At 44.9% G+C, this 278,870-nt stretch overlaps 14 protein-coding genes and 1 non-coding gene across 28 annotated transcripts; 6 read left to right on the top strand and 9 right to left on the bottom strand.

The window, feature by feature from the left end:
• Window positions 1-103,186: 103,186 nt before the first annotated feature.
• LOC135395243 (hsp70-binding protein 1-like) lies at window positions 103,187-104,966 on the bottom strand. Its single transcript, XM_064626482.1, has one exon. It carries the CDS (start codon window positions 104,866-104,868, stop codon window positions 103,936-103,938), a length of 933 nt encoding a protein of 310 aa, XP_064482552.1. The 5' UTR covers window positions 104,869-104,966; the 3' UTR covers window positions 103,187-103,935.
• Window positions 104,967-105,526: 560 nt separating this feature from the next.
• On the bottom strand, window positions 105,527-110,472 carry LOC135395173 (alpha-tocopherol transfer protein-like). The gene is made up of 6 exons (XM_064626413.1): window positions 110,407-110,472; window positions 107,733-107,876; window positions 106,704-106,946; window positions 106,188-106,381; window positions 105,980-106,090; window positions 105,527-105,708 (listed from the first exon to the last, which is right to left on the bottom strand). The coding sequence occupies exons 2-6, from the start codon at window positions 107,866-107,868 to the stop codon at window positions 105,532-105,534; spliced, it is 861 nt and encodes a 286-aa protein (XP_064482483.1). The 5' UTR covers window positions 107,869-107,876; window positions 110,407-110,472; the 3' UTR covers window positions 105,527-105,531.
• A 3,919-nt stretch (window positions 110,473-114,391) lies between these two features.
• LOC135393772 (uncharacterized) lies at window positions 114,392-115,625 on the top strand. Its single transcript, XM_064624028.1, has 3 exons — window positions 114,392-114,663; window positions 114,733-114,790; window positions 115,300-115,625. The coding sequence occupies exons 1-3, from the start codon at window positions 114,622-114,624 to the stop codon at window positions 115,524-115,526; spliced, it is 327 nt and encodes a 108-aa protein (XP_064480098.1). The 5' UTR covers window positions 114,392-114,621; the 3' UTR covers window positions 115,527-115,625.
• Window positions 115,626-116,666: 1,041 nt separating this feature from the next.
• On the bottom strand, window positions 116,667-134,617 carry LOC135393771 (condensin-2 complex subunit H2-like). Of its 4 annotated transcripts, none has more exons than XM_064624024.1 (17): window positions 134,513-134,617; window positions 133,323-133,425; window positions 133,103-133,248; window positions 132,191-132,292; window positions 132,069-132,124; window positions 129,141-129,225; window positions 127,479-127,663; window positions 126,616-126,827; window positions 125,277-125,449; window positions 125,060-125,216; window positions 123,936-124,051; window positions 122,734-122,812; window positions 121,772-121,867; window positions 121,548-121,711; window positions 120,850-121,002; window positions 119,974-120,135; window positions 116,667-119,862 (listed from the first exon to the last, which is right to left on the bottom strand). In XM_064624024.1, the coding sequence occupies exons 2-17, from the start codon at window positions 133,351-133,353 to the stop codon at window positions 119,638-119,640; spliced, it is 2,142 nt and encodes a 713-aa protein (XP_064480094.1). In that variant the 5' UTR covers window positions 133,354-133,425; window positions 134,513-134,617; the 3' UTR covers window positions 116,667-119,637. The 4 variants fall into 4 exon arrangements, with proteins under 4 accessions (XP_064480094.1, XP_064480095.1, XP_064480096.1 ...); XM_064624025.1 differs by having other exon boundaries at window positions 134,439-134,525; XM_064624026.1 differs by lacking the exon at window positions 134,513-134,617 and adding an exon at window positions 134,268-134,338.
• Window positions 134,618-134,795: 178 nt separating this feature from the next.
• On the top strand, window positions 134,796-147,696 carry LOC135393769 (lipase maturation factor 2-like). The gene is made up of 15 exons (XM_064624022.1): window positions 134,796-135,018; window positions 137,928-137,978; window positions 138,060-138,268; window positions 138,362-138,390; window positions 138,925-139,142; window positions 139,823-140,001; window positions 140,366-140,489; window positions 140,618-140,758; window positions 140,860-140,965; window positions 141,386-141,601; window positions 141,984-142,108; window positions 142,156-142,269; window positions 143,383-143,494; window positions 145,327-145,438; window positions 146,738-147,696. The coding sequence occupies exons 1-15, from the start codon at window positions 134,925-134,927 to the stop codon at window positions 146,891-146,893; spliced, it is 1,986 nt and encodes a 661-aa protein (XP_064480092.1). The 5' UTR covers window positions 134,796-134,924; the 3' UTR covers window positions 146,894-147,696.
• On the bottom strand, window positions 147,655-149,636 carry LOC135393770 (uncharacterized). The gene is made up of 2 exons (XM_064624023.1): window positions 148,287-149,636; window positions 147,655-148,166 (listed from the first exon to the last, which is right to left on the bottom strand). Exons 1-2 carry the CDS (start codon window positions 149,277-149,279, stop codon window positions 147,972-147,974), a joined length of 1,188 nt encoding a protein of 395 aa, XP_064480093.1. The 5' UTR covers window positions 149,280-149,636; the 3' UTR covers window positions 147,655-147,971.
• Window positions 149,637-152,070: 2,434 nt separating this feature from the next.
• Window positions 152,071-152,142, bottom strand: Trnaa-cgc (transfer RNA alanine (anticodon CGC)). The gene has a single exon. It is a non-coding gene; the product is annotated as a tRNA-Ala (tRNA).
• A 216-nt stretch (window positions 152,143-152,358) lies between these two features.
• LOC135393767 (uncharacterized) lies at window positions 152,359-156,641 on the top strand. The gene is made up of 6 exons (XM_064624020.1): window positions 152,359-152,797; window positions 154,250-154,410; window positions 154,472-154,647; window positions 155,268-155,403; window positions 156,012-156,141; window positions 156,212-156,641. The coding sequence occupies exons 1-6, from the start codon at window positions 152,461-152,463 to the stop codon at window positions 156,301-156,303; spliced, it is 1,032 nt and encodes a 343-aa protein (XP_064480090.1). The 5' UTR covers window positions 152,359-152,460; the 3' UTR covers window positions 156,304-156,641.
• LOC135393768 (transmembrane protein 41B-like) lies at window positions 156,322-160,469 on the bottom strand. Its single transcript, XM_064624021.1, has 7 exons — window positions 160,384-160,469; window positions 159,462-159,591; window positions 159,250-159,378; window positions 159,088-159,181; window positions 158,282-158,386; window positions 158,086-158,224; window positions 156,322-157,796 (listed from the first exon to the last, which is right to left on the bottom strand). Exons 1-7 carry the CDS (start codon window positions 160,415-160,417, stop codon window positions 157,627-157,629), a joined length of 801 nt encoding a protein of 266 aa, XP_064480091.1. The 5' UTR covers window positions 160,418-160,469; the 3' UTR covers window positions 156,322-157,626.
• Window positions 160,470-163,831: 3,362 nt separating this feature from the next.
• On the top strand, window positions 163,832-177,478 carry LOC135393762 (acyl-CoA synthetase short-chain family member 3, mitochondrial-like). Of its 3 annotated transcripts, XM_064624005.1 has the most exons (16): window positions 163,832-164,441; window positions 166,285-166,429; window positions 166,781-166,969; window positions 167,037-167,171; window positions 167,643-167,783; window positions 167,839-168,015; window positions 168,126-168,236; window positions 168,294-168,334; window positions 168,496-168,599; window positions 168,660-168,755; window positions 169,578-169,641; window positions 169,701-169,782; window positions 169,853-169,975; window positions 176,675-176,774; window positions 177,135-177,310; window positions 177,363-177,478. In XM_064624005.1, exons 1-16 carry the CDS (start codon window positions 164,050-164,052, stop codon window positions 177,456-177,458), a joined length of 2,172 nt encoding a protein of 723 aa, XP_064480075.1. In that variant the 5' UTR covers window positions 163,832-164,049; the 3' UTR covers window positions 177,459-177,478. The 3 variants fall into 3 exon arrangements, with proteins under 3 accessions (XP_064480075.1, XP_064480076.1, XP_064480077.1); XM_064624006.1 differs by lacking the exons at window positions 176,675-176,774; window positions 177,363-177,478 and having other exon boundaries at window positions 163,833-164,441; window positions 177,135-177,269; XM_064624007.1 differs by lacking the exons at window positions 163,832-164,441; window positions 166,285-166,429 and having other exon boundaries at window positions 166,885-166,973.
• A 626-nt stretch (window positions 177,479-178,104) lies between these two features.
• On the bottom strand, window positions 178,105-206,645 carry LOC135393763 (apoptosis inhibitor 5-like). 2 transcript variants are annotated; one of them, XM_064624008.1, is made up of 14 exons: window positions 206,589-206,645; window positions 206,210-206,251; window positions 205,853-206,001; window positions 205,583-205,792; window positions 184,180-184,341; window positions 183,937-184,102; window positions 183,727-183,878; window positions 182,520-182,774; window positions 180,835-181,017; window positions 179,954-180,223; window positions 179,355-179,477; window positions 179,254-179,294; window positions 179,045-179,184; window positions 178,105-178,411 (listed from the first exon to the last, which is right to left on the bottom strand). In XM_064624008.1, the coding sequence occupies exons 1-14, from the start codon at window positions 206,623-206,625 to the stop codon at window positions 178,338-178,340; spliced, it is 2,004 nt and encodes a 667-aa protein (XP_064480078.1). In that variant the 5' UTR covers window positions 206,626-206,645; the 3' UTR covers window positions 178,105-178,337. The 2 variants fall into 2 exon arrangements, with proteins under 2 accessions (XP_064480078.1, XP_064480079.1); XM_064624009.1 differs by lacking the exons at window positions 205,583-205,792; window positions 205,853-206,001; window positions 206,210-206,251; window positions 206,589-206,645 and adding an exon at window positions 184,780-184,982.
• LOC135393764 (uncharacterized) lies at window positions 190,150-195,055 on the bottom strand. Of its 4 annotated transcripts, none has more exons than XM_064624011.1 (6): window positions 194,910-195,055; window positions 192,944-193,228; window positions 192,278-192,781; window positions 191,514-191,873; window positions 190,872-191,137; window positions 190,150-190,350 (listed from the first exon to the last, which is right to left on the bottom strand). In XM_064624011.1, exons 1-6 carry the CDS (start codon window positions 195,006-195,008, stop codon window positions 190,233-190,235), a joined length of 1,632 nt encoding a protein of 543 aa, XP_064480081.1. In that variant the 5' UTR covers window positions 195,009-195,055; the 3' UTR covers window positions 190,150-190,232. The 4 variants fall into 4 exon arrangements, with proteins under 4 accessions (XP_064480081.1, XP_064480082.1, XP_064480083.1 ...); XM_064624012.1 differs by having other exon boundaries at window positions 191,528-191,873; XM_064624013.1 differs by lacking the exon at window positions 190,150-190,350 and having other exon boundaries at window positions 190,507-191,137; window positions 191,528-191,873; window positions 192,278-192,642; window positions 192,709-192,781.
• A 10-nt stretch (window positions 206,646-206,655) lies between the features above and the next one.
• LOC135393766 (thymocyte nuclear protein 1-like) lies at window positions 206,656-226,071 on the top strand. Of its 3 annotated transcripts, none has more exons than XM_064624018.1 (9): window positions 206,656-206,770; window positions 206,840-206,933; window positions 208,854-208,969; window positions 209,042-209,110; window positions 209,171-209,266; window positions 209,343-209,404; window positions 210,145-210,329; window positions 210,411-210,475; window positions 225,995-226,071. In XM_064624018.1, exons 1-8 carry the CDS (start codon window positions 206,708-206,710, stop codon window positions 210,455-210,457), a joined length of 732 nt encoding a protein of 243 aa, XP_064480088.1. In that variant the 5' UTR covers window positions 206,656-206,707; the 3' UTR covers window positions 210,458-210,475; window positions 225,995-226,071. The 3 variants fall into 3 exon arrangements, with proteins under 3 accessions (XP_064480088.1, XP_064480089.1, XP_064480087.1); XM_064624019.1 differs by lacking the exon at window positions 225,995-226,071 and adding an exon at window positions 216,907-217,330; XM_064624017.1 differs by lacking the exon at window positions 225,995-226,071 and having other exon boundaries at window positions 206,657-206,770; window positions 210,411-211,254.
• LOC135393765 (CD151 antigen-like) lies at window positions 210,736-251,574 on the bottom strand. 3 transcript variants are annotated; one of them, XM_064624015.1, is made up of 8 exons: window positions 251,324-251,574; window positions 222,764-222,885; window positions 214,468-214,659; window positions 214,334-214,408; window positions 213,254-213,352; window positions 212,712-212,867; window positions 211,932-212,015; window positions 210,736-211,794 (listed from the first exon to the last, which is right to left on the bottom strand). In XM_064624015.1, exons 2-8 carry the CDS (start codon window positions 222,851-222,853, stop codon window positions 211,720-211,722), a joined length of 771 nt encoding a protein of 256 aa, XP_064480085.1. In that variant the 5' UTR covers window positions 222,854-222,885; window positions 251,324-251,574; the 3' UTR covers window positions 210,736-211,719. The 3 variants fall into 3 exon arrangements, with proteins under 3 accessions (XP_064480085.1, XP_064480084.1, XP_064480086.1); XM_064624014.1 differs by lacking the exon at window positions 251,324-251,574 and adding an exon at window positions 236,104-236,261; XM_064624016.1 differs by lacking the exon at window positions 251,324-251,574 and adding an exon at window positions 228,257-228,347.
• A 277-nt stretch (window positions 251,575-251,851) lies between these two features.
• LOC135393761 (S-phase kinase-associated protein 1) lies at window positions 251,852-262,904 on the top strand. The gene is made up of 5 exons (XM_064624004.1): window positions 251,852-251,948; window positions 254,353-254,449; window positions 254,873-255,087; window positions 257,832-257,972; window positions 262,547-262,904. Exons 2-5 carry the CDS (start codon window positions 254,353-254,355, stop codon window positions 262,580-262,582), a joined length of 489 nt encoding a protein of 162 aa, XP_064480074.1. The 5' UTR covers window positions 251,852-251,948; the 3' UTR covers window positions 262,583-262,904.
• Window positions 262,905-278,870: the final 15,966 nt, after the last annotated feature.

Raw genomic sequence — 278,870 nt, 5'->3', positions numbered from 1 at the left:
GATGTTTCGCCGTCGAGGCTAAACACCCAACGTACCATATACCAATATTTATAATGAATAATGTGGTAACACTATTTCTCAGCCCTCGTCCCGGTGGATACTTGTAGTGTGGCAAAATATGTATAGACAGTAAGAAAAAGAAAAGAAAGAAAATGCAGCTTGAACAGCAAACCAAATGAAAGACTCATCGCAAAATTTACAACTTTTACTAGGACAACTTCGCGCGCCGCCCGTCGTAGCTGGCTATACTTTCCCGCATATACATTACTTTGTGCGTCCATAACAGTGAGCCATGAAAAAAGCTGATCGTCCTGCAAGCGCGAGCCTGTAGATATTTCCTTCTCCGACGTATCTCACTGAAGGTGCAGTTTATCGCTGCGAGTCAAGCGGCCATTAATAAAGCGCATATGCGAGCAATTAGGGAGCCGAGGCAGCTGCTGAAGCAAAACCCTGCTGTCATTTACATAACGATTCGTGCAGACATAGCCCAGCTAATGTGTTACGCAAAGAGCGAAAACCTCTACATTTCTACGCAGAAAAAGTGAGAGAGTGTATAAAGTTCAAGGAAGATACCATTTATGCTTCATTCACTTTTGAAGCTTTTGTGCGCAATTTGGCTTTCTCTACTCTAGTAGCTTCCTTCCTTTTTTTTTAAATTTATTTGCACGTTTCACAGTCAAGATGAAGAAAGGAAAAGATGGAGTTTATGATTAGTTCCAACGGAACTCGTTCCTGGACGAGAAGAAACGTGTACCTATGCTAATGGATGGTACAAGATGAAGCTGTGCTATACTGTAGATCTTTTTTTTTCTCTGTTTTTTTATTGCAAGTGGCTTATTTTTCCATGGTAGGTACACGAAAGGTTAACGTAAATGTCGTGAAGTTACCATAACCCCTTCATCCATACTGACCGAACAGTATTCACGCCCTACACTCTTAAAAATGACCTTCACCACAAAGCACACTGCTAGGAAACCATTATCCCGAGTGAAATCGTTCTTTCCCCTGATTTGCTGAAAACGTGGGGCGTGCGCCATTTTTGTGGCATTATGCTGTTCATAATTGCCACAAAAATGAAGTAGCCCCCCCCCCCCCCCCAGTTTTAATTAAACCGAGGGAGCTAATGTTCTCATTCGGGATGACTGTTGGCTAGAAGCGTGCTATGCGGTGAACTTCTGTTCTTTCTGCAGGAGTGGGTCTTGCTCAACGACCCCTCTAACACTCTGCGCACCCCGACGAACTCACGCACCCTCTACGCAGCTCCTTCCTTCATCCTCCCTCCGTCTCCGGCCAACAACGGCGAGCCGATCCTATTAACCCCCCCCCCCCCCTTCTCTGTGTTTAGAGTTTATTATAGTGGAAACGTCCTTTCACGCGATATATGCAGACATACGTAAATAACATAGAAATGCGACAGTGCCTCTGTCCATTATCCTCATCAGCATAGCTAAGTGTATCACCTTTTTATCACTCAGTTTGTCACTCTATGTGATATCAAAAAAAAAAAGAAAGGTAGAAAGAAACGAAAAATTGCGGTCAAAATGTGAAGCCTAGCTAGAGTTACGGCATGCGAAAGGCTTGTATGTTTGGCGATACTACAGCAAGTGAGGGAATCTCTTTTAAGCGCCACTTTTAATGTGAGAGCGTAAACTAATAGCTTTAGTAACGCCTTTCTACTTTCATCGCAATCATGTCACTTCATTGCAGATATAGTAAAGCACAAGAAACCGTCGCTAGAGTTTTGTAGACCAACCATGTTAATCGAGTAACATTATTGTTTAATTTCACAGCAAACACAATCTTGCAGAACGGGGAAAAAATCGCTGGAAATCTAATCTGAGCTTCACTGTATGGCATATAACTTGTATCACTTGTATAACTTGTGTTATCAAATAACTTGTATTATATGAAACAATGACTAACTTATCTAACCTTTATCGTTGCACAGTGCCACACACACACACATACATTGGATGGCGAAGGGATGGGCGACACTGCCCTATTTCGCGTTGGGAGAGGATGAAGGGATGATGATGGGGGGGGCTTTCAAAGAGCCGTCGCCAGACCGGTGGAGCACAAGTACTCCACCAGAAGACGAAGGCCCTGTGTCTGATGGGCAGCGTTCGACCACGGTCCGAGGGTCTTCGCTATGTTGAACGGCCGCTTGTCAATGCGTTGCATAGAGACTTCCATTAGTGCACGCTCGTGGTGGTATTGCCCACAAGCCAGGATGACGTGGCTGAGGTCGCCGTGTACTCCACAAGTGGAGTAGAGGGAAGACGGTGTTGAAAGGCAGGTGTAAAGGCAACGTTGAGCCTCATGCAGTGGATGAGAGCAGTTAAGGGGTCCGGTAGTCGCGGAGGCACATGCAGTCGCTTATACAAGGTTCGCAATGCCGTACATCTTAATCTAGCCTTCAGAAATTGATCCTACAAAAAAAGAAAAAGAGAGAGAAAAAGAAAAAAAAAGCATACCTGTCACAGGTGCGTGATTGAAATAACATAATAACCTTTAAGGAAACAAAGGGCACCTTAACTTGCACGTTCAAGTTTTGTTTTCGCTCCCTGCAACTATCAGACTCTGTGTAACACATATATGACTTACGTCCCCATTTTTTTCTTCCTCTATCAGATCACGTGACATACATGAGCATACATCCTCACGGTTTTCTTGATTCTTCCAATTCCAAGCAAACAAACGGAAGCGGGCGTACAGTCTTAAGCAAATGAAATAAGCAGTCTTAAATGATACACATTATCTCCAGGCGATGTAAGGCATTGACTCTGATGTGCTCAATGCTTGAATGTGCTCGCAGATAATAATAATAATAATAATAATTTATTTTTCATCACAATTTTTTACATGTCAAAAACACCTGCTTAAGCCAAGCGGCTTGTTTGCAGGTTGCAGACAACAGCACCATACTTAATACTGTTTGCCAGATTCTTCTGACATAACTAAAAATAAATAAATAGGAAGATACAGGTCATATGAACAACAAGCTAACATACAAAATGAATTATATAACACAAATAGAGTACTAACACGCACCACTACAACTACATACATTACTATTTACTACTACTATCATACAAACTAACTACTAGCTTAATCCACAACTCAAAACTTAAACTTACTGTAGGGAACATAGATGCTAACGCTAGGAGTGTTTTATGTGTACAACAGCCACTTTTTTATTTCTGGTTTGTTGGTTGGTTGGTAAAATAACAATGCTATCGACATACTCAATCGGGGGCAGTTAGTACAATTACAAAAATCACCATGCATTTTTATGGCTAATTCCTTCAATACTTTTCGCGGATGTCTAAAGACCACCACCTTAGTTTTTTCTACATTCACCGCGATTTGATTTTGTCTGTACCATTCCATTAATTTTTGTAGATCACCTTTAATAACACTCACTGCTTATTCATAACTATGATTTGCAACCACTAGCGCTGTATCATCAGCAAACTGAGATAATGTCCCCTGCAACGGTACCTTGGAAATTTCATTAGCATATATAATAAATAAGAGCGGCCCAAGCACAGAGCCTTGCGGGACACCATGTGACAAAAGTAACTTAGGACTAAAAAAGTTGTAAATTTTCACGGATTGACATCTGTTTTCTAAATAATTTCTAAACCAATCATATATATTTCCTCTCATTACAACAGAATGTAACCTACTCAGCAAAATTTCATGATTTATCGTTTCAAATGCCATTGAGAAATCTATAAAAAGAGAGAAAGCATCCCATCCACGATCCAAAAATCTATTTACACCATCATTAAAGTCTTCTAACAGATGAATTGTACTTTTCTGAGGCCGAAATCTATATTGAGAATCACTAAGTATTCCCATTTTTTCCAAGAAATCAACAACTATTTTACTGCATATTTCTCCATGATATAACATAGGGTTGGCAAAACAGACACAGGTCTATAACTTAAAATATAATCGTTAGGCCCTTTCTTGTAAATGGGTCTTATTAGTGCTGTTTTAAGACCATCAGGTATCTTACCAGTTTTGAAAATACCATCGAACAAGTGAAATAGACATTCTAAAAGGACACGAACGTTTTCTTTAATATCACGAGATCTAATGATATCATAACCAACAGCTTTATTATTTTTCATACGTTTCACTATGTGCAAAATATCTTCCCGAGTTATTTCAGGAAAATGTATTGAATTACTAATCGACGTTCTGTTCACACCTGTATGATCTGATTTTATATTGTCACACAACTGATTAATAGATTCCAAATATTTCATATTAAATTCACTGGCTAAGTTAGGTACGTAATGGATGGAACCAAACGAGAGAGCAGCCGTCTACGTTGTTCTACTAATGGCCACGGATGCAATCTTCCTCTCGCTGTGGCCTCGGTCCTAATTGCAGTCATGGTCCCTCCGTGCCCTTAGCTTGGAATGTATTCTATATGTATTACTGTTAAAGGTTCGCTAACCGACCAATTGCCGCAGTATTTTTTTTACCGACTTCCACGTCTGTGTCGCTGAAAAGAACTGCAAGTAGTTGAAGAGCGTGTTGATTTACATGAACATTCCAAAATAAATAAATAAAATATTAAAAGAACAAGACGGGCGGCGTTTCTCCCACTAACCAACTAATGCCTTCTTGGGAGGGAAACTTTGATGAGGAGGAAACGTGATAACCTCTACGATCACCAGCTCGCGTGGCGTAGTGAGTCTGGAAGGTGAATCCTGGTACAGTTCCCCGCGAAGGTGGCCCAGGACGCATGAGGCTCTCCATACGCCGCTCATAGCCACAGTTGCTTCGCGGCGCTAACGCGGACTTATACTTAAAAAAAAAGAGAAACACGTACGTAGAGGTGAGGTGAGGAAAATTACATTTTCGGAAGATTCATTGCGGTAAGGTAAAGTGTTGAGGTGAGGTTATAGGAGGAACCTTTGTTGGGCGAAAATTGTGAAGGACGTTTGCGAACCCCAAATGTGGACGACAATCGCACGGTCTGCATCAAACACGCTCGAGGCAAAATGACCCACGTGTTAGTGGTTTTCTGGTTTTTAACGCGTCTTACTCAACCAAACTTCTGATTTATTGAGTGATTTTCACGCGTGAATCTAGAAACGAGCGCAACTAAGAAATATGAGTAGATAATAAGATTACTGGAAAGGTAATTTTAGAGCCCATTAATTTATCACCGCACAGTACACGGAGCATAATTCAGGTGGCATGTGCAAACGTAGCAAAAATTGCTTTCACCGTTAATTCTCTCAGATCTCCAAGTTACCCCTGTCTAGAGCGAGTATAATTTTAATTTTTGATAGCATCAAATGAAGAGGGTTTTTCGTAACTTCGTCCTTCTTAATAAGTGTACGCCGTCGAATTACTCGTCGTAAAGAAAAGAAGGGACGCCAAATGACATTAAGACGCCGCCACGTTTATCTTTCAAATTTCAAGTGCGCGGAGAGACGTGTTGAGGATTCTGTGCAAACACAATACGCTCATACGTTAATAAAAGAACCTTTAAAATATTTGACGGATGTAATAGGGCAAGATACAGGAGCAATGAAAAAAAAAAAGCTGAAAGGACAATTTCGCAATCTTTTTTGTAGTCGTGTGCAAGGATTGCAAAGTGTGTAGTAATGTCGTTTCAAAGCACACGTCTGCATGCAGTGTTTTCATAAAGACGAATGAAATATTTAAAAGCCCTATCTTTCTGCTCTAATACGCGATCAATGTTAACTGACTACAAAATTCGCCTGTCGCGTCCTTAGTTGTGTTTTGTCCTGGTATTTAGCTTAATTATCTTTCGGAATATGAAACATATCTACGTCGAGCGACATATCGACGTTAGTTGGTAAATAGGGAGGCGTGCATGCTTTACCCTATGACGTATTACTTCATCTTTAACCCTACCGCACTCTTCCATCGCATGAGGCTAAACGACCTGCCTTTAAACACCGTCTCGGCTCCACCTCGCCTTCCGTTTGTCCCACTTGTGGAGTGCACGGCGACCTCTGCCACATTATCCTGGCTTGTGGGCAACATCACCGGATGCGTGCACACATGGAAATTGCTATGCAACGTATTCATCAACGGCGGTTCAACTTGGCCAAGATTCTTAAGCGAACGCTGCCCACCAGATGCAAGGTCTTGGTGTTCTTGCGGAGCTCTTGCGCACCACTGGTCTCGCCCGACGGGTCTCTAAAGGTACTCCCATCATCATCCCCTCATCCATTCCCAATGAGCAATAGGGTACCGCCACAGCTGCGGTGAACCGCCCACCTCATCATTACCCAATGTATGTGTGTATCATTTACCCGACTTTCATAAGCACGTTGCCTTTTTCAATGAGAATCAGCAAATAAGTGCAATGCATGTGAAGCGCTCATCGTTTTCGGACCTTCAGACACAAGTATTAATGCGGAAAATTTTTGCTCTACAGATAGGGAGAGAAGGCCGTCTGTGAGACTCTCCCGTGAAGCATGTTTTCTACTGACCCACGTACGTCAAGTCGACCACACAAAGATTTGATTTGATTTGATTTTAAAAGAAAAAAAAATGGAGATGGTAGTCTCGAGTTACTCGGGACTGGCTACTCCAGGACGCGTTATTAATAAAAGAAAGGGAAACTACACTGACCTCGACGCTTTGAAACGCTTTGAAAGAATAAATGAGAACATCATCACCTAGCTTGGCACCAAAAGCGAAGTCTCAAGGCACTAAAAACAAAGAGCGTCACAATGTGTCGAAGAGGTCCGTCGAGACGAGAAATTGCACAAGGGCGCGCATGGCGGGTATGAGCTGATTTGCTGGCCAGCACCCAAGAACCTTTTCGGTGGAGTATGGCCGATTATCCAGGCGAGACAGGGACGACACAAGGGTACATCGGTGTGCACTGTACCTCGGGCAGTCTTGGAGTATATGATCCACGTCCTCAACTACATCACACAGACTGCAGTTGGGGGACGGGACCATGCCGAGCTTAAACAAAAGTCGTCCACTGTATGGCACGTTGAGGCGAAGCCTGTAGATGAGCGATGTGATGGGTCGAGGAAGCGCTGACGGCATATAAAAACGGAGATCTGGGTCCACCTTGCGCAGGAACGACGTAGAAGGGACACTTCTGCGCCAGTGTTCACTGCACAGACGTCTCATAAGAGTACCAATTGCTTGCTTCGCGTCCGCTTGGGTGAAATACGTAGGGTGCGTCGGTACGCCACGTGCCACATGAGCCCGTCTCGCAAGTAGGTCGGCAGCCTCATTCCCAGGGACGCCACAATGACCTGGGATCCACTGCAAGGTGATGTTATGTACTTATGTGCCTGTGTGACAGCGTACGAATACTCCCTGAGGACGTCACACACCAGTGGAGCGAGGGAGCTCGAGCTCAGGGTGCACTGCAGAGCTTGGAGGGCGGTTTTGGAGTCACTGTATATGGTCCAGTGCATCGGTGGTTGACGGGACACAATGAAGGAAAGCGCCATAAGAATGGAACGCAGCTGGGCCACAGCAGCCGACGTCGGGTGCGACAGCTTAGCGCTTCGTTCAATCGACAGCTCAGGGATTATGAATGCACAGGTAGAGCCGGTCTGTGTCGATGAGCCATCAGTAAAGATTTTAATTCTGCCTTCATCGCGATGAAGCAGACTCAGGGTGAGTTGGCAAAGAACAATTGTTGTAGCCGATTTTCTGGAAGTCAAGCCAGGGACATTGACATGCACAGATGGTGCCTGAAGGGCCCATGGAGGGACTGCGGGTAGAACCAGTTTTTTATGCTTTGGAATGAGGCTGCGGTGAGCTAAAACAGCTTGGCAGTATCCGGATGCTGGTCGCCGAAGAATGTCGCGCACTAATGTGTGACGGTAGTGGCGAGTGGAGAGCCTCATGTAGTGCCCAAGAGATTGTGCCGTCCGCATAAAGACCAGCGAAGGCTCCTTGGCTTCAGCCATGCCAGGGGCAGTTGGCGTTGATTTGTGGACACCAAGGCACTGTTTCATGCTCTTTGCAAGGACGGTTTCCAACACTTGTTCAGACGAAGGACAAAGACTATGCAGCACTGGAAGATGGTACATTAACATTTGTCGTATGAGGGACCGGTGCAGACCAAGCAATGCCCTTGTAGAAAGCCCCCAGCGGGCACCACAGAGGTATCGCAGGACACTCAGTCGAGACTCAGCTCTACCTCTCAGGCAACGAACCTCTGCTCTCCAGGACAGACAGCGATCAAGAACCACACCAAGAAACTTATGGTGTGTAACACGCCGCACGACATTCCCACCTATATGAAGCTGAAAGTTCTTCAAATGACGGCGAGTAAAAGGCAAAAAAACAGTCTTCTCAAAGACTATGGCCAGCCTATCATCCACAGACTACTCACTTCCCCATTTTTTTCTTTATTCACATCACATCAAATCACATCGCAGACTACGTCGACATCAATTCTGTTTTCGTTCAAAAAATTTCAAGTTAGATGCTACTTTTGGTTTTTCACGTGACTCCCATAGTTCTCTACCTTGATGTGAACAGGGCATAATGTTGCGATGTTGCAGATAATCCAAACAGCAACGACGACTGCGGTGCTATTTTAACGGGACACGGCGCTTCATGGGTGAAACGAGAAGCACTTTGAAGACAAGCACCCGTGTTATCGAACCTCCTAGAGAAATGAGATCCTTTGACATTGATACACCAACAGCTGGGAACACGAGAGAATCCTGTGTAGGGTAATAGTAATACAAAGGGCGTTCGTGGTCCTCTCTGCAGCGCTGCTCCAACCGGGGTCATACCGTTCAGGCGACATTACAGAGTCAGTACGCACTTCCGATCGTGGCCAATGAGAGCAGAATTAAAAAGAGCGGTTATTTTTAGTGTCTATTGAGCGACAGCTACACGGCCACAGATCGATGCCAACGGACATCACGGTTCGCTACAATGCGAGGCGAAGCTTTCATTACGCCGCGTTAAGGCTGACCCGCTGCAATCGTTACGGTAGCATTAACGAATGTGCTATTCAACGAAAGCTATCTCCTTTCACCTACTTTCGGATTTACTTTCCCTGATTAGGCGTCATCGTAGAGAAACGTTTTATGGGTCCCAGTCTCGAAGATAACAGAGCGCAAGAGGCCTTTCTTGCAATAGATAGCGCGGAAGTCTTGCTCAAAGTTTAGTCGCACGCCGCGCACTTATTATTTTTAATGCGGAATGGCGCTCTAGAAGATTACTCGTTATACTCCATGGAGTGAAGTCACGTAAAGATGGTGCCCTGTAAAGCGTGCTTTCACTGCACCAGCTTAGTGTACACCGGAGAAGCAGCCAATATCTCGTTTTTTTTTATGTGTGTGTGTGTTTTCATTAGATAGTCTATGTTACTACCTTTATTTATAATGCTTAATGTTTGCGTAGTTCACTCCCGTAAGCCAGAAACAGTACACAAGTCAATATGGTTCATAATACTTCTGCAAATGAATTTATGAATATAAAGGAATGAATTTATATATGAAAAAATTCTGGTCCACTACTTTCCACACCATGATGGCTAGTCTTCCTAGTTTTTCCGAATATCTGGTGCACTATAGCGCAAATATTCAGGAATAAAACAGACAGAACCTAACGGTAAAAGGAATGCGTTCCAACGTACTAACTATTTCCACATTTTACACCAGGTGCCCTTATATAGCCCAAGCTGTTGTGACCCATACAGATATGGCGATATTGTCGTCGTATCGATGGCATACAATTATAAAGACTCGAGAAAGCAATGCTTCCGCATACAATTGGAATGCATTATCATTAATTTACTTGATGTTGCTATTTGGCAGAAACGCGGTTCCGACAGATTGGTGGCGCAATCATGACAATGCCCCGCCTGACACGGCGAATTTGACGGTAGCAACCCTGACCGAAATGCACTGGGAGGTTTTGCCTCTTACAGCTCAGATTTAGCCCTTGGAGGAAGTACAGATTGAAGCCCACTTCTTTCCACTCCAAAGGCCACAGCGATGGCAGCAGTACCTAGCAGCGCACTGTGAATACTTTGAAAGACTGGCGCGGTTAGGTGCTTCGCCAATTCTGCATTGTATTTAAAGAAAATAAAGGGCTCGGTCAACTTTGAACGACCCTTGGAGTTCCGAAAAAAATAGAAAGGAAGAGAGATGGTTGTATCTCGTGCCAAAAGTTTCCCGGAGATAAATACCTCATAATTCCTGGATCTTTTACCGTGAAACAGCCCGCATACAGGCAACATTCCAAACGTGGTTTCCCACCGTGCACCCCGTGTGGCCTGTCACGGTGATCCGAGCACGCGTGACAACATTACCGAAAAGAATAGCGAGGGAGGGTCCCTAGTGTGAGGGAGGGAGAAGCTTAAGTTAGCGGGAGTGAATCACGGGTGGCTCGCTATTATGACCGTCGGGGGATCTGCTGGGACGGTCGGAAGTCACACGCCGTTTAGGCAGTTCTTGCATGCATATGTGAGTGGAACAAGTTTACATCGTAACAAGGCGGTTTACAGCCAGGGAATGGTTTCATGGTGTTACCGTGTATTCATACGAGCGACATTCGTCACAATGCTCCAGCGGAAGATGCGTCATAACTTTTTGCTGTCACGTGAGCACGAGCGCTCCACGTCGTATCCTTTCGTGTACGGCTAACCGTGGAGGATATCCCCTGCAACACAGCCACAAGATATTTCGTGGCAGATGATAGGACACGACTGTGTCGTCTGCTAAATACTCCCCGACGTTCTTACACAGTGCGAATGCTCGACATAATACGAGTCGGAACTACTGCCCCGTGGCCGACATTTTCCTTTTTCTTCGTATAGAATATTCCGCAGAGACGGTTGGAGGGTACTTTTGTGTTGGTATCGAAATAACGCCATTTTGCACTTCGCGAGGATAAATTTTTGTACTTTAGTGCCCCTTTAAAGCACACAGAACAGTGAAAGTAGTAAAGGAGTACACATCACCGCGAGTCTACACTGAGATCACTTTTGAACTTTCTCCTCGAGTAACTCAGTCCAAAGGTTAGATATGTTTATTACACTCTTCAAATTAATTCGAAGGGAAAAAAAACAGAACTAAGCACATTACATAAGAAAGGCCACTACTGAATATCCTTTGTACAGATACGGCTCTTTTGGAATAATTTCACGAGTGTTGATCATTATCATATTGCGAGCTCTGAGCGCGTTGTTCTCCCGTTTATGTTGTTTGCCGCAGTCCAGCTCAAGTTGACGCAAAAAAGCTGCCGAAGAAAATGGTGACCCGCCTATCTCTTCTTGTTTCCTTCTCAATGTTGTTTCGGATGACTCGCGTGTAATCTTGCTGCCTGTATCGGCAGAAAGCGCCGAAAAGGAAACTGTCCTTCTGTTGCTGCTTCTTGCACAAACCTGCCGGAAAACTAACAGCCGCTGACAATTTGCGCGCCACCAAAAGATTGTTTCCGCAATTTTTTTTTCTCTTCTTCATTCTTTTTTTTTTTTTTTAGCTATTACAACAACTAAATCATGACTATGGCCTGGTTTTAGCTATTATCATTGTAGTGAGGTGTGTATTTCGTAATGGAATGGAGGTAGATCTGACGCGTGTTCCTGGCAGAAAGTAATCGTTACGTTTACTTAGCGGATATCGGAGTTTACCAAATTAAACTTCTTGCCGCAGAAAGTTGATAAAATGGTCGCGAGTCGTATTAAAAGTTCTCCAAAGATAAATACCGTTGAGGCCCATAATTTTTGGATTTCTCATCAGAATTCTTAGCACGTTAAGTGAAACATCCTGTATTTCACTTAGATATTTGCGAGTTGTGCTTGTTGCGAGATGTAGACAAGTGTGATACGCACTGCTGTCATACCCTCACCCATGTATTGAAAAGTAGGTACTTGGAAAGAATACTGAGCACTAGGAAGGCACGAAAATAAGATACTGTACGAGTCCTTTTTTCTACGTGGCTAATATTTTTGCCTCTTGGAAAGAATTGCCTGGAACCGTGTTTCGCGGAAAATTAATTTAGCGAAAGATGTTTGTACCATACACTTGAGTCTTTAGAGCTTTAGAGCCTTCGGACTTTTGACTGCAGAAATGTCATCTATGAGACTTGATCGTACTACATCACGTGTGGTCGGCTGGATGAACTGCTAACACCTACAGTTACAACGCCTCTGCACGTGCAGTATCTCTCTTGCTATGTGTTCTGTCATGTGTCCAGACTATAGGAGAAAGCCATGCGGAGCTCCGAATAAATCTGCGTGTTTTATAGTTAGGAGTGCGTGGGAATACAGTTACAGATCTGACTAAAGCTGCAGTAATTCAACACCTGCATGTTGTTACTTCTGTTCTGTGGAAAGGATTTCCGGCAACATAACACTACTAGCACAGCTTTAATAGTAGGTCTAAAACAGTGCACATCTTCGGCTGCTGTCACGTGTGCTGTTACGTGCCACCGAAACATGAATGGACATAATCGCACAGATTCGCGATTTCCTTTTTTTTTTTTCCTCTCCCTATCTTTTTTCTTGCAGGGATGCACTCGAGAAACTGTTCCACGCGAAGAAAATCTATTTTATTTTATTACGAAATATTTCATCGAGTCTTTCTTCAATAATCGAGTATGTGCGTTTCTTTTTTTTTTTTTTTTTCGTGTAGAGTGGCTCACGAAGAACAAGACTGAGAACGCAACATGCCTGCACGACAGTGATGCAGTGACATGCACTGTACGATACAGGATGAATAGGCAGTAATACAGCGAGTTTTTAATTTAATAATCTTTCACATCGCCCCTTGTGTGTTAACAATGCATATCAAGAGAGAAACTGATGTTCTGAGTCAGCCCCTTGGAAATCCAGAAGATGTGGGTTCGATCCCTACAGCTGGCTAACCTTTTTAGTGACTTTCATCTTTCAATGCATATCAAATAGGAAAATGAAGCACAATTTCCTCGAATACCCTTCATCTCAAGAACGCAATACTCTACGACTCGTCCTGTTTTGGTGAAACACAACGCCAAAAAAAAGAATCCGCTTCTGTAAGTGGGAGTTCTCTAACACGAAACTCGCTAAAACGTAATGCCTACAGAAACACGCATTCACTGCGAATGAACGTTAAACATAGCCCGAATCAACAAGACTAGTACGCGCGTGCCTAGTTTACATTACCTTCCATTTCAACAGCTACACGTCAGAGCATGAATCGGCTTTTACGTTACAAAGTTACATTACTGCATTCATCCAACAGTGGAGATTACAAAAGCGTTTCTGTCTAACGGAATGGCCTTTTTCAACAGCATACAAGCAGCGGATAGTGCATATTATACGCGGATGAATACGGGGGCAGGGCGACGGAAACACATTTACTTAATTGCGAAGGCAGTAAGAGAGCTTCGCATTCTCTCATTAACCCCATCACGTTGTCCGCGGACCAGTTGTGCTGCTTCAGAGGGAAAGAGAAGCGGGCTGTGGTGCACTCAATATAGACCGCGCAAAAACGCCATGAGTATGGCGTTATTAGAGGATCCTAGCAGGTATAGCGAGTTATTTTTCAGGGTGTGGTCTTTGCAAACTGACCTCCGTGTGTCATCGAGAAAAGCAAAGAGTAATAACCAAGGAGAGTGGGGGTGTTCATGCCGTAAAATGATGGCGTGTCACCAAGTATTAGACAATAGGAAGTTTTAGAATGGCGGACTCAGGAGCTTTGCGAGCCCGAGAACCGCCACTGCGCATGCCCAGAACGTAAACTCAGCTTTTGCGTTTTGCTCGAGCTCGTTCCTTATTGGAAGCTGGTTTTGCGGCTCTGCGCTGCTCTCGAAGCCGACGAGAAACAGCGTGAGCATTCCGTCGTCTGCTAAACGTCTCCAAGTAATTCACAAGAAAACAGTCAACTGTCTCGCTATTTTTATCATGAACAACAAAGCATGCTTAGAAAAAGTGATTGCTCCGTGTTCTTTTATTTTCTATTCTTTTTTTAAGTCTTCATTTCTAGCCGTATCGGCTCTGCAAGCGACGGACGCAAGCCAGCAGCCTTCCGTCACGGGAACGCTGTTCAATAAGCACTGTGCGGACAGACCCGTTGTGTCCGATATAGCGTTTACGTTTCTAATAAACGCTATTCTAAAACTGTCTAATTTTATTTATAGCGTACGTGACGAATTAGCGTGTTCAAACTGCGCACGCGCTGTGCGAGAAGTCACGTTCCGCGCATGCGGAGTTTGCACCCACCATTTCCTTGCGTACGCAATTACTAAAGCTCTATTTCCGTTTTTCACTTAGAATTTACGTGAGTATATATTAGAGATTATGTGGGGTGAAACTTAAGAAATGTCATGTAACGTTTTGGCGTTGTTCAAAATGGTAGCAAGTCGTGCTTGTAGGTCCATCATAGACCATAGTTTTGGCGTACACTCTTAAAAATATGGGTGTGTTGCGTAATTCCTTTTTTGCGGAGTACACCCTTGCCACATATATCACATATCAGGGAGTGATAAATGTGGCAAGGATGTACTCCCCAAACAGGAGATACAACACAGCCCTTTTTTTAAGAGTGTAGGGCTAAATTGATGCATAACTTATTTTTAATTATAAAGTTAACGAATAAATTAAAGCTAGTTAATGCATTTTATTCGCATGATTTAATATTATTCATGAAATTAAGTCATCACAGTAAATTCTACGCCTCAAACCTCGCGGACGTCTCCAAAACAAGAGGGCTCCCCCCCTTCGGACATTGAAAACCTGGTCGAAGCTTGCTGCGCATCGTGCATTTATGGTATCATAGAAGCTGCAGTTGGATAGCTTCCGGCGCGTTGTCGCCATACACACCGCGGCCTAGTGGTGAATACTGAGCACATCCTTGCGGACTGCAACCTACTCAAATCGGTGAGACAAAGATTCCCGGCTCAATTCGGTAGCTTCAATGGGAAGCCGTTCCGCCTCGTTGCAATCCCAGGCCCTTCTCACATTCTAGCGCAATACCGTCAGGGTCTTCAATCATTTACCAAGTTCTTGACAACCACCGGCTTGTCCAAGACGCCTTAGATGTAGTGATATTGTAATTTATTATGACCCTCGGGACTCTATCTTCTTTCGCTGCATAGACACCTGGGAAAATTCATTTCACACGCGACTCTAGGGACAGTTGCCTCAAGTGAACCGAGCTGTGGCTGTCGCCAGTCATTCTGCCTCATGTGTCTATAGTGTGTATATAGCTATTGTGCCATTGTGTCTATAGTGTGCGTAGCGCCTTTATACCTACTCAGTGGGGCATGTATGCCTCACCTGTCATGGGTTCCATCCATTTGATTCCTAATATCACGCATATAATAATCAGCATAATGAAGCAGTATACCGGAACTCATGAGGTGGAATACCTTATGTCGTCATCAGCTGTTGTTTTTGATTATCGTAACTAAATTTTGTGTGCCTAAACGACCTCAAATCGCCCCAATGTGCATACAAAATTCATCCTGAGAATTGAGAATTAAGATTTGAGAATTTAAGAAGAGAGCCCACTTTGAGCTATCCGCTCTATCGTTGTAATTGCTGTTAATAAATACGTAAATAAATTGTAGCAGCTAATTCAAAGTAGATAAAGACCAAGACGGGCATGAAGAGGACAAACGTCGCAGGTATCATTTATATATGTGCTGGCGTCCACGTTTTGATCAAAGTTTCCCCCTCTTTCTCGCTATCTCACCCAGATTTCGAGATTCAATTTTTTTTTTCTTTTCGATATTTTTCGAGATTCGCGTATTAGCGTATTTTTCAAGATTCAATCTTTCTGATTCATTTTCTTTCATCACGTTCGCGTTCAACTAATCATGATGATTATGCATTCAGATATCACGTCCAACGTTCTAGCACTTTGGAGTTGTGCGTGGAGGGTCTCATCTAACTGCGAACGAAGTTATGGAAGACCGGTAATTGGCTTTTCAATATCGCCAGATATAAACAACGCCATTAATAAACAAATCTGTTCGCTAGCTCGACAACGTCAATTCATGATTAGGTAAAGCACTCTGTCGTATCGTATCGTGCTATAATAGGATACTTTAAACGTATTATACCCGTTAGCTGATTCTCCCTGTCCTTAAGTTTCTAGGATATCACAAACGTAACATGAAAAGGTTTAGGAGCAACTGAGGTTTATTTGAACAAGAACTTTCGTGCAAGAGACTGCACTTCTTCAGGTAGGGTGCACTTCTCTAGCACTTCTCAGCACTTCTCTAGGATATGGGACTTCTTGTCATCAACAGGCCTCTCCACCCTGCTTTGATTACCGGACCCCTTATCATATCCATCATCATCTCTCCTCACGTACAAGTGGCACTGGGGCAGCGCCCAGCCTGCTAGCCGGCATCAGCCCCATCTCATAATCGTATCTCTATTTGCGTGTGTGTGTCTAGGATATGCGCGCGTCTAAACAGCTGCTATGGGCGCCATATTGCTTTCAAACTGGAGTTTCGTTTGGGAGTATTTGTTAATCGTCTATTTCTTTAATTAGTTTCCTATGTAATGGTAACCATCCCTCTTACTACAATCCATATGACAGATTGACCGCATCATACAGCACGAAACTAGTCTCACGCCAGCAAACAGGTGAAATGCGCCCAAGTAAATGCTTGAATTAGCACGAGCTTACCGAATATACTAATGGACGCCGATGATAAATGCTCTTTGTAACTGATCGAGAATCCGCCTGGCGTGTGCGTTGTCATATACTATGATCTCCCCGCTAATCATTCGTTTCGATTACTCCAACTGTTGCATAAGGTTCGTCCGGTATTATGGTCTCGCAATCAGCCGATAACGTGCAATGACCATCTCTGAGTGCGTGGTTGAACGCCTTCGAACAGGAACTGTGTATCACGTCGGGGCTTAATGAACCAATCGGCTCTGGTACTTCCTAGAAGTACTAATATGTGTGTGAAACAATTCCGAAACGAAACTGTGTTTCATCGTTAGATAGAGTCCTGTATCGAACGGCTTCCGAACCTGGCTGCTGCTTACTAGTTATCACGTGTCAAGTTTCTGCTACAGTACGCGATTATACACGAGTCATTTTTCTTTGTGGTGTCGTTTTCATTGAGCGGCAAAAAGAAACAAAAAAGGCGTAAAAGGCCACATCTTTGCGTGTGTTTGGAGCGCGATAATTTCTTGATCGATCTACCTACCATAAAACAAACCCGCTCTCAGTTGGTACATTTCAAACTCGGAAAATTCCGCAAAACAAGGCAGCAGCCATAGTGCCTGTCTGCGGGCGTAAGAGTACAGTGATGTCCATGTTTTCTTTTCTTTCGCTATAATGCTTTTTCTCGGCGGTTGTAGCCGTGTACATGTATTTCATATTTCCGTTTTACTTTTATTGTTATTTTTAAATGTAACCTCTTATTTGTATTCTCTTTATGTCTGTACATCGCCCTTACTTCTCATATGCATGCGGGGCAAACGACGTCACGGTAAAACCAACAGCACCGTAAAAAACGTCTTTCCGGGGATGCACGCAACAAGAGACGCTCGCGGGAAGGAAACCCTAGACAACGTCCCGCTGAGTCACGCTGCGCGGACACACCTGGCTTGCATGAAATTTAACAACGTTGCTAGATGGGAGCGATGCTCCCACTATTGGGGATACATCGGTGTTGTCTATGATTGCGGAAGGCACCGTTCATTCGAAAGCTTGTTGTTTCCTTTTCCTTCCTTTTCCTTCCTGTACTTCCTTTTTCCTTCGTAAATAGACAAAGTACGTTATATATATATATATATATATATATATATATATATATATATATATATATATAATGAGGGGGGAAGGAGGAAAGCCATTAAAGAAACAAGTAAATGACACTACTTGTTTGTCAATCACTACTTGTGATATTAGACGTGTTTGAAATTAAAAATTTAAGATGGCTTCTATGGCTGCGCGCAGAGAAACAGATACTCATGGAACGATGCGACAGCACCAGACGACACGTGTTTCGTCGTGTTTGCGGCTCGTCAGCTCTGGGTAACTGCGCATCGTTCGGAATCGGCAAACCAGGGGTCGCTCAGCGAGCGATATACACCTGAGAGGGTGACTGAGCACTCCTGAATGCCACAGTGCACTCCAGTGAATTATAATGAGAGAAAAAGGCCATTAAAGAAACAAGTAAATGACACTAGACGTATTTGAAATTAAAAATTACAGATTAAGATGGCTTCTATGACTGGCTTATATATAAAAGAGGACGAACAAGAAAAAGGCACATACGAGCAGTTACAAACAGCTGATTGCGTGTGACTTGAGCACCACTATCAAAGAATAAATGAGCGCCAGTGAGGAATGTCAAAGAGAAAATACCAATTATATCAACTCCGACGTGACGTGACGAAGATAAGTGAAAGGTGGACGACGAAAAAAAAAGGAGGTCTCCTCGAAGATTGCACCCAACTATCACATATTTACCTTTCTTAGTATTCTTTTGAAGCTTTTGCTGGAGTGCCAGGAAAGCATAAGATGGAGCTAAACTTTTGAGAACAGCACACCATTGGATGAGATGGGATTAAACCCTAAAATCGGAGCCGTTTACGACTGTCGGCTTACCGCAGTGTTTCAGTACCATTAGTGGGAGCCCGACTTGACACCGAAAGCATTGTCGTCGAGCGTGTACATTACCGAGTATACGCAACCGTCCACGATGGAATCACGCGGCAATGGAGAGATGCGTTCCCGTTGCATATTTCAATTGGATATTACAGTTCAACAGCGCACCACTCCAGAGCGTAGGGAATGGTCACACGCAACGAGCCGGCAACTATGAAATGGGTCGTTACGTTAGTGGGGGTATATTGAGTGAACAACTTTGGACGTTCTCTAATTACTGCAGGAATCTCTCTACTTTTTCAGAACTTGTGCGAGGTTACACGTGTTCATTCGCATCCGCGCGCTCCACGCCTGTGTGGGGAAAGCACGAGGATCCCGTTACTTCCTCCCTCTTTTCATTATAAGAGCACATATATGTATATTAAACTTTGGCTTTCCATTAGTGCTTGCGTGGGACGCACCGTCACGTGAAACCTGAAAAGAGCCTTGCTTCACTCTTGCCTGACAAACCGAGAGACGAGATGGGGCGTTCTCATGACATAGGTCGGGGTAGAAAATGTCTGAGCTTCGGCAAGAGATGAAAGTTGTTCCGTGTCCTTTTCTTGCCCAAGCTTTTGCTACAGTGCTATGCCTGCATTTATCCTATTTTATCAATTACTAGAAATAGCTATCTTGCACGGCGGCCCGTTTATGTATTTGACACGTTACAATAAAGCTTTGAAATTGGAATAGAGTATATTTACACGTAAGGTGCGTCTGCCTCGACATGCTGCATGTTCACGATGGAAATTGGTATTCTGAGGCTGGAACACCGAAGACACAAAGCCTCAAGTGCCTAAGTACGATGAACGAAGAAAGTAGGAAGTCACTGAAAAGGTTAGCCAGCTGCAGGACACGAACCGGTAATCCAGAATATGTGGGTTCGAGTCCTGCAGCTGGCTAACCTTTTCAGTGACTTCCTACTTTCTTCGTTTATGTGCCGCGGAGTAGGACATGGGATAATTTCGACCACCTGGAGTTCTTTCTAACTGGAATAAAAATATTCACAACAGCACTTAACTCATCAAGTTAAGCATGAACATAAATTTATTTCCTGTCTTTTATTCATTCATTTATTTTTTATTTGTTTTCAAGCCCAGCTATTCAGTCTTGGCACTCCACTTCATTTGAGTATGAGTACCTCAATGAACGCGACAATTCCTACACATGCCGTATATTAAATCAGCCGTGAACGAGTCTCGCATTACTTATTCTACTTATACGTTCATTTAATTCTGAAAATAACGCAACGACGTATGTTGAAAATATGCAATATTCGTACATACACGGAATAAAAGTTCCTTTTCACCAGACGCTAGTCGCAGATACGTAATACTATCAGAAGCAATGTGTCTTCCTTCCGGCTGGATGGATGACGAGCCCAGCACTTCTTCACATCCCACGTAAACAGGGCCAACTTGTTGTCGGCCCCAAGTGCGTAGACATGGGGCGAAGAAAACAGAGTTATCCCAAGGCAGGGCGTGTACTTAATTGCCTCTGGCAGCACTGAGCGGGAAAGCGGAGTGATTGCTGCGGTCGGTCGCAGACCCCGGTGGGAAAACCCCCTTTCTCGCAAATTGAGCTCCGCTATTGCAATGGACAAGAGGATTCTATGCATGAATAGAATCAGCAAGCGCTTCTGCGAAACTTACCTCAGCGCAGAAACATATTTCACCTTCGAATTGACTGCTTGTCTACCTTACCCCCCGAAACTCTTTTAGCGTTTCATACTTGGTAAAACAACAGTCAAAACATCAGTCAGAGGTATCCAGAATAATTTGGGAGCCATTCCTGATTAGTGAAGATGAGACACGCGTATAGGCGCTCCTTCGTGGACGGAAGGCGAGATTAGATATTTCAAGGCCCAGGACGAACTGGTCTTTTTGCCACTGCATTCCTCTGGCGTGACAACACCTTTGTTCCTTGTGTCTCCATACTGAAACGTGTCTTGTCACATAATAAATATTCGGTTGTAAGTTAGCAGTTGTAGTGTATACTTCCTTTCGCCCTCGTCTTTTGGCTGCTTGTTTTTGTGAGTCGGTCTTTCTTCCATAAATTATCGAATATGTAAAGGTGTTTATTTTATCCTTTTCAAAACTTTTATCGAAAAGCTAAGAGAGCAGCACAGATGTCGTTTTTGCAATTTAGCTAGGCCGGGCGGACATCTTCTCGAAGATGTTACGCAACTAGACGATGACTAATTACCTAAAATTCATTAATTGACTCTTTCATTAGAAGATTTCGGGCAAAATCGAGATAGCAGAATGAGAGACTATCCTCGTTGAAAGCCATTCCACGTCTAACAAATTCTCAAACACGCAAGTACGTTAAAATGTCCATCCCCGAATTTTGATATGCAAATTAGCCAAAACCGCGGCGACCGGAAACGCAGGGAGCACAGCGCTTATTCCACGTCAGAGGGCCACGTGATTTGGAGCAACGGAGATGATTGGAGTAGGTGCTGACATCCTGGCCAGATAAGCCTCTGTCGGCGTTAATGATGCGCTTTTTCAGTTTCGGCTCATTTGCATCCCGAAATTCAGCGATGGATATTTCTCTTTTCTGGGTTTTTAAAATACTTTCAACGAGGATTGTCTCCCGTTCTGCTATCTCGCTTTTTCCCAAAATTCCCCAGTTAAAGATTTAATTAATGGATTTTATGCACTTAGTCACCTTCTAGTTACACATTTTCTTCCAGAGGATGGCACGCTGACCCACGCGAGCCTGCGGCTCAGTGGTTTTTCCTCAGACGCTTTCAGACATACAGTTCCCTTAGAAGTCGGCCCAGGACGCCGACAACGGCGAGCCCTTTCACCATTACCAGAGGAACTCAATTGCAAAAACCACTTGTGTGCCGTAAGAATTCTGTAAAGGATAAAAATAAACACCTTGTAATTTCTTCTCCGACGACGTCCGATGTCTATGTGACGTACGGCTCACAGTGCATTGTCTTTTTGCTTCCAAATAACACAATAATACCTAGCGCTTCTACCCGGTACTTTGTAGCTGTAACATGTACTTAAATGAAGCTAAGATGCGATGAAAGCGACTGAGTATGGCATTGGAATATGCCCCATTTGTATTTCACGGAGACCTTGGTTTGTCGACTGTCTCACGCGCACTTTGAAAGAATAAACCTGAGGTAGAGAGGCATCTCTGTCTTATCTTGGAAAAATCATCGACCCCCGGCTTTACATGTTACCTATCGTTGCCAGATAGCTGGATTTCGCTTCTGTCGACCCATCTGTCAGGATATGTTATTTGTACGAGTGCGCCTCACTGGACTTTTTACTGGGCTTTGCATATTTTTCGTATTAGCGACTATTTTTTATTGGTGTAATCACGCATTACACCAACTGTACACGACGTTCAGGTGTACATATCACGTAACTGTTTATAATGGTATTTGCTAGTCAAGCTGAGTTTGCAAAACGTTTCTCCATAATTCCAAGTTGCGTCACTCATCAAGAAGGGCCTTTGTCGATGGACCCAGTCAACACCACCCGAACTTCAAACTTGGCTCACATACAATACTACTAGAGATAGTGAGAGAGTAATACAGTGAACACGCTGACTCGGATTAATTAATCTGTCCCACAATACTGGCAGCCACAGTTACATTGCTCAGCCGTTCAGAATAGGACTGTATATGCCGGCAACTCAAATTCACTTCCCAAACACTTCACTGCAGCAAGACCGTTATGAAGGTGAACGACTCAAATGATACTGAGCACTTCCTTGCAGCGAGTGGATTTTTTCCCCAGCCTGTCTCGCAATAGCCCTAACAATCAATTACGTTGCTGTAAGGTCAATTTTGCCTCGCAGCTGTCAAGAGATCCGCAGACAAGATACAACTTGGATGCTTTATGCACACGCAGGTTGCATTGTGCCTGCGCACGACGAAAAAGACACCTTACCCAAGCAGCAAAATGTACTGAAAGTCGAGTGCAATAGGGGTGGACGGTATGCGTCTTATCAATGTTCTTTAGTTTCAAGAGTCTGTTCAAGGCCTTCCACCTACCCGTCCACCCCTATTGCACTCGACTTTAAGTACATTGTGCTGCTTGGGATTATTGCATGGATTGAACGACAGGTTATCTATTGGTGTAAATCAACATGCAATTATACTATGGCAGGTTACCTTCGGTAGAGAATAGTCACTGGGCGATAGCGCCCAAAGGTACGCTTTGTGTGTATTTTGTTTTCCTAACAAAGAGCTCACGGAGTACCAAAAAAAAACAGGAAAGAAGAAGAAAACGTGACGTGACGAAATACCGCGTATTCATGTGGCATTGTTTTATATGTCGCGGACATGGTTCTACGACTGCAAAAAAAAAAAAAAGAAAGAAAGCCAAGCCACAGAAAGCCTACCTTATTGGAAACACCTCGGTCATTTTTGAAGGCCTCGTACAACTTTCCAATCAACACCTCGGCCTTTAAGCTACTACTCTAACAGTTCGTTAATTATTCTTATCTAATTAATTAATTCCTGGCCGCTATTAAAAATACTGCCCACTAGGATACATTCAGTTGGTTTCATTCACGTAGAGTGTACCGTCCGTAAAAAAAGGAAAAAGTAATGGTAGTTGGGACAGCCTGTATACCGAGGATGTATACCAAGCATCTTGTGCACGCAGGTTCATCTAGCGCAACATGATCGGGGCCCCCGTTGATCTCCCACGTATTAACTGTTCGTCACAAGTAAAGGGGGCGTTTCGTTTTGTGACGATCGATGAAGCGAACTTGTTGCGTGCTCCATTTGTGTCAGGACGGGCAGACGCTGCTGGAAAGGCCACCGATGACGCCGGCGCCCACAGGGAGAGGAGGAGAAAAATCAATGGCGGCAGCTACTCGGACGGAGACAACGGCTTTGCTACTTTCGAGTGGGATGCGCTACGCGTGGAGGGAACTATGTTTTCTGTAGTGGGGTACGAGTCCCCACAAATGTGGTTTGCGTTTTTTATGTGGGGGCCGTACCCATCGCCACCTTAACTTTACGCAAAAGGGGGGCACTTGATACCCATCTGCCTATGTGGACGACTCTTGACGGGTGAGACCAAGAATCTATCGCACTGAGAGCCCCTTTCGTATTGTGCCGAAGAATGCCTCAGCTGCGTTGTTGGATTTCTTGTTCTCGTTCGTCTATTGTCCGAGCGATCTGCCTGGAGGCACGTTTCTCGGGGGATTGTTTTGAGGAAAGAACGCGCTGGTGCAAATCAAGATCCCGACAAAAGTTTACGGAACACCGGCGTACCCTTCCAGCAAATGGAAGCCAGGTGACCGGGTCACCTCTCGGTATGTGTGTCCACGCCCGTTGGCTGCTGAGGTGGCGCTCCGAACAAGAAACACCTAGATCTAGTGTTCCGTAAACTTTTGTCAGGATCTGTATATGGGTGCCAGATATGCGTCGTTTTTCGATCGTGACGTTTGTGCGAATAATACCTAAGGCTATTTGCACAGAATATCCTGTTGTGATCCACCAACTCGACACATCTCCATCCGAGCACCCGTTACTAAAGCTTCAATTCATCACATCTGAGACGTAGAATAGAATGCTAGAGGAAAATTTATTGACGACAACATGCGCGAAAAACTTGGTGACAGGCACACTAGTTGCAATATGTGCAGTCATTCCGCCAAGTATTTACATATGAAAGGTAGAATGGGATGGGATGCTGCGAATGAAATAAATGAAATTAAACGAATGACACGAATATAGAATTTATCGTTGTACTTGAACTTTTACGAGCTCAATCTCGGTCCCTGCGGTATACGGGATGTTTGCGAGGATGTGTGAAAAGAAATGAAAAGAGAGATGGGAGTGCAGTCTCAGGTACGCTCTTAAAACGAAAGTTGGTTACCCAACAGTTAACTCGATGGCTCTCCAAAAGGAAGATGGATGAACGGATGGACGCTTAAAGAAAAATATTGAGATGGTATGCCTCTACAACTATGGATCAGTCTACTACATGGCACTGCAAACTGACTGCTCAGCGTCTCCTTGGCATTGAAAGAGAGAGAAAAAAGCTTCGATGAAAGTTTCATACTACCAACACACGCTATGCAACAGCGAGAAGACTGTAGTTAACTCCACTACATAAACATAAATCGAACCACTAAACTGAGAGGGCCACTTCCCGTTCCGTCTCTATTAGCCGGGCCTAAAAGCAATACGAAACTAGAAATAAAAAAGAAAAGGGTTGAGATCTCTCCATCAACATATTCATGACAAAGACGACAGAAAACAGTACAGATGAGGAGGCGACCCTTTTAGCCGAAGAGGGAGAGAAATTTCCCCTCCCCCGATGACTCCTTACGAAGGGGCCTTTGTTCGGCTTTGGAACAACTATTGTGCTTGCGACAATGGGGCCACGGTCCCGCGGCTTGGAAGTTGTAGAAGAACACTGCTATGAATTCGATCGCTCCCATCCATCGTACCCAACTCTTGCCAGTGATTTTTATTTCCACGGCCTGACAAAAGAAAATGAGCAACGCCAGGGGCGCGCTAAAAAGCGATCACCGTATCGATCCTCACCTGGTAGTTTGTTGTCATCTGCCATGCCGGGTATAGTTTCGCTCCAAACGGCTTTTCCAAAGTATAACCCTGTCTTTGATGAGATCCAATTAATAGCATCTGGGACACTGAACCGAACAAGGCGCGAAATTTGATTTTAAATCAACGAAACTTTGCGGCGTTTCTTTGAAGAAAATATTTGTTGACAAATTCTATATCTTCTCTGTGACACTTTCATTTTACATTTTTCTGAGCGTTTGCTTCGGTTGAGCTACGTGATCTGATAATGCTTCGCTCTCTCTTTTTTAAGTCGCAAAACGATTTAAAGTTTTTTAGAACCCTGTTTTTTTTCAATCTTGTAAACGAAATCAGCATTTCTTTGTAATATGTTGGACACTCATTAGCGGCCTTGACTAACAGTTTATGAAAGTTTTTGCCGAAAGAAATAGTTTGCCGACTTTTGTTTTGAATAGTTTGCCGACCGTTTGGACTACGCGAAAAGGACTAGCATCAGCTGGTAAACCATGGTAGCGAGCGCCGACGGGGGTACAAGTCCTACAGTTGATACGCTGTCAGTGACACGTTCATTATCGATGGCCAAATGGCTCACAGCTTGTCCCGGTTTTTAGAGCCACATCTCGGATTTTTCGAGAAACATCTTCAGCACTGCACTTTCTCTTATGGTGCTCCTTAATGTGAACAATCTCCAGGTCCCTCCTCACGAGGCTCCACGCTAAAAGTACGACCGACCGGCCTCACCAGCCAGATTTGGCACTCCGATATCGAGCGTTGTTTTCAATTTCGTAAGTGTTGCCCCGTGCAGAAACAGTTTGCCACTCAAAATAGAGTAATGGACGAGGGTTAACTCAACCGCGACGTGAAAACGAAGAGAGAAGGGGAAAAACAATACATAAATTAGAGAGAGAGAGGAAACGTTGGGTGCAGTGGTCGATAATGAAAATGTCCATGTGTCGCTCGACAGGAAAAATGGTTTATTTTCACTCCTTACGGCACTCCTGTGTTTTTCACTCCAGTGTTTACGGCAATAAACTTTCGCACGTGTTCGATTGTAGTCGGGTGCTAGTGTTGCCAGACTAGGTCGATAACTGGCTATTGGCGTTGATAGTAACATTACAGCGAGCAACCAAACTAATACCATGTGTATGATGTGATGTGCACAACTGTTGCGTATGAAATCATGGTCGAGATCCCAGAATCACGTTCTGCGTAGAGTGGAGGCTACATGTAGTGCGTTATTGTGGTAGATAGCATGTATTGTAGGGTATAGCAAAGACGAACTGATTTGCTATAGACTGTGGCAAATTGGATACGAATCCGTTGTCACCACCTATGCTTATGTTACTCGGAAAGCGGAGTAATGTATACTCTGGCATGCTGTTAGCGTATAGTTATTGATGGAAAGATTCCAGCAATATCATGATGCTTTATCTGGAAGCTACATTGAGAGACACAGGCGGGAGTGCTCGCCCCGACCACGTGCGTTGTCCTTCAGAACATCACACCGTGTCCTTGATGCGTGGGCCTTCGTACGACGCGTTTGTTAACGAAATTTCTGTTACAAAGGGCTGCTGACGTAGCAGTTTTCATGTTAGCTTTCGTTTGCAGAAAATATGGTGACTCAACCATCTGCCATATACAATTACCCCGGACAGAAAGAACTCGAAAGTAGCAAACGGTTTCACATTGCCGATGCTGCTCTAATGCAACATTCTGCACCGTTTGTGTCTTGCACAACGAAATTGTATCCTACTTTTAATTAATCCATTTCCATGCTGGAAAGATACTAGATACCTGTCCGCTTCGATCTCAAAATTGCGCCACTATCGCGTTTTTCTCTTTCTTATCTTCACGATGAACGATATAACGAAGCAAGAGAGAAAATCGAATCTGACGGTGATGCGCGGCTTGAAAACTGTTTGCGATGGGAGTATCTATTCCCAGTTGCCTGGGGCAGGCAAAAAGGGTGCCATAATATGGGCGCTGTTGATTCAGGTTTCCCCTCTCTCCCTCCTTTCATTAAGTCGTCTTCCTCGTGTGAGCACCTTTACGCAAATTTTCGATGGCGTGGCACAAACGAGAAGGCAACGGTGATGAGAATTACGTCTGTTTATTTTTTTTATTTTTTTTATTTCTTTCTCCTACGGATTCTGGTGTTCTGTCCTTTCAATTATTCGCTTGTGGCATTTGCGTTGTGTCACAGATCAAAATACTCTGCCGGGCTTGCATGTCTATATTACGGTATAGATAAACGAGTAGTGCTTGCGGTACTCTAGTTAGATAAGATATGATAAGATAACTTGATTTCACACTTCCAAGTGTGGGGTATAAAGCGGGGCAAAAAAGCCAGAGTTTCGTTCAAATCGATTAAAGTGCCCGTGATCTACGCAAGTCTCGAACAAAGGTTATCTACTTGTTTTCAATCGAATGCACATCAATTGAATTGGAGGTATTCCAGAGACGCGTGCTTCACACACATACACTTCTAGCCAACCATCATTCCGAATGACATGGTTCTCTCCACTGATTTGTTCGAAACGGGAGGCGAACGCATTTTCTGTGACACTTATGCCAAATTGTCACAAGGTGGTGATGGCGAAAGGTGTCACAAAAGGGCGCGCTTTCCACACATCAGGAGTGATCATTCTGTGCAATCATTGGTCTTCAGCATGCTATGTGGTCAAGTTCTGGTTCCAGGTGGAGAATATCGGGTAAGGCGATGATCTCCTGCACGCAGCTGCTGCGGTCCAGGTGCGAGGGTTCGTCAGGGCCACTCACAGACAGCGCCGCGAAGCAACTGTGGCTATGAGCGGCGTACAGATGGAGAGAAGACAGCAGGAAGTATGCGTCCTGGGCCGACTTTAAGGGGAACTGTGGAAAGTCTTCGGAAAACCCAGGGAAAACCTCAGACAGCACAGCGGATTCGAACCCACCACCTCTCATAGGCTCCGCACTGCGTTCACCAACTCTCAACTATTCGAGATCGGCTCTAGGGGTGACGCCTGCTGTGGCCACTGTCAACAACCTGAACACACCCTGCGAGACTGCCGAGCGTACCATCTCCCTCGCTCCACCTCGGGCACGCTAGCAGATATCTTCTACCCCGGTGGTTCTTCTGCCGAATGTTCCGCTCAAGCAAGAAACCTTATTCTCTTTCTGCAGAAGGCAGGTCTTGCTCAATGACCAATCTAGTACTTTGCCCTCCCCGACGAACTCATGCATCCTCTACGCACCTCCACCCTTCCTCCTCTATCTTCCACCCGTTCGTCCTTCTTTCTTCCGCCTTTTTTTTTTCCTATAGTCCTGACGACGCCCACTTCTGTGTGGCCAACAACAGCGCGCCGGTCCTGCCATTTCCCCCCTCTGATTCCAGGTCTGTTTATTCAGACGCTTTAAAGTAGCACCGAAGTCATTTTTAACACCCTCTTTTCTTCCTATAAAACTGTTAAGTAGGCCAGTAAGATGCACCACGAGAAGTAATTCACACCACTCAGTCATAATTATCGCAGAAATTGAATTTAAAACACGCCGCAAAAAGCGACGTGCGCAACGGTGGTGAAGAGCAGTACCAGCCTGTGATCTGCCTGGAGCCCCGCGCTGACGCTATAAGGAGAACGCTCGCTGATTGGCCTAGAGAAATGTTGTCTGCTACTCGGCTGTTCGGGGTTCTGAAAAAGCCTTTCTCCTGGCTCGGTAATGCTTCGGCCGCTCCTTCTATCACCAATTCTCCGGGAGAACTGGCAAAACTGGTTTACGGTGGCAAAGGGACAAGGCGCTGACCCCCACTGACCGGCGAACCAGAACGTGTTCTCCTTATCACGTCATCGGTGACGTGGCATCATACCTCCTCATCCTCACTATAGCTGGGGTAGTGAGTTAAGGGTGAACGCGCGGAGCCATGTTTATGTGAGTTTTTTTCTGGGAAACAAACTGCACACATCAAAACCTTTCGCGCTATTCGGTATATGACGCGCACACTTTCATCAGACGTCTTAATCTGAATTTTTTTTTTGTTTTATGGCCCTCTGTACTCCTTTAAGACAAATGTGAGCACAGTTTCCTGTGAAGTCGGTCCAGTTTGCTGCGATAGTCGTGACGGTGTCCGCCTGAGCGTGGCCGACTACGGCAAGCAGTTCTATCACCACCACCTGTTTTCAGAGCGCGTCTCGTTGCCTTCGTTACCAGTTGTGGCGTCCGGATGTCCCTGACAGTACCATACTGGGAATTGTGGACCCAACATTCTCGTGTCGCTTACCGACATCTTTACCGCGCGTCATTAAGTCCTTCCTACATCGCTTACGGCTGAGTGTTGCATTTACGCCGTACTACCGTTACCAGACAGGGTGTGCCAGTAGCCCCTTGTGGCCGGAGTGTAGTGTGCCAGCGACCGCGGACCATGTGATCATCGCATGTGCCACTTATAGGAGGGAGCGTCACTTGTTGGCAAACGACTTTGCGCGGATTGACAGCCGACCCCTTGAACTAAACTCATTTTGGGACCATTGGACACACGAAAGCAGATGTCCGTCTTGCGACCCTTCATGAAATTTCTTGAAACTACCGGCCTGATCGACTCCCTCTAAGACCCCGTCAGCGTCGTCAGCATCATCCTCATCACCATCCTCTCATTTTCCCCCAATAGCAATGGGGTAGCATTCTGCTCAGTGAGCGGAAGTCATCCCCATATCATCGTCATCATGTATCCCTCTCTCTCGTTACGAGTGTTCTAATAAATCAACAGCATGAAACCTCTAGTTTCGCTGGAGCCTTTTTATTAATTCCACGTATTTAAACGGCATACAACCGCGTACCAGAAATGCAGTTACAGCGACATAAAACTGTGCAGGTTAGACTAAATATCACAGAACAGACAGTGTTGTTGCATTGTACTGAGGTATGTCAGAAACACAAAGGTTATTGTTGTTGCTCTCACAGCTGGACAAGCAGTCTTTGTGCAGTTGTGTTTGTGCATCGAGACACGTTTTGAGCCAGTTTTTAGCCCAGCGGCTTGAAAGTGCGCGACAGTTGTACGAAGGGGTCAGAAGATGATTGATTGTATGCCAGCAATGTTGCATAGAACGAACACGTGGCAAGGCAGAACGTGATTAATAGCAGCGGCACTTGCAGTGGCCTTCTCCTAGAGAATCTTGCGAAGGGAGGTCTCGCGCAGCTGCATATAAAGTTTAAAACGTCCAAATACTGCATGCGAGGCTACACCGTGATATGTGTCTTGTACTGCTTTTCTTCAACTGCCATCATTCAATTTTACTAATTTTACTGCTTTGTTATACAATATTTTTACTCGTTGTTGCTATAGCTGCTTTTCTGTGCTTCTCTTCACCTTCTTTTTTCTTCTTAGTCTCATTGGCACTGCCGTCGTCGTCATGGAACACGACCCTGGTGCTTTTAAGCACGATCTACTACTATAGACAGTGGAATTGATATAGGAAAATTATAGTAGTATCAATAGATAGTTCGTATACTAGTACCTACCTAGTAATTTGTAGTACCTACGGTGTTATCTATAGGTAGTATACAGGGTGTCTTTTTTAGGGGATACAGATTTTTCATTTAAAAAAACTATAAGGGCTATAGACATGCTGTTTTCACTTCTATCATCTCTGGGCCGGCGGACATTCTTGGTCATATGTTGCTCGACCGTCAAATTACTAATTATCTAAAAATCGTTAATTAACTTTTTAATTATAAAAGCTACGAAGTTGTCCCAATGAGAACGTCTGTTCCTTTCTGTGACCTGATATCGCAACCATTTTCAGAACAAAAATCCGTTCGGTAGATCGTCCGAAAAAAATTCGTGAAGGAGCACCATTTTTTTTCTTTGGTTTGTTCATTGTGCATCTTCGGAGACGCGTCTTCCCTTCACCCCCCTATTCACATATGGGGGTGAAGAAACACAGTGCCGGCTCATGCATCGAAGATGAGCTTTAACTTGCGGAAACAAAACAAAGACACATGTATCCGGTGACGTTATCGGAACTACCCTTATCTCGGGTTGCATTTTCTGTTAATCTTTTTCCAGGACGCAAGAGGCGACAGTGTGCTCTTTCACCCTCTCACATTGGGGGTGAAGGAAAGACGGGTATCCGAAGATCCGCAATGAACAAAATAAAGAAAAAAGTGGTGTTCCTTCACGAATTTTTTGTGGACGATCTACCGAACGGATTTTTGTTCTGAAAACGGCTACGATATCAGGTCACCGAAAGGAACCGATGTTCTCATTGGGACAATTTCGCAGCTTCTATAATTGAAAAGTGAATTAACGATTTTTAGGTAATTATTCATTTGACGGTTGCGCAACATATGGCCATATGAGATGATAGAAGTGAAAACAGCATATAGTTTTTTAATCAAAAATCTGTATGGCCTAAAAGACTCCCTTTATATAGTAATAGGTCACGCGTTTAAGCTCCCGCTAACTATGTCGTATTCTGATTCCAAAAGCGAATCTGAGTGAAAACAATTCATGAGCCTAACCTCCATTTTAAGTCCTATAGCAGACCACCTTCACGTCCGATAGCGAACATGGCACAAGCGGCATTCACAGGGTTGGGCTGTGTTTGGTGCACGACTTACTAGATTATAACGACCAACGTTATAATCGACAACCACTATGAGGAAACCCTCCGCACGATCCGCTAGGAGCGCTACACATCGGCCCGCGTCATCTTCATCATGATTGGACGATGGAAATTTGAATTTTGAACGCTCAGAAGCGGACGTACGACTACCGTAGCAGACGACAGCAACAGCTTCTGTACACTCCTGAGAAAACGCGTAGAATGATGATGATTAAAGTTTAGATACAAGCATCTCCTGTGGGACATCCACCGCTTGTGCAAAACTATTAAAATAAGCGGAAGTACAAGGTCGATGAGTACAAATGCGGCGCTGGGAAGGGATGTCTATGACATGGTCGCTAAAATCTAGTAGGTCGTTGTTTCATGTAAGGAAAAACGACTGCCGTACAGAAACCATGGGCTTAGTAAAAACGCGGTGACTTCACAGAAACTTCGTCGAATTGTTGAATTTTCCTCGTGTCTGGCTATATTGAACAGATCGTATATTATCCGAAATATTAATTTATCCTATTTATTTAAAGGTAGACTGAAACTCTTCTTTACGAGAAATTTACTAACTGTGGAAACGTAAGGACCTCTATCAGGTGGAATGTAACAAACGCCGCGCGAGACGAGAACACACAAGCGGACAAACGCGACAATTACAGTTCCTAGGCCTAGACCAAGATAAAACGCAATCGTTGTACAAGGAAAAGCTCATTACACGCAGTCTTAAACACCTCTTGGGAAATAATGATTGAATCCCATTGTGCGTGCGTGTGTTCCTTTTCTTTTCTTGAAGGAATAGCAAGTCGGCCTACGCTTGACTAAACTTTAATCCCTTTCTTTTTTTTTTTTTTTTTCAATAAACATATTTCTCCAATCCGAAAAGTTATACCAGAAAAAAATTATTCAACCTCAACGGACATGCTTCACTCATGCCGGTTTGACATGGTACCGAAAAAAGGAAGAAAGAAAACGAAAGATCGCAAAACGTTTTTGGTGAAATGACCAAAGAGACATTTTGTTGTATTTTCGATGTCTCTTTGTGTTTCTGTTCCGCACGACACATCATACTGTTTAGCTGCGAACGATAAAATTCTGAAATATATCATTAACGCGTATACAGCTAGGAAATAGCACCATTGGTCACATTATTCAGCAGCACATAGCACTATGTATTTTGCAAAACGGCTATACGAACAACAACAACAATTATTTTTTGACCACCCTATACGATTATACGAGAGTTGTTGAAATCCTACCGGAACGCTAGACACGTATGTTTGAACGCCGTGAAAGTGAAAGGAATGTGAATAAAAAAATAAAAAAAACTCGTCGTCAGTGTCTCGTTCTTACCCCCAGCTGCGTTGTTCTACGTTTTCCTTTTCCTAGAAAGTAGCTGTAACGGCAGCGGAGAAACAGTCCGACGTTTCGTAGCGGAAATTCTTTTTTTTTTTCGCTTCCAATTTATAACGTAGCGAAATCTTTACTCCGCTACTGAAAAATGTACCGATAAGTGGTAATGAAGTGTAAATAGGGTTGACAGCCCTTCAATAAATTTCCTCTAATAGTAGCGCATAGATGGGCTACAGCAGCTACTACATGGTGTGCTACTATGTGTACTTCAGTGGTGTTTTCACACCAAACCCGTTGTCTGCCTACCTGACGAACTTCCAGTGGCGCACGATGGCGCATTTATGCGTGCGTAAGCTACAGAAAATATGTGGGAGCCATACTTAGCGTAAAAAAATAAAGCGACGGAAACATCGACTTCCGTGTATCAGAATAGGACAACATGGCGGCCTAAGGACAGTTTTATTTGGGTACCGCTAGGGGAACTATCGGTGTAGATATCGAAACGACGTCCCATATGGATGCTCACGGGTAGTGCCCCTAGCGGTACCTGCGCGCAACTCTTCTGAGGCCGCCATGTTGCCCTATTCTGATATACACAGAAGCCGATGTTTTCGTCGCTTTATTTATTTTTTTACGCTGAGTATATGACTTGCAGGATTTTTTTTGCAGCTCTCGCACACATAAATGAGTCATGGTGCGCAACTGGAAGTTCGTCAGATAAGCAGACAACGAGTTGCGTGTGCAAATGCCATTGGGAGTTTATCTGCACACACCCTGTACAACACTGAATAAAAACTAGGAGAGGCACGTTAACTTACCCATCCGTCTCTCTATAGTCACCTTCGGTGTCATGGTACCCAGTAGGGTCACAGCCAGCAGGTAGAAGAGCACATCGAGCACAATTAAAAGAATCCGAGCATAGGCCATGGGCTAAGGATGCCAATCGTTCAGGACGCATGAGGAGAAAGTGCAGACACGCCGGCTTGATTCCGGCTTCGTACGAGAGCGCGGCACCACCTGGAACTGTCTGCTAGTCGAGTGGCCTTTTTGCTTCAGTGTAACTGTGTTCCGCGCAATGACGGCGAAGAGAGTGTATGGAGGAGAGGGAGCAGTATTGTTATTTTCTGTCGAGGCGAGGTTTCAGCTCCATGTATGGATTGGTGTGAGAATAGCTTCGCAATTGGCAGGTTCAGCCGACTTGTGTCGGGTGAACAGCTCACTTGGTTCAAGGTCGAGAAAAAAGTCGATGAAGAACTAAGGAAAATGAGAAAGCAGCCGTAAAGAATACAATGTTATTCTCTTCTCGTTGTGCTTCCATTAATTTAGTCCATTCACATACCGGTCTAACATTGCTGTATTTTTGGGAGGCGACGCGGAACGCGGTAAAGGTTTTCGCAAGAAACATCGTCGCGCGAAATGCTATATTGCTCATGAAAATAGGAAGCCGGTCGGTAAATCGGTTCACCGGCGTCCTCTAAAAGTGACGGGTTTTCAATCAATCAATCAGTCTGCGAGCTGTTTCTTTTACGTGCATATTGATCAGTATAAGGTAGACCAGCCAGCACAAAGCGCATCTACACTCTTAGAGGAGTCGATTTTGGGGACAGTTACAGCTTCAAGTCCCCTAATTGCAATTACTCCCCACAACAAAATGGCTAGAAATACTCTCTTTTTTTTTCTTTTTTTTGTAGAGTGTTGCTGCGACACTTTTGTTTTTAAGGGAAAAAAAAAAAGAGAGGAGAAATTGAACTTGTCTCCCGACTTGTTCTGCTACTCATAAATTCTCAGCCCCCACCCCCCAAAAATACTTCTCACGTGCTCTACTCACAAGTTCGTTATTCACTGTTCACATGTTCGCTATTCAGAAGTCCACTATTCACAATTATCCCAAGGTCATGCACAGAGAATCCTAGAAGGTTGTATCCATCCCATAGTCCTGAACAAATGTCCCAACACCTTCACTATGTCGAAGACCCTGCTGACCAAGTATAGGTTTCAGAGTAGCTCTTTGAGACGCATACCTTGTGCAGTGTATTATAAAATGCTCCACCGTTGCACAAAACGAACATGACGGCCATAGGGCACATTCAACCGACACCGGTGTAAAAACGTCTGAATAGAGCGCGGTAACGTACAACTTCAGCTCCGGATCTAAGGGATGTCGCAGTGACGAATCACTCTGCGAAAATCCCAGTGCTCTTTGCGCACGCATTGCATTCTGGGCGCTTGCTGAGAGGGGGACGAAGGATAATCCTTCACATTTCGCTTTCGCTGACCTTGACACGTCGTGGACAGTGGTCTGGTAGGGAAGAAATCGGAACAGTTTGGAGGCCGCCCGTTTCTTTCGTATTAGTAAACTCCCACAGTTCAAACAACAACAACAACAACAACATAGATGAATGGATGATGATGGTGTGGGATGTTTCCCTGCGTTGAGTGCAGGACCCTACCCCATTCCAAAGAGGTTCATATGAGAGGATGACGAGGGAAGGAAATCCCTACAGTTCGTGAAGGAGGCCGGTGGCCAGAAAGGAAAGGAAAGCGCCAAGTGCACGGCACTGATGTCCAGGGTTACTCCATGGGCCGAGAACTTTGCAGATGTTGAATGGCCTCTGATCGAGCATTTCAAGTTGACATTTAAAGGCCCGTCGCTCGCCTACGTACTGGCTGCAGTCTTCTAAAATGTGTCGGATTGCTGCCGGGACACCACAAGTTGTACACAGCGCCGTGTTGCTGTGGCCCAGCCTATACCGGAGTGCAGGGGTGAATGCGACGCTGAGTCGTAAACGACGTACGAGAGAGGTAAAGAGGCGAGGAAAACCGCCTGGCATTTCAAATAATAGTGTTGGGTCAACAGCATACAGAAGCGACCACCGGGTGATGTCATGACACCATTCCTGATAGGCCCAAGGCGAAGTCAATGCGGACAAGAGGGAGCGTCTATCCCCATTCGAAAGTATGATGGGGACTGCTGAGCGGCGATGGTGAGCCGCAGCAGCTGCCCGATCCGCTACTTCATTGCCTCTTATGCCAATGTGGCTAGGGACCCATTGGAGGGTCAACCGGTGGCCCCTGTCTTCTAAAACCTTGAGCGTCATCAAGATGTTCACTACCACCGGAGCCAAGGAGCCACGGATGCCCATGTTGTCTATGCACTGCAGCGCTGCCCGCGAATCTGTGCAAACCACCCAGAGGCGGGGGTGGTGATCCAAAATAGACTTTAGGAATAACAGGATGGCATACAACTCCGCAGAGATGGCCGAGGTGCGGTGCGATAGGCGGAACCCACGTGAAATTGATTCCTCTGGAATTACAAATGCCGCAGATGAGCCGCCAGTAGTAGAGGAACCGTCCGTATATACGGCGGTTTGGTTTCCGTATGCGGCGTCCATCCACTCCAGAGTAGCCTGCTTGAGGACTGGAGCAGGGGTTTGGCTCTTCGACCCCTTGATTCCCGGGATGTGAGACGAGATGGATGGTTTCGGCAGTGTCCATGGGGCTACTGAAGAAGCGGTTGGGGCAACAGTGAAGGCAGGTATATGGTCCGTTAGTTCTTGCACACACTGCTCGATTTTGCTGTGGTTCCGCTTATGTTCCGCGATGGTGAGCGCGCAATCGCAAATAGTGGCGGAAAGTTTCTCTCTGGCGGAGGACGTCAATTGGGAGTTCCCTAGCTTCGGCTACCACCATCCTCGTCTCAGCGCAACGCGCAACGGAGCTTGTGTTCGGATGTCCGTGATAGTTCAAAGCGGCGCTAAGCATTCTGGGATTTTCTGCGACAATGACTTTAATAAAGATGTAACATCTGACTTTGAGTATATCACTGGATGTAGTGTTGAAGATAGGTGTCCTATGTCCTCTGGTTCGTCGGTAGTTAATTGGTGGCCGGCGACTCTATATTTGTTGTATTCATGGAGTATTTGGCGAACTGTTGGTGTCCCAAGAATGAAAGCATGGCTTGGAGTTAGGCTTTTGAATCGCTGTGTACAACCCACTCGGCAGGTAACTGTTGTGCCACTATGCCAGCTGGATGGCTACCAATTCTGCTGTTGTTGAAGATGTTTCGTGCGACGGTCGTCCAATTCCCTCTTTCCTGTGCAGTAGAACCACAAAAGCAGATGCTGAGCCTGATGCCGTCCTCGATCCGTCAGTGAAAATAGCAATGCTGCCACAGTGACGCTCCATCATATATAGACAATGCTGTCTCAGCACTGCAGTGGGCAAAGTGGACCTGGGATGGTGTACTCCAGGCACGGAGATGCAAATCCCCGTTAGCTCTAGAGTCCAAGGGGGATGCTGAGTCGCTCTTGGATGTTGTGTTTTTGGCAAGTTACGCTTTGCAAGTTAGCAGTGGCTTTGTAGAAGTCAGAATTTCGGCATCTCAATTTCCGTGCCAGGGAGTGCTTGTCATGGCGCAGATAGTGGCGCACTTTTTCTTGCGTTGTCAGCACCTCTACAGGCAGTTCTCTAACTTGTGCTATTGCCAAAACATTGGAGGTGGCTCGACGTACTCCGAGGCAGATTTTCAGACCTCTTGTTAAAACTCTTGGCAGACTTAGTCCCTTCAGCCATATATGCGTTCGTTGGACTTTGTGCGAAGGTATCGCGCCAAATGTACGAATGAGACCTTTAGAGTAGGTTCAAGATTGCCGATTCGAATGGCAAGATGGACTGTGATACGCCGTGCATTCCCAGGGAGCTGTGACAGTCTCCTCGTGTTCTAGACCTGGTACATGCAATAACGCTAATAGGTGACGTGATGTGAGAAAGAAAAAACTGAAGAAAAAAAAAACGCGTTATTTCCTGGTAAGGAGTAAGATCTGTTTGTTGCATGTTTATAACGAATAAGAATTCTACCACAGGCTAGTTGTTGGTAACATTTTCGCAGAGCCTGGAGAGACACTGCACAATGACAGAGAAAAACGTACGAGACGAGATTCCATGGCGCAACACGTGACACCACGTCTGTTCCTTTCGTCATCCAGTGGGAGTTTTGACTGTTGTGTACGAAAAAGCGGCAAACGATTTTACACAGTGTGAATTTTCCTCTCGGAGAATAACGACAACAATAAATTAAGGAGAAGTGATGATGTCCATGTCATCATTACTTTTCCATCATTTATTGTTGTTGTTGTTGATTCGGTCGCCTCGATTCAACGGGAGGGCATGCAAAAATGCACATTCCAACACTGAAACAACAACAACAAATAAGTGATGACGATGTAGAGAGATGTTTCGCCGCTGAGGAGGGAAATCCTACTCTATTGTTTGAGGGGGAGAAGATGGTGAATGATGATGAATGTTCAGAGTTCACGTTGACTGAGCGAAAGCTATGGGCAGCACGATTATGTTGTTTCATTTCTATCGCTGTTTTTCCTTCGGCACAGAGTACTTCATCCACAAAATAAAGCCCTGTCCCATAATGCGAACCTATAATACTCTCACCTGTTCGACAAGGACGCTCCAAGAATTAGACGGGTGACCGCGTGAGCGTACACTGCAATCTGGAACAGCTGTCTCGCTCGGCACATGTCACAATGCGGGTACCATATATCGTTAATCGGAATAAGACTTCCCAAGCTTTTCTGCTGGTGGGTGAAGCATTTTCCTTTGACGACACCTTTCGCGTTGCTTCACTTTGCTTTGCGTGTCCTCTTCTAGTTGAAGATGGTGATGTGATAAAGCAAAAAAAAAAAAATGGCAAGTGAGTCGCGACAAAGTCCAACTGCTACCCCAGGACGCCTATACACGGTGAATACAAACAGGTTAAAGTGATGAAACATGTAGTTGAAAAGTTTCTGCCAACTTGAAGAGGGAGATATTACGTTCTACGTTTCTTCCGTTGTTTCTGTTTCTATATTTATTCGGATGCCGCCACCTTGAAAGGACGATCACTACCTGGGACACGTGCAACACAAAGGCTTCCAAATAGAGGCACCCCAAACCAGCAAGCAATACGTCATAAAACGACAGGCGGCAGGAAAAGTTCTATTAATCAACGTTTAAATCTAATTACATATATCGCTCCGATGGCAGAGCATACCTTTCCGCGAACATGATTAATATGGGTAAGTAGACGTCCAAGATTTTTACTGTGTCAAGGACGTCAATGACAACGTCATTCACTCATTGACTGAATGACGGCTTGGAGTATGCTTAAGAAGTATGCGATGATGAGAGGCAAGAAGATTAGAAGCTGCCGAAGCGCAACTGGAAGGACTGAGAGGGTGAAGCAAAGGTCAGAGGGGAAGGTACGTGCACCCAGGGAAGGGTGAAAGAGGGAGGGGAGACATGATGGTGGAGGCTCTTGTTCTGGGATTTGGGTAGTCCAAGAGGACTACCCACTACGGAAAACATCTCTCAGTAGTCTTCATTGGGATGCTCCCTGTGCAACCGCCAGGATTATTGACCAAGTTACCCCGTCCACAAACCGCACGCATGGTGCAGTCCGGAACTGCGATGAACACCTGTTTAGCCATGATCTGCTCCCATGTCTCTTGAGCGTTGCATATTTAAATCGCGGCAGAGCACGTAATTCCTAATTCTCTAAGCATCTGCCCGAGAAGGCGCTCACCGAAGCTCCTTATAATGTGGATGCTGCTCAATGTAGGATCTGCAGGATATCATTATCATTTGGTACATGCTTTGGAAAATGTATGGGTCTTTAGAAAACTCGCAGGGTGGTAGGAGCAAACGATGAATGAACAACTTGGAGAATTTAAAACAGCTTTCTTTTTGTGTTTCACAAACGTAAATAGATAAGAAATGCGCAACTTCTTGAGAAGTGCTTCAGGTAGGCGCCATATTTTGGCGCTACAGCCACACTTCCTAAAGTTATTAGCTCTACGCCAGTGCCCTTATCGATACGGTTTTGTGGCATGTGTTGATTATCAATCTTTTGTCCAAAGAAAAACCAACGTTTGATCTACTTAACGGTAACTGGCGTTGAATAAAATTAATTGGCATTGCGCATTGGTTCGGAAAGTCTGTATAAGGAGCGAATAATGCACGACTGCCGCTACAACGCATGCGCTAATATAGTGTCATTAAATGTCTACTATTCTATATGAAATGAGTCATCACGTTTCACATCAAGCCAATATAGAGCTTTTCTCTTTCGCACACATTTTTATATCTTATCTCATATCTTGTATCTCTTTACATCTTATGTATCTTATATCTTGATATCTTATCTGGATTTTTTTTTCGCATAAAATTGCCGTTCTGCTGCCGTGTATACTTCTTTGTACGTGTGATCTCGTGCGAAGTCGGCCCAGAACGCACAACGCTCCCCGAGCAATATATCCCTGTTTCGGTAGGCAAACTACTGGGAACTGAAACGACAGACACAACTTCCCTTCGCGAGTCTCGTTGACCCCTCCTCTCCACACTACCTTTTATGAGCCTGCGCATGCTCCCTTTGAATTCTGGATTGCGGAAACAAAGGAATCAACACGACATGAACCCTTCCCTCTCGTATCGGTGCCGTGATAATGGGAGAATGTCGGAAGAAACTAAGAGCGTGACGTCGCAATAGACGTCGTCTCAGCGACGCTATGAATATTGCAGAGTCGCCGCGCACGAGAGCGAAGGCTTTATTTTCCTCCTCGCCAAGCGCTGCGTTTTTAATAATTCAGGACCAAATTGAAGCCGCTTCGCCGTAGTCCTTTCCTGTGTGCGTGTTCCAGTATTCCCGCACGCAAACACAGTTCCCCTTTGTATGTCTGTGTGTTTCTCTTTTTGTTTTGTTTCTTAGCGGTGCTCCAAAATATCGAGCTCGGTTTCGTAATGATACAGGACGAAAATGTTTGTATCATTTTAGCTCTTTTTTGCTCATATTTTTAGAAGGTCCTTTCAGTACGTTTTTTGCTCAAGGGCACGCAATGAAGTTATTAATGCGGGCGAGGAATGACGATTTGTAGGGTCGCCCAGATAGCCTAGTAGAGAAAGACACTGTGTATGTATCTGAAAGCCCCAGACAATGAACCGCAAAGAATTTAGCTTTAATCAACGATGTAGCATAATTGCGCCCAACTGTGCAGGGTAGAATCTCTTTCTCCCCCATTTTCTTACGAGGTCTACCAATTTCACTTCCTCGCTCTTCTAGAAGCTAGGTGATAAAATACCGGCTGAATTTGCGAGAATGGCTTTTTAGTAACAAAGATTACAAAAATATGGAGCAACAAGAAGTGAATCATTGGTCACTTTGTCGCTTTCGGACGGTTCCTTACGGACACAGGACTGATCCGCTCATTAGCCATAGCCACGGTCGCGCTGAAGACTGGAAGCTGGGTTACCAGCTCGCGTGGCTTAGCGTGCTCGCCATGTCACGTCGAGACTGGGAGGTACCCGGGTTCGAATCCCGGTGCCGGCTGTGCTGTCTGGGGGTTTTCCTGAGTTTTCCTCTGACGCTGTTAGACATATGTCGGCACAGTTCCCTTGAAATTAAATAATGAGATGATAATGAGAATGAGATGAAATAAATGATGAGATATAAATAATGAGAATCCCCTTAGAAGTTGGCCCAGAGCGTTAGCCGTGACGTTGCCCACCTCTCTGAGGGATGAGGCAGACAACTGCGAGCTCTTTCAGGACCACCTGCTGTGCTGTCTGAGGTTTTCCGGCAGGCTTACCAGACGAATTTCGGCACTGTTCCCCCTGAAGTCGGCCCAGGACCCCCTGTCCCTCACTGCTTCCTGCTGTCCTCTTTCCATCTGTCCACGTCTGTACGTCGCTCATAACCGCTTTTGCTTCGCCACGCTAACACAGTCCAAACCGACACCCTACCTTAATTTTGATAGCAGCTGTCTAATTATACTAACAACCCATGAGTGCAGAGTAGCAGGACGTCATTTTTTCTGACCACCCTGTTTGTATAATCTTTTGTATTTATGTCCCTTTTTTGAGCTTTGAGCATGCGCGGTAACGACGTACCTCTTACTTCCTTAGATGGGTAGAAATCCAGCGAACCGGTAAAATGTAGGAAGGGAGTTGCCTCAGGACAGAAGCCGCCGATATTTCGAACAGAGACTGTTCTTCTTCTGGGCCCAGAAGAAGAACAGTCTCTGTTCGAAATATCGGCGGCTTCTGTCCTGAGGCAACTCCCTTCCCTCTTACTTCCTTGAGGCCCCAAGGCGCATAAGTACCTTACACTCTGGGTGAGTATATGGCAAGGATTTTTTTTTTTTCATCTTCTTGATAAGTTGATAAGCGAACTTAAAAAAAAAAACGTGGAGAAATGTAATTCTTTCTTTAATGTACAACCGGCTGGAGTGAAACTGATCCTGGCAGTATGAAGAGACGCGTTGAAATAATACAGTGTATCCAGTCAGGTGGAGCTTCACTGGTCATCGGTCGCGGTCTCAGTTAATCAGTGTCGGATCGCCTGCGGGCCATCGAGAAAGGAAAGCCATTTTCTTGTCTTAGTGTTTTGCTTGTACCGCGCAACACTCATTAAACACCCCGCTTAAATTTGTTAAGGAAAGCAACCGTAGGCGCTTTCCCGCTCAGGATGCGAGGAAGGCGAGGCCGGAGTATAACAATTTACGCTTGTTTATTTGTTTGTTTCAAAAGTCTTCGGAAAGCTTTTTTTTTTATTCTGTCTCCGTATTAATTTATCCGTACGGAGTCTGTGACCTTTTTGTGACCCAGGATTCCCCCTCGTTGTGCTGGCAGCATTTAAGGTTTTCTCTCGGAAAAGTATCGAATTCACATGAACTATGTCTTCCTCCGAAATTGGCGTCCAAATGCACTGATTCAAATGCAGATAAAATTTTTTCAGCCTTTGACACCCATTTTATTACACTGGCTTTTTTTTTTCATTATTACCTAACACACGTGGCATTCTGCGAGAACGATAAGTCGTGACATTGTCCCTCGTCCACATCGGGAATTTATTTCCTGCCATACCTCAGTTGTGTAAGACGGCGGTAAGACTGTGGTTTGGCACTTATTCGTGTTTTACTTACCATATTTATATTACTTTACTTACTATAAGAAAACGACAGTTAACGCACTCGCCGATAGAAAGAAAGGTATCGTCCCATTTTTGGTGTGCCTGTCATATTGCGGTACGACATAATTACGGTACGACAGCGCAACAGTCCCCCCCACCCAAAAAAGAAGAAGAATAAAGCATTTCCTAATTTTCATGAAAATTAAGAAAACGACATTGAAGCGTCGCTCTTGATCTTCATTTTGCATTTCAGGCAAATCCAGTGAATCGTTGCATCTCTATTCTCCTCCGCAGTGAAGCGCTATACTCACGATGGTCGCTGAGCCTCGCCAGGATGACATCGATCAATTCATGTGCAGTCAATTTTACGCAAACGGGCAAGCAGCTAATCCTCGAACAACTTTCTTCATCATGCGGAAGTCTGTGGAATCTTACCCCGGGCAACATCCAATCCGATTAATCCGCTATTTCGACATCGCCAAATTTGCTTAAGCTGTAACGGGCAGATTTTCAACTTAAAATCGGTGTTTTTTCTTTCTCCTTTCTTTTTTGTGTTACTAAAAGGAAATAAGTTCCGGCAGCAACGGCGCGGGCATGGCGCGCACTCGCAAAAATGGACGGAACCGATATCGATCGCGAGACTTGTCGCGCCGAAACATGGCGACTGCTGCGCTAAAACGTGACGTAACCCGTGACGTGTACCAGCACGTCGCCGCACGCGTCACTGTCTGGGACGGTCACGTGATGGCTTCGTGCGCTGTCGGATTCGAAGGATAGATGGTGGACACGATGGACATGTTAGGTAAATTTTGTCCATATTTTCTTCGTCTATTGCAATCGGAAAAAAGTTGCATAATAATAGTGATGCGTTCCGTTGATGCTCATTTCTTTGCTTTTTTTACTTCTTCACTTTTTTTTTTCTTTATTGAGTCCTGCGTGTCAGCGAAGGTGCCATGATCGTTACGAAAGAACACGCCAGTTTGGTTAATTGGCTATTCGATGCCAATTAACCAAACTGGCGTGTTCTTTCGTAACTGGCACTGTAAGAAGCACTGGCAGTGCTTCTTAATAGCAGTTAATATCAGTTTCGAAGGTGCCCGAATAAAAAAAGAAAAGAAAATGGTTTGCACATTAGCCTATACAGGTAACAAAAACTAACATGGACGGGGCATCACAGGGAAGTAAACATTTTGCTACTTAGTTCATGAATATCAACACAGAAAGGGAACAGCAATGAAAACATGGATACGGCTCTAATTATTGCAACGCTTCTTGCATCACCATCATTATACAAGTTTTTCCTCGAATATCACTAGCGAAAAAATGAATAAATCAAGCTCCGTCTAATGTCCCATGTGCGGCTGTCTCCCATGACGTTTACCCTGAACTGGGCAGCAGAATTTTTAAAGTCTTTTTTTTTTTTTTTTTACGTAAGGAAGTGTTCTCCACGACAAAGAAATAACAAAATTTCTACGTGGACGGTTTGTTTGTTTGTAGGAGAAAAATAAGAGAGAGGAGGAATTGAACCCATCTTCCGACGTATTCTGCAACTCCTAACATAAATTCTCACCCCACCCCCTCCACCACCCAAAGAACTCGGTTTGCATTCATAGCGCCCATAGTGCTTCACTCCACGTGTGGAAGGGTACAAGAGGAGAAACTGTCCCTAGAAGTTCTTGTAGACATAACTGTCACCAGGCCATACTCGTGGTGCCCAGAAACTTCTCTTTTGCACATCGACATGGAATTTGGACTCATCAATCCTTGTCCCTTGTATGTCATCACCTGTGGTGGCTAATAGAGCTTCCGTTGCAGAAGCGGAAATGTGTGCATCCAACTTCGCTGATGCGGGCCCGGCCCGGGACGGTCGAAACCTTCGCTCTCCCCTGCGGGACCTTCCCCTAAAGAGGTAGCCATCTTGGAGGGGGGCACTGCGTGACCCCGATTTCACACTTTCTCCATTACGTGCTTCCTTTCGTCAATTATGCTGCATTATTTCGTGAATGAGGCATCCAGCAACGAATGGCTCACTTAGATATAGTTGATGTAGCTTCGGAAGGATTCCAGTGTTCAGAATCCCCACATGAAAGTGCGCGTTAGAAGCAGAAGAGAGCCACTATCTACTCGTCTGACAAAAAATATTAATAGTAATAATCTTTTGAACCTTCGTCTTTATGAACACGAAGGACTCTTCTTGAAATGGCCCTTTTCGCAGTTTTGAATTGATTGCGAAGTTGCTGCAATTATTGGAACGGTTGGAAATAACTAACAGGGAAGTCAGCCCAGCAAGAAAGACTGTGAAACAGTTTTTTTTTTTTTTAGCTTCAACACGAATGACATCTACGACACTATGCGCTCATTCTCTTGCCCACACACGTTCACACACACACACACACACACAAAGAGTATCACAGTGATGAACTTCATATTAGTAGCAGCATGAGAGAGGAACTTACCCAGGTCCATTCTGTCCTTGCTCAAAAATCGTCCCAGGTCCTGCTCCAAGAGGCATCCTAGCGGGTTTTTTTTTTTCCTTTTCCTCCTCTTCAATTGCAAAAACCAGAAACCAACTAACTCACTATAGATATTCACCCTGCACCTTGACCTTTGTCGACACTTCGTTGTTTTTCTTCTGACTCGATAGTTCTTTTATGCCGTCAACACACTGGTTGTAACTTTTTAGTTGACCGCTGGCTTCGCATCAAGCACGGACGAGAACACTTCTTTCCCTTTTTCTTTTTTTTGGGGGGTCAGCGTATACAGTTCATGTTCCTTAAAGCGTGTCTTCATCTAAGACGAGGTCCATCGATGTATCGAGCTTCGAAGTGCAGTTGAGGTCGAGGATACGACGTGGCTTTAACCGGACGGCCTCCAACGGTTTGTCGATCCCCAACTCTGCAGTTGAGATCCCGAACGCAGAACGGAGCGGCTGTTGCTCGCGCCAGGGGGCGACACGACGCGGACAGACCAAGTACTTGAGGCGTTCCCGGGCTAAAAAAAGCGGCCACTCGATTCGCAGGAGACGTCTCTGACGTCACGAGTTGAGGGCGGTAAAGGAGGAGCCCTCGCGTGCGGTTTAGACGAAGATGGCGCGGGAGCGAAAGGAAAAGAGGAAAGGCGAAAAGTTTTCGGCGGGACATTTTTCGACGTCGTTGCGTGGGCAGCGGATCGAGTCTCCCAGGGACAGGCCATATTTTTTTTTTCTGCGCTGGTTCCAGGACGAAAGCGTTCAAGCGGTGGATGAATGGCTTCCACCATGTGTGCTTCAAATGGTGTTGGTGCAGGTGGTGAAGTTCAAGCGATGCCTGCGGTGCTGTGTTGGCCGCAGCGTTACCTGTCAGGGATGGATTATTGAGTGGTGACGGTGGAAAGGTTAATTAGAAACAGTGTATTGCACGGAAACGCCGAGATGATTATATTAACTCTGTGAGACCGTGATGTCTACAAGGTGAACGGTCTTTCCTGCACGCCATCGTGCAGATTGACATCGCGTTTTGTCACAGCTATCATGCACGTAAGCTTACGGTAGAATGTGCACGCCTCGTCTGCAGGCAGACATGGAATACTTTTGTTCTTCACAGTGTTCTGCCACAGTATAAAAAGCACGACTCCACTGCACAGCAGGCTGTGTGCCAACCGTTGCCACGAGTGATAGGGTTATCGCTTCTGATTCAATGAGAGAAGGCCTTTTTGTGTCACTTTGGATATATGATATGACTCTCAGAATCCACTCTCTCTTCGAATCAGAAGCGCTAACCCTATCATTGGTGACAATGCTTGGCGTACAGTGTGCTATGCGGTCAAGTTCTGCTTTTACAGTTCGTCTCGCGCCTGGATAGCGCAGATTTTCAAGTGTGTGTGTAGAATATTGTGTTTTTCATCTCGTTTTAAATGTTGCATGCGTGTGACACAGCTCGAACGGTTCACTTTTCTCCAATTACATTTAAAAATTGTCGTTAACTAAAGTTGTAAAAATGTACAACATTTTTTTACATTTTGTTGTGCAAGCACGAAGCATTCCTAAGATTATATTATCCGGTCCGATGTTCCACCGGTGTCCAAAACAAAAATACGAGAAACAAAAGTCCTATTCCGTTTGTGCATTCTTCGTTAGTACCTGCATGGTTCCAATAGATCGTTCGATTTATTACCATGAGATAATATTCGCACATTTAAAAACACACACACACATAGGCGATTTCGTGAGCCACGCCTGTTTAGTATGTCCTAACCTCTATAATGCCCAACCATTGCATACCGTCATCACACCTGATTTGCTGAAAGTGCGGGGCCTACGCCTTCCTGTAACAACTAACATCACTAAATGAGTTGCAGAACAAGGCATACACCTCCCGTTTTCAACAAATCAGGGTTGAGATCGATGCCATCGAGGAGGATAGTTTGCTGGGAGCCTGTTATGAAGTTCACCTTTGGGAGCGTACTTTATTCAGCCCTTTACGTTGAATACACTGCGCGACATTTAAATTTAAATGTGGCATTCGTGGAAGCCCTGTACGCCGTTACGGCTGTCTGGGAAAACGGGAAACATCTGTGTTACACTGCATGATAATCATGACGCAAATGCACTCCCTAAATCGTTCATCAATACCTTGCAACTTCCACTCTGTTTCCCATTTAGCCGTAATACATAAACTTCCTTCCAACACAATGTTAATCGCTGTATTGCCCAACAGTCGTGACGACAGCAGTACCTTTGTAAACGTGTTCTAAACGGTAAGGTTGTTTCTCTGCATGTACATGCTGTGTGTGGCAGAGACAACTTCACAAACGCTCAAACGTGGCGTATAGTGCTGTATTGTGCGTATTGTATTGTGCCTCAGTTCCGAATACTCTATGGACTGATGGCTAGATTGATTGAGAAGCGGTGGTGAGTGGCATTTACGCACAACGCGAACAAAAATGACTACCTGCAAGAGTTCAGGAATTGGAACATTTTGATCACATAAGGTGGGTGACCTCCGGTGTGACGATGGATATTCTATAATTTTTCTGACCCATGTTCGATAGGCTTTTGCTTCGAATTTCTTTATATATTAGACGAGAATACTGTGTAGAAATAATCAAAACGCCCCATCATTTTTACATATTACTAAACGCTTATGATATGGGCATCTCTCGGGCTGACGGGCTACTCGAAACTAATCGTGAACAATTATGCAAGCTACAGTAGCGTTAGATTGCTTCGAGATTACGCTGGGAAAGGTGCAAATACAAATAGGAACTGGATAATTAAAGTGCTGTAGTGTTACGGAACGCACCACATTCTTAAAAATGAACTTGACCATATAGCACGCTCCTAGCCGGCCATCCCAACTGACGGCGAAAACAGGGGGCGTGCTATTTTTCTGCCATTATGCATGTCACAATTGCCACAAAAATGGCGTACGCCCCCCCTCCTTTTTTTATAATCAAATCAAGGGAGAGAACGTTGTTGTTCTTCTAGACGTTTGGGTCGGAACGTGCTATGCGGTGAAGCTCTGTTTTTCGACCGCACGTTATTCGGAAGTGTAATTTAAGAGGAGGTTTGTGTATCTCATAAGGTACTTTCCACACTGAATAAATAACATGTAATCCGTAACATAAATGCTGAGCAAAAATAACGCCACTTTGGTTCGGTGACTGTGAGTCCACCCTGTTGCTGAAAGTATAACTTGATAGTCTGAAGCGGGTATGCCAGTTTTTTTTTTCTGTATGTTTCCTTTCAAGTAAGAAAGTTTCATCTCTCGCCGTAAAGAGAAGGTGTTGATAGATTGGATTCGTCAGACGACAAATTCGGCTACTCCCATAAACAGACCCCTCGAGAAAAAAAGAAAAGAAAAACCTCTACGTGCAGGCAATAAATAGAGTGATTCTCAAACGCATCACTTGCGATCATCATGGGATACCTTGTTATTTTATATTTTAGGTTTTTCGGTTACCTTTTCGCTTTTGGTCACCAGGCTATCGACATACTTCTAATGCAACTTGTCAACTTCTTGGACTTGCATTGTGCCGTGTGTTTGCCATAGGTCGCGTTACATTAGTAATGCATTATAGATCCATTAGATGGCGGGGGTGACGCAGGTAAAACTCTGCGATGAACACACTAAGCCAGCCAACCTCCCCTAGTCGCGCAGTTCAGCGCATATTCCAGTTAAACTACGACACATCCTTTGCGTAATGCATTCGTCTAACTTGCTTACATTTTCAATGGTGCAAGTATAGGAACACTGCATGATATTGCAGATAATGATAGTAGTAGATAATAATAAGATAGATCTTGTAGACGTTTTTCTTATATTATTATTACATTATAATTATTCCGCGATAATTTCATAGCAGACAACCATGGTTACTGTACATCCAAAGATAAGCTTTGCAAATGTTTCTGCTCCTCGGGAGTTGACTGTTTTCTGACTTGATTGACTTCTCCTTACTGAACTGTTTTAATGTAGCAATAAGTTGGTTGTGCTGAACAAAAAAGTAGGGTGCAAGCGAGCTGGTGATAATCTGGAGACTGAGGGAGATTGAGAGGATCAAGAATTGTCCAGTCTGTGGCTCAATCGAAGACGTCGAACATATTATAGTTACGTGCCCAAGATACTCTGAGTGTCGTGACAGACTTGTAGCCGCGTTAGGCCGAGTTGACAATCGACCCTTCGGAGTGCAGAAGGTGCTGTGCCCATGGCCAATGAGCACTCAACTGCCAGCTTTGCGAGCCGTTACACAGTTTTTAAGGGACACCAAGCTGTTAGATGGGCTATGACCCTGTCTGTGGCGTTCGTCGCCGCTTCGCGACATCTCCAGTGGGTGATGGTGGATGTGTCTGGAATTCCTTTCCTTAGGTGATCTGGGGTAGCCGGCCCTCGTGATGAGGGCTACAATCCCCATTTTTTTCTTTCTTTCAATCAATCAATCAATCAAGAAGCAACATATCTGTGCTTCTTGTTGGTTCCGCCTTGCGCCGAAATTCGAAGATACGCGTCAGAAAGATACAACGCCGTTTAGTTTCTCATTAGTACTGTAAAACAGCAGAAAAAGTAGACGGGACCTACCACCCATTTTGAGAGGCAATGAGATCGACACCGCATGAATGCACGTTACTCTGCCGGTTTAAGCTATGTCATCATTCCAGTTGTTCCTGCGGCATGTCATTAGGCGTTCATTTACAGTTTCATACTTCTAAACACACTGTCCAGCCCCCTAAAACTTTTCGACTGTCCTTGATGCATGTGTAGTGTCAAGTTCATAATACAAGCAAACAAACACGCCTGGTGCGATGCGATGTGATGTGATAAAGCCACTTCGTTTCCACATTATTTAGTTCTTCCTTATCCCGGCAGGGGGGAAAATGGCATAAAATGCGTGTTTACTTTAACATTCGTAATAATTACGACAGAATACTAACACTATACAGCACTGGCCTGATTTTTTTACTGTTTCTCGTAGTGCCATATTTATTTATTCTTTTTCGTTTCGCAGAAAAAAATAGCTTCGGGAGTTGTTTTACAAAAAAAAGCACATATTTTCCACACGAAATATAAGGAGGTCGAACTGCACTTTTTCCTACACTGAAACAAGAACCTGTTATGTTATCAAGTACCGTTATTATTTTTTTTACTCTATGTTTTTTCTGATTTGTCGCATCGTTCTTCTTGGCGTCCAGGGAAAAAAAAAAGAAACACTTTGTGTTCTCTTTGAAATGTCGCGAGTCCCGCTGTGAGGCCCCGCCGATCGACCTTTCTATATCTCCCTTGGCTGGTTTCGGGTGTGTCGACCCAAAGCCTTTACCCCCCTTCCCCCTGTCCGCCTTCCTTTGACGGCTTGGTAAACGAGGACGACCAGCCAGGACAAAAAGGAAGGTCCCCGTCACTCGGGATTCTCCAATGACGTCATTTTTATGGGCTGGTCTAATGTGAAAACAGGGAGAAAATGAGTCTCTAAAATATATTACTCAAGTTTCCGGGTAATAATAGGCAGTTTATTTTGCGACGGAAATTTTGAAATGTATTTTGCACCAACGCCTTGAAAATGAATTCAGATACCTGGTAACACTTACTTATCAGACATATGTATCCCAAAATGTCATTTTTACATGAATAATACACGTATTATCGAGGTAAATTGTGTGGAAGCGAGTGCAAGAATAAAATACTGTTTCGAGCATTAGATTTCCCAGATAAGCATTGTAAGCGCGGTGTGCGACAACAACAACAATAAATAAATCCTGACTCTGACATGGGGTGATTCACCACAGGAGAGCGGTAGACTACCCAATGTTTATAGCCTAATATACAGCCGTTAGCACACCCAGTCGACAGCCTCCGAGATACCGACATCTTGGGTGAGCTTTGATAGCATATGAAGTAACTTTTCCGTAGTCACTTCCTGATTTCTTCAATTGGCAATCGACCAGTGTTCAGACTAAGTGCTGGCAACCTTCGTTTATAATAGCATCTGTGTGTGTACTGTCCATATTACCAACCATACAATCCGATCACATTTGTACGCCGGCATATGTATAGTAGACACTATGCACTAGTACAACAATACGAAGAGCAACTCAAATTTCTATAATCAGTCCCCAATAGCAATGGGGTAGCATTCTGCTCAGTGAGCGGAAGTCATCCCTATATCTCTCTCTCTCTTTCTTTCTGTATAATCAGTCAGTACAGACGCCAGTGGAAACAATAAATATATATGATAAATATATAGCAACAAAATAAAAATAACGACAACAACAACAGATATATTAATGATGATGAACGGGGAAATTTTTTTTTTCACCCACAAACGCGTTTTGAAGTAGCCAGTTCTGACTGGGTCGGGACTAAGCTCTCCATATTTTTCTTTCTTTTCCAATCCAATCCAATCCAACGGGGAAATTCGCCACATGAGGTGTGGCCCACTACCCCAAGCACAATGGGCAGGATGAGATATGTCCTGATGATGAAGGTGATGAGCTACGCTGAATAGAGGTTGATAGTCAGTGGAGTCAGTGAGACATCAACAGAACGCTAGGCAAAAACACAACACGCAAAAACACACAGACACAGCACACAGGTACGCAGACAAATCATAGGGTAAAGAGGAGACCGGTGTCTCGGAGAAAAATCTGAAAGTACCCAAGAGCTTGGCGATGGTCGATCTGGTTATACCAAGGGCCGAGAATGGATGCCAATGTGAATGGTGCGGCCGTGATCGACTGCAGACGACACTGCAGAGCTGCTCTTTGGGAGGTGTATAGATGTCAGTCGAGAAGCACATGTTTAGTATCCACCAAAACGGCACAGCGAGAGCAAAGCATATTGTCAGAGCGGCATATCAGATGCTTGAAATGGGGGGTGAATGCAACCCCGAGACGAAGCCTGTGCACCGGCGATGCAAAATGGCGAGGCACACGAGAAGGCATGGTGAAACAAAGGTCAGGGTCCACTTGACGCATAAGAACTCTTGATGGAACGTCACGCGACCATTGCGCATGTGCGAGAGTCCTTACCACATCATTGAGGAAGGTTCGCCTGTCGCCTTGTCGCCTTTGGGGAGGGTAATCCGCACGCTTGATCGGGAATGACACGCAGCTGCTGCAGCCCCGTCAGCCTCTTCATTGCCGCGGATGCCGCAGTGTGCAGGAACCCAGTGGAAGTAGATAAAGTGCCCGCTCATCTCAAGACGGCTTAGTTGGTCCAGTATTTCCACAGCCACTGACGCCTGTGATCCACGAATACCCATGTTCGCTTTACACTTGAGAGCTGCCGTGGAGTCGCAGTATATCACCCAGCTGCTGATATCGGCGGATGTAATCTATTTGAGGCAGAACAAAATGGCATGCAACTCTGCAGACATGCACGATGTACGGTGCACGATGTACGGTGGGAGAGACGGTATGCGTGGCACGACGACACAGTCGGAATTGCAAAGGCAGCGGTGGAGTTTCTCGACCCATCTGTGAATGCTGCAGTGTGCGAAGGGTAACTGAACTGCATCATGTCTAGCGCAAGTTGTTTCAACACGGGTGCTGCAACGTGATCCTTCTTCTTCTTGAGACCAGGAATGGTGAAGGAATGAATGAAGGAAAGACCCACGGATGGAACCTGGGGACGACGAGAAATGTTGCTCTGCCTCCGCCTTTTGAGCTTCGAAACCAACGGTGACAGCGGCGTTCCGCGACGAGGTGTAGATAATGGCGCACAGTTTCTCTGAGACGTAAGACCTCTACTGCCACCACCATACGCGTTTCAGCGGCGCGAGGTACTCCGAGACAGATCCTCAAGCTTCTAGCCAGGATACACCCAAGTCTCTGTTCAGAAGTTCTTGAGATGCCGTGTGAGATTGGTAGGCTGTAGAGAATGGTTCCCCGAACCAATGCCCTATGAATCGAAAGGAGCGATTCCTGATCAATCCTCCATGCAGCGCCAGCGAAGTGGGAAATGACATTGATCCAGCATTGAGCTTTCGCTTCCAGGTGTTTGATATGGGCGCTATATGACAGATTGGCATCCAAGATAACACCCAGGAATTTATGGCACTTGATTTGGCTGAGTGTATTATATCGCCTAGCGAAAGAGGGATGGCGAGCGTTTCCGCGTGAATGGGAGCACAACTGTCTTCTCAGCCGAGATGTCCATTCCGGCCTTCGTGAAGTAATGCTGAACCGCATCCAACGAGTTTTGAAGGCGGCGTTGAATCGGTGGTGTTGATTTACCAGTGGTCCAAACGCACACATCGTCTGCATATACAGAGAGCTGAACTGTGCGATGAACGCAACGCTTGAACGCCGCCATAACCAAATTGACAAACAAACAAAATAACAAAGTGCATACAGCAACAGGAAACAAAATTCAACCAGCCCTTGTTATTTAACCAACCAACAACAACAAGTAAACCCAAATCGAACTCCGGACCTTCCATCTCAAAATTGCACACTTTACCACTCGACAAGCACCAGCGGAGAGAGCGCGTCACCTCAATCGGGATTATTTCGGAGTCTGAGGCGACGCCACCTAGTGTTGGGAAAATCGTGAATCGGAGTTACTCCTATACTGATGTCACGGAAGGGTGTCGCCCTCTCTGTTCGCGGGAGTGTCTGAGCATCAGCTGACTTCCTTTTTTATTAGATTGCAGGAATACCATAGAAGACGCCTTTCAGACAGTTTTTCAAAGATAGAGTTGATTTTACATCTCCAAGTTTCGCTACAATGGTCAAATATTGTCACAATATGTTGACTATGCCCTAAGCTTTGTAGGATCGTCCCAAATATTTAACAGTATCATTATAACCAAGTTTTGTACACGCACAGTTATCACGCTTAGAATAATGTAAAGTAACCAGTAGTGTAACATGCACATGCCTGAGTGGGCTGTGAAACACGATTTTTTAATTTTTTTCCTGACTAACCCGTATTTAATTCTCGTAGAACTAATCTCATACTGCGAAGGAAGCCTGCGCGTTTCTTCTAGCAGGAAGCCTGCTAGAAGAAACGCACCGATGGATAGTTGACATTAGCTGAGGCTAAAACAGTGTCGTCAGCATAATGAAATAACAGACTGTGTGAAAGCACGTAATGCAGATCATTTTCATACAGATTATATAATAAGGGAGCTAAAACTGACCCCTGAGGGACACCAGAACAAGCACCGACCAGATTACTGCGGTCCCCATAAAGACACACGACTGTCTTCGACCCTCCAGAAAATTATTTAATCATATATGTGTTGCTCCACGTAATCCATACGCATAAAGTCTCTGCAGTAAAGTCGGATGTGATCGAAAGCCTTTGATAAATCGAGAAAGAAGCAGGTGACAGAATGAAAACCAAGTCTGTGAAATCCTCGAGAAGTAATTAGGATTTCCTCCCTTCAGTAAACCCGTACTGCATGCCACAGACATATACTTGACATATATATTCTTCGTGTAAGAAGTTTAATGTTATTCATAGCCCTGTTCTAGCACTCGCTACTTGCGACCAAGTACAACAGTATGGCGTGGTGGCATTTCATTCTATCACTCGTTCCTAAACATGCCTGTTAGGGTGCCATATTGTCATCCATCTGCATGGCGTACCTCCAGGATCATTCCTTGGACACCAGGTTTTCAATATATTTACCAACAAGTTATCCACGCCGGCTTGTCCATGGCCGGAATTTGAGGTTACAGTGGAGCTCTATTTCGATGCTATCCATGGAGATGCCACATTAAGTCTCACGCGGTGGAAGATTTCAAACAACGGCTCTGCTTCGATCCATCCTGTCTTGGTTCCACGTGTGGAGTGTGCAGTGCGGAGTTGATCCAGTACTCCTGTTGCCATTAGGAAACCCGTAACTGACCGAAGCGGTCATGTACCGAACTATGTCACCCCCTCGTAAGTCGTTGGCAAGCCATGATTTTTTTTTGTATTCCGCGCTAGCGGCACGAAGTGACTGTGACTATCAGCGGCGTGAGAGGACGGAAGAAAGGGGACAGGGTGGTTAGTGTGCGTCCTGGGCCGACTTGAGGGGGAAGTGTGCCGTCTGGAAAGTCTTGAGAAAACCCAGGGAAAACCTGAGACAGCACAGTCTCTGGTATGATTGGAACCCCTCGTCTTGCAGTTTTCAGCACGATCTTGGCCACCACCAACTTCGCTTAACCCACTCGGCAATGCCACTTTTAGGCAAGCCACGAGGATATGCTCAATGGTTGCTGAGACGGCACACGTTTTGCACAGCTCCGTGTCACTGTAGTCCAACTTCTCTCGAAAATACCCAGTATATCGAGGACACGTTCAGGGGCAGTCGGCGCACGAGTGACACCTGTGAGTGTGCCTGAGAAAGACACTTGGTGCTGAGTAGTGACTTCTCCATGATCTCGCGACGCCACTGTTGGGAATCCAAGGTTGGCACCATCTCTGGGATCGTATGTCACTTCTTTGTGGTGGTATTCGTTGTCATGTCCACTTCATCAAACTCGGACCCATCCCAGCTCCCGTGACTCAGTGGTTAGCGTGTCATGCGGCCATGTCACGTCGAGACTGGGAGGTCCCCGGGTTGGAATACCTGTGCCGGCTGTGCTGTCTGGGTTTTTTTCTGAGTTTTCCTCAGACGCTTTCAGACACAGTTCCCTTAGAAGACGGCCCAGGACGTGACGTTGCCCAAAGGCCCAAAACGTTGTCTAGCATAACTTGTGGCAAAGCAACTTTCACGTGGGACTTTCAGAGGTCAGAAGAGCTTCTATCTATGAGTAAGTAAGGCCGGTAAGTAAGTAACTTTACGGATATCGCCTGCAAAGAAAAGAAAAGGCGCGTAACAGATAACGATGCCGGTATACGTGTATATACTTCAGTGCTAGGTTTCCAGTTTACAAAAGCCTTTTATATATCGGTGTATTAGTGTGCTATTTGTAAGACTGTTACGTGCTCGTGAACATGAGGTGGTGAACATGAACCACAACATTGGAACTCGCAGTGGATGAAATACACTATCGATCCGGATGTAGCATCGATGTCCCGAAAATAGCTTCTCGGCGACCGCCCTTCATCCATCATGAGCGCGGAACCGCACACGCGATGTGCTTTCAAGGGGATGAAACCGTTCAAGGCAAGGTACGCCACGGATATATACAGATTAAGCCACGATGGAAAAATAAAATGAACGCTGTTCTTATCGTACGTATTCGTGGAGCGGCTGTTTGCTAACGGTGTCGCCAAATATGTGGTAAACACCACAATCCAGCGTCTTTACCGCTGGTTTTAATTTTATTTATCACTATGTACGAACTCCAACCCAACTATGGCCCAACTCCATACCATTCTGAGCTACAATTCCTGGGCTCAAGAGCAAGAGGGATCACGTTGGAGCACCCGTGATCCCTTGGAGCACCCGTGATCCGTTGTTGCAACGACTTGCGCTAGACATGATGCAGTGCCCTTCGCGCACTGCAGTATTCACAGATGTGTCCATCAACTTACACTGCTACATTGCTGCCTTTGCAATTCCGACTATGTCGTCGTGCCACGCATACCGTCTCTCGCACCGCACCTCGTGCCCGTCTGCAGAGTTGCATGCCATTTTGTTCTCCCTCAAACACATTCCATCCGCCGCTATCAGCAGCTGGGCGATATACTGCGACTCCAAGGCAGCTCTTAAGTGTATAGCGAATATGGTTATTCGTGGTTGACAGAATGGCGTAAATGCAATCTAGCTGGTGGATAAATTCCATGATAGGCAAGCCTGAGCGATGGGCAAGACACGTAAACAATCACAAACACGAAGGCTCAAAGGCTCTTTTTGAGCCTTCGTCTTTGTGTTTGTTTACGTGTCTTGCCCATCGCTCAGGCTTGCCTATCATGGAATTATTCGTGGCTCATAGGCGCCAGTGGTTGTGGAAATACTGAGGGAACTAAGCAGTCTTGAAGATGAGCGGGCACTCTATCTACTTCCACTGGGTTCCTGCACACTGCGGAATTCGCGGCGATGAAGAGGTTGACGGGGCTGCAGCAGCTGCGTGTCATTCCCGATCAGGCGTGCGGATTACCCTCCCCAAAGGCGACAGGCGAACCTTCCTCAATGATGTGGTAAGGACTCTCGCACATGCGCAATGGTCGCGTGACGTTCCATCAAGAGTTCTGATGCGTGAAGTGGACCCTGACCTTTGTTTCACCATGCCTTCTCGTGTGCCTCGCCATTTTGCGTCGCTGATACACAGGCTTCGTCTTGGGGTTGCATTCACCCCCCATTTCAAGCATCTGATGATTGGCCTCTCCGACTCCATGCTGTGCTCTCGCTGTGCCGTTTTGTGCTCCTCGACTGCCATCTTTACCCCAAAGAGCAACTCTGCAGTGTCGCCTGCAGTCGATCACGGCCGCACCATTCACATTGGCAACCATTCTCGGCCCTTGATCTAACCAGATCGACCATAGCCAAGTTCTTGAGTATTTCAAGATTTTTCTCCTGGACTATGGTCTCCTCTCTACCCTATGATCTGCCTGCGTGACTGTGTGCTGTGTGCTGTGGTTTTGTCTACCGTTCTGATGTATTACTGACTCCACTGACTATCGACCCTATTTAGCATCGTTCATCACCTCATCATCAGAACATATCTCATCCTGCCCCATTGTACCTTGGGGTAGTGAGCCGCAACCTACGTGGCGAATTTCCCCATTCATTATCATTAATTTATTTGTTGTTGTTGTTGTTGAGCTATGTGGTAGACATTTAAATCACCCGAATGTAAAATGATAGTTTGCCGGTTGCACTGTTTTCGTCTGCTCTCGACATTTCACTCGTGTTCAGTTGACGTAGGAAGGTGCCATACTATAGTCGTACTAGAGATAAACTGATGTTCTGAGGCTGGAACAACATAGAAGGGACAGATACAAACAATCCAGAAGATGTGGGTTCGATCCCTACAGCTGGCTAACCTTTTCAGTGACTTTCATCTTTCATAGTCGTACTCACGGGCGCGGCATCCAATCTATTGCTCTGTAGACGAAAGTGTGTTTGTGACACTCGTGTTTCTGTTCATGTATGTACGTCACGTGTGCCATCAGTTTCCTCGTGGTGTGGGTATGTAACGCTATGCAAAGTTCCATGGACCCTGGCACCTCACAGACCGCTGCGAGGGCAAACACATTCTGTGCACATCGACTCATAACCATTTGCAGCAGCTTTTTTCACTTTGTCGCCCGCATTACAAATGCGAATAAAGCATTCATTCATTTCTTGCGGCCGCATGGCGAACAAAGACGTTGCGAACAACCATCATCTTACGTTATCCAACTCGCCATCAAAAACAAGAAAGTACTTTTTTTTTCTCTGTACCACTGATCCCTATATGCATGTTTTCATCGCGATACCTTCCTCCCTTTACCTTTCTTTATTTTATTTGATTTACATTTTTTGCTGCAGTCATGTAAAAGCTCCGATGGCTGATGTACCATGAGCGAGCGCGTGTCTTTGCCCAACAGCGACATGGAGGGAATCCCTCGGGTCCATTAGCCAGATTGCGACGCCGATGGAACCCCTCTTTCACCCTGAGGGGGACTTGACTGGCTTGTTTGAAAAGCTACGGGTCAGTATGGAATCTCTATGGCTTCCATCTAAAGCGACCAGAGCTATTTGCACGTGATACTGCAGCGATGGAAGAGCTGCAACGGTATGACGAGCTGAATCGTAAAAGGGAGAAGCTTTTGTAATGCATATTGCGCTCGAGGAGGGAAGTTGTTCTGTGGATGGACGCGTGGCTTGTACGGCTTTTCTGGATGTTGCTGCTGTATAAGGTTTCGAGAAGAATGTACGTAGAAGCATTGCACTTGTAGGTCAAATCGCCTTCGTCGGGACACTAAAAATATGGAGCGGTCACACCGTAATGTTTCAGTATAACGTAAACTCGAACCTTTGCGTGCGCAAGGAAATAACGGGTGCGCACGTGACAGATACAAAGCCACTTAAAGAGTGTATTTTGGAAAGGATGTGTGCGTCGCGATGCGCTTTGTGCTACTTTGTGCTCTGCTTTGTGCGTTTTGCGCGCGCCTCTGGCGGCAACTTTGCAGGAGCGCGGAAGTGCCACTCACATTTTCTTACCAGATGGCGCAGTAACCAAGTTATACTCAGGGTGCTAAATAGGGAGAGTTTAGCTCTTCGTTCAACTTTTGCCAGTTCGTGGGTGGAGCCTGTTTTGACGTCATCAACATCATCCCTGCGTCGCCCAAAAATCCTGGAATTTGTTCGGTATCCGCCTCTGAGCGCTCATGTTTCTTAGACGTCTTTGCGGGAGCCTAATGCAAACATTTCTCCAGAAGAACATCCCATTTTTTTGTTAGGCAAGGGAACGCCATGTTCATATCCGCTTTCTGATTTACCATGATGTGAGCATGAGCTTCCGCTCCCTGGCGGCATTCATAAGGGTGTGTGACCGAGGATTTGTCTCTGATATGGTAAAACGCAATTGGCAAGTTCTCTTTTTTTTCTCTCTCTCTCTCTCTTTCTGGAATAGACGATTTTACAAAGATGCGCAAAGCAGCATGGGAACTTTGAAGGACACGGCTCCGTCGTCTGCTTTGGTTATGGTTTACCCCGGCTGACGGTGTTGTTGTGATGTTACACGTATCGTTTGTCTGCGCGGTGTGGCGACATGTACCACGTGCCGCAGGGTAGGACCACCTGGGGTCCTTTTGACGTGCACACGGTGCTGGAAGCAATGTTTCCCCACATTGCTACTGTCCTCAGTCGGAATAAAACCCGCGATCTTGAGCTCAGCAAAGTTACCGACTGAGCTACCGAGTCCGATCTTGCAGTCTCGTAATGCTCTAAAACGCTCAAAGTTACCATAAGCCCTTGCGTTCCACAGGTGGCGCTTGTGACTGGACTTCCGCTTCAATGCCAATACACAGATGGCGCTTGCTTTTGTAAAAAGGTCTATTGTGTGCTGCGATTGCGTGGCAGAACAGGAACCGGAAGTTACTGACAATTGCGTCAGATATACATAACTGGTTTCGAGTTCAATCAGAATATTTTTGTACAGTGACTCTCGTCATCCTAAAAATCGTGTTATAGTGTTTTTCTGGCTCTTTAATCTCGGTCCAACCTGTAGCCTTCACACTATTGCAGCCATTGCAGCCGCCTTCCAAATTATGAGTGAAAATACTGCGTTGTGGATCTCTTCGTCTAGAGTGATGCTGTAAAGACAAGTAGAAAAAAAGACGACGACGAAGAGTCTGTACTCTGCCAGTTGTTCTGGGGACCCTATTGTTCTCATTATACTTGAATGAATGCAGCACAAGTGATGAAAACATACATGTATGCTGATGACACATGCTTCATTGCTATAGTGGAAAGACGGTTAAAGAACCTAATGGGCTTATCACGGGTGAGAGTTGTCTCGTAGCTCAGTGGTCTAGATCTAGCCATTAAATGTCGACAAGACCTGCCTTATTCTGTTTAAGAGGCCTTTCGTAGATCTTAACCTTTGTATTGATGGCCAGACTATTAAGCAAGTTGACCAGGTTAAGTATCTTGGAGTTGTGCTCAGTTGGAAGCCCCACATTGAATCTGTTGCAAAGAATGTAGCACGCTGTTGTCACGTGCTCTTTTTGACTAGACAATGTTTTTCTGTGTCCAGACAGCTCTATTTTACGCTTGTTGAAAGTCACCTGACTTATTGCATTACAGCTTGTGGCAACACTTTCTCTTCTTATTGAAGCTTCAGAAGAACTTCCTCACATGCGGCCGACCTTTATTGCTTCTACCAGACTTAATTCGTCTCAAGTATATCAAGTTAGTACTGGGGAATATATCAGTACACAAGGGTTCACCTTGTGCCCCAGAGGTAATAGGAGCGTGGAACATCTGGTTTTTAAACCGTTCAGACCTAACAGTGTTTATTGGAGCCGCTGCCTAGAAAGTTACGGCACGAGATTTAAAAACCGACAAGCATTTTGAGATGAATACGTCTGCCTTTTTGTCCCGTCGGTGAGTTTATCTTTTCTGTACCGCTCTCGCCACTCGCAGTTCTGCAAAGGTATGGTTCTAATCATCTTACTAAGGATGACTGAGGTTAAGTAATTCATTATAATTGTATATCTGAGAGCGAGACATGGTGGTCTTCTATTGACTCCATGCCTCATGACTATACTATTTTATGTCCATGTGCCTCTGCTTTTAATGAACAAACAACAATAAACAAACTATTTTGTAGCGGGCAACAACAGCTTTATGCTTCACGTCACATGATCCATCTCCAACAAATGAACGCTGTTTCAGCTCTCGAAATCAATGTGCGTCCAATACGATAGCGTTTTGAAACGCCAGGAGGTCACCTCTATTGGTAAGCTGAAACTCCCTCCTCGAGAGGTTCATTACATGGCCGCGCACCGAACTCAACCAGGCAACGAAAGCTTGCACATTTTCACTCAAAAGGATGCGCGAAATGAGATCACTTCTGGCTGTAATGAGAGTGAAAGATGATCTGTGCTTAACTCCCCAACAAAATCCATTTCAAAAAGTGCATGTCTCTTAGTGAGCTGGACTCTCGCCCCCTTCTCCCTATCTGAACCAACGCTCTGCGCTCAAAGCTCTTTTTACCTTCTTTATTGTGAAGGAGCTCATTATTTCATTCCCCACATCACCAAAGGCGATGGGGTAAAGTAGCCTCTGTAAGTAAAGTAGCTCAAGTAGCACTTCTGGGGATGAAACACCCCATTCATCATCTTAAAATAAAGTTGTTGTTGTTGTTGTTGTTAGCGGTACTAAGTTAGATTGCAGCTTCCTTATCCTCTCACAATTGTATTGTATCACATGAAGCGTTAGAGGATATCATCCAGCAAGTTGGAATGGTTAAAACTGAGATTACAAAATAGTGCGGCTCTTGTTTCGTTGATGTCGTATTTTCCTTCCTTTTTCTTTTTTCTTCTTTGTTGGAACGTGAATGAACCCATCACGAACAGGACAGAATAAGTGTTTCGAAATTCTGTACCAGAAAATCACGTTTGCGGGCGCCATTTTAATGTTAACTTAAAGGCACACCACTTTACAGACACAAAGCCAACAGCTTGAAAGTAAGAGAGCATCCACCGTTCCTGCGATGAGTTCAGTGATTGGGCAAAAGCCCGTGAAGAGTAGCGCGTTAAGAAATCAGGAACGCACCAAATTCACTGACGATGAATTCTTGCGAAGGATATTAGAGCTGAGTTCCGAACCTAATGCCAATAGTTGAGCGGAGGACCATAACATAACCAATTCCGTCAAAATATGCCATGTTTGTTACAAATGTTCTATGGTAACGCATCGGCAACGATGGAACTCCCCTGCCTCGTATACGTATACGTGTGTGCATGAGAAAAAGATGTTGCTTACGTTAAGTGCTTGAAGGACAGAGTCGTCGCGCGTACCAACATCCTGCGTCATTTCGCAGGTCCCATCTGGGGAATGTCGACCCCGTCCCTCCTCACTGCTCATAAAGCACTTATTCGGCAGGTGATGGCATATCATCTACCGGTCCTGCATGGCATTAGCGAGACCTCGGAGAAGACGCTCCAGAGCGTCCTGACAAGAAGTCTCAAAGTCTGCCTAGGTGTACCCGTTGCTTCTTCTAACACACTGTCTACAGCGGAGGCCAGAGAACCACCGGTGGGTGTATTGAGGACGCAAGAGACTCTGCGGCACTACATCCGACTGCGCACGCAACACGACAGACAGCCTCTGGTACGGAAAGTGCACCCTAGACAGTCTTCTTTCTCCGAAGCCGTTTCCCCATACCGCAAGACTCTGCCTAAGAGGCCTTCTCCGCGTACGATCTCACATCCTCCATGGTCGCTTGGCTGTCCTCGCATCTACACCACGGTGCCAGGTTTCCATCATCAAAAGTCAAATCTGCCGCCTTCGGCCCTGAAACAATACTACCTGTCCATGTTGGAGAACAACCAGCCAAGAATTGCTATGTTCACCGATGGCTCTACGACGAAATCCGGATCTGCAGCGGCATACGTGGTACCGCAGCACTCTAAGGAGGGCATAGTGCGGTTATCCCATAGGACCTCTTCTACGACAGACGACAGCGGAACTGGTAGCTATACACCTTGCCGTGAGATACATAGCCACGCACGCGCGACCTGCGCACTGGATTGTCTACAGCGACTCAAAAGCTGGACTGGAGGCCATGTTGGCTTTCTTGGGGAACAGTTGGACAGCTTCAACGGTGAAGGAGATCCTAACGGAATACAAGAGATGTACGGACCTGGGACATGACGTTATCTTCCAATGGATTCCGGGGCACATTGGCATCCGCGGTAACGAAACTGCAGACGAGCTGGCTGGAATTGCACACCTGGCTTCCACCAAATACGTCGTGATGTATACAGGGTCGGACATCAAACTTCTACTAAGATCCATGACAGACGACATGTGCAAACGCAAATGGCTAGAAGGTGATGGTGGGTCATTTCTTCTCAGAAGAATAGACGCGGAACTAAAATTCAGCATCCCTCCCTCGACTGCCAGAAGTATCGCAACATTTCTACATCGTGCACGCCTGATCGTTACTTCTGTATTTTTTGATAATTTTCTGTACCCCAGCTGTTTTCTTCTGTTTGCTTGAAAGCATTAGGGAATAGCAAGCCCACACCGTGGCTAACCTTTCCCTTTCCTTCTTACTTTGCATTAAACATATTCCCCTCCTCCCCCCCCCCCCCCCCACGCCTGAACGTCCCGTATGGACGGCATTTCCTGCATATGGTGGGCAAGGCGGATTCCCCGGATTGCCCAGTGTGTGGGATGGAAGAAAATACTCAATATATTTTTATGGAGTGCAGAAGACATCAGTCCCAACGCAAGACATTACTGGCCGCACTAACTCGTCTGGAGAACGAGCTTTCTCCATAGAGAAGGTCTTGGGGACGAAGGACGCCAACCAGAGAGACGCCGCATTCAAGGCTCTCGTAGGCTTCATCTCAAGTTGTTCTCTTGATGTTCAGTACTAGTTCATCTGTACGTGAAGCCCTGGTTCCTGGGTGGCGCGATCCTCTGACGGTCATGTGCCCGTGAACACTGCGCCGTACCGTACAGCCTAGCCCTAGTCATCTCTCTCTTTTTGTTCTTCTTTCTTCTTCTTTTTTTTCTCGGAGTAGCAGAACTTGTCAGGTGACAAGTTCAACCTCTCCGTATTATTTTTAGTCCATCCAACTCCAACTCCATGTTGAAGAAAACGTTACCGTGTATCCACACGAGTGACCTAGCCCAGAATACTTGAGCGGAAGGTAGATTTCTGATGTCACGTGATCGCTCAACGTCGTGTGGGGAACCACGAGTTCACCTCTTGCGGTAAATATACTGCAATTACTCTGCATTAATTATGTTTTCAATGTTTCATTTATTTTCAATGCAGAAGGGATAAATTGATGTTGAACATCCAAACATTACATTCCGTGGTGTCACACCCTAATCACGATATCTTACGAAAGAGTGTAACACAGTACATATATACCCTCAAAAATTCTGAAACGAAACTCATGCGGTCCGAGGGTGTGGTAAAGCTAGATATACACCCATTTTACATCCTTAAGGGTGTGAAAAGATTTAGAGTACCCATCTCCCGGTTTCACTATTTTCGCATTCAGGGAACGGGAAACAGACTGCATTTCATGAGTTGCATGCTATTATATTGTGGTAAACATGTTAAACACAAAGAAAGACATATTACCACAATATGTAGGCTATGCGAATAATTATGTTAAATCGAAGCGAATACGACGCGAATAGTTAGAAAACCGAATGGCATACGAAGCGAATAGTTATAAAACCGAATCGAATACCAAGCGAATAATCAGAAAACCTAAGCGAATACGAAGCTAATAGTTAGAAAATCGAAGCTCATATGAAGCGAATAGTTAGAAAACCGATTCGAATAGGAAGCAAAAACGTATAAAACCTGAGCTGATACGGAGCGAATAGTACACCGAAGCGACTACGACGCGAATAGTCATAAAACCGAAAATAATACGAAGCGAATTGAAACAAACCCGAAGCGAATGTGAAGCGAATAGTTATAAAACCGAACCGAATACGAAACGAATAGATAGAAAACCCAAGCGAATACGAAGCAAATAGTTAGAAAACCGAAGCGAATACGGCGCGAATAGTTACAAAATCTGAGTGAATACCAAGCGAATCGTTAGAAAACCAAAGCGAATATGAAGCTAATAGTTACAAAACCTGAGCGGATATGAAGCGAACAGTTATAAAACCGAAGCGAATACGACGCGGATAGTTACAAAACCCGAGCGAATACAAAGCGAATTGTTAGGAAGCTGAATCGAATACGAAGCAAATAGTTAGAAAACCTGAGCGAATTCGAAAAGAATTGTTAGAAAACCGAATCGAATACGAAGCAAATAGTTAGAAAACCGAAGCGAATACGGCGCGAATAGTTACAAAATCTGAGTGAATGTCAAGCGAATGGTTAGAAAACCAAAGCGAATATGAAGCTAATAGTTACAAAACCTGAGCGGATATGAAGCGGACAGTTATAAAACCGAAGCGAATACGACGCGGATAGTTACAAAACCCGAGCGAATACGAAGCGAATTGTTAGGAAGCTGAATCGAATACGAAGCAAATAGTTAGAAAACCGAAGCGAATACGAAGCGAATTGTAAGAAAACTGAATTGAATACGCAGCAAATAGTTAGAAAACCGAAGCGAATACGACGCGAATAGTTACAAAACCTGAGCGAATTCGAAAAGAATTGTTAGAAAACCGAATCGAATACGAAGCAAATAGTTAGAAAACCGAAGCGAATACGGCGCGAATAGTTACAAAATCTGAGTGAATGTCAAGCGAATGGTTAGAAAACCAAAGCGAATATGAAGCTAATAGTTACAAAACCTGAGCGGATATGAAGCGGACAGTTATAAAACCGAAGCGAATACGACGCGGATAGTTACAAAACCCGAGCGAATACGAAGCGAATTGTTAGGAAGCTGAATCGAATACGAAGCAAATAGTTAGAAAACCGAAGCGAATACGAAGCGAACTGTAAGAAAACTGAATTGAATACGAAGCAAATAGTTAGAAAACCGAAGCGAATACGACGCGAATAGTTACAAAACCTGAGCGAATTCGAAACGAATTGTTAGAAAACCGAATCGAATACGAAGCAAGTACTAGTTAGAAAACCGAAGCGAATACAATGCCAATAATTACAAAACCTGAGCGAATACGAAACGAATAGTTAGAAAACCGAATCTAATACGAAGCAAATAGTTTACCGAAGCGAATACGACGCCAATAGTTACAAAACATGAGCGGATACGAAGCAAATAGTTATAAAACCGAAGCGAACACGACGCTAATAGTTAGAAAACGGAATCGAATACGAAGCGAATAGTTAGAAAATCAAATCGAATACGCAGCGAATAGTTACAAAACCTGAGCGAATACGAAGCGAATTGTTAGAAAACCGAATCGAATACGAAGCAAATAGTTACAAAACCTGAGCGAATACGAAGCGAATAGTTAGAAAACTGAAGCGAATGCGGAGCGAATATAGTTAGAAAATCGAATCGAATACGAAGCGACTAGTTACAAAACCTGAACGAATACGAAGCGAATTGTTAGGAAACCGAATCGAATACGAAGCGAATAGTTACAAAACCTGAGCGAATACGAAGCGAATTGTTAGAAAACCGAATCGAATACGAAGCAAATAGTTACAAAACCTGAGCGAATACGAAGCGAATAGTTAGAAAACCGAAGCGAATGCGGAGCGAATAGTTAGAAAATCGAATCGGATACGAAGCGAATAGTTAGAAATCCGAAGCGAATACGACGCGAATAGTTACAAAACCTGAGCGAATTCGAAAAGAATTGTTAGAAAACCGAATCGAATACGAAGCAAGTAGTTAGAAAACCGAAGCGAATACAATGCCAATAATTACAAAACCTGAGCGAATACGACGCCAATAGTTACAAAACATGAGCGGATACGAAGCGAATAGTTATAAAACCGAAGCGAACACGACGCTAATAGTTAGAAAACGGAATCGAATACGAAGCGAATAGTTAGAAAACCGAAGCGAATGCGGAGCGAATAGTTAGAAAATCGAATCGAATACGAAGCGAATAGTTAGAAAACCGAAGCGAATGCGGAGCGAATAGTTAGAAAACCGAAGCGAATGCGGAGCGAATAGTGAGAAAATCGAATCGGATACGAAGCGAATAGTTAGAAAACCGAAGCGAATGCGGAGCGAATAGTTAGAAAATTGAATCGGATACGAAGCGAATAGTTAGAAACCCGAAGCGAATGCGGAGCGAATAGTTAGAAAATCGAATCGGATACGAAGCGAATAGTGAGAAACCCGAAGCGAATGTGGAGCGAATAGTTAGAAAATCGAATCGGATACGAAGCGAATAGTTAGAAAACCGAAGCGAATGCGGAGCGAATAGTTTGAAAACCGAAGCGAATGCGGAGCGAATAGTTAGAAAACCGAAGCGAATGCGGAGCGAATAGTTAGAAAATCGAATCGGATACGAAGCGAATAGTTAGAAAACCGAAGCGAACACGACGCTAACAGTTAGAAAACGGAATCGAATACGAAGCGAATAGTTAGAAAACCGGAGCGAATGCGGAGCGAATAGTTAGAAAATCGAATCGAATACGAAGCGAATAGTTACAAAACCTGAGCGAATACGAAGCGAACAGTTAGAAAATCGAATCGGATACGAAGCGAATAGTTAGAAAACCGAAGCGAACACGACGCTAATAGTTAGAAAACGGAATCGAATACGAAGCGAATAGTTAGAAACCCGAAGCGAATGCGGAGCGAATAGTTAGAAAATCGAATCGGATACGAAGCGAATAGTGAGAAACCCGAAGCGAATGTGGAGCGAATAGTTAGAAAATCGAATCGGATACGAAGCGAATAGTTAGAAAACCGAAGCGAATGCGGAGCGAATAGTTTGAAAACCGAAGCGAATGCGGAGCGAATAGTTAGAAAACCGAAGCGAATGCGGAGCGAATAGTTAGAAAATCGAATCGGATACGAAGCGAATAGTTAGAAAACCGAAGCGAACACGACGCTAATAGTTAGAAAACGGAATCGCATACGAAGCGAATAGTTAGAAAACCGAAGCGAATGCGGAGCGAATAGTTAGAAAATCGAATCGAATACGAAGCGAATAGTTACAAAACCTGAGCGAATACGAAGCGAACAGTTAGAAAATCGAATCGGATACGAAGCGAATAGTTAGAAAACCGAAGCGAACACGACGCTAATAGTTAGAAAACGGAATCGAATACGAAGCGAATAGTTAGAAAACCGAAGCGAATGCGGAGCGAATAGTTAGAAAATCGAATCGAATACGAAGTGAATAGTTAGAAAACCGAAGCGAATGCGGAGCGAATAGTTAGAAAATCGAATAGGATACGAAGCGAATAGTTAGAAAACCGAAGCGAATGCGGAGCGAATAGTTAGAAAATTGAATCGGATACGAAGCGAATAGTTAGAAAACGGAATCGAATACGAAGCGAATAGTTAGAAAACCGAAGCGAATGCGGAGCGAATAGTTAGAAAATCGAATCGGATACGAAGCGAATAGTGAGAAACCCGAAGCGAATGTGGAGCGAATAGTTAGAAAATCGAATCGGATACGAAGCGAATAGTTAGAAACCCGAAGCGAATGCGGAGCGAATAGTTAGAAAACCGAAGCGAATGCGGAGCGAATAGTTAGAAAATCGAATCGGATACGAAGCGAATAGTTAGAAACCCGAAGCGAATGCGGAGCGAATAGTTAGAAAACCGAAGCGAATGCGGAGCGAATAGTTAGAAAATCGAATCGGATACGAAGCGAATAGTTAGAAACCCGAAGCGAATGCGGAGCGAATAGTTAGAAAATCGAATCGGATACGAAGCGAATAGTGAGAAACCCGAAGCGAATGTGGAGCGAATAGTTAGAAAATCGAATCGGATACGAAGCGAATAGTTAGAAAACCGAAGCGAATGCGGAGCGAATAGTTTGAAAACCGAAGCGAATGCGGAGCGAATAGTTAGAAAATCGAATCGGATACGAAGCGAATAGTTAGAAACCCGAAGCGAATGCGGAGCGAATAGTTAGAAAACCGAAGCGAATGCGGAGCGAATAGTTAGAAAATCGAATCGGATACGAAGCGAATAGTGAGAAACCCGAAGCGAATGTGGAGCGAATAGTTAGAAAATCGAATCGGATACGAAGCGAATAGTTAGAAACCCGAAGCGAATGCGGAGCGAATAGTTAGAAAACCGAAGCGAATGCGGAGCGAATAGTTAGAAAATCGAATCGGATACGAAGCGAATAGTTAGAAACCCGAAGCGAATGCGGAGCGAATAGTTAGAAAACCGAAGCGAATGCGGAGCGAATAGTTAGAAAATCGAATCGGATACGAAGCGAATAGTTAGAAACCCGAAGCGAATGCGGAGCGAATAGTTAGAAAATCGAATCGGATACGAAGCGAATAGTGAGAAACCCGAAGCGAATGTGGAGCGAATAGTTAGAAAATCGAATCGGATACGAAGCGAATAGTTAGAAACCCGAAGCGAATGCGGAGCGAATAGTTAGAAAACCGAAGCGAATGCGGAGCGAATAGTTAGAAAATCGAATCGGATACGAAGCGAATAGTTAGAAACCCGAAGCGAATGCGGAGCGAATAGTTAGAAAATCGAATCGGATACGAAGCGAATAGTGAGAAACCCGAAGCGAATGTGGAGCGAATAGTTAGAAAATCGAATCGGATACGAAGCGAATAGTTAGAAAACCGAAGCGAATGCGGAGCGAATAGTTTGAAAACCGAAGCGAATGCGGAGCGAATAGTTAGAAAATCGAATCGGATACGAAGCGAATAGTTAGAAACCCGAAGCGAATGCGGAGCGAATAGTTAGAAAACCGAAGCGAATGCGGAGCGAATAGTTAGAAAATCGAATCGGATACGAAGCGAATAGTGAGAAACCCGAAGCGAATGTGGAGCGAATAGTTAGAAAATCGAATCGGATACGAAGCGAATAGTTAGAAACCCGAAGCGAATGCGGAGCGAATAGTTAGAAAACCGAAGCGAATGCGGAGCGAATAGTTAGAAAATCGAATCGGATACGAAGCGAATAGTTAGAAACCCGAAGCGAATGCGGAGCGAATAGTTAGAAAACCGAAGCGAATGCGGAGCGAATAGTTAGAAAATCGAATCGGATACGAAGCGAATAGTTAGAAACCCGAAGCGAATGCGGAGCGAATAGTTAGAAAATCGAATCGGATACGAAGCGAATAGTGAGAAACCCGAAGCGAATGTGGAGCGAATAGTTAGAAAATCGAATCGGATACGAAGCGAATAGTTAGAAAACCGAAGCGAATGCGGAGCGAATAGTTTGAAAACCGAAGCGAATGCGGAGCGAATAGTTAGAAAACCGAAGCGAATGCGGAGCGAATAGTTAGAAAATCGAATCGGATACGAAGCGAATAGTGAGAAACCCGAAGCGAATGTGGAGCGAATAGTTAGAAAATCGAATCGGATACGAAGCGAATAGTTAGAAAACCGAAGCGAACACGACGCTAATAGTTAGAAAACGGAATCGAATACGAAGCGAATAGTTAGAAAACCGAAGCGAATGCGGAGCGAATAGTTAGAAAATCGAATCGAATACGAAGCGAATAGTTACAAAACCTGAGCGAATACGAAGCGAACAGTTAGAAAATCGAATCGGATACGAAGCGAATAGTTAGAAAACCGAAGCGAACACGACGCTAATAGTTAGAAAACGGAATCGAATACGAAGCGAATAGTTAGAAAACCGAAGCGAATGCGGAGCGAATAGTTAGAAAATCGAATCGAATACGAAGTGAATAGTTAGAAAACCGAAGCGAATGCGGAGCGAATAGTTAGAAAATCGAATCGGATACGAAGCGAATAGTTAGAAAACCGAAGCGAATGCGGAGCGAATAGTTAGAAAATTGAATCGGATACGAAGCGAATAGTTAGAAACCCGAAGCGAATGCGGAGCGAATAGTTAGAAAATCGAATCGAATACGAAGCGAATACAAAACCTGAGCGAATACGAAGCGAACACTTATAAGACCGAATCGAATACGAAACGAATAGTTACAAAACCTGAGCGTATGCGAAGCGAATAGGTATAAAATCGAATCGAGTACGAAGCGAATAGCTAGAAAACCTGAGCGAATACGAAGCGAATATAGTTGTAAGACCCAAGCGAATACGAAGCGAATATTTGTACAACCAAATCGAATGCGAACGAATACACGTGCAGAACATATACAGATATGGACATGTGACAGCATGTATACGAGATATATTCACACGGGGGGATAGATTTATTAAAACAAAGGGGAAAAAACGGGAGGAAAGGTCAGCCAAACGGCATGCCGGCTAGCTATTCCGAAAAAAAAAGAAAAACAAAACAAAAGAAATAAACGTAAAATAAAAAGAACAGAAAATAATTGGAAAATAAAGGATACTGCTAGTCTTCACTGCCAGCAGTCAGTAATGTTAATAAACTAACAAAAGGTGAAAGCAAGATGAGATAGATTAAAGACAAAGATGACTTTAAAAAAAGAATGAGAAAGAATGCGTATGAGGATGAGAGGTAAGGGTGGGACACCAATGAATGAGGACTTGAGTTCACAGGCTGTTTATGGAGACCTGTGTCGGTCAGGAACGTCAAAACTGCTTTTGTCACAGACCGCTGTGTGCGATGTCGTACTGGGCCGAGCAGAGTAGCCACAGAAAAGTCTCTGCACCCAGCTCGAGGAAGCGTCGTCTGAGCGTGGATCGAAGAGTGTCGAATATGCGGCAGTGGAGGAAAAGATGCAGAATATCAGCTTCATCAGCGCAAGTGGGGCATTTGGCCGCTTGGAGAAGACTCATTTTACAGAGAAGCAGAAGTGTCCTGGTGACATTAAGTCGTAGTCGGTGTAGAATGGACGCTTCTCGACGCGAGCAGTGGTGTGTGGCAGCGAAATCCTTCGACGGGTCGATGGACCGGAGATGATCGTTTAATCGGACAGCGCCCTCTTGAAACTGGCGAGTGACGCTGTGGCGGATTAGGCGTATCTGTAATCGACATGCTGAGGCTTAAAGTAGTAGTGTACAGTTATTGACGGGGACGTCCCCATGTGCCCGATGTGCTAAGGCGTCTGCGCGGGTGTTTCCGTGCAGACCGGTGTGACTGGGTACCCATTGGAAACACAGGCTATGACCCGAGGATAGAAGTCGGTTGTATGTTACGACTATCATGGTGTCTAGGCAGCCGATTGTTCTTGTACAATAATTTGCCAAAGCCTCTACCGCCGCCTTACTGTCCGTGAGTACAGTCCACGCGCCAGGCACTGATCCCGAAATGTTGTTCAACGCGGTCAGTATGGCCAAAAGCTCTGACTCGATAGATGACGTTTCGTAGGGGAGTTTCTGCGCCACTTCAATGTCTTCATGTGGGATGTAAAATGCTGCTATTGAACCGCTTTGAGACACTGATCCATCAGGTACACAGGGAATCGTTGAGAGTAAGCTGAATTGAGCTGCTCTAGCGTAAGTTGATGAGCAACAACGTGAGGCACAGAGTTTTTCTCCAGACGACCAGGGATGTGGTCACACACAAGAGGCCTGCGAAGAGTATATTGGTGGGGCATAGGAACGTACTGATGGTGTGGTGGGGAGGCAACAGTAAATATCGATTAGCCGAAGATAATGGTAGGGCTGAGGTTTCCACGTCCCGTAGGACGCCTGCTGATGTTTCGCGTGCCTCTACCAGGACTGTCGTTCTGGGGCTTCGAATATTGAGAGGCTCACGCTCTCAGGATACGCCTTGAATTCACACGGATCAGAATAGGAAGTAGTGTACACGACGAGAAATTAGCCTAGGCGGGCTACAAATGACTAGAATCAATTAAATGTGCTCACTTTGTCTCTTGAGCCGTTGTTGGCCTTATACGTGTGCAGTTTCGCTTTGGAAGAAACGTCGAACCGATTCGAGATCTGAATAGAGAATTCCATTTTCGATTCGGAAATCGAATCGAATACACAGTTATTCGCTTCGATATTCGACTATTCGGTATACCCTTTATATTGGGAGATGAACCCACATATATGCCAGTCGTCGTGATCGCAACTTTGCAGCCGAAATGTTTGTAAAGGGAACTAACTTCCCAGAAACCCCTCGTACGTTTCATGAGTAAAATTACATCAACTCTCCAATTGAAAACTACCAATGTTCTATCCTGGACTTATGACGAGTTTTTGTTTGTTTTTTCGCACTATAGAATGCAATTGGAAAAACTTGTTGATTTTCCGATGTGACCGTTCCCCACTTGTAATACGCGCACAGTACAAGTTGGGCCAAATGAGGGGGAGCACGTCTACTCTGCACCAGTTTCACTTGAGACAAGAAAATTCTGCAACATTGTTAGTAAGTAGAAACCGGAGGCAATTTCACTATACAGAGAATGTTTGACCTAACGTGTCACAGAAGTCTCTAAAACGTCCAACTTGGTCTGTTGGTAATACATTGCGACTAAAAGCGCTCAAACCACAAGACGGAAAAAAGCGCTACTTGTGTCGTCTTGTAGTTGACCAAAAGTTTGTTGCACAACCCATTTGTTTAAAAATAATGGGGTCAACGGTATTCATCAACGGGGATGTTTTGCCATGTACAACGGGTAATTTTATAATTTCATCAAATTTTAATGAAAAGAGATGGATCTGGGTAAATGTGGGGGGTAGATCTGAATGAATCCGTCATGCGCTTTCTGTATAGGGCAAAGGAAGACGAAAGACAAAAACGATACGTGGACTTGGCAAATTTCAGAGTTAAATTCGAGAAATTATATTTATCTTAACATTTTATAAAGTTACTTGTCTTCACGTGACAGAAATTGCCTGTAGACAATACCGTTGATCCCATAATATTCAGACAAGTACATCTGTAATATACCTTTGTGACACGTGACGTTGGGTTGATATATACCTGGAAAAGTTTAAGAAAGGTTTGAAGCCTGTCAGGGATGGACTTGGAGGAGCATTGATGTGCGCTATACGCTGAAAAATAAAACTGCTGTAACGCATGCAGTACTCTATTAGTCGCCGCGGGCTACGCCGTGGGCTTTCCATATTCGGTAAGTGTCAGCACGAATGACGTCATCGCCGTGCCATTTTAGAATCAAAATAAGACGTCGGGTACGCTTCGTAGATCGGCGAAAACATGGCTTTTAAGCCTATTATCCATTAGCGTAGGCGCTCGGTACACGAGTGACTTCGGAAAGCTCGTAACAGTCACAAAAGCGAGGCGTCGCTCGGAAAAGCTAAAAGCACCTGGGACGAAAGCCTATCTTAGAGTGGATCTCTTCTAGAATCAGAGTAAATACACGGTGGCGGGTCCCCGTTGCCGTAGCAACAAGTGGAAGAGGGGGAAAAAGACGCTTTCGAGAATGGTAACAACCGACGCTAGCTCATATTGGGAAAACGGGCCCCGCTGAAATAAAAGGTGCCGACATATAGGTAAATGGATGTCACGTGGCTTGGTGAAGTTTCTTTTTCGTCTCGTAAAGCCGCATCAGTCAAAGGATTACGAAACACTCCTGGTGGAGAAAAGGAGGCACCGCGGCGTTCGTACCCTGAGCGAGGCTCTTTGTTCTTTGCGCGCGTTTGTAATGTCTTTTCTGAATGGTGGGCACGAGGTAGAGAGAAAATGTGATTTCGACGCGGAAAACGGTGTGCAAGTAGGTCAGCTGTCCTCTTTCCCATATTGCATGAGAAGTGACCTCATTGGATTCGTTTCCCAAATAAGAGGCAACATTTCAAGGTGGGGCGCACCCGATATCCTCATAAGTGGATAGACACTTGCATCGTTTACGTGGGTGACACTCAAGAAATTCTATGCAACTTTTTGTCGTTACGGAGCATAGCGTGTCCGATCACCAATGTGTTTGTTTGATCACCTTTACGTGGAGCAGTGACTGTCCCGCATTTCTAGTGTCATTTTCGCTTTTTATTTTCTGTATGCGCGTCAATTTATATTTATACGTATTTGTACTTATTATTACTGCCATCTCTAATGTTAATAAGCCACGAAGGTCTTCTTTGAAATATCGTCATGAGGCTCGCGTATATTAACCGAATCGTTTGACTTTCCCACTTCCGATAATGACACCAGTGTTTCTGTATTTGCCCTTTTGCCACAGAATAAGCATCAGACCACGCGAAGATGAATTCCCACAGTATCCTTATCTTTCGAACCCGTTTCTTTTCTTTTAATCTTTTACAATAGTTTGGGGAATCAGCTGCTTTTGCGCCAATAAACACCATATCATCGTCGTCGACATCTTCATCATCTTCTTAACAGCATACATGCAACCAGCAATGTGTATGAAATGCTTTAAAGTGGATCGTTACTCACGCAATCGGCACTGATATCCGAAACTCCCTATCCAGGGCACTTTATGTGCGAGAGAAACTTTCTTTATATCTTTTTTCTAAGCGCTAATACAACGCTGCTCACGGAGCGCACCGACGAAACCAGAAGGCACGCACACAAAGAGAGTTTACCGACACAAGGGCCAGTGCCACGTGCTCGGCGTGAAATGAGAGACTGCCTGTGGCATCCAATCAGGCTGCCTGTGAGCGCGGGCTTTGGCAATTCCCCTGTCTCCACCAGGAGGTCCTCGACACTCGAAAACTTCTTGAAAATTCCGACGGGACCGGCGTCGCATTCCGATTCGACGCCCCGGTAACTCAAGGACCGTTCGCACGTCACCCGCCGTCATCTGGCGAGCGGTCCTTTTTGTTTTTTGCGCCCGTTTAGAGAATGGGAAGGAATTGCGTGCTGATACACTTTGCGGAGGTGCAAGATTTTTTTGTTTTGGGGGTTGGATCCAGGGATGGGCAGTACTTGAATACGTTGTATTTAAAGTACTATACAAAATATAAGTATAAGTAAACGTATTTAAGTACAGTCTAGAAAAATTGATTTATATTTAAATACTGTTTTTGAGTATTTCTTTTCTTATATACTTTGTAAATACATCAGATGCGCATATTTCAAATTTTGCAGCTTCCTGTACTGTAACTCTGCTGAGAGGCTAGAGGCTATTCACCTGGCTTGAAGGATTAGTACACTTTACAAGTTTTTTTTCTGTGTGTTTGTATGGTAGTGAATGGGTTCTTACGTGTGTAGAAGGGGAGGAAATGGGATAATTGCTCATTTATATACTTTGCATCTCCTGCATGGACCACTTCAGGAGCGTCATCATTCTCATGCCCCGTGACCTTCAACGCACCCAATTGTTATCACGTGGCTGTGCCTAATGAAGGTATAGATAATCAAGGCGCAATTTTAGCCACTTTAACCACTTTAGCCACTTTAACCATTACAGCCAGAATAATTTTTCTTTAACTGTCTGAGGCTGAAATTATAATGATAATGATTGGATTATTAAAATTAATATTAAAATTATAATGATAAGGATAATTAAAATAATCTGAGTCTGAGGCTAAAATTGGAGCATTATGACTGTTCGGGGAATCTCGATACCTTACTTTGTCAAGTATAGACATTCGTAGCTTTACTTGGCCAAGTACTATGAACAAAGGTTCGTCCGTTCGTTCTTTTTGAAACCCAGAACGCCACAATATGATCGCGGGTTATTGGTTCGAACGTATTGTGACGACAATCCCAAATCGTTCCACCTGACGCACGTTCAGCGTGCAGGTTCGCAGGGCCTAGAAGGTGCCGTCGTCGTTTCTCTTATAGTCTCAAGCACACGAAATTGAGCACGCGCTGAATGCGTTAAGTAGGCGCTCCGGGCTGCGAGTATTTCAGATTCAACTTATTTAACGCGCACCCGGGAGTGTGAGACTCCGAGCCGCGCTCCCGTTGCATTTCGGTGCATGGAAGCAAACGACAAACGCCCGAGTGCTTCACATTTTCCGTGGCGTACTTCCTGATGAGCGGCGGCAGCAAAATACGGACTTTCTATGTTACCTCCGATTTCAGTAAACTGTAATATTTTTATAACTGTTATCACGCTTTTTTATAAGTGGACAACTTCCAAACGGATATCGGCGGTGATTGGCGGGAGATGCAGTTCACAATAAATAGCTCCTATGGCGCCTGTTACAAATTCCCATCTTTTCCATTTCGTTCGCTGCTACAAGGGAAACCGTCTCTTCCAACGTCGCTACAGTTTAAATTAGGCCAACGTGTTCTCCATACGTGCACTGCATGAGCGCCTCAAAGTTGATTTTCGCTATTTAGTGAGCGCTCCCGATTTGGGTCCCTCGAAAGAGAGGCATCCATTGGCACTTGTACCTCACAAAAGCTGGCGGTGCGCATTTTTCCCTCATGTTTTCCTCCTCGCACTTCCTCGTGGTGACATCTCCTGCCACCTATCGTCGGTCCGTAACGCGCATGACATTAACGTCCTCCGTCCTTTTTCCGCGGAGCGAATAATTATCGTGCAAGACGAACCCGTTGCATAACAACACAGTAAGGACACCGGTAACATCCTTGACAACGATATGACCCTTCGGCTTCAGAGAGCGCGACGTCGTCACGTGCGCAGGTTGTTACGCGTGACGCCAGGGTGCGTGACCGGCAACCGTTACGAAACACGCGATGGATACTCCTTTCCCCTAGACCCCACCCACGCTGCTCTTTTTAATCCATCAGAGTGCAGCCGAATCTATAGCGGTGAATTATTGTATGCGTCCGGATGAGACGCGTCATTCGACGTTGGACTTGGACCACAGACCTCGATGACGGAGTGACAATCCGACGCTATTCCTTCCTATGATATGAGACGAATAAAAATATACCGAATATTGCTACGTAATGATAAGCTTTCACGTTTTCTTCGTTTCACCGGGGAGAGGATCTTAACGAGATTAGTGATTGGATAGTCTGCTGCCTTCTCACGCATGTACTAGCCTTATTGAAGTTTCTGCTGACAGACTTGTTTTCTAACTTAAATAAGCAAGGATGAGCCATTCACGACTGCTGCGAACCTCGCTTAATTCTTCTGTACCACGCGCGAGCAAACAAAGTATTTTCGCTGATCGTCGTTTGTCACTGCGCAATACAGTAACTTTACAGAAACTCACCGAAGAACGCAGCCACCTGCTGCTGTGACGTAACTAGCTCAGTGTGACGTAGCGGCGTACTTGACTTTCATGGGATCCCTGTCCACGTAGGCGCTCTCGAGTCTGTGGCGTATAGAACTGTGTACGTATATAACATGTGGCCGCAACTGCATGGAAGCAGTATTAAGAGGAAATTAAATTGACAATATGTTTCACAATATTAGACAACGCTGCGCAATATATCCACCGATGCTCCTTATTGGAAACACCCTCTCGGTGTCCTAAGATGTGTGCCAGCAACTGTGGATACACAGTAATAAAGTACTACATCAACTGCCTTTGGAAAATCAGCAAAACGATACTTTGTTGCCCGACAATGTCCCGCTATCTTGGTCACCTCGAGTGGTCCATTGTCACCCCGTACACAAGTTATCTGACGAGTGTCAGTGTATGCTCGAAGGGCCTACATGTTTTGCAGTAGGAGGAGTGCATCCCAAGTCTGTATACTAAACATACGCCGTTCCGGTGAAGCTGGTAGAAAAGTAAGGTTCACGATGGTCCATTACAGCGTGGGCTTTTTAGAACAGAGAGTACCATGACCGCAGCCTCCTATCTCCAATAATCCAAAACACATTCTCGTCTCTGTGGTGACCGCTTTCTCGTTTAGAATAGCATCGCCTTCCACTTGGCACGCGCACAGCCAGGTCATTTGCGGCGGCGGACAACATGGAACGCAGTGAAAGAGAAAGTACGAGCGGTAGGTGTCTTTACGTGGGCCGCAGGCCTATCGGGCGAGAACAGACGCCCTAACAATGCTTATCACGGGCACCGATCTGTGGTGCACGCGCTACATGTGCACCATTTGCAGTCCGGCATGCAGGTGACTATCGTACAGTTGGCGTTGGTCACCCGCTGATGGCAGTGTGCGGGCTCAGGGCACGGCATAGGTTCTCACTAGTCTAGCTACAGAAATTGATTCTGTCCTTCTTGAGAAACAGTCGTTGTGTCCGCGCTGGACAGGCGTTGTTGTACGCCTGGAGACTCTGATGGCAAAAAATGTCCGAGTTTTGCTTCTTGAGCCAGTTGCGTGGCTACAACCTCCCAGGCAAAAGAAAAAAACTAGTTTTCAAGAAATTGATAACCTTGTGACGTCAGGTTGCAGTCAGATTCGAAGCTGAATAGTCAAACCCCAGTTTGACTACCCAGTTGAAGGTGCAGGAAACCAACCTCGCTCAATGGTAGTGGTGGATGTTGTAGGGGCATGCCGTTGTTGGCTTGTTCGGTATTTGCTGCTGTACAAGACGTCACTCCCAATGATGAAAATGTAGAGCGGCGTTCGCCAACAACGTGTCTTTGCATTCTTTTTTATGTGGGCGCGAATTAGAAAGTAATGTCTAAATTTTCTTTCTAAATGTTCGGTTGCACTGTGAAACAGCGTCGTTCAGCAGGCAAAGCACGCTTTACAGGCTGCGCTCTCGGTCGGTTTCTCGGCGCTTTCTTTTCACGGGTGGTATCTCATTAGCGAGATAGAAGGGTAACCGTCGTTAAGAAACAACAAAATTTCATTTACGTGACAATATATACAAATCATCGGACCGTGAGCAGGAACAAAGGAAAAGCGAGACGAAGTAAATACCCAAAAACGAACACTTACGTCAGCAAAGAAAACGGCAACTGACTGTATTTTCCAGCGAAAACGAAAGGGCAGATTTAAATAATGCACCTTTCTTTGAGCAGAGAACCGTCAAAGTCTGGCCTTCTTCCGTGCAACTCCTATCGTACCGGTTGGTGCGGGGCAGGACCCAAAAACCGATCAGCCATAAAGAAAATTTCAGCCATAAATAGGAAAGAGGTCTCTGAACTAACCTCCCGTCCCCTATAAAAGGCCCATTTCCGAAAGGCCATCTAGAAAGAGCAGCGGTCGATCTTTACTCAGGCTTTCCCTTCCCTCGGCGTACAATGAATGAGGACAACGAGGGGAGAGAGGCCCACTATAAACGCCGCTATAAAACGGCTCATCCAACGAGATTTCCTCCGGAGCTTACGGCTTAATTCCCCAGAGGATTTGCGACCCTGTTGTCGTGCCGACAAAGGAATTAAAGGTAGGAACCGATCATGAGGAAGGGTGGTGGCCCAAGTTGTCATACCACCATGGGGCGTCTCCCCCTTTTTGGTGGTTGTGGGTTCCAGTCCTACCACCGGCTGTGCTGTCAGGCTTTTCCCTGGTTTTCCCGAAGGTCGACACAGTTCCCCCCACTCCTCCCTGCTGTCCTCTCTCCATCTGTCCACGTCTGTACGCCGCTCATAGCCACAGTCGCTACGCGGCGCTAGCCTCCGTTTTACCTATCATATCAATCTTCTTTTAAAGGGGCACTAAAGTGCGACAATTTCTCCTCGGCGAATTTAATATGTGGTTACGTTGACAGCGATACAAAAGCAATAACATTCATCCCAAAATCTACTCCCTTTTTTTTTCATCCGTCGCGTCATTCGCGTTTTACCCGCGAACGAAACCCCAATTTAAGCTTTCCTTCTCCCCCTCCTTCTCAACAACCGCGGCAATGCAGAGCGGGCTCTCATTGGTTTCTTCGAGCGACCCCCACGATGATTGGCCAAATCGTTTGAGGAGACCAATGACAGGCCGCCCTCGAAAAGAAGAGAACACGGAAAGGGCGTAAATTGCGGTTTCGTTCCCGGGTAAACCACGAACGACGCGGCGAATGAATTGTTTTCCTTTTGTATATGCTGTCAACGTAGCCACTTATTTCATTCGCCGATGAGAATGTCTGCATTTCACTGCCCCTTTAATGGTTGCTGAGTAAGCCAGGTAACCAGCGGCTGCTCCACGTGGATATAATCTAGAAGCGGTACGATGATTGCTTTAAGGTTTCATTGCGACGGGAAAAGAAATGAGATGGGAACACCAAATTGATTAATCATCGAGAGTGTCGTTGCCAAAAAGAATTGCAATACCAAGACAACGTCATGGCTAGAGCGCCAACGCGAAGCAGATAATATGCACACCTTTTTGGATAAGCACGTCAGCCAATAGGGTAGGAATAGATTTTAGGGGACGAGCCATTGAAAGTTGGCTTCTTCTCGTTGCTTTCTTCTTGGCTCCTTCGAGAAACGCACCCTGTACGAAACGAATTTTTCGTCATCTAAGACCGGAAGTCACGTGGCCAAAGCACTTTACGATAGCCCTGTGAAGAAACGACCGGATATCGCGCATTAGTAGATCAGCCAAAGAAGCTTTGTCTCCCGTATTTTCAGCTATCCTTTTATCGTCATATCCAGCATCGCTTCCTGATTCGCGATACAAGTACCCCGCTGTCGTCTGGGACATGGGTAGTGATACACGGATCGGATTTCTTCTTCGAGCTTGCTATCTGTAGTCATCCTTTTATATTTAGGCACTCCTCATAATTATCTATTGTAGTCGCACGGTATTCTTGTCGTACCCAAAACTCATGTGTGTCAAAGATGCTACGAGGAAGCCGAGTAGTTTTTGTTCTTTGTCATTTAGCCCTACTTTTCTGTGCGCTTCCGTCGCGCCACTAGGTGGCATCCTTTGACAGTAGAAGGACCTAGACGTGTCATTAGCTGCACCGAACACTGCACAATTACGTAACAGGGTAGTGCAAACCTTGTCAAGATGCCATCGATTGGTGGAGACGGCCTTATGTGAAAAAAATGACGTTCTTCTGACGGCGTTGCTGGGTCAGATGACGGAAGCACTGCAAGGGAAAGCTTTACTGACAAGTACTACAGAGTCATGCTATGGATCTGAGGTTGAACCGAGATACTACCTCCACGTCTCGTACATCAGGTATGTAAATAGTCTTTAAAATAATAATAATTATAAGAGTAATAACATTAATAATAATCTATTCACCTTCGTGTGTATTGATGGATGCACAGGTTGGCCTACGCCTCTTGGCATGTGGGCCACCATTCTCTGTGACAGGCTGTGACGGTGCTTCATCTATTATATTAACTTACATAGAAGGTACAATATATAAATAAGAGGTGAAGAAAAATATCAGATTGGAAGGACTATGTACAACAACAACAACAAATACATGTCGTGAAGATAGATGAGAAAATTTGCCACCTAATTTGTAGCTCACTACTCCAGGACATGCAAAGAGTACGCACAAGTATAAATACAACATTGCCTGTACAACATTTGTGCAACAGCTTTTTATAAATTAATTTCTTTGCACAGCAGTTACGTCATTTTTCAAGAAGTGAATGTCTGGGTATCGCATAGTAGGTCAGATAGTATAATAATACAGTTTTATTCTGCCCACACCATGTGTGGAAAGAACCCAGGGCAAAAAAAGCCAGAAGCTATTTTCTTTGGGGTCTTTCGTGTATTGTCCTCATCCGCATGAGGGGTGTACCTCGAAATAAAGTGGTCGAAATCCGCGTTGCAAAATAAACTACTATAAATAAATGTTATCTGGCTATAAAATGCACAATCGCGCGCAGGAAACTGCCAGAGGCGAACTTAGACTAACCTGGACACAAACACCGAACTTGGACTAACTAACATGTTGCTCCGTCGTGTCCGCCCTGCCAAGCATAACGGTCGCTAAAACGACTTGGATCGACAGACATCGAAACCGTGAAAGGTTGTAATAGGAAAATTCATTGACGGTAACAACACACAACATACAACACACCCGAAGCACTACCATAGAACATGCAGTTACAACTAGAGACAATATTATGTACATTCGTTTCAGAAAATATTTACACACAACGTGTTTTTAAACACGGCATATCACCCTACCAAGCAATGGAGCATTCTTCGAGAACGTGAATTTCGGGGATATCGAGGTCCTCCCCCGCATAGCCGCCTGCAGTGGAACGTGAGCGAATGCCTTCCATTATCCACTGCAGGAGTGTGTTTACAAAGAATAGACGCTTTTTAAATGATAATATATCGTGCCTTTTCCGCTAGGAATTAGCTACACAAGTAAAAACTCCAGCGGAAAGATTTTCAGGACAGTGGCGTTACTACTTGTGTCACAGCCTATACGCTACACTTTCACCACTTGGTTCGTCGTCCTGCACAACCTTTCAATCGCGGAAAGACGTTAGCCCAACAGACCCATTGTTGTCGCACTTTTTGTGTCTCCCCCCTTTTCAGACGCAAATTTTCTCCACCCCTACTACTCGCATCAATCTTAATCGCTCCGGAGTCGTCCTCCTTTCCCCCTTTCTGCATGCTATCTTCTTCCCCGCAGTAAACTTTCATTAGCTTAATTCAAAGAGACGTTTTCTCAAACTCTTGGCGTGGTGCCAATATTCTTGTCATGCCATCGTGATTCGCTTTCCCAAATGACTCCCAATTCTATCGAAATACGAATATTCTTTGCACTTGAAAGGCGGATCTTTCCTTCGTTGGGGTGCATAAATCAAAATACACGTGTCACGTCAGTATTGACCCAAGTAGGACATTGCCCCTGCGGGACTGGTGTCCAATGTTTTGCTTTTCCCCACAATTGTGAGTACAACATAACTTAGAAGCGTGTCTTGGAAGGCATTTTAAACGGAAACGGTCCATGCTTTGCCCCAGCTGTTGGATCAAAACGAAATATAAAAAGAAAGCTGCCCGGCTTACGCATGTGGAGGGAAGTCGTATCCGCTATTACAAAACTGGATTACGGGTGGATGAAAGACAGCAAGGGCACTTTGGAATATTCTTACGTGGAAATGCTCTTTCCAAGTCGTTTTACGAGTAACATCAAGGTCCTTATGAGCATCAAAGGATCATGTTCTTTTATCGTGAGCAAATACAAGCTTAATTGCGTCTACAGCTGGCACTTGAAACTCACATAAGACAATTGATATGTAATACTCTCTGAGTATCCTCACGCGACAACTGGGTCGGTTTAGGCGTATCTCATTAATTCCAAGTGCGTTCCGGCTCATTTTATATCCACATATTGACCACCCACTTTTTATTTGGCCACCCATTTGACCACCCACTGGCTTCTATGGCTATAGCCATAGAAGCCATTGTAATCTGTAAGTTTGAATTTCAAACACGTCTAGCATCATTTACTTATTTTTTTAATGGCTTTTTCCCCTTCTTTATAATTCACTGGCTTGCACTGTGGCATTGAGGAGTGCTCAGTCACCCTCCCAGGTGTATATCGCTCGCTGAGTGACCCCTGGTTTGCCAATCTCGAACGATGCGCAGCTACCCAGGGCCGACGAGCCGCAAACACGGCGAAACACGTGTCCTCTGGTGCTGTCGCATCGTTCAATGAGTATCTATATATACATATATATATATATATATATATATATATATATATATATATATATATATATATATATATATATATATATAGAAGTCCAAAAAAAAGACGCGGAAACAGATTTTAGGGAAGTTACAAACACTAGTTTATTACATGGGGAGACGTTAAAAAGTAAAACAGGCAAGGGGTCGACGTTTCGACAGTGGCACTGTCTTCGTCAGGACAAAAGATGCGTAGCTGATTACACATTTCTTAAATAGGTTTGCTACATGACGTCATAATCGGTACGGGCACGCCACCGGCGTTTGTCAGTGAGTCAGGTTCGGGAATATTCCAGAAGGTCAAGTCCGGGTGGTGATGTCATTCGCCGTAGGTCACTGTCCGCTTTGGGGAAAATTCCGAGCAGGGTGAGCGCTGCTTCAAACTTTGCTGAAAATAAAAAAGAAAGAAAGAAAAACAGAAGGGAAACGAAAAGGAAGAAAGTGTAGCTCATCTAGGCGGCCAAATTTGTTACCGTTGAAAGTGCTCCCAGATCTTCGTTAATGGTTGATTGGAATTTGTAAATGAGATAAGATTCGTGTTGTTCCCTGCACCGATCTGAGCTAAAATTTGACCATCGTTTTACCTCACCCTATATATACATATATATATGTGTGTATATATATGCTTTCTTTTCAACTCACGTGTTCAGGAATAGCCCGTCCCGACTTTGCCGGGACTCACATCTCCGAGTTTTTATTTTTCAATCAATCGATCACTAATGCGTTGAAAACGAAAGAAGAAATAAATAAATAAGTAAAAAATACCGACACCGAGCACAACGGTAGGGTGACTCAATCATGAGGCAAACACACGAAGGAATCTCCGAAGCAGTTCCCTATTCATTACAGAGCCGTTTCCTGTTGACTCATGGCGTTCGGCAAATAGAATGTTCAAACACATTTCCTAAAGCAACCGAGGGACCGAACGAGAGTTTGGCATGCGAACCTCAATGCAAGCGCGACTGATACGTCAATATCAAGAAACGTAGCATTGCTTGCTTGCATCACTGAGCATTCATCCTACGATAGGCAACATTGATTTTCTCGTGCAGGGTGTGTGTTGAGTTCTTCTTCTTTTTTTCTCTTTTTTTTTTTTTTGCTAATTCCCTCGATTTTAACCGTATTCTAAAAAAGTGGGGGGGGGGGGGGGGTATTGGTCCTTGATAAACGAGGCATCGTGGGTGTAAGTGAAGCCCTGCAAGGAATTGTCCTGGGTTGACCATGGCTTTGCAGGCTGTGGTCACAACAACACTTCAAAAGATAAGGGTTGAATACGGATTCTTGCTCGCGTTTTGATCGCATATTCACGGATTCACAGAATGCATAGCGGGAGATGTATCGGGATATTTCGCGGATTATTCATTGTCCGTGGATGTACGTGTACTTGGTTTGGTTTGGTTTTAAGGAAAAAATAAAATGGAGATTTTGGCTTCACTAGTGTTAGGTCCGCAACTCCACATCACTTGCACCAGTTACTTTGGTGGAAAACTCCTGGAATGATGATGCCAATGAAGGTGAGCAGCATGTTGGCGATGATGATGATGATGATGATTAGTGGTGCGGGTGCTTCCGACAGAAAGCAAGTACACTGCAAGCACGTGTACTTGTTGAATGCAAGTAGCACTGCTGGTTGCGCGTGGCGATAAGTTACTGTGTTCCTTCTTTAGCAGATGCGTTTGATGCAATGTAGCTTTCTTGCTCGTGTGAAAGCACTAGTATCGCTCTACAATTGAGGAGTCCGACCTTTCGTGGCATCTCCTTTTAAGTGTGCACTGACATGATGTAGGAATTTGAAGGAAACAGAAAATATGAATTTTTACGAGATGGGCTAGAAAGTGGCTGTAAGGTGCTATTTCTAGTCCATCGTCCCAGCTCTCTCATAGAAATTTATAGTCATACTAGTTAGTGATGCGATGTGATATAGGAAGAAATAAAAAGGAAATATTTCAGTGTCTCAGCCGGATACGACCAAGGTTGATGACATTCCTCGGGGTCATTACTTTGGTGACACATACTCCTCGGTCAATAGTTACGACCACTGCTTGGGTGCGATGCCAAAGTATGTGGCAGATGACAAGGAACTGTGGTGGACTTGTTCATATCATCATCCCATTTAGCCATACCTCGCTCTACCCAGCAAGTGTAACTGACGGGCCCTTCAGAAAATTAACACCTCCGAAGACGTACATGTCTCCATCTTATAACATAGCAGTCATCAAATATAATATTTAAAAAAAAACACCTCCAGGCGCGCCACCGTTATTCAACTGATATATATTCAAAAATCGATACGCAATTTCAAAATGTACGAACAGATACCTGCGAATGGGATATATACGACATGAGAAGGCCCGCGAAAAGAAGCATATAAAACTCTTTACAAACAACCGTCTTATTAATAAATTACAGGGTTTATGAACAAGTAAATGATGATTGCAACAACGAAAGAACCAATGATCGAATGAAGAAGTTAACTAGCTCTTCATTCTGTTCTCATGAGGTGGCCTGATGGGCGTACCTTCTGCGCGATTCATGTTTTCGATTCTCTTTCGCTGATTAACGTACATATTTAATTCGAAACCGCAAAGGAGCATTTCTGTGCTGTAACCTTAACTATTTTTGCAAATGCACGTCTTACAATATTAACGCGTAATGTCTCTCGTAGGAGACATTACGCGGCTTGCGTCGTTTATTGTAACACAGAAGCGAACACGGAACAGAAACAGGAAAAGGCTCCGGAAGTACGGGGTAGGCGGGCCGGACAGGCAGACTGACCAGGGATGACGGCGTGGATGTGCAACTTCTTTCTCTCCGTGTTTCTAGGCAAGCGTCGCTGTTTGCTAACCGTTTGTTTTATATTGGTTGGTACATGACCCTGCTGAATTCTCACAGGATGGTGAACAGCACATATTTACGAATAGGGGTACCCGCAGTGCGTCAATGATTAAAGCCGTAAACACTAAGAACGGCACCATTCAATATTCCTTAAAGTTATTAAGACATGTACGTAATACTCGAACGTCATTACGATCAAGTTCAACGCACTCGCACATCCTTCCTGAAGCTTCTTTAACCCACGAAAAAAGAAATTCCACGTCTGCTCTCCGAAATATGCTTCGCCTCCTCCTATCACCTCCGAGAATCTCTTACTTTTCATTTCAAACTTTTATCGGGTTTGGAATAAAAATACTCCGATAGAGCAAGATGCGGCGAGTACGACGGATGCTCAATGCATTCAAATCGCAAGTCCTTCAGAACCTGTATTTTCTTGTCTGATTTAGGGGCTGGTGCATTGTCTTGCAAAAGGACATTCCCCCCGCCGTTTTTCTACCCAAGTCTCGTTTAACCGGCAGAGCAAGCTGCAGTAGTATACTGCATTACCTGTTTCACCTATCAAAACACCTTCCTCGTCCCAGAAAACCGTTACCACGACCTTTCCCCGCTCATAATTCAGTCTTTAATTTCTTCGGCCTCGAAAATTCCGAGTACCGTCATTTCATGCACAGTTGTTTCTTTTTTTTTTTTTTTTTTTTCAAGATCATACTGATGCAACCATATATGTTTCATCAATTGTCAAGAAAGTGTCACTAGAACGCTCAAAACGCTGCAGAATCAACTTGGGGGCATCCATTCGGCGTTGTTTCTAATCGGCTTTTAAACTTTTCGACACCCACTTGACTGACAGCTTCCGTCTACTCAACCCTCCAAGAATTACAGGACCAATATGTATTGTATTGTCACAACGTATTGTTGTATTACAAGACCAATGCGATCTCTAGATATGCCTAAGGTCTCCGCAATTGTTTTAGCCGCGATTCGCCGATCTGCCAAAATGAGATCATGAACACAATCAACGATTTCGGATGGAGGTCCCCTTGATATACCTGCGTATTCGGTGGCATTCCCACGCTGAAAGTTGGCACACCACTTCTTCACGGTTGAGTATGATGGGCACTCATCAATTAATGGGCACTCATAGATTTCCCTTGGAGTTTTTTTCTGTTTGAACAGGAACTTCATGACAGCCCCAAGTTCAACCTTTGAATATGTCTCGCGTGTAGTACACATGATTCTGTCGATAACTCCAGTAAAAATGAAAGCTTGGCGCAGTTTCTCTTCTTCTTCTTCTCCGTCGTCTCACTCTTTGTGTCTCTACGATGACGAGATCGTGGTCGTATATCTGGACGTGGGTCGAACTAATATCTCCTCATCACGCCGTCCGTACACACAGTGCAACTGTTAGGTTAGAATCTATAAAACCCCAGTGCAGGACGACACAGACACAACACTGAAATAACAAACCGAAGGCTTTATTTTCCAACTTGAGCTCTCCTTTCTCTCCCCTCCTTCTCTCCACCTCTCGTTGATTGGCTACTTCTGTTCCTGTTTACTAGAGTCACTAAGTAGCTATTTAGTGACTCTAGTGTTTCCGTTTTTCATTATTTTTACTGAAATACTCCTTTGAGGTAAGCTATTCTGACGCATTGCCGCGTGCCTTTTGGTAAAGCAATGCTCTGACCTTGCTGCTTCTGTACAGAATCCTACTACTCTCGAATTTTAGCGTTTTGCTTCGCAGCTGTTACAAACTTTGAGATGTTCCGCCAATTTAACGTAACTCGTATTTTTGCACGCATTACGTTCTCTCAGTCGACAATTTACACATCTCGATGTCATCCCGATGTACTCCTTCTCACACTTCAAAGGAATGGCATAAACTAACTCCACTTTACAGTCAACAAATTTCTTTTCATGTTTTATTCCACATTATTCCGGCTATAGAATCAACAAGGAAAAGCCGGAAGAATGTGGAATAAAACATGAAAAGAAATTTGTTGACTGCAAAGTGGAGTTAGTTTATGCCATTCCTTTCAAGTGTGAGTCCATCGAGATGTGTAAACTGTCGACTGAGAGGACGTAATGCGTGCAAAAATAAGAGATATGGTAAATTGATAGAATATCTCAAAGTTTGCAACAGATGTGAACCAAAATGCCAAAATTCGAGACTACCAGGATTCTGTAAAAAAGTAACAAGGTCGCAGCATTGCTTTACCAAGAAGCCAAGCATATAAAAAAGGCGGGCGGCAGATGCGTCAGCAGTCCATCAGTTCACATATCGCCGTACATAGAGCAACTTATCTCAGAGGAGTATTTCGCTCAAGATAAAGAAAAGGGTAAACACGAAGAAAATGAGCCAATCGGGGATAGGAGGAGGAGATATAAGTAGCTCAAGTTGGAAAGCGCATCGGTTTTGAAGACCTCAAGTGTGAACGTCTTGGAAGGAGAGGTCCATAGAGATGTTCTCTTCGACGTTCCATGTTGACTACCTGTCCCGGATTGTCCCCATGGCTTCAGCTTTACGGAAATGTTCATGGTCATGGAGGGAAAATACGTAAGCAATGTGTCGGCTTACTATTAAAAAAATAAATAAAAGAAGGAAAAGAAACGAGACTAAAACTGAAAAATCCCACACGCGGTTACACAATCACCAGGCGTTGACAAGGTTCGAAGCATGGAGAAAGCGGAGAAGCGCGTTGGTCGGCTGATGAACGGGACCCAGTAAGGTAGCCAGTGTTATCCAACAGAGGTCGTCACGGTGCAGAAGGTGTAGGATGCAGTGGGGAATATCAGCCACAACTACGTTGAACCATTTCGAACAGATGCAGCGGTGTGCGTTTAGACGGAGGCGATCTGGAACTTAGTCGCACGACTCGAAATGTAACTGACAAGACGCTATGTGTGAATTTATTTTTGCGATATTTGACGTTATTTCGTACTTTCAGTATACTTTGCTTTTCGATCTTAACGAGTTCAAGTCCAAGGAGTAACCGATATAATGGCAATAAAATAGAGAAAACAGATGCCAGCAAGTTGGTGGACGAAATCCATTGAAGATGAAGCATCAACTTTGGTGAACACGGAGGGTCCATTGAGCTGCTTGGTGGTTGTCTTCTGTACCTCCGTATTGGCACAAGCCCAGGCTTCATCTTCAGAGCAGGCTTCAACCGATACCAATCCTGCGAGATGCTCCCCCGCAAGCTTCTATTTCTGAAAAATGGCTCGCAAGCCGTCCTTACGTACGCTACCATTGCGCATGTCAACTGGCGGCTACGCTATCTTACGTCGTACGACGATTCACTAAACCTCTTAATTTATAGACGACCACCAACTTGCTAAAGACGGTATAGTTGGTTTAGTTGCACCGTCGTGGCCTCGTGTTTTTCTTCTTTTTTCCTGCACAGTGACCTTGGGACATTTGAATTGTTCAGTGATCTACTTGAGTGACTTCCGCTATCGTTTAGAACGACGCTCTTTCTTCCCCGCACGTATACATAATGTAAAAGCCTGAGTCTTTTTGAGTCGTGATCCACCAGCTGGCCTGCATATACGCCATCTTATCACTATGGGTGAATGGAATTGACTCGATGAAGAGACGGTGTCATCGTTCTCTAAGAGTCTTGAAGCGAGATTTATCTCCAATCTTGTTTCTGTAGTTCATCCTACTGTGACGGGATGCGAACTTGGACTGCTAACGCCACTCTCTAAAGTTTGCGTAAATATATAAATACTACTTGTAAACTTTTATACTTAATGGCGTAGGGTACAGCAGCTCCCTATTTATTGTTATTGTGCTTTATATTTCTGCGTTCTCCCGACGAAATAAACAAAAAGCAGTCCGTTTTTATGTTTGTCCCAACGGAAGAAAGCAGATCCCTACCAGAACTGAACGTAATAACAGTTGGGGTGTGGTAGTATTTAATCGGCAGCCATGTCGAAAGTAGGGAGCGACTCTCACTGTCGGTTGCCCGCGAAACGAATGGAAGCTCTGATCCAAAGTGACAGTCGAGAGACGGCCGCTAATGCGTTGCTCTCTCTCGGGATTCTCTTCGGAACCAAAATACGGCTATTTTTCCAGCATACCATTTCCCCGCACAGAAATCTCGGAACAGCATATACATACTCAGCTGTAGAATGGCAAGCACCATACAATTAATCCCGAGCCAGTGAGCAACTGCAAGCTTTCAACTGCGGTTTTTCTTCAGCTACTTGAATACGTTCCGTAGCCTGTGACGGATCTTGCATCGTACGGGTTCCTTAGTCTGACCGTTGCAGCTGTTGTTATTGTCCCGGATTGGTCTTGAGTGGACGGGAACTTCTCATTGATCATTGTTGACCGGGGTACCAGCTTTTTGTTGACGAGGCGTCAGCGTAGTTCTTCCTACGTAGACGCCCGCGAAACTGAAAAACAGATCAACACTCGCAAAATGGTGTCGTACATGCTGTTCGAAAGTGTTCCAATTGTCAATGCAGAATACATACTATAAAATAACAATGTTTCCGGAAACGTTATACCGTCGCCGACAACGGCAAGCAGTTCCATGACCATCAGCACCGTGAAACTTGGACGTTCTCCGAAAAGCCGTAAAATTTAAAGCAGTTTGGATTTCTCCGAAAAGCTTCGTTTTGGCTAGTTCCAGTTCAGAAGAAAAGTCATGCCTTGATGACAGGTTTCCTTCACAGCCCTGGTGACACAGTATTGTATGGAGGGGCGCGTTGTCGTTCCCCACGCGCTATTTCGACGCCTAAACGATCGTCGGAGCAGTTACAAATGTCAACTCCATCCTAGTAGTTGCAAAGAAGTTTGTAATGTAGCTACACTAGTAGGTATAGTTAAGCTACTAAAAACGTATTTACAGCACATCTCTGCAAATACATCATGCAGAACAGATTGAACAGTACGTATCGAGGTACGCATTGTAACGTAATCCCAATTATTATTATTGATAACATAAACACATTCAATCATTGATCACTGACAGTGATCAATGATTGATAAACAGCTGTGATAATATAACCGTGGGTGATAAGCAGATCGCTTCATAGCTTTTTCTGATATGCACGAGGAAAAGAGGGGGATGTATTTATTAGACAAAAGGATGCAGGGGTCAGTATATTCTGTATTTAAGAATATTTTACGAGAATAAATACCAGAAAATTGGTATTTCAATATAATTATAAATACATTTTTCGAGTCTGTATATAAATACATGTATTTGTAGTTTAATTACAATGTATTTAAATACTGCCTATCCCTGGTACCTTGAGTAAAACCATGTATGTGTACATACGTCCAGGTTTAATGTAAATAACTGTTGTATTGGCAAGATAGCTAATTGCTGAAAAGTTGCAACACCTCAAGTGTTCGCGATGAAGCTTAGTAGTAGTTTCTGCAGAGGATAAACTCTATTGTAATGGAACTGGTCAGGTCCTACAAATACAAGTGACTCGAGGAATTGAAGCGAGGACGAAACAACCTCGAATACGGTGTATATATACGTATATGTGATAAAAGTATTCCATAACGCGTCTGGTGTCAAAAGTCATCGTAACGAACAACGAAGTAGAGCTAACTTTCTTTTGTACATTATATCACGTTCATTACGTGAACACAGTAGTTAGTAACAAGGAGAATTGGACCTGTTTGTAGGATATCATGGTTTTAAAGTGCTTCTGGAACAGGACGGAGAGAGGTACACACAGCGCCTATGTGCTCTCTGTCCTGCTCACTAATCAGCATCGCTGTCTCTGCTGTTCTTTTTTCTCTCTCTCTCCGAATTCTTACCCTGATTTCTGGGTGGAAAGCCTCTTACACCCTTTCTAAAGGTTCTTTGTGATGTCATATTATCTCGAGGATTCGTAATGACGTTTCAGAAATATTCATGATGGCTTTTACGGATTTAGTTTATCGTTTCTTTAGTTTAGCTTATGTGCGTATCAGCCATTTTATAATCTGTACTTTAGGTTGATCATTTAAATTTAAAAGGTGGTGCACTCTCCTACTCAGCATTCATTCACGCATTATAGTAGCGCAAAAAAAAAACAACAACAATCGAGATTGCCATCAATCATCATCAACAACTGATGTGCACCCGTCATTAAATCATGCAGATGGTATTCGCCCCCAATGTACTCCACCTGAAAAGCGCGACTACAAGAAGAGAGAGACTTCACAAGGGGACGAAAAAATTAATGAGCAATGCGAAATCTTTCCGGAAGCGTCGATGTGGGTTCACGGAGAACGAATATAAGCCCACCCAGACAAAGTGATTTCTGACCGGAAGCCACGTGACCGGTGCACTTTACGACGAAGGGTGAAACGGCCGGACATTAACGGATCACCGAAACAGAGCCGATCTTTATGGGCGAGCCCTGTTAGTCTTTATTTCCCGGTTCTCGATACGAGTAACGTTCAATGCGTATCCGTGAAGGCAATCTATGAGCCACAAATTGCGAGTTCTCCAGTGAACGTCTATTGTCGTAAGAGGGAAACCCTCGGAAAGATAGCGCAAGTTTTCCAGCGTACGCGCAATAATGGGTAATGGGTGCACTATAAAGCCATTGCAATAGAAGCAACGTCACGCTGAAATGCATTCAACTGCCTCTATTTCACGCTGTTCCAGTTAGTGCGGTGCAAAGCATACGGTGGTAAAGCAAATAGAACTGGAGAAGAGATCCTGACCAGCTGTGATACGTGATTGTGTGTAGGCCTTTCGTACGGAGTATCGAACGTCTTCGTGAGATAGCAAGAAATTGACACTTGCATATCTTTGGCGTTCAGTGGCTTCTTTTCAAGTCTCCACTGCACAAACCCTCTTGATGTTTGTTCTTCTTGTGTTATAAATTTGGTTCGTTTACGTCTGATTTATTTCTGTTCTTTTTCCTTTCAATGATGAGCGCTATCATTCAGACGTTGTAATTATTATTATTATATCGTCGTTATTATTTCACGTTGTTCATGAGCACATATAAACAACAACCTGGAGTAGTAGTTCTATGAGAGACTTGAGTGGATGGAGAGACATGGCTAGAATGGCTGGCTACGGCGCTATAAAGCCGAAAACAATGGCACGACAAAGCATATTCGACTATTGATGTTCTAGCATACCGTTTCCCCCGCGACTGCACCAAAATGCGTGTAGAAAGGCAAGCATTGCCCCAGTGAGCGTCCGTTTGTCCGGTTTTTCTTCAAGTGCTTCACTACGGCCCGTATAGCATAGGACGGATCTTGCAGCGTACTGCTTTCTTAGTCGCTGGCCGTTGTAGCGGTTCTTATTGTCGAGAATTGGTCCCAAATGGGCGTAGGTGCTCGTGGACCGACCAGCTTTTTGTTGACGACTGCCCAAGCGTCAGCGTAGTTTTCCCTACGTAGACGCCTGCGAAACTGAAAAACAGAGTTGACTCGCAAAATGGTGTCGTACATGCCGTTAGAAAGTGTTGTCACCTCTAGATACGCGGACAAATGTGGGAAGTTAGTAGACCCCCATTCGCTATGCCTGCTTCTGATTGGTTGTTTCTTTGATCTGATTCCTGGGAGGTACCCGGGTTCGGCTGTTCTGTCTGGGAGTTTTCCTCATACGGGGCTTTCAGACATCTCTGTGAGGCCCTTTCACCTTTTACAAATATTCTTCGCTGTAAGGAGACTCATTATTCCATTACTACCAGTAATGTGGTACAGTATGGCTGTTGGTGGTGGTGGTGATGTTTTGCATCGCGTCGTTCTGTAATTTTGGGAGGTCGGTGCGCTGCGATATTTTCGGTATATATACTCATAATTTACGCAGGCTCGGTGGAAACCGCGCTTCTTGCCCTCGCCATTTTTTATTGAGATATACCTAAGATCCAGGGACCGGCAAGTTGTGCACTGGAAATGTACAATAGTGAATGCAACAACAACAATATGCAATGTGTTTGTGTCGTCCCTAAGTGTGGTCTGCCTCGGCCAAACCTCGTTGTGTACAATAGTGCTTTTAACGGATCCAGAACGCTATAGCGTACGTTAAAAACGTTTGCTTAGCTAGTAAACTTAGTTGACGTAGCAAAGCGTTAAAAGTGAGTTACTACGTGTGGAAGACAGCCATTCGAAGCAAAGCTCAATACCGTTCCAAGCGCCCCCTTGGTTTCGGGTTTGTAGGCCTTCATGATAGCAACTACAGTGGCTTCTGGGAGGTGGCGCTGATATCAAACGAAAACTAGGGTGCTTTGGAAACGTGCGACATCTGTACAGGACGTGCAGGGCAGTGCTAGGTGTGGACAACCTCGTCGTCTGTGATGATTCCAAGCACACAGCCTGCTCTTCAGCCGTAGTTGTTGACACGAGTCGAGCGCTATTGGTCGTGTACAACATGCTTCGTGTGTAATAAAGTAACGGTAGATGCGTATAGTTCCGATAAAAAATTTAAACAAAAAGACATTGAAGGACAGTAGTATGGGGGAAATTATGGGACAGTTCTCAGCGCGTTATAAGGAAATGAAAACTGTATAATTGGAATAACTCAGAAATTGCATGGTTTCTAGAATGGAAACTGTGCAAAGCGAGACGAACGTATGCTGCTGTTCCGTTCATTTAGAGTATTGAATTTACGCGTAGTCGTTGCCCTTTATAAAATATTCGGAGCACGACATGCAAAATGCCGTTTTATTTCGGCCTACAGTCTACGCGGTTATAAACACAACAGAAGTCTAATTTACGCATAGTTAAAGGTTTATGAGTCGCCTTCATTTTCCAGTTCGCATCCACCATTCATGACGTATCATGTGAAATACGAGCCTTATTTATTTATTTATTTATTTTAGATGCACCATATCAAAAAGAAAACAAAAGCTATAAGAGCAGCATAGATACCATTCTTGAAATTGAGTTACACACCCTTGCGAACATTCTCTCCAAGAGAAGTTGTATCGCATCACTAAGTACCTAAAGTTTATTAAGCAACTCTTTAATTAGGGTCTCTCGGCCAAAAACTGAGACTGTAGAATGAAAGACAGTCCTCGTTTAAAATTAGTCTAATCTTAAAGATCCTGAAACGAACACGTCCGTTCAAATATCTATCGCCGAATTTTCCTACGGCGTAGGGAGGACACCGCTCATTCCACGTCAGAGGGGAACGTGCTTTCGAGCGATGGAGATGAATGTGTGGATATGCTCAATTGTTTTTCACGGGAGAGGTAATCGGCGAAAGTCCTGAAGAGCGCGGGTTTTGGCTACAATATGACAACTACGAGACTGGAAGGTGATCCAGGTTCCAATCCGAGAGCCGGTTGTGCTGCCTTGGGTATTTTCCGTGGGGTTTTCATCAGACTCTTTCATACAAATGTCCGCACAGTTCCCTGTCAAGTCGGCCTAGGACGCCAGATCCCCCCAGCAACATGCCGCCGCCACCACCACAACAAGTGGCTAACGAGGTGGGTCTTGACGAGCCTTTTGAGTGGGTAATACAGAGCCATTTTACGCTTATTTATTTTTTATTGTGCACCGTCGCATTAGCAAATTGATGCAGTAAACTCCAATTTGAGAAAGTTTTCCTTATTTCTTCAAAGTACAAATTTTTACTTACGCCGTTATTGCGGAGGATCAGCGCTTCGACGGTGAGGGATTCTCCTTTGTGTCCATAAATCTTTAATTTTTCGGCGAAAAGCCCATTTCCCTGGATTTCTGCACCCTGAATTGATTGTTAGCGAGTAAAGCCTGATAACTTGCAGCGTTTGTTTGAAACATTCTTTTGTGGTATTTCACATGAGGAGTAAGTGGAGTGGAATATATTGCCACTCCTCTGTGCACTTGATTTCTTCAACAGATGGACCACTAAGTGCACTCTTGAGCAAGAAAAGACAGAGAACGTGATTTTTATGATTCTTAAGGGTGGATAGCAGATATTGCATAAAATAACGGGTCTGTAAATAAAAGTAAAGATAGAAAGTCAAAGAAGTAAGCAACACGAAAGCACGCTAGCATGACGGCAACCTCCCTGCTATGCACCGCGATAGATAGGTTACGACTTTGAACCACAACTGTCATCAAGGCCATTCCAAGGAACTCGGTGGTTATAATGATGAAATTGTCCCCCAAGCGAGTCCCTCACTGGGGAATAGAAGATATTTCATGTATAGGCTCGGAATACTTTATTCTTTTGGAATATTAGCGTTCCCTTAATAGAAAGGCCCCACTTTTCTGTCTAATTACATGTTTCACGCATCAGCCGCGTGATGGCGCAAGGTGTCGTTGTCCACGAAAGCTAATTGGGACGTCATGTATGTTATGATAACATATACGTATAACATTTTATGATAACATTCAGCTACTATCAGTCTACTTCGTAGTACGCGCGTTCATTATTTTGGGCCCTTCAGACAAGGGTGGTTCCGCTTCTTGAGAGCCCAACTGGCACTCTCCGCAGTCAGGACTAGACAGGCGATGGAGAGACCTAGACCCAGAACTAGAAAGCTCGCCGCAAACTGTGTCAGATCGGTGCCTTCGTTTTCTAGTGAAGAGCTTGTTTCTTGATCTTCGCAGCCAGGAGAAGAGATTTCATCCAGCCATTTGTCCAGAAGTCCACTTTCGCGCATTTGTGTAAGTCTGCGAGTTAATATGGAAACACTTAGGAATCAAGGACGGCAAAGCGAGCACTTGTAAACGTGCATCGATGTAACGACGTGTTCTCACTTTTTATTGAGTAGGGCATGCAAGCCATTGGGAATGCCCTTTCTCGTGAAGGTTGCCATGGGAACCTGCGTCATGGGTTCGCGAGCGTAATAGAATTCGCCGTGCAGTTCAGGACAATGCTCCCGAAGTCGACCATTTACTGCCACCTGGAAGACACGACGACGATTTGCAGTCAACGAAGGTGCAGACCATCGATTTTTCAGCGTAGAACAGTATAGTCTCGCACCGTTTTTTAAACGAAACTCCGGCAGCAAAAAGACAGGTATAATTTATATCAGCAAGGAATGCTCTACTCGTAAACAAAGCATCAAGACAAACGGCTGAGTAAACTGTCTAAAAGAGAGAATGCCAACCAGTACAGAATTAGTAAACATTGACCAGTGGGTGTCGCTGAGCTGCGCATTATTTATTAAACACGTCATTACCTTCGTGAAGAGCATAGCCGCCTTCTCTGCTTGAATATCCCTCAATATCTTCAAGCTGAACATTTCAGGTCCATTCATGGCTCCATTCATTTCAGTCACGCGTTGGTACACCTTCTGGAATGATTCTACCGGTGTATACTGCAAGTATCAAAGATTCAAAAGTAAATTAAATTTGTGACGTTGTTGAGCCGCTACCTTTATGGCTTGGAAGAAGCCAGACCCTGTCAACACAACTGGACGTATTTTCTCTTCTTTGGCGAGATCGTCGACGTCCCAGATGCGCTCAATGTCCTGCTTAACCAACAGACTGGCCTTCATGAAAGCCGTGAAGAAAGTTGTGATCAGGATGATGCCCATGAGCCAGAAGGTGGTCACCAGGCGTTCACTTATCGAAGCTGGCTTACACCAATAGGTTACAGCTGATGTCATAGAACGTTTCCATTGGCCATGATGAAGAGCAATAGTCAGGATGTAAATGTCACGCGTAGTGTTGCACCGCATTGGATATACAAGATGTACGGGCAAACTATATCGGTAGAATTTTACCAACTAGGGAAATGTAATTACAATAAGTGGTAGTATGTCCTATAGAGGGTCATAAGAGGGTCATGTACTCTACCCCATTGCTGATGCTGATGTGGGGAATGAAATAATGAGCCCCTTCACAATAGGGATCCAGAAAGGTGAGCATTGGTGGGCTGGATGTGGACCAATAAATTTTGTGAAAGAGAGGGGGGCGAGAGTACGGTTCGGGAAGGTTGGTAGTGAGAAGAATGTGCTCTAGATCTTGTACAGCATCGCAGTGACCGCATTGGGGAAAGCCTGTCCTAAGGTCCTTGACGCTCATGAAAAAGAGAGACACAGGACAAGTGCGCAGGACTCTGCGTACTTTCCCCCTTTTCCATCGGTCTCAAGGAAACGTTACCGCTTATCTGCATCCTACTTTTACGCTTAGATCGTCTATCGCGTTTGCTGACTGCACCAACCGTTTACTCAACTGTTCCAGACATTCTCAAAGACAAACCTCGAACGAGACATATTTGGTAAAGTATCGGAATATATCCTGAGAGCAAGGTCCAGAGTGACAGAGGGCGCAAAAAGTAGGGGCTTGCCTTCAGATAATAGACTCGTAGTGAACGTCCAGATGTAGTGTCCCAGTCGTTTTCCTCGATTTGTCTCGAGTAGGCGAGCGCAGACGTAGTGAGTGAAACCGCAAGCAATGAGGCTCAGCAGTATCATGGCCCATACCTGTTGGAAGCAACACCAGGTAATGCGTAGTTGCAAAGTCTGTCTGTGTCCACCTTATTTTTCTTACGCGCTCGTTCGTCATGAACACGTTCACACTTTTGCGTAGTTGTATTTCTTTTAGCATTTATAAGCCGGAAACAAACAACCTATGCAAATGATACAGTGTTGGCAAGTAGGTTGATGGAAATCTCGAGAGCTGTAGGTCAGAACAGATTTCATGTTTGTTCGTTGTTGTTGTTTCTTTTTTCTTTTTCATGCGCCATGTAGGCATATGGCTTTGTACATCATAAACTGGATCGTCAGACCATATTCGTTGCTGTACATCAGGAAATAGGGTAAAGTTTCTTTGTTGGGAGCCCTAACGAAAACCCGGGTTTAATGCCCGTGATTACCTCCTGGCACAAACTCTTGGTTTTTCCTAGTCAATGGAAGTCATCTGCAAACAAACTAATTGTACAAGATTACAGACCTATCAGCATATTATGAGCCTCCTCCAAAGTACTTCAACACATCGTTTGCCTCATCTCTTGTTTCAGAAGTTTGTAGAGAATCAACAGTTTTCTTGGGGGGGGAGATCAACGCTCTCCCCAACCTTGTGTCTTTTCTGTGGATAGTTTCGTCGATTTTCAACACACGTGGTCAAGTTGATGTTATTTATTTCGATATTTCCGAAGCATTCGACTTAATGGATCACGATATTCTTGTGTCCAAACTGCAATCGTATGGAGTCTCTGAATGTCTCTGGTTCTCACTCTAACGCTTTCGTTCCTTCGTCAGGTATTCTGCAAGGGTCCAATCTTGGCATGTTGCTATCATACGTTAAATATTCAACTTCGTTACAGTACGCTGACGACATCAAAATAATGCAAACTATATCAGCACCTTCAGCTTGCGTTCTCTTGCAAGGAGACATAAGTAGTATACTTAATTGGTGCACTAAGAATCGCCTCAAGGTAAACGCTGCAAAACCCAAGATTGCCTAATTCACCCGTAAAACAAATGCTACTACACCTTTCGCCACATGTCTAGCACTGAAATTTCTCGGGTCAGCACTGTCCGTGATCTTGGAGTTACTTTTGATGCCAAACTGACGTTCCATGATCATGTCGCATTCCACTTCTTGCTAAGCTGCACAAATTTTCTTCCGGTACCCTTTGCAAACAACCGTGCTTCCATGTACGTAAAAACTGATCCACTCGCACGTTGTCAAATTTTGGTAAACTCTTTTTCGTCCTCGTGCGATATTTTTTTCTTTATAAACTGCCTTTAAAAGCAGCTTTTCATATTGCTTGTCTTAAATTCAGTCATCCACACCCTATTTGTTCTTGCTGTCTTCATTTTTAATTGTTGTGTAGTTACCTTCTTTTCTCTTCTTCACTGTACTCTTTCAAATATTGCCCGAAATATTGCACTTTTGGAACCTCTTCCCTGTCATTTTGTTATTATGTCCCCATATGTTTATCATCTGTATGTATGTTCTTTTAACCTCCTCGGATTATTGCCTTCCTGCAATTTCCATTATATGATTAACGTGTGTTGCTGTATATACATTCCTGTAATTTGATAGTGCGCCAACACCGAGGCTCTTTCGGCCGTTCTGGGGCACAATAAACTCATTCATTCATGACCTCAGTGAATGTTGTATACATTGGAGGATTGAAGAGCTCTGCTTGCATTGCATGTTTGGAGAAAATTTTTATATTTACTCTTTTCCCAAATGTTGGGGCAATAAAAGAAGCCGCTTCCTAAATTGAACCTTGGCGTTCTTTAAATCTGACCTCCCATAAAAAGACAGCTATTTCCTATATCATAACTCAATTCCTCGCCAATTGTCACGTATTGACAAACATTTCGACCGCAGCTATTTCGAAAGTTCACCGCCGATACAATATGAAAGTTTTCCGCCCCTTGAAATATCCCTTACCGGTAGTGTAAACGTGGACGCCAACGTGAAGAGGTTGCTGCTGAAGGCTCGAGGCCTTCCAGCAAGGATCCTCATATCTTCGTAGGAATAGGGAAGGGTCGGGTTGGCCACTGAGGCACGCTGTTCAGTAACAACCAGGGGCCCTGGCGCTATATCTGCTTCCTGTCATCCGTCCAATTTAAAACAAGAAAGTCAAATCGAAAAAATGGTTCCCAGACGAATGGTGCAAAAAAGAGAAAGAGATATCCTTCGCCGGGCCGTCCTTTCTGGCTGACTTTTTCTATCAGGGAGGATAGAACAGCCGTGCCGAGAGAGGACACGTTAAACTTTAAAAACTCTTTATGAGGTTAAAGACGAGAGGTAAAAATTATAGTAAATTCTTTCGTTCCTGTAGAGCATTCGTTCGTATATCTGTAGAGCGCCAGTTCAATATTGGAGGTAATGCGTGGGAAAGAAAATCGGGGCAGGCTATCGAGTAGCAAAAAAAAACAGTTGTTCCTGCGAGCTAATAAAGCTTTTTGGTGATGCCATTTTCAATTTCACGCTTTTCGTACTTCTTTGATAGCGAATTTCAATTGTGACGTCAAAGTATCTTGAAAGTAACGAGTTACTTTTCAGAGTATTTAATACTCTATCTTAAATACTTTTTTAAGATTGGGTATTTAGTACTCTACTCAGATACTTTATTTGCCCGGTACTCAGTAACTTAACTTAAATACTTTTTGTGAGTATCTTGTACAAGCCTGCGCTACTAGTGGCGTCGGATATGCTGAAACGAACTCGAAAGTCAGCCAGCATTCTCAGGTGTTTCTCCAGCAGGTCACTTTCCCCATGCGAAAACGAATCATATCCTGTCCCTATTGTCGAATTTCAACCGGTACCTTAGAATTTCGATTCGACTTTTCGAACAAAAGGCGACATGCAGAAGTATCTTCACACACAGTGCAAAGGAAAGCGAACTTGCATTTTTCACCAGCATTCCGACCATGCCGGGCCAGGTGTCGTTGTCGGACTCTCCACCAAATTTTCCAACTTTAGGCGTAACAAATGAGCAGCTGCAAGCAGACAATACATTTTGATGTGATGCTTCAAGAGGATGCACATATCTCAGGAGGCATTTTCTGCTCATGCTAACGTCATGTGAATAGGCAAAGCAGAAGGGCTAGAAAAGTAACAAATTTGATAGGATATTTATTGTACAGGTTTATTGTACACACACAAAAAACTCAGTTATGTCCACTGCACCAATTTCAGTTATTTTTAATAAGCATACACAACACACTGAGCGGAATAAGGGGCTTACTTCAGCATGAGAGAGTCGATGGTTGCGTGGGCAATCTTCCCGATAAATCCGGACAAATGTACCTGGCCATTTGTCACCTTAAAATCCACGTAGGGCAAGTACTAAACAATAGATTTTTTTTATGGGATACAGAATATATTTGTACGCATGACACTTACTGAAACGTAAGCGATCCTCCAGGTAGTATTCACATACGGATGCATCTTCAGTACTGAGAGGCCAACCCATGCTCTGGTCAAGGATATAATAAACCGACTCGCAAAACTACACAACCTTCAATCATTGGTTCGGTCACAGATAATGAACCACATTAAGTAAATTAAGTCGTTTCATCCGAAGAATCAATTAATGACCCGTGAAACATCCAAATGGGTTGAATGGTCCTATATATCTGAAGCCAAACTGAGCAACGATTTTCTCAAAGCGGGCAGGCTTATTATTGCGATAACTTTTAGGATAGTACATAGTGTTCTGCCAACAAATCGAATGGTCTTCAATTACTGGGCGCACAGTTGGAGATAAGCAGTCAACAAATGCAGCAGTATCGCACGCAAAATATACTCTGAGAAAAATGAAGACCTGTCTCGGTTCTGACGAGGGATTCAAATTAAACGGGGCTACGTCGATGCTGCGGGAGCCTTGGAACCTGCGATAATTTTAAGCAGCTCTCGCGAATATTCCACTTCTTCTTCATACTGGTCCATACCGCCATGTTCATCGAGAAAATGACGCAGAGTGCATTCCAAGTCCGTATCTAAATGCGGCATGACGGCGTCGGGTGACTTCTTGGCCAACTCCAGTAGAGTACTGAGGGTGTACTCCCGACTCGTGCAGTTGAGTTGCGGCAACAGACGCGTCACATCTGCCACAAACCCTGACGATAACAACGCCATCCTAAAAGACTCTTCTTGGTCGCACAAGGCGGATACCAGAAAGCACGCCTTTGTTCGAAGCTTATCGTACTGGCAGTGGAAGACAACTTGGCTCAAAAGCGATGCCCCTCCTAATTTCTCAAACTGACCGTAAGCGTCCGTGTTCTGACGTATCATGCAGGAGACCGCGTACAGGGCCTTCACCTGAACTTCCTCTTCAGGTTCGGTGCTCAGGAGACGTACCAGCTTGGGCAGGGTAAGAAGTGCTGCCCTCTGACAGCGGGTGTTGTTCTGCACCAACTCCGCCACAAGGCAGCAGACAGCAATGCGGACGGTTGAATTCGGGAAGTCCAGGAGATCGGGGACCACGAGGAAGCCTCCCATCTTCTCAAAGTCCTTGGCGTAGTCTACAATATCGATGTACTGTTCCACGTTGGCCAAGCAGGTGACAAGGATCTGGCCGATCCTCTTGCATTCCGCCAGGGATCTGCGGATAATTTGGAGGCATCGTACCATTTCGTCGTAAGGGTTCACGATGATTTCGTCCATGGCGTTCTTGAGCCATTGAATGCGGTCGGGGTCGAGGTCACCATCATGCTGGCGGTCCGGTGAGCGACCGGGCTCACGGTTTGGCTCGCGTTCTACCAGGACTAGCTGTCGGCAGGTGTTATCTGCCATGATGCTAGAAGGACAGTTGAGTTGGGGTAACGCCTCTGGCTTCCCAGTCGCTTCCAACTGACAAAGAAAATGTACGCGTTCCACGCGCAATGTCGCGATTTTTTTTTTCTCTTTTAATTGTGGTACCGGGAGGAAAATTCTTTATACTTGAGGATACTTGAGAGGAGGATGTACCTCAAAGACTGAGCGTTTACGTCTGTGCTTTAGTAATGTACACTCGCTATACTGCTATTGTAGAAATTGTGCAATTGTAGAAATCCTCTAAATAATCGTTTTATTGCGTGTCATTCAACCAAAAACGGGCAACAATACATTGTTCGTATCTTTTAGTGATATGCATTGGTGCTCTTTCCACCAGATACACTCGTTTGCGGTATGTGTAATGGGCATCATAAGGATTTACAACGACAGGGAAACAGCATTGTACAGGCCATAACTGCATCAGGGCGTCGTGCTGCCTTTTCTGACTCTGTGCATGGGCAGGTCGGGCTAAGCCCTAATAATGGTGTCCTCCATTTCTGCTCCGTGCTGTGCTTTCAAAGGATTGATTGATTGATTGAAAGGAAAATTATATTTTTGTTATTTTAAGAAGCCAGGTATTTATTATGAAGCTTTTTTTTGTCAAGAGGAAGAAAGCGGTCATCATGAGTGACGTAGGCAGGCCTATGTCTTGTTCCCGTACTGTGTGAAGTCCTGGATGAAGAAATCGTCCTTGTCATAAAGACCCTGGCAGAACTTTGTGTTGTCGAAAGGTCCGTCCGTGCCGCCGTATTCTTCGGGCAAGATGGATGGAGGAATGTGCTTGTGCAAGGACTCCATGTTTGTGCCATGCACATGTATCTGTAAATACAATATTTAGCAGATCGATAATTACCACACGGACATTTTTTTTTATCGAACCTCTCCTGTGGCGCTAAGTCTAACAAGAATGGGAATCCTTAGAGAAATCATCGTGGGGTTCTCCTCACTAGATAGCGCAATCGTTCCTCGAGATATTGTTATCTTAACGCATTTACGAGGTCTGATATGAGCTGTTGAATTAATGGCCTTCACTCACGAAAGAACTCCGGTATCGCAGCTGAAGCACGGCAGCCGCGTTAACATTCCTTACCCTGCTGATGTGTTTGCTGGTCATGAAGGGCTTTGCAAGGGAGAAAAAAACGTTGAACACGGAAGGCTGATGGACCACATGCACTGCCTTGAACCGAGCAGGGAGACAGTCCTGTACGAATGGCAGGTACACAAATATAGGTACGTAACATCCAGTTAGCGGTACATTATTACACTCCGCAAGCTGCAGCATAAAAGATGTCGCATACCTGCAATAGGTCGATGGTCTTTCGAACCTGCGAGATGGGAAATGCAACGAGGTGTTGAAGTCCCCACCCACTGCAGTCGAGGATGCATACGAGACCGTTGACCTGCACAGCAGGGTCACACACCAGATGTTCCAAGCACAGCATGTTGGCTGCGCGAAGCTGGTAGTAGTCATAATCACTCGGTTTCCATCGCCCTAATACGACAAAAGGTTGGCCCTTCAGCGCAGCAACCAAGAAAAGACAGTCGTTCCTTTTAACCTTTCCTAAAGATAAACCACATTCATAATCACTTGGCACAGCCTCCCTCCACAACACCTAGTGACCGCGCCATTTTACATGTATTTCAAGCTTTCCGCTAATTTGCCAAATTGCTTCCATGTTCTTGAAACCGTCTGGAAATAGAGACGTGGACAAAAGTTCCTTGAACACGGGAGACAGAGCGGATGAGAGTACTCTACCAGGTGCCCGCCCACACAAAATAAATGAAAGGGTTCCTCATCTCGCAATAATTCTCACCAATTCTAAGCACGAATATAGGTCTTCCAAGAGGGTCTTTGTGCGAGAGTCTGGTCTGGCACTTGGCCTCGTACACAACGCGCAACTTAGTGGGCCGTAGTCCATCGAAGATCTCTGGCGACTCCTTGCGGTGGCGGTAATAATTTCGCAGGGTGCGGAATGCCACTTCCACTTTGAACTTCTTGGTGCGCAGGAACCGCAACAGGAACTCGTCGTCGGTCCTTGAGTTTAGCGCTTCCTCGTCTGCAACGAAAACAGTCACAGGTGATAGCTGAGAAATACTACATATTTTTATTTATCGCCACCCAGGGAAAAGGGATGCATTTTAATGGTCCTCAGTTCTTGGGCAGGGAGCAAAAGAAGAAGGTCAACTGTACATCGGGGTGGACGAGTATATCCAAATTGCTTTGTTCGTGGGCAGCTTTGCGAAATATATATGATAAATATAATAAATGATCGTATTAATAACTAACTTATGCACTGATAAGATTCCTGCCAGCCACCCCATGTACATTGTGCTGGATGCGTCTTTCAGTGCTCGGCTGTACGGGGAACAAAAAAGACGTTGCAAGTATTGAGTCTATCAACACCTGATAAAGCAAAATTATAGTGACCGCTGTAAAAGAGTGTTTCCGGCACACAAAGCTGCTCGAGAGAAATTTCTCAGTTTTAGGTATAAACTTTTTCAGGGTGTATATAGTCACGCCAAGTCCACCTCATCGGAGATAAATTGTGCACCTCTCGGTACGTTTCCAAGAAATGCTGCTAATTTACTCCCGAATTCTACTGCGCAATGCGTCCTTTCTTCAACTAAGCAACAGTGACGTGACACCTATGAACCAAAAATAGCGCGGCAGAAGCACTCTTTTAAATTTATTTGTTGCGCTTGTTTTTAAAAATATCTCCAAGAAGCTCGGTGCAAAGTGTGCCCTAAAAAGCGGACGATCATGACCTTACGAAAAATGGATCCGTTCTACCTTGTTTTACATATTGGTCGGGCCATTCCTGCAAGGCATTTGAAAAACGCACCCTTGATGAGACTTCGCAGTCTCCTGAGGCAGAGTTCCCGTTTCTCTGGCGTTTCACCCAGTTCTTCCTCCGCTTTCTCCCGCATCTCCGGAGTCAGGTCGGGACACTCCACGGAACCATTTGCAATAATATCCATGTCCGCTCCTGCAATTCCAAGCAGTTGTGGTTCCAGGCAAGGTAAGTCAATGGCTGTCACATTTCGTGCCATGTGTATGAAAAAGAAAATGTGAGAGCTAGGTTACGTGCTTACGAGAACCGATAGTGATGGCTGAGGCTCTCAAGTTTGTTCCAGGGTTTGTATGTCGCCAACTTCAACACGTAGAAAAATCATCCTTTTTTCCTCGGTACCCTGGTGTGCGGCACAATGCCTGAATGATGTAATGAAGCACAAATATTCGAGTGTCCAGACCGCTTTTACAGTCGAGATTTCGAGCGTCTACGCTCTGCCTGTTTGTGATGAAGCACGTGGCTGAGTGAGTGGATACAAATTGCAGCATCTTTGTGGTTACGTCAAGGCCGTGTTAAGACTGAAAGGTCGAACCCTTCCGTCTGAGTTTTATCCCTGGGTTTTTCGGCAGACTTTCCTGACAGATGTCGTCACAGCTTCCCCTGAAGCCGGCCCAGGACACATGTCCCCATCTCTTTCCTTCTGTCCTCCCTCTATCTGTCTACGTCTATACACTGCTCCTATAGACATAGTTGCTTCGCGGTGATACCGTGGAAGCCAAAAGAATCCACGAATATACGCTATACAGTTTATGCACTGACTTTGCCCCTCCAGAATGCACTATACTCGTAAAGGAGAAACCGCCGCCACTGTCCACTTTGGTTTCCATTTTTGTTGCCTACCATGCGTTATTTAGAGGACTATCAAAACGTGGCAATTGCTAGGCAACGCAGCACAATAACCCAAGCACCAAATGAGGGTGAAGCTACATTATGGCGACAAATCCCCAAGGGACTGCGGCGCTCCCCCACGAGTGACGTCATGTGAATGAGCGCTTTATGAAAGGCTTTGAGTAATATTTGAAACCATGGCTCCTTCTTGGCATTTTCTAGTCAGTGGAACGCTAGGAAACGACCTCCATCACGGCATCCGTGGTCGAAGAGATACAACTATTGTGTATATCCTAGTCCACAGAGGAGAAAAAAAACATATTTAGTATATAAAGAGGAATTTTCCGCGGAAAGGGGAAAAACTTTCAATGTCGTCCCACTTTCTTGTACTCCGTATAGAGTACGTAACAATCTCAGTGTTATTTCCTCGATGGGGTCGGTGCCCTTCAAGAATACGCGCTTCTGTTCCCAAAGAGAGCGTTTTCTCGAATTGAGCGAAGAAAGCCAATACTGCTGCAGCGTCCATCGAACAGGCATATTTTGAATAGCGTGTATGCTGATGGAGGTCAAGATGAAGGTAAACTCTCTGTCCTTCGCCTGCCAGGTAGGAACCGCTCTTCCTGGACGCGAGGAACGTTCTCAATGCTGAACGAGGGAAAACTCAGCTGTGAAGGCAGCCTGAAAAAATATTGAAATTGATTTAAAAGTCACTACGGAAGAAACCTGCTTGTATGCCTAGCACGCGCAATGAGACATTGTTTAGTGATGTGTATAAGTTATTTCTGACATATCAATGATGTAATTTTGATGCGTTTATTTTCATATTATGTTGCTGCCTTGTAGCGCAGTGGTAGAAGAAAAGACGTCACGCAATGTAACCAGAATATTGGGACATTTCGTATAAACCGTGGTTAGTAGGAGATGAATTATCAGGAAATACAAATAACAGTTGCGGCATTAATTTGTACAGCAGTGCAATCGATGGACTAAATGTCAGGTTAATGACTCTTGATGAGTGATCCAACCTGCGCGCGCAAAGAGCTGTTTAGCACGTAACCACAAGCTTCGAAAAACGATTAGAGAGAGCCTACATACATGTATACCACAACCTGTAATTCCTACAATTGATTGCATGGCAGCTCACTTATGTGTATGGTTACTAGCTGCAATCGTGGAACCTAACTTGTAAAGACCGTCAGACTTGAAGACAGATTCCATACTGATCTTCATAACGAATAATAAAACCTGTTCCTCCGTTTCGTCCTTTGTGTTTGGTCGGACTTTCGGCTCGCGTGCAGCAGAATATACATGATGACTGTAAATTAAGGACGTAGGTCTTCACGGACAGAAAGACGAACAAACGAACATTTTACCATTTGGTGACGATCTCAAAACGCGAGCATCTCCGCGAACTGTACACCAATACAATACAATGCAACACAACCGACTAACCAACCAAAAGGAACAAACTTAGGACTTGAATCATCACCATCCGATATCGCTGTTCTTGCCTGGAGGTAGAAGCAACTTTCACGGCCCTTGACGAATTAGCGGTCGAGGTATATGTAACGTTCGTTCGTGTGACTGCAGCCCAAGCCACGTATTCTAAATGCAAAATTGCATTATACCGTTATCGCAGGTAGCTTGCTATGCTCTCCTCGTTTTATTGGGATGCTTCACTACATGTCATCCAGTATAATTATAAGCTGTGACAACGGTCTGGAATCTAAATTATCAGATACTGCCAGAACAAAGATAATTCCACTAGAGACCGCGTTTTTATTTTCCAAAGTTGTAATATCGAATCGCGTAGCAGAAGAAAACAAATTTCACGTACCTGACAGCTTCACTCGTTGCTGTGTCGTCTGCAGACCTTTTCCTAGCCTATGAGACCAAACCCGGAGTGAGCGATCAGGAAGACGAAACAAAGCGCACACAGGACGCTCTGTCTCGGCTTCAAAACTAGAACAGGACAGATATTTGAACATGCCCGGTTTCTCCCCGGCTTCTTCCTCGGTCACGGGGGAAGGAGGAAGGCACTCTTTTTTCTTCTCCGCGACCTCAAGCGAGTAGCCGGTCGGTCCGAGGAGAATGAACGAACGCGCACCTACAATGAACTCTGCCGTGCGCTGCGGAGAGAGGCCCGTATACTTTTCACTGTGTGAGGTCGCGGAGGGAATGTTGCGCAAACTGCCGTAGAGAGTGGATGGTGGCACTAACTTTATGGAGATAATGTCACAGTTTTCGCTGGTAACCTGTTTATTGGAAAGACTTCGCTAATGAACCAGAAAGGGAAGAAAACAACAGTAGGAAACGCATCTGCTGGGACAGAGCAGAGCCACCATGCTGGCACTGTACTACACGCTAGAGTATCCAACAAAGAAGAATTATTCTTCCGCGTCTCCCAGCCCTTGAACAAACTTCCGTGTCGAGCACTGACGTCACAGGAGCAAAAGCCATTCGCGTTGGCTTTCAATAGCACGTGACCTCGCTCATGGCTGCCGTGGTAGTTTCGGTTTTCGCGGTGCCAATTTTCTACGAGTCTATTCATTCTACTGATGAAAGATGCAAGTCAGTGAAAAGGTTAGCCAGCTGTAGGACTCGAACCCATTTCTTCAATCAGAACATCAATTGTCTAATATTCATTCTATTCGTTTGCTGTAAGACTTGGACTGCAGTAGTGAGAAGGCCAGCTGTCCTCAAAGGTTCATTATATTACGCCATCTTTCTTAATGTACTAATCCTCCGAGATTCATCTCCCCCTCCATTTCGTGACATTCGGAGACCGAATTTTGGATCAACTTTTACACGCAAGGAATGTCAGTTGCTCACTTGCGGGAAGGTGTCCCTCCCCCTCCAACCCTTCATGACGACACCCACTCGCATGTGGCCAACAATGGCGCCTAAACAGAACGACTGTCACCTGGTGGAAGAGAGAGTTACTTCTGAGGCACTTTCAACCTGCCTCCACAGTGGGCCGGAACCCACTGGAGCCTTGTCGCCTTCCTCGTTCCAGGAATGGGAAGCGATGCATTACATCTCGATAATGAGTAATGTTAGTGCATTCCATTTTGTTCAGGAGTAACGAGTAATGTAATGCCATTACATTCGCATTATGACACTACTCGATAATTTATCTGAAAATTTATGCGTTGTCTAAAGCCAGCAGTAACGAGTTGTACCTGACACAGGCAAGAAAAATCCTCAAGTTAGTTTTCCCCGGCCACCCTTGTCACCGAATACGTCACCAAGAAAGACGACAGAGTCAAAGCGTCTTTGGACAACGCGCTTCAAATACAACATAAAACTTGGATGCTCGTGGGAAAATATAATGAGTCATGTATAATCCATTACTTTACAAAACTGTATTGAGTAACAACAAAATAAAATAAATTTTCCCAAATCTTCTTATATGTCTATGGTATACCAAAATTGAGTGTAGGAAAAGGATTGTGACGGGGCTCATTATTTCATTCCACCACCAGGAGGCTAGAGTATCGTCCCTGGCTCTCTCCACCCATCATCTCGCAATAAAGTTGTTGTTGTACCAACAGTGAAGAAGATACTTCGAGGAGAGAAGTCACCAGGGAACAGACAAAATGTGTGACGTTGATCCAGGGACACCAAAGCTCAGGCAATGGGATTTTCCCCCTCTCACGCTCCCATAAGACCACATTCCAATCTGCCGAATCCCAGTTCGCCGAATGCAACCCTTATCGGCAAGCTGGGAGCTTTTCGGTGAGTTGGGTGTGGCAGAAAATTACCAAAATAGGAAAAATTCGAAAATTGACATCTTACAAGATGGGGGAATGGGCTCATGCCGAATCATGGCATACTGCGACGAGCCGGCTATGGAATGATGCAACAACGTAGTGCTGTTGTATACCAATCACGATACCAGCAACAATATTCATGACGGAAAACCTAGGGAACGTAGCTAGAGCACACGCACACAAGATCCGAAACACAGCTGAGGAGTTTAATAGAGAGACGACAAAGTTATCCACCGCAATAGTAACAAAGGGACAGTCTCATATGTGTTTGCGTGTGATATTTCTACGATCCCAGGGCTTTTCCTACTGAATCCTTGCCACCATATCGCATGTTTTCTCACTGTCATTTCCTTCTTTTTATTGAATTTAGAACATTTATAAAGACATATGTACAATAGGACTGAAAGGGCAAGCCCTGTTGAACAGTCCAGGATAACAACAGATATACACTGGATATAAGTCACGCATCTTGTGAGGAGTACAAAAAAGAAAAAAAGAACGTCAAAAACATTAGCAATTAGCAAACATTAGCAATAAGATGGGTGCTGTTTTGTGATTTGTTCATTTAGAGTGCGAAAAAATCTCAATATCTATATTTTTAATTGGAGACACTTCAGTTCATTAATTTTTATGTGCTGTTTTATAGACCATATATTTTATTACGGCTCTCGTTGGTCCATACACTTGGAAGCTGTAAGCTCTGCGTCACTATCGTGGCTGGCTATATGAGGATAATTTCAAACCCCCATTTCGAAGCCTCTATAATCGCTTATTAACCAATTACAGCGAAAGCGTATTGATTGCCAAGGAAATGAAAGCACACCATGAGACATGAACATAGGAACACAACGTACTGTCACGAACAATCGAATCGGCTAATTGGTTGGTTAGTGGAGTGTTATTACCGAGGGTTCTGCCGACGGAAGCCATGTTGCCTATGAAGGACTGTGTGCCCTGGGCTGACTTCATGTACGGAACCTTACCGACATCTGAGGAGAACCCATGGAAACACCCAGTCAGCGCGTCACCTTAGAGTCACTAAATAAGCTACGCGAGGCTTATTTAGTGACTCTAGGTCACCTCTCAGTTTCGATGTGGAAAGCCGCTTAGGCTTAGCCACGATAGCAAGGTAAATTCGGCGAATGGACATGTCTATCATTCGGCCGGGTACAGCACGTTTCGAGGTCAAAGGATTAAGGCTGTCTCAAGGCCTTCAATATACATTCGGCGAGTTGGGAGGCACAGGATGGCATTTGCGCACGTAACTCGTTGGCTACCTACCTGAAGAACGTCCGGTGGCGCACGATGGCTCATTTATGTGTGCGAAAGCTACAAAAGCCATATTCAGAGTAAAAAATAAACAGCGCGCGAAAACGTCGGCTTCCATGCATTAGAATAGGGCAACATGGCGGTCTCAGGTGAGTTGTGTGCAGGTACCGCTAGGGGAGCTACCGGTGCAGAAACTGAAACAGTGTCCCATATGGATGCTCATCGGTAGTGCCCCTAGCGGTACCTGCACACAACCCACCTGATACCGCCATGTCGCCCTATTCTAACGATGGAACCCGACGTTTTCGCGCTCTGTTTATTTTTTACGCTGAGTATGGCTTATACAGGATTTTTTTGTAGCTTTCGCACGCATAAATACGCCATCGTGCGCCACCGGAAGTTCCTCTGTGCAAATGCAAGTTAGGTTTAAGTGAGTATTGGACGTAGTACCTGGTAAAGCAACTACAAGTGACTCAAACTGAATTACAAGGAATTTGTGAAAGTACTTATCAGCTAAATAATTCTAAATGCGCTTCTCAAAGCAATCATTTATGTGCGCTGTGGGTGGAGCTGCTTGTCCATTCTATGCAGTATGTGTTCCAGCCTCAGAACATCAGTTCCCTCATGACTTAAACTGGTTTTTGTGATTACTAACTCTGATATCGAAACCGAAACTACTGTGCCGTCTCCACCTCCACCATGGGTCTGCGTGTTCGAGCCGAGCGGCGCAAGCTGTTGCGGCAAAAATAATAAGAAAAAAGCTGCTTGGCTCTTTTATTTTTTAACATCATTCCGGCGCTTCTGGTTTGACGATGTGGCACTTGTAAACGTCGACAGGCGATGAGCTGCTGCGTATGCGCCTGATAAAATGCTGCTGTCTGCTTCGCCATCGCTACGTTTCTCCGACAAGCAACAACTGTCTGACGTTCTCGTGATAACGCTTGTTTATCTCGTTTTAAACTTCTGAAGTTGGTTGTGCGCGATCGTCCTTGAAAGTTGATCGAGGGAGCATGTCCAAATTATATTATCCCATCACAGCGTGCCTTCAAAAGGTAGCGTGTTCTCAACCATTTTGAAGTTTGAAAGGTTTAAACATATGTATGTTTCCCGTACTCTTGCAGACGGAGAAAGAAAACAGTGATTCTGTGGCAGTTGACATGAGTGGGCAAGACCAGCAAGGTAGAGGCACAGTGACTTTCCCCCGCGCACACCAAATATATACCTGCCACAAAAGCAACCGGTCCCCGACAAAAATCCTCGGAGGACCCCCGAGCCCGCACAGATTTTGGCAACAGTGACGGTTTCCGTGCCCGCTCTTTACCAATAGCGTCTATATGTGTTTTCTTTCCATTTACTTACACAGGGCAGTAAACAGAGCTTATACAAGATCGTCCTTATACTTTTTGTAGTCGCGCATCTTCCAACTTGTGAGGCGGCATACAAAAATTGGGGTTTTTCTGTGTATCTGGCGTAACCCCACTCTGTAGGGTAATATTGGAATTCAAAGCACCCAACACTAGTTTTTTTTTTTTTTCCTTTTCCTGTCCGTTGTATCAGTAGTCGTTGTCATGCCCTGCAATCTGTCAAATACTTAATTCACTGTGTTTGTGCCATTTAACATCATTGCTGCATTTATTGGGAGATAAAACAGTTGACAGTGTGGACCATGCATTTTCTTTTGCTTCAAGGGCAGTCTGCAAGCTTCACAACACGTGGCAGCCAGGAGTGCAGCAGTAGTGCAGATGCCAGTAGTCAAGGTTGGATTCAGCGTGTCTCATCTGGTGTCTACAACGCAGGCGTCAGTGGTGCCAAGCTGGTTGCGTCAACAACGTACAGCGTTGGTAGCGGTGTAGTGAGTGCGGGTTCTAATGTCGCACGCAAATTCGTACGAAAACCAAAAGACAAAAATGAATAACGGAATGGATATCAGGAAGGAAGGACTACATGAGGGATGCAAGTGGCCTCAGGCAATTTTTATCCTTGTACGATATTGTTAAAAATTGGTTCGCAGCAATTGAGAGAGCGTTATCACTTTTCCAATCTACTTTGACCACTTCACAGCTCTACCTAGCATATTACCCTTTTCTTTTCTTTTTTTTTTTTCGTTTCGCAGTACGTCGTCTGCTACAACATGGCGTATGGACTTATATATTTCGTCCGCAATTTACAGAATGCATGACAAATGCAAAACTGTCAGTGGGATGTTGATCTTGCACAGTGTTAACATCCTGCACGTGGCACTAAATGTTATAGCAGTTAGGACAATAAGATATCTTGTAGACTATAATCAAATAGAGTGTTGCGTTTATGTATGCTCGTTGGGCACTTTCTCTCGCGAGTTGTTGCACATACCAAACAAGGTGGCCATGTACACACATAATGTCTAGTCTTGGTGTGTTCATTGCTCGTTGAAAAGGAGGCAGCTTATAAGACATTCCCTGGAATCCATTGAAAGTCATATCCAAGTATAGCTAGCTTTGAAAGTTACTCTCAAGTTCCAGAGGATTTCTCAAGTTGCATACTCAAGGGGATACTACGTGGCAAGAGGCATTATCTATCTCAAACTGTTTGCGAACAGAATTGAAATATGATACTCATTTGCATTCATTCCATTCATGCAGTGAGCCATGAAAGGTTGGCTGGACAGCATAAATCAGGAATGAAGAGAATTTGAATTTTCTTTTTTTGTTTCCAGAGCTTCTCGCAGCAGTGAGGGGGGCTTCACTTCAACCCTATCCTGGGGGGAAACTCGCCTCGCGGAGCAATATTGCCACCGTGGATGTTCTTCAAAGGACAAGAAAGAGCAAATCTTTTGATGAAATATACGCATAAACCCTTTCTAGCAAACTAGGGTACTGAAAAAAAAAAAAAAAAAACGAGAAAAAAAAAACGAACAAAAGGCATAAATGCGCAGAAAGAAAAAGCAAAATGCAACATGAGCCTCAAAGGCCTCTAAAAAAGGCTACAATTCCATAGAGTATTCCAAATACAGGGTTGTGTATACTTTCACAGACTGGAGCTTTCTCTAGGAATACCGTAGTAAATAGAGCAGAAATGTGGTTCCTCCAGTTATTTACTGTCCAGACGATAATGCGAACCCACTGAAAACTCCATTTTTAAAATAAAAGTACTATCGTGAGCTTTCGAAAAGGGAACACTGGAGCATGTGGCCTCATTCTGTGTGCAAGTGGAAAGGGTGCTGCATTATCTTCTGTTGCCGTCACAACTGATAATGGAGAGATACACTATTACGACCTGGTGGGGGTGCCGCAGAGGAAGTTATCTCCTATGCCCTTGCACGTTCCCTTTCATAAAGCTCACAGTAGTACCATGTATAACTGGAGCCTTAAGTTTTAGGGTTTAACCAGATTCTTCCCCGGATTGAAGGTTGCCGCTTTAGGATGAAACCGATTTTTACCCGGCAAATTGCCGCCACTGGGGCATATTAACTTGTTTCACAGCAAATGCAGTTACGTCACCTTTTGTACCAAACCAGTACAGTTAGTTTGAGTAACTGAGCTCGATTTATCCTCAAATTCAGCATATAGCAAGTTTTTTCACCCTAATTCGCACGAATCTAGAACACATGTTTACTTACTTAAGTTTTACCTCCCACCCACCCCCCATTTAGAAAAAATATTTCCCGAAAACTTGAGGCTCTACATGTAACACATACAAGCTCATTCACAAGGAAGCATAGTGTTGAGATTAATTATCGTGCCATAATAATTTGTAGCTTTATGTCACGAGACAACTGTGATCATGGTCAGCTCGTTGATTAAGTTTGCCCACCTGAAGGTTCTTGCTGCATCGTATTTAACATCTTTCATGGAAGACAGTGTGTTGTACCCTTCCACCGAGTTGCTGGTATAATGGGCAAGGATTGTATCAATAACCTACGAATCAAAACTTGTTGTTAGGACAGAAAATACTGCGTACACCCAGAAGGGGGGCCCAATTCCATTGTACTGCTCACGACACGGTTGTCTGATTGGATTCGTTGTGAAAGAAAAATATGAAGAAGTTAGTCCCAACCCAGTCAGGACTGGCTACTCCAAAATGCATTTGTGGGTGGTCTGTCTTAAAGAGGCACTAAAATGCAAAAACAACTCGCTCTCAAATGAAAGTTTCAATTAGTGTAATACAAGAAAAATTAGTTGATACTGCGCTACCGTTTATAAGAAAAATGCAATGAAAACAGAGCCGTCTTCGGCGGCATCCAATGAGACAGCAGCAGAAGTGTGCGCTTACGTATCGTGGGGATTTGGAACGGGTCCAATCGTAGTGTTCTGCTCAGATCACTGCTTCATTTCTCAATACCGACTCACTAAATTGTAGCCTACAACAGTTCCACATTTATTTTCGTGTCGTTCGGACAGTGACGCTATGTTTTTCGCCAGGACTGTTTCTTGCTGTGGCACGCGCAGCATGGACTAAAAAACACAGATGCACGAGTTGAAACCATGTTCACTGCTTAGCGCCCAAGCAAGAAAGATTGTAGCTTCAGAATCCAATAAAGGTTTCGAATTACGATAAGTTCGAAATTAACATAGCGTGGAACATGATTTGAAGTGAACTCGTTTTTGCATTTTAGTGCCCCTTAAAATTAGTGATCCACATTTTATTCCATACCAAATCTTCAGACGTTGCAACATCATTTATTTTTAGTAAACATCCGCGGGATGTGGTCCACTTTTAAATACGATACTGGGGCATCATTTTGGTGGGCAATCGAGGAAATACAAACTGCGGACCCAATGAACCGTGTCGCGAGCAGTACAACAAAGACGCAGTATGCCAGAAATCACAGTACTGCCACTATGAGAGGAGAAAAAAAAAGAGCTTCGTTACATGATGTTGACGAACATATAAGCTACCACGTTGCAAAATGCTGTAATATTCTGCACCGAAATTTTGCATTAAAAAAAACTAAATGCAATGACAAAATACATTTTTGGAGAAAAGTTTGGTGTTCTTACTGAGCTTGTTCTCCAACAATTTCATGCGTAATAACCGGGTGTAACGCGGAAACCAAGTATTAGATGAGCCCAATGAGCAAAAAAAATTAAGCGAAGAAATAAATAAAACAAAACTTACGCTTAAGCATCACAATGTCTGATCGGCTGCTACGCATTTCAACGGAAGAAGGCAGGAGCTTCTCTCATTGTTAGGGTCAATCTTGGGATTTTTATGATTGTGCGTCGTTGCACTGTCGTCGATATTCTTCGCTCTTTTCACGTGGCTTATAGACTCTCGATGTTTTTTCTGTCTATAGTGTGCTTAGAAAAAGCACAAACAACCAACCCACGAGAATTAAGTTGTACTCATAAAATGTAATTAGTGATACAATAATGACAATGAACAGCATGGAGATAATTACAAGAAATGTGCAAAAAGGACGCATAAAAATATCTTCTCGAGACACTGTACCATTTAGTTTACAAAAGCAATAACTTATGGACATCCAGTAACCAAGGAGAGATGAAGACTACTGGGAACACATCAAAACTGTGTCCCAGATACATTTTGGTTCTGCAACTAACCTCGCGCATGTATGAAGTGCATGCTTCACTGATTTACATAACTTTGTACATACACACGAAGTTATGAAAGGCACACACAGCGTGTTTGGATTTGTTAGAACACCCGCTGCTAGGAGGTATTTACACGAAAATAGAAACTTGAGCGAGCTGTATAATATCAAATGGTCAAGACATACTGGACGATGGGACTCTCGTTTGAGACATATAAAAAAAAAATGTAATATCTAAAAATTCCAACATTAAATCTCTCAGAATGCTAAAAATTTTGCTCGCCATAATACAAAAATGCTAAAACCCTGAAGTATATAATATAACCAATCCAGAAAACTCGCATGCTGTGGACATCTACAGCATCAAAACGGATAAAACGTATAATATCCCCGTTGCGAACAGTCCACTTTGTATAGGTAGCAGAACAAACTGGAACTACCATGCAGCTGTCCGGAAAGACTGTTCAATTCACTTCCCGGCATCCCAGAAACATCATGACACTGTTGCTAGCTCTCCCGCGTCGAACGAGTCCTCCGCCAACATGGCCAGCGCTGCAGCACGAGACTTGATTTTTGCGTGAGCCGTCCGCCGTTGCGCATCACGACACTGGTTGGCACGACCATTCTGTCGCTGAGAGAGCTCATCCAATCCCACGCTGAGAGAGTCACCCAGGACATCACTGACATCCCTCACCTGCTCAAGTGGTTGTCGCTTTGCCTGCATCAACACAAAATGCGAGCTTCTTTTAGCTGGAAAAAGCCCCTCAAAGTGATTTCCCATAATGGCCCACCTACTCAGCCAATCCAGACTGAATTGGGGGAAACAAACCTGCTTGCGCCGCCGCTCTTGTTGCGTTGTGGTAGAAGATGGGGCGGAAAACTCTTCCAGCTCCTCGAAATATTGTTTTCGAGAGAGAAGCGTCAAGCGCAGGGTGTCCATGCCCTTTTCTAGGTCTCCGTCCTTTGTTAGCTGGATGTTGTAGTTGTTTGCCTGGGATAGAAAATGCACACATACAAAAATTAGGTTTCCAAAAGGGGTTGTTAATGAAACAACTTCTAAGAATGGCAAAAACTGTTTTTTGTTTTCCCCTTCAGCATTGAAAAAAATTGCTCCAAATTTCCGATGCGAAAGTAAATATAGTTCAAGAAGTACATAAAGGCCTGCCAAAATTGCCCGTTTAGTCGTACTAGCCAACTATTTGTTCTTTTAACGTCAGATGGGATGTTGTACATTTTGCATGTTTCAGTGAGACCAAAGAAAAAATATTCCACTCTTTATTTATACATATGGTGAGCGATCATACTCTCACGAATCATAGTAGCTGAACGGTGAAAAGTTAGGTTATCTCCGTATCTTTTGCCAATTCTGCTTTAAAAAAAACATATCTGAGAAAGTTACTCTTCCATTTCAGGAAGTTAAAGTTACTGCATTCCCACATAACAACTTGGCTTTGTTTGCTAGTTTTAAGTCAAGTCTCGCGATAATGGTTATATTGTGCTCAATTTATATTTGTGTGTTCAACAAATCGAGTCATTTACATATAATTCATATTACACTACGCTATGTTCTCTAATTTTCCACGTGTAGTGTACGTGAGCATTTATATAATCCATAGTGGGTCCTCTTATTTGGAAAACCATCAAAGTAGCCTAAATACCTGCATGCAAACCACTTTGAACCTGTTGAGAGACTTTGAGTGATTACCAGCTGTAAAGAAGCGGTGAAGTAACGTGGAACCTCCCAGAGTCTTGCACCTTGGCAGATATGCTGGAAGGATAGTGTCTGCTTTGACGTTGAGTTGCTGAACTTGTCCAAGAGTCGTGTACTGTATGTACGTATGTCAAACACCTCCCTCGTCTGAAACAACTCTGTAACTTTACTACCTCAAAAAAGCAAAAGTGCTTAAAGGGGCACTAAAATGCAAAAACAACTTGAAAGCCCGCGTTTGAATCAGTATAATGCTCGCAAAATTATTTCACATTTAGAAGAAAAATGCAATGAAAACAGAGGTGTCTTTGGTGGCAACGAATGGATCCTCGGGTAGCAAGGAATGGTGGCATCCAATCAGACAGCAGGACGAGCGTGTAGATGTGGCTCTTGTTGTAGCATGATTTATATTGCCGCATTTTTCGATACCGATTTACTGAATTGTAGCCTAAAACAGTAATCCCAAATGTTCTAGTGACACCGGCGTGCTACGTAAGTCCCACTATGTTTATCACCAGAACTGCCCCATGGCGTGGATGCACAAAACCATCCAATGACAGGCAATGACAACCACAACAAACTATAAACAAAAGGCAACCAACAGCTCTAGAAAACTTGGGAATGAGATTTTTGGGTATTATCTCTACAAGCTGATGGCTCCATTGCGTATGTCATCGAACAATATAAAATAATACCTCTTCCTCCTCCTCAAGGATGGGTCGTATCTTGGCTTCCCACTCTTGCACCCTCTTCTGAAGTTCTGACACTTTGAAATCCGTCGAGTGGAACTCCTTGATGCGTGCCCTCACCACGTCTTCATAGGTAGGCTCACCACCTTCACCTTCTGGAGCATCCACAGCTGGTGCACAAAATGATATGTTATTTGTACGATTGAGAAACATAAGGTCTACGCTCTTGCCTCTCACTGTGTCTCCACTGGGCCTTAAAGCGCAGGCATCTCGTGACAGAAAGTCATTCTCCAGGAAATCTGGCAGGTCCTCCTCGAAGCCTTCATCTGCAGCAGCATCCAAAGAAAAGTTAGACACATCATGTTACTACCATAGTTAGTTAATCACTTACGGTACACACACTTCGATAATTCGTCTTTCTTTTCTTTTTTAATTCCGTCGAATTTGAAGGTCCCATCAAATGCCCATATGTTTCTCTCGACAAAAAAGTTTGTTATTTCGAACGTAATAACAGTGCACATTGTGTAATTTGACTGATGCGTCCACGTAGAGAGCACCCGTGTTGTACAGTACCTAGCAACAGAACAGATCAGCACAAGTAATGGCAAGTGTGCCAAGGAGGAAACTTTTTTTTTCATTTTTCTCCCTTTTTTTTTTGTTGTTGTTGTTGTTTCGAGTGTCATCGGGCTTTCATGCAGAACCCGTCTGTTTTGTGGGCAGAACCGGCAACTCCGCGGCTAGCTACGTCAACGCGTGGCAGATACAAAATGCTGTCGATCGGCATCGAGGGAGCCATTCTCGAAGATGTTGCAAAAGGACATCTCAGGTTCAATGACATTCGTGGAAGCGGACAACATCGTTGAAGGTTCAAGTGTGTAGGCCACTTACAGGACGCCGATACTGCAGCGCGGAAGATGGCGAAAGCGAAACTGAAGAGTACTTCGTTGAGAGTGCACAGTGTGAGTGACCTAGTGCAGGCGACGCTGAAGCTGGACTCAACGCCCTGGAGCTTTATTTGTCGTACGAAGATAACGCCGAAAGGGCATTTTATTGCATCAACCTCTACGTGAAATGCTTTCAGACGCGCATTTCAAGCGCGGACGACAGCACACAATCTTTTTGCTACATAACACGCACAAGATACGTAATAAAAATGAAAAGTTTTTAGGAACAATATGAACACTGTGCGCACCATGGTCACCATCAGCACCATGGGAATCTTCCAAGTCCTCATTTTCAGCTTGTTTACTTTCCTCTTCCAGCTGATTTTCCTAAACACAAATGAAAAACACCTTTGTCATCATCATCATCATCAGACGGCTGAGCACAACTTCCCTGTCAATCAAGAAGGCCTCGGAGCTCGCCAAACATTTTCCAATTAATCGTGGTCCATAAAAGAATGAAGTTCAAAATTTGAGCTGCGCGAATATTCGATAATTTTGAATATGAAACAAATCCTATTTTCAGTATTAGAAATTTTCGTATATTTTTTTAATAGCATCGAACGGAGGTATCACTATCGCCATTCTGCAAGTGGCTTTCGCCTCATCATAAACTAGAGTTAGGTGAAGCCCACTTCACGTCACCGCCATTTTTCTTTTGGCTCGTACCCATTAAAGGAAAGCTTCGGTGTTTTATATATTTTTGCCAATATTCTGTCACTAAAATCTACAATTTCTGCGAGCTCATGGTCAACACTGTACTCTGGGCACTGAACAGTCCAGTAAATGTACTCGCAGCTTTCAGAGTTACATTTAGAGCTGGGATTAGCTGGACAAAAAAAATTACTAAAATCAAGACAGAAATCGGAACAAGAAACGCCGAAAAATGGGGACACCTTCCGGGACAATGTACCCATATCTGAGTAATTAGCTCTACATATTTGAACTTGTTTCGCATCACCGAAACTGACAGTCTATTCTTGTATGTCGAGGGATATGGTCAGGACCATTTCGAGCATCTATTACTTGACTTTCCCTGACTCCCCTGCTTGTTTCTTTCTCTTGTGTACTCTTGAATCTTGTTTCAATTATCCCCTCACTTGTTGAGGTGATTCTGGAGCTTCACACAATATCCATATTTGTAAAACCTTTGCAATAGTAATTTTGCTAATCGCGCAGCTCTACTCAAGATAATATTCAATTTGTTTAGCGCCCGTGAGCATAATATACCGCGAGAAAATGTTCTTTTTTCTTTCTTCCCTTCATTATCGGGCTACGTCACGAAGCTCCCACATATCGCAACGACACATTGCAGGTACTGAAGCTGAGGGGGCCCCGGTGACAAGTGCACAGTGTGTGTCTCTGTTTGTGGAGCAATAGAGCGCCGTATTAGTGAGGGTCACCCTTTAAAGCCAGAACACGCAGTTTTCCAAAAAAGGAGGTGGTGACTCACTTTCATCTTCTGCTGTTCCAGCTCACGCTTTCTCTTCACTGCCTGGATAAGGAGGTCCTCAGTTCCTGGTGTGACTTTATCTTTTTTCGTGATGAATCGCGACGTGTATGGCATTACTGCAACATCAACGAGGAGTTGTCGTTTCAAAAGGGTGCGATTTCTGCATTGCAGGACACGTTTTTGATTGCACGCCAGGGGATTCTCCTCACTCGCGATACAATGCTCTTTTCAAAGAAAGTGGTCATTATTGTCTGTGGTGGTCTTGCTTTTTCGAATGGAGCAGCTTCTCTCGATGATCCAGATACCCAGTAATTGTGTCAGCACGGAATCTGTCGCGCTCACCAAGAAGAATTGAAAATGAATAAGAGCTTGCATGCACATAAAAGCTTTCTCGAAAGTGAGTGCTTGTCACCTTCCTTTTGTTCCCTCGCACTCATAGTCACGGAAGACCCAACTTGTTTATTTTACATTCTCAGATGCAAATGCCATGAATCACAAAACGAGCGCGAAGCAACGCAAAATAATGCGGATCAAGAAACAAAACGGGTAAAGGAAGAGAAAAACAAGTGCATAGTGTTTGTGCTCATTACAGTATCTACGATTGTCTGACATACATACATACATAGAATGTATGTTAGACATATCTACTACTTAACTGTGAAAAGGATAAGATATGTTTTTATATTATTCCATACGTCGTACGCGATTATGTTTTATTATTGTTTATCGTTCATATTATGTTCCTGATGTTCTCGTGTCCAACAAAGGGTTAAATCAACCAGGCTTACTTGCTTTGCTGACCAGTAAAAACCAGCAAATTGAGACGTCATTACAGTGATTCATTTCTTGCTCCTCCTTCCTCCTGCACTAATGTTGTAGTAGGGCGCAGCTGGCCAATCTCACTCCAATTGACCGTTCCAACTACATGTACTCAGTATTTTCTCCCATCCTAATACGCGACTTTGATGGGAACCTAGCGTCGGTTCAAATTTGCGGGGTTGCACAGTGATATGGTCTTTTATAGTGGCCTTCTCATTATCATAGTCCTTCATTATAATGGTCTTTGTTGAAAAGGCATTCGTTCTAAAGGAGTTTGAGTATAGAAACAAAATGTAACTGCGTACATTCTTCGCGACAGTAGTCTGCCACAGGGAGCTGAATGATTGTTTCAGTAATCTCTGTAGTGTTGGGCCGGCGTGCACGGATCTTGACACGGATGGGCTTTTTAAGCTCGGGATGCTCCGCCATGACATCAGCCAGCTTCTTTACAACCAACATACACTGCAAGTTCATGAAATACATTAGTGTTTCGAGAGCAGAACACACGACTGAAGAGCCTGCCTCATTTCTGACCCTCTCCGGCTTGACCTTGCGGACAATGCTAGTGCTCTTCTTAGGAACAGGGACTGCAGGCACAGGTTCTTCACACTCTGAAGGGCACTCCTCAAAGGCTCCCACATTGTCACAGGGCATGACGGGCATCTCACTGCACATTTCTTGCAGACAAGACCCATCTGTAAGACGAGGAATATGTGAAATGCCAATTTTCATGGAGAAGGTGGCCTTAAGAAAATACTAAATGAACTCGCGTAATACGTTATTAGGCCAATAATACAATGACACCAAGTGCCTTTTGCAGATAAAAGAGACTTTGGGACATTTTTATTGCTTTACTCGGTTCAATCTTGAGATAATTTGACCTAATTTGCTGACACAAAATATAGCCTCCCGAGTGCAAGAAGCACGAGTGAAGGGTACAGACAAATATCCATAATACAGATAATAAGGCATTTTTACTGTCTGGATAATATAAAAAAATCTATGTCCATGCACTGACTAGTGAAAATGACTGCAAAGGGCCAAAAAGTTGGTTTTGAATGTTTTTGGAACAGCTCAACTTCTCTACGTTAAGAGGGTCCCTACTCCGTGGGGAACGACGTGCTCCGCTTACAAAATTTTACATAAAGCATCCATACTCATTCGGTTTCTAAAGTTGATCGTTCTGACGAGGCCCTCTCTACCAGAATTCTTTTATTTTATTTTTAATAGCCTACTTTTACAAACCAAGCAGTCAATTTCTGGGCAGACACTTTGCCAAACTTGTATAAAGGAGTACAGAGGGCGGTTTAAGACATTCGATGAAAGCATATGCGTCAATTTACCACAAAAGGTTTTGATGCACGCATTCCCCAAATGCAGCCATGCTCGTTCACTCTACTTGGGGTGTAACGAGGAGGAGAAGGACAGTGTGGTCAGTCGAGGTCAGTGCCTGCCTTTTTTTTCTCCTTTTGTAAACCTGTCCCCCCTGGGGATTAAGGATTGAAAGAATGGGCATATGCATGGAGGATTTCATTGTCCCGCCCAAGTTTCCCTGTGTGCTGTGCTTCTTCAAAGGCATGAACAGCTGACTAGCAGACCGCATTCCTTTGAACCGTCACCGTGGTCAGTGTAAGATGACAGGCTGGACCTATTCTCCACTGCCATTGCATGTGGTCACTTTCCGTAACATACTGTAAATTCAATTTCTGCGATAATTGATGCTCTGTGGTGTGCGTTACTTGTCATCTTACTGACCTACTTAACAGTTTCCCAGAGAGAAAACAGGGAGTTTAAGCTCAACATTTAGCAGGAACTAGGACAACAAAGTAGCAATTTTGGCAAAAGAGTGAATTCAACCTACCGTGACTGAAATCATTCTCTATAGGGACATCATCATCATGTATGGATGGCGCAGGGCTGTCAGGTGATGCTTCGCTATCTGTCCGCAAGCGTTCTCTAGCTGGTGATCCATCACTTAGGGGCCTCACTCCACTTTGCAGCTTCCCAGAGAGGTGGAGGCGCAGCTCATTCACCTTCCAATCCGACTTGTGGCCAACTAAGTCGCCTTTCAAGCTATCAACATTGCATCATAATTACAGTGCTCTCATGAAAACATTTGTTTCTAATCACTGACACAACATTCTAATCACATCAATGGGCACATCTTTCAGTAAGATGACAGGCTTACTCTCAGCTGGCACCCTTAAACGATCACCTATTCAGTCTCCAAAGAATCTTATCAATTCCTGTCAGTCTGCTCAGGATCTTTTTGGCTGCTTACCGACACATGTTCTTTTGTTGACATAATGTCTTTCCGATATAAGCAGCTCTACCAACAGACTGTTCAGAATGTTCCTCTTGACAGCACTACTATATGTCTGTTGACCTGTAATTTGCTACATGTTATCGAAACACGCGTTTAAGTACCAACTACCCCCGTTAACACATCAGTGAAGCCGTACTACCAGGACGAGCGACAGTGTCCACCCCCTTATTCATCATGTACACAACTATAACTTCACGTAGAAATCTAGCCAAATATTTTCGAGCCCACACGCGGAAAGCATGACTATACAGAACAAACTAGAATAGTTGGACATATTTTGGCTTATGCAGATTTTGACTGCTACAACGTTGTGGCTCCTAAAAGAATGGGGATTAAACAGTAAACAAGCTCAACTGTACATGTATGACCATCTTTCAAGTAACAGTGAATGTACTAACTCAAGCAGACGAGTTGAAGGGGCTTTGTCATCTTCGTCGAAGAAGGAGAGGCTCAGCGGCGTCCGGTCTAAATGTTTTAGCTTATGCTTTTTTGCGGAAGAGGACGTCGCACGACCCCGACCACTCGGACAGTCGTCCAGGGAGTCCGTGTCGTCCACTACGTCTACATTCTCGCGCAAGATGAACTGCATTTACGAAAGATAAAAAAGTAGTCAGTCAATGAGGCAGCGTAAAAGAAGAAGAATAATGAGGTAGTAGACACATTTAGAAGGTTGCAAAACTTGACCCCAAGTTATGCCGGATAAATGACAGCTATCTGCACTCCAGGTTTCATAGCAAACGAGGTAAGAGATTACTCGTATAAATTCCATGCAGCGCACCTGAGCTCAGCCGTCAACATACACCTCCAGCAAGCCCCGTGTGTTGTACACCGTTCACATTGTGTGAGGTTTCTTTTAAGGTTGATTGCACTGAAGGGGAGTGCAGTCCCGAGTTCTGCTCAAATTTATCGAGACTGCATTCGATCTCAACTCAAAAACGTCGACGAGACAAAAGTAACACAAAAAAAAACGGTAAGATCTCGCGCACAATGACGATTCTGTTTTATGTTTGCCTATATGAAACAATGCTGCTTCAACAGATAATGCTTCCTTGTATCAGCATATCCAACATGGCAAAAGAAGATGATGATGCAGTGACGATCGCCAAAAACAATTTTTAGTGCAGAGAATGTACAAAAGAACTGTTATAACGTCAGAAGGTATTTCTTATGACTACACACAAGGTTTGCAAGCAGTCTATAGCAAGCTTAGAAGATGAGCACCGCGAATGTACTCACATCATGGCATTGTTTTGTTGTTGTTTCTTCTCACAAATGTTCCGGCTTTTTAAATCCTGAACCGAATCATTTCCAAATATTTCCGATAATATTTCCAAATTGAATACAGAATTCTATATTCAAATTTCAAATTGATGTTTCTTCCAAATAGGATATATTCAAATAGCTGCACACGCAAGGCCAAAAACTGCACTACAGAGAGGGCAAAAAACAAAGTGAGCGCTGCTCCATATATGAGAACATGTGTATCCAGTCTGGTTATACAACTACACATTTGCTTCATGTTTTAGTATTCGGTTTTATAACTGTATTTGCTTCATTTCTGATTTGGTTACGAGTTTCGTTTATGTATCTATTCGCTTCTGTAGAGCTCCAAGTTTACATATCAACTTTTTTCCTCAATACTCTGACATATAGTCCCCTCCTTTCCCACAATGTCACTACAGGAAGGAAGTTGAACGTAGCAGAAATGGCGTTTTTTACTAATGTCATACACGAATAAGAAAACAAATGTTTACATTGATCCGAGCTGAAGACTTGGGTAATGATACAGCTTCGGAAGGTTGTTACGTCATGTAAGTGGCCCAACAGACATAATATGTCTGCTACAGGAAATTGTGCAGTTTTGTAGGGTTAAATTTGTGGAAAAATGACCATCGCAAAGTTTGTAAAAAAGTTAGGTCCTCGCAATATTTACCGCTTTTGCAGCGTACCTTTTTTCGTGGCAAGGATGCTTCGTGCCATTTCAGTAGAATTTGTTCTATTTGTAGAACACACGCAGTGCACAAATAAAAACGGGAACCCCTTTAAAAATCTCGATTCACCTCATGGTCCTTTTGTCTCCGCTGTTGAGCATGACCTGGATCGTTTTCTTTGGATGCCTTCTGACCTTGTTCCTCTCCCTTGTTGCTAAAAATAGTAGAAAGAAGAGTCCAAGAAAAAAATAAAGAAGACCACTTAGAAGATATATTCGCGTAAATTTGTAATCTTTGGAGTATTTTACGTAGGACAGATTCCACCGTGGCGGAAAGCACGTTGCCGGTATAATACGTTAACACACCTCGGTGCAGCTGGCCTCATGGAGCACGAGCAACGTCGTGCTTTACGCTTATTTGAACCACGTCTCACTGTTGGAGGAGTTAAAATTAAAGAAGCAAAGGATGTGAAAGAAAATGAACGCGACAAGTTTGAGCAGAACAGCCAGCTCAGCAGGAATGATTCTGAAGTCCACAGTCCGTTGGACTCCGTACTTACGTGGAAATACGACGGCGGACAGCCATGTAGGGAACAAGCAGAAAGTTAGGTGACAGGTTTCTTTCACTGGGCCTAAGTGTAACTTACTCTACAAAAAGGTTTGTAAGAACCCCACGTGCCGCTTGGACGTAGGTATTGTTCAAATTCGTGCGAATGCCACAGTTATTTTAACAATTATAAGGTTAATGGCACGTTATTATGGCACGTTAAGGTTATGGCAATTATAAGGTTGCACGTAAAAATACGGCGTTGACCATACGTGGGAATGCTGCATGTAGTAAAATATAGGATGCAACGTTTACATGGTGTTTCCAGAGTGTCACAGTGTGGGGGGATTTTAATGGTCCCAACAGTGGTTTAGAAAGCATCGCTCAAACAGCATCCTGTTGCCAATCGTCAAATAAACTGTGACATGGAATTCTGCGCAAAATAAATTCAGCATACTGCACTTCACAAGGGTTGTTCAGTCCCACAGAAACACTTTCATAAGTTGGCAACTGCTATATTGGTGTCTTATTTCCCAACTGCTTGCGCGGATGTGCACCAATGACCCCGGGGACTGACGGGAGTGGGGACAAGTGGGGATGGACCCCACTCCAGGGCTGGTTCTGATCCATTATGCTACCCAAGTGAGTGTGCTTTGACATGCGCCGAGGGTGGTTCGCTGGAGAGGATAAGGTACATCGAGTTTCAGAGTGGGGTTAACCTTGTACATTCACTTGACATTACTGTAAATCTTCACAATAACGAAAGAAACTTGAGCGTTCAAGTCAATTACAAAATGGAATGCCAGATTCCTCATTACGGCAAAGTCTGTTTCATGAATAGGGCATTCGATGATTTCAAATCTTTTCGTCCTGACAGCCCAGGATGGAGCCGTATAAACCAAGCTGCATTCCGATGCCCGCACGCATGTACATTGCTGTTCCATTTATATGGTACTCGGCACATTAAACGGGCACTAAAATGTACATCCGCGGCAAGCTGATTTTAAATTACGTTAAAGGCCGCATTTATTTTGTGTGGCCGTTATTACTTAAAATTTCCATTCAGTTACCAAGTTACAATCAAAATCATTCCAAACTCTTTCTTCTCTAGGCAGCACTTCACTTTACACATCCAGACGTTGCACTACAGGATATATGTGCCCACTGCGGTGTCGCTATAGAGAAATACTAGCGCGACCATTAAAACGAAACAATGTCGTTCATTGGTACCTGCTGGTGAGATTTATGGATAATTCGCTGCATTGGAACATTTCCCATTAATGTAGCCAACGGCAGTTAAGCGAGTCATTTTTCAAACGCAGCAAATGTGCATGTACAAGACCATGTGCTGGCTATGTTCCAAACGCACAGATACACAGCAGGATCGCGAGCACATATTATGTTGCCACCATTACAGATGCATAATGTAAAACCCCGAGACTAGGGAACACGAAAGGACAGACACAAACACCAAGTCTCAAACACAGCTGAAAATTTTACTTCACAGTGTCGGGGTTTTACATTATGCATCATCTTCACCAGCTTGCTTGCTTCCTAGCCGTTTTTTTCATTACCATTACAGAGTCTTGAGGATGTGATTGGACGACAGCAACGACAGTATTTTCGTAGATGTTTCAACAGTGTTTCAACAATGACGCACGGTTGCACTAAGTATTTTGAGAAAGAAAATACAACCCGGAATATACACCCGGATTTTGAGAAGGAAAATACAACCCAATATTTACCCCCACGATTTTCCTGAAAAATACAACCCGAAAAAATCAGGCCCTATTCATAGGGGAGTGTCAATGTCACCTTATCCAAACTTCCCACTGGTAAACCTAGAATTTGGCCCCTCCCATTAATTAGGCACAAAAATTCGAATATCGGAAGAAATTGTTCCCACGGGATGTCTTTTCTACTGCCTTTTCAACCCAGAAGTGTGTGTGAGCTCAGCCTCAATGCACATCCTGTGCCTGCATGACCACTGACAAAACAGTCCAAGATAGTGGGTTCCATTCCAAAGCACCTCCAGTTTTTGTGAGATAGCTCAGTCAGAAAAAAAAAAAACATAATAATAAGCACATTTGAGTCATAATATGTGCAAAAAATCGAGCCACGCTTTTAAGAAATGGTTCGAAATATTGCGAGTGGAAATACATTGGCTCTACAGATCAACTGATCGTGCCAATGGCCTTGTACGAAAAATCAAAAAGCAACAATTTTTTGAGTAAAAAACAAACTGGTCGGTGACAGTACTTCTTGTATGACTTTTTTCCAGCTTATTTTTAGGCAAATTTGGAAAATGTACCGACATAACTCTCAAGCAGGATAGCAGGCAGAAATCTGCCGAAAATCTTACGTGGATTTACAATTGATGCTGTTTACCAGCTGCGCAAACTGCGTACGTTTTTAGCAACATAAAAAATAAAGTACATTCTGCCTGTGTCAGGTACTTTCGCAATTTACAGCAAATGCTATGATGGTCTGTTACGATATCACAGCTCCTACCTGCCATGATTGAGACCTGCAGCCATCTTGTGCACAAGTGAGAACAAGTACTCGACCTGTAACGAAATAATAAAGATTGGTTCACAATATGCAGGCTTCCCATGAGCAGTAGTGGTGCCTACCTTTCTTCCATAGACAGCAGCACTTCCTTGAATGAGAAGCGCCGCTTCTGTGAAGTTAATTGTGGACTCTCCATTGTTAAAACTGATAGGTGTATGCAAGAGCTGCAAAGACAAAAGCAAAATAATAATAATAACCTTTTCCTCCATTGCTGACATATTTATACTGATAGAACGTCGTTGTTGTCCAAACATAAACACCCACGTGGTCCTGCTGTGTGCTTGGCTGAGAGGAGTTCATGACGTAAGCCTACTCACGTCCCGCTATTTTTGCGTAGTAACTGCACCCCCTGAATACAGTGTGTGTATGATAGTGAGGATTCGTGAGAACCGGAAAAATCATTTCGTGGTCCCTTTAAATTTTCTGCTAATGAGAACAAACTTGTTTCTCAAAGTACTAATACGGGACAAACTCCCAAACTGGTAGCTTATGCGCACAAACGTTCTACTGGAGAATATTATTCCCCTTCTAAAATGAAGGAGTGCCTCCGAGCTATCACTATCAGACCTATGCCTGGTTGATAGAGGTACATAAAGAAATCACCGAGGTGCTATTTATAATAATTGGGAATAAAGGTGCATTTTAGTAGCAAATTTATTGGCTGTGGCGAGACAACAAAATCGACAGGATCGTACTTTGGACAAGATAGCTAGCACTTGATTCGCGAGCATAAATTTTTTTCGCGACCATTTTGCAGTCGCGACATTTTCCAGAATTAACGGGTCACAAATATTAGCGCATTTACAGCATATCACGTTCACAATGGTAAGCAGCTGTCTCATTTTACTCTCATTCAAAAGGTGGCAACGAGTCAATCACATAATTCCCATACAAGCTGAACGCGTGAAAAGGAAAGCATTTTTCTTTTCCTCACATTTTCCAGCTTTGTTACAGCAAAGAGTTTTCTGTCTTACCTCATCCAAGTATTCATCTAGGTACTTTGAGATGTTGATCTCCCAGTTTTTAGTGAGGTCCCGCACCGGTACAAGGAGGTCTGCAAACCTTGCTTCGAGCTCCCGTTCCTGCGTCCTCTGCTGTTGTGATGCAGTACCAGCAGTCTCTGCATTCCATTCATTATTAACATCAGACATTAAATGTCCCGACTGACTGCTATAATGACTTTTATGGGCCTACCTCTAAAGGCTTGCGATGTTCCACAAGCCATTTCAATGAAGGACTTGCTTCTCAGTCCTGTCCTTTGCCAAGTAGTTCACGACTTCCTATAGAAAGTTTGTACCTGTAACAATTTCCAGACGTTAAGGTTATCCTACTGTCATAGGTTCTACACACAAAATGTTCACTGCATACAGTTCTGAAAGAAACATAAAGAGCTCTTGTTGTCTTTTTCAAGTTACTGAGCAATTAAGATATATTAGTAACAGCAGTGTAACTGTCCAACTACAAGGACTTGGTTGAATAAAACTGTGGGTGAAAGTAGGTGGAAAGCAGGATGCAGGCTTTGCATGATTCAAGTAAACAAGTCTCAACTATGTACACATCTTTGAATGAACTTCCTCACAAAGTACTACTGGTTCTCACTGTTACTTTACCCATAGAAAAAATGTACTTGTTTGGCCCTGACCCCAGTTTCACCCCAGACTCAGGGAAATGTCGCCATCTACTGACTTATACCAGATACTTACTTATACCACTTACTTACTACTAACTTATACCAGATCGTTCGCGTCTTACCTCTATGTTCTAAAAAGAGCACAATCGTAAAGGTGGTTATACTTAAAGATCATCAAGTGAAATATCCAATGCGACATATAACCCTCCTATGCTGCAATAAGCTAGTGCCTCTAACATTCAAAACACCTGGATTATAAACTGATGAATGCTGAACGCTGTCGAACCCATACCAAGTACGTGGCTGGATTGCCATCATCACTGCCAGCATGATAAAACCAAGAAAGAAAAGAAAAACGAATGAGCGCCCACTCAGCGTTACATAAACGTTGCTTTCTCGATATATTTCTACGTGGTTCACAATATTTACTAGAGAAGGACACCTAACGAAAGTCACCGAGGCACATCTTAACGTCACAACAATGAACTGAGACTGGTCGCATACTTAACTGTTTGGGGGTACTTTAGCGTGTTAGCATGCATTTGGAAAATTTAACAAACGCCCTAAAAACATGCAACCCACTTTTTTAACCCGTGCTGAGGCCATTTTGAAAATGCTACCCGCCAATGGCCAAACTATGAAAAGAGCGTTTCATGTGGTCTAGTAACTTTTACCCTTACCAAACGACCTAGAGCATGCCATTTCCAAGCGACATTCAAGTAGATGGGATAAAGAAGGCACAAAAGGCTCTTACTGGTGAACTGAGACCGTTGAAACAACAGAAAACTGACGAAAGCACCATAATCCACCATCACTAGTCAATCAACATAGACACCAACAACGGTTTGGCGAGCGAGTTGTTTCTGCCAGTTCCTGCTTCTTTGATTTACTTTTCATTGGGTGTTTCAAAACAAAAATGCTTAAACTTTTATTGCAGTCAGTTATTTTCAAATATGTGAATTACCACTTCGCAGTGGTGCCACCTTGTGCCGTGTTGACAAATAGTCGCTTGTGGCTTGTGCCGGCTCGTTCGTAGGTTCGTAGGCAACAAGCAACAACAGCGTCAGTAGGTTCTGCGTTGGCGCATGTGCTTGTTGCTTAGCGATTGCTTGACGTGTGTTTCGTGAATGGTGTTGGCTGTGTTTTGACTCTAAATATCGATAAATATGGGCGAAATCCGCCTTACTAGAGACCTGTTTTTATGGGCGATGTCAATCATATATCTCAGTGCATTTGCCTCACTTTATCATCAAATACCGGGTGAGCTAAAATTCGCATGCCGCGTAGTTCGATCAATAATTCGTTTCTCTGAGTTGCACCTAATCCCTGTTGTCTCTACTCTGTCGTTCACAGGGAGGCAGTAATACTAACACTTTGGCTATTTCTTTTCGGTATTATAATACTCATTTTTCGGCATTAGTATCCGTATTATAAAAACCAGTAAAAACCATAGAACCCCCAGTGCTCGGTATAAGATCTATGGTTTTTACCGATTTTAATAATGTATGACAAGCCGGCCCATCTTTTAACTCTTTTCCATCCGTATTATAATATCTTAGAACGTGAAGAAAATCAATGTGCTAGTTTCCGGCAATGCAAAATCAAAAATAACAAAGACGGTTAAGAGCAACTGTTTACTATATGGTAACTGTTGTGTAACTGTAAGTGGTAACTGTAAATGTAAACTATATAACTGTTATATATATATCTATACTATGTCACATGGTACAAGAGAAAAGGGTGAGGGCTGGGAGAAATGCAAACAAATGCGATACAAATATAAACAAAAGCAAAACGCAGTCCATAGGAGGTGGCTAGACAAGGTCGGACAGACATACAGATGGGTTGGAGGTACACGTGGAGGAAACCAATGCACATCACATGAATAGACACAGCGGCCAGTTAACAAAAAAGATCCTTAGAATGCGTTGGGGGATTAGGGATCAAGGACCAAGGATTGAGCACGGCATCAACATTACAGTCTTTTATACTGTGAGTTTCTTTATTTTTCTTGTGCATGCTTTTTGTTTTTCTGCCCATTATCATTTGTGTGTCATTTTTCACATGTTGCACGATGATACACGATCAGTAAACCACGAACTCCACACCGCTTTCCCAGAGTCTGGAGGCTCTTAGCCATCGAGGTGCTCCATGTCCTCAATCCTTGGCCCTTGACGCATTCTAAGGTCACTGTGTCTATTCATGTGATGTGCATTGGTTTCCTCCACGTGTACCTCCAACCCATCTGTATGTCTGTCTGACCTTGTCTAGCCACCTCCTATGGATTGCGTTTTGCTTTTGTTTATATTTGTATCGCATTTGTTTGTATTTCTCTCAGACCTCACCACTTGTAACAGGTCCTCAAACCTGAACAAGTGCAGCCCACTGCACGAAAGTCTCGTTTTTAATTTGTATATAGTAAACAGTTGATGCTCTTAACCGTCTTTGTTATTTACGTATTATCATACGCAAAATTGAAGTAAGTATTCAATGTATTATAACAGAAGGCGTACTACTTGCTGAGAGGTCCGAAGTTGGACTTTGTGATCGGTAGTTTTCCCGTGTCCAGCAGACCATTGTGGCAAACAAGGCCTCCAGTATTCTCCTACAGAGACTGAACCAGATGTTACTGGAAGCTCTCCTCCATTCCTCTTAATGGCCTCTGTCTTCTGACACCCAGTTACCTTGTATGCAGTTGTACAATTTTGGGCTTGTCACATTTTATCGGCCAGACTCTTAATTAAATCGAGACTCGACCACTCTGAGAGCAAGGTGTCCACTGTGTCCGAAATTGATCAATGCTATCTTGCCATCTCATTTGCGAGCCTTAGTTCTTTGATCAGATAGGCGTGGACTAGCGTACTGTCCCTTTGGGAACCTGTTAAAATGGAACCGCACAAAATAAAACGGGCAACATTTCCTCGAGTCCGAAGAGGTGTTCCTCAGACTCGAGAAAATGTTGCCCATTTCAGATGCTCGCTTGCCTTCTGCTGCTTTTGTTCATCAAAATAAAACATCATCAGTTCTGTATATTTCTGCTTATTCCTTCTTGATAATGTGCAGGTTATGTGTCAATGTAATAATAATAGTAGTACTTTGTTTTACCAACGCGAGCAAAAAGCTGCTATGAATGCATTACTCGCATAATACGCCGAATTATTAGGATTATGTATAATGCCTCAGAACCAAAGTACTAGTATTTGCATTGCAATACTGTTTTTTGGCTAGTATTCGTATTATAGTTAGGGTTTCTCATTTTCGGTAGTTACTGAAAAGTGCCGAAAACCGTTTGCCAGTAACTGTTTCTGCGTGTTTGGCGACAAAACAAAATCTCAGATGTCCACTGGGAAACCGTCACGTGCATCCTCCAGGAAAGTGTCTGGAACTCCCCAGTTTTACTCCTAGCTAGTTGAAACCCATAAGCGAGAACCAGAGAATCTCACAAAATGACCTGCCCTGGAGGGACACTTCCCTGGGCTGCTTTTGGGAAAACATGCAGATTTTACGCCCTGTGAGCAAAGCGCAAGTGCCAAGTGATCTGGATGACATTCTTCCCATCTTAAGTAGCGTCAACTTCACGATGAACTGTCTCAGTATTTTCTGTTGCAAGTCACTTGATCTGTCGTCGTCGAGCTTCTGGGCAGCCTGTGCTCGCCTATTGTGCTGCACTCAACTTGCTGTCAGTGCCTATGTGTAGAGCTAACGTGGAATGGCCATTCTCGAACTCAAGTATTTCTCGCAGGAAAGAGCGGTGCACAATGTTACGTGAATCTGCGAATATGTACGTGACAATTTATTACAACGAGTTCAAGTTGTAGAGGGTCAGCTGCAACGAATCTCACGAGTACGAAATAAATTGAAATTTATTCCATATACTTGGTGTTTTTCGACTTTTTTTTGGCCGCGAATAACATCGTCAAAAATTTTTTCGACGAAAAAACCTTCTTGGTTCTTGGTGTTTGGAAAAGTGGCGATTTTTAGCGCCGAATTTCAGAGAAAATATTGGCCGGAAAACGACAAACCCTGATTATAATACACAATATGGGTATACTGCCACCCTGGTCATCCACAACAACATTACATCCTACTAATACTTAATATAGTTTGGTATGAATCGCACATTGCATTCACCCTGGAACATCTCATTCATACCAACACATTCTTAACAGGATTATATGGTGACCGAGGCATACTTCCCATCCGTGCGATTCTACCTGTTGGTAAGACAAAAAATGACTTTGTTGTTTCAGATTAGGCATGCATGTGAGCTTAGCATACATCCTTTACTTCTTGTATTGCAGACACGTCAAAAGGCGCGAGCCATGAACAAATAACGAAACTGCCGACGTTACTATGGCTCGCGCCCAATTTTGGCCTCAAAGTTTCCACTATGATGGAATTTATTGCGCTGCTCGGAACTGTCTTGTCGTTTGTGGCTAGCGTGTGGTCACGATTCAGGGACTGCTTCAGTTTCTTGCTTCTCTGGGTGCTCTACTTCTCATTATATCAGGTAAGAACAGTCCCTGGATTTTCTTTCAACGATAGAAGAAGACGGTGCAGATGGTTTGTAGCATCAGTGTACAATGGCCATGTGCTCTTTCAGGTGGGACAGACTTTCATCTGGTTTCAGTGGTAAGTTGGGATCCCCTCCTCTCTTCCCCCTCGCCCAAGGAATAACCTCAATTTGTCTCTCCAATATATCCGTTTAAGAGGGATTATTGGCACAGTGTCGGCACAAGACTAGGTTACTTACGATTCGTTCTAGTCAAATCACATCGCATGCTCTGTTCACTGACCACCCACAAGCACTCATTCTTCCTAACATGCTCGGTTTTTTAATCTGTCGAAATAAAAACATTTCATTAGAAATAATTTGATACAATTGTATTATTTCCCATTTCTACGAATGGTGAGAAAGCTTTGGAATATTTTTATTATTGAAAAACAAACTTATTGCAGACCCACAAGAAATATAATTTCTCCGCACGCTCTATTTACTTGTCCTTTGTAACGTGCATTGAAAACATTTTTATTGTTGAAGTAAATGCCTTTGTAAGTCTGAAAATATTTCCAAGATATTTTTATGACTGAAAAACAACAACGTATTGTATCCTCGTATCCAAGCCTTATAGCCTTAGCCTTATATAGGTAAGCCTTTATTTCCAGGGACATTCTCCTTCTGGAAGCAGGCTTCTTATGCGTACTTGTTGCCCCCGTGGGGATTTTGCATCATACTTTGGGCCTAAGTTCGCAATGGTCGCTGCCTCACCATCCGCATGACCGAGTGACACTCTGGTTGGTTCGTTGGCTTCTCTTCAGGCTCATGTTCGCCTCTGGTGTCGTGAAACTCACCAGCAAGTGCCCAACCTGGTGGGGGCTCACAGGTTGAGAACTTTGTCAACTGCTCAAAACCATGACCTACTATATTATAGTGACCATGTCATAATCAGCAACAGCTATGCGCATCCCATTAGGGTCTCTTCATCATGATTGGACAGTTCAAATCTCAATTTTGAGCAGGCAGAAGCGGATTACAGCAACAGGATGCATATTATTTTGAAACTTGGAAACCCATTAAATATGCACAGAATGATGATGATAATCACACTAACAACCTTTCAGTGTCTCAGCTGGATTCCCGTCTGTCATTCCATTTCCTTCGTACATTACCGCCAGCAATAGGGTAGATTATTGCCCATAGCAATGAAACTCCCCAATCATCGTCATAAAAATAAAGTTGTTGATCAATATATACGACTTGTGCAAGAGCCCATGTCCCATGGATCGTGCACTGATTTGTACAAAAATCCTAACATGAGCTTGAGTACGAGATATTATAGCATTTAAAAAAGGGATAATCAGGTAAATGCCACCAGTAGCCTGAGTACTGCACAGGCCACATTCTTGGGTCTGGCCTGAGCCTGATCTAGGCCCATCAATGTCAAACCACCAAACGGGTTTTGGGCTTTCGGGTACTTCACATTAGATCACTATAATCTAGTTGGTCACGGGTAAGACGTGAAACTGGGTCATGTGACTAATTGCTTCCATTCTTCTCCTGCAGCCCTGGATATCCATTTTGAAAGTCAATGCATACCAACCTCAGCTGCGTGGTTTTTTCACCACCTGCCCAGTTGGCTGCTTCGGTTGGGAGTGGTGCTGACTTACGTCGTGGAAATCTTTGTTCCTTTCCTCTTTTTTGTCCCTCTCCGATCTGTAAAAAACTTGAGCTTCTACAGTCAGGTACGATTTTGCCAGGCTCGTATAATTATACAACCAGACAGCTGAGAAGACACTGATTGCTCTAACAACTTCCCATTGACACTGTTGCAGAGGTCACTGCCTCGATAATGAAGAGCAGTGGTAAAGGGTGCCACATTTTAAAGGGGTTATGACACTTTGATATGCAATCGTGTCTTTCTTATCTGATTCACCACCCTCACTCACGCTCTCTGAATGACTTATTCAAATTTCCAAGTGTGAAATATGCCTTCCCGTTAGGCCTCTGGGGCTCCAAATCACTCAAACATTTATTTGTATTTATTTGCCCGACATTGCGCTTGTCTACTGCATTCATAGCCTCTGCTGCTGCTTTCCTTTGTTCTAGGTGATCTTTCAGGCTCTCATTCTTCTCACTGGGAACTACAACTTTTTTAACCTTCTCACCATTGTTCTGTGCCTATCACTCATTGATGACGACTTCTTTACCAATGGATTCCGAAGAAATCTTGGCGAGTATTCGCTTCAAGTGACCTCATCTCAGCAGCTTCCTTTAGGTTTTTCAGTGTTTCAAGTGCCTTTCAGTTTTAGGCTGGGTGCGACGAGACCTCCTTGTTAATGACATCATCTTGTATTGCAGGCCACAAGTCGTTCCTGCAAACCACAGGTAGTATCATGGGAAGCACAGCCTCACTTGTCATCTTTTTTGGCCTCTTTCAACTGTCTGTAAAGCTGTTTAACATCAGACTGCTCTCTGATTGGAGTATCAGCACAAGGATAGGTTAGCTCTCACTTTATTGCCTTATCAAAGAAGTGGCGACAAGATATCTCGTATCAGATAAGATAATGTGATTTCTGTACTTTTTTTCATTTACTTTGCAGCATTTACACCAGCCCAGTTTCAAAGATATCTCAGCGAGACTATGCCATTTACGATCTGGATTGGGATTGCGTCACTGGGAGTCAATATACTGGTATCACTTTACAGGTGATTGCGCTTTGCTTGTGTGCCTCCATCTGTGGGTAGGAATGAACTATACCAAGATCCTAATTTTGGCTAAAGTCCCCCTCTCGAGTTTGAGACTGTTCCACTATCTCAGGTCGAGGAGCTTTCTCATGATGCTCAGTGATTTCTTAGGGCCCTAGATTAGCCTTCTGGCTCTTATAATATTTATGTGTTTATTTTTTATGTGCGCGTCGTCTCTGCCCATGGAAGCTTCCTGCATCGTCACCTGCTGCAATGTTGCGATGCACATAAATCACATTTCTGTCTAGTGGGGCAGAGAAAGTGCTTTAGTGCTCTATAAGCACATGTCTGCTCGAGACATTACTAGAAACGTTTCAGTTTGCAATGTTCTGTGCTATGAAATTACAAAGTCTTTGCTGTTGAGTGTATTCCAACTTACAGGTCACTATTTTTTGAGCGAGGCATATTCAGGCGTCTGGTGTGCACAGTAGGAACCTTACTGTGCGGAGCTGTGGCTATCTGGATGTTTTGCGTCTCTCTGGTTCCCTTCTCAAACCTAGACCACAGCATGCAAGGCCGACTGTGGCCTGTCATAAGGCAGTGGCATTCCAAGGTTGAACCATTCAGTATAACCAGTTCCTATGGGCTCTTCCGTAGGTATGTCTAGCTGTTATACTATTATACGTGGGTTTTGTGAGCAGCTTCGCCAAGTTGCCAGTATCGTGAGGGGACATGTTCCCAAGAACTATGTTTTCGGGTTTTATGTTTTTGTTTTAGATCTGGCAATATCGGGTGGAATAAAAAAAAGGGGTGTTTCTCGCATTTTCCATTAACGTGAGATGTGGAACATGTTGTCCTCTAGTGCCGGTATTGGGGGCTGAATTTGCACTTTCTCGAGTTAGTTTTCTGGTTTTTTCGAGTTTTACCCCAAATCACGGGGCTCTAATTGTGCTCGATGTCGAGCATCTTGAGTAGACTGTGAAGACAGCCCTCCGTACCGCTTGCAACGTGTTTATGGGAAATGTTTTCACTTGAACAGAATGACAGGCATTGACGGACGTCCTGAGGTCATTCTCGAAGGTAGCGAGTCATCTACAGGGCCCTGGAAGGAGTACCATTTTCTCTACAAGCCAGGCAACGTCTCTTGTGCTCCACCAATCAACAGTAAGTTGAATTTTGGATTCTGAGATGAGTCAGTCAGATTCTTTCAGTTCCACATCAACCTCGCTTGGACTGGCAGCTGTGGTTTGCAGCACTCGGGAGGTTAGAACACAACCCATGGTTTGTTGGTCTTGTGCATCGGTTGCTCACAAACCAGGATGAAGGTATGATTCCCTCGTATGTTGGCAGTCCCAGAAAGTCCTTTATCAGTTCTAAATCGTGCGAGGTTACAGGAGATCTCCCTTTCAGCAGCTGCACTGTTGTACGTGTCTGCATGACAGCTTATCTTCTAAGTGATGCAGTGTGGTTAAAATTACGCAACTGTAAAATTGTACGTTACAATGACAGCCCTTTCCTTACTTTTTGTGCAAGTGTGCATTGTTGTAGGTATGTTGCATGACTGCAACCAGTGTAAGCATATATTGACAGTAAAAAGTAAGAGAGTGATCCAAACTGGAATTTTTGTTCCTCCTAAATATTTGGTAACAAGTTGCGAAGTGGCATTTGTAAACAGGCTTGGTTATAGTTTGGGTAATTCGATGGGAGATATAGTGCAGTAAAACCTCGCTCCCCAGCCATCATCCCGTAATAAAGCTGTTGTTGTAAAACCTCCCGATAATTCGGAAATTCTGATAATTTGGACTGCCCATGCGGTCCCAGCAATTGTGCGTACAAAACTTTTGCAATGGACGCTCACTAATTCGGAAGCATTTGGAGCGATTACGGATAATTCGGCGTTCCTGGCATTCTCTCGCGGGGCCTGCTTAATTGCATATTATTGCGATAGCGCGTATGTTTTTGGTGTCCTAAATGAGGTAAGACTTTGTGATCCTACTGCTTATAAAACATGCTGCCCGGCCGGTTCGCAATGGCATGACGAGCAGTGAAGAAAAAGCGCCGTATAAACTAGAACATAGTTTGTACCCCTAACTTATGAATTGTAAAAAAAAGGAAATACGTACTTGTTACCAAAAAATGCAACCTCATGTTGTTGATAAATTTTATCGAGCATGTGTCAAGAAGGACAGCCAAGCAATAAGATACTACTACAAGCACACTGTGCAATTGCTCGTAAAAAATAGTTGCCACGCGAAGGTACCATGGATGGAGGCAGGAGAGAGAGAAAAAAACACAGTGAACAAAGTTTCCCAAGCTTCTCAAGCTTCTCGAGCATTGTTATAGAGACGAGACCTTTTCTTTTTTTTTTCTTTTTTGTTTTTTAATTTGATTTAGAAAATTACCAGCAGCTGGACACTAACTGTACTTGTGTCCTCTAGTACTGAACTTAATAGACCGAGAGAGGAGCCCTTTCCCTCAGAGCCCGCCAAAGTACATGAGAGCCCAGCTGTACACCTACCACTACACTCCATATGACCCCAAGAGGAGAATGTAAGTCACCTTTGCCTTTTTGGGTAAAATGTGCAGCTCCTGGCTACAGCCTCGTTACACATTATTGGAATAATATGCGAGCTGGCAAGATAAAGTTCTGCATTCCTTCCGCTCTTTAAAAAAAAATACTGCATGAAACGACACAAATTTTGTGAGTTAGTACTTATAGTGCGCTAAAATATTGTGTAGAAAGTTTTTAGCTTTGTTTGTACGAATAGCTTAAGAAACACTAAAACCCTTACACAGTGTCCACGCCCTCTTGGACCATTTTCTTTAGCTGACGGGGGAATCCCTTTAAAACTACAGTCGACCCCCGTTTATCCAGACGGTGCCGTTCCCGGCGAAATCGTCCGGATACTGGGGCACCCGGATAAATTATACGACCGAATAGAAACGTCCTACGGAGCAAGGTTTAATTAAAACACAGAAATCTCGTCAATGACAGCTGTTACATAGTAGTGTAGGCACTCGATTCCTGCAAACTTTTGCTAATTGCACTGAGTTGAGCCACGCTGTTGCGCTGCTCGAAGAATGTCAGTGCGGACGCAAAGTGTCAATGTCGGAGCCTCGTTTCTCACTGGCGTCATCAGCACCGTCTTGCTGGACATCATCGGAGGCAACAGCAGCAATCACACCGTCATCAGTCATAGCTGCACGCGCGTCATCATCCTTATCAACATCAACGTAGTCAGAAACCGCAGCATCATCTACGGCAGTCGCAGTGAGCCTCTGCATCAGGGATCGCAGCTCAGCTAGGGGAATGTCTTCATCGGCCAACGGGCCGTAAGCAGTAAGCCCTCGGGTTGGAGTTTTCCCCTCTAGAACCGGACAGTTGCTCGAGATATTTCTAAATGACTCGACTTGTCAACGTGACCCAACGCACACAAATAAAAAAGGGGGTCATCGTGCACGGTTGTCTCCCCTACGGAGGAATGTAGGTCCCTGACGTGTGACGGGAATAACCCCAACACAGCGAAAAGGGTGACGAAGCGGGGTCAGCGTCTCCTCTTACTCACGGTAGTCCAGATATCTGAAGCTGGATTACAAGAATTTTCGACTTTCGTTCCCTGGAATTCTCGTCCGAGTCCAGAAGTTGGAGTCCGGATAAACGAGACCAAAATACATGGAGGAAAATCCGTTCCCGTGCCTTTTGTCCGGATAAGGCGGGATCCAGATAAACGGGGGTCGACTGTACCATAATTTCACGCGCATTAGCCGCAGCTTATGCTCGATTTTTTTTTTCTCTCGGGCGCTCTGCAGCTTATCCACCGGTGCGGCTTATCTGCCGACTATTTTTTCCTGGTATTTTCCCCGTACGCCAGTTTTAACGAAAGAGCCGACAGTGTCTCTGTAACAGCACTGCCCTGCCAATGCACAAACTGTGCGTAACAGGGATGGGTCCACATTCGAGTAAATTGATCTTCCTGGTGCATTCCCCAAAGCAGCTTTAACGAAAGTGGTGACAGTGATTTACGTCTTCTGGAAGGCCACTGACCCATCAATCCACATAAAACGCCCAACAAGGGCAACATTCAATCTTGGTAGAACTCTAGAGCTGACCCCATAGTATGGACCACAGGGTTTAAGGCCTTCTCTATGGTCTCCTTTGTCGCACAAATCAGTCGTCTCGTATTGCCCGCGGCTTATCTGCCAGAAAATTTTCGTAGCTTTCCTAAAAACGTGTCCTGTGGCTTATCTGCGGTGTGGCTTATACCCGTGAAATTACGGTAACCCTGGAAGGCATAATGCAATGTTGCAAATGTAAAAGCATGGTGCAATTTGGTCATTGTATGCATCCTACAAACATGGTCAATATGGAAGATGTTTTACAGGCCCAATGTAGGAGATTGGTGGACACGGAGCAACCCAACAGAGTACATGCCACCTCTACAAAAAGATCATCCATCTCTTACCCAGTTCTTGCAGCAGGCATCCATTCCTACGGTAAGTGTTTCTTCACATTGGGAAAAATACTGCAAATACATTTGTAGAGCTGCGCAAATATTTGAAATTTTGAATATGAAAGGAATATCTGGCGATATTCAAATGCTATTCGCAACCTATTTTCAGTATACGAAATTTTCAAATATTTTTTCGAATAGTACCAAAGTGAGGTATCACTATTGCTACTCTGCAAGTGGGCTTTGCCTCATTACATCCAAGAGCTGGGTGAAGCCCACTTCACGTTACCGCCATTGTTCTTTTGGTGTGAGGCTGTCACTAAAGTCTACAACTTCTGTGAGCTCATGGCCAACACTGTACTCTGGACATTGTAGGTTCCAGTAAATGCACTCCCAACTTCCAGAGTTATGTTCAGTAACAGACGGAAATATGTGCAGTTTCTAAAAAAGGTACAGGAAATTCACGATGTAAACATAGAAATGAGGAGATGCAAAGCGAGAGGAGCAGGCTAACTCTCACTGCAGTTTATCCCATTACATAATGCAGTCTATGATACACAACACAGAGGGACCCTTCTTTCACAATATGTTATGCTGGTTGAAAAGGCTCACATGTTTGGAGCAGAACGTCTTCGAATGAGCGGAAAAACAAAAAAATATTTCACCAATAGGTATTCGAAATTATTCGAATTGAGCCTTTTCCGATTATTCAAATTTCATTCACCATCTGAAGAAATTATATACGGATTCGATTTGCAGTGAAAGTGAAATATTCGTTAACTATTCGCGATGAAAATTTTGCTATTTGCGCAGCTCTAAAAGTTAGGTTTGTATAGAGTGAACTCGGAACCAAAAAAGGTTCCATCAAAACTACTAAACGCTATTTGGGTATGTTGTTTAATGTGCACCTATCATGTCCCAGAGCCAACAATTTGTTGCTATTCCAGCTACATGGAAGCAGCACCTGTAGCATATTAAGGAAGGATGAGAGCAGGGTCAATTACCAACAATTCTGATTGAAGCTATAGTAAAATTGACTCGAAATTAACCACAAATATGTTATTTACATTGACAGAAATGTTGTGTGTATTCGTGACAAATTGTGTGAGTTCCATCAACTACACCATATGGTGGCCATGTCGGTTACGGGTAGGAACAATGCAGTGGTGTGGGACCACCTACATGACCAAATTTATGCCGACTGCAATCATACATTCTGAGCTGCCACCCATGTCAAACTGTTGTGGGGCATTTATTCACGTGCCAAACCCAAGTAGGCATGTTTCAGATTACCTTTCCTACCGCATTTAAAAAATATAAGATGGTGGTGATTCTCTTTCAGGACTCCCCAGGGTTCAAGTCAACAAATCCCTACTTAAAACCTGTGTTAGCCAAAGCCAGGGAAGTAGCAAAGTCCATGGCACCAACAACTTTCGTCTGGTCTTGGTTGGCAACTGCAATCTCGATCAAGTACATTGCAAGAATGTTGCGCATTTAGACCAAAGAGGAAGTGAATGTGTTTGTTTCTGACTCTGTATTCTGTTCAACTAAGTTACTTAACTATTTTCTTTCTTTTTGTTCCATAAATATCCCTCATTATGCAGTCAAAATTTTGTTGCAAGCTCCAGCGCAAAGATATCATGTTGGAAAGCGGATTGTTTCGAAAGATAAATCATGCTCAAGATAGCTCACGCACAAGTAAAGTGATTAAACGAGATAGCGGTGGACTGCCCAGCAGAAACTCTGTCGGAAAAGTTATAGGGTTGATTACAGATTGTGCGTCATGGAAAGTTGGAAATGGTTTAGGGGGGTAGCTGTTCTTTCTCATGCCTTATATTGAGTAGACCAGCAGTTAGACCATTTTGCTTTCTGTGTGATTTTATGAGTGCTCAGTTTTCATGTTAACAGTACTGTGCTTGTTGTTCTGCCTGTCTGCATGCCAACAGTACATGTGCATTTCCTACACATTAAAACACTGGCACACAACACACACACATTCATTCACAAATACCAATTTTCTTGCCACCTGTCTGTATATCCTAGTCAGACTTTTGAAACTGCATTTGATATGAAGCATTTTGCAACTCACAAACTGGCAAGTAATTGACATGTACAGAATTAGGTTGTAATAGGAGTGTTTCTAAAGCCTTTTGCTTCAAAGGACTAGCTCGAAATGTCATTGGGTTTGAAAGTCACATCATATCCCTCGATAACTTGGAACTGTCTTACGCATACATCACAGAGTGTGCAACACTTACGTACAAAGCAAAGCTCATTTTTATTAAAGATAATTTGAGGAGATCTGGTCGTCTTCATCGATGATGAAAAAAAGAACAGTATCATACAAGCATCTGTGCAAAACGTATTGTTTATACAAAAGCGTGAAAGTTGTACATATATTAACGTTTCTTTCTGCCATGCTGTATCTCGCAAAGCATGCCCTCTCCACAGTTTGTGCACAAGAGCAACTGAACAAACACATGCTCTTTGAGATTTGTCCCAGTGAATTGTACATGTAGCCAGCCCTGTGGAGTCCTGAAACTGTGTGAATTTTGTGGCTACCGAAATCATGCGGGTCAAGAGGCGGTATTTCGTTGTAGCACCTTTTGCCGGTGTTCTGTACTCAATACCGGTGCTAGGATTTTTTCCGCATTTGAGATTCGACACTGAAACCGAAGTCTGTCATTGGCTGCTCGTTCCCAGGTGCCCTTGCGGTCAATGTCGTCTGCTTTCCGTACCACCACGAGGATGTCGTCCGTTGGAAAATGAACCTGAAAGTGCGTACGTTTTAAATGTTGCTCTCATAACGAGATAATTGATCACTCGTGTCTGCAGTGGACATTCATTTTGTATCGGCAATACTTCTCCACAACACAAGAAAACGTACGAACCTTGGAATCCCGTGGTACTATCTTCACGTTAGAATAAGATTCTTTCCATCTTGCATTAGCTTCGTGGAGAACAGAAGGCGAATGCACGACACCATCGATGTCGTCGAAACCTTCGTCGCGGCATCTCGATTCATTGCCAGCAAACACAGACACAGAGAAAACTCCATTTGGCAGCGACTTAAAGACAAAACCAACCGGGAAACTCGCACTGTAGTCTTCATCATCACTGTCAACTTCATCCCAGTCACTGTCGACATCACTCAAGTCTTCGTTCCCTCCCAGAATGAAGGCTAACGTAGGATTCGATGTTGGGTAAGTGTTTTTCGGTGGTGAATTACAAAGTGGCGGACTAGAAGCTGATTCAACATGAACCAATAAGTCTCGAGTGGTGCGAGAACCACCACGTTTGGGTGAGTTCGTGGTCGCTGTTATCCTAATTTCATTCGATTCTGGGTCATCTGCAACTTGGGCTTTTGAAGACTGGGCTTTATTCCTTCTCTTTTGCCGTTTTCTACGTCGGCGATTGCCGCGCTTATGTTCATTGCCTGATTTTGGTGCGGCTTCAGCAGTATCCCGCTGAGCACTACTGTCGGAGCACTGCTCGCCGAGAACCTCCTTGACCGACATTTGAAACTGTTGCACTTTACGCCCGTTCAACTTCACTTTGCAGAATGCCGAATTTGGTACACAGTGAGCTTCCACTCTGACACATGTGGGCTGACTTGTACAGTTTGTTGACTGGGGAGGCATGAAATCGGATAGATGCATTTGATAGTGATGGCGCGAACCCGCAGCGCACCCGCTACGGGTTTTGGATCCGACAAAACCACCAATGAATCGCGCATTTGGCCTCCAACGACCGACCAACTTCACTTCATCTTCTAATTTGCTGCCCCCTCTGTAAACTGCATGACTGGCGCAAACTTGGCTGCCCGTCTCGCATACCTTGCACATGATGTTTATAGGGGTGGGCCGGCAGGGTAACTCCGTCATGCTCTTTCGCCAGAGTAACGGGTGTAGACGCAGGTTCTAGAAAATGCGCATAATGCTGTCAATGTGCCGAATAGCCCAAGGTTCACACATTTGAGGTACACGGGTTCTACGAATAGGCTTAGCCGAACCGCCACAATAATGAAGACACTTTATAGCGAGCATAAGCGTCGTACACATCATGTATTCGTCAGGAGCGCTGCTTTCACAAGCAATGTCCATATCCAGCGAGTTCAATACATTGGCGTCGTCTTGTTGGTAAAGCATGTCTTCTATCAACCACACGTTTGTAATCCAAGACAGAAAATGGAAATGTGGCTAACAAAAATGAGCACCAGACAGCGCTGTCCGCACTCGCAAAGTGTAACGTCACTTCCGAAGCTGTGACTCCGTGCAATGATGCAACGCTTTTGGTTTGACGTTTGACCCAGTTTGTCTATGGTGGACTGGTGGTGTGACGTTTGGCCTGCTGGGCCTGGCAAGCACGTTTCTGCGCTTGCATCTCTCAGCTTCTGTCACTTCTCAGCGAATGCATGCATGAACAGTGTGTATGACTGTTGTAACACACTTGATGTGCAGTCACTAACTCGAACAGTAATAGCTTGGGCAAATACAGAACAGAAGACATGACCATGTTACGCTACACAAAATGTCATCAAGAGGACACCATTGGCGACTACATGTACAGTGCCGGACAAAAGTTTACGGAACACGCATTCCTTCTTCAAAGTGACACGCTACACGAACTTGCAAACAGGTCTGAAAGTCCGTACGATCCCATTTGGAGGCACTGGAGCGTGTTCCGTAAACTTTTGTCCAGCACTGTACGTGTCATCACTGAATCATCGCTTATTGTTTCACGGACAAATTCGCAGTTGCATCATTTCTGTACCGAGGGAAAAACGAGAGCATTAAGAGAGGTGGGAAACACGGGCAAATGATAACACGAAACACTCAGTGGCGTATCCAGGATTTTCCTGAGGGGAGGTCCGGCCAACGACAGCGTGCTATATACCAGGGAACGGTATACATATTACCGAAATTGGAAACGGAAACGCCTACCACAGTCCTCCATTACCGGAAACAGAAACTGAAACGAAAATTATCGTCTGGTATACTGGTAATGGCTATTCCTATTGTGCGATGACATTTGACCGAGTGGTTTTCTTTTTTTTTTTTTAATGACTCCATTCCCTGTAATGCTCTAAATACTAGACGAGAGCATAGAAACAAAGCGCAATATTGGATCTCGAGGGTGCACGTACCCTCGCTTACATACTAGTCCCGCATCAAGACATGCCGCACTGTACTCCACCATAGCACGAGAACGAAAGCCTACGATTTTTATTTTTTGCTTTTTTCACTTCACCGTGGCTATGACAGCATTTGTTTACTACTGAGAGCGGGCATCACGCCCATCTTGAGCTGCTGGACTGAAAGTGACTGAAGACGCATCCCAACGACGTAAAATTACTCGTGTAGTGTTTACGCGTGACACCGAAGCAGCACTTGGGCAAAAGAGGGTGCAACGGAGGTTTGGTTGTAGGAGGGGGTAACGTCCGTTACCCTTCCCTAGTACATATCAACAGGGTGTTTCACCTAAAGTGATGAAACGTACTTGACGGAGGATTGTGGGACAATTACCTTCAGGAAACTTTTCCAACCATTGAGGAAGGCTTTGGACAATTTTTAATTGAGGACAATTTTTTTTTTTCGATTGAACTTGCGCGAACCTCACTTTTTTTTAAACAGAGATACGAAGTCCTCGACAGATAACCACAGACCCAACAAAAACTATGCACAGTATCGCAACAGAAATAGTAAAAGCAGTAATAGCGAAGAAGCGCGCGCGAAATGTTGCATTGGGAGAGCAGATTTTGCCCCGTGCTGGGTACACACGGGTTTGCTTCGTCAATGGAATGCTAGCAGTCGTTCGAGGTACGATGCACGCGCTGCGCATAGCACGTGCTTTCCTGGGTTAGCTTTGGTCACGTGGCTCAAAAACTATTGCTTTTCCCCTTGCTCCGCCAATGAAACATTCAGCGTCTGACACGATTCTGCTAATGGAACAGTTTTTGTCCCTACCCAGCTCTGCCAATGGAATGCGCCATAAGTGTCCCCGCCTTCATTTGTTTACGTACTTTGTGATAAGATGGTTGTCACCAGCGTCAAGGTCAAAGCGGGGGAAAGAAAGGTAAAACAAGAGGCGGGAACACGTCCTCCTCTCCCCGCACCTTCCGTGCGCTCTTCTTTGCGACAATCAAGCAGGCGGGGCTAAAGCGGAATTTTTACTATTTTTTTAGACTATTTCTGTTGCGATACTGTGCATAGGTTTTGTTGGGTCTGTGGTTATCCGTGGAGGACTTCATATTTCTGTTTAAAAAAAGTGAGGTTCGTTCGGCAATTTTCAAAGTTCAGTTGAAAAAAATAAATTTTCCTCAATTAAAAATTGTTCAAAGTCTTTCTAAATGGCAGCAAAAGTTCCCAGAAGGCAATTGCCGAAAGTCCCACAATCCTCCGGCGAGTATGTCGCCAGATAGAATATACATAGTGGTGTAACCGGTGCTTTCGTAGTGTATTTGAGAATGGGAAACGTGGTTGGTAAAATAGGATGCTCCTCCCCCATATACACGTCCATACTCCAAGAGCCCCTTTTGAAACCTCCACTGGTTCTCCCTATTCCTCTGTTGTTCTGTTTTGATTTTTAAAACTCCAATAGTGACGTCAGAGAAACTTCAAAGTGTGTCTGACAAAAAAAAAAAATGTTCTTGAAACAACACGGACAAAAAGGACATGGAGGTGCCGGGGTTCGAACCCGGGGCCTTTCACATGCGAAGCGAACGCTCTACCACTGAGCTACACCCCCAGCGTGGATGTTGGTGTCTTTGACACTTCCTTAAGCTATAATGTATACAGTTTCATATTCTAAGCTTATGTCGTTTAATATTTGTATCAATAGACACGACTTCTTTTGATATACACATCTCTGGGAAAGACCAGAATCGCAAATAGCGCTATAAGCACTATAAGGACGCGAATGATGCAACACTCCCGTGCTTCTCGTCACGCAATGGAGTCGGAGTGGGCCGTCTATCTCTGCGTGTATGGCGTATATCCGTTGCGGTAGACCGGAAGTAGCTGTTTATAGAGAGAGAATATTATCTTGATCTTTTTTTTTTACGAAATGCAGCCGATATCGGACACCAGTATCTTATCCAGTGAACTGAGAGCATTGTTTGAAACCGCGATAACTTTGAGATTATCGGAGAACCAGATTAATACGTGCGTCAACGATGTATGCCGGAGACCGTTTTGTAAACGTGCATTGTCGAAAATAGCGGCAAGCGTATTCAATTCTCTGGTTTTGGTTTCCACTGTGTATGTCCTAACTAGATTCCTTTGCCAACTAAGCTTCATTGAATCTATTATTTCGCAAATGTACGACGACTATACGTACGCAGCTTTGCGAACATCAAGATTGCTAACTATGCCGCTGTTGGCTCAATTTCCAAGCCTTGCTCGTAAGTTTTCATTCTGTAAATGGGACCATTCATCAGGGTGCCTACACTTGTTTGTTCGGAGGCATCGTTGTGCTACAATCAAGGGCTCGGCTTATCAAGCATTCGCGATCAAGTGGAATATATCAAACGCCACAAGAAATAAAGAACGAAACTCGGCTTGCGGAACCAGGAGGGCCAGGAAGTTTCCAGGCGGAAAACTTTTCAAGTTATGATGATCTCTTTGTGGAGACAGAGGAAAGTGATGTGAAAGAGTGACATCCACTTTTTGTATGTGGATAGAAATGGGATTTGCGTGCAGAACCTTTAGAATATCACAAATCAGATTAACTATGCTGTCAAAGCGGTGGGAAATGCTAAGCATATCTTCCAGCCTTCAAGAGAAAATATTAGTGCAAAAATTAGTAACCATGCGTGTATACTTTGTTGGCAAATTTTATTTCGCCTGATAGGACAAACTGAGACAGCAACACAAAATTGTGTCATAGAAGAACTGCAGCCAGAATAATTATGTACATCTCTGAATGGCAGTTGATTTAATTGTTCCACGAGTTTGTTACACCATATTGCTCGCCTTCTGATTCAACGTTCATTCTATACCTCCTGTCGTCTGTTGTAACAATGGCACACAAACTAACTTTTAATGTCGTACAGAGGAGGCAAGCGAGCTGGTGTACATTAATTACTTGAAATAAGATGTAACAGCATTGCCCAAATCAAAATGAATGAGAACTGATCCCTTTTTTAGAAGCCCTTTGCTCAAAGTATTTGTCACCTTGTATACGAGAAAGAATGCTTCAGAATCCTTCAAAGTTGACATGCACCATATTATTTATTTTGCCCACCTGTTTCAAGATGAATTTTGGCAAAACATGCAATGCAGTCTACTGATAAAACAATAAGTGAAAGTGTATGAGAAAATGCTAGCATGGATCCTGCTACTGCTGCTTCATACTGCATAAGTTAGAACTATAGAAGAAAGAATACAATGTGCAAGTGACATCAAATTGCTTCAATGTGCTAGGGCAGAAACTTGTGCAATAGATGCCCATTATTTATTTGTGTGAATCTCACGCAGACTAGTAATTGGAAAGCTAATTACTGTAGCATTACTATCCTTTTGATTTGCTGTACGCCAAAGACCAACTACCCAAAAACAGTTACGAGTCCGTAACTTTTTTTTTTTGTACACTCGGCACATGGGTATCACTCTCGTCCACTACCTTGTGCACTACACACCGTAAACACAATGGTCCGATATATGGACTACGTGCAAGTACTGGTGGCATTGTGCACCAAGAACATACCAGAAACATTGGCAGGGCTATTCAGTTTGTTTGTGTGTTCAGTTAATGGGCTCAAAAACATGTAGCTTAGCTGTTTACACATCCAGTTGCGCTGCGGAACATGAAAATAATCTTAGGTTTACCTCAATTCTTTCGTTTCTCTTTTCAGAGTACCACACCACAAAGTGCTTATTGAAAAACCCATTTTTTACCCCCATCAACGCGAATGACTGCTGGCCATGTGATGGCCTAAAAGCCGTTGTTGACTTATCGGGCCATGTCCACGCTGCTCGGGATTACATATTGTCTGGCACACCTTTTGTTGTGAGAGTATGTGTTGAGACATTGCTGAAACAATACTTGAGAGATGATATTGGCATCCTTTGTCTAGGATGCAGTCCACAGTGAGCTGTCCTTGGAATATGTGCAGAAGACATTACGAGCACATGGAGTAATACTCTCGGATCAAACGAGCAAATATGAATCCACTTTGGACAAGGTGAAGAGCGTAGAAGAGTTTATTAATCAGCGTGACCTCTTGAAGACAAAAGTGTACCACATTTTTTGGTAAGAGAAATGTGTTCCTATCGATAAGGCACGTACAGGACATTCCATGTGGACTTTGTGATTCCCTCTGTGTGGGGGGTCAACTTCACTGTTTTTTTAAATTCCTCGTTAGCGCCACGTACAGACGTGCACAGATGGAGAGAGGGTTAGTATGTGTCTGGAAAGTCTGGTAATTAGGATTCCAAGAACGCCTTAACCCACTTAGACATGCCGCTGCTTTTTACGACAGTAGTAATGACGGAACTGGAATTGTCTTTGCGAGTTTCACAGCACGATCGTACACAGTTTTCTCTGAGGAAAAGAGGAAAAATTTGTGTCCTCTTTCCCCGTTAGCTGTATTTCCATAAATAGTATAGCCAAGGTATTGGACTCAATGTGAACCAGAAAAAAAAACATTTTTGTTGAATTGGGACAAAGCGGGACAATCATCGTAACCCCATTCCTTTCGAAATATACCAGTTTCTTCGGAACTGCGGACAGTAATGTGTGCCAGGAATACTGGATGGCAAGAGATATGCCGGGCAAATTCCTTGGATTCACCCTTCTTTTTATTTTACATTTTATTTCGCAGTGAACAGTAAACAAGTGCAATAACTTGAGCGAGTCAACCTATATTGCAGGCGAACAAACTCCGTTTCATCCGCTCGCATCCTGAGGAAGACGTTTCCACGACCCTACTTTGTACCTAAAACTACCGAGGTGTCACTGGAAAGATCCTTCCTGACTGATGGACCTGAAGAGCCAAACTACACATTGGTCAGTCTCCTGCATAGAATAACAGTCTGTTCAAATGTGCTTAGTACCCGTGCCGTTTTAGTTCTCACACACCTCATGTTGCACTAACATAAGTTTCTGTCATCAGTCACCACATGGTACTCACCCGTTTGGTTCATTTCACACTTATCCTGCAGCCAAAAATTATATACCGTAATTAGGGCGGCCACACCCAGTAAAACTTGTTTTTACCCCCTGATTGTACGTCATCATCCCTTAGTGTAGAAAAAAAAATAAAAATAAAGTGAACTTGTCCAAGTGCAGATTCAACCACCAGTGCATTCAGAACTCCAAGTACTGCACGCTCAACAAAGCCGCTCAGTATCTTGTGTATATCTGAAATGCGAATGGCACTCTGTTTTCTACCCAAAAATCAGCTGAAAAAAAAAAGAAAGGTGGAAAACCTTATAGCATTGCCCGATTTTACCCCCCCGAATTTTTAGACTTTTTGAGCATGAACTTTGCCCATCACTGGCTTCGTGTTACTTCATGAAAGCAACATGTATTAGAAGCATTGAATAGGAAGCATAGGAGCATTGAATGTTTGGGACGCCATACACATAAACACGTATGCAATCGATTGCTTTCAGCCCCAATCTGATTTTGCAAACACACTGCTAGTCCAAGTAGAAGGTACAAGAATAATCGTCCTAGAACCGTCAGACTATTGCAGTAGCAACTGTTTGTCTGTCTCTATCCTCATGAAGCCCAAAGATATGCGTAAGTTCCTCCTACTCTGTTGTTGTAATGGCTAATTGATTTGGATGCAATAAGATCCTCTCTTTTTCAGTATACTACAACAACCAAATTTCGAAGCCACGGTCTGTTCCATCATTGCTCACAGATTCTCCAAGCGTTGTCTACATGTCATCCTTTTACTAAGCAACAGATTGTAACCAGTCCATGTTTCTGTCTGTTTATTTGTAGTGCACCATAATGCTAAACATTAAGCTTTGCATCAGAGACATGCTGTAATGCATTTCACGAAGGAAAAAAAAATTACTATTTTCACAAATTGCAAACCATACTGTACAAGGTAGAACTAGAAACAAATGTGTGTTAGTTGCATGACTAGCTTGTAAAAGTAGAACAATGTATACGAAAAGAAAGTGTTGAAATACTGATGTTACACAACCAGAGGTCAAGAAGTGGAATGTTCCAAACTCTGCACATTGTACAAAAATGTACTGGAACAATAAAGAGAACAAAGTACAAAAACATATACCGAAATACTTGTTTTTTTAAAAAGGATACAACATAGGGCATTATGGGGTGTCCTGGTTAAGTCAATCAACCTTGTTTACCAATCCACTAACTAATGTCACTGGAGCAAAAGGGCACAAAAATTTTTAGTGTACATTTAGGAAATGCAGTCGAATCTTCAAATGCATGGAGAACAAAATTCAGCAATGCAAGTACACTCGTCGTCCCACAAAATTGATTTGGTAAATAGTCTTTGAACCTGCTGTAGGGTATGCAGGAAATTCAACAGTGAAGCCTTCTTTCATGAAAGCTGGCGTATATTAAAGAAGGCTTCACCGCTGAATTTCCTGCATTGGCTTTTTTATTTGCCTCTCTTTGCCGTTAACCCGCTGTAGGCTGAGGAGCAGCATCAACATGTAGATTAAAAGATGCAAAAAGTGTAATTTTCGCTTACCGGGTGAAAAAGTATATGTTTTCAAGTTCTTGCGAGTCAGTTTCTAAGCATATTACAACAATATGAACATAAAGTATGGTCAAAATTTATACTCGTATCATTTCTTCCAGCGTAGGTCTTTAGTGCTTTGGCAATTAAGCAGTCAGATGCAAGCAAGTGCACATGCACTTGTATTTCTTGTAAAGGAGAAGAAAAAACTTTTGCCTGAACACTTTGCCAAACATTCACTCCCTGTTAAGTCTTGAAACACGTGAGAAACTTGAATTTTGGAGCAGCAAGATGAGATCCTGCCTGGAATTCCTCTCAACGGTTTCCCAAGTTGGAAAGCGTGACATCGTAGTAACATTCAAACAAAATGGCCGCTTTTCTTCGATGCAGGCAAGACAAAGCCGAGATAATGACACATATAATATGCGAGTCACACGTTGAAAAATGAAGTTAACAAACACACAATCCTGCACGAGCAAAGTATGTACATGTCACAGTGTGCACCGTAGAAAGTCCTCATCTCCACGTGAAAGCATACCAGCTTGCTTCAGAATTGGGCATTAAAGAACTTTCCTTTTTAGTTTGCCTTTGAAAATGACTGGAAGGAGAGACAGGACTGCAAAAGCTGCTAGCAGTGAGACAGACCACCACGACACAGCATCCCCAGATGAACTCAATTTCTGCAAGGTCGTTCCAGCTTGGATGGCTACAAAGGATGGCGGTGCAACACCTGCAAAGTGTACCTATCACTGCCCTTGGCCATCCTCAAGGCAAATGATAAGTCATTAATCAATCAACTAATTAAGCTCATCAGCTCTTGCAGATTGTAGCAAGGGCATAGTACAACTGACAATAACCTGGATTATCAACTACGGGAACTTGACACTTACAATTTCCAATTACTGACTTCCCACACTTATAAAACTTATCTGACACAACTATCCTAATGAGTTTACACTATAGCTTCAACTACATGTCACTATCAATTCCAAAGAACTTACCGACATCTTAACACTTACCGAGAAATGTTCCCACGAAGAATGGTGTTATGGGTACATCAATGACAGGCGCTGTGATATTGATGAACCAGTTGGGTAGGAAAGGTGTGATGCGCAAGAAGATCATGTAGTTTAGGAGATGGTCGCGATGCTGGCCGACCTAGCACATTAAGCATCCAATATTGGTAATCATAAAATGCGTATGAATAGACCTTACCTGCTCGGACCACTGCAGGGCTCTCGTAGGGAAGTATTTGAGTACAAGTCGTCTTCCCACCAGGTACGAGAAGAAGTAGCAGAAGGAGGCACCCATTGAGGAGCACTGGCAACAAATTTAAGCAGTTTTGGCTGGGGTACTAAATTGCAAAAACAATTTCTTCTCAAATGAAAGTCAGTCTTTCAACTAGTATAGTGCAAGCAAAATTGGTTCACACGGCGCTACAGTTTAGAAGAAAAACATATTGAAATCAGAGCCATCTTTGGCGGCAACCAGTGGGATCCGCAGGAAGCAAAGGTCCAATGAGACAGCAGGAGAAGCGTGCACATGCCTTTACTGGATAGCACGATATACTAGATTACAACGACCATGTCATAATCGGCAACCCCTACGAGGAGCCCATCTGCACAATCCGCTACTCATCGAGATCTGTATCACGATTGGACGATGGAAATTTGAATTTTGAACGCGCAGAACCTTGGGATTAGGGATGTTACTGCCATTCCTGATAGCCCCCGATTTGGGAAAAGTCGCAACGGGTTTGTTTCTCTCAGATGGGTTGGGCTGTTATAAATCGCTTCCAACCATCGGGTGAATTCTTTTGGTCTCCCATAATGTGGGCTAACGAAAAATATGTTTGTATGTAATGTGCGTTGTCGCACATGGATCACACATGATCTTCTTCCTTGTACTGAAGACCACATTCATGACCCCAATACTGGTACCCACCACTATTTCATTATCACTTTCACATAATGAAAGAATAGTCACACATGTGTGCAAGGAACAACATACACAGCACTTACAAGGCACACCAGGAACAGTGCCATAGGAAAGGGAAACAAAAACCCTGAGAGAATGCTGAGAAATATGGAACCCGGGATGGCAAAAGATTGCAAGCTGAGGCTATAGTTAAGAATCACCATTTGTTCTTTCTCTGTGTGCATGATTGAGCCAGAAAAGGATACAATATGTAGGTAACGAAGAATCCAGAAGTAACCGTCAAGAAATATTTGTCAGTATATCGATTGAGAACTTGTCCCAGACCCTTTGCATCTTCTATATCCCTCGGCAATTTCATGTGCTTCTTTTCCGAGCTGCAATAGATAACATGAAGCAATTGAAGGAATTATTCACACAAGCATTCATCACCAGGCTGAGATATTGATCACAGACTTACGGTTCTAAGTGAGGGAAATTTAGGTATACTAGAAAAAGGCATAGTAGAGAGACAACAAAGATCATGACGAGGATGAGAAATGCCCGGCTTGTGCTCTGTTGGACATTTGTTGATGGCTGCGCTGTTGCATCTAAAAATAGAACAAATTTCATCCTATAGAGCTATTCAGTTAAGAGATGCAAAATATGTATAAATCCACTCTTCCATAACTAAAACATCAATGTCGAATGAGGTTCGAAAGCACGACTGTCTAACTGAGCAATAAAGCGTTTGCATTTGTTACACTGCACGTCTGCTAGAAATGAGGTCACTAGCAAAATTACAGGGAAACTACCGTCCAATACGGCGGTAGAAACATTTCCAATATACCAATGATGTACGATGACGCTTTCTAAGCTGCAGCTGTTTTATGATGTACAACCACCAACAGCTGTTGGGTGTCATTTCAAATGTCTGAGAATACTGTTTATTTTCACAACAGGGGCCTATTAGCATATGCATGCGACGGCCTTAACCTGCGACAGGTACTTGTCACAAATTCTCACGATTATGAGATTTAGAAAGAGCTTGCGTCATATATGCGTTTAAGTTCCCGAAACAAGGAAATTGTGCACACCAAATCCAACAGAGGGTACTTGCGAAGTGTCAGTCTCATGTAGCAATGTATAAACGAACGACGATTAAGGTTGGGAAACATGGCTCTCGCATACGTGTAAAATGCTCGAGGAAACAACGCAATAAACATGCTATTTCACAAGGACGCTGCCCATACACTTTGACATTCAGGGCCCTTTAATGCCAAGTAATGAAACAGAGTTCATCACTGTGATTTCCGAAGTGGTACCATATATGGGAACCATGTGGATGGTACATTGTGAACGTAAGAGAAGAATTAATCGCGGGATATTGCGTGAAAACTTACCGCTTTTCACACCTGAACCGTACTCTGCAGCCATCTTGATCACGAGAGCGCTTGCAACGCCACCCTATGCGTCACGGGAAATTCACCCTACACGGGAAATTATGCGCAAAATGCGGAAAACTTACACGAAAACAATATACAGGGTTCGCCAAGATAAACTTCGGGGTTTCTAACGAAGATAAAACAAATAAGAACAGTGTCGGAAAGCTAAAGTAGATGTTAGAGGACGTATTATGCCCCAAAATTGTATGTCGATACTGCGACTTGCTCCGTTTCTCTGCGGATAAATCGTGAAAATTAAAAAACTGTCGCTGCCTAATCGGCTATACCTGTGTTCCAGCTACTTTCCTCAGATAGTCAGGATTACGGAAGGATTACGGATCCGTAATCCTCGGTCCGGCCTTGAACAGACTGTTCGTTCCCCCGAAATGACCTCCTATTTTGTTCTCAACTGTTGTTCCCTTCCCTTCTGTTTGTATATATTTCTTGTTTGTGAAGTAAAATTTTCAGCTGTGTTTGAGACTTCGTGTTGTGTCTGTCCCTTCGTGTTCCCTAGTCTCGGGGTTTTTACATTATGCATCATCTTCACCAGTTCGCTTGCTTCCTAGCCGTTTTTTCCATTCGAATCTTTCTTTCTTTCAGTTTCTTTTCACTGAGTTGGACCGGCGCAACCCTTATTGTCCCCATTTGGCCTCTGCACTAGATCGCCTGCGTTTACCCTCAGGAGCAACTAGATCATATGGCGAATGTGGCAGAGTAAAAGATACTATTTCCCCGATTTAAATGGAAGATCTTGCCAGTATTGAAAGAAAGAAAAAAAGCAATGAGAGCAGCATATAGCCATAGATGCCGTTTTTGTGGTCAAGTTATAGGGCCAGGGCGCCAGGCGGACATGGTCTCGAAAAGAGTATACTAATTACCTGAATTCACTAATGAACTCTTTATTCGGGGGCTTTCGGTAAAAAGTGAAATAGGGAGTTTTGCCCAGCCCAGAACCGAAACCTCAGGAGCGCATGGCCGTCGAAGCTTTATCTGGGCAGCCGGTTCCTCTGGCCAGCAGATCATATACACCTGCTCCGAGCATCTGCATCGGTCCGAGGCACGTGGCTCCCTGACTATATCCACTTTTGCTCGAAAGAGTTCATTCATCAAGTTTTAGGTAATTTTATGTAATTTTATGAGTTTTAGGTCGTACAGGAGTTCCATGTCCTCTTCGAGAGAATGTCTGCCTTGTCGTATAAATAGGATTCCGGCCGCGTTTTCGGCATTTATTCCTGTGTGGATTCGGCGGGTGCTTTTCGACATTTATATGTTTTGTCAAATTCGGATGTTTTCGGTATTTTAAAACGTTTGTGAAGGCCTGGAGAGCAGCTTGGTAGAATGACATTGAGAGCCTTTGTTGGAGGGTTGCACGTGTACTTGAACCATCTTGACCTGATCACACAGGAATGTTTTCCCTGAACCAGCAGCTCCGCGGGGCGATATATTGCCCGCATCCACCTGAAAAAAAAAAGTTATCCAAAAGCGTCAGCGTCATTCCGTCTCGCCTCTGGGAGTGCCCAGAAGAGTGTATCCCTTTTCTTGGGTTTCTTTTGTAGGCGTCAACTCAAAGGTAACGGATGACGTCACAGTATATATTCGAGGCATTCTGCTGCGTCGCGATACTGGTACACTAACTATCTCCTTCCTGAAGCCGATGACTTGATGAACCTGATCTAACAAAGGCTTGCCTGTAGTGCCACCCGGCCCATATACGGATTGGCGAATGTATACGAGACATTCCTAGCGGACCACCATCGAAGGAGTGTGCGAGCGGTGCGGGTACGCAAAACGTCATCTCTATTATGATAGTGATAGTAACACTCCCTTCATGGCGCCTGTGGAAAGCCTCGGATTGTCATGGACATACCGAGAGGAGATCTAAGGTCACGTACAAATTGCTCGCTTTATTCATAGGTCGTCATGATTTATACCCAGACGCCATATGGCGCAATAATAATATGAACCTCCGAATACCGCGTCCGTCTCAAGGAGAAGAGGTGAAGGTGTTGCCCCCTCCCCCTCCTTGGAAGCACTTTTTACACCCCTCCCCCCTGAAAAAATCATGGGACCGCCGGAGGTCTATACGTGTTAATTTCTCTGTCTACGTTGACCTGGACCTGGTTCAGCAATCTCAACAGGTGCTCTGTTATTTCACATTTTCATCGTTTTTCGCAAGTAGCACCTATGAAACATACAATATAATCTTTCCCTTCCCCGCACCAGACAGGAACCTGTGCATGCATGCGTGTAGCAGAGCTACGATCGCGATTTTTCACGAAAGACTAGCCTTCTGTCAGCTCACAAAGTCCTTCATTCGCCGACACCGCCAGCAGTGAAGCCACAGAGATATCTTTATGGTATTGATCTGTGATCTGGTCGAAGACTAGACGTCAAGGTTTGCGGATGATTGTTTTGCGCGTCAGTCCAAGTTTTATGAAGCAACCGGTAAGGATCAGTCAGAGCACCAGAAGCACGACCGGGATAATGGTACCATCTCCGGACAGCCAGTACAGACAGCGAGCAGAGTGTGAACGCGCCAGAAATGGTCCAGAAAACTTTTGGATCGAAACCGCTTCGAAGCTGACGTGGAAACGAAAGTGGGACAAAGTTCTGGACAGCTCGAGAAAACCGTACACGAAGTGGTAAGGACATCGTTTCGAACGTGTAACATGTGAGCCGTCCAGTCGCGAAATTTATTGGCGCAGCAGGAGTCGACCACGGAAAACTATCGCAAAAATTGCCGCGACCGTGGGTGCCCTTTTTGAGATAGAAGCACATGTTGAACCGCCAAGGTGAAATTGTAAATGGTATTCTATTCAGCAACAACATATCTCTCTTTGGTGGTAGTGATGGCGCTGGTGTCTTTATTGGCGAGCAGTTTGCCTTCGTTACCTGATGTAGGAACATGCTGTTTCGGGGCCAATCATGCATCCTAGGCTTACTTCCAAACAGTGCCTGTCTTCTTGACATAGCTGTTGGAGTTGCAGTTAGGAGATGAAAATATGGAGATGGTGGATTAAGGCTGTCTGTTTCGGTTCGCGGATACTATGAGCACACTGTTCATATAATGTATCTTCATGATGTGTTCGTATTCTAGGCGAGAGCATTACGTAGAACAGTGTTTCGCAACCGGGGTTACACGAGCCTTGTCCTGAGGTTCTGCGAACAGGATACTATTCAGCACCCGCGGGTGTAACTACAGCATTGCCATGCACGCCATTAAAACGAACATTTCGCTTTAGCTGTTGACGAGATTGGGACGTGCGTGTGACGTCAACAGTAACCGTGAGGGTTCCAGTGCAGGACTTTCATGTTAGGAATTCCGTAAGTCTGGTGTGACACCCAGCTTCTACTGTTTATACTCATACTGTTACTCATATAAAATGTATTCACATAAAAAAGGGCATTGTGCTGGGAAAATTCCTGGCAGCAACTTAACTGTGCCTGCGTGCGTTACTTGACACATCTCCGTGAAAATGCGGACGCGACCCCACCGACGACGAAGCAAAATTGCACGAGGTTAGAGCGAGCTTGGACCACGTTATTGGTGTATCAACAAAGCCGCCCGTTCATCTTCTCTGTGGCGCCCACCTGAGGAAGCTCCGTTTCAGGAGCAGCTGCATCATGCTGGGCTCCGGCGGAGGACCGCTCTCGGTGCGGGTATTGCCGGCCATAGGTTTCGCTTTGACACGCAGGAGTCACCACAATGCAGTCTCGAAAGGTTCTTGCCAAAAGACTTGGAGACGTATTTTTCGCGTCGACCCGACCAAATGTGCAAGGGATCGCCGATACCACCACACGGCGGCCTTCCGCCGAAGTGTGGGGCCAGCGCACCTTACGAATCCGTGGTGTTACCTTCCTGCCATGCGCTTTCGTAGTCAGGCTTTGTACGACGATGTATTTCGACAATCCATAGAGGGCTCACGGGAGTTCTGGGCACAGAAGGCAGCCTATCTGGCGTGGGACACAAAGTGGGACATGATTCTCGACGACAGGGACGTGTTCTTCCCTAAATGGTGAGGAATGTGCTTGCGTTGATGAATGGGATGATACCAGTACTTTCCCCAGAATACGACCTGGGGGGGTATACATGTTTAAGGATATATGCGTTGGTATTGGGCCATCTCAGAAATTCCAGTGGGTGTTGCAAAACACCAGGGGGAGCGTACACACCCCTGAGGGAGGTGTAAGGAAATCTTTGGGTTATACCAAAAACAAACTTCCTCCAGGAGTATTTTACACGTTTTCACTCGCTTTTCACGAGTAGCACTGCACACTGACACGAAGGGCATGTTGACCGCTCTACAATGAACTTAATACTGCAGAAGTTGCAGTATAGCACATTATAACCCACATTCTTTCAAGCGTCCGAACAAATATTAGTGACATGAGGAGCGGTATGTCTCTCATGTCTGCCTATTGTCACACTTACCAAAAGAAACCAAGGCCGTTCACCGTACTTCCTACACAGCTCTACGAAAACGTTCCGGGTAAAGCTTTTGTCTTGCAGTCAGCATCATGGGCTGGTTTGGCCTTACTGAATCGTCCGCAATGAAAACACGATTAATAGGCAAACATGCGTAACGTCGTCAACGTTCCTGAATATTGAACGCGCGTGACTCAGGTTAATTCGACAGAGCTGAAGGGAGGGCGAAATACACGCAATTCGCATTGATTCCGACGGACCATAAAATCCTTTAATGGTCATTGTCTTTCCTCCTGTTGAATAATATCTCGACCATGCGTTATCAGACCATCACTTCCCACTATCACAACACTCGTCCAGAAAGAGAAAAAGAAAAGAAAAGTTCCGATGTGTTAAGCATAACTCACGTTCCTTTTTGTTCGGATTCTGCATTTCCTAATGTCACGCATCAGAGATTACTTCTAAACGCAACAAATTTACGAAGCTCGTCAAAGACTATTTGAAATGGTCGACGTGGGAATTCCACTACGAGACTGGGATGTGACCCGGGTTCGAATACCGACACCGTCTGTGCGCCTTTTCTGGTTTTTCCTCAGACAGACAAATGTCTCCCCGTGAAGTTGACCCAGGACATACTATGCCTGCCCCGAGCAATATACCGTCGTATCAGCAGCAAGCACACAGACTGCAAATGCTCCCCATTTTAGTCCCCTGACGCAGAAGTTGGCTCCCCAGCACTGCAAATAGTCACATAAACCTCCGTGCGTCCCTAAAGAGGGTCGTGGCAATGCCATTTGCTTTGCTTCTTCACACGTTCCTGTAAAGCGTGCTTCATCCAACGCACGGGTGCCGTTGGTCAAGTCAACTTGCTCTGTGCTTTTCGGCGTGCTTTTTTAAAATTCTAAATTGTGCGTTGACAAAATCTTGCAGGTTATTTCAATTTTGCACGTGCTGTGCCACGCATCTATGGTGGCGGAAAGTGTACACACACTTAAATGATGTAGATGCTACGATCATAGTCAGCGTTTCAGGCCTTCTTAAATAAGTTGTGTCACCACATTACTTAATATATAACGAGTCCTCATCAAGTGCTCCGACTCATAATATTAGTGATGGCGTAAGTCGAAGCAAACATTAAAACTTTCTTAGTTTATTCTGCACGAGCTTTCGCGTGGGGGGCAGACTTCTTCAGGTACCTTCATACCTTCGTACCTGAAGAAGCGTTGCCCTGCGCGCGAAAGCTCGTACAGAATAAACTTGGAAAGCTTCAATGTTGTTTTTTGAAAGTTTGTAAACTTTTATACACATTCAATAGCGTCCAAAGAACCTGTCCTCCTTCGTAAATTCACAGTCGTTTACATTTAAATCAACAACAGCAAGATTATGAATGGGGAGTTTCATGCACTGTGCTTCCGAGCATATTTTCCACGCAGGTTTGCGGGGGGAAAGATCAGCGTGTGCTACAATGCGGTCGATCGCCATGTAGAGGCAGGTCTTGGAGAGAGGGTGGCCATCATCCACGACAGTCCAGTTACCAACAGCATAACGAAGATCACCTACAGTGAGCTTCAGAAACAGGTAGTGCACCCTAGCCTAGAGCCCTCACACGCAAATCGAGTTGCGGGCCGCGTTGATGAAATTTGTAGCAAGATTTGACACTTGAGAAACTATGCTGGAATCGCAAAATTCACATTTATAGTTGGTGATTGGCAAGCATTTGACCTGCTTTACAGCACAAGCACTTACAATGTCGTTTTTATCAAATGCGGTACGGGCAATCTCGTGCTTATCACGAAGTAAGCCAATCAAGGCACGAATTTTAGCATCCAGAATTCGCGAAATTTAGTGGCGGCGAATATGTACGTGCCCTGTACCCAACTCGCGACTAGGGGCCGCGAAATTAAGAAAATTAATAATGAAAATTTGCAGGTGTCTCAAGTAGCCGGCGTTCTCCACGAATGGGGTGTCCAGAAGGGAGACCGCGTGATCATCTATATGCCCATGATCCCCGAGTCCATCTACGGCATGTTGGCATGTTCCAGGATAGGCGCTGTCCACTCTCTCGTCTTTGGAGGTTTCTCAGCACAGGAGCTGGCCGTGCGCATCAGCCATGCTCAAGTATGTGAGTGAAACCAGCACTAGATGACTGTCCTACTGAGAATGGCGTCAACTACATTCTGTACAGGCTGTCGTTTGCCTCTCTGCCAACTTCGGAATCGAGCCTAAACGTACAGTGCCTTATAAAGATATCTTGGACGACGCCATTAACATGTCGCAACACAAGCCAAAGAAGTGCCTCATATTTGAGCGCCCTGGGCAGGTAGGTTGTGAAGCGTGAAGGAGGTGGTCATCGAGGGACACAATGGGGAACGTTTGACGTCCTCAACGGTAGTATGAGAGACAAATGATACGGTAGAATATGCGGGGATTCCTACGCTCTGAGAGAAAAGAGGAGTAATTTTAGTCATTTTGGGGACTATACGAGCATTGCCACAACCATTAGTCCATTTTGGGACAACATGCACGGAACTTTATGGGGTCTATTTGTAGTTGCCGGGGAGTGAAAAGGGGATTAATTGAATTATAAGGGAAGAAGTGATTACTACTTAACGGCTTTTTTTTTCATATGTGCCCTAATTCGGCGTAACGGAATATGCACGTTTAGACGCGAGCGCTTGGTGCTTCTATGTTTTCACCGCAAGATGTGCGCCAAAAACTATGCAACCTGAGCTTACGAAATTCACATCAACACCCAAGCTCTTTCAATTCAGCGCATTTTTTTTCTGAACAGGAGACAATACCCATGACGAAAGGAAGAGACGAGTTCTGGCGTGAAGCCACAGCTCGTGCCCGGCCTGTTGGCTGCACTGCAATAGACGCTACGGACCCCTTATACCTGATTTACACATCTGGAACGACAGGCGTTCCAAAGGTAAGACGGTCTGCAGCACTCCAGGATAGTGGACAGCAGTCTCTGTCACATGTAGGCCATTGTGAGGCCAGCAGGTGGTCACGCTGTTAACCTCTTGTACACGATGCACTCCGTGTATGGTATCAGAGAAGGTGATACCTGGTGGGCAGCCTCCGACCTTGGCTGGGTTGTGGGGCATTCTTACATCTGCTACGGTCCACTGCTCAAAGGCATCACCACAGTTCTGTATGAGGTCAGTGTAGTACTCAACCGAATACGGGATTGTGTGTTTCAAGTAGAACAGCAGTGCGAACGGTGCCACTGAGTCAGTGCAAAAAAGTAACTTGAAAATGCATGACACAGGGAAAACCCGTTGGCACACCGGACGTGAGCAGCTATTTTCGTGTCATTGACCAGCACGGGGTTAGTGGTATGTTCTCAGCCCCAACAGCTGTGAGGATCATCCGGAAAGAGGTACATTGTTCTTCCTCCGACTGCGCCAAGCTTTGCTGACTTAAAATATTTCCCTAGGATCCCAACTGTCAAACAAGCAAAAAGTATGGAATGGAAAAGTGAGTCAGAGCAAGAGGATTCTTACCAAACTTGGCGTATTAGCTGCAAGGACATCCGTATACAACAGTATAATATGCACAATTTAGAACTGGAAAGCAAAAGCAACAATATTTGAGATTTTTCGGATGAAAGGGGAAACTATACTTATACTTGCCCTCAGGTTACGGTATGTTTTCCTCGCCGGAGAACGCTGTGACATCGAAACACTGAAATGGGCTCAACGTGCTTTCCGTGTCCCTGCTCTGGACCACTGGTGGCAGACAGGTAAGGTGACTGTAACCCTTACAAAATTTTCCAACGTCTACATCCTCAAATGTCTGGCAGAGACCGGTTCTCCACTTACTGCCACATGCGTTGGCTTGGGCAATCCTCTGAAGGTTCCTGACGAAGCAACAGGCCTTCCTGTACCAGGATGGGACGGTATGAAGTGCTTTGGTCTGTAGAACAGAGTGTTTTCTCTGTATGTTTGAGAGGGGCGGATGAGGATGACGCATCTCCTTGTCCGCACTTACCTTTCGTACAGGTGTCTGCAGTTCCTTATCTCGATTGCGGTCCGCGTTGCACGTTGGCGAACGAAGTCACGCCAATAATCCTGGTGGTTACTGTAGTACAGCGGGTATCCCAATGAGGACTATTAAGGGGTGGCCGCATGTTTTCTGTGGTGGGTAGTTCACTTGGACTACCCAAATCCCAGAGCAAAAGGTTTAGCTCCTTCTCCTGTGCCACTGTCATCTTCTTTCACCCTCCCCTGGGTGCAATGAGCCGCCACTCCAGAGCAGGATGACCTTCCCCCTACCCCTACATCACCCCACCCCACGGCGCGAACCAAGTCATTGCGCTTCAGCTCTCTTCACAGTGCTTCGTAATATTTCTAACCGGGGGAGGTCTCCTATCGGCATTGCGATGTTGATGCGAAAATTTTTGGATAACAAAAAAGTACATGGTAACTGCCTATATTGCAAGTGCCAAAATACGGGATTTTGTGTCCCTTTCGGCAAGAGTACAGCGGTGCCGACTTTCCTGTCTTGCTAGATGCATAAGAATACTCCATATACTGCTGAAAAGTCGCATAAAAGCCACATTCAGACACAGGTACTCTCTTCTGACTCCCAGCCAGTTCCCATATCGTGCTTCCGGTGAAACTAATTCCTGAGACATTAGACTATTATTAGTATTATGATAACATAATCCAAGGTACACCTCGGGGGTTGTTCTCACAGATCTGTTGTCCATTTGTTGTAGTGCGGGTGTTGCTCGACGACGGGCTAGAGGCTGCTCCGCTGCAAATGGGAAATGTTGCAGTCAAGTATGTAGGTCCCATGCAACAACCAGCGAATATAGTTTCACGACTCTCGTCTGTTTTAGGCTTCCTTTGCCTCCAGGAGCTCTGAGCACCCTGTACAAAGCCGATGACGTATTCATCGAGAAGTATTTCACCAAATTCCCCGTGAGTTATTACGTTCCGTGCACCGCTTCACTTATGCCAGCTGAATCATGTCGTACGTTTATTATTTCAGGGTTACTACGACACCATGGATACTGGGATGGTGCACCAAAATGGCTACATTAGCATTTTCTCCAGAAACGACGATGTCATTAATGTAGCTGGCCACCGTTTGTCCACCTCACAAATAGAAGAGGTACCGTATGAACATACGTATCCGTGTTTAGGAGTGTCAAAGTGGAAAAACCTGTGTGTGTGTGTGTGTGAAATGGTGAAGCGTCACCGAGGCAGAGATATAAGTGGAGATGTAAAGAGGAGACAAGAGGGTAAACGTAAATGATATGAAATTGAAGTAGTTGAAGGTAATTAAGGAGAGGTAAGAGTAATTAAAGGTCATTAAAGCAAGAAAGTTGAGTTTAAAGGTAATGAATGTAATATATATGTAATTAAGAGAGATTAAATGAAATTAAAGATTACCGAAGGTAACCGCACATTACCGGAGGTAACTAATTGGAATTAAAGGTGACTAACGTCAATTACAGGAAAATTGAGAGTAATTAAAGCAAGTAAACGTAATTAAAGGGAATTGAATGAAATTCAATATTGCCTCTCGTAACCTTCGGTTACCTTCAGCAATTAAAGGGTAATTGAAAGTAATTGAGACTAATTAATGTTTAATTAAATGAACTTACATAGAGTAATTGAAAGTGCCGAACCGGAAGTCAAGTATAGACCGGAAGTGAACAACGGGAAATCAGGTTTAGACAGGAAGTGAAGTATAGACCGGAAAAGGCCAACGCATTCCTCTCGCATTTACCACTAAATCGCCACTGAATTTTTAGCGTGTCACGCTTCGCCCTCGTTCATCGTCACTGGAGAGCAAAACACACTATTGTTGAGATTGTGGGATGAATCGTTAGACATGCATAGACTGTACAACGAAGACAGTTGCATGAATGAAGCAATAAGAGAGGACCCCTTGAAGCACGCTTAGCTCAATATAGGGATCCCTGAGTGTATGCAGAGCCAGGTATACGTCGGAAAGAGAGTGTCCATTGAAGCGCACTTGTCTCTGGGGTACTTGTCGGGTCCCAATAGTCTATCGTAAGATTTAGGAATTTGCGATAGACTATTGCAGTAGGTGGCATGGTCCTTCTTGAAAGCACGTTTAAATTTTGAGCTTCTTCGGTGCAGTAGAACGCTCCCGACACGTTTCTAGAGGGGGCATGGTTTTTTGCCCGGGCGCAAACTTCAGAGCCCTCTACGCAGGAACGAGTCGGTGTTTGAGGATAATACAAGTTCGTATTTGGTATATGTCAACCACCCCAATGAACTCTGATTTTTTCCGTGCCAATCTGTGGTGGTCGAGCAGCATCGCTGGATCGTGGAATTATCCATGCAGGACTCCTCGAAGAGCACTGCTCTGGGGATCCCCGAGGGTGGAGCGAGAATACGTCGGAAAGAGAGGGTCCACTTAAACTCACTAGGCTCTCAGGGTCCACGAGGGTAGAGGGAGAATACGTCGGAAAGACAGTACCCCACGAAGCGCACTAGGCTCTAGGGATCCCGGGTTGGGGGTGGGGTGGAGGGAGAATACGTCGGAAAGCGAGGACTCCTCGAAGTGCACTAGGCTGGGGGACCCCCGAGGGTGGAGCGAGAATACGTCGGAAAGAGAGGGTCCACTTAAACTCACTAGGCTCTCAGAGTCCACGAGGGTGGAGGGAGAATACGTCGGAAAGACAGTACCCCACGAAGCGCACTAGGGATCCCGGGGGGTGGGGGTGGGGGGAATACGTCGGAAAACGAGGACTCCTCGAAGTGCACTAGGCTGGGGGGCCCCTGAGGGTGGAGCCAGAATTTGTCGGAAAGACAGGAGAGGCATTCCACGCCAAGTGACAGAAGCTAAACGTGTTTTGTAGAAGGATCGTGCCACCCACTGACCGGGTCTCAATAGTCTATCGCGAAAAAGATTTTGCGATAGACTATTGAGACCGGGACTAGGGATCCCCGGGGTAGAGGGAGAATACGTCGAAAAGACAGTACCCCACGAAGCCCACTAGGCCTAGGAATCCTCGGGAGTGGAGGGAGAATACATCGGATAGAGAGGGCCCATTGAAACGCACTAGACTCTGGGGATACCCGAGGGCGGAGCGAGGATTCGTCGGAAAGACATGACCCCACGAAACGCACTAGGCTCCAGGGGTCCCCGGGGGTGGAGACATGGGCGCCTTCATGAGGGCCCCCCCTGGCTTCCAGAAACGTAGGTTTTCTGAGCCAAGACAATGTAGTTGCGGGCGCAGTTGACGCACCACCACCTGTCCTCCCCACACTCCGGAAAAAATCCCTGCGGCGCTCCTGGGTGGATGGAGAATACGTCAGAAAGGGAGGGCTCATTGAAGCGCACTAAGCTCTGGGGATCCCCGAGGGTGGAGCGAGAATACGTCGGGAAGACAGGACTCGTCAAAGAGCAATAGTCTCTAGGGATCCCCGGGGGTGGAGGAAGGATACATAGGAAAAAGAGGACTCCTCAAAGTGCACTGGGCTCTCTGGATCCCCGAGGGTGGGGCGAAAATACGTCGGAAAGACAGGACTCAACGAAGCGCACTAGGTTCTAGGGATCCCCGGGGGTGGAGGGAGAATACGTCGGGAAGAGAGGACTCCTCGAAGTGCACTAGGCTCTGGGGATCCCCGAGGGTGATCAATCGGAGGCCGCTCCTCATTGTGTCGCCCCGCTACGACAGTTAGTCATTACACAGGAAGAGGAAAGTTTGGGGCAACCAGGTGACGTTTGTCTCAACCTTGAAGTGGTTCAGGTTCAGGTTAGCCTCGTTCCCTTTTGCATCAGGGCAGGCACCTAAGCGGTGCCACAGGCTAAGAGAGAAAGAGAGAGGCGGAAAGAAGGAAGAGGAAGCATGGGTGAGGGGAGAAAGAAAGTGAGCGAGGGAGGGTACAGGGAGAGAAGGAGTGAGGTCGAGGTGATGGAAGCAGAGGGCGCCCTCAGAATTTCTTAGAGAGATGGACTGAGGAAGGGAAATGCATCTCGTTTCGCATGGCTGCATGGCTTGGCACAGTCTGGCTTGGCTTGGTCTTTGGGTCTGGTCTACCTCGGCACTGGAGGTGTAGCAGGCGGTTGGAGCTTCTCCGTCGTTGTCTTGGTGGTACAGGGATGGTCGTGGCTGCCTTGGCTTCGCTTGCCTCCCTGGCTGTGTCTGTCATTTCTGTGGGCACCGCTTCTTCTTCGGCTTCTCCCTCTGGGTTGGTGGGGTTTGGTTGGGTTCCAGGCGTGACGTTCCCTTGTGTTTCCTGGGGGCTCCTTGGTCGGGGACGTTGTCCGTCTGGTTTTGTCCTTGATGCTTTCTCCCACTCTATTAGGAGGTGCTTGGTCTCTCCGATTATTTGGATGTCGCTGTGGACTTGAAAGCCTAGCAGCAATTCTATCTGTTGTAACGTTGTGTTTCTTGCCTTGTGTAGGGCCCGGCAAACGAAGAGTATGTGTTCGATGTCCCCATCCTCTCCGTTGCCACAGAGGAGGCAGGTAGCGCTGTCGCTCCCAAAGAGCTCCTTCAATCTTTTCCTCGTTGGGAGGGAACCCGTTCGTGCCTGGAACAGGAGACCACTACCTTTGTCTCCAATGTAGATATTCTCGGGCGCTGGGGTCGTCTTGTGTCGTCTGTAGAACGCCATGCTTTCTTTTTTTTTTTGACACAGCCGAGAGCCACCTTTCCCTTTCAATGAGGTCCATTTCTTTTTTGACGAGGCCATTCCATTCCTTTTCAGATTTGGCGGTGTTCCTTTTTGTGTGTCTGCTGTATATTCTGTCTATTTGACTGATCCTCTTTATCCAGTTGGTCTGTATATTGGCAAATCTGAGGAACTTGAATAGGCGGGTCGTGTATGATTCTTCGCGTCAGTGGATCAGTCTTCCAAGATATCTTGTCTTGGAGCGTGCTTCTCGGTATTCGTACGTGGACCACCCCAGTTCACCCTGAATGGCTGGATTTGGGGTGGCGAAAGATCCTTGTAGAAGCCATCGGCCGATTTCTCGTTGTTGCCGGTCAAGTTGTGTAATTGTTGTCTTGCTGAGGCATACTACTTCATTTGCATATGTTGCCACTGGGACAGCGGTGGTCTTCCAGTGGAGACGTCCTATCTCGTAGGGGTGGAAGGAGTGGCGCGCTATGTGCCACGTATGGCCTTTCCTGCTGTTCATTTTTCTGAGGAGGTTTTCCTCGTACGTTTGTAGATAGTTGTCCCTGTCCTCGAGCAAGATTCCAAGGTAGTTGTATGCTGTGGTGATGTCCACTTTTGCTTTTTGCAGTGTAAATGAGAGAAATGTTGCGCTGTCTCCGATCTTCATTACGTTGGTTTGTTCTCTACTCAAAAGCATGCCTTCCGCTTCTGCTATCTCAGAACATATATCTAGGAGGTCCTGTAGTTTTCCTGGTTCATCGGCTATCAGGACGACATCGTCTGCAAAGGCTAGGCACGAGATGACGGTCTCCTCAAAATTCTCGTCCACATTCTGTGTGCGCAGGTGGACTCCTTTCTCTGATTTTTTCGAGGGCGATTAGGAGATCGTTGATGAAAATGTTGAAGAGAGTGGGTGAAAGTGGGCATCATTGGCGCAGTCCGATTTCTTGTTTGATTCTGTCCGACGTGTACGGGCCCAAGGTGAATCTGCTGTAGATGTCTCTGTATAGAAGATCTATCAGAGTCGCCAAGCTCTCGGCCACTTGGCAGGCCTGCATCTTTTGTTTTATTAGGTCGTGTGGTACAGCGTCGTACGCTTTCTCCAAGTCCAAAAAGGCGAGGTACAACGTTTTTCGTTGTATCTTGTAGACTTGGATCAGTTGTGTAATAATAAATAGGTTGTCACTAGTCCTTCTATTTACGCGGAACCCATTTTGTGCTTCGGCTATGTTCCCTTCGCACTCGCGTTGTAGTCTTCGGTTAAGAATTGATGTGAAGAGCTGGCGATAGGCCTGTAGGAGCCAAGATTTTCTCTTGGCTTACCCTTTCCTTTGTGTAATGTTGGCTTCCCTCCAATCTACTGGAATGTCCCCCGTAGATATAATCTGGTTGAAGCATTGTCTAAGGAATTCCGGGCTTGAGTGTCTTTAGGAACTCGTTAGGGATATCCCATCCGGGCCCGTTGCCAGGCGTTTGATGCTCATCTCTAGCTCGTCTTGTGTTATGTCCGGGATTCGTTTCCGTCGTGCTTCATTTGTTTTTTGGGTAGTTTCTTCCCTAGTGCATGGCGCTCTTCGTCGTCGGAGTGTCTGCTGCAGCTTTGTGTAAAATTCGGTTATATATCCTTCGATTTGCGTGGGGTCTGAGAGAGTATTATTTTTATCATCTTGTATGTTCGAGGTAAACTCTTGGTGGTCTTCTTTGTCGATGTTGGCTATGTAGGCCCACAGTGCCGCTGCTGTCCTTCGTCCGCTGTCTGTTATTTTTGTGGCTATTTGTTTTTGGAACGATTTAATTTTTGTAGCGACCATGGTCTTTACCACTTGTTTTTGCGTTTCATAGGCTTGGTCAGCTTCCAGGTGATCTCCCACACAGTCATAACTATCGCGGACTAACAAAAAGCGACCGTGCGCGACAGTGGTGGAGAGCAGTACCATCATCTGACCTTGTGTTGACGTCATATTGTCGGCGCTCGCTGAGTGGTTCAGAGAAATGTCGTCTGCTACACAGCTGGCTTCTGCTGGTCAGCTGTTCAGGCTCTGAAGAAGGACGGGAACGACGACGTCACGAGGCTATAACGAGCGTGATCACGTACGAGGCTCCTGGGCCGCCGTCGCCCGCAGCGCCCCCAGAGCCAGCAGAAGAGCGCTCTTCTTCGCATCCCTGTTCCTGTTTCTCCCGCCATGTTCCCCAACAGAGCAGTGACGTCATCTGTGGAGTGCGCTGGCAGCGCCAGAGCCGTATATAGTGAGAGTTTGGCCGTCTTTTGCCACTTCGCGGGAGGAGCCTGTTTTGACGTCAGATTCGTTTTGCACCGCACAAAAAGACTGCATCCAAGCGGATTCCGCTTATCAGTGCCCGCGCCATTGTGATGCAGTCTGCTAACTGGCCGACACGCGCTTTGTCGCGCTCGACGTAATCTACCATAATCGCAGGCCTAGTTATGACGCACAGCAGCCTGTGATATGGGGGCTTTGTTGCCATACTGAAAGAATTCAAGGACGTGCATCCTAAACAACTCTCTGCATCAATATGGCGTCGGCGACCACGGCTGGAATGGCGAGGGAGGTCGTTCAGCCATGAGTTCGCATGAAGCGCTTGAATTTAGGCTCCTCCTAATGGCCAAACTCTCTCTATATACGGCTCTGGGCAGCGCCTCCAAGTGTTGCCCCCGGCACAATGGATGATCCTTCTGTTCATCGGGGATAATCCGTCTATTGGGGGTGGTATTGGTATTTCTGCCGTTATCGGTCACTTGCGCATTGTACTGCGAGTCGAGAGAGAACGCGCGGCTGTCAAAACCTATTGGGCAAATTGACGCACATGCTTGCATCAGATGTCTTGAACCGAAAAGTTCGCTCCCCGACATTGTTGAAATAAGTACGTCTGGCAGGAGCAATTTGCTTCATTTTGCTGTGACACTTGGCACAATGAAAGCACACCATGTCCAGAAAAATATTTCGCGAACGGTTCTACGGGAACTTTACCTCTACCTGTTTGTAAACAAATGACGTCATAGTGTTCGACAGCGCCATGAATTTGGTAGGTTGAACTATACGTTGAAAGCCAGTGGCGAACAAGGTCGCGTCTTGAGGGGATTACGAGAGTCTCTGAAAGGGACGCGAGGGTTTACTGTCTTTCAATTCTATCGCTCTCATTCACTTGCGGGCCACTAGGCTATACTTTTGCGCACATTTCTTTGCAGGCTATCATGAAGCACGATGGAGTGGTCGAATGCGCTGTGGTAGGCGTCCCAGATCCCATTAAAGGAGAGGTTCCCTTAGCACTCTTGGTTCTAGAAGACGGTATGTAGAGTACTATCAGGTACATGAAAGCAAGAAGAGGGTTTATTGAGGTCTGCGTTAGAGAATGCAGTCCACTAGGGAGCGAGCCGAAGCTTGAAGGAGCGGTCCATAAAAAATGACCTACACATCCAGGCTTAAGCGAGTTACATCACGTTAAAAAAGTTTACCATGCGAGCTGGGGTGGAGTGTTGTCGCAACATGTGCCACCAAAGGGCATTTACGTATTACGTCGGCTACAGAGCCAGCTGTGCCGAGGTGCAGCCAGTTCTATGGATTATATAATGTTTTATTCCGATACCAAATGGGGGTTCTATTTCACGTGGAAAGTAGAATCGAGTGACAAAATAATTTCATTTTCAGGCACAACTACTAACTTTGAAGACGTGCGCCAGGAGCTGGTCGAAATCGTGAGGGAAAGTGTCGGTCCAGTAGCCGCATTCAGCTTGGCAAACATGGTACCTGCCTTGCCAAAGACACGCTCTGGAAAGATCCCACGAAAAACTATCGCCGATCTGGCCAGGAGCAGAGCAGTCAAGGTACATTTGGAAAGGAACAAGGACGCCAGTCAGCACCATGTTTTCGTTTCAGATCCCTGTTACCATTGAAGATCCTAAAGTCTACCAAGCAGTGAAAAAAGCATTGCAAGAACTTGGTTTTGCCAAAGATGCGCCTGATCCGAAATAAAATATCATTTGTGCAAGCTGCAGGGGTCGCTTAGATGTATCAACCTTTGTAGTATGATAATAGGGCATCTCTTTGAGACCTTCTGAATAGATCAAGAGCGGAGGTACCCCTTTCAAGGAAGGAAGCTACTAGGCTGTGTCCCTTTCGTTTTTTTTTCTATCGGCATTAAACATACTTCAATGACGAGAGACCACATAACTATGCTATGTTGCATTGTGCTAAAGATTCGCACAACGAGCCTGTAGCAGTGCAAAGGCATTCAAATGAAAAGTGCAAAGACATAGCAGTGTGGCAATGTAGCTGGGTGTTTGTCCTACGTGTAATAGCCTGATCCACTACAACATCAGGAAGTGCATAAGGATCAGAGATGATTACGTTAAAAAACGCGTAAATGCAGTCAGTACAAATTCATTTACAGTTTTGAATCGTACATTGTATTCTGCTTTCTGCGCAGACTCGCAAACCTCACGAAATAGCATCCAAAATGAAGCAGAACATTTGGAATCACTGCAAGGATAGTCCTCCCATAATGAAGCTCAGCATTTATAGCAGCATTGTTACAGACAAGCTCGCTGTATGTAAGCCTACCCACACGGACACGGTGCTACGACCGAACATTTGTACAATCTATTTCCACACTCTAAAAGCTGAGCACAGAAACCCTTTATTTATAATAAATTGTCAGCCAATTTAACGAGTGGCTCATTAATGCACCGCCAACGTCCTTTACTTACTCTGTTTTTGGAAATTTAAAGCACGGAGAAGTGCAAAAAAATGCAACATGAAGATAAAATGAGGGGGAAAGAGGTTGCACAATGGTCTCATGAAGATGAATGAACAATAATGATGATGCTGCCTCCTCCTGCCTAATTCTTCCTTTCAAGAGTATATCCTACCACGCCACCCTCTGCCTCCACCACCTCGGAATCGACCTCCTCGTCCTCGGCTTGCAGCTGAAACACAAGCAGATCATCATTACACCCTGTAGAATGGTGTGCCCGAGGAAATGCCCGCAAAAATTGTTGTGTTGCAGCACACAGCCACGTAACCAAAATAATAATACCCCTGTTGGCTGTGGAGCAAAGTGGAGAGCAACTATACAGGCAGTAATTTATTCCAACATGCACATACCTGAAACACATTTCACGCAGAAGCAGGACTGACAATTTCCCACATGCTGAACCCACTGTGCCAATGTCCAGCGAGAAGAGTCTATTTGATAGTGTCCAGGGTTGTTAAAAACGGACTATCGGTGACATTGCCAGCAGTAACGAAATCAGCCAAGCGAAGGAACACGCGGAGAAAATGTCACATTTTATTTTTCATTGGCATCGCCGTTAAATACTACTACAGTAATGATTAATTTATGCCAAAGCAAAGTTCATTAAAGTTAAATTGTACGGCACCAGCATTATTGTTTTTGTTTTTTTCGTGTCGATCAGTTTGTGCGGGACAAAAATTTTGGCAACTGGATTATTTCGTGCGCCACACAAATTATAAGCGCGGCAATTCAATCGAAATGAGTGGGACGCATTGGGATTGCCATAGAGCCAGGTGCTAGCAGAAGGTTCCTTCGAATGACATACCTTGGAAACCTTGTACTTTTGTGCTGTACTTTCCCCCTGGTGGACTATACAGCTCTCGCTCATTCTTGGATGGGGCTTTTTTGAAAGCCTTCGGCGGAGAATCTTCAGAAAAAGATATGCGACGTCGCTCCGCCTTTGCACTGTTCACACCAAATACACTGGATTAGCTCTATTTGTACAAACTCTATGCAGTCAATTGTGGTACGCACCTTCCTGTAGCAGGAGCACTTAATGCTTCAGCGGGCTTATTCTGAAAAGACGCCCCAAATGAGAGCAAACTCTACATCGTAGGAGATACGACTCCACTTACGGTCACTGGAGGCTTCCAGGAAAGGACGATTGTTGCTTTGAAAGAAGGTGGTACGTGGAATAGGTCCCGTATCAGAGTGTTAATGTTGTTTGTCGTCTTTAATGCGGCGGCTTTTAATTTGTTCTGCGGAGAAAGTGTACGGTTAGTGGATCAACTGCCGTCAATAACATGCGCAGGTACACATTCCACCAGGATTTTCGGTTTGACGTCACACGACCATCTCATTGACACCAGTGAATGCGGGCCGAACATGTTCTAAACGGTGTCGTGTTACACAAAAAACAACTTGCCAAGACTGTGTTATAGCACACAAGCCCAGTAAGTGCAAGTTTTGCAGGTATACAAAAACTGTATTTAGGTTTGCAATAGAAAGTGAGCCCTCCCATAAAGTCGTACATTCATTGATTTCGGTTAATTCTTCCACGTGGAAAACTGCAATTGTGCCAATGGATTACATGACTCACTGGGCACTTTAGTGGACAAGTACACCGGCATAGTGTGAGGATGCTCTCCGATAATAAAGAAAAAAAGAAAAAGGAAAGGTTACCTCCCTGGTCTCGTTAAAAAATTGTGGGTCACGCTCTACACGGATACCTTACCTCATCACTTTTCAGCTCCTCCGCCTTTTTGCCCTGCAGTGCACTTCTGAGCTTTTTTATGTAGCCCTGAACACCCCGTGCCAAATACTGCAGCCGCAGTTTGAAGTCCCGCAGTCTTTCGGAATTCCCCTCGGCCGTCAGAAATTCTGGCGTCCTCTTGGCCAGCTGGTGAAACACATACATGAGACACTCAACGTGTGACAATTGCAGGGCAGGGAGTTCCTCCATATTTTCCGCTTCCTTATTGGTTGGGGGGAGAGGCATGTGTTCCTGTTGGGAAAGGGCAGTTATCAATCCAAGAGAGGTTCTCAACATTAAAGGAACAATGAAACCACATTTACCACTGCTCAAAACCATGCTTTGTTCATGAAACTGAGTACCAGGAGCCACCACGCAAAATATGCTCCCTGAAAGGTTTTTGGATTTCACCCAAAGTAACCACGATGCGAATCAGTTTAACCCTAAAACACGAGGTGGTGACCCCTTAGAGGCCCAATCTCCTGGCGTGACGTCATCAGGTAAATGGGACATTTCCCACTGAAACTTTGCCCAAAAACTCAGGGAGACCTTAGACAGTACAGCCGGTGGTAGGATTTCAACCTTCCAGTCTTGAGCACGACCTTGGCTACCACCACAGAGCTCATGCTTTTCTCTCTAAATAAAGTAGCCTATTGTTGTCCTTTCGTTATTTCAACATTCGGATAATTCGGATGTTGGTCGAATTAACGAGGTTCTACTATATTCACGCAGTCGCGAAGGAAACCTTTAGTGCACGCGAGACAATTCCAAAAATCTGTGGCCCAGTAGCATGTGCAGTTGGACAGCTTCTTAATCGATGGCACAATTTTTGGGGTCATTGCATCCAAAAATTGGTTATGTACCAAAAGTTTGTTGAAAACCGATTCCAGACAGGAGGGATGTTCTTGTATCCCTGTAGCGTGCGGTGACATCTCTGCGAGCAACTTGATGAGCTCCAGGCCTTCTTCATCCGACGGCATCTCATTCAACACTGGAAGTACCTGCTCACACAGGTACTGCACGAATTTGGAGGATGACACGTATGGCTGTAAAGAATCACGAGGAAAATTGAGAAATACGCTAAAATTTCTACTAATCTAGTAATTTTCTGTACGCCGCACACTCGGTTCCAAGGTTGCATGTCTGACAGTATACATCAATGGATGGAAAGTCAGGCACAAAAATTTGGATTTTAGCTCAAATGTTGTCCACGCTTGAACTTTATCTAATTCAATATCAACTCGCTATTCCAAACTATTTCACGTAGGATGCTTAAAGAGAACCGCATTTGGAAGCTAATGGTGGTGCTACTCATCGGCTTTCTCAATTTCTGCGATACTTTGTACTTCACCTTAGCTTAGTATTTTCGTACAAGCTGTCCATGTCCCATGAGAGATGCTTCTTTCTAAAGTACATTATCATCATCTTTCTTCATAGGAGCTGTTGCAGTCATCTCCTACGCTAGTCCCACGTTCGCGTTCAAATTTCTATTGTCCAATCGCGACGTAGATCTCGCGATCTCCTCATAGGGGTTTTGATTATGACATGCCTTCCTCCTCCCCTGAGCGCCGCTCTCTTCCACTTAGGAAGTGACGTCACTATGCTGGAGCGCTCATCTTTAAAATTTGTTTATTTAACATCTAAGCACTTTTCTGACAAAAAAGTAATCCAACTAGATTGTCGGCTGATGCCCTTAAGGATACCTTAAGGTAGTGAATTTGTCCAACGCTTCACCACGCTGCAAAAAAGACTCAATTAATTTCGGGTTCCCAGTGATACACAAATCGTGCCCCCCCACGGGGTGCCTATTCTCTTCCCACAAATTTCGCAGTTGCTAATGAAAAAGTATTTTGCGCAGAAACAAATATTTTTGTTAATATCCCCGAGATGCTACTCGATAAAAGACCATGTTTGCTTCCCCTATGAGTTGTAAAAGAAAGATGCGAAAAAATAAGAAAGTCAGAGGTGAAATTGCATTTCTTGTGCGCAGCATTAGAGGGTGAGGGAGAGACACATTTTGCATAAGTGTCCCGCATCTTCTAATAGCATCAAAATCATGCGAGATAGTTTATCGGATAAAGCACGATAAAGCAAATAACAGCGAAAATGTTCTGGAACAGTTTTCTGGCTTCGTGCTACCTATTAGGTCCTTCCAAACCTCGGAGACAATATTCTCAGATGAGACCTACTCATATGCATGAATTTGCAAATTATCAATTCAGCCACCAATACGGGCACTGGACATCCAGCACAGCTGTTCCGCATCTTATGTTCATCTAAAAGGCGATTAGCTTCTTTTTTTTTTTTTTTTCATCCAATAATCTGCTTTTCCACCCTGTATCCCCCGATTTTACACTGTTTTATGGCTCCTGATATAAAATCCGATTTACCCCCCCCCCCCCAGATTTTCAAAAAAACATAAAACCCGAAAACACAGGGTTCAATGCATAAGGCACCTCAAGATTTTTTTTTATATATCAGAGATGGCCAATCAGTCTAGTTGAATCATCTAGCATGAAATAGAAAGAAAGAGAGAGAGAAAAATTACCGAGAAGAACGGCAACACCTGACGTATGCAGTGGGCCAGCTTTGCAATGGACTCAGACGTATCTGGGACTGCTCCAACTGATGCTGCACCGCTTCCATTGGCAGCTGCTGTGCGCTCCAGTGGCTTGTCTAGCTCCGCCTGTTCGGCTGCCAAGTCCACGAGTGCTTGCTGACCAGGAATTGTCTTTGCCAGTTTCAGGCTGCTCAGCAGAGACATGAGGCTAGAAAATTCCTGGCCCGTCACATCCTGCATCACCTAAAGACCAAAAGTGTAGAGACGTAAGCGCATATGGTGTACATAGTACACAGAGCTGTATACAGAGAGAGTTTGGCCATCATTCCATCCACGGGCGGAGCCTGTTTTGACGTCAGAGTCGGTATTGCACCGCCCAAAAGGCAAAGAGAAATCTGCTTATCAGCCAGCAGGTAGGCACCATCTTGATGCAGTTCACAGGCACCTGTCAAACGGGGGCTTTGTTAACAAACTGAAAGGATTCGAGGACAAACGTCTCTTATCCCTTGCATCAACATGGCATCGGCGACCGGTTGACGACTGCTGACAACTGGACAACAATTGGGAGGTCGCATGACGCAATTCGAGTTAGGCTCCTCCTAGGCCAAACTCTTCCTATAAATGGCTCTGCATAGTACGCAACACCCTCTGGGAGGTACCTTCCCAAATTGAGTAACCCGTTAAATAAGCGTAGACAAGCTCAAAAAAAAAAAAAGAAGAAAAGCATGAGGGGAAAAAGATTAGGATTCTAAGCCCTGGGATACATGTTCATACAAAATGTAAAAGTGTATAGTGCTATCTTGGCATGCAAGATCTTCAATCTCATAGCTCAGAAAAGCCTCTTCCCTCAGTCTGTGACATCATCTCATCTGTCCAATAGTAAAGCGTGCATTTTTCTTTCGTTCTTTCTGCGTTTGTGGCTCTTTGTGGTCCAGCATCTGATACAGAGCAGCCATCTGGATGCCTTCCTCCCGCGCAGTCAATTCTTGGCAGCCAATAAACACGCCAGAATGAGCCCTGAGAGACCTTTTTCCTTTTCAGGAAATGTGTGCTTCCCAAAGTGATTACATATAAGCATGATAGTTAATTCATTCGTGTCGTGGTGTAAAAAATCTGTACATTTATTAGAATGTTATAATAAAATATGTTGAAGGTGCCTCCCCACACAAGGTATATAAAAGTGCGGGACACTCACCTTGCAGCACTCCTGGAACAAATATTCCTCCACTTCCTTAGTGAACACTTCTGTACTCATGGAGGGAAGTTTAGAGCACAAAAATTTAATGGCTCGCTCTCTGACAACATCTTCACCCGCTACAACCTGCGAAAAGATTCCACCTAGCGTTCCTGCAAAAGGAGTTTGTCATAATCGTCGGTGCTCTTATTGTTGCACTGCCACACATACCTTTTGCATCCAATTTGATCAGTGTTGCGAGAGAATTGTAAATAACAAATAGCTCGGAGTTGTCTTCTGTAAGCAGCAACTGTGCCAACACGTCAGCAATCTTTGGGACGTACTCTTGGCTGCTTTTACAAAAGCTGGGCAAATCTTTGATAGCTTGCTTTCGAATCTGGAAGCAATGCGGACTGATATGAACACACTTGGCTCATTAAGGACGTGATTAAGGAAAGGAGGAAATATGCTTACAGCAACGTCTGTGTCCTCACATAGGTCAAGCTGGGCGTCGATGGCTTTCTCTGCTAGGTGTGGGAAGTCTTTGAAAAACCGTGCGATAAACTGTGACGCCAGTCGTTTTTCGCTTGGTGCTCCCTTCACAGCATCCAGTATTTCCGTATATTCTTTTTCATGCTGGAGAGAAATTCCATCCTTACAATGAAAGCCACACAACATCGCAAAGGAACAGCACAACAAGTTCGCAATGGAACTACACAGGACACATTGAACAGAGCTGGGCAGAGTTTTGTAGAACTGAAGAAGGGGGGAACTAAAATTCGCTCACCAAATTCTAAAGTTCATGCACGCAATTTTTGTTTTAAAATTTTGTGATGAACATGTCAATGTTAGAAGTGTGGTTTCGTAAGAGTAAACGCTGGCATAGTAACTTTTGAGCAGTTGCATCACACAAACAACACTAAGTGGGTACATCATATGGTCCTACAACTGATAATTAACTAAGTTATACGTTAATTTAGCTAGAAAAAAGTGCGAAATGTGAAGTTTAATAGCGGTAACGAGTAGCCTATGAAATAGACGAGGCCTAACTATGATGGCCAAATGCCGGCTTACTTCATTAATTTTATCCTTTGCATTAGCCAGAACGTCGTAGTTCTTGTAGAGGAGTGCTACTCGGTCCATCATACATGTGTCGGTAGATCGCCTAATGGATTGTGATTACTGTTTACATGAAAATAAAACTGACTATACACAATCACACTGCGCTACACCAGCAAACATGAGAATCCATTGATCTCCCAGTGGCAAGTCCCACTACATGTATAGTTTCGTATTTAATTCAAAGTGGATAAAGCTGAATATTCAGAAACGATTGCAAAAAGTAGGTTCATATTTGCAGTGATCCTATTATGCGCTTCATGGCTTCATACGAGGATGAACTAACTAACATAATGTCAATTATTTTATTTGTTATTTCTTTGTTTTTGACCTTTTTGGCGACGCTTTTGGCGCGTAAATTTGAAGGTTCAGGGTGAAGCGTGCAGAAGCGTAATTAGTTGACTGTCATCACGGCCACCGCCACCTTGAACCGCAGCGGTGAAACAAAATGTTGCTGCACACTGATCTTGCACCGTCTGCATCCGTTTTGTGTGACATAATACTCGATATCTGACGGCGGTCCATTAGATAACTCGGGACATACAAGGCCAAGGGTGAAGGAAGTTGTTCTCTCGCTGCCGCTTATAGAAGAAACATGTTTTGTCATTCCTACCTCTGAAAATTTGCAGCAGCAGGGCATTGTAACCACCAGGGATCGGAACAGAACCCGAACCGAAAACCGAAAAAAAAAACACGTTATTTTCTGACGAACCCGAACCGAACAAGAGCTTTTTTTTTTTTTTTGCTTGTCCTGAACCAAACCGGAACTGAAAAAAAAAATCATACGGTTACCGGTGCGGGAATCGGTTCAGAGGTGAAATAATATTGTACTACTGACCTACCTTTTTTTGATTCACCCGAACCGGTTATCTCACACCTTTCTCAACCGGGTACGGGTAAGCTCGCTCACATGTAGCAAAATTACTGCCCATGAACCGGTTAAATCGGGACCGAAAAAGTAACGGTTCCAATCCTTGTAAATGTCCCGACCGCTGATCGATTTTTTTTTTGTCTGTGTATGTGCGGGGGGTGTTCTCCCCGAGCCGAACCCGAACCGATACACCTGAACCGGTTCAAACTGATAATCTCGGTTCAGCGGAGCTAAACCCGAACCGAACCAATATGCCTGAACCCGAACCCTACCACTAGCAACATCATGTGGAACATTAAAAAAAGTAGCCAAAGAACCGCTATGTTGCCGCGACTCGCAGTTGAGTCCTTCCGTTTGCAACTATGGCGTACTTGTATAGTTTCGATTTGAGAGGTGTATACGCGTTGGACGAAGTCGTGTCAGTCTGTCAGAACGCGGACGCAGAGAAGGCTGAAGGAAGCACACGGAGGTGAATGCAAGTCCCTTCAACTATATATAGTGACACACAAGTCCTGAGACTTGGATGGAGCGTTGCAAGTTCATTTGAGCAATATATTCATTTGCCATATGAAGATGCTACATAAAAAAAACAGTGCCGGATCAAGTGTACAATCGACGCGTTTCATTTTTTATTTTTCGCAATTTAAATCATATTGGCGGCACGTTGCTCGGGGGAGGGAGTCCTGTTGGTCGAAAAACAGAAATAAATGCGTAAAAAACGTAACTAAGAGATCTTGTATCATTTTCAGTGACTACCTCTAATTTTGTAGTATATTAGAACCTCGAACCGGATCCGAACCGGTTAATCGCGAACCGATATGAACTCCGGAGCTGAACCCGAAACAAACAGAAAAACGTTACGGTTCGACGGAAACTGCTCGCCGGTAGTTGGCCAGGTTCAGTGGCACAGGATATTGAGGCAATGACCGGAATACCATGGTTGACGGATGCCCCACCCTCCACAGCGCTCGAGGCTTTTTCGCTTTCTACATACCGTCGAGCGGCGTTTTACTTTTGCGTTAGCGCCGCGAAGCAACTGTGGCTGCGTACACAGCAGGAAGGAGGTTAGTACGCGTCCTGGGCGAATTGTGCCGTCTGGAGTCTTCGGAAAACCCGGGGAAAACCTCAGACGGATCCCAGTCAGTGTTGGCTCGCTGAGCACAAGAATGCGAGCTCAATTCAGGCCGAGCACGGTAAACATTGCTTACGAAACCCAGGTGGTGGAAATTATCCGCACATTTACCCTGTGGCATGTGCGGCATTTCAGCACACGTTACATCTACTCCCGATGCGGCTCCAAAATTTATGTTTATGCCTTCTCTGTTGCATGCTCCTGAACGAGACATGAAAGGAAGGCGTTTGCTCGAAAACGAAGCATCGAAATCATAGGTTGCGTTTATATTCCCTTCTTTTATACAGAAGACATTATGGTTGCCGCATCGAAAAATCGCCCAGTTTCTCGTGTCTCAATGGCCACGAAAAATGCCCACCAGTAGGGCCACGTCACAGCGTGACGTAGGTCGTGATCCCTAATACAAAAATTCATTGACTTCGCACCAACAAGGATGAAAAACAATGCTTGTATCGAGCATTTAATGCCGGGCTTTGATCCTTACTGTGAAGGGATTTCGTTCCCCACATCACCACCAGCAATGGAGTAATGAAACTCCATATTCATCATCTAATAATAAAGTTGTTGTCGTTATTTAATGCATATTTCGAGGCGCACATTCGGCCAACATTTTTTTGGTGCGTAGTTGCGTGCATATTTCTCGAGTTTTTAGTACATATTTATCTGCGATTATGTTATTAGCGGACAAAACTGTCACGCTATTTCGAAGCCTAATTTTGTGCAGCAATGTCAACCTGTTGCCCAAAACGATATCGGGCCTTTGACGACATCATTTTGTTCACATGACAGCGACCTACCCAGAGTTCATACTGCAGAAAAGCCGTCGCATTTTTCAATCTACTCCATTATTTGCCCAGGCAGCAGGTATGTTTTGGTGCTAGCAGTAACAAAAAGAAAAACTCGCACCAGAGGACTCTCTGATTTACACAACCGATATAACAGCCCGAATGTGTCTCTTCTTTATGCACTGAAGCCCACCTCCACACCACACCTGCTCCGAAGCGATGCGGAACTAATAGCGCGAAAGCGCCAAGGTCAATTCTAGTCTCCCTAATGCCATCCAAGTGCAGCAGCACCGAGCCCACGGCTCCAAGCCCTCTCCTCCCACGCACTCGATACAACAGCCGGAACGCCACCCCACAGTGACCACACCTGCGATGCAAAGGTCAACCCTCCTCCCCTCCAAGTGCAGCACCGCCTCACCGACCGAGACCCAAGTCTGAATACCCCTCACCTCCCACACACCGGAAGCAAGGTCACGCATACGACTGGAACCTAGCTTTCCGTTGCCAGTAAACTCACAAGACACGAGGACAGGTTCACTGAAACACTGAAACTGGGGCATCATATCCATCTTTAGTCAAAGCATACTTGTGTGCAACTTCACCTCCCCCCAGAATTGTCAACATCAGAACCTACAAACGACGACGATATCTACTTTAAAAACTCATCACAGGGACTTGAAACTCGACATCACATCATTACCCGTTTCAACATCAAACTCATCATCACATCAATACTCATAATTCAACATCAAATTCAAAATCACATCACATCACTACCCATCATTCAACATCAAACTCCCATACGGGTCCCATCATCAGAAGTGAGCCGTCCAATCTGCTACTGCCTATTTATGCACCAGTGCCCTCTCCCAGACTGTTACACCCCACTGGCTCACTTCTGATGATGGGACCCGTATGGGACCCGAAACGTCAAGTACATTGTTGTTTTGTGTTGTTGCTTGCCGGTGCGCTGAACTTATTAAACATGTCTACTCCCGGCCTCTGGACTATATTCATCAAACTCATCATCACATCACATCGTTACCCATCATTCAACATCACATCACATCATTACACATCACATCACTGCCCATCATTCACCATCACATCACTCAGAATGATGTGACGTAGAATGATGTCAGTGATGGCCATCATGGGTGAATTCGCCATCCTATGGTGGTGACGTTGCCCGCATGATTGTGAGACTACCCAAGCAAGCAATGGCCGATGGCCGACGGTTGGCAAAAGGTCGGATGGCAGTTGGCCAACGACTATTTTGGCCATCCAACGTTGGCGCAGCGTTGCATAGTGAGAGGCAGAGCGAGGATTGGAAAGCCGTCGGCCAGGTACAGATCCGTATCAAGAAACGAGCTCGTTGGCCAAGCACTTGCGAAAGCTTTGATTAATCTCGCCTGGGCGAGAGGGAAACGTAGAATGGTCTAGCGCTGCATAAGTTCGACTTTCGATGGACCAAGGGAATTTCTCAAAGCTAAAGCAGTAAGAAACAGAAGCAATACCTTCATGGCAAGTTAATACGACAAGCAATTCATCATCAGTGTCGTTTGTGTACGCGCCAAATTAGACTTAGACACGCCTCACCCTTCATTTTGACTCACACGCGAGCAGGTCTCTCGAATTTGCGGAAGCTCGCGAGACAAGTTATGTATATAGTATCTGTTTTTCCTCCGGAAACGTTGTGGGAAATACGAGAAACAAACAAATAATGGTATATCGTTACCTTACGCCGCGAGACAATTTAGTCTGAAAATGAGGGACGCCGCTGCAATGCTTTGGTCTGTATCTTGGCACAAGCTTGGCACAACGTAGGCTAGCCAATGCTTGGCAAATCGTTGGCCAAGGTACAGATCCGTATCAAGAAACAAGCTTGTTGGCCGATGATGTACCAAGCAAGGCCAGGTAGGCCAGCCTAACTATAGCCTAGCTTGGCCCAACCTTTGTTTGTTGCTTGGGTAGTCGTCCTGTAGTTCCATGCGTTTTCTCACAGGATGCACTACCACCACAGGTTGTCCGCCTGGCCGCATATCGGTAACCTGCCTACAAAAATTACGTCAGTGCTGCTCTCACAAGTTTTTAAAGAAAGATATAACCACTCATAGTGAAAACCGCATCTAGGTAGCTCTCATAGTTTTATTACGACAATTATGTAAGACGCCCTGTATGTGCAACAATAGAGCACTGGACATACTGACGTTAGGGTGTACAATATACTGTCGTGGTACTGATCTGCGAAACATTTCCAAACAGAACAGGGAGTTCGTTCAGCGTAGATATAACTTGATGCGTCCCCTTGATAATAACTTGATAATCCCTTTCTAATAATAAGTTTCATAGAAGAGTCGAGAGAAATAATCGGAACGAGTCTATTGGACAGCGGGCAGCACCGCGCGCAGCGCTGACCAATATGCGCGTTCCGATTACTTATCTCGAAAATCAGCGAACAAAGCCTCCCAGATCGGGTCTCACCTGAGCTCCTGGCGCGATATGAAAAGAAAAAGAAAACCCACAAGAGCACGTCCTACGTAGTACCTCATCTGAATTTTATTCGGATATTAAGTATTCAGGTCTTCTGTCCTGGAACGTAGCTTCACTGCTGGAGAATTTAGCGCAGATTGACCATGTGCACCCGAACTTCAGTAGGTCCAAAGTCTGCCACTTTCGTCTGCCAAGGCTCCCGAATGCATGGACGCCTGACCCATTGTGCTGCGAACGGCTTTTTCCTGTAAAAGTACACGATCACCTTTCGTTCGGCTTTCCGTTTCATGCACTCCACTCCACGAATACGACACAGACGCCAAAATTAGCCACCTGCCCAGACTAACCGTACAGGGCGCCTGTTCCAGATTACCTTTATTCCAGCGTTTTAGACAGCCATAAAAGGCTTGCGTTTTCTGTTTATTTCATCTCTTCAGCATATTTACACATCCAGTTACGAACGCGTCACGCCAAGGCTGTACAACATGAGCAACACATCGGACATTGCGCAATGGCGATGCACCCCGGCGATAACGCCGGGATGCAACGGAAACTTACGACTATGTACAAATACGTAACAGCCGCGAAAAGAACAATAAAGCGGCGCACTGTTATGCTACAACGTAGGTCTCCGGTAAACAGTCAAGTATGTTCGTTCCCCCAGTATCTCTAACGACAAAGACCTTCTACGCGATCCCGCTGACGCTCCAGAAAAGATCGGTTGTCTTTCCAGAGACCTGGACCCCCTTTTCGTGCCGGTCACCACCTTGCGTGTCTTGGTGTCTTCTTTGTTCGCTGTCCTGGAGCCTGCGGTCTTGAGGTCTGCTGAGCTTCCCTCTGGTATGTCCTTTGGTTTCTGGGCTGTGAACTTTTGAAAGCGTCGCTGCTGGCGTTCTCCGCTGGGGTTAACGTTTGAGGGTTGAACTTGGCGACAACAGTACGGCAAGGAAGAGCGGGAGGGCTCTTGGACTTTGGCGCCCCGGCGAGATCTGTGTGTGTGCCTTTGTTGTCCGCGGGGCCGTCCTGTTGGACCTGTGGAAATCCAGGAAAGGCTGTTCACCATTGAAATTCGAAAGGGATTGAATGTGTTATTGCTGAAATCTTGTGACCTAACACTGAGCGAAGCAGGCTGCTCAATACTAACTTCCACCTTACGCCCTCCACACAAGAGGGCAGCAGCGCTACAGCAGAAAACAGGTCCCCCCACATCGTGACGTCCATGTGGCAGACCGTTGGACGGGGCCCCCACCACGCCCCATCATGAGGTTCATGCCTTCAGGAGCGCGAACACGGGTGAATGGTGTAGCGCTACCACTATGTGGTGAAACAAACGGGGAAGATACGGGGTAATACTTGAGAAACTGAACTACGGCCTTAGACACTGCTAGATTGAAATGACTTCACGTACGGGTGTGCACTTGCCTTGGCCCGAGTCATTCTTACTGTCTTGCTGTGCTGCATCTCCGTATCGCTTATTGTGGTACTCTTTGCGAGGAAATGTGCCATTCTTGTTGGCATGGCTTTCGTGGCATGCCATTTTCTTGTTGTCACCGCCGCCCCCGCGTGCGTTTCCGCCACGGGTGTTGTTCCTCTTCATAGATTCTTTGGTGTTTCTGCTGGCGGCGTCAGGAGTTGGGTTCGATGGTCGAACGTTCTCCCTCGGGACTTGCTGCCGAATGGATACCTTGTTTATCAAGACCTTTTGCTCCGATATGTCGCTGGCACTTGTCTTGGCTTTTCGAGTCTCTAGCTCTGGCTCTGTTGATGCCTGCGCATCAAGAACATGCATCAGACGTGCAGTTGCCCACCTCCACGATACCCCTCGGGCAGAACTGTCATGAACGCAGCCCGCCTACGGTTCACTTGCACATAGACTTACTACTTCCGCTGGTGTTAGGATCCCGTACATGATAAGGATACGTTGTCTTAGAAATAGGGGGGGGGGGGGGTTTGAACTTTCACAACAAGCCTAGTACCCCATTCCCAGATATTCAACACACAATAGAAAGAAAAGAAACCATATACAAGATTCAAAGTGGCGAAAATGGTGCCTGTAGGTGCGCCCTTTAAACAGGAGACCTCTAGACTCTAGAGGACACTGCAGTGCACGCGCTACGCTATGCCACGCTTTGCTAATCCCTGCCATAGCCCACCTTCTTTTCAACGTCTCACCTGTGCTTCGACAGTCTTGTCTCTTCTAACCGCATGTAGCGGCCAGTCATCTGACCTCTTGCCTTCAGACGCCCGTCTATCGTACAGAACGTGGTCTGACACCGACCGCTGCAACGCAGCAGCCCTCACCACGACGTCTAAGGAATCCTCCCTCGACCCGTCTCTCCTGGATCCCCGTCGCCGGCATCCACTGGCTTCAAGCAGCACCCTTTCGAAGGCCAGCTGACGCTCGTGGCGCTCGTCCACTTCCCCAAGGAAAGCGACTATCTCTTCTTGCTCGTCGACGAGGACGTCCCTGGCGTCGCCAGGGGCTGGTCGAGGGGTGCCGTCGCCGTCTCCGACGTCCACTGCGCAGGGCAAGGGTTCTACAATGAGAGATTCGAGAGGTTCACGAGGGGCGTCTTCGAGGAGCTCGCGTCGGTTCCAGGGACCTTTAGGGCGGTGTTGCACAACCTCACGCCATGGGCACAGTAGGGAGGTTCTTGAGCCGCTACAGGCGTCTCCCTGCGTTGCATGAAGGTTGTCTCATCAACCCACGTTGTTACGCAAAAATGATTGTAGCAAACAAGTTCTTCAAGAAGGTCGCATACTGCACGGCTACAACGAAAGAGGAAGGCAACCAAAGTGCACTGCTTGCGAATAAATAATATTGCACATAGTGTGTACCTGCTGGTAGAGAGCCTCCAAGGGCGGCCTGCAGATCAGGTACGGGTGATCCTCATGGGGAGATGGCCAGTAGGATCCCGCAGCGGTGACTGGGGTGAAATACTGCGGGGGCTGCTGACTCAAGGGTGACACAGTGTCCTGGAGAGGGGGCGGGGCAGGCGGCAGTTCTGGTGGAGGCCCGGCGGCCAACCGGTGCTTGCGATGCCGATGTGGAGGCTTCCCCGAACTGTCCAGGCGGGCACGGCAGAACAGCAAGTAGTTCAACCACGGTGGTTCCTGAGGCCCCTGACAGCCCACATGATCAGCCATAAGCCTTATTACTTGGGAGCGACTTGTGCGCAGTAAACTGCACATGCCTCTTTTGCAAGGTCAGTCCCGAACTAAGTCCTTCATGGCACGGGCCCGTCTTAGCCCGTTCGTGGAGCGTGCACGTCTTTTGAGAGGCTCGACCTGGCTCGCACTTCCCTCAAACCCGGCTCGTAGAGATCGCCTGTTCGCTCAAATAAATTAGATGAGCTATCGAGCATGCACCATGCGCTTGTTCCGAACCCGTATTTAGTTCAAATTTTGTTACTCATACCAAAGGCCAATGAGTGTCTTTAGGCTATGTGTAGCTCATGCTAGAAAATACCAGCTGGGGAATTTATGAAACTCCACGTTCGCTGACACACAAATCGAGAGTGTTGTGCTCTCTTCTTGTAAGGGACGCATCTCGACAGAAGCAGCGCTGAACCAGAAACAGAAGTGTCGTTGCCAGAAAAAAATATTTCGAAAGAGATTCTACGGGGACTTCACCTACGCTTCCATCTTCCAAATGCACTATCAAAGGTACGATTCCGCGAAGTTTGACCCCCCTTGCTACGTCACTGTCCCGAACCATCGATTGTCGTTCAGATACTACGACACTAACAAAACGGGAGCTAAACGTGGAGGGAGGATGGAAAGTAATTATTCTGAGGCCGGAACATAGAAAGGGACAACCACAACATAAGCATAATGAGAGATCTACCACTGCCTATACCCTCGGAAGCAGTGCGATTTGACGGGGACGGATCTGCAACACCGTTTTGTGTATTTGGTTTTCCTTCGTAGGGCATATGAAGACTTTCAGAAATACACACTTTTCAATGCACAAACTAGGGGGGGGGGGGGATTGCGATCCGCACCGGTTGACACGCCTCACCAGTACCTCTCCTTTGCGGAGAGGAGCCCTCTGCGAGCACGTGATTTTTCTGCCTGTGGTTGGATATTATGCATGGCGGAACGACCACTACGGAAAGGGGACCGTTATGAGGGGGTGACGCCACGAGCCTTCCGCAACGGGTGACGCATGTCCTAGTGAGGCCAATATCCGTTTGCGGGTTTGGGTCACGAAAAGAACGAGTGTTTGTGGGCGTAAGACCGGGAGACATTAGATGCGGAAGTTTCAAGCACAGGTCAAATGTATGTGATGGAAATGGCAGTTTTCCACTCTACACAACTCCACACCACACGCCATTTCATATTGGCTCGCAGATGTGAATTTTCCTCATGTCTACTGTTCAGAGAAAGTGTTCTTCACCTCACGATGATGATGATTAACGGCTCCAATGAAAGGATTCTCTTTTCTGAGATGCTTTTTATTCGGTTCACGTCTATTTATGAAGATGCGACCGACCATCTCTTGCTTTTGACAAGCCGCTGAAGTGCCTCCCCGGGGCCAGGGGTGGGTCCGGGCCCTCACATTTGAGGGGAAGCCGGGGAGGGGACAGAGGGAAGTCCACTATTTGGGGGCGATCGCCCTCCTTGTGCAATAGAGAGTCTGCTGCACACCATACGATGACCTTTGACACAAACTACACGAGGAAACTCTATGACCGCAATGATTCCCTTTACGCACCCTGCTGGGACTGGACAGGACACGTCGTTAGCTACGGTCTCGACAAAAGCGAATACCCCACAGCCCATTTGGAAAAAGAGAACATACCTTGGGGCGGGGCAGCACGTAATCGCAGGAGGGCAGCTTGATGGTCCACTGTGGCCCGCGGTGCTGCATCGCCCAGCCGACGCTGCTCTCGCTCGGCATGGTCTCGTGCCCCGAAGAAGAGCCCGAGCCACGGCTGGGCGCGCAGGTCAAACCTCCTCCTCTTTTCGTACAACATTTCCCCCGCTTTATGGGCCCTATTGTCGAACGCTCCTCGACTCGGACTGCTCCTCAAGAGCGGAAGAAATCCTTGGTGCTTTCCTCATAAGCGCTACGTTTCTTTCCTCTGCTCGCTCAAGTGGAGGCGTATCGAGTCGAAGAATACGGCCTTTAGTATTCGTGTCAGGACGGGACGACGAAACATTCCCCACATCCCGGCTACAACCCTTATCATACAACTTTTTCGTGTGATAAACAGTCACCAGACGAAAGGTTTACATATAGACTCGGATGTCAGCGTGCTTAGTTTAGGGAAGGGGGTCTCAAACACGGCAACCTTTGATGGGCCACGAGTAGGAAGCTGCCCTCTCAAACAGATTTTTAAGTATTGTTTTTACTTTACTTTACCGCATTGTTTTTCCTGCTGCTCCTGCCTATAGTACACACGCGCGTGACTCATGTTTTTGGGGTTATGGAGTGCTTGGAATATTCATCCGGGAGAAGGAATCAAGGGTGCGTCCATATGGTGAGGCGATGCACTGCAACTCTCCCCCCACCACGAAGAGGCGCTAGTGGTGCAAAACTATCAATAGTCTTTTTTATTTTCAATGTTAGCGCCGCGAAGCAACTGTGGCTATGAGCGGCGTACAGACGTGGACAGCAGGAAGGAAAGGCGTCTAGAAGTCGGCGGTAGGATTCGTAGTCTTGAGCATGACAGTCGTCTCTTGAGTGCGTGCGTCTTCTTTCGCTACTTGCTGTCGCTTGCAGTGCATCGTACATTAGAGCAAAAGTACTTTGTGTCGCATGTGATGCCAGTGCGAAAAAGAAGAAAGGGAAAAAAGGAAAGAAATAGGGTACTATCGATAGTTTTTTATCCCCACTGACGCTCTTGGTTGGGACTTCCCGCACCGATGAGGAGAGCGATTGGGCGTGAGTCACGGCAGCGGTTGAGCCGTCTGTAGTTTCCCCAGAAAAGCATCAGCACCATAAATTTGTTGGCGCCAGCCAAACGTCATGTATTTGGGTATCGCCTAATCAAACAGTTTATCGCCTCACAGCTTATTGTGGAACTTGGGCATTTAAGGTTTCCGCTTCCGGTAACAAACCCTGTTTACTATGTCACAATCAGTGTACGAAGGCGAGGTAGTTGAAGTAGGAAAACACAAGACGACCACTCATACTTTGCACAGATGCAGGCACTAACTGGGCACAACTTCGCTACGGTGTCGGATTATTTGAGTATCCTGAGAAGCTTGTGGCCTCCCGCTGGAACCTCTCTGCGTGGATCATTCGCATTGTCTATATGTACTTTGCCATTAAATCAATCTGATGACTGAGAATATAGTAAGAAAATACTAAGTATATTTAATAATATATATGTAATTAATACCACTCCATGTTCTATGTATGAAGGAATAAAAGATATTAATACGTGCATATCAAGAGGAAAGGAATTATGTTACGTGAATTCCCTTTCGGTTTCCAGTAAAGGTAACGAATATATTTTAGTTGCCCGCACAATTTAGGTATGCAACGTTTCTCGTTTCCGGTAACCAACCCTGAATGGAATCCTTTTTGTGCATCACATTTTAGCGTCATGAACATGCAAGAGGCTGCACCTTCTAAATGTCTTTCTACGATATGATATGATGTAAAGTAGTTTGTCTTTATTTGATGCCCTTTAATGTTTCAGTAATCACGTTCCATCTGTGTTCAACTGATAGGAATATTACATACATTATAAAAATGAGCTTGGGCTTTCTAGTGCAGGTTGAAACAGGCAATGATTTCTTTTCAACTCTGTGCATATCAACTAGAATTCCACACATACACAAATAACTTTGAAGGGGTTGCCACACTCATAAAACACATTACAGAAAGCAAGTTTTGTCAGCTCTCCAGTACTCGTGGTAGCTGCCAGTGCTGTTATATTGCTCGCGTTCAGTAGGCCTTCAACATTCTAGGCATAAAAAGTGCATAACAGAAGGATATTATGAAACTCTGCATACTGTTTTCTTTTTCACCTTTTCGGTTCACTACCAGTCACACTATTTAATACATTATCGCATATAGACATCAAGATCATCATTCAACACTTTTGCCAGTTAACACAAAGATTTCAGTTTTACAACAGCTGTCTAAAATGAGATTCAAAGGTTATAATGCACTACATATGTGTAAGTTTCACTTCGGTTATTTTATTGTACTCACACTCTTAGTTAGCTGTTAGTATGGGCTGTCTGCGTGGCTCCTACTGACACAAATGCCCAAAAGAGCTTGGAATATCAACAGCATGGCCCTTTCAAAAACATGCATTATAAAATGGAATGTGGCAGTTGGTTATGCACACTGGGTTAAGGTCGTTAGTATTACTTTGTGATTTCTTTTCAAGATGTTTCCATGTAGTACACAATCCACAAAGCTGCTACTGATATTCCAAGAAGCCCTTGTACCACCCGAAAAAATTCCTGAAGCTACTCATTACAAGGCTCACAACTTATGACAGAAGCTACTTATGCCAATGGAAAGCAACCTTTAGCAGCCTCAGGTTTTGTGAGATGCTGTGACTGAAATATACTGCAGAGAAAAAATGCAGGCACAAAGAGTGTGAGCACATCTGCACTAAACTTGTATTGGGATATTTCGGTAGTTATCACCTGATCACCACCAAATATACCCCAACTACAACCACCCATGGCTATCCTCAAAAGAATAGTTTCTCACGATGTCGGAGGCACTCGCCTACGCGTTGCCCGTTGCTTGTCAAATCGCATCTCCATTTCTTCTAGTACCTTAGGGGTGTATCGTACTACCAACTTCACTGTTCCAATGGCTGCCTTCAAAAGCTCCACAGCCTTTTCATGATTCTCCCCTTCGACACTCTGAAAAAGAAGTTTCATGGAAAAATAAAAGTTCTCCTTTCATATAATTAGATTGAAGATTGCCTCTTGAGGGTGAAACCCCATTTTTACCTCGTGACTAAACTGCCCTCGCTGAGACATCTGTAGGAATGCACGCTAACTAGTTTGACAGAAAATGCAGTTACATCATCGTTTGTACCAAACCAGTGCAGTTAGTTTGAGTAACTGAGCCCAATTTCTCCCCGAATTTAGCATACTAGCAAGTTTTTCCACGCGAATTCGCACAAATTTAGATCGCACGTTTATTTACCTCGATTTTTAACCCTGAATTTAGAAAAAATATGCTCCAAAAACTTGAGGCTCTACATATAATACAGTTTGTGACATGTCAAAAATTGTCTGTGTCAGTGTCCTATTCTGTTTTTCGTTCCAAGTACTTTAATGGTTCCAGTGGCATTATTCTTTCTTTATACTTGGCTGTTCCCCTCGCACGTCACTTCTAAATTATAAATGCCAACAATGCAGAAAAAGCGCTATTAGCGGGAACTGGCATTTAATTGTGCCAACGCGAGCCATTTTCAAAGTGTTGTCCAATAATAAATGTTTATGCTGCATAACAATGCTAATGAAAATCGCATTGTCCTGGATCACTATCATCATTCTCCATCCGTTCTGCTATAAGCTACGTTCCCAAACGAGCGAGTTTCATGGCGAGAGCTATCGCTCAGGGTTTTCTGCTGCGGCAAATACAAAATCCTGCGGCACCGGCTCGTAAATTCCGTGGCAAGCAGTCAACGGCTGCGTGAAATGGGAAACACTTTATTCTTGGACAATGTGGGAACAAGAAATATTTAATAAAATTACACATAAAAAGCACCATTGTGGCTCAACATCACATACACAATATCTTGCATTCTCCTCTGACAAAGAATGCCGTCTGTCGCCTGCAATCATTTTATACTTGCTCAAAGAAGCTCTTTCGGCATCTGCAGAGTTTATGGGAACTTTATAGGAAGTTTATAGGAACTTTATAGGAAGATTATAGAAAGAAGCTTACAATACATGCCCTGTGAAAGTTACATCTTTAGGACACTATTTTTGTTTCGGGGCTGGAGGCATTATTTAAGAATCTTTAAAGGCATACTACTCCCAAACATCAAATCAAAATCCCCAACTGCCACTGCTAAACTGCACATGGGAGGGAGGAGCTTGCACCCTTCCTCATGAGGAGTTTGCACAATAAACTTAGGATAATATTGTCTTAAGCTAAACTACAATCTGTCTATGTTGATCGTATAGTATGGGCAATTTCATACAGAAGGCTTCACCTCAGGAAGGGAGGCATCAGGTGAAGCCCACCTTCGGCAGGTGTCGACCATATTCTGCGAAAAGTTGGATATTTGAATATTGGGTACTCCATTCGTGAATGAAATACTTTGAATGGGTGATATTTGATGCAAATTTGATAACTCGAATATCCGCACACCCCTCAAAATAAGAGATTCCACGAAATTCAGTGACAAGCGAAGGATTCCGCGATATTTCACGGAATCGCGGAACTCACGGGGCCTTAGCTATCGCTTAGCAACAAAATCTCGCCTCTCACATCAAAATCGCAGGTTTGGGAATAGTCCAGCGAGAAGCATGACTTTTCCACGCTCTCGCACCTCAAAATCGCAGGTTTGGGAATAGTCCAGCGAGAAGCATGACATTTCCACGCTCTCGCACCTCGAAATCGCAGGTTTGGGGACAGTCGAGCGAGAAGCATGACATTTCCACGCTCTCGCACCTCAAAATCGCAGGTTTGGGAATAGTCCAGCGAGAAGCATGACATTTCCACGCTCTCGCACCTCGAAATCGCAGGTTTGGGGACAGTCGAGCGAGAAGCATGACATTTCCACGCTCTCGCACCTCAAAATCGCAGGTTTGGGAATAGTCCAGCGAGAAGCATGACATTTCCACGCTCTCGCACCTCAAAATCGCAGGTTTGGGGACAGTCGAGCGAGAAGCATGACATTTCCACGCTCTCGCACCTCAAAATCGCAGGTTTGGGAATAGTCCAGCGAGAAGCATGACATTTCCACGCTCTCGCACCTCGAAATCGCAGGTTTGGGGACAGTCGAGCGAGAAGCATGACATTTCCACGCTCTCGCACCTCAAAATCGCAGGTTTAGGAATAGTCCAGCGAGAACCGTGACATTTCCATGTTCTCGCACTTCAAAATCTCATGTTTGGGAATAGTCCACCGAGAAGCGTGACATTTTCTGTGCTCTCGCTCCTCAAAATCGCTGCTTTGGGAATAGTCAAGCTAGAAGCGTGACATTTCCACGCTCTCGCACCTCAAAATCGCAGGTTTGGGGACAGTCGAGCGAGGAGCATGACATTTCTACATCCCGCAGCTCAAAATCGCAGGTTTGGGAACAGTCCAGTGAGAAGTGTGACATTTCCACGCTCTCGCACCTCACAATCGCAGGTTTGGAAATAGTCCAGTGAGAAGGGTGACATTTCCACACTCTTGCACCCCAAAATCGCAGGTTTAGGAATAGTTCAGCGAGAAGCGTGACATTTCCATGTTCTCGCACTTCAAAATCTCATGTTTGGGAATAGTCCACCGAGAAGCGTGACATTTTCTGTGCTCTCGCTCCTCAAAATCGCTGCTTTGGGAATAGTCGAGCTAGGAGCGTAACATTTCCACGCTCTCGCACCTCAAAATATCAGGTTTGGGGACAGTCCAGCGAGAAGCATGACATTTCTACGATCTCGCAGCTCAAAATCGCAGGTTTGGGAATAGTCCAGTGAGAAGGGTGACATTTCTTCGCTCTCACTCCTCAACATCGCAGGTTTGGGAATAGTCTAGCGAGAAGCATGACATTTCGACGCTCTCGCACCTCAAAATCACTGGTTTGGGAATAGCGGAGCGAGAAGCGTGATATTTCCACGCTGTCTCGCCTCAAAATCACTGGTTTGGGAGTAGTGGAGTGAGAAGCGTGACATTTCGACGCTCTCCCGCCTCAAAATCGCTGGTTCGGGAATAGTGGAGCGAGAAGCGTGACATTTCCACGCTCTCTCGCCTCAAAATCGCTGGTTCGGGAATAGTGGAGCGAGAAGCGTGACATTTCCACGCTCTCCCGCCTCAAAATCATTGGTTCGGGAATAGTGGAGCGAGAAGCGTGACATTTCCACGCTCTCTCACCTCAAAATCGCTGGTTTGGGAATAGTGGAGCGAGAAGCGTGACATTTCCACGCTCTCTCGCCTCAAAATCACTGGTTTGGGAATAGTGGAGTGAGAAGCGTGACATTTCGACGCTCTCCCTCCTCAAAATCGCTGGTTCGGGAATAGTGGAGCGAGAAGCGTGACATTTCCACGCTCTCTCGCCTCAAAATCACTGGTTCGGGAATAGTGGAGCGAGAAGCGTGACATTTCGACGCTCTCCCGCCTCAAAATCATTGGTTCGGGAATAGTGGAGCGAGAAGCGTGACATTTCCATGCTCTCTCGCCTCAAAATCACTGGTTCGGGAATAGTGGAGCCAGAAGCGCGACATTTCGACGCTCTCCCGCCTCAAAATCGCTGGTTCGGGAATAGTGGAGCGAGAAGCGTGACATTTCCACGATCTCTCGCCTCAAAATCACTGGTTCGGGAATAGTGGAGCCAGAAGCGTGACATTTCGACGCTCTCCCGCCTCAAAATCGCTGGTTCGGGAATAGTAGAGCGAGAAGCGTGACATTTCCACGCTCTCTCGCCTCAAAATCACTGGTTCGGGAATAGTGGAGCCAGAAGCGTGACATTTCGACGCTCTCCCGCCTCAAAATCGCTGGTTCGGGAATAGTGGAGCGAGAAGCGTGACATTTCGACGCTCTCCCGCCTCAAAATCGCTGGTTCGGGAATAGTGGAGCGAGAAGCGTGACATTTCGACGCTCTCCCGCCTCAAAATCGCTGGTTCGGGAATAGTGGAGCGAGAAGCGTGACATTTCCACGCTCTCCCGCCTCAAAATCGCTGGTTCGGGAATAGTGGAGCGAGAAGCGTGACATTTCCACGCTCTCCCGCCTCAAAATCGCTGGTTCGGGAATAGTGGAGCGAGAAGCGTGACATTTCCACGCTCTCTCGCCTCAAAATCACTGGTTCGGGAATAGTGGAGCCAGAAGCGTGACATTTCGACGCTCTCCCGCCTCAAAATCGCTGGTTCGGGAATAGTGGAGCGAGAAGCGTGACATTTCGACGCTCTCCCGCCTCAAAATCACTGGTTCGGGAATAGTGGAGCCAGAAGCGTGACATTTCGACGCTCTCCCGCCTCAAAATCGCTGGTTCGGGAATAGTGGAGCGAGAAGCGTGACATTTCGACGCTCTCCCGCCTCAAAATCGCTGGTTCGGGAATAGTGGAGCGAGAAGCGTGACATTTCCACGCTCTCCCGCCTCAAAATCGCTGGTTCGGGAATAGTGGAGCGAGAAGCGTGACATTTCCACGCTCTCTCGCCTCAAAATCACTGGTTCGGGAATAGTGGAGCGAGAAGCGTGACATTTCCACGCTCTCCCGCCTCAAAATCGCTGGTTCGGGAATAGTGGAGCGAGAAGCGTGACATTTCCACGCTCTCTCGCCTCAAAATCACTGGTTCGGGAATAGTGGAGCCAGAAGCGTGACATTTCGACGCTCTCCCGCCTCAAAATCGCTGGTTCGGGAATAGTGGAGCGAGAAGCGTGACATTTCGACGCTCTCCCGCCTCAAAATCGCTGGTTCGGGAATAGTGGAGCGAGAAGCGTGACATTTCCACGCTCTCCCGCCTCAAAATCGCTGGTTCGGGAATAGTGGAGCGAGAAGCGTGACATTTCCACGCTCTCCCGCCTCAAAATCGCTGGTTCGGGAATAGTGGAGCGAGAAGCGTGACATTTCCACGCTCTCTCGCCTCAAAATCGCTGGTTCGGGAATAGTGGAGCCAGAAGCGTGACATTTCGACGCTCTCCCGCCTCAAAATCGCTGGTTCGGGAATAGTGGAGCGAGAAGCGTGACATTTCCACGCTCTCCCGCCTCAAAATCGCTGGTTCGGGAATAGTGGAGCGAGAAGCGTGACATTTCCACGCTCTCCCGCCTCAAAATCGCTGGTTCGGGAATAGTGGAGCGAGAAGCGTGACATTTCCACGCTCTCTCGCCTCAAAATCACTGGTTCGGGAATAGTGGAGCCAGAAGCGTGACATTTCGACGCTCTCCCGCCTCAAAATCGCTGGTTCGGGAATAGTGGAGCGAGAAGCGTGACATTTCCACGCTCTCCCGCCTCAAAATCGCTGGTTCGGGAATAGTGGAGCGAGAAGCGTGACATTTCCACGCTCTCCCGCCTCAAAATCGCTGGTTCGGGAATAGTGGAGCGAGAAGCGTGACATTTCCACGCTCTCCGGCCTCAAAATCGCTGGTTCGGGAATAGTGGAGCGAGAAGCGTGACATTTCCACGCTCTCCCGCCTCAAAATCGCTGGTTCGGGAATAGTGGAGCGAGAAGCGTGACATTTCCACGCTCTCCCGCCTCAAAATCGCTGGTTCGGGAATAGTGGAGCGAGAAGCGTGACATTTCCACGCTCTCTCGCCTCAAAATCGCTGGTTCGGGAATAGTGGAGCCAGAAGCGTGACATTTCGACGCTCTCCCGCCTCAAAATCGCTGGTTCGGGAATAGTGGAGCGAGAAGCGTGACATTTCGACGCTCTCCCGCCTCAAAATCGCTGGTTCGGGAATAGTGGAGCGAGAAGCGTGACATTTCCACGCTCTCCCGCCTCAAAATCGCTGGTTCGGGAATAGTGGAGCGAGAAGCGTGACATTTCGACGCTCTCCCGCCTCAAAATCGCTGGTTCGGGAATAGTGGAGCGAGAAGCGTGACATTTCGACGCTCTCCCGCCTCAAAATCGCTGGTTCGGGAATAGTGGAGCGAGAAGCGTGACATTTCCACGCTCTCCCGCCTCAAAATCGCTGGTTCGGGAATAGTGGAGCCAGAAGCGTGACATTTCCATGCTCTCGCACCTCAAAATCGCAGGTTTGGGAATAGTGGAGCGAGAAGCGTGACATTTCCATGCTCTCTCGCCTCAAAATCGCAGGTTTGGGAATAGTGGAGCCAGAAGCGTGACATTTCCATGCTCTCGCACCTCAAAATCGCAGGTTTGGGAATAGTGGAGCGAGAAGCGTGACATTTCCACGCTCTCTCGCCTCAAAATCACTGGTTCGGGAATAGTGGAGCGAGAAGCGTGACATTTCCACGCTCTCTCGCCTCAAAATCGCTGGTTCGGGAATAGTGGAGCGAGAAGCGTGACATTTCCACGCTCTCTCGCCACAAAATCGCTGGTTCGGGAATAGTGGAGCGAGAAGCGTGACATTTCCACGCTCTCTCGCCTCAAAATCACTCGTTCGGGAATAGTGGAGCCAGAAGCGTGACATTTCGACGCTCTCCCGCCTCAAAATCGCTGGTTCGGGAATAGTGGAGCGAGAAGCGTGACATTTCCATGTTCTCTCGCCTCAAAATCGCAGGTTTGGGAATAGTGGAGCCAGAAGCGTGAGATTTCCATGCTCTCGCACCTCAAAATCGCAGGTTTGGGAATAGTGGAGCCAGAAGCGTGACATTTCCATGCTCTCGCACCTCAAAATCGCAGGTTTGGGAATAGTGGAGCGAGAAGCGTGACATTTCCATGCTCTCTCGCCTCAAAATCGCAGGTTTGGGAATAGTGGAGCCAGAAGCGTGACATTTCCATGCTCTCTCGCCTCAAAATCGCAGGTTTGGGAATAGTGGAGCGAGAAGCGTGACATTTCCATGCTCTCGCACCTCAAAATCGCAGGTTTGGGAATAGTGGAGCGAGAAGCGTGACATTTCCATGCTCTCTCGCCTCAAAATCGCAGGTTTGGGAATAGTGGAGCCAGAAGCGTGACATTTCCATGCTCTCGCACCTCAAAATCGCAGGTTTGGGAATAGTGGAGCCAGAAGCGTGACATTTCCATGCTCTCCCGCCTCAAAATCGCTGGTTCGGGAATAGTGGAGCGAGAAGCGTGACATTTCCATGCTCTCTCGCCTCAAAATCGCAGGTTTGGGAATAGTGGAGCGAGAAGCGTGACATTTCCATGCTCTCGCACCTCAAAATCGCAGGTTTGGGAATAGTCGAGCGAGAAGCGTGACATTTCCATGCTCTCCCGCCTCAAAATCGCTGGTTCGGGAATAGTGGAGCGAGAAGCGTGACATTTCCATGCTCTCTCGCCTCAAAATCGCAGGTTTGGGAATAGTGGAGCGAGAAGCGTGACATTTCCATGCTCTCGCACCTCAAAATCGCAGGTTTGGGAATAGTCGAGCGAGAAGCGTGACATTTCCATGCTCTCCCGCCTCAAAATCGCTGGTTCGGGAATAGTGGAGCGAGAAGCGTGACATTTCCATGCTCTCCCGCCTCAAAATCGCAGGTTTGGGAATAGTGGAGCCAGAAGCGTGACATTTCCATGCTCTCGCACCTCAAAATCGCAGGTTTGGGAATAGTCGAGCGAGAAGCGTGACATTTCCATGCTCTCTCGCCTCAAAATCGCTTGTTTGGGAACGTATCATTAGACTACTCTTTACATCAGAGTGTCCAGGCATGGTTTGCCCCTAGTATATGACAAGTTTTTCTGAGTGTGTTGTTTTCCAATTTTCAGTGATGCTACGTACCACGCCGTTGACAGAAAGCAGCTGGTCACCACGCTTGAGAGCTCCATGGCGATCAGCCACACCTCCTGGAATTATCCTGGATATGTAGATGGGAGAGTTCTGCTCCCGTCCACCCATGACATTGAAACCGAGCCCCTCATCCGTCTTTGGCAGCTCTACTACTCGAGGGTGTGCATGACCCTCACTTGCTGCAAAGGCTGCCACTGTTGCCTGTCCACGTACACATTTAAATGCATGAGGAATTTCACCTACTTAGGTTAGTTGTGTTACCTTAGCTGTTGCACTGGCACGAATGTCAGGGCTGCCCGAAATGTCGACTGTTTCATAGACGTGCTCATAGACTTCACGAACTGCATTACAGAATTCACTTTGCAGAACTTTTTGAAGCGCCGCTAACTTCTGTGTTGGCACTTCACCGCCTGGAAATAGAGGAACGATTAGCAATACAGGTACCTGCGATAGAATGCAGTTTTTGTATGCAACTTCTTTCAGAATTTGAGCGCGGCTGCCTTAAGCGCGAGATAGATAAACATGACACTTTTTCTGTATTATCTTGACCAATCCGGACAAGTGTTGAGTTGTGAAAACTCCTGTGGACACACTGTATCCTGTGCATCTCGAACTTACTCCGCTGTAATTTCTCCAGCAACTCAATCGCCCTTTTGACATCTGCGAAGAAAAAGAGCACCGTTTTTTTCTATATTACACATCCAACAACGCAGTTTTGCAGACAGTATAACACCCGTATCAATTAACAATATAATTTCAGTGTTATAGTGCGCCACTGTTTTCTCTCGGTACATTTCTGCATCCCAGAAAAGCGAATTCTTTGCGAAATGGTATCGGATCGGAACGTAAACAAGTGTGTAGCACAGCTTTGTCGAAAACTGGAACAAGCAACAAGTTGCTTCTCTCAATTAACAGCTTCTCGCTATAACACGGATAAACTACTTGAAAATTACAGGAATTTTTGCTGTAGTATGTCAAAACAGAGCCGCACCCCTACCTCTTTCAAGCATCAGAGACTCCCTAACAGCCGCCATTTTGAATCAACTGGCTGCTGCCAGAGGGCTGCTGCCCGGTGGCTCGGACAGAATGCCGAGTCATCTTCCTATTGGTTGAAAAATGGAGAAAGCCATTTTTCAAGGAGAAAGAAATGAAAACAAGTTCAGCCGGCGCGAATCCAAAGTATGTTTACGCGCGGCTGAAATCGTCTTCCTTTTTTTTTACTTTCTTTTAATGTCCCTGTTTTAACAGTCACCGTTTTGCTCGTTTTCTGGGCTTACCTGGAGCATTCGTCACCTGCTGTTTTCTACAATGCCGAAGAAACGAGAACGACGGGAAAGCAAAAGTACGACATGTTACAGTTGTGAAGTCTTGTTTTCGTTTGTTATCTGTCTTCTTTGTATCTTCATTGTTCATTGAGAAAGGTAAAGCTAGAGCGCTAGAGTCACTGGGGCAAAGCTGCCATGCGTTGCATGTTGATCATGCATGCGTTGAATGTATACAGTTTATGCAGATGCCTATGCCTATCGTGTATATAGTTCACTGGCAGTCAACGTTGGCTAAAAGTGGCCTGGTTAATCTGGTTCCAATCTCACAAGTTGCCCGCTGCAGCACATCGGGTCTCGCCTCTGTCTCACTTTTCAGGGGGCTTTTGTAAATTAAATGCATGGTGGCTCCTGTTGGAGTGAGTGGTGAATATAGCACGCTTTTGAGGAGAGCTAAATATCATTTGATGGCTCCTTTAAAGTAGCGCAGTAGTTATTTTTAACACAAAGTTTTCTTCCAATAAAACTGTTAAGTAGGCCAGTAAGGTGCACCGTGTGATGTAACTAGGTCTAGCACAGAGTCACACTCCTGGCTTGGTCATGATTCGGCCGCTCCTTCTATCCACCGGGAGAACTGGCAAAACTGGTTTACTAAGGCAAAGGGACAAGGCGGTGAACCAGAACGAGTTCCCTCTGTAACGTCATCGGTGACGTGGCATTATACCCTCCTAGTTATACCCAGTGAATGCGTGGAGCATAGGTGGGGAGTAACGTGTTACATTCGAGTAGTGAAATATGGTAACATTTGGGAGAAAAGTAATGAGTAACGTCATTACATTTTTAATAACTAACGCGTAACAGTGTTACTGCATGTTCGGGAACATTGCTTCATCGTCTAAACTTGAAAGCCTGAGCGAGGACCGTGCCTGCAGAATCCAGGAAAATCCCCGATATTTTCTATCCATCTTCAACAATGACAAGAAGGTCACATCGACACCCACGAAGAACGCAAAAGAAGGGTGATTGACCTACCCTGGTTGAGATGTCACCTTTGTTTACCACCACTGTTTTTCACTCACTCTGGTATTTTTCGGATGAATGGGGCGACAGAAAAATAGCCTCTACCCTCTGAACAAGTAACAAAGGGCTGTTTGGATTCGTACTGTGTGAGATAAGACAACTTTGACAAGGAGCACTCAGCCAAACGGGCGAAGCTCACAGATGAAAATTTTCAACATCAACTACTTCTGTGTTGCAATAAATCGTACATGTAAGTTGTGTTCATGCGTGACCCTTGTTTGTGCCTAACATTGCTTGTATTGATTTGCGGAATGCACTTATGTGACTCAACCAAAAATGGTACATATTATAAGGACAACTGGCGAAGTAATGCAAAAGTAACGGCATTACTTATCAGAAGTAACGGCGTTAGTAAGGAGTTACTTTTTGAAAAAAGCAGTGAGTAACGGTAGTGCACTACAAAATAAAAGTAACTTCCCCACCTATGGCGTGGAGCCATATTTATGCGAGTTTTTGTTTCTTGGAAACAAAATGCACACATCAAAACCTTTCGCGCTTCCAGGTAAAATGGCACACACACTTTCATCAAACGTCTTGATCTGAAAATTTTTTGGATGGCCCTCTGTACCCCTTTAAAGGGACAGTCTTGTACATATCGAATCATTTCGAAATTTAACTGAAATTATATACACTGCTGTTACACAACCACATGAAAGTTTCATTGCAGATAACGACGTGGTAATGGACAAATTTAGTCGAAATATTCCATAAAAGCAGATGGCGAAGATACGTCTCGACGATGCTGTGGTCGATTTTCCCATCAACTGGTATCCATATAGGCCCTTAGAAACTGCTGTAACTTGGGAGTCCCAGTTGCATTATTACATGGAGGAGCCACTCCAGTTTTTTTGCCATAGCAGGGAACACGTCTCTGCTGAATTTTACCGCCAACACTGCAGAAAACGAATGTCTACTTTCAGACGATGTTACACCTGACAAGGATTCAAAGAAACTACGCGCAGATACAGAAGCAATAACACACTGGCTTCTTAAATCAGAACCAGAGAGCAGGATGCAGGACGGTATTGATGTAAAAGTGCGTACCCAGGGGTCATTCTTGCGTTGCTTTCTGTCTCACCATTACCCGTTGTTCCATTTGTCTTCACAGTTTGGCATTGATGATCTCATTGCTTGCACTGACAGTACTTCTTGTTGGGATGGAGTACGCAACTATCAGGTCTGTTAATACCATCTTTCTCTTTACAATACAATACATATGCTCCATCCTCCATTTCAGGCAAGAAATTTCATGCGTGACAGAATGAAAGAAGGTCACCTGTGCTTTTTCTATCACAGTAATTGCAAGGTTCCAGCCATTGTGGGCATTGTTGAGGTAGTATATATTCTTCTTTAGTGTCCCCAATGCAGGCATGCTCAATGCCAGATATTTTATTATCTCGTTTGCTTAGGTTGTGAAGGAGTCTTATCCAGATCATACCCAGTATGACAAGAAGAGTCATTACTATGATAAGTAAGTGGCAGCAATTTAGCTTCAAATTTTGCCCATTTACCAGGGTGCAACGGAGGTGCTATTGTACGGACCCAGTTGGGCTCGTGGTCCCACATATGGGGGTTGGAAACTCGGCTGGGGGCCATCTTCTGTGGGTGGGCCTGTGTTTCCTTTTTCTCCTTTCAGTTTGAAGCAGCTTCGAACCCAATAATATGGACTACTTTCGTCAGTGTGAAAATAATTACGGACTCGGTGGTAAACTGGGTTGTATCTGTGATCCTTCATTGTTCCATTTACTTTGCAGCTGTTTGGTGAATCAACAAAGTTTGATCCCAGTAACGTGCTAAACAAATCGCATTCACCTGCCTCTGGAGGCCAGTAATATTGGCAAATAAATAAATGAATCAAATTCTCTATGCGAATAACAGATATAGAGGTAGGGGACCAAGAGAGAAGAGGCCAAGTTCTGTCTGTCCTTCTCCACGAGTCTTTCCTGCACCCTCTCCCTTCTTTCTATAGACATGTGGCTGTATCAGTGAACGTGTCTGTGCGAAATTCAAGATTACCTGCTAAAAGCAGAGTTCATATCCTATCTCTCTACATGAAAGGGACTGCTCCCCCACCTTCAAATGCCCTTGACGTGTTAGGAAAAGGGGATGTTTTGCCAGCTGTTTAAAAACTCTCCATCTATGAATCTAGCCGTGGTACCAAAGGGTTTGTGCATCACCTTGACTGATAGCTGTCTTTATTCTTCCAACTAGGTCTAGCACAAAGGATAATCCTCGCTGGTTCATGGTTGACGTGAAATTTGTGCGAAAGCTACAACATCCTATCAGTCTTGCTCAACTAAAAGGATTGCACGAAAAGCACAAGGCTTCCAAGGGACCCCTAGCTGACATGAGTTTGCTCACGAGGTCACGTCTGTCAGTGCAACCTGTTAGTGATGGTAAGGGAAGCTGAGCACATATCATGGGCTTAGTTGAAATATTAAAATTTAGAATAAACGTGCTTGTGTTTCTCACTACAGGTGAATGGGACTTCATACTCAGTTTGGAAAAGTCACAAGATGGCTAAGATCTACAGCAAAAATAGGTATATCATGGACAGAAATGTAATTTTTAGTTTTGCCGAATGTATACGGACTGACAATTTAAAGTTTGGGTCTGTTGAAACACGGCTATGTGTGCCGAATATCCGTGGAGATGTTCTCGAGACAGCAGCTTGAGTCTGCCGTGCGGACAACCTGCAGCACTTGAGCTGGTGTTGTATAATGGCCATTGTAGCCACAAAATCGTGGATTGCATAGAGTCTCGTAATCCAGGTAGTGTTCAACATACCAGTACTTCTCTGCGTTAGACCTTGCTTGGTGTAGTCCTCTTTATTCCAAGATACAGAATGAACAATGCATGGTAACCCACATGGTAGCATTGGGTTGCCATCCGCTCATGTACTGGGTAGAGCAGGGGTCATATTCTTAGGCCGGTGAAATTAAAATTGAAACTATCGCGTCTGTTGGACATGGACGCAAACCTCTTCTCGTTAGCCTTGGGTAGGAATGGGGATTGCAACAGAATGGTCTTGCCATGGTGGATGAAAGATGGAGAGGAACAAATCAAAGGGGCTTCTTTCAGACATACGCAGAAAATCTCTTATTTAAGAAGGCATAGTTTAAAGAAAGGTAGGCATCCCTTTTGGTGCAGTTTTGTCACTTCTTTTGACTGAAAGCACTCCTGCCAAAAAAAGGGGAATACTGTGGTTTTGGTTCCTGCCTTATAAGTTAATAGCACACTCTGCCAGAGCCCTGAACAAACAGGCAAATGTACTGTATGAACACTTCCAGAGCATTTCAGGTATGAGAGAATGAAAAAATATCTAGGAAGAGCTGGTGAAGATGATGCCCAAGACTAGGGAACATTCGTATTTGTGTCTGTCCTTTTCATGTTCCCTAGTCTCGGGCATCATACATCATGCAAGCCATTCCAGTCATTTTTAGCGGGAGTTTTACGTGCATATGTGCTTTCTTAATACGCCGCACAAAAGAAGAGGTTTGCAATATCTTTGTGTTCTATATGCACACAAATAACTCTATATTTTCCACCAAAGTTGGCCAGCTTTGGTACTATGTACACTTATGGGGTCATCTGCCGATATACAAGAAACACTGAGAAGCAAAAGCCACAGAGTTGAGACATGTTCCTCCTGTTGGGATATGCAACTGTACAACACCTGTTTGTACAGGAAAGGCTGTCAGAAATAAATAACATTGAGAGTTTTCGGCGCACATCACATTATCTACATTTTCCCGCACACTCTCCTTTATGCACGTATCGTTGTACTCAGTAGTACTGTGGGTGGCGTTTGTAATCTCGAAGCCGAACGTACAGGCAGCAAGAGAATATCATGCCAAATACCTGAAAAAGGAAAATACTGTTTCATACAGAATGGACTCGTTAATTCTTTACAAATGACATCAACTATTCTCAATCTCTTTGAAAGCAATTATCAAATAATACGAATGAAAGTAATTAGACCCGTAGTGTGGGCTTACCTGGACAAGGCAAATTCCGAGCCCCACAGCCCCTATGATAACAAGGTGCTCCCTCACCTGCTGTTGTAATGCATTTACGCAACCCTGCAAAACACCAGCATGTGTGACTCTCGAGTAACAAGCCTGTTGAAGGCTAGATACGGTAAGTCACATTCGTCGGGGCTTTATAGCATTTTAATTGTTCACAAGTTGTACCATTCTCCTGCCATCCTATATCAATCCTCCTCACAGAATATCGTCTCGCATCGACCACAAACTCAAAGTAGTCCGCTTAAAATGTAACACTCAATCATTTTCAAATTCCTTTTTCCCCTAAGACTGCCATTGATTGGAATAACCTCCCGCCCCACATCATTACCATAACTGACCCGTCTCAATTTCGTAATTCTATCTCAAGTTGATAAATCTTGCGTCATTTATGATACCTTGTGTAACCTACTTCTATAACGTTGTTGTTGTTGTTGTTTCCATTTGTTGTTGCTGTTTTACTGCTTTTTTTTTTCTATGTATTATCTTTTTCCTCACTTCCTGTAACCCACTCCTCCCATGTAACACCCGTCTGGGACTTTTGGGAGCTCAATAAATTGATTGATTGATTGAATATTCCTAAGTTCCCCACTCATACAGTTTGAAACTTGAAGTAATACTTTCCAGCTTCGGCTAAATGGAGGCTTATCTGGAATGCACGCATAAATGGCGCGAAATATGTTACATTGCTGTGCCAGGAATTCTATGAGAAAAAAAAAGCCATTTATACTGTTCCCTAACTGCAGTACTCACGTCATAGTAGATGTTTGAGGGGTGGTCATGTACTCCGCATTGCGGCAATACAGTCTTGCAACAGGAGTCTGGCACCTTATTACGAAGCTGTCGATTTGCTTTAAGCCACTTGCTGTGCAGCCAGTCTTCAAACCCTACAGCCCCACAGCACTTGAACTGAAACGGTGATCGAAACAATGTAGCACATCCAGTGGAACTTGGTTGCCCATGTCAATAATGTCGCAACCTTGCTAGGTCAAGGGTGTGCTGTCACGTAGGAATTAAAAATGTCTTTCACTTACAGCTACGACTATCCGCAACAATTTGTTGACTTAGAACCTGTTTGTGACGCCGACTGTGCCTCTTTTTTTCTTTAACCGATGTAAGTCGGCTGAGCTGCTGCACATGCCACGGTGTAGGACAATTACTAATAAAATCTTGGATTTACCTCCTCTACATTGATACCGTCTTCGGTCGGAAAAACTTGAACAATTTTCCAGTGACATTTAATTGAAAAGGTGTCCCACATGAAATTACTATGAGAAGGAACAAGTGGAACTTACACTCTGGTGGAAATCATCAATGGCGCTTGTCCTCGCTGCATCGAAGAAGTAATTCTCCGTGAAAGTTGCATTCAGGCTCTCCTTTAACTCTTGTTCCACCTAACAGCGTTAAATGATCAATAATGGAGAGCTGAAACATGGAGCACGAATAACAGAAAAGAACGAGTGACAAAATTTAGTCTGAACTGCATAACTAACTACATCCATGAAGGGGTCTATTGGGCAGACCCATGCACAGTGTCTTGTCACTGCTCAATTTGAAAAAGCAACCATGGGCGGTGCGTCGTGACCTTGGAGGCCCGATCTGGTGGCGTGACGTAGCATTACCCAAGCGGGAGTTCTGAAGGAGGGGAGGCCTCTCTAGAGGATGTGCAAATCAAGGGCAAGCTACAGGTCAGCCCGGATCATCGTTGTTGTGCATGTCACTCGTTGAACAATACGCTGCGCAGGGTCGAGGGGAAAGTTTGGAGAAACCACGTGATGTCTCTGTCCACTCACAAGGCAGCAATGAGGAAGTATTTCCCACCTTATTTGGGATCAAGGAGATCGCTCTACGGGCAACAGGGGAGAGAGGGAAACTGGTGAGATGCGCTGACCTGCCTGCATTGCGTATACGCCCCAGTCTAAAACGCAAAATTTATGTAGGGGGACTCGACTGCTCCTTTAAAATGTGGGGCTTCGTCACTTAGTGGCTACAACTATATTTTCTCTGTACCTAGCTATATGGGCTCTGTCAAGGAGCTGCACTATATGTAGCCAACAGTGAGAAAACCTACAACTGAAGCATGAAAGCGGGCATGGTCAAACTCGCTCCAATTACCATTGCTCGGAGGAGGAAGAGCACTACTTGTCCTTTGTCCCGTTTTAAGGTATTTTTGTCCGAATGTTATAAACCACCCTCGTAACCAGCTGTATATGTTTATTATTATAACTGTCACCCGTCGTGTCTGGAATTTTGAGTTGGATCAAGTCCTTTCGTACAGGTTGCTGCACAACAAGGACGATATAAGCTCCGATAACTGCATCCTGTTGCAGTGCAATAAATTGCGAGGCTTTTTGAGCGAATGATTTGACAGTTACCTGTTCCTCGTAGACGTACGCAATAATTCCCGCCACAGCCTCCAACAGAAAGATGAGCAACAAGAGGAAGGTGTACTGAAAGAAAACACGTGTCAATGGTATTGGAAGAGAGGTATATAGGAAAGGGACGTTACCCCGAGAAGGAGGCACCGGTCCAGCCTCCATATGGCGATGCAGCCGAGCACAGTGACAAATATGACAATGATACCAGCCAGGAGCAGCATGTAGGCTGTGGAAGCGTACGTGACCGTTGCCAGCAGGCTCAAGTGATGCTGCTTCATGACGATCGTCCATATTGCCACTCCTAACACTGCAAGGCCAGACAACTGTGGAAGAAAAGTCGTTCAAGACATTTTCTCCTTAATCATTATTATAGGAGTAGGAAGTCGAAACCCCATTTCATTCTTCAAGCACACACGACATTTTCGCTTGACGTCAGCAGGCCGCATGAGGAGCAGACATCCCACTGGCCATAGAAAATGCACTGCTTCATCACTCACTTCCCTCCTTCACTTACGCGCTATCTGAAAGAGGTTTCTGGAGGCTGCACAGATCAGAGGCTGCGCAGGAGCTCGGGTTATTCGTAGCGCCGCCAAAAACGAAACATTTGTGGAGGGGAATTTTACTGCTCCTTTAAGGTGCACATAGTGACCTAACCACGAGGTAGGTCATTCGTGCACACATAGTCATACTCATAAGCTGCTCCACGAACACTAATGCGTGCAAGAGTGCGACAACGTTCAACTCAAGCCTGCGAAGGCCACCCGTTGCGCATGGCTTCGTTCCCGCTTTGTGCTCTCGAAAGCAGATTTTTTTCCATTTATATACTCAACGTGCACTTGTGCCGTATATTTCTACAAGAAATCTACAAAAAAAAATCTCTCCTTCGGAAATACAGAAGGCCACGGACATCCTACTCCACGGCACGAAATACGAGCCTGCTCAAGAATATCTTGAAGCTGATTTGCCTAGTCTTTATAGGCTTAGATTGGCCCTAACTGAATGATACCTAGACCACGGCCCTCGACTGTGCCGGAGATTGGCATCAATGCTATCGGGGATTGGTATACGTTCCTACAATCGATTTGCAGTCAACTGAAGTAACAGCTTCCTACAATAATTGTAGAATCCAACATCTTTCGCTACCGTCATCACCGTCTCCTGGACTGGAGAACAGCGCTTTGCGCTCAGTTTGGCCTCACACAAAAGAGATAACTTGGCCTAAACGGCGCTTTCACAATCGCTTTGCTGTTTCTGAGGAAGGAACGGTCCATTATGCCCAGCATGGCCCCTCTGTTGTCGAGAGAACCAATCGACGCTTTGCAGGCCTCCTAATGAGCTTGCTTCCCGACACTTAAAGTGTTTTCGGAGGTAGAGCTGGGGGCCAAAATCGAAAAGGGCACCCCCCTGAAACACCGCTCACTCTGCGGGAGATAATTGATGGTGATGAGAACACCTTCATTCTCACTTGTTTAGCGGATAAGAAAAGAGCTTTTAGGACTCTCCTTCAACGCCTCGTAAACTGATGAACCACCGTTTTTTTGCTGAGGAAATTCTGCTTCAGAGTGGTTCTTGTGCGTGACCCTTTTGATTATTCGACACTTTCGCGTAATATTTAGCGCCCAAAGTGGCGGAAAAGGAGACTTTTAGCTCTATACCCAAGTTGCAGTCTTAAATACTTTTGGGAATAACTTTGCATCTTACAAATAATATTTAAAGTCAGTCAGTACTATATAGTGTCTTAACTTAAATACGTTTGGCACTAAGTTATTCCGAAGATATTCCCGTTCATTTATGCTTTCGATGGACAGGAAGGTCGAGAAGAAGATTAACATGGTTGTTTTGGTTGGGCGCTATGCCCAAACTTTGTTACTGTTTTCCTGGTAGACAGTACTTCACTTAAATACTATTTTGAATAACTTGTCCAAGCACGTGGAACAGGGCATATCATCTCAATGTCGAATTCGTAAAAGGCTCAATCGGACTGTAGACAGGACTCCGACAGGACTTAGACAGGACTCCGCGGGACTCAGATGTGAGGACATATGTATGGTAGGTTGGCTAACACTTCTCTGGTCGAACAGTATCAGCTTATTGGTTTGGCCCAAGCAACCCAATATTGGCAGGATATCTGCTATTGGTCCAGTATGGACCAGCATTGCCAATATCCAACCAATAGTAGGCCGAGATGTTGTGCTGCTTGAGGGATGGTTTATGGTCACAGGAACATGGTAGCACATGAATTCAATGGAACGACCTAGTAGAAAGGTGCATGGACACGAGCCAAAAGAAAGTGCTACGGAGAACCACTTGGATAGCTCCTGGTAGGTTTTTCCTTTTTTGGCTTGCCGTGCTCTGGATAAATTCGTCTGGGGCCCATATGGAACAGACCGCCGTGGCATGGACATTCGGCGCATTGCTTCTAATCTTCTCGCAGTGGAGAAAGTCTTGGAGATAAAATCGCTGATAGCGTAACGATCGTTTGTAGTTGTACTCTTTTTGATTTTTTTTGTTCGCAACCGCAGATTTACCGTACCACTTAATACAGCAACGCGCCGCGAAACTCTGTGCAGGGAATCTTGCGGGCCCGCCACTGGGATGCCTGCTTGACGCTACCATTGACTTCTACAAGCCATGCATAGGAGCCACGCCTCGTATAGGGAAACGAGAGAAGAGGCGTCAGAAGGAAGAAGACGGATGAAGCGTCCGTCCACGGCGTCTCTGCGTGTGACTGCCCGCGGAACCGTGATAACAAACAACCCCGCAGTGAAAGGTTGCTATCCCCTAGTTAGCCCTTAGTGCAACACCGTGATGGATTGATGGCTAGCCCAATAGGTCTCATTTGGACGTGCCCGATGTGAATCAGGCGTTGTACGTGTCGGCTGGGACATCTGTTAGATCGATTTAATCTTGAAAGGTACTTCCCTTTTTTTCTTTCTTTTCGTGTTCCTGCTTCGAGATGGCATCTCCGCCTTATAAAGGGAAAGCAAACTTGTAGCAAGACATTGATGGTTTGGTTGCCTTCGAAAATGAAATGATGAATTTTGAAGCACGTGTACGTCACCAGCTTCGACTTGGTGGGAGAAGAAGGTCCAGACGTTTGTTCGATTTTATGGCATGGCATGTACAAAAAATGCACATTCATGTAATGAGGCGACCTTCTCCTGGGGCACGATTACGCCTCTAACCCACTAGATGCTCTGTAAACAAAGAGCTCATATTACTGTCCAACCCTCTTCCCCTCTCATCCGAACGACTCTGAATGCCAGTTTCATGAGTGGAATCGCCTGTACAAAACGACATCTGTGCATCAGATATGAAGAAACTGTCATACCAGCAGAAATTTTTCCCACATCAACAACAAAAAGCCCCATCGGTGCACGAACAACTAGAATTCCTACTTGATGACGATACACGCCTTCATAACGAGGATACTCGTGAATTGAACAAGTTATGAGAGATTAATCGATGTGGTATTGTACTATACAAGATAGACTTTCGAGGAAACAATAATTACTGTTTTACGCGACAAACTTCCGCATCAACGCTTGAGATCGAGATCCTCGGCCATTCCGATTGATTCTCTGAAACACGTGACGTTGGCCGCCGCTGCTACACTGGCGGCGTGGATGTGAGCCGTGATGTCATAGGCGGATGCACTATACATCACAGAGGCTCTTTCACTCAGATATTTCAAAACTCTTCTGCTTCCTCCAGGAAACGGTATACTTGCCCAGAGGCTATGACTCAGAGTTTATTTGCTCGCGGTACTTTCCTATAGCAGTGACCGGCCTACAACTTAACTTCCCATCATCATTATTTCATGCACATATCATATCATATCACCCCATCTCGTCTTGGCTACAGTCGTGACAACGAGAAAAGTCTGGTCTGGTTCCAATCACCACACAGCCGGATGCGCTTCGGTATTCACGATGATGATTTTCCACGCGACTATTACTCCCTTCACAGTTCTATCACCACCACCATATGCTCCTGGCATAACTTATCTGACATATCCGGGGCACTTATCTGGCATAACTTGGGACGACAAATCCTTGAACTTGCTCGCGATAATGCGGTTAGACCCGAATTACGCTGTTCCGCGCAACATTTTCAGAAAAACTCTCATTCTTTCACCAATTTTGGGTCGCGAGTCAATGCGACCATGATTGACGTCAACGGGTCGTGGATTGATTTCGCTTATCTGAGGGCATAGGTCGGCGCAATCATGATCGCAATGCCTTATCAAAGCCTGATGATCGCGATCATGAGTTCGATCACGAAGCACTGGCAAGACCGACCTATATGTCTGAGGGTCCTTCGAAATCTCACTTAGCAGGAGACAACGTATCGCCGCTGCTTGTACCACACTGGAGTCGCGCGTGTTTCAACGTAAGAATGACACGTCTAAACCCCGCCCTAATCTATGTTCCTATTGGCTGCAACAGCTAGCCCGCGACTAGTGCAACGACACCGAAACTATGAGTGTTGGTGACACCTGCTGGTATTGTAGGCGGAGTAGCCATGTTTGGGTTAACAACATTTCGTGCCGTTCATTATCGTTTGGTCCACCGAGGTCGGCGGAACTAATATGAATCCACATGGATCAAGTAACTACTAAATTGGTTCTAAACTGGCGTGGATAGTGCGCGCCGTTCCAAAAATATACCACTGACGTTTAAGCTACGTCTCCAAACAGGGGTCGATCCGTGTTCGATGGCTGTGTATAGAATGGGCGCAAAAAATAGCGTCGGGGCCTTGACTTTATTTCTAGCTTTTCATCTCCGCCTTCAACGGTGGTTTACAGTGAGCCGCCCTCAAAAATAAACCCGCTCTTCCGGATTTATTTTATGCCGGCCTTGACCACCTTTCGCCTTTGCTCATCTAACCTTAGGATGGCTTTCAACAGTTATCATTCCGGTCACTATACTGCACTCGTGATTTGCCAATTAAAGCTGGTGAAGTCGTGGTTATGAGCTGATTGTCTGTGTGATACGGTGCGCGGAGGGTTCATCCTGGGCAGACTTCACAGGACACTGCGCCGGCATTTGGCTCGAAGCGTCTGAACTGAACAGCCGTGAACAGAATGTGACGTGAAGGAGCACGTCCAATCGAGCGCGATACGGAGCACTTTTGACTGATTGGTTTTACCTTCGTCTGTGTGCCTCTCAGCGATTACTTCATAGCCTTCCACAAGCAGTACATCGAATAGACAGAGAAACGGGAATCCGCAAGCAACCACTCAAATGTGAATCCCTGGCTATTTAAATTAATTTATTTAATTTTCCCCCTCTCTCTATCTTTAATAAACATATCCCCCCTGGCTATTTAAAGTAGATTTATCGGCAGATACATAGATTAAAGTGACCGATGAAGAAGAGGTCAGCACAAAATATTTTAGCACAGACTTTTAAAGCGCTTAAAACACGTACAAATGTCAACATAAGGGTAGACACTAACGGTACATAGCGTCTGCATACGTGACGTAGATATCAAAAGTTGCCAGCAAATAGACGAAGAGCGAAATGTTGTCTCCTGTACTCATCCTGATCTCAGTTGTCTCGCGACGTAAACACCCAATTATTATTATTGTACTCATCCGTAGTACTACTTTCAGGACGAAAAGTTGAACCTCATTACGAAACGCGATTCATTTTAATCAATTGGAAGGCACTCGTGGCCAAACTAGCGAGAAATATGAGACAAAAGTTGACACATTAAAGAAACAAAGAATGTACTGGAGAATTTTGCTGCGGAAATGATTCGTGCAGGATGAGTGGGTGTCATAAAAAAAAAGAAAAGCAAGGAAAAAGACGAAAAGAAAAACAAGATGACGATAAATAGGCATCGCAAAGCTTATGTCATATGCGACGACGATGGGTGAAGCACATAGCGAGTTTGGAAGCCAAGGTCCACGTCCGGTGGATTGCGGTCATCGGGAATCTGGCATGCTTTGATTTGATTTGATTCGGGTTTTATTGGCGAATCAGCTACAAAGGCCCGAATCTGGCATGCATGAAGTGGGGCAGTGCCATGGCGTCGCTTTTGGCCGTCCACCGAGCTTTGGTTCGCGCATACAGCTTGCCTGTGTTGAATGGTCTTCCACTTTCCTCAGTCCATAAGCTTCAGTGCCTCCTGGCGCGCAGTCTCCGAGTGTGCTTGGGAGAGACCTATATAGTCATTGCCGCTTGAAATGGTCCGTTACGGAGAGACGTGTCGGAAGTATCTCCGCCTCACCATCGGCGGCATACGCTAGTTAGGAAGCTTCGGAGACGCAAGCACACGTGTCTCTCATCTGAAGACTAGTATACCTGACTTTGTGGTCGCACCCACAGCACTCCTTTGGACTTTCCCGACACCCTGCATCTCCCTGTCGGTACCGGGGAAGAAAGGCAACTTCGCTGCATGCGTGACGAAGCAGCTCACTCTCGATATGATGAGCTCGTGTTATGATACCGCAGTTTTCACGGATGGCTCAACCACGAGAGGAAATTCGTCGTCTGCCTTTGTCAATCCTTCCGAGTCAATTTCAGATGGCCATCATCTCTCACGTAAAACATCGTCAACATGTGCGGAGCTTTATGCTATTCTTTTCGCCCTTCGGAAACAGCCCCGTTCGCTTCCCGTCTTTACGGATTCCAGGCAACTATGGGACTTCGCGGCTTCCTCAGCCTTGTGGTCACTGAAATTCTGCAAGTATTTAAGAAAGCAAGCGCACACGGCCATTCTATCGTCTTCCAGTGGACCCGGATCATGTGGGCATCAGCGGAAACGAGGGCGCAGATCGAACAGCAGCAGGAGCGCACCAGTACACCCGGCGTGTCCCCGTCATCTTGTCTCGGGGGTATCGCCGTTACCTCGTCTCAAGCTTCGCTGGCCCCATGATGCAGTCTCAATGGCAACGTGACATCACCACCCACTCTCTGCTTTATTCCGTTGACCCCACGTTGTCCCTTACTTTCCCCCGCCGAATGCCGCGTTCCTTTACTCCCACCGCACCGGCTTTCAAACACCTCCTCGCTGTCAGCGCGTCCAGCCTCTGTTCCACGTGTGGTGTGCGTGGTGGTGACCTCCATCACGTCCTCCTGGTCTGCGGACAGACGATCGCGAGCGCACCCTCATGGAAACTCCTCTCCAACGCGTCGATCATCGCCAGTTCGACTTAGCCAAAATTCTCGGGCCATGGTCGTACCCTTCACATCTGATGGAAGGCCTACGAGCTGTTGCTGAGTTCCTCTCCAGCACTGGACTAATGGACGAGCTCTAATAGGACACCTTTCCATCATCATGCATCCCTTCCACAAGCGCCATGGGGCTGTGTAACCGCCATAACGGCGGAGAATGACCCACCACATCATCCCATTTATGTGTCTGTTCCAATCGTCTCATTATACACCGCGAAGAGCACGAAGGAAGGAAACAGAGACGGAAGCAGGACAAAGTGCCGGTCGTTTCTGTCAAATCTGTCATGTTTCGTTGCCCATCGCGTGGCACGACTGTTATCTCGTTTTCATCTCGTTCCTGAAAGTTGCGTTTTGTAGAGACGATTCCCCCCGTTGTTGGAGAGCTGACAAATGTAGTCGTTTTAATCTGCATGTACATTTCGAATTTCATCACACGCTGTTTCCAAACTGTTCGTACAAGTTGAGGGCGCTGTCATAGTTTGCGAGGCACGTCCACGGTATACGATATCCTGTTCCAGCTGGCACGTGCGCACTCGCTTGGACTTGGTTCCAACAGGTTTGCCAAGATAAGCCAGAATTTCCTTTGTCCAACTTTTGAAACTACTTGGAGAAGTAGAGGGAAAGAGTCGTTTTCTTTTTATTTTGTCGATCATAAATCACGAACGACGTACAATGAATCCTGTTCCTTTTGTGTTCGTCTCAAGGTAACGACATCTTTCATTCAGCCAGGATAAATTTTTTGCACTTGAGTGCCCCTTTAAGTGCGGTACGGTGACACAAGAGAGAAACCTCCTGAGAGCAATGCCTTTCGCAATCCTAACCTTGGAGGCGACGTTTTGTAAACACGCAATCTTTTCCTGGCGCATCGTATTCCCTTGACGTCCCCGGCCAAATGTCACTGTCATAGTCGAACATAGTTGGTATACTCATCGCTGTGCGAACACAGTGACAGGGAAAACCACAAGCAGGTACCGAAAATGCATCAAACGAGATTTTAAAAAATCGAGACTGTACAAACTCAGAAACGAGGTTCTTTTACGTTCAGTTGATGCGCTATAAAGTCCACCTTATGCCATAATCTTACCGTACGATGGTCCTAGAAGGTGGCCTACAATAAGGACTTTAAAAATATGGTACCCATACACGCACTTTGGGGCCCAAAAGACGGATGACCCCATTTGGGGCCTATCATCTCTGAGCACTCGGTTTCGCGACAAAACACAGTCTGCGAGATATCACTTACGAAGAAGATGAAGTTGAATATGTAGAGCATGTACTTGAGGAAAGAAACCGAGCAGCAGCCATTATCCTTGCTGCCACGCCGAAACGTCATTTCGCTCCTCTCGAGATGCTCGGGGCTTCTGCCTGTGGAAAAATAAAATTTAGGCGTCAGAAGGTTGCGTCCACCCGGATGGAGAGTGAAGAAAAGTGGTACGAATCATAAAAGGCCTTGTCGGAAACGGCCGTAATTTTCATCTATTTCGTCATTTACTGAGACTACAAACAAAGGCACGTGTCTAAACGCGGGCTTCGAGAACCCTTTCAGGCCATTGACGCGCACCTTACCACAATCCCTCGCAGCCTTCTCGGTTGCAAAGCATTTCCTGCGCCTTTACCCATGAAGGAAAGACGACTCTGCCGTTGAACTGCTGGGTAATCTTGGAGGACCAGGAACATGAGATTGGCTGTTTTATCACCCCATCGGTGTAGTCAGATAAAAGATTTGCGTGATTTTGTGACAGCCAGCCGTTCACTGCTCATGAGATCCGTCGTCTATACTATGCACGGTTGAGTGTCTGTAACTTGTTCAGTTCCCACCTACGTTCCCTCACCCTTCCGTGATTAGGTAAGACATTTCTCTGTTTCAATATAGATTGCGGGATGTCTGCAACAGCTTCACAGTGCCACAAAACGTGGCGTTTTCTTTCCTTCTTTTTGACAGTCGCGTTATGGAATTGAATAGTTGGTCGCTTGAAGCTGAAACCGGAATCTTGTGCCAGACACTTATCTACTCGTTACCGGTTTCTTCGAGGTTCATGGCACAGCAGATATCCAGCAGTCGGACGGAAGCTCTGTATGTTTTAACTAAAAATCTCGGCTGGACCAGTTGAAAAGTAGCGACCGATGAAGCCTTCTATAGGCAGGCCTCGATGGAAGCGAACAACAGTCGATTAATATTCTCAAACTGTTTGCGTTGATTATGCCACGCACAGAATATTTCACCTGGGCGCCAGTGCTGTGATATGGACCACTAAGTGCAAGTCGGCTTATCAATAGTGGTGTAGGGGTATCTTGTGGTCATCGGCGCCATGTCGACGACGTGTTATGACTGTCTTCGTATGTGACGACAATAAAAAGTTGGCAACAGTAGGTTGATGATGACATTAGGCTTACGTACAGTAAACTCGTGGGGGCTAGTCACCCCAATCTGCCATCTCTAGTATAGTGCTGAAGCAATTGATTTGTACTGCAGACACAAAGGGGGTTCGAACCTGTGCGACATAGCCATATGAGCAGTATTTGGTGAAATGATCGCACGTGAGAAACGTTTTCAGTAAACAACAACAACAAATAAGTTAATGATAATGAATGGGGAAATTCGTTTTCAGTAAAAAAAACACTAAAACGTTCGAAAGAGTGGGTTTGTAGTGTTCCGACCAACAACGCGAGCGATGAAAGATGAAAGTCACTGAAAAGGTTAGCCAACTGTAGGACTCGAACCCACATCTTCTGGATTACCGGTCCAGGGCTCTACCAATTGAGCTAGGTCTGTATGTCTAGCTATGTCTAGCTATGGTCTTGTATGTGATTGTCCCTTCTATGTTGTTCCAGCCTCATGTTCAACGCGAGCGAGTCAGACGTCTATAGTGGCAAAGACCCATCAAACCAATTAGATGTCGAAAAAGTGGGGTCACGTGGCGTGATTCCCGATAAACAACATGTGTGGACTGAACTGTACTATAGCGACCACAAAGCAACTTGGACCTGTACAATTTTCATAGCGAATATTTTACGGCGTTCCAGCGGATGGCCTGCGTATGACAAGCAAGGCATGCCATCAAAGCAGTTATGTGGAACCGATACTCGAATGGCGTCGTGCTTCACGCGCATAATTTTCCATCATTGAAGCGGCAACGCAACTGACACAGAGTGCAAAACCATAGCGAAAGTGTGTTGAAAAGCCTCCGTCAGCCATGTCAAAGGAGGGCTGCACCGAAAACGAATTCAACACCAAGACAGAAATGTCTGTAATCGACTTGAACGTTTTTCAACAGTTGTCTTCATAGAGGAAAGAATGTTTCTCGGTGGGGGCGTGACCATGATGCGCATCGAGACAGACGAGCGGATAATCGCCATTTTGGGCGGGAGTTACCCGAAAGCTTCACCTTGGCCTTGTTTACACTTTCCCTGTTCTGCGGATTTTGTGCGGCTGACGTGTGCCACATAAGCCATTGCTTGATAACTCGCCAATTGCGCAAAAGTAAACGGTGTTACAGCTGTTAGTGTGCGCATCACGAGACAGGAAAACTTGCGCAGACGAACGTTGAGGCTATACCTCAGTGCTGTATACTCCGTAGCTTTGCCAGTGCCAAAAGAAAGAGAAGCGTGTGCAGAAAACAGCTACCGAGGACAGCACTGAGGAATATAGCGTTCGTGCAAGCGGGCCCTCATGTCTGCTTCAGAAAGGGTTACCAACAGTTTGATTGCAGTTGTTTCAGTTTCGGGAAACTCATCAGAACAATGCGGCTGATCGATAGTTTTTTAGTGGTAATGCGAATAGAGGGGCCCGTGTTGTTTATTATGTACGGGAGGATATAGGCGCATGCAGCTGGTGGGAGAACACTGCCTGTGCCAAAGCTTAGGCTGTGTCCTCCATGATTATTACGAGCATCCCAAGCAGCACAATATCTTGACTCAGTATTGGCTCTGGTCCACTAGTAAGTGGACTAGATACCCAGCCAATATTGGGCCAAGAGGCTTTGGTAAGGAGTACCCGAGATCGCTACGTAACTGCAAACGCAGACCTATCCATTCTAGGGGCGTGATATTATAACACGAGCGCACACTCTGGTTCGGTCAAGTGCCTGTACTAAAACCTTTTTTGTTTCGATGGAAAGCTTATCGCCGTTTTTCAACCACCCTGCTCGTGCAAAGTGCCTTTGCGGAGGACACGCAGCGGGTGGTCGTGTATGACCTCCGCAGTCGGAGAGAAGGGCACGGTACTATTAATTCATCTTCGCGACTTTCCAACAACCTCCATCGGGCTTCGTGGCCCGTACGTAGTTATTGTCGCCAGCAATCGATGAGACATCGTGCATATTGATAAGCCGACGGACATAATCTCTACCGGAGGGTTGGGAGCGATTATGAGAAAATGGTCGTACAATTAAATGGTATATTTGCGGGTCATATACGATTAGGAGCATAATTATATGGATGCGTAGAGACTAAATCCCAAACTCCGTAATTACAGAAAAGATGGCTTTATGAATATCGGTTACTCCAGGAGGTTTGGCAGCTGCTGTCAGCACCCAGCACAGGTGCGGGAAGACACTGAGGAGGGAGACAAGATGGCGAAAAGGAAGATTGCGCGGGACAATGTTCCGATGTAACCCTTATTACTTTCATTAAAAGTATTCGTTTTGCTCGTGTCGACTGTTTGACACAGCAAATATTTACATTAAATGGGCTAATGCGATTAACAGAAGCTCGAAGGTACCACGTTTGGAATCAAAGCTGAACGGTACTTCCTCTGCACGACCTCACTGTCAGTGGTATCGACGTAACGCAGTCTCTTCCTGCGGAAAATTGAACCTCTGAATGCAATAAGGGGATAAGTGGAAAAATCCTAAACCGAGAAAAGGGGCCTGATCGGATTGCCTGTCCCATTGACATACATGCATTTCCCGTTTCTTACCTTCCTGTAGAGGACCAATAAATTGCAATAAAGTCCTAAATTTTCTTTGGCCGGTACCTACTGGTATGTAGATGTCATTGCAGCAAAAATAGCAAAAAAAAGTGATAAATCGACTTATCCCCTTATTGCATACAGAGGTTCAATTGTTCACTGCAATCTTTATGCATACTACATTTTACTATAGCGTCTTTTGCTAACGTCTGAGGCTCTTCCATGACATTTATTGCAATCTATCTGGCATTCCCCGCAGTGATTAATGTTACATTTCATATCAGAACCAGGGTGTCGAACTGAACCCGAACCGTTATTTTTGCCGGAACTGAACGCGAACTGAAATTTTCATGATACCGTTGAACCCGAACCGAAGCTGAACCGGAAAAATAATAGCGGTAGCCGGTTCGCAACAAAACGGTTCGGACAAAGAATTCAAGTGCCTCTCAATCCCCGGACACATTGGTCTCCATATCATGGATTTTGCCAATTCTCACCTAGCAGTCAAACGAGGACGTACAGTCTGAGCGATGCGGTGTCTGCTCTTCAGAGAGGATGCGGAAAGATGAAGCAGGAATGGAGTAGCCCCATAGGATGAACTAAGCACATTTCTCTTTACACGAGAGCAAGAGGTGGAGACGGTTTCATTGGTCGTGGTTTCAAAAGTAAATGTGCTTCTGCTTACTGGTAGTGCAATCGTGTCGTGATACATTGCCTTTGTCTTGTGGATTAATTGGTACACAGCTGTGAGCTCGGACAATGCAAGCCTGGCAGAGTTACAGTACGGTTTCAGATTGATTCACCCTGTACCGTCGTCTATATGTAAAATGCTGTCCATCTTATTAGGTTTCCTTTAAGTGTATCTTGCTGACACTGTGCGTGTGAGACTTTTGGAACAGAAAGTAGCGGGACTACATCAGCGTTGACGCTATTTGCAAGTGTTCATCCATTTCTGCGCTAAAGGGAGTACTTTGCCACTGAAAACATCAATGCAGAATATTAGCCACGCATTTCCTGATAAAAGCAGTTTTGTGGGACAAAAAATGAAAACGCTGAACCGGTTCGATTTTTGGCGTGGCCAAACCGGAACAAGATCAAAGCATCGTGAACCCGAACCGACCCCGTATTTTTTGCGGTTCGACACCCTGATCAGAACGCCTAGATCGCCCGTTGAAGAAGAAGAAAAAACTTTTCACTGTCCAACTTCTCTGTTTCGAAATTCCTTTTTCGTAAAAACGAAAACGGACTGGAATGACTGGCCACGTGTCCTTGTCTCCTTTTCTGGTGCGTCCTCCTCGAATGATTTGTCTGCCTTTCTTGGAACTTGGGCTTTCTATATCGAGTTTGATTGTTATGGAAGGTGATATTTACCCTCCCCTCTACATCCACGCCATTGTCAATAAATAAATCTTCATTTGTAACCAAATCAGGAACAGTAACACATAACATTGCGATATGTAACTTTGACTAAGGATCTCGTACACGCCATAGTGCACTGTCTCTTGCATTGCACTTTCGTTCTCATGTACTGCACAAGATATGCATCCCTAAAAATCTGCTCTCGACCACTTGGACAGAATAAAGTTGTTGGGAACCCAAGAAGAGGGGACGCAGCGTTGTCGGCAATTCTCCACAACCACAGAGAACGTAATTACCCTAACCCTAAGCGTACATTTTGGAAAGCAGAAAGGCAGAGTTGACATATATGACTGTAGGACCATTTGTAAGCGGATAAAGGATGACGAAGCGGGTAAAACCTGAAACTACTAAATTATCCGCGCTCATGCAGAACTTGTTTCGCATTCATGGGTACGCACGATTGCTTACCTCTTTATACTTGCACAGACGCCATGATCCGTCCGTCCGTCGAGGAAAAATATTTCCTCGAGAGGGTTGTCCCCCTGGCGTGTGTCCAGCACGCGAACGCCAATTCCTCGTTCTGTGTATCTATACCCAGCAAACCATTAATATCCCTGTCACATCCCTACAAGGTCGCGAACGTCCTGAACATTCACAGGATATCTATGGGATATCGCACAATTTCATTGGGTTTTGGGCTTACTCCAGAAAACAACAGATGTCCCTGGTATGTTGGAAGGATATCGCGATCTCTATGTTTGAATGTCCCATGACAGGCAGCCTGCAGATCCTAGGGATGTCTATGGGAGATCCAGGAAAGATTTGTTTGTCCTTATAGGGACAGTAACCTGAATTAAAAACACAGTAGTTGATAGGAAAGGATGTCAGAAATGTTGTTAGGTATACTGTGAGTTGATACAGAAACACAGGAATTGCAAAGATACATCCTCGTCACCTTTACAAATGATTTACGCCATGCTACCCCTACCGAACGTGTGTGTAATGATTTGTATTTCAGTATATGTTCCATCCAGCTCGCAAATAGAGGTTACCGCGGGTTTTCCCAAGTGGTCCAAGTGAGGTGGGCAGGGTTTGGCACTTATGCTGGCAGGTCCCACGGTTTTGCTGTACTGTGATGAATCCTGTTAGGCTAAGGTAATGTTTTTGTTCCCAAATGGGAACACTAGTATGAAATGGGTTAAAACACACAATAAATATTATTTGCTGGTACACAGTTGCAGTGGTCTCTACGCACTCTACAAACACCAAATATTTGATGCACAAAATTTTTAAAAGCAAAATCTGAACGATATTCGTAATCTCCTATATATATCCAAATATCCGTGACAGACGTCGCATTCCATCTCATGTGGTATAGTAGTGATTTTCGTAAGGCAAACTGTTACTGTTGGAATTGGAAATGAAAGAAAAATATGGAGATGTTAGTCCCGACCCCATCAGGACTGGCTACTCCAAACCGCGTTTGTGGATGGAACAGAAAAAAGAGAAAAACAAGGAGAAAAGAGGTAGAGCGGGTCGAAGAAAGTATAAAGGAAAAAGGCACTGCTATGAAACACTCACTGGTTTCACACAAGTTTTCACAGAGTGTCGAGCAGGTTCGAAGCAATGCCGTCACCTGGACAGGCCAACAGCCGAGAATCTTCCCAATGGAGGCGCTGTCTGGCGCAAGGGAACGTCGAGGATAGCATGCCTCGATAACATGTTTTGTGCACTGAGAAGGCCGGAATATTAGACATTTAGACGGAGCCAATGGAGGTAGAAACCGTATCCACTTTGTGCAGTGTTCACTACTGCGTTTATCGTGCCATCCCCTCTTGATATTGTTCATTACTGCGCATACATTAAATAGACTCGCATTTACTAGCTTAGTCAGTGTGCTTCACTAGATTGAAACAAAGTTTAGACTTTATCTTCTGATGTTTATCACTCGTATGACCCAGCAGTTGACATTTTTTTGATACGGTGTCCACAAACGTATAATATAGAAAATAAGGGAGAGAGAACAGAGAAGTTGGTTCTCTCTCTTACCCTATAGATAGGATTACCGGATTTCGTATTTATAAGAAAAAAACGAAAAACATACGCCGGCAAAATTTAAAGCAATTGGGGTTTATCTGGAAAACAGCGCTTTTGTGGGGTCTGCAAGGAAAGCCATGCCTCGATGTCTGGTTGTCTCGCAAGGAAGGGAGGGAGCCACAGTGCAACTGCATTCATACCTCTTGACATTGGAGTGACCGAATAGGGTGCACTTACCTTATACATACTCCGACATCTTGACGTCATTTGGGTCTCGTCCAGCCTCTAAAGGTTTCCGTGCATCATGAATGGTATTCAAGGGAGCATGGATGACATACCTTCTTGGAAGGGTAGCTATATAATTACTTCAAACTAAGGACGTTCCTACTAGATGGCATTGCACGCCAGGGTTCGAATCCGACTGTGCTGTGTGGTTTTCCTCAGACACTTTAAGACGGGCACAGTTCCCTGTGAAGTCGGCCCAGGACGCAAGAGTTGCCCGCCTGAGCGGTCGACTACTGCAAGCAGCTCCACCGCTGGAACTATGTAGGAGAGGCCAGACTACATTTCGTTTTACACGGGTAAAGTATTATAGTCGTCTTCAACTTAAGAAGGAAAAGAAATGGAGTCCGTCAGCTCTCAAAATATTACTTGGCCGCAGTTAGGATGGCTGTGCACTCACCCTCCTCCGCGAGATAATGTAGTCCATCATACCCACCAAAACTGGCGACATGACACTACGCTGCGTGGTGGCGATGCCGTCAGGGGCGGATTTAAGGGTGTCCTGACCCTTCCTCAATTTCAATCATTACATAGTGTATCAGTTGACCTTGGTAGTATAATAGCATTCGTTCCGAGACAGGACCTGAGAAAAATCCTGGATCCTCCCTGCATATCTCCAACGGCGAATGTATAGTTGAAGGACTAGATTTCTTTTCCTTCTTAAAACACGACTATAATTGCAACGCAAACAGTATAACACTGGACGCAAGCGAATGCTCACTTGGGATAATGTCACGGAATAACCGAGATATCTCGTTCTGTTTGTAAGTATGCCACACCCACCGCTTTTTCTGCCAATTTCGAATAATAACTCAGTCGTAAAGAATAAACACCGAAAAAGTCCAAATTTCCGGAAAATAATAGACTCCAAAAACATCCTCCCAATATGCTGTCACCCCCACTAACAATAGGGGAGAGTAGGAAACAGTGAAGCTGTGCAGACCGACTTGCATAGAGTAACAGAGAGAACGGTACTTGCTAAAGGTTTGCTCGCATTTCCTAACGTTTACTGAAGGAACAGAAATGTAGTCCGTGGAGGTATGGAGGCGCAAGGAGGCAGCGCCACCATGCGTCATCAGTAGGGGAGCGCACTTTCTGCTGCAGCGTAGTGTCATGCGGCCCAGCCAATACGGAAGGGAGAAAGCGTGACCTGTTTGCGTCCAGCAATACTACCTGCGGCGCAGTAATATTTTCAGATCTGACGGATTCGATTTCTACGGCCACATTTTTATGCATTAGACTTTCATTATTCATGGCCATGATGAAATGCACCGCGTAGCGCCATGTAGAACAGTCCGCAAAGGCATTGAGTTGAATGAGCTTTTCCCGCTTCCTCCATGTTTTCATAACATGACTTCAATATGCATCTTGGGTGTCTGTCAGTGGTTCCATAGACATAACAACACCGGAAGGAACTCCGCACGTGCTTCTTGATCCAACTCATCCACATAAATGTCAGTCTTTTTTCATTCCCCAATTCTCCGGGAGAACTGGCGAAAAGAGATACACGCATTTCATGTGTCACACTCGAAGCCCGCTCACGGACACCACGCGAGCGCTATCAGGGTGTTTGAGGGTACAAATAATTATCATTCAAAACGAGTGCTCGAAATTAAGCAACTCGTTATTGCTACACAGTTTTATATGCCGCGACTGCAGCAACAGTAGGTTTGATCCCGGAATTTCGGGACAAGAAAAATAAGCCGGGATCTCGGCATTCGGGATATGCCCAACAAAATTGACGTCCAAAAGGCAATCCGTCAGGTCAGTCGAAGCGATCCCAGCAGTATACGTGACACGTCAAGCTGAATGTTGTCTAGAATTGAAAATCGAATGAGATGATTTTTCTTCAACTTGTTTAACACACTCTGTTGTTGGCTATGTTACAAGATATCGGTGGTCGCGGTATAGCTCACCATAGTCAAATGACGTCTTCATCTGAAATTTTTTGGACATATTATAGCGCTGTCAAACCAACTTCCCAAATGATTTTTAGAAAACACACGGCAGTACGCTGTGTCGTATAGTGCTCGCAACACTCGGGTGAATAGCAGAAATTTGCACAGTCTCAAGCAATGCGTCCACATCAACGGGAGAAATGTATTTCCAAGACGACATAAATGACTTTTGCTCATAAATCACGCAATGGATGGATCTCGTTTCTTTTCTATTGTTGTGAAGGTAAAGCCATCTTGCATTCCGCTTTGCACTTCAGTGCCCCTTTAAATCGGTTATACGGTATGGCTGTAGAACTGCCGAGAAGGGCATCCAACGTGGTTTGGTTTGTCATCTCACATGACAAGTAAGGGTAATGTGGTGGAGAGGGAGAGCTGTTCCAAGCAAGATAGTCCTGAGATAAGGTTACACCCTTGTTAGCGATCTTTTTGTTTACGACCCGAGGAAAATAGAACGATAAGTACTGATTTGGCTCTTTTCTCGCTCGTCCGCCCGAAGGAGGCCCCGATGTAGCGTTTGATTTGTCACGAAAGCGGGTACCAGCTGTGGGTCTTCCTGGGGACGCAATATCTCTAAGGAGTACTCCGAGTACTTGCTTGAAAAAGAAGGAGGTGAAACCCAAGTAGTGGAGTTTGGGTGTTTACGGTTCCAGAAACGCTAGTTCAATGGAAAATCTCACACTTTACTTGGTTTCAAATGAATGAATAAATTAATCGAAAGGTGATTGACGGCTACGAATAGCTTCGGAAGAACAGAAGCCTTAGCCGAAAGTGAGCGTGCAAAATGTGTCCAATACTGGACACCTTTTTAGGTTACACATCACCCTATTGCTCCTCCTTTGCAGTGTCAATTAAAACAACTTCTTTATCTCATATTTTTTTACCTTACACACGCTTTGTATAGCCTGTCCTTTTTTAACTTGTTTCCACGTCGTTCACCATTGTCTGGCGCATGATCTCAATAGTTGCTCATGCACCATTAAACATCAACTCATCATCGTCGCTCAGTTACGTAACTCAAAAGTGGAGTACTTGTGCTATCGCTACCAATGTTGTAATAAAAAAGAATAACCCGACACCGCTACCAAATGAAAGCAGACAAATACTGTACTTGCAAGTTATTTCCCCGTACCCGCCCTGTCCCTATTGCTGGCATATACATATAGTACCTCTCAGGAGGGTGTCTGTGATATGAAAGCCGGCTTAATGGAGTTGAGTGCCACAGGAAGAGAGTGTAATATAAGAATAATAGGAGAGGCCCTGCAAAGAAGAGGAGGGTTTGCCGTCTAATGGGTGAAGCCAATCTTCTTCACTAGTACGTCGAAAGAGAGAGGGGGGATTTAATTTACGTCCGCCTTGTCTCGTAATTAATGGCTGGAAATCAAACTGGTTTTGGATTACGAATAGTTTCGTGGAAGCGTCCTTGGCAAGGTCGTGCATCGCTAACCCGCGCTGCACTTTTCCCCCCCTCTGCAATTTCGTAGAAGAAGCGACAAAAAAATCCCGAAAAGTCTGCGTCTCGTGTTTTACTGGGGAGAAAAGTTATTAAGTGTTCCATAAACGGGCTTATGGCTTTCAAAAACCAGCGACCGCGTCTTCGAGTGCAATAATGCAGGGGAGCGAAAGAGACTGAACCGAAAATTATAAGAATTATAAAACGTATGGCATATAGAACGCTTTTTACCAAAGTTTTTTTTTCTGGCACCTTACCTATTGAGCATTTCTGCTACAACATAGACTGAGAAAGAAAAGCACTGTGGGATGCACTTGAACGGGCGACATTTTCTGGCTGACCGGTAGATGGCGCCGCCATTAGTGCTGCCACCCCGTGGTAGTCTCGGGTTTGCCGAGTTCCTTCATTTTCCCGTATCCGTTCATTTCGTCATTTTCTCCCGCTCGGGAACCGGTATAGAATATATATCGCATCACGTGAACAACAATGCATATCGCACGCGAGCAATCTCATTTTTTCTTCATCTTTCGAACGCTGATGTTTACCGGATGACTAGTTATATGGGATGTTACGTTATCGTCAGTCAGTATTCATCCCAATGGGAAGAGCGAGTTTGGCAGTCCACTCCTGTTGTGTCGTCGCTGGGAACGAAGCTAAGGAGCGCACGGGGACTAGTGGTTTGAGAGTAACGTGACAAGCTCTATAGGAAGCGTTCTCACGGCGACCGCTTTGCACTCTGTTGTTGTGCCACTTATTGCAGCCGTTCAGCTGCGTAATATGAACGGTACCATTGTCGCACCATCCCCAGGCGAAAAAGAAAAAAAACTATATCGGCCATTGTTATTGTTGTCGTCTGCATCGGCGAGCGGGTCGAACCACGGCCGGAATACAGACCGAACAGCCGTAGTCGAACATGTAATACAGTACAGTATACTGTATATACATATACAGTGCGTTGACACTGCGATGCATGACCTAAAACACCGATCGTGAACCAGCTCTCGCTCACTTGGGAAGGACTGTGGTATGACGCTGGCAGTGTCGCGGTCGTGATGTCAACGTAAGTTGAGGACATCTTGTTTCCAGAGGAGCTTTGAGTTTGCTTTTTCTCCCCATCTATAGCGTCTTGTAACATGTAAACATAGCTCGGCCTTGCCAGTGCTTCGTGATCGCACTCATGATCGCGATCATGAGGCTTTGATAAGGCATTGCGATCATGATTGCGCCGAGCTATGCATGTAAACAAGTTTGAAAAGAAATCCACCTAGTTGAGAAAAGCACGGTTCTACGGAAAGGTTTCTCTGTAAGAAAAAGAGATGCCAGCTGACATGAAAGCTCCTTTGAGCATCATACAAGGTGACCCCAAATAACCTTCCTGTGAGTGAAGTAGAGGCTTCAAGTGTTCTCGAAATAACGCATCGCCCTGCGTCGCTCGAGCCAGTTGACGTCACTTTCGAAATGGATATATTATTTAGCGTCTGTATGGAGCTCTCGTTTTCCTCTTCAAGGCCGTCGGCAAGTGGTTTGGGATGGAACCAAAAGAAAAAGCCACAACGGGGCAGTTGTGATTTATGCCTCGTCAACAATACGCAAAGAATCTCCCAGCCCGGTATGAAAGACGAGGCTGTTGAGCACAATAAGTGGTAAGGCGTTCACTCGCAGTTTATATCGTAAATGAAGGTTGGGCAAGACTGCCTTCCTTCCAGAAGACGAGGCTCCTGTTCACCAACCTGTATTGTCCAGCGGGTAGCAGATGTGTTAACGATATGCTCATCTAGCCATTTTTCCTTTAATACGACATTAATCGGGATGAGCCGGTAAAAACAACGGACGATATGCAGAGCAAACAGAGCAAAAGCAACAGCGATGAACACGAAATGACGTATCGTACACGCACACACGTGCTACATGGATGCTGGGATTGCTTTTCTTTTCTTTGTTGCTAACAGATATGAGAGGCGGCGCGCCATATTTCATAAACTGAGCTGAACTGACAAGCTCGTTAATTAAGAGCATTGTCGACAGAACTGCCGGCGTGTGAATACATTTGCCTATCCTACCGCGTTCAAGGATAAATAGCGTAATGTTTCTGTAGGTCAGTGCGCACTTGTTGCAGTTTATTGCGGCAGCCTGTTATGCGATTACATTCGTACGTCAATGCCATGCTCTGCTCCTGTCGCGTACAGTTAACTGGACTCCTTGTGGGATAACACCACCCCATAAAAGTCTCGCAAAGCACCGATGAGAAAGGCTAAAAACGCCACAAAAACAACAGAAATGGGCATCACCCCCAAACGATAATCCTGGAAATATCCCTGAATTATATTATCCCGTACACAGCTTATCTGAAACCTCCACGCAACGCTGGAACTTTGAGTATCACACTGCTTTCGAAAATGTCTACTTGAACGCCTATGTTGTGCCTATGTGGTGCAAACAGCTTTCTGAACTGTCGAGTGATGTCGGTATATCATTTTATCGAAGACTATATCACAATAAGAGAGTTCCGCGCAGGGCAACAAAAGTATGAACAAAAACATTGGCTTCGGGGGCATGGTATACATAACCCTCCAGTCCCCATTGCTTACCTTGATCGCGCATTGGAGTTTCATTCCCATTCCGTTCGGAGCGAGACCGCATTGCGAACAGTCTATAGGTGTTAGCCACAAGCACTAAATCAGCGGCAGTCGGAAAACAAGGGGTAGCATCCTTTGTGGCTGTGAAAGCGAATGGATCCGCCGTTCTCGACGCCGGAGGAACATTCGAGCTATAGCTGCAGGTGGCAGACGTCACTCTCCATTCCATGCAGACGTACAGGAATGCGTATATACACAGCCGTGTTTATGTGATCGCGAAAGGAGCAGTCTAGACTGACAATCAAGCAATGCAATTATATCGCATTGCCGGTAATTCCAATTTTACTTGGTAATGAGCGAAAGCCTGAGCTTATATGCGAACGAGAAGGTGGGTGCCCTCGTATACAGCGTCCTATAGCTGTGGCTTAGCAACAATGTTTCCAATGTTGTATGCGTGAATTTGATAAGAGGTGAGATGTTGATTGCGACATGCAAAGCAGCAGGCCATTCTGGAATATCCGGCATTAGGAGCTATAAAATGGCGCCTTCGAGGGAAGCCGCCACCCGTGGTGACGTCATTGATGTCTCACCACCACCATATACAGGAACCGATCTGCCAATCTTGCTTCATTCTGTTCTCAAGGAGAAAATGTAATGCAAGAACAAGGGCAACCACAAAAGAGCAGTTTAGAGGGGATTGGACCGAAAAAATGTAATACCGGCTACTCCAGAACGTATCCAGTTGATTGCGCAACGACGATGGCGGGGAAGCCATGACTTTGGGTGCCATGGAATACCATAGTGTTAACGGACCATTGATAACGTACGTACACCGCACCCAATCAGGCGATAAGAATTCTGAGTCACGGCCACGGTGTCCGCTATCTACGATAAGTTCACGGTGACGTTGTCAAAGGGACAACGAATGACATCCTTCCCAGTGTCGACCTGCTTGCAGTTACCGCTAAATCAAAGCTCCCTGTACATTCTCTTGTTCAGAAAGGAGAGGGTAAGAGGGAGAAACAGTCCTCGTCGTATTTGTGACAGAACACGTGGCAACTCTACACGAGCTTTTCTTCAATTAAAAACCAGAAGGCGTTGAGCAGTTTTTAGTTGTGCAAAAAAAGCTTCATCCTTCAAGGAATCCAGCTAGTCAAGACGTAGCCTGATCAGCATCTCCTTTGGTGCAATTAAAGGAGCTCGAAATTCCACCAGGTGTCACTGCGTTATTGCAATGAAATTTCAATCGGAGAAAGTAGCCGCAGACGGCCGATACGATGCTGCGCAAAGCATGCTGGTCGGCATTATCAGCCGGCGCGTTTTTCCCGCTTCTTGCCCACCACAGCAAAATATAACCGGTCTCCTCGTATACGTCACATGTTTGCTTCAACTGTACGTCACTGGTCACGTGACGGAAGTAGCGAACATGACGACGTCCTCTCGTTCTGCGCTCTTTTCACGAGCAGAAGGTTTTATTCCAAGGTGCGCTCATCGTTCTTTCGCATTTTATTCGTTGGAGAACATAATTTTCGGGGACACCTCAGTGTAGTATCTAGTAAGCTCGAAGAACGCCTGAGAAATCCTATCGAGGAACATTTTTGTTGTCACTGTACAAGATGGGATTGTGTCCCTCACAAGTGTACATGCGTTCTTTTTCTCAGCCTTTTGTTTATACCTGAATAGATGTACGCGGACGCTCGTCTCAACTCCTGTGGTTTATCCAAATCTGGAGGTATTGCGAGATCATTTATTTCGAGTAAGAAACAGCGTATGGTCCACATTCAAATACATTCGATGGCAATCGAGGAAATATCGGCTGCAGAACAACTGACAGGCGATTTCAGACAACCGTCTCACGAGCAGTACTTTCTCTGTATATCAACTAAGCGCAGATATTCGTAGTATCACGGAGTTACTTTCAATTCTTTGGTTCTCTTACTCGACGACAATAAACACACTTTGTATTACTTGTTGGTTCTTTGATATTTCGGACCTGATCGGCTTCGGAGACGTAGTAGCGAGCCATTAGACTTTGGCTGACCACTCTCATCTTTTATTAAGAACCTTCCAGGTAACTCTCTCCTTCCTCAGATATAATTTTGCATGAAAATCCACAAAAAAGGATTTCACGTTCGATGCTTAGCAGAAACCCATAGAAATGAACTTTGTATGGAAGCGCGCACGAACCCAGTGAATCTCCGGATGCCCTCGACAGGGGAAGAACGTGGTCGTAAGTGTGCTCGGGGAACCAGATGGTCTTAGGGTATTTGTAGAACCCCTCTCGTTATGCTCAGAGCGGAGGACAAATTCCGCTGAGTGGGGAGGTTGAATGTACTCCTTCCAGTAGGGTGTGGATGCAACCCCTTGTTTTACCTGGCGTGACTTACAAAAGCTTAGGAGTGGCGATCTTGGAAGGCATAACAGTGGTTGACATTTAAGCCCCCAGGCAATAAAAGAGCAATGAGGTGTCATTTAACATTGCTCGAAATCTTGCTTCATCTGTCAACCCCTGTGTGATCGAACGAGTTGTCCCTGTAACCTCATCGGTGACGTCACATCATACTTCTCCCCCTCGTTACACCCGGAGTTAAGGGTTAACGCGCGGAACCATGTCTATGTGAGTTTTTTTTTTTTTCTGGGAAACAAATTGCACACGTCAAAAACTTTGACCACTATGCGCTAAAATGGCACACACACTTTCATCAGATGGCCCTCTGTGCTGCTTTACGTCATCCTGCGAAGACATCTGGGGTATACCACATCTTGAGACTTTTGCTGGTTCTTGTTTGTATAAATGATACGCTAAGCAACATTAATTGTAAAGCACGTTTATTCGCTGCATAATATGTCGCGCGAAATAATTGGAAAAACTCATCAACGCAAATGATGTTGAACGTCGTGTCACCGATCGTCAAAGGTAATTTGGGGCCCCGCGACTCACTTACGATGTATTATGTGTGCATATCATAATTTATGTACCTTCCCTACTCCTTCCATTGTCCCTTCTGGGACCAGCCTGAAACAAATAAATAAATCGTTACATCATTGTCCTTCAACAGACTGCTCATATGCAGACTGTAATCATCATTTCTGTAGCTTCCGTTGGTTAGCTTCAATGAACATATATCTCACACTCATGGCCGGACCTCGCAATCTAGAAGGTAAAGGTCGCTCAAATGAAGGGAAGGATGAGCACGTATCACAAAGGCTCGAACACGTCTTTATCGTTATCACAGTACATATGTCCCAGATGTGAGGGCTCATCGAGACTCAGGACTGATATCTAGGTGTACCATTCGTTTGCTGCTGCAGGTCACACTCAAGGGGCATTTTGCATGCGGAGCAAAGAAAATACACCACGTGATGAGTAGCACTGTCGCCATTTCTCGGCAGGAACATCGGCACCAAGTGAGGGGACGTCACGAGAAAAACAACTTTTCAAAGGTGTACGGAACGCCCTGGCTGGAAATTCAAATAAAGCTTCTGGGCGCTGCGTTGCTACAAAACCGTTATGAAACGTGGCTATATTTTTTAATAACGACCCACGGGACAACGCAATGCTGGAATGGAGAGAAAAAACGAGTAATCAACAACTTTATGACGAGTGAAATGTATTTTTAATGAAATGAAATGAATTTCATGTATGAAATGTTATTTTTGCCGAGTAATCGATTTTCAATTCTCAGTTTGCATTTCAATACATTTGAGATAAACGCTTCTTTCGAACGATCGATAGTTTCAAAAGGACGTGACCCATGTCAGTTTCGCCAGGAAAACGGTGTTACGCCACCGCTTTAGGGCTATTATAGACATTTCTTCATGTTTAATCTGATTAAGCATATACGACATCATAGTCATTTATATAGGCACTATCGAATCGATACAGGAGGTTCCCCAGCACCCAGTTGGTGCTTCTGCATCGAAAATGCACGTTTGCCTAGGAGTCCGTGCTCTAGAAACGGAATTCACCGCTGCTCGAAAGCCTTATTCATTCATGAAGCAGATTACCAGGCTATTTTTGCTTAATGGTGCCTGGTCATACAAAAACCAGCCACGAGTGGAGCCTCGTGGGATTTATGTACCCATATGGATGGTTTCCCAGGAACTAATTCGTTGCAGAACACCTCATGCTGGAATCCGGCACAGAATATGCTGAGCGCGACAGACACTCTTTTGCGGAGAAAACAAAACGCCAGCTTTATCCTTGGTAGAGGGGAGTGCCCTAATGTGTTCTTGCGCCGATAAGCGGAGCCCAAATCAATTTGCTGTTGTGCAGAAATAGCCACGCTATGGATATCCAGTCACGCGTCTGAGCTTTTACTTGACGCTCGTGCCGCTGAATTGGTTACTACGGCACGGTCGCAGTGCTTGTATACGGGGCTACAAAACATCCTTTAGACCTCGTCTGTCCGTGCACTTCTCGAAAAATGTTCCTGTCGACAGCATATTATGTGCAGGCACAGAGCCCACTCCAAATCACGTTGCTCCGTCTCCTGTTCAACAGCAACTATAAATGGCAGGGTTTGTATGTAACGTTGAATGAAACTTACTGCTTACTTATTTACTGCTGTCTTGCCTGTCTTGCTTCTTCTACGTTCCCGAAATCAGGATCACACGATGGTATGGCCATAGCTGACGTATTCTTCAGTTTCAAAAATGTTCTTATGCATTCGAATAAACTTCTTTCTAACACTTCTAACAAACTTGTATAAAAATAAACTTCTTTCTAAACTTCTTCTAACAAATTGAAAAAAATAAGCCTACGAGAAACAGTAAGCTATTAAAAAACGGCTGTCTTTCAGTGTTTTCAATTCCAAATGGGAGTGCCAGACCCTCCCCGACAGAGCTGTTTTTCTAAAAACCCTGTTCAAAGTCTATGTACTGTTCTTCGTGGGTTGTGGAAGTGGAGCTCTATAGCAGAATATTTCGCGAGTACTTGAGTTCGCATCGGTTTCCTCTAGTACACGTTAATTATTCGGGTATGGTTTTGTACGTGCCGGTGCAGAGAAATGGAAGGCACACGTGAGGTTCCAATTTCCGTCTTCTTGCTAGTAACATGGATGGCATGAACGTCGAACGACAGACCAAAAAGAACACAACGCCGGGAAAGCACATGGAAATAGTGCATTCCGCCGTGTTTACTTCACGAAGGCGGACGCGAAGCCATAAGCTGATCAATGGTTTTGTGGCGAGGCTGGATCTTCCCTTCTGCACCGGGTTGACCCCGAACTAGGCCTGATCCTCCCAACATCCATGCCACGGCAGCTTACGTCAAGACTCCTGTACAGGCTTGGGAAGGCGGACTCTCCTAATTGTCCAGTCTGTGGCTCAATCGAAGACGTCCAACATATTATAGTTATGTGCCCAAGATACTCTGAGTGTCGTGACCGACTTGTAGCCGCGTTAGGCCGGGTTGACAATCGACCCTGCGGAGTGCAGAAGGTGCTGGGCCCACGGCAAACGAGCACTCAACTGCCAGCTTTGCGAGCCGTTACACAGCTACCAAGCTCACCAAGCTGTTAGACGGGCTATGATCCTGTCTGTGGCGTTCTCCAGTGGGTGTGGGTGGATGTGTCTGGCATTCCTTTCCTTAGGTGATCTGGGGTAGCCGGCCCTCGTGATGAGGGCTACAATCCCCCCTTTTTTTTTCTTTCAATCATCATCAAAAAGAAACAGAAACGTACGAGGGAAAAACGAAAGAGTTAACGTTCAGAAGCAGCAGAAAAGGCGTTCATGAGGAACATCCGTCCGTCCTCGTGTTTTATATTCGCAAAACCATAACTCTATGACGTAAGAAAAAGCCACAGAATGACTTATATACATCATCAACCGACGCTCGGGATAACAATGCACAAAAAAAGGTCCCATACATTTGACGGCTTTGTCGTGCTAGACATTCCCTTCGTCAGCCTAGGTAGTCAGTGATGATTCCGTATGTCTTCTTTTTTCCAACAAATGACACCAACTCTTTGTTTCATAACCCTCTGCAGCGCCCGTTCCTTATTTGCGTCATAAGCACCGGCGATTTTCGGCTATGCATCGGCATCGTCAAAGATACCCGAAATATATAAGAGAAATTAAAGGCGTTGTGACGTGTTGTACTACACGCAAGATAATTGCGGAAGAAATGCATTTTTCTACGAGTGGGGCTTGCGGGTGAAATACAAATCATCATGGGATAAGCTCTGACGTCAGAGAAGCGAGAACCTCGCGTCCACTATAGCACTGGTTCTCGAAAGCACGTGACCCCGCCCGTTGCCGCATCATTGGCGGAAGTGCGTGCCGCGATGTCAGAACCAGATGAGTTTCCGACCAGCTCGCGTGGCTGAGTGGTTAGCGTGCTTGCCACGTCACGTCGAGACTGGGAGGTGTTAGCGGGATGCCCGTTTTGTACGTGTCTTTTACACCATTTTCTGTAAAATTTAGGATTCATTTTTACATCGATTCAAGTGACATTTGTCCCGCGTAACTTCGGGGCGGGCCAATTGTCTTTTAAAGGAGAATTTTTTGCACCGTAGTGCCCCGTTTATGACAAATGTCAAACCTACGAGGCTCCCTCCGCTTCTCAGCTGCATACCGTCCCGTGAAAGGCAGATCGCTCGGTAAAACACGTCGAGAAGAGCGGTATAGTTGGTTCAAGTCAATCGTGTCCTTGAATGCACACAGCACTAAGTAAGATTTATTAAGAAGAGACAGCGAGCTTTTGGTTCCAACCAGCGGGGTTGCTTTTTAATAAATCTTAATTGTTTGTTTCTGCCAAGGACATATCGAGAGAGAGAGAAAGAGGAACTGCTTACATAAAATTTGTCGCCCGTATGAAATTCAATAGGCTCGTGTGTAGGTGTAAAAACAGCAAATGCGCAGAGATTCATTTTACGGCTCCCAAATGCTCTTTTGGGTTATCTAGCTGCCACATCTATCTTCCTCGGAATTAAGCCATCTTTGTGTTCAATGAAGCGGATAGAAGAGAGGAAGGATACTCCGCGCGGAATGTCTCTATGAGAGGAGATCACTCCATTGCCAGCTTTGTTGATCGCGCTCCCCGACGAACACAAATTGCGCCAATACTGGGGGAAACTCTGGCACATCGCTGCCAAGCGCAAAACAAAATTTTTCACCCTTTATGGTCTAACAACGTATATGCAACCACGACACAATGCGCTGGCGTATATGAGAATTAAGTGGAGTAGGTTAGTAAGAAGGTTGTCATTATGTGGGATGTCAGTTGCAATTGAGGATGTATCCCACAACCTCGGGTTAGAAATGATGGTATCAATAGCGATCCAACTGGTCATTGTGTATTTCCCACCTGGTCGGCTTCATGTTGCGTCCTGGGCCGACTTGACAGGGCCTACATTGAGGAAAACATGCTAGACAGCACATCCGATTTGATCACCTCCCAGTCGCCATCACCACAAAGTTCGTCGTCCTTCTATATTTCATTGCCTTTAACACGAGTAAAGTTAGTAGTTTGGTGTGCTAGCGCCGCGAAGCAAATGTGGCCATGAGTGGCGTACGAATGGAGTCGACCACCTCCCATGTCCAGCACGACCTTGGAGGGTGGGCCTCTTGTAAGCGATTTTCTCAAGGAAATGTCGCCTTATACATCATACGAGCAGTTGTACTACACCACTCCCACTTCGGCATGGGGTTTCGCCAGAAGGCACTATAGATGCCGAGGAAAAAAGGATTATTATTCTACGTCTGCGTGCGTTACTTAGCAAGATACACACTCTGCACAGAGTCTCGTCCATTCCCATTGGCAGCCGTAAGCACGTGACTGGCGGCGGCGAGGGTTGTGGTGTCATCAGTATCGATCATACTGCCACTTACTCCCCTCCTTTCCTTTTTTTGCTCTAGTCGTCAAGACTTGTGTGCGGCCAGCCACGGAGCTTCGGCTAATTTTTCTTCGTATATATAGGTTAAAAAGGTTGACAGGGAAGTTAAGAAAAACTAGTTTATTTAGTGGGTAATTTAACGCACAATATACTGACGAAGACAGTACCACTGTCGAAACGTCGACTGTTCTTTTAAACGTCTCATAGTATATTAGAACCGTCGCGTTAAATTACCCACTAGTTTTTCTTAATTTTCCTCTAATCTGTCGTCCACTTCTTATTATATAACATAGTGTAGTACTCATTGGCATGGGGAATTGAGTCATCCGCCAGAGACTGAACAGTAGCGATATACGGCAAGGGGATGTTGCTCGGATGCCCACCGATTAAAGACAGTGTGGGCGACCCTCCTCATCAGAGACGCCACATGTGGCTGTAATCTCGTGGTGGGAGCAGTGACTCACTTCAGGGATTATAGATGCATCACCACTATATGGAACAACGAACCCCTCTTTCCCATACAGGAAGGAAATTACTGCTATGACTTGGAATCGGAAATTTGGTGGAACGGAAGGACTCTATGGAAACCGATCGTGCTTTTGAAACCGGTCTATTAAACACCTTAGTTGTACTCAAAACTCCGTAGTGTTGAGCGATATTAGGGAGTTTAGTAGTAAGCGGTTTAAGAAAACGATGCGATCAATAACGTATGTTTTGGGAACCGTTAATGTGATGAGGGAACTCCGGCAACCAATGTGTAACAGTTGCAATGTCACAAAAATGTCAAATCCCGATAAACACGCTGTCGGTGTTGGCTGATGCAGTGCTTGGATGTTGTAATGTAAACATTGTCATTGGAATGTGTGATCAGAACATGATGAACAGAGACCAACTCTACATCGGGGACTTTTGACCAGGGTCAAGCTGATGTTAGATCATTTGCATCTAGAGCCTTTTTAGATTCCTAAAATGCGTGTTCTTAGTGCCTTAAAGTCCGCACTCTTGTCATAACCAACCATAATCCCGCCATTCTTTCCCTTGAAAGCGTTTGGCGCGCGCCTTTTTGTGACGCATATGCAGTTATGTTAATAATCACAAACAGCCGTGCGACACGCGCTTTCCACATCACGGGAGTGATAACGCTACGATCCTGCGCAGTGGTGGTCCTTGAGCGTGCTATGCAGTAGAGTATATGTACTTGACTTTTCTTGAACGAGACGCACGAATTTCACGAACCCGCTATACTACCATATAGTCACACGTGCGACACTTTCCAGAATACTCCAGTAGACCATGGGGAATGTCCACAAGATATTCCGTAGCAGACGACAGGGTCGATACTTCGCGGCTGTCACTTTCATCCACCTCGGCAGCTTTTTTTTTTTTTTCCTCTAGAATATTATGTGGGAATGTCGGTCGTGCGTATGCACGGATTATATCGCAATGTTATCCTACACGGAAATTAGATAACAGCGACTTTTTCTCTTCAGGCGGGACGGATCCCACCGCAGTCACTTGCCAGAGGATTATGTCCTTCCTTTGCGTACGTGTGGGCATATACGTTAGCTGCGCAGCTTTGTTATTGTTTGGCGTGCCGGAACAAACGTGCGTCAGCAGCTGTTCGCTCGGTACGCGTTACTTGGAGTGGTGTAGGTGTTACTATAGCAGCTTCCTCGTGCATATATTAGTACTCTTCGCGAAGGCAAAATTGCGTGAACTGCAGTGGGAGCGTTCGACCGTCCTCTGAAACGGTTCCTCTCCTACGCGTTTTGTGGTTTACGAACCACATGATCTTTGCAACCAAGTGGGAAATATTTAAGAATGCAAAAGCTTCCTCTTCTGAACGGTTTTATTCTCGGATAGCCTCCTCGTATCCCGTCTGTAACCTGTTTCACCCTATTAAGAGTATTCGCTGCTGCTGTGCATATACCATTTCTGTCCGCCTCTGTATTCTCAGACTCAAGGATCCGAGGAGGGGGGGGGGGGCAGGGCCCACGTGGGATTTCCGTCTCTCCCCTTCCACACATGAACCCCCCCCCCCCCCCAAAGAAAAAACGAGGATCTGGACCTGCCGCCGGATATGAGGCTATGTCGCCATACATAGCCAGCAGACCTGTTTTCTTCTAATTTGTCCTTCCACTTGCAACTTTCGACGGCGCCGGTGATGCTGATGATGGGAACAACGTCGAGGGAACGGCGGCAGCAGGTACAGGGCATTGTTTCCGTATGCTTCTGTGCCTCGTTAAACGTCGCTGTATCCTCCCTTCCCCTCATTCACAGACACAAACCAGATCAGTTGATTTTCCTTTATAAGCCACATTGGTCTCCTAGTACGAATCCCACGCCAACTTCTTCGACCGACCCTAGCAGGTCCACGTTCCTCAGGAGGACTGAGGTGCACACATAGCCCCGCCCTCGGATGTGCACACATTACGCGTATACAAACAGACTTGGGAATGAGAGCTGGCAAGCATTGTCGAAGCCTAATCTGGAGTGTCATATTTACAGCTGTCGACCTCCCACGACCCTGGACGACCTCTCCACCCACGACGTCGAGACGACTGTGGCGCCCCCGTGTCGGTCTCTCCCACCTGTCCTTACGCAACGCCTCGAACAACGGAGTTTCTCCTTTTCTCGCTTCCCCCGTTTTTCAAGCGAGTGTGTGTGCGTGTGTTTTGTAACGTAAGAAGAATCCTCACAGTAAGAAGACCCCTTGCTGGGATTCTGCATTTTCGTACTGCCCTTGATGTTGCTCGCGTGTGTGTCTGCACAAGAAAGTGAGGTCTTCCAGCGCCTCTGTCATGTGTGTCACAGTCAGACCTGTACGAATAACTTTTCGGAAGCAATCCAACTACAATTACAACTACGTGTTCAGAAAACTAATTACATTACAGTTACAATTACAAAATCATAATTGTAACTGGACTGTTACTGTGGTAAGGAATGGAGTTCTACGCATTTCAATATAAAGTTTTAATGTCAAACTTTATTCTTCTTCCTCAAGGAACGCAGCAAATGTGAAAATATTTATTGAAAGGGTGAATTGAAGGGTTGACTGACGGAGCACAATGGCTACGCTTAGCAGAAACACACACACACAAAAAAGATGCTTGAACTAAGGCAGCGAAGGCACATCAGAAATTTTATGACTTCTTTAAAAGTGAAATGGCTAACACAGAAGAAATGCTACTTATCGTGTCCACAGCTTGTAATGTACATTGGCGTTCAAAAGCAGTCTTGTCTGGCTTAAAGGCCACCATAACCTTCCGTCAACGAATAAAAATCGCGGATATCGTGGTGAAAATGATTCAAACGATGTTAAATCCCCAACCGCACGCAAAGCAACTCCACGTGCATTACAAATTACTCGCAAAGTAATTAAGCAACAGTTACGATTACATAATACGGAAAGTAATCCTTGGAGGCGATTAATTACTGACAATACACTCGAGTCACGTAATTAATCACTTTACAGGTGTGACAAAAACGTCGCCTCTGTCTTGCATTCCCTCAGCGGCTGCGTTGTCCATCCCTAAGGAAGACGACGTATATGACGTCACTACTGAATGACGAATGGGGCAGACGGTCACTCTCAGCGCGAAACAAAATCCGTTTCATCTTCAACTTGAATTACGTTGAAAAAAGAAGGTAAAGAAAAAAATCTGCACATATCGTAGGCAACAATTTTCGAAAGCCTGTCATATCCATTGAACCACCACTTCTTGGATTGGAAAAAGAAAGAAAAATATGGAGAAGAACCACCACTTCTTCTTTAGGTTCGTTTCCTTCGGAGTCCACAGTGGGGCCCTGTTATTCAGCATATCACTCACGTGGGACAATTATGTTGAGTACTATTTCATTAATTTAACGGAGTCTTTCTTTTCGTTTACGCACTACGGATACATTCTTGCATTTATTCTCCATAAGCGGTCATTCTTCATCTTCAGCACATCCCGTTATGTGAGACCGCGCCGAGTCATTTGAAATAAATAACAAATTACGCGCGATATCTCCAGGAATGGCAACTCCGCGCCAAACCACGTGCGGCTTTTACTCGCGTAAAACAGTATGAAATAAAAAATGCTGTTGACGAGTTTCAGCCCCGAGAACTATGTTAATTCCGAGGCTGGCCGGCAAACACCACAGTGACGCTCAGTCGCTGCAGCAATGTTTACATAACACGGGGGGCTCTGTTGTCGTGGTAGTTTCGAATTCATTTTTCTTCTGTTCCATCCTGTCTTCGTGGTAATGGTTTGGGCACGAGCCGCAACTATTGCCGAGGCATCCGTTTTGTAATCCGTCACATTTTATCGGGCAGAGAACCACATCCATGATTGCTTATCGTGACGCGTCTTTATGTGAATTTCTTTTTGGTCGTCGTTGGCATAACTCAGACTGCGTGGCGGTTACGGGAATGACGGAAGCTCCACCCAAACGCTCCCATGTGATGAAGGTTGTCAACCCGCCAATCTTCTCCCATGTAAACCACCTGCATGGCTGCTCTTCTATCAGAATAGCGATCATCTGTATATGAACAACATAGGTCATCCACTTCACCATATTTTGACAGATTGATGGATTTTGTTTTTGTAGAGTGCCCGTCCTATCTACTCAACCCCCTAATAACGTTATCTTTCGCTACCTTTTCGACACAAAGCCTCCATATTTTCTGGAGATAAGAGGGCGTTCACTTGACGCTATAGAATAAAATGTCCCAGTTGAACATGCTCACAAGAAGAAGGATCTCTTTCAATGACTCCACCCTGTGTGCATAAAACGTCCTCTCTCGGATGGCAACTACGCCCTTCATGTGTCTTCGTATAGCTCGTTCACGGTGTCAACGTGAGTTCTGTACAATTTCTTTACATCTTTCGGATCATATATATCGCTGACTTAAGCCACTTGACGCAATTATCGATTAATTATTATTTAGTCCACCTAATAAATTAAAAGTTAGCAAAGCACATTTTGCGCCTGGCAGACATCTCCAACGGAGATGAAAGGTTCTGGAGGGGACAGCACTGTTTGTGTGCGTCCTGGGCAGACTTCACGGGGTCCTCGGAGCCTGCGGTGGGACACGACCCCACGGTAACGCAGCTGAATGGGATGCGTATATGGAGCGTGCTTTGTACTGTACCGGAGCAGGAGAATATCCAGCTCGTTTGTTATGTGAAATGCATGCAGTATCTCCCGACGCATGATGGGTGCAGACACAACACTCATCGTCCTGTTTACGCCAATAAGTCATTACGGGCACACTCTTTCCAACAGCCAGTTAACTTACCTCAATATCTCAAACCCTATTCAAAACTTTATTTGTTAAAACTTTGTAACATTTTATCAGAATCCCTATTTAGGTTAAGGGCCAAGTGATCGTACGAACAAAGCTGGAGAATGCTCCACTGATACACTTTGTCGTTGGCAGTCATATGTCCAACTCTGTACATTTTAAATGGAATAAGAAAAAATAATAATAAAAGGAAATAAATGAGTTTCTATTTCGAACCTCAACGTTTTGCGCATCCTCACCACTAGAAATGCTCAACATATATTTGGAGGACGACCGTTCGGATACAAGATATTGCACTTTGAATACGAGATGCGATTTCGCAGCATTTTTGCAGCGGGATGCTCTTTGAGTATAGCTATTTACACGGAGGACCACGAACATTACTTCCTCGTGACACGCAACTACCAGTGAGACACAAATGGCTGTTGTTCAGCGAGCCAAGCTCGTTAACAGTGAAACCCGTGCAGGCTCTCGACATCCGACACCCCACGCGGCATGAGATATAGGGCAAGTGTTTCATCACTTGCAACTCTTGCATGACAGCCTCAAAAAAGAGTCTATACTTTCTAAAGTTACGACCAGAATCGTCGAGCTACTTCACCGCGTTGACCGAAGGGCACGTGGTGAAGCCGACTTTACAGCATAAACATGCGGGTTGAATGTTGTCAAACCATAACTTCTCGCGTTTGATCGCCAGGCGTCATCCAAGCTCCGCAGTGCGCGCCTCTCACATGAGACAGTTTTTGACGGTCGATCTCGTGGTCCGTTTACTGAAAGCGGTGTGCGAATGCAGAACGGGGTTTCAAGGTCTCACGGGATTTATTTTCTGCGCGTAATTTCATCGATCGAATTTCGATTATTATTTTTCCACGTAGATATTTATTAGATATTAGATTACAACTATTCATTATTAAATTAATAAAATAAAAATAATTAAATTAAAAGTCGCTAACATTTGCGGAATGACATTATGCGTGCCTGTTTTTCTTTTCTTATTCTTTTTTTTTTTAATGAGATGAGGGTGGGTCTTGATCGGTTCGGCGTGGAAGTGGAATGGTCTAAATGAATTTTTGTCGTGTCGTTCTACATTGTAAGGAGACACAGCGAGCGCACGAATAAAACCAGCACATTCGCAGCCGGGCATTTGCGCTCGTGAGTCGCTTTCAAGAGAAGGCACCGATACCATCGCTTGCTGGACACGGCACAAGCTACTCAGTCATGTCTATCTAGCAGTCTCCGATTCGATAACTTACTCGCAAGTACTTGTGTACACGACGTGAAGCACATGTAAACAGAGGAAGTAGAATGAAGGAAGCTACATTGGAGGAATTCTAAAATTAACAGTGAAAGGATGGAAATGCTTCAACTATTTTGCCCACAACTCCATTTGAAAAGCGCATTTCTCGCTTTTTTTCTTTCTCGAGGACTTTGTAAGAACCCTTTGGAACTCTACCGAATCCTGTTACTGGACGATTCAGCAACATAGTGTACGCTACAGCCGGATTCCTCGACTGTGTCATATTTTTAACGGTCACCGTTTGGGGGGGGATTTGGGATTCCACTATAGGCACATCTATGTAGGTGTACTCGAGAATTAGGCATAAAATATGTTTCAATTGAAAATTTCTCCTGATCTGACGCATAAATCACGCTTCAAAAAAGAAAAACGAAAAATGCTGTTTGTGCGAAATTTGGTGTCCTGTCATTCCTGTCCGCCTTTTCGCGTCGCAACGCAGACGACAGTCAAACTTTCTTTCTTTTTTTTTTTCCATAAAGCTTCCCATCGGCATTGAGGCATCTATTGTAGATATTATCTTTTTACGCAATCTTAAAGGTGCAAACTCTTTTGCCAACAACAAGGTACCCCACGTTGTTCCTATATCTTCAGGGTTCAAATGTATATATACCGCTATATCTTCCTCCCTGACAACCCTTTCGCCATCGTTATTAGCGAGTGAAAAACAAAAAAGAAATAGAAAGGAAGAAAAACGTTGAATGGGATATTCCAAAATACCGCTGCCATAGCTGAAGAGTGAAAGCAAATACAGAAATCTTCACACAAGATATTGTATCATGCGCAATTTATATCAAAAAACAAACTCACGTGTCAACCGTAAAACAGGTGGCGAACTTGTCTCTGTGATGTGCGTAATCCGGTGAATGGACGGTGCAGCGATTGTCTATGCCATAGCTATGTAGTGTAGTCCTTCAGCTGAACACAACGTTGCAGGTTTCTTCTCCTTTATATTAATGGTGCAAGGAGGATTTGCACGCTTAGGATACGACTCGACGTTACGTTACCCCGTCACCCCGTGGTCGAGTGGCGCAAATGTTTTCTCTGCCTCTGTTCTCTTCCCCAGATTCTCCATTGAAGAAGGGAGAGAACGATAGGTAGAGTGAAAGGAGAAAAAGCGCGGTGGGTGGTAGTACGCCTTAACAAAACCAGATGGCGAAACGTTGTTGTTGCTAAGTAGTTTTGGTTTCGGTATATGGGTCCTTGTATGTCTCGATTGTTTCGACCTTGTTTTCTGCACTTTGTTTGTTTAAGTATTGCGTTCTTTGTAAATGCTCGGTTATCTACCAAGCTTTCCGATCTTTACTAGCGTACCATAATCTGCAACTTTTACTTCATTCTTTCATCACTAGGGGTCCTAAACTTGCTTGTCGTGTTGTGCGTTTTTCTTCAGACATCCAAACCGAAGCCCTCTGAGGAATTTTTGGCGATCGAGGTAGTTCGGTTTCTTAATTCATTGCTGTTTTTCAAGTTATGTCAGGGTTGCTGTAACCTTTCATGAACTGCATGTGCACTGAACAAGGAGCGTTTTATCAAAAAGAACGTGGAACGATGAGAAAGGCAAAACGACAACTCAGAATCATGGCACGACCGTTTAATGGAATAGGCTTAACTGGTGTTGATTAAGGAAGACATTTCGTTTGTTCTTTTCCCGAGAGACATGCACTGTAGTCACTACCTACACACATAGCTTTGCCTCTTTGTCGCGTTTTCCTTCCTCAACGCATGTATCGTAACGTTTCATGAAACAGCGTTGGCGGACCTGCACTTCGAGAACTACAACACGTATTAGCGAAAATTTTGTCACATGCGTAAATCTACTTGGACGTTGTCCGGGAGGAGGTGCATATCTATAGCGTGTCATCTTTTGTGCTGACATTTGAAGAGATATGAACCCGCGCCAGAGCGTTCCCTCTATTGCTACTTTCGTTTTGCGTCGCCTCACGTCTTCTACTATCATATATTCTACACGGAATTACACTATGCATTGTCAAGCATTTAGCAGGGGTCGTCAGATAAGCTGTGGAGGGGGTCATTGCTGCGTTCATGCCAACTTTACTTCACCTGACCCATAGTGAAGTCTGATAGAAATGCTTCACCTTGTGCCCGCTACCTTATTGGCGTAGGGTGATTGACAGCACCTCACCATAAGGGTAATGGCAGTGTAACCAATACCACTTCGTAGTGCCTTCACCCTATCACGATAAGGGGGAAGGTTAGCACAAAATCCTCGCAAAAGAATCTACCTCACATGCACTTGCTCAATAGCCAGTGTGTTGATTACGGTGCACGTGAAACGATCTCTCTTGAACAATAAGGAATACAACTCCTAACATAACTAACCTTTCATACGCCACACACCAGCACAGCATCTGTTAGTTCTCCACGAGAAAATAATAGCGTTTATTCCCCATTTAAAGTGTTATCCTTTTCTTCCCCTTCTTTCATTTCGCTTCTGTAGCAAATTTCAGGCCATATTTGTCGCTTACGTCGGCATAGGCGCAACAGAAATTGAAACATCCCGTCATAAACAGCAGTTGAACACCACACGCAACGCACGTGGAATACCGAGAGCGCACACAAAAGCACAAACATACCGTCGAGAACAAATGAAGCAGGAGAGGGAGGCGATGTGTGTACAGTTATCACGTCCGTGTGTTAATGTTTACCTGATACTGCCGTCTTAAGCTTATCACTGCTGTCTCGCCGCTAAGTTCTGAAAGCAAACTTCATTTAAAGGGGCACAAAACAGGTTGACGAACATTCTCCAATCGTGCGCTCAATGGAAGAACGTGATCCAAATATTCTTTGGCTTCTAGCCACCGTCTTTAACACGAAACAATGCCATTCAGTCTCTCCGTATCCTTGGAACCGGGCTATACATTGGAACCATGTTCCAATGTATAGCAACTCCAAATTCTGGGCGCTGTAGGTGGGGGACATTTTGCTTTCCTACCAAATGACGGACCCCACGGACACAAGCTGCAGCACATGAGGGAACATCTCGGTGACTTCGCGGAGCAATACGGCACTGAAAACATAGTGCGCGTGTGAAATAGAAAATTGAGGAATTTTGGCACGGTTTAAACTGGCTACCTTGGATTTGACGAATAGGAATTGTTTAGAATTGACCTCGCTTCGAGATATTACGACAAAATTAATGTATAATCGTCCCACATTCTAAATGGCTGATGATTCACTACGTCAAAATGACGGGTCGCCATTGTTGCCAGGACATTGCAGGGCGGGGCATGAGGGTGAAAGAGTGCGGCGAATATTCGGTCGATTTGGAGCCATTATTTACTTTTTGGAGTTTTAAAAATGTGCATCTCGTATACCCGTTTATTGCCCCTTTAACCGCACCATTTTCCGTAGTGCAAAAATATTTTTTCGAGCCAAATCAAGTGCTGTACCTCATCTAGACATGGTCCGGAATTACATCGTGACCACAACGTAACACGAAAAACCAAACCCAATATGTAAAACTACGCTGGACAAAAGCTTACGGAATGTGCGAGCTGCGTATTTTCTCTTGGGTGCTACGCACTAGCGGCTGGCGGGCGACACACAGTGGGAGTTTGGGTGTCACTGAAACGTGCTCGCCAAGTTGTTTCGGTTGGTGTCGGTGAGCTCCTCTCCTTCTCTGAACCAAGGTGAACTTGCCGCTAGAGTGTCGCGCTGAGGAGAAAATGCATCGCTCACGTGTTCCGTAAACTTTTGTCCAGCACTGTGTAGGGTTTTTCACCCAGTGGGTCTCAAAAGTCTACTTGCAGGGTCCGTGGTATTTATCATTGGCAAACTTTTGCTCTTCTGTACTTACTTTCCAAATTGTTGCGCAGATGCCAAACATCAAGCTCCAGAGTTCCGACGGGGAAATATTTGAAGTTGACGTTGATATCGCCAAGGCGTCGGTCACAATAAAGACTATGTTGGAAGGTGAGTTGATGTGTACATATCCTGCATACACAGGCAGACACCACCAAGTGCCTGTACTCTTGTGAGCGGTCCTTTTTTGTGCATACACCAGCTAACCTGTCTTTATTCTGCATTGTTCATCTAGACCCGCATTATATGTCTTTGATCAAGTTTGATCTTAGTGGTCGTACGTGGAATTAACGAAAATCTGAGTTACAATCTGCATATCAGTCCGTCCAGTGCTGATACTATGTAAAGTATGGGTCACTTCATGTGAGCCGCTAAAAGAGCTTTCTTCGATAAACAATATCTTAAGTTATTATCTGGCAAAGGAGATACCTACGGAACAGAAGACGCTGTCCATAATGAAAGACGAGACTCCAAAGAGAACAAACCTATCTGTATAGTGTGCATCATTAGTGAGGATTCTGTCCTCTTTTACAGACTTGGGCATGGATGAGGATGAGGAAGAGGTGGTGCCCCTCCCAAACGTCAACTCCGCAGTGTTGAAAAAAGTGATCCAATGGGCCACTTATCACAAGGATGACCCTCTTCCACCTGAAGATGATGAAAACAAGGAGAAACGGACGGATGACATCTCATCTTGGGATGCAGATTTTCTCAAGGTGGATCAGGGTACTCTCTTTGAGCTTATACTGGTAAGTCCTGGCATGACTAAAGCTCATTTAAGTACACTGGCATTGTACCATTTCACTGCAATACTTTTCCGCATTTTACGAGAAGCAAGGGTACAATGCCAGCAACACACATAGTTGAACAACCTAGATATTTGTTACTAAAGAGGCAACACAGAACATTCAACGATGTAAAAAGTGACGTTTTGGAACCAGTCCTGGTTTCATCATCATCATCAGAATGATCTGAGCTAACTATTTATCTATTAATGGCCAGGATGTTTTTGACAGAGCTATCTATCTTTTTGATTAACTAAGATTCACCTTTACCTTTTTACGTTTTAGTACCTTTAGCTTTTGTTTACCTTTTTAGTAACAAATGTTCCCGGCCTTTGCACTATATTCAACCTAGATATTACGCATGCACGAGCTTTAGGGATGCCATGGGTATGCGAAGGGTTTCCAATAAAGATAACTAACCTGGCCAGTAAACGTGATCACTAAGGCCCCCACAATTCTGCGAAATGTCGCGGAATCCTTCGTTTGGCACAGGATTTAATGCAATTCCTTGTTTTTAGGGGCGTGCGGATATTGGAGTTGTCAAATTCGAATCAAATATCAATCACTCGTAGTATTTCATTCCCTAATTGAATACCCGATAATCAGACTTCCGAATATCCGACCATTCGCGGAATAAGAACACCACCTGAAAGTGGGCTTCACCTGATGCTTCCCTGCATGAGTTGAAGCCTGCTTTATGAAATTGCTGCAGGACCAGCGCAGACAGATTGTAGTTTAGCTTAAGGTAACATTATCCCAAGTTTATTGTGCATAGTTCTTTGCCTGAGAAAGGGGCAGCGTCGCTCTCATGTGTTGTTTAGTGGTGGCAGTGGGGGATTTTGATTTGATGTTTGGGAGACTCTTAAGAGTGCATACGAGCTCTCCGTCCCAATGTATTTCCTATGGAATATGTTTTATGCTTGTTGTCGGCAACCACCATGCAGATTTTAACGCGGGTGGTTTCGCTATAAAGAGGGAGACGAGATGAATTGAATAACGCCTATACATTTCTGATACATGTTGTAAGTATTTTACGACGACGTCACGAATGTGAAAAAAAAACACAATTTTCCTCGTTCCTTTCTGAACAGGTTCTTATTAAACTTCTATAGCCATTTCAGGAAGCAATAGATACCATATTTATATGTCTATCGCTTCTTGTTTTTTTTTAAAAAAAGCACGAAATATGAGTACACATACAAACTGACAGAATTCCCAGTGAACCTTGTCACCTTGTGGCGCCATCTGGTGACGCAGACCGTATCCATCCGCCGAGCAAGAGGTGCGCATGCGCAGCATAGTGCTGCCTCGTAGGGGGGGTGTGTGGATGACATGCTGGTTCCTGCATCCTCTTTCTCCTCTCATTACTTTTGTGGCTCACTAACTTAGGGCATGGCCTTGGAAACCAGTAGAAAAGGTTGCTTAGCTGCTCGTAAAGGGATTATCCCGTGAGCCTGTGTAATGTAAAGAGAAAGCACCCTCTTCTTTTCTCGTATAGAAGAGTGAGACGAGTTTATAAGCTTCACGTGAAACGTCAATTTGCCCGATTTCGCCGGTTCGAGTTTGTGCAGACTTAGTCACCTGTGTGAACTGTCTCATAATGCTAACGAGAATCTCTCTTATTTCTGGTTAGTGCAAGCCGGGATTTATAGTCATTCTTTACAGTAATGTACAACGGGACTGTGCTGTAATGTTCGTAATGCTGAAAAATTGTTAGAAATTAAACCGTCGCCTCCCACAATAATAATTCGTGGTTTCATTTTTTTTTCCGCTAAGAGTGCAGGCCTCAGTCAGTTCCAAACTTTCGGGAGGGCCTCGATATTCCCGTTTGTGAAAGTCTTTTCTGTGTTGATGTTTATGTACAAGGAAAGCTGTACACCCATTTATTCGTTGTTTCATGGCTCGTACAACTCCGCTTCTGCTGAAGATACGGTTCGTTGACACCCAAAGTATGAGAGAACAACTGCAAAGGCTGTGTCTGACCTACAATAGGAAAATGTCATACAGGAAATAGGATATGCTATGTAGGAGCACCACCCAGTAAACATCATCCAAAGATGTCACTTATTTATTTGACATCAATGATTACTCGAAAAAGGGTTGGGGATGAAAGACATGTAAGGTATTCTTAGTCACTATGTGCGGGAAAAGCTATCAAGTTGCCGAATGGGTGAACAAAGCTGCCCTTGGACCGCTTCCTGAATGCCAATGCCTGGATGGGTGGCTTAGCATGAGGAATGTGTTTACGAGCAAGCGGTTTACACAGAGATAAATGTTCCTTAGGATAACGCCAACTTTCTTTCTTTCCTTTTGTATGTATTGTAAGCTCCTTCCTATAATCTTCCTATAAAGTTCCTATAAACTCTGTAGAGCTTTCAGCAAGTATAAAATGATTGCAGGCGACAGACAGCATTCTTTTTCAGAGGGGAACGCAAGATATTGTGTATGTAATGCTGAGCCACAACAGTGCTTTGAATTTGTAATTTTTTCAAAAATATTTTTTATTCCCACACTATTCCAGAAAATATTGGGTTTCCCATTTCAAGCAGCCGGCTTGCCGCGGAAAATCGTGGAATTTACGAGTCAGTGCCACAGAATTGTGAATTTGCCGCAGCAGAAATCAAGGAGTCTTAGTAATGACGCAATTACAAAGTCTGCGATTTAACGCGATTAATCGAACGCTGTCTCGACGGACAATGTCTATGCAGGCAGCAAATTATTTGGACATCAAAGGCCTTCTTGATGTTACCTGCAAGACAGTTGCCAACATGATCAAAGGAAAGACACCCGAAGAAATCCGCAAGCAGTTCAACATCAAGAACGATTTCACACCCAGCGAGGAGGAACAGGTAACAACTCACAAATGGACAGATGAATGGCGTCTGTGACCGTGTCGGGAAAGCATCCAGCAGTTGGAGATGATGCGCGAAATGGTCACTGGCTGGGCGCAAACGAAATGCGAAAAATGGGTCCAAGACTGAGGTTACTCCCGATAGGCTGAATTTAAGCGCAGTTCTACACCAGTTAAGAGGATATTAAATGCATTGGGTTTGACCTTTCATTGGCAACTACCATTTAAGTGGGTACTGAAACTGAACTTGTAACATCTTTAGTGTCGATGAACCGCGTTTTTCTTTAACCTTTTGCGGACAAGATGGTCACATACAAATGGAACAGTTGCACATGGCTAGTTCCATCTCAAATCGAACAAGCTGGTACAATTGATGTCTCGAATGAACGGGAAAAGAAACATATGTTGAAGCCATTGGCGAGTTAGGAGAAATAAACGATTTCAGAAATTGCATGGATGGCCCGCCAGAGAGCGGCATGTTGCACCTTGGGATTTAGTTTTCATGAGTCAGACAGAAGAAGAAGAGCGCAAACAGTTTCGGTTTTCCCTCCTTCCTTCAAGCAATAGGCAGGCAAGCACGAATGGAAACAATTTCCCACGACGCATTGCGCGTGACTTGGGTGACAGAGGGCCCCTGTGCGGAGCACAAGGACAATATCTGAAATCGCGTATTCTCTACGGTTCGGGAAATAGGAGAGGAGGAAAAAACTGCCTCTCGTGTAAGGCTATTTCTTGTGCTCTGTATTTAGACCACCTAGGGCACAAGAGGATCCGGCGTTGGCAGTGTTGTGTCGGTTTTTGTTTGGCTGGGGGAAAAAAAAGGTCAGTTGACTCAAAGCACCAAAAAGCACCATATTCACTGCAACTTTCCGGAGATGTACAAAACCTAATAAGATTGAGCTTTATGCCATTTAATTTGTCATTCATGGGGCTATCAAATGGTGCCGTTTTGTAGCAACTGTGGCGCCATCATGTGGGTATTTTCTGCGGGCGCTTTGGCTCAGTCCACTGGCGAAGCCGTGTGTTTGGGATATGGCTCGTTGTTTGGGCACACCATTGGGTTTAAAGGTGGATAAGTGTAGATTTTTCTACAAATGAATTGCGTTTCATAAGGCTTAGGAACCCGAGTCAGCAAGGGGTGTGCCATCTAGTAAACTTCTGCGACACCGCAGGTGCTAGATGGAGTCCCTAGTTTGTTGAACCATACACCAAACATAATTATGGCCTATGTATGTTTTTCTACGTACATGTGTTTTAGCCTTAACACACATTTTTTGCAGTGTGGGGCAAGGGACTATACCATTGTGGCTAGTATTCAGTGGACTGTTGATGTCGTGTCATGCTTTTGTCTTCACATACTCTTTCACCTGTCAAGCTTACTGTTTCTCATTCACCGTTTTCACTTCCAATTAAGTATATTGCGGTTCTTGACTACCAGAATATTCCTTACGAACATTTAACTTTGTCTCGCAGGAAGAAACAAAACAATGATTGCTATACAGAATTAAATAAATACGCATTATTTTAAGCAAGGATCCCACACTCGAACAGTAATATGAACAGCTTCGTTATTTCTGACTGTTTTTAATAGTTGATGGTAGAACAGGTTGTTAGCTCATAATGCCCCATACTTTTTAATGACGCTCTTCGCTGGAAAAAGGTCCGCCAACTGACTGCCATAACAGGGCAAAGTTACACTGACCAAAACGCTCAGCTGTCAAGGAAAAAAAGTTTGTTATCACAACCTGCAATACGAAATTTAAAATGCTCGCTAACTCTGCTACGTTGCGTGAACAAGATTTTCATAATTTTATTTTCGGCGTTGCTTACTCAAACTCGTTCACACTGTGCACACACTTATAATTTCGTACGTTGCGACGAACACCGGGCTGTGGAACCGCCAGGCCGAGTTAGAATTTGCTCAAACTTAAAACAAGGACAACTATTACGGTAAGCTTAGTTGAGGAAAGCATTGGCTGGTGTGTACACTGAAATGTATAATGGAACAATCTTGAGACTCGCAAAATTAGCTCGTTATTAACTACTCCAGCACAGTTTCCTTTTGGGTGACTACATAAAACAGTTTGCAACAAATTCCCGACCCCTTTCGTTGCGAGAATGTCATTTTGCTCACATTCACAAATCATCATATGTTGTTGATTGAGCGCAATTCAGGCTGTAAGAAAATGCCATCAAGCAATACATTGAACTTGTATTCCGACAGCTTCACACGCAGTGTACGGGAAGAGTCGCGCTGGTTCCTAGCTAAAATTCTGCCCAATCAAGCTGTGGCACCGTGGGGGCAATTTTTCAAACAGGCGTTGAGCTTTTATCTTCATATGAAAACCCAACTGCTATCATTTCAAGTCATTCTGAGCGTTTGCGTTCCTAACAGTGTTATAATCACTGAATGTATAGTTTGTGTAACAACCAGATGTGCTTTTCATTGGACATTAGGCAGGTGTGATGCCGCGGCCGATACAGTGCAGTACATTGTGTATAAAGGCTTCTGTAGCTGTCTCCAGGGAGTTAATGCGATTAGGCATGTCCAACAGAAGAGCCTTGAGTGTTTGCATAAGACACTTCCCTCTATGCGCAGTCCGGGGTCATGGGCTGATGTTTGGTGAGTGGCGCCACCACGTAGCCCAGTCCTAAGGTGTTACCTACCATGCCAAGAGGATGCAAGGACGGTGGCGGTTGTGGTCATGCCCCACAAGCCCGCCAAGCCCCACATGTATGAATGTCAAGTGTGGGCGACCAATCGGAACATTAAACCTCGCACGGTTAAATACTCAAACTCCCTTCCGATGAAACCACATTCTTCAGAAGATGAAAAAACTTGGGAACCTTGGGAAACTCTTGGGAAGATGTCACCTTTCTTTATTGAAAGGGCAGTGACAGACAAACATTTGAGAAATAAAGAAGCTACGAGGCTGATTGTGAGTGTGAAATGCTTGATACACAGATTTATGCATCATTTCACGAGCGTTTAAACAGCTGTCATCGAGTATTTGCAGTCCCCGAACTAATTGATGTACTGGTGGAGGAGATCCTTGAAAGAGCAGCGCAAGATAAAAATAAGGAAAAATAATGAGTACATAACAACCAGGAGCATTGTGCTCACATTTGACACTCCCCGAGAAAGCGTACCTATATTCCAGGTTTGGCTTGTTGTGCACGGTGTGGTCAGTCTGGCCACACTGCTGCGTCAACTGCTCCTCAGACCACCTATCATACTCCAGATCCTGTGGCAAGTGCAAGTTGTTAAAGTTACCCAAAACTTAAGTTGACCCACAAGATGCGCAGTGTGGCTAATGTTATGGACCTTGAAATACAATATTCTTATGGCGTACAAAACATGGACTATACTGACACAGTACGGAGTCAGTACTACCCTTTTTAAATTTGTGTTTCCATCTGTGTCTGAGTAATCTCATCTTCGTCCATTGTTTTGTTTCAGGGATATAACATGGTATACTACTAGTGCGCTCCATGCAGGGTGATAACCTTTGGGGGGGAGGGGGGAAGTTTCTGCGACTCTTCTCCATGTTCCTGTTTCAGTTTTTGATTGCTCATTTATTTGAGGCATAATTCGTCACATGAGAAAGAAACAAAGTTGATGGCAGGTATACTGTGGATGTTATGCACCTGGTTATACTGTGGTTTAAAGCCAGAGCAAGAAATCACTATACAATACAACACGAAATAGCCTTTCAGCCTTTTATTGTCCTCCTCTCTTATTTCCCGAACTGCGCAGCGCAGATAATTCAGAAAGCGTTTATTTCCCTAACTCACCGATGGCTTCAACGTACATTTTTTTCCCGTTCATTCGAGACATCAAATGTACTGGCTTGTTCAATTTGAGATGAAACTAGCAACATGCAGAACCACCACCCCAAAGGAGAGTTTTTCAGATAAGTCCGGAACCATATGATACCCAACAAATCTTCATACGTCAGTGGTCTGCATAGGTGGGTGCCCCCAGAGTCACAACGCAGTGCGTTCTTCAAACTGACCATGTTGAACAAACAGCCATTGGAGGCAACATTCTTAGAGCACATTTCTGGCGTCCACTGCCTTTTCCGTATCCCCACCCTCAATGTGCAGACTACATCCTCTGCTTGCAGGGATTCACCTCCGTGTCTGCAGCTCTTGAGTTGTTTTGGAGTATAGTTCTAACCAGAGGGCTCAACCAAAACATCTGTTGTCACTTCGTACCATACCATTTTGTATTGGGAGTTTTTGTTTCTGCATGATTCAACACGATCAATTGGCAAATGAGCAAAAAATGTGGACAACACGAACGACAATACACGAGGCTCATAGTATCAATGAACCATCGATAACGCTAACAGGGGAGGAGCTGCGATACATTGAGCTTCGTGTGAAACCTGTTTTGGCTGTGTGTTATCCTCCTCTCTTTTGACAAGTTATGTATAAGCAACAGTGTTGAAAAGTAAATTGAGTGTCAGTAAATAGGAGCCTCGTATGTTGTCTTGTGCGCGTTTCTCGCTCCTTTGCCAAATGAATATGCATAAAGTAGCTCACATTGCTATTGTCGCCTTTTTGCAGGTACGCAAAGAGAATGAGTGGTGTGAAGAAAAATGAAGCCTTTCTCTCCTTCTTGCACAAGTTCTTTTGTAATTGGGCCTTGTCTTTTAAAATGCTTACCTGCGTAGCCCACGTCACCTAGCTCTCTTTAGTGTGTCTAGCTCGTAGCACTTGTAGTCTAACAGTCAGGAAAAAAAATTATTTGTGCACGGAAAATCGTTCATGATTTCTTGACGAGGTTGGAGGGCCTCCACTGGGAATTAGGGAACAAGACCCACGGGGGGTTAAAGGGATGGCTCACTGTATTGAAAGTTAGGTGATGAACACGTTGGGTGGACGTCGAATTTGGAGAAATAAAGTGTACATGGTTGTTGTGATATTGAAGTGGCACAATATTTATTTTTATTTTGTCACGTCATGTCGACACGAGTCTTTGGTTGGCCTCTTCTTTCTCCAGAAGTTCAGGAGAAATAAAAGGCTCGTATGAATTGAAAGGAAGTGTGGACTGCACTATGAAGTTGGGTTGAACATTAAGGGATATAATGTTTAGTAATGCACAGCTGGAGAGCCAGGCAAGTGTCTTTGGCATGTGCCCTCATAAATGTATGCGAAATGGGGCTTCTAATCCTCGTAATAATAATGTGGCTCATGAATCTCACCAAGGGCTACCCAAGCAACATGCCAAATATGGCTCAACGTTGGCAAAAAGTTGGCTAGCCACACTGGGCAAACACTTTCCAAGTTTGACCAAATAGTATGGGACCAGTGTGGCATTGGTTCCTTGGTCATAGGTTTTGCTAGCCACTGTGTGCTCCAACAGGTCTGCCCAAGGAGCACACCAGATGTTGGCCAATATTGGGCTGAGTTTGGTAATTGGATTTGTTCCATTTGTTGTTTGCCAATAGGGCCATTTAACTTTCTTGACGTGGGAAGCCAGGTGAATGGCTCTTTAGCTGTGTGGCCAGCCTGACAGAGCCGTATACCCCACCTGCCTCACATAGGCACGTTCATCAAGTGGGGCGTGCAAAGAACTTTCCTCACATGCTTTCATGTGATTACTTGAGTTGAAAAGTGTTACACGTAAATACCCAGACACCAGAACGCGAACGTTGGAAACACCTAATGCTTTAATTCTATCAGATATATTTTAGGGATTGGTACGAGTTTGGCCAAGGTATGCGTACCACACATGGTTGCCAAGCTTTTGCCTATCATTGGCTGGCAAAAGGTTGATATATCGAAAAACGTGCTTTGTTGGCAAAGCAACCTGCTGCCACACATTGCCATACGCTTGCCAATCAATGGCCATAGGCCAGTGCGGGACATTGCTCTGTATTTCTGAATTTTATTTCATTTTATATTTTTCACTGAATGTCGACGTTTGTCAACCGATGCGCTATGCACCTTTGAAAACTTGACATTGCAATTTGTCTGAAAACAGCTTGAATTGCTTAATACATTGGCAGAAATCTGGCCAACGTGTTTGTATCGTACATGGCATCCAATCATTTCCCAAACTCTGGTGTGCCAAACTTTGGCCAACCTCAAATTTTACTTTGTTGGCCAAAGGCCTGCCAGGCCCCTGCCAACCTCTGGCCACTGTTTGCTTGGTTACCGGGCACTGTAACAATTATGAGGATTAAGATGAGCGCATCTGAATTCTCACACAAAGTTCACGAAGTAGTGACATACTGAAAAAGTACATACGGAACAGTTATGCAGTTTTTTAGTCCTAACAAAGTTGCTAGTAACATAGTAGCGGCTCCGTCCAGTAGGGGGATGAAGACACGTTTCTACAGATTTTTTTTCTTTCTAAAATCCTGCAAGATGTGCGCATCCCACCGATGTGAAATTACTTGCAGCACTTGTATACAAAATGGACTGTCCTCCCGCATAACAGCAGTTCCATTACCGGAAACGTAACGGAAACGAAATTGAAAGGCTGGTGTCAGAAACGGACAATGGAAACGAAAATATTGCAGTTACGACAATGGAAACATTACCCTTCCCTGCTTGTTAGTGTGCACTTCCTTTGAACTGCACGGTGGCCTGCCTTTTGTGACAACAATGTATCATAGGATGCTTGCTTCATTGCACTTCTACGAGGGGCGTTCAAGTCACACCGGGACTTTTCATTTTTCGCAAAAGTAAAACCAACTTACAGGCGAGAAATTAGTTTTCTTTTCAACGTAATCTCCAGCTGCACTATGCACTAGTCCCTGCGTTTCACGAGGACTTGGATGCCAGCAGTGTAGAAATCCTTACCGGCGCGTAGCAGCCATGATCGGACCGCATTCTTGACCTCGTCGTCGCAGATAAAGTAGCGGCCCCAAGGAACGCCTTCAGTGACCCGAAGAGATGGAAATCGGCGAGGTCTGGACTGTAAGGGGGATGTGGCAGCAACTCCCAGCCAAGTTCCTGTAAGGTGCGTGGTATGCGGCCGTGCATTGTCCTGTAGTAGGAGGACACCTTTGGCGACGAGGCCCTTTTGCTTCAGCGCCTTATGCACATCCCTGAGAACGTGGCAGTAATATGCACTAATGATGGTGGTACTACTGGGCAGAAGATCAACATGAACAACGCCAGCCTTGTCCCAGAAAACCGTGGCCATGACCTTACCCGCAGACGGGGTGCTTCGGAACTTCTGGCGAGCGCGGATGCTTCCACTGTTTTCATGCGCGTTTAGGCTCAGGAGTGAAATGGTGCACCCACGTTAAATCGCACGGGATGATCCGATCAAGGAACCGCTGTCCTTCAGTGTCGGAACGGTGCCTTAGCTCTTGGGAGATTTCCAGTCTTTTCTGCTGGTCAAACACGGAGAGCTGCCTCGGGACCAGTACCTCAAAATTATAAAGTACCAAGTACCTGGGGTCATTAGTACTTCAAGTACAGTACAAAGTACCCAATTCGAAATGTACTTCAAGTAAAGTACAAAGTACTAGGCAAAGTACTTCAAGTATTCATTAAGTACATTGCGAATTTAATTTGTATCACTTTGCATTTCACTGTTTAGTATCTGTGTCTTGTTTTTTTGGCAAAACCTTAGCGAGCCTTCTTGACAAATCCTCTAAAGCCATAAAGTCCTAGACTGTTAAGTGCTAACCGATGAATATCAACTTAATCAGATGACATAATTTGCAGGTACATGTAGAGAGGTAATCCGTCAGCAGTGCTGTGATTATGTATTATACCCTGACTGATCCAAGATCACCCGCCCTAGTGTGGTGTTCCGGTACTAATTTTCTGCTATAACAGGCTAGGGAATTTCAAGGGGAAAAAGTAAAAGCCAACGGAGATTATATATTTCTGGGCATTCCATGCTGCTTGTTGAAATACAACATGTTTAAAAAAAAGAATATGAAGAAAGTAAAAAAGGATGAAGCACAATGTAAGCGATCATTTTTATAGGCCTGTGATCTGCAGCAATATAATCCACGTGACCAATTAAAAAAACGTAAATTGTAAAAATGAAAACATATGTATCTTTCACAGTATTCATCATGTATTGCAGTCACATATTGTGATATCAAATGATTATTGATTGCCAATGAATTAAACAATATAAAGAAGGCATATAACCCTGCATTAGGAGAATTGAAATGACCAAGTCATTATGCTGCAGATCGCAGTGTCATAATGTGGGCGTGTCTTTAAGGCTACGATCTCACGGTAGCCATCTTGAATTTACTTACGGACTTGCTACGGCGTTGCGCCACCGTCGCGGTTTCCGTGGATGACCCCGTTAGGGAGAACCGCGCGCGATTCTCCCGACTGGACCCTTTGACCTTGAGTTTCTTCTGTATGCCATTGTACCCGGTGTTTATACGTGTGTAGAAGTGGGGATTGTCTCGTAAAAGTCTGCTGAAACTGTCGTGCAAGACTATAACCTTTTCAGTGACTTTCATCTTTCATCATCTTCGGCGAGTCGATTTTCGTGCTTTCGTGGTTTGAGTAGCACGGGGGTAGCTGCCGCGCGCGTAGCGTGTGACGAAGACTGTGCAAAATATAATATATTTGAGATATATAAAAATATATATCTCAAATGCAAAATGGTCAAACAACCGTCATAAAGAATGGACGCAAATACTAAATAATTGCAGTCAGCTGTGAAGAGTCTGTTCACGTGTCGATCGGTAGCAGTTTTATCTCAATACAGCTTCCAGAAACAGGATTTCTTGGAATGAATTATGAAATTACCACTTCTGTTGAAACTAGAAGTTCAACTCACAGTACGCACACAAAATGATAAGAATCAAAGGAATGGCATAACCGAAGTAAAATAGGGAAGTCGACAATTATACGCTATGTAACCTGTCCGTATTTCCGTTCACATTCATTGCCCTTTGTTGTCAATGCGCCATTAAACTCCCAATCATCATCACCATCATCAACATTCATTGCCTAGCAGTGACAATTCTTTTGTAGGAGCCTGCTTGTTGCCCCTAACAGCTTTATCTAACACGCAGGATGTCAGTGACACTTGCAGTAACCGAATATGATTCAGCATGCGCGGCGAGGTGTGCAACTGTTCAAACGTATTGCGATAATTAGGTTCATTACGATGATTATGTTGATGATACCGATTACAGTTTTATATTCCCTTGAGACCATGGCTGCTTGCGCACCGAAGATAGTGCTGCACGAAATGCTACAGTCGTTCATTGTACCGCTAGATTTGGTCCACAGGCACACTACACGCACGTATTGCTCTCTAGGCGCAAACATAGGGTTCTACGATTTTTAGTTCGTTCACAACAACGATTATGAGCCAAGGCCAATATGTTAGGCCGAGGACACGTTGCGAGAATGCGAGAAAGACAAACAAGGAAGCACACAAGAGACACGTTTCGAATAACAGCCTTATGCGTTCCCCCACGATTTTCTTCCGAAGGAATGTGAACGGGCGCGCTTTCCCATTATTTGTCTCGGTCATCTGTCCTCCTCTGGCCGTGTGCCATGCTAAGTAGATTGCAGCAGGTCAGTGATCGGAAATCTCGCGCAAGTTGGTCTATTTCCTGCTCTTGCATAACGTATTCAAAGTGTTAGAAGACTTTTGTGGGAGAATAATCTATACAATAACTTTTCACGAGACCGCGGGACGTTGGAGAAGGTAAAAAAAAAAAAAAAAAAAGAAGAAGACGAGAACACATGGTGAGACTTAAGGGAATGTACGGGTCAAATTTCAGGTATGTTAGTACGGGCATTGTGATATTGCTATGAACATGCCCATGCGGAGTTCATCGTACTGGGGAAGCGGCCATTCGCTTGGCGAGGGTAAAACAACGGGATGAGGCAGTGAGGCAACTGTAGCAAACATAGAAAAAGAGGAGATGGAACACTGCCATTAGGAATTGGTAAATGCATATATTGTTTATGATAACATCCGGGTCGACTTGGACCGTATCACATCGTACGCTCTTGGATAGCCGCAAGTGAAAGTTGGCACCACTGTGGTAATCTGAAAAAGTCAAAATGCACAAAAACTTGGCAATGCTGTCATGGGCATAAATGAAATATCGAAGTGAGATACACAGCAGAAGACAGTTCCAAACCTAGAGAACGCTGTCCATCCTCACCCTTTTACTCCTGTGCTGTACCTCAGACTATCAAAACAAAAATCATCGGGGGAGAGTCGTAATACAGGTGCTTCTCAGTCTTGCCCCCAGAGTCAAGGCCATGACACTAGACTAAGACCACTGATGCCTAAGACCATACAAGGGAGGCAAATACCACAGCTTGGATTGCCTACGGGGAATAACAAATAAATAAGAGCAAGCGCACTGCACCACTACAAAGTTACAATCACTTTGTTACAACTTACCGTTTCTCTCTCGCCAGCCGCCGACGCAGCTTGCGGACTGATTTCCGACCGCAACTCCGCGGTTTCCGAGGATTCTTGCACGGCCGTGTCATTGCCGCGCGTTTCCAGTTTGTGCGAAGCGGCAGCAGCAACGATACTATGAACGTGCAGCCTACCGCAGTATCAACAGTTCAAATTAGAACACGACGGTCAGAACCTATCAACGCGGCGTGGATGAATGCGTCCCGCAGCACAGCGGCACAGCCAGAGCAGTAGCAGTACGCAACCAACGTGACGTAACGAACACAAGTGACGCAAGCGCCACCTTTCGCAGAAGTTGATCACACGGTAGTTACATGCTCCGCCACGATGTGGCCACCGAAAATCCTGTATAGTTTCGGTTTGGTCGGAATGTTTTAGAATGGCTTGGGAACGTAATAACCTGAGCTGTGCTCTTCCAATCATGCTGAAATTTTCAGCAATTGTTTTGCGCATAATTGCCCAACCACTGCCACTTCTAGGCTGGTGTGGTGACATTAGAACACCTCGAAACAGGAAGCCAAAGAAAGGCACTTTTTCATGTTTTTCTGAAGGCGCTTCCGGATTATCGGCGTCATATATCAATAAGAGCGAGACGGTCCACCCTCCACGTATCACAGAACAACACAACGCAACAAATTGTGCGCCGCTATCTGCTCTCCCTTTTGCGCCAGTTTCGTACAAAGACCACCCATAATCGGAGATATTGGCATGTTTCAGGCCTTATGGCGCCGCAACCGCATGCCTGGCCGAAAATCGGAAGACGGTCCCCCCGAGTCAAGAATCATAGCTTCCGAATAGCACCAGTTTCACCACCAACAGACGAAAATGAGAGCTACAGGTCTGGTACAAAGTTGCCTCTTTTTAAGAGGGGAGTGAGACCATAGCCTTAACTTCCATTCCTTTTACATAATCAAAAGCGTCGATAGTTTTTCAACATTTCAAGCCTCTCAACAATAAATTTGTTTCTGCAAATATGCTCTTTAACAGCACAAAAACCCTTTTTGGTAAAAGGGTCAGGCTGGAACTCTTGGCACTGCATCCCACTAAAAGCGCTAAAATGACGTTTTCTTGCCGTCATTTTAGCGCTTTTAGTAGGGTGCATTTTTGATACTCTTGTGATTTTTGTCCAAGTTTGGGTACTTGAGTACTTGATGGGAAAGTACTCGAAAAAAAAGTGCCTTAAGTACAGTACAAAGTACACGATTCAAAATGTACTTAAAGTAAAGTACAAGTACACAGAAATGTACTTAAAGGGACGGTCTCGTACAGCCGGGGCGATTCCGAAACCTAGCCAAAACTAGTTTCACGAGTACTGTACATATACAACCGTCAAAGTTTCATTCGGAATAACCAAGTTGTTTTCGAGGAATTTGTCCAAACGTGCCGTAAGAGCAGACGACGAAAACTGCGCTTCTCTCATGCATACGTCACGTATGACGTCGGCCTGCGTGTGCGTCGTCGTTGTCATGGTAATTGTAACTTGCAGAAGCACCTTGGGTTGAGTAATCCCTTTTGCTCCCGAAATGGGCACACTCAGGCATATACCTCCGCGAGCGGAGAATGTAGTCCGAGCATTGACTGTGGGGTCTCCCATAATGTGGCGCACAATCGGATACGTGGAAGCTAAGTCACGTGTTTTCTTTCCGCGAGTATTTAATGCGGTTTTTAAATAAACACGTACTCCTTCTCCATATACGTCGTCAGCGACACTTCATTTCGAAGTATGATCAGTGTACAACGGGGAGAGTAATGGAAGCGCGCGTAATATATTTTTAGTCGGAGCTGTAATGCGACCGCGCGCGCCGATGGCCAGCGACTTCAGATTTGTGATTGTGGACGGGGTTGTTCTGCGACTTTTAACTTGTATTTGAGGATTAACATAGTTGTTCTGAACCACCATGCTTGCCACTACTTAGAATGCGCGTTTTTCACCTGAGAACTGAAAGAAAATGTACGAGAGTTGCCGCGGTGCCCAGTAACTTCTGAAAGTCGTCTGCTCACGCCGATACACTGCGCGCGCAAAAGCAGATGATTTCTGTATCCTATCACGGTCTTACCCGCAGGGCGACGTGACCGTTCTTATTGTTGCCAACACAGATCGCGGCATGCTCGGCAATCTTTATCAATTTAATAACTGTGGCGTGTTTTGTCGGGTAAATTAGCAGTATTTCATTTTCAACAAAGGGCAATCGAATGGTACACTTTATGAAAGAGGCAGGGGGTACGAGACCGTCCCTTTAAAGTACTACTTGAGTACTTGGTACTTCATGTACTGCCCATCACTGCTCGGGACCGAACGGGCACTAACTTTCCGAAACTGGATGTGTTCATGAATGATAGTGCTCAACGTTTCCACAGAAAAGTACGTCTTTCGAGCCAGTTCGAGACATGTTACCCGTCGGTCCTTGAAGATCAGGCGCTCCACAAGTTGGATGTTCTCAGGAACCCTGACAATGGGCTCTGAGCCGCCCCGGCCGGGATCGTCCTGCACTGATGTACGGCCGTCTCGGAACCGTTTGCACCACTCAAACGCTTTGCTACGGCTAAGTGTATCGTGGCCATACTGAGCCTGAAGTCTTCTGTGAGTTTCAGATGACTTTACGCCTTCATTCAGGAGAAACTTGATGACAATTCGCTGTTCGATGTGCGCGCTCACCTCGTTGTCGGCCATCTTGTCCAGCACGTGTCTTCTATTTTGCACAAACTTTGGACCACCACGTGGTGAACGCGGAGGCCCGTCACGTGTGAAAATGACCAAAAAGAAGTAGCGCGAGCCATTTGTACACTCAGGAGACAGAAAGTCCCGGTTTGACTTGAACACCCCTCGTAGTTGGTTTCGACATGAGGAATTAGTTACTGGAGTGGTTTCAGGAGAACAAAAGTTCCACCCGTCCATCGACTGGTCATACTGAATCCCTGCACATTGAAGTCAGAAATCCTATATTACAAGAACGTGTTTTTGTCAACGGAATACCGGCAGAGAGTCCTTCAAAGCAGCATGGTTGCAGTGCTGGCTCGATTCGAAGCGTTATTGTTTGTGGTTTCGCCCCCTTTGAACTAGTCACTTATTTATGAGGATTACAGTTGCGCTTCTGTCTACCGCAGTCTTGCTAGAACCGTGATATGTAGCAAATTTGTTGTGGAAATATACACTATCTCATTCGAAACCACAGAACCAGGCTGACAACGCTCTTTTACACGGCTTTTGCTGCAGAACATATTTCATTCTATGTGGAGCTGCATTTCATCGGTGGATACTGATTACTAACTCACTGTCAATGCGATTCGTCGAGTCGGTCGCATGTGACGGTCGGCGATGGTTCTCCTGTCCGTGGAGTGTCCTAAGTTATCCGCATGGTCTTCAGATGCAGAGTTCTCCAGTACGGTAGATATATTGTACCGTCTTTGGGACCTTTGTTCGTATTCGTTTTCCGATGTTCCAAGATAGATTAATTGATGAATCGGGGGAAATTGTGGCCTGCTACTGGAGCATTCCTTCCTTTTCGCGAAAGTACTCCATGGGAGCTCGGGATTCGTACCTGAAGAACATGGCATACGATCCCGCCTACCTCACTGCGCTCGCGTCCGTTCCCAACTTTTCCTTCCACTGCTGTCTTCTCGTAGTAACTTGGCTATCATAATGGCGCTTACCATGGTATACAGGGAGCACTAAGGGATGTTGGCATGCTTTCTGTGGTCGGTATATACTTGTGCGGGACAACCCCAATCCCAGAGCAAGAGGGACTGTACCACCATCATCTTTCCCCTCCCCCTTGGCACAGAGCCGTCACCCTGAGCAGGCTGACCGGACCTTCCCCAAACATTACGATGTCACCATAGTCGTTATTCTGAGCTAGAATTAAGCGGTACTTCGTTACCTTAGCCTAGACCACAAGGTACACTACAAGGAGTATCGACCAGGCTAACCTCTCCTTACGCTCATAAAGAAACAACAAAGCGTCTACTAGAACGGCCAGAGCAGATGCCTTCTATCTAGCGCCGAGCAAGCACTGAAACTTGGCAGGCACCAGGTGTTCTAGGGGACGGTTCCGACACATTCTAACTGGCGTCATTTCTTGCCAAGGTCAATAACATGAGGGGCTTTGATTGGATTTGCAGCTGTGGTATTGTTATGTCATTTCTGTCGTAATGTCTGCGGGTTTGCGTGCACGGCAGTGGCCCAGACATGTATACTGTTCGTCGTCACTTGCAATTAATTTCCCGCTTCTGTGCACATGACTCTGATAACGGCCCGGCCACCAGAGAAACAATATTGGACTCTTGGAAGACTGCAGGCGCGGCATTCTGTGTCGCATACAAGAGCGAAAGGAAAGAAAAACGGGTCAGACCCTATTCATATCCCGTTTTTCTTTCCTTTTCTCAAGTCCACATTAACATTCTTACAGTCTTAACACTTGATGTTACAACAACAAATCGTGACTATGACATGGAGTGATTCACCGCTGGAGAGCAGTACCACACAACTGATTCGCCAAGTATGATTGCGGGGATGTCTCAAGGACACGGTGGCAAAACAGGCTCTCATGCTGTTGCGCCATAGCATTCTAATGGTGACGTCCGAGGTGTAACACAGTTTTTCTGCCTTCCTTAAATGTTATACGCGTTACAAAAGACAAATCGCCGTGTGTAAAAAAGAAAAGAAAAACAGAGCAGCGGCAATCCAGCAGGGGCTGTATCAACTTTGTCAAACAGGCAGCATCTTATGTATTTTCCCAGAAGACCGCGTAGTCGATCTCTGGGTTAACATGTTTTTTCTATGTCAGAGCATGTATCCTAAAGATACAGGTGCTTGGAAGCAACCAGAAGAACACTTTACAATAAATGTAGGAAGTCATTGAACATGAGACAATTTATGTTCTGAGGCTGGAACACACAGAAAGGACAAATACATACAACGCCTAAGAAATTAATGATAAAAGACGGAAGTCACTGAAAAGGTTAGTGAAAAGGTTAGCTAACGTTTTCAGTGACTTGCATCTTTCATCAGTAGGAAATGATGTTTCCCTGAAAAGATGTCCCTAAAATGTCCGCGGCCTGATTCTGTCGAAATGTATGCAGCAGTTTCTTTGCTCCGGTTTGTTGTAGTACCAGGTCTAGCTATTGCTAAAACTCCAAGGTCTGAAGGAACTCCTCGTGGATATTTCCGGCGTTCACCTAAGTTGTAAGTCGTAAAACTATAGTCTGAAACAAAAATGCAAAGCAGCTTTCCTATAGCATTTTTGTAATATTCCTATATAAATATTCTGGAAGGCACGTATCGGCATTGATCCCAACAAAATAAAATAAAACACAAAACCCCGGGAGACATTTTTGTTTTCTTTCATTTGCATTACACCATGCACATTGTACTGCACGCGGGAGTACCGAAGAAAAAAAATCATTTTCTGCCTTTAGAACTTTTATTTTCTAAATTGCGTGTTAGCGCCGCGAAGCAACTGTGGCTATGAGCGGCGTTAGTATGCGTCCTGGGCCGACTTCAAGGGGGAATTGCGCCGACATTCGTCTGGAAAGTCTTGGGAAAACCCAGGGAAACCTCAGACCGGTGACCAGTCTGGGCGTAGAAAACGATCATCTCAACCACTATGCCACGGGAGCAGGTTTACGTAAACCTTTGCACTCTCTGACATCAGACGAACGAGAACTATGGGCTCCTTGCAGGCTTGTGCAACAATACTCGTATTTCAATTAAGTTACTGAGGCAAAAAAGTAATTGAGTAGACAACTAAATACCCCGCATTCAAAAGTATTTAAGATAGAGTATAAATACTCTCGTTACCTTCAAGATAATTTGACGTCACAGCTGGAATTCGCTATGAAAGAAATACGAAGAACGTGAAGCTGAAAATGGAATAACTAGTTTTCTCCGATAGCCTGCTTATGAGCACAGGCGCTCTACAGATGGGAACAAATAGTGTACAGAATGCGTTAAAAAGTGAGTTTTCGCTACTGCTTTCGGCTCGGGTTTTCTATCCTCTCAGTGGTTTACCCGCATACCCTTCAGGACAACACATCGCCTCATGCGTGCTCCCAAACCCGAGGCGTAGCACGCTACCTCTTCCCGAAACAACAACATTAAGAAATACACTGATGGTGATGAATGGGGAAAACCTCTTCCCAAGAGGAGCATGGGTGTCTCAGACGCACAAGAGCGCATTGCCGAGACACTCGACCTTCGTGTCACGCACAGAGAAGTACATCTTGAAAGTAACTCGGAAAATGAGAACAAGTTATTGAAAAAAATATTCAAGTTAGATTACTAAATACTGTCATCTGAAAGTATGTGCAAGATATCAAGTTACTGTCAAAAGTGCTTAAATCCCTCCAAAAATTTGGTTGCAAGCGATATTCGGTTCAGTCCAGGTTTCAGTACCTGACCGTAACCTAACAATTAGAAACATATTGTCTTCTTTCGTTATAAACGGGCCAATCAATTGCTGTACTGCGACTGTAATATTTGGGTGACTAATACATGAAGAAGAAGAAAAAGAGCAACAACAACCGGGAACACTATTTTCAGAATTATGGCTCACTGTTCCCCAGTACCGGTGTCGAAGGTGTTTCTAGTTGCCATTTTGTGAGCACTACGCTCGACCTGCTTGATCGCTTTAAACATTTCACATGTGGCCACCACCTTCGATATCTCATCGCATTGTCTCTTCAAAGCAAACAGTATATTGCCTCGACCGGAAGGCACAAATACCAATGTTTTCAAACATGCCAGAAAGGGTGTGCACCAGATTTGAGCATTCACACCCTCAACACTGAGAGAAAGAGATCGACAACTGTTCCGATAATGACCAGATAGACTTTGCATACAAGTCAACACCCAGGGGGTACACAAACAAGATTACTGGTCAACCAAGACTGAGCACGTGCACTTGTTGCGGTTTAAACCTGAAAATTCCTGAAGGATTGCATCATCAGATACGGATCAGCCTGTGGAATACGAAGCAGCGCTCACTTTGTTTTATGTCATTTCTGGAGCTGTTTTCGACCTTACGTGTGCAGCTTTGGAACTATTCCAATATATTGGGAAGAAACATGGATTCGCAATTCGTCGGTAATTTCAATTCGGATATCGAAGCAAAAATTGCGAGTTTTAGTAGATCGGAAAGTGTTCACAGTAACGGTCATATCGCTAAGCTTGGACTTGGAAACTTCCTTTATCGTATCGTTTTCGTAGAGTTCTTCGCTATTATTTGCTTCAGCATTAGAAAAATTTGAATATTCGCGCATGCGTGTAATGATTTCATGTCACATCTCATGACGTCTATTGTGCCTTGGTGTAGTGGGTCGCACCCATTTTCCCCATTCGTCATCATCAATTTATCTGCTGTTGTAATGATTTAGGAAACTATATAAGCATAGCAAAAATGTAATTCATGCAAACCGACCGGACCCTATGCACTCCCAAAACTCTCACGCTCAGAACTAGACATCATTCACAATGATATCGTTCGTTTAATATAGGAAGTGTACGCCTTTTTTATCAGTTATGCACGATTCAATAAATTCAATCAATTAAAACTCAGACCTTTGTGAATCTGTATGGTGTCGCCTGTCATCCGTTGCACCATGTCCTTTTTATCGCACACCTAGTAGTAATAATTACCCTATAATTAAATTGTACGAGCAGGTGTAATAATCTCTGGCAATTTTAATCTTCTCGATTACAAATGGGACGCTTTGGGTCATGTCAGGATGAACAACGGATCAGTGTACCAGGCCTTTGGCGATTTGTTGTCCGATTATCGTTTTCAGGAATTTGTCGTGCTTCCTACTCGCGGAGACAATATATTGGACTTACTTTTGTGTAACCAAGATAATGTTATCTCCTGTGTTTCGGTTGTTCCAGGCATTTCTGACCACGATTGCGTTTGCTGTAACGTATCAGCTTGTTTTGAAGTAAGTAACGCCCAACGCCAAAAAGAGGTCTTTTATAATAGGGCTGACTTTGGGGTAATTCACAGGGGCCTTAACGATTACTTTGCTAACTTTCTAGCCCTCAGCGAAATATCCGACATCTACAATCTATGGCGCCAGTTCAAACAAACACACTTGTAAGGAAACATGTACCTATCAGGTTAATTAGGAGAAAAAAGAAATGCGACAAACCGTACCTCACAAGAAACATTAAAAGGCTGGTAAAACTTAAGAAAAAGGCTTTTTCTGTGTACAAAACAGACAGAACCTCAAGCAATTATGACAAAACAAAGGCAGTGCAGGAGCGCCTTCCTCGTACAATTCGTATATGGAGAAGCGAGCTTACTTCCTGAAGGAACGCCTTCAGTGGCCCGAAGAGATGGAAATCGGCGAGGTCTGGACTGTAAGGGGGATGTGGCAGCAACTCCCAGCCAAGTTCCTGTAAGGTGCGTGTCGTAAGATGCGTGGTATGCGGGCGTGCATTGTCCTGTAGTAGGAGGACTCCTTTGGTGATGAGGCCCGGCTGCTTTTGCTTCAGCGTCTTATGCACATCCCTGACAACCTTGCAGTAATATGCACTATTGATGGTGGTACCACTGGGCAGAAAATCAACATGAACAACGCAATCCTTGTCCCAGAAAACCGTGGAAATACGTTGGATGTTCTCAGGAACTCTGACACAGGGCTCTGAGCCGCCCCAGCCGGGATCGTCCTGCACTGATGTACGGCCGCCTCGGAACCGTTTGCACAACTCAAGCGCTTTGCTGCGGCTAAGTGTATCTTGGCCATACTGATCGAGCCTGAAGTCTTCTGTGAATTTCAGATGACTTTGCGTCTTCATTCACGAGAAACTTGATGACAATTCGCTGCTCGATGTGCGCGCTCACCTCGTTGCCGGCCATATTGTTCAGCACGTGTCATCTGTTTTGCACAAACTTTGCACCACCACGTGGTGTACGCGGAGGCCTGTCGCGTGTGAAAATGACGAAAAAGTAGCGCGAGCGATTTGTACACTCAGGAGACAGAAAGTCCCGGTTTGATTTGAACGCCCTTCGTATTTACGGACATGTGGTATGTACTTGTTTTTCGCTGCACATTTGAAAAACAACTAATACATATGATGGGTGCATGTGTGAACATGGATATAAATGCTAATAGCAATATTGTGACTTATGACTTCAGGCAACGCGAACATTTACTGCTTACTGGTCAGCGAGGTCATTTCAAGATTAATTTTTGAAACATTTATGCGACCATGTCGCTGCATAGACATTTTTTACTCTCCATGTTGTACACTTGTGCTGTCACTGTTTGCCCTAATCGACCCAAATGTTTCCTTTAAAAAAAATATGCCTCCACGTATCTGTACAATTTCATTGCACAGATCGTATCTGTACAATTCTGTACAATCTGTACAATTTCAATTCATGTTGACTTTGTAAATCTCTTTGTCTGCTGTTCATTATGTTATTAAATGTTAACTACTCCCGCCTGTATAAAAGGTCACAGCCCTGAGGTTAAAAGGTCGCACAACACGGCAACCGTCCACCTTCCGTACGATTTCCGTTCTCGAGACCCGTAGATGTCGTGCGACTACTGCAGGTTGATGAAAGATGAAAGTCACTGAAAAGGTTAGCCAGCTGTAGTGTTTGTATCTGTCCCTTCTATGTTTGTTCCAGCCTCAGAACATCAGTTTCTCTCTGCGACTACTCAAGTTTTTCCCTTTTTTTTTCTCCCCCTTACAGAGGCCATAAACGTTTATACGTGGGCTGTCGTGCTGCTATCTATCGTCCGAGCTGAGTTTTCGTCGCAGAGACCCAGAGACACAGGAATTTCTGAGGAGTGAGCCCACTAATGCTATGGTATATTAAAACAGTAGCGGTATAGTTCTTGTCCAGGCGGACAGTGTGTGCAGAATTCGTTACTGAAAAACCGCACTTGACACACAAAGAGAAATAAATAGACAGTCTTTCCAAATCGTGACAGAAAATATGGAAAACGATTCGAGAACAATACGTAGTTCTTCACAAATGACCATGACAATGTTTCAGGAGCACTGAAATTATCTCCTATATTTACACATTGTATCGTTGCCTTTGCTCACAGCTTCATCTTGGAAAAAGAAATTGAAAAATCAGAGAAACAGCTAGCTGACATTATTGACAATGGATGGCTTCGAGTTTGCTACTTTAATATGACTCCTACAAAATTAAAATACGATGGTGTTTCTACATAACTGTTCCGTCTCTATTTTGTTAGTGTGTACCTATTTAACATAGTCTGCGAACTAATATGAGCCTATCTTAATCCTCACATTAGATATAGCGGTAGTTTACCAAAGAGTACGCGAAGACCAGGTTGCTGTGTCCGTTACTTGTTGTGACTCATGAGCCACAATAGTGCTCACATGCGTATGTTCTGCATGACATGGACAGGGGCAGCACTACTCCGGGTAAAAACAATGCCTGAAAATGCTTTATTGCCAATTCTCCATTAATTTTTTTCGTCATCTTCATTGCCCATACTACCAACATTCCCGATCTCTTTATCAGAATTGCC

This window comes from Ornithodoros turicata, chromosome 5, assembly GCF_037126465.1.
Source record: "Ornithodoros turicata isolate Travis chromosome 5, ASM3712646v1, whole genome shotgun sequence".
NCBI classification, from domain to species: domain Eukaryota; kingdom Metazoa; phylum Arthropoda; class Arachnida; order Ixodida; family Argasidae; genus Ornithodoros; species Ornithodoros turicata.
Note: the sequence above shows the minus strand (reverse complement) of the source record. Positions and strands in the feature narration are given on the sequence as shown.

What these genes read in the sequence shown, in the direction of transcription:
- LOC135395243 (XM_064626482.1), bottom strand. Translation starts at nt 104,868, where the DNA reads ATGGCAGATAACACCTGCCGACAGCTAGTCCTGGTAGAACGCGAGCCA.
- LOC135395173 (XM_064626413.1), bottom strand. Translation starts at nt 107,868, where the DNA reads ATGGATATTATTGCAAATGGTTCCGTGGAGTGTCCCGACCTGACTCCG. An exon ending in ACTGCGAAGTCTCATCAAGG is followed by an intron (nt 106,947 to 107,732) that starts GTGCGTTTTTCA and finishes TTTTCGTTGCAG; the next exon opens with ACGAGGAAGCGCTAAACTCA. An exon ending in AGACCATCGACCTATTGCAG is followed by an intron (nt 106,091 to 106,187) that starts GTATGCGACATC and finishes CCATTCGTACAG; the next exon opens with GACTGTCTCCCTGCTCGGTT.
- LOC135393772 (XM_064624028.1), top strand. Translation starts at nt 114,622, where the DNA reads ATGTCCAAATTATATTATCCCATCACAGCGTGCCTTCAAAAG. An exon ending in TCACAGCGTGCCTTCAAAAG is followed by an intron (nt 114,664 to 114,732) that starts GTAGCGTGTTCT and finishes GTACTCTTGCAG; the next exon opens with ACGGAGAAAGAAAACAGTGA. An exon ending in GAGTGGGCAAGACCAGCAAG is followed by an intron (nt 114,791 to 115,299) that starts GTAGAGGCACAG and finishes TTTTGCTTCAAG; the next exon opens with GGCAGTCTGCAAGCTTCACA.
- LOC135393771 (XM_064624024.1), bottom strand. Translation starts at nt 133,353, where the DNA reads ATGGCTTGTGGAACATCGCAAGCCTTTAGAG. An exon ending in TCCTTGAGGAGGAGGAAGAG is followed by an intron (nt 121,003 to 121,547) that starts GTATTATTTTAT and finishes GAGTTGTTTCAG; the next exon opens with ACGAGGGAGGTGTTTGACAT. An exon ending in TCACCGCTTCTTTACAGCTG is followed by an intron (nt 120,136 to 120,849) that starts GTAATCACTCAA and finishes TTTCTATCCCAG; the next exon opens with GCAAACAACTACAACATCCA.
- LOC135393769 (XM_064624022.1), top strand. Translation starts at nt 134,925, where the DNA reads ATGGGCGAAATCCGCCTTACTAGAGACCTGTTTTTATGGGCGATGTCA. An exon ending in CCGTGCGATTCTACCTGTTG is followed by an intron (nt 137,979 to 138,059) that starts GTAAGACAAAAA and finishes CTTGTATTGCAG; the next exon opens with ACACGTCAAAAGGCGCGAGC. An exon ending in ACTTTCATCTGGTTTCAGTG is followed by an intron (nt 138,391 to 138,924) that starts GTAAGTTGGGAT and finishes CTTTATTTCCAG; the next exon opens with GGACATTCTCCTTCTGGAAG.
- LOC135393770 (XM_064624023.1), bottom strand. Translation starts at nt 149,279, where the DNA reads ATGACGGAGTTACCCTGCCGGCCCACCCCTATAAACATCATGTGCAAG. An exon ending in TAGTACCACGGGATTCCAAG is followed by an intron (nt 148,167 to 148,286) that starts GTTCGTACGTTT and finishes ACGCACTTTCAG; the next exon opens with GTTCATTTTCCAACGGACGA.
- LOC135393767 (XM_064624020.1), top strand. Translation starts at nt 152,461, where the DNA reads ATGCAGCCGATATCGGACACCAGTATCTTATCCAGTGAACTGAGAGCA. An exon ending in AAGAGCCAAACTACACATTG is followed by an intron (nt 155,404 to 156,011) that starts GTCAGTCTCCTG and finishes GATTGCTTTCAG; the next exon opens with CCCCAATCTGATTTTGCAAA. An exon ending in CATGAAGCCCAAAGATATGC is followed by an intron (nt 156,142 to 156,211) that starts GTAAGTTCCTCC and finishes TCTCTTTTTCAG; the next exon opens with TATACTACAACAACCAAATT.
- LOC135393768 (XM_064624021.1), bottom strand. Translation starts at nt 160,417, where the DNA reads ATGGCTGCAGAGTACGGTTCAGGTGTGAAAAGCG. An exon ending in TTCTTCGTTACCTACATATT is followed by an intron (nt 159,182 to 159,249) that starts GTATCCTTTTCT and finishes CTATAGCCTCAG; the next exon opens with CTTGCAATCTTTTGCCATCC. An exon ending in CCCTGCAGTGGTCCGAGCAG is followed by an intron (nt 158,225 to 158,281) that starts GTAAGGTCTATT and finishes TTAATGTGCTAG; the next exon opens with GTCGGCCAGCATCGCGACCA.
- LOC135393762 (XM_064624005.1), top strand. Translation starts at nt 164,050, where the DNA reads ATGCTGGGCTCCGGCGGAGGACCGCTCTCGGTGCGGGTATTGCCGGCC. An exon ending in ACAGTGAGCTTCAGAAACAG is followed by an intron (nt 166,430 to 166,780) that starts GTAGTGCACCCT and finishes GAAAATTTGCAG; the next exon opens with GTGTCTCAAGTAGCCGGCGT. An exon ending in TGAGGATCATCCGGAAAGAG is followed by an intron (nt 168,237 to 168,293) that starts GTACATTGTTCT and finishes ATATTTCCCTAG; the next exon opens with GATCCCAACTGTCAAACAAG.
- LOC135393764 (XM_064624010.1), bottom strand. Translation starts at nt 195,008, where the DNA reads ATGCCGAGCGAGAGCAGCGTCGGCTGGGCGATGCAGCACCGCGGGCCA. An exon ending in ACAAGACTGTCGAAGCACAG is followed by an intron (nt 191,874 to 192,277) that starts GTGAGACGTTGA and finishes CTTGATGCGCAG; the next exon opens with GCATCAACAGAGCCAGAGCT. An exon ending in TAAGAATGACTCGGGCCAAG is followed by an intron (nt 191,138 to 191,527) that starts GCAAGTGCACAC and finishes GGATTTCCACAG; the next exon opens with GTCCAACAGGACGGCCCCGC.
- LOC135393763 (XM_064624008.1), bottom strand. Translation starts at nt 206,625, where the DNA reads ATGGCGGCTGTTAGGGAGTCTCTGATGCTTGAAAGAG. An exon ending in GTCTCTGATGCTTGAAAGAG is followed by an intron (nt 206,252 to 206,588) that starts GTAGGGGTGCGG and finishes TTTTCTTCGCAG; the next exon opens with ATGTCAAAAGGGCGATTGAG. An exon ending in GCTGGAGAAATTACAGCGGA is followed by an intron (nt 206,002 to 206,209) that starts GTAAGTTCGAGA and finishes CTCTATTTCCAG; the next exon opens with GCGGTGAAGTGCCAACACAG.
- LOC135393766 (XM_064624018.1), top strand. Translation starts at nt 206,708, where the DNA reads ATGGAGAAAGCCATTTTTCAAGGAGAAAGAAATGAAAACAAGTTCAGC. An exon ending in TCAGCCGGCGCGAATCCAAA is followed by an intron (nt 206,771 to 206,839) that starts GTATGTTTACGC and finishes CTGTTTTAACAG; the next exon opens with TCACCGTTTTGCTCGTTTTC. An exon ending in AAGAGTCATTACTATGATAA is followed by an intron (nt 209,405 to 210,144) that starts GTAAGTGGCAGC and finishes TCTTCCAACTAG; the next exon opens with GTCTAGCACAAAGGATAATC.
- LOC135393765 (XM_064624014.1), bottom strand. Translation starts at nt 236,155, where the DNA reads ATGCGGTCTCGCTCCGAACGGAATGGGAATGAAACTCCAATGCGCGAT. An exon ending in TTGATGATTTCCACCAGAGT is followed by an intron (nt 212,868 to 213,253) that starts GTAAGTTCCACT and finishes TCACCGTTTCAG; the next exon opens with TTCAAGTGCTGTGGGGCTGT. An exon ending in CCTCAAACATCTACTATGAC is followed by an intron (nt 212,016 to 212,711) that starts GTGAGTACTGCA and finishes GGTGTTTTGCAG; the next exon opens with GGTTGCGTAAATGCATTACA.
- LOC135393761 (XM_064624004.1), top strand. Translation starts at nt 254,353, where the DNA reads ATGCCAAACATCAAGCTCCAGAGTTCCGACGGGGAAATATTTGAAGTT. An exon ending in AATAAAGACTATGTTGGAAG is followed by an intron (nt 254,450 to 254,872) that starts GTGAGTTGATGT and finishes CCTCTTTTACAG; the next exon opens with ACTTGGGCATGGATGAGGAT. An exon ending in CACCCAGCGAGGAGGAACAG is followed by an intron (nt 257,973 to 262,546) that starts GTAACAACTCAC and finishes GCCTTTTTGCAG; the next exon opens with GTACGCAAAGAGAATGAGTG.